This window comes from Notolabrus celidotus, chromosome 24 (genome assembly GCF_009762535.1).
Source record: "Notolabrus celidotus isolate fNotCel1 chromosome 24, fNotCel1.pri, whole genome shotgun sequence".
Lineage (NCBI taxonomy): Eukaryota > Metazoa > Chordata > Actinopteri > Labriformes > Labridae > Notolabrus > Notolabrus celidotus.
In genome coordinates, this window is record NC_048295.1 from 4,601,005 (window position 1) to 4,889,362 (window position 288,358).

General features: G+C 44.8%; 3 protein-coding genes and 1 long non-coding RNA gene across 14 annotated transcripts; 2 read left to right on the forward strand and 2 right to left on the reverse strand.

Moving 5' to 3' along the window:
• Window positions 1-26,381: 26,381 nt before the first annotated feature.
• LOC117808245 (partitioning defective 3 homolog B-like) lies at window positions 26,382-166,930 on the reverse strand. 11 transcript variants are annotated; one of them, XM_034677873.1, is made up of 27 exons: window positions 166,439-166,930; window positions 165,446-165,517; window positions 159,147-159,248; window positions 140,845-141,022; window positions 132,610-132,716; window positions 127,067-127,167; window positions 123,841-123,927; window positions 123,542-123,667; window positions 121,737-122,230; window positions 120,114-120,253; window positions 118,832-118,960; window positions 111,415-111,600; window positions 108,242-108,403; window positions 107,320-107,397; window positions 101,644-101,779; window positions 100,406-100,553; window positions 99,676-99,767; window positions 95,950-95,994; window positions 86,177-86,392; window positions 84,970-85,162; window positions 68,301-68,405; window positions 67,241-67,531; window positions 58,469-58,580; window positions 41,165-41,241; window positions 27,626-27,990; window positions 27,476-27,523; window positions 26,382-27,267 (listed from the first exon to the last, which is right to left on the reverse strand). In XM_034677873.1, exons 1-25 carry the CDS (start codon window positions 166,553-166,555, stop codon window positions 27,627-27,629), a joined length of 3,858 nt encoding a protein of 1,285 aa, XP_034533764.1. In that variant the 5' UTR covers window positions 166,556-166,930; the 3' UTR covers window positions 26,382-27,267; window positions 27,476-27,523; window position 27,626. The 11 variants fall into 11 exon arrangements, 10 of the variants coding, with proteins under 10 accessions (XP_034533764.1, XP_034533762.1, XP_034533760.1 ...); XM_034677871.1 differs by having other exon boundaries at window positions 26,382-27,270; XM_034677869.1 differs by having other exon boundaries at window positions 26,382-27,286.
• A 39,540-nt stretch (window positions 166,931-206,470) lies between these two features.
• LOC117808246 lies at window positions 206,471-207,305 on the reverse strand. Its single transcript, XR_004630193.1, has 4 exons — window positions 207,216-207,305; window positions 207,100-207,124; window positions 206,938-206,998; window positions 206,471-206,734 (listed from the first exon to the last, which is right to left on the reverse strand). It is a non-coding gene; the product is annotated as an uncharacterized LOC117808246 (long non-coding RNA).
• A 4,599-nt stretch (window positions 207,306-211,904) lies between these two features.
• Window positions 211,905-216,576, forward strand: LOC117808247 (zona pellucida sperm-binding protein 3-like). The gene is made up of 11 exons (XM_034677879.1): window positions 211,905-212,454; window positions 212,529-212,631; window positions 213,016-213,134; window positions 213,206-213,324; window positions 213,489-213,592; window positions 214,162-214,339; window positions 214,540-214,657; window positions 215,581-215,672; window positions 215,811-215,905; window positions 216,099-216,239; window positions 216,416-216,576. Exons 1-11 carry the CDS (start codon window positions 212,044-212,046, stop codon window positions 216,541-216,543), a joined length of 1,608 nt encoding a protein of 535 aa, XP_034533770.1. The 5' UTR covers window positions 211,905-212,043; the 3' UTR covers window positions 216,544-216,576.
• A 10,237-nt stretch (window positions 216,577-226,813) lies between these two features.
• LOC117808248 (fibroblast growth factor 14-like) lies at window positions 226,814-274,386 on the forward strand. Its single transcript, XM_034677880.1, has 6 exons — window positions 226,814-227,104; window positions 228,737-228,823; window positions 259,402-259,512; window positions 261,214-261,317; window positions 272,133-272,331; window positions 272,496-274,386. Exons 3-6 carry the CDS (start codon window positions 259,461-259,463, stop codon window positions 272,642-272,644), a joined length of 504 nt encoding a protein of 167 aa, XP_034533771.1. The 5' UTR covers window positions 226,814-227,104; window positions 228,737-228,823; window positions 259,402-259,460; the 3' UTR covers window positions 272,645-274,386.
• Window positions 274,387-288,358: the final 13,972 nt, after the last annotated feature.

Sequence of the window (288,358 nt, forward strand, 5' to 3'; positions counted from 1 at the left end):
AGAATCAGGTCTTTATCTTGTGAAGTCAGGAGCTTAAACATGATGTACGCATGCTGTAACTGTGACTGGAGACGTACTGTGAGGTTGCATCATGCACGGGGAGGTTTCATATGAAGACACAGATTCACACTGTGCAGACTCTGATACTTTAACACTAACATTTCAGGACATTACTCTCCCATGATCGCAGAAAGAAGCTGTTGCACGATATCTAATAATGCCAACTATGTGGGCTTTTTTTTGTTGGTTTCAAGGATCCAAATGTGTGCTCAGGTGCACGAGGATCTGATTGAGTTCATGGAGGGACACTGATAAGGCCGCAGAAACACTGACGGCATCAGTTCGTTCTTTACTTTGGCGCCGCGATGCACACGTTTGTTGAGAAACAGGTTAATGTGTCACGCTTTATCTTGGTAAAACAAACACGGAGCCGGTTTCCAGTTCGGGAAATGATATCAGTTACTTTCCCAGAATAATCTGAATTTGGTGAAGCACAACTTCCTGAGTGACCATAAAAGGACAACACAAATGTTGATAGAAAGACGAAGATACAAAGATGGAGGATGATTTCTGATACTGCAGCTCCTGAGTCACTCCACCAAAGACAGAGAGAAATACGGAGACAGATGGGTGGAGGAAGTTTGAGATGTAAGGAGCGGCAGGAGAGATTTGCCGTGCATCTGTTGCAGGAGAAAGAGGGATTGAGGAAGAGGAAGAGCACACAATAGAGGAATGGAGGAAGAGTGTCATTAACAGACGGAGGAGAGAGGAGAGAGGAGAGAGGAGACGGCACTCAGGAGGAGACGGCTGGCGATTGAAAGAAAGCGAGGATCTCAGAGAGAGGCGGCTCCTTTAATGTGCTTTAACCCTGGTGCATTCACATTACCATGCTAATCTTATCAATACTGTGTGTGTGTGTGTGTGTGTGTGTGTGTGTGTGTGTGTGTGTGTGTGTGTGTGTGTGTTTGCATGCATGTTAGAGGCAGCTAAGCACTCGGGCCCCATTAGCAAAACCTAATTGACTTACAGCCTTCTGACCACAAAGGTAACATCTGTGTCAGTCATGTAAGTGAACGCCCCGAGTCACCCCCAACACACACACACACACACACACACACACACACACACACTCACACACACACACACACACACACACACACACACACACACACACACACACACACACACACACACACACACACGTACACACACACACGTACACACACGCACTCAGCTTTAAATGACATTTGCTTCATTGTGCCACTGATCGACCTTGATATGCACCGGTGGATGCAATATGGAGCGGATCTTTGTCTCCTTGAGATGAGATGGAGTGAGATATAGGAGCAAAAGAGAGACATGCAGGAATCTGGAGAGTGGAATGAAAGACTGGTTAACAGCTAGAGAGCGTCACACACACACACACACACACACACACACACACACACACACACACACTCCTCTTCTGTTCTCCAGAGGAAGCTTAAGGGTCAGGATGATCCTGTTCCAGTGACAGGGAAACACTTGTAATGTACTCTATTTAACTTTAAACAGAGACATGAGACGAAGCCTTCTGCAGCTGACTTTTCCTTGAGTAGCATTGCAATATTTTGCACAATATTGCAAATCCGGATTAAGTTGATTCCTTTTCGTTCACTCACTCACTCGCCACCGTCCAGAGAGAGGCTGCAAAACCTGCAGAACCTGCAGAACCTGCAAAACCAGCAAAACCTGCAAAACCTGGAAGTTTCTAACAGCTTCCTCCAAATTCAGAGTGTTTGTGATATTTTCCAACACAAGAGAGTTTCTCCTGAAGACACAAACACACCACCAGGGTCACAATCTTTCTCCTGTGCAAACATCGATGCCTCATAAGCTGAGCAAACTCGACCAAGTGTTCCTTTAATTCCAGCACACAGAAGACGAGAGACTCGGAGCAGCTTGCAGACGGATTGACGTGAAGAGAGACGGGCACAGCAGTGGTGAGGGATTGACACACCGCCGGAGACTGAGACAGAAAGAAAAGGTCTACGGGTGAACAAGACAAGCTAGAGGATCCATCATTATTTAGCCATGGATATAGAATATCAAATGGAGGACAGGAGACGCCTCCGTATCAGGCTGCCATTATTGAAAATGACTAATATATTCTGAGCAGAGAGAGACGGAGGGAGAAAGAGAGATGGATGAGATATGGAATCGGATGGAGACTGACACTCAATCTTTCTGAATAGTAATCCAATAACGTCTCCTGAGTTTCCTTATGGCTAATCAATTGTGCCGCAGCGCAGAAACAAATCACCATATCGCCCGGTCAATAACCGTCAGTCACGGAAATACCTCTCCGCCACTGTCAGAGTTTATCAAGCTCCACTCTGCAGGAGAGAGAGGGAAAGAGAGAGAGATAGAGAGGGAGAGAGGGAGGGGGGAGTCAGGTGAGGCTGTGCTCTCCCTCCCTCAGGTGACCCCGCTGGGTGTCGATTAGAGAGCGGTTATCAAACACAACCTGACCCCAGGTGAAGTCCAGCTCGACCAAAGCAAATATGGATGATGATGTACGGCCAGCAGAGCAAACATGGGGAGCAACTTCACAAGGGGAGGGGGAGGAGGTCATCACACCTTCATCACACACACACACACACACACACACACACACACACACACACACACACACACACACACACACACACACACACACACACACACACATACACACACACACACACCCTGGTACGAGGAGACATCACGCCCATGCAAACACAGATCTCTAACAGACGTGAACGTGAATATTTGTGTTCAAGCAGCGTGTTCCCGAAGAATTGAACCAGGAAATGCTGCAGCAAGGAGTAATGCACGCTCAAACTGCAAGGCCAACTGTTGCAGCTGATTTGCACGAGCAGTGACACACACTGGAGTCACTTATGTGTCACCGTCTCGTCACTTTTGATGTCTGTGCAATAATGCAAAATACAAACACAGAAGAATCCCCTTTAGAAGCTTTAATGCTGCAGGCACATGTGCAATAACAGAGTCACTTTCAAACTCTGCCCTCATTTAAACTCACAGGAAACATTTCTTACCTTCATCACTGACTGGAAAACCCTCATGTGGCTCAAAGCAGCTCTAAATCTCAGACAAATCATCAAGCATGAGAGGCCACCTGGCTGCAAGAAACTGCTTAAACTACAGAGCTGTGGCGCTTCAGTTTTGCAGAATCACAGACAGGATCATGTGCAGTAACTCCCGTGTTGTTGTGGTTGTTGTGACTCAGTAATTAGCGTCTCAATTAATCACACCTGTGTCTGCAAACACGGTGACGTAAAGTCCAAACTATCACCAACATTCAGGCAGGACGTCTCCCCTCCTTCCATATAAGAACACCTGGAAGGTTTCATATCTTTAAATATGAACGTGAAATCGTTTCCTGTTGTGGTCTATATTTTTAATATTTTATTTCAGTTCTGAACTGCCAATAAAACACATGTTTACTGCTATATTTATTATTTCAATGATCTTAATTTATCCTTTCACATTTTCCTTTATCCTTTAACATTTTATGTTATTGTCCTTTATTGCTTTTATTTAATTATCTATTTTAATGTGTTCATTTACTTATGTCTTTTAAAAAAAAACTCTTCAACAATGATTTATTGGTCTACTGTCTCACCACTTTATTATCTTTAATTTGCGTTTATAATTTTGTTTTTGCAGTGTTAGAATTCCTACGCTCATCTCTGTCTGGTCGTCAAAATAAACCTCTAACAGACTCCCCTCTGTTATAGGTTTATTTTGTCTTCCAAATCCTGCCATATAATAAAAAGACTCTTCAGGATGACCTAAAGTGACAGATGCTAGAGGATATAATAAAACAAGCAAAGAAGCTCATGTCCTTATCATTTGGTGAATTAAAACAGCTGTTATCATGACCGACACTTGAACATGTCCGGGTTTCACCTTCCTCACCAAAAACCAAGTGTTTCAAACCTCAATACATACCTTCACACGGACTCTGTGCAGTACAACTTGTTGCACTGAATCCCATCTCTTAAAAACTGTCACTCACAGATTGGACAGATGAGTTTTCCAGCCTCACATGCTCTCTGCGGCTCCATGGTTTAGTTTTATATTAATTACAGTGAGGAGAAACTGTCAGGGGTTTACCACCGTGATGATGAATGAAACATGTGACTGCTGTCACTGCCAAAAACAGACTCCCCTCATGTTTGGCTCTGACCTAGATACGCTGAATTTCTGTTTTTCCTTCTTTAAATTTCCGTCTGTAGAATCAGACATTAACATAAAGCTCGACGCAGGAAGCACATGTTCCTTTTTCAGGGGGAGCGCTCATTATTTATAAGAGGTTTGGTCTTCTCTCTGCAAAGCGCAGTGACCTCAACATGAAATTAAATACATACTGAACATAATCATGAGTGCATGTTTTCCCCTTTTTGATAACTCCTGATTTCACTGCTTTCTTTGTATTCCTGATTTAATTGGCAAAGAGCTTTAAAGGAAATGTCTGACATGTATTTCTAAAGTAGCTCTTTTGTTAAAGCTTCACAAGTGAAGTCCTTGTGTAACCAGATTAGCAGAATCTTCGTCTTCCTTCACACTGCCTCCACAGCCTTTAATTATCACTGATAATTAAGAGAGCTCCACTTTCTAACTTGTCCTTCTTTGTTTAAACAATGTACAAATCCCATCAGAAAGAAGAGAATAATAGACGTTAATGTCTTTATTGTTTTGTGTATCAGCGCTATCTCTCTCTGCCGCCACACGATCATTATCTACAAGACGAGCATGCTGCTTTGAAGGATATTTATCATTCTTTATCCTTTAAATCGGTCGTGTTTCTGCAAAAACTGATCTTTCATTTGAAGACTTATTCAGTTGTTGTTTCCTCGTCTGACATTTGAACTCTGTCGTTTACTGGAAGCCATAAAACTGATGAGGAAACACAAAATAAGTGTGTCTTCAGAGACGGGCTTTTTCTGTTTCTTGCAAGTAAACATCACGCACTGAAAACTGCATCAAAAACTAAGAGGTGATTAAAGTCAGAAACTGTTGTGGCCGTCAGACTCATATAACGTCAGGTAGAGTGTTAGAGGAACTCTTAAGTCCTCTTTGGTTGGTGTTCTTAGGAGATGGTAAAAAATACAGTAAAAAAAGGTTTTAAAGTACCTTAAATCTCATGTATGATGCCTTTACACGACTAGATGCCAACAGTTAAATTAAAGTTAAGCTTGTCTGTAAAGGTTCTCAGTCCTCCAAAGCTTGATCTGTAAAGGTACCTGGACCTGGATGTTTCTGCTCTCCTCAAAAAGGCTTCTTCAGTTCTGAACAGACCGGGACACCACTAGAAAATACAAACCTGGGGATGTTGAAGGCTCGACTCCTAGCGTTGTCCCTTCCTCTCTGCTCCCTACATTTCCTGTCTCTCTTCAGCTCCAAAAATATAACTAATAAAAGAAAATATAAGCATGTAAGAGTCATCAGTATGCTTGTTTTTTGTCACATGGGGTCGTTGACTTAGTTACTGGGAGTTGTTCATGTCTTCGGTCATCTGTAGGTCTTTGAGATCTCTGGTGTGTGTGGTCTTTCTTATTATGTTAGAGAATTCAATACAGCACACTCACAGACGACCATAGACTTGATCGACGACTCCATGTGACAATAATGAGCATATTGACGACTCTTACAGGCTTATATTTTTCTCACTCTGTCCACTAGTCTGTTTAGAACTTAAGAAGCCTTTCTGAAGTGAGGTGACACAACCTCAAGACTTCTACCAAGTCCAGTTCATGGATCAAGCTTCGGATTTAAACAGAAATCTTCAAACAGGTTATGAAGTTTCGTAAAACACGAGTTGAAACTAGTGCGATGTGTTACTTTAACGTAAAGGCTGAAGAGTGAATCAAGTGGAAGTATATATAGGGGCCTAAAGGGGACCTCAACACATTACCCTGAGGGTGCAACTTAAACAGATTTCAATATGCATGGGCTGCTACAACGGCAATAAAATAACGGTAACCGATGGACCTGCCCCCAATTTCCCGATGCGTTTCCCGCCCTCCAGCAAACCTTAACTAATAGAAATGTCAGCTGAGATTTAATTTAAAGACTACATTTTAATAAACAGCTGCAATAAAGCCAGTCTTCTACGTTCGTCTCACGCCAGCAGACTTTAATGAACCTCAGGAACATAAAAACAAAGCTCCTGTGGTGCTAACTGACATAAAGGGACTCTGCCTCCAGGTCAAATATCCGGACAAATAATCATTTATTTGGTAATGAGTTATCAATTAATTAGAAAGCACAGAGTCTCCTGAGGCGGCTTCTCTGACAGGCAGACCTGATGTTTAAAGGACACACACGGAGAGAAAACGAGGCTGCAGGAGAGTGATGATATCAGAATGAGAAGTTTGATTTTCATTTAGTCAAGGTTGAATGCTTAATGTCGCTTTTCCACGGCTGGGTCAATAAAGGAGTACTTCAGCGTCTCTGTGGAACAAAAAGAGTTCATTGATGAGTTTTCTTTCAGTAGAAACCTGCAGAAAAGACTCTGTCCTTAAATAAAATGAGCTGTAATGAATCACTTTCTCTCTAAACTTTTGTGTTCTCGATAGTTAAACCTACTCAGAGCTTTAAATCCTCAGAGTGCGAGCTGATATGTGTCAGTTCGGAGACTCTGGAGATTCATTCTGGATCTGTTGGAAGCTCTGCTGCTGGTTTGGACGGGTTTCACTCGCTCCTCTGTGTGAATGTGTGTGTGTGTGTGGAGGCCATCTGTAAATGCGGTTTCATAGCTACAAGCCCGGTTGAGAGTCAGATGTGGTTCAGTAGCTGCTAACCCGGCGGCCATCTTTGAAGAGGTCACGAGAGAGGAGAAAGTTGTGCTGGATAATTATCTTCTTTACAGTCAGATTTAAAGATTCAATGTGAGGCTTTTATACTTTTATTCCCTGCAGTGTGTGTGTGTGTGTTTCTGTGTGTATGAGTGTGTGAGAGTGATAGTAGCGCATTATCTCCCCTTCCCTTTCTCTCTCTCCTTCCCTCCGCCTCTTCCCTCTGTTTCTTTTGAAGAGGAAACAACAACGGGACCATTAAGTGTCAGAGGAGGTCTTTGATGTGAGGGGACCCTAAATGGTTCTTTCAACAGCCAGTCAGAGGAAAGGGGGGGCGGCGGGGGAGATAAGGGACAAGAGAGGGGGTCAAGTATGCAGTCAACCAAACTTGCTCACTGCAGTAGACCTAACTCTTTGAGCTCTTCTATCATGCATCATAACACTTTAACGTTGCAGAAAAAAGGGTCGTGTGTTAGAAGCAGCAGGAGAGGATAAGAAGGGGAGGAAATGCTGCTCTAGTTGAGGCCTTCATCACACCACAGCTGCCTCTGTTCCTGCTCAGTTGTTTGCATTGTGATTTTTCGGATGCACTTATTCCTGACAATCACTTTGATTGATCCACAGTAAACACCAAACTCCATTCCATCCTTGTCCCCACATTAAGCATCATTTCCCCCGTGCGGATCCGTCTCCTGTCTTTTATCAAATCATGTCAAAATCGCCCCAAGTCCCTCGCCAACGAGACGAGCGCTCTCAATAAAATCAGAATAAACTGTCAATCATGCCGGCTGCATCGCCCATCAAGCACACGGTAGACAGCAGTGTGTGCCAAATACAGAGCACACACACACACACACACACAGATATTTACTATATCATGTTTGTGTTTGGAATACTTCATCTTTATGCATTTATCTCAATGCTGCAGGAGAGAAATGCCAGAAACCACACCCACTCTCCTGCTGCGTTCTCACCCTAAAAATTCAGCTGTTTGCGTTCACACATGCTGCCAATGTGGACAATTTCTGGAAGCTTCTGAGAGTTTAATGCATGTGTGAATCATCATCCAGAGAAATCTGCATCCCTCTCCTCCTGTGTGCTTCAGATGAACAATCCCCTGCAGGTGGGGAGCTTGGCGGGAAGGAGACCTCTTCAGCCAGCAAGCCAGGAGATATCTCAACTCCAACTGCTCCAGTCTGCGGCAAGGGGAAGCTTCAAACGGGGCTGCAACGCTAGTTTGAATCAACACGGCTCTGACTCTAACATGAGTCACTGTTATAACCCGAGGCTGTGTCCACACTTTGTTTTTTTAATGCATAACTTTAGCCGATGTTAACGCCACATGTCCAAACTCTGACCTCCTAAAATAAGACTCCTGGAGACGCTGCTGTTTTGATTCGTGTTTGGAAAAAGAAAAGGTTCCTGCAGGATCTGAGAGTTAGAAGGCGTTTTAACAATAGCTTGTAACAATAGTCTCCGCAATCATGAACTGAAGGGATCCCCGTACTCACAAAGCCAACCTGCAGCTCCTCTCAGGCAGCAGCAGCAGTCACGCTGACCCGGGTCTTTTCTGGAATAATGATGAATACATATTGTTTTGGAGTTATGGAGATGATTTGTATCTCTGGGTGTGAATGGGAAAGAGAAGAAAAACAAAGCTTGGTGATGAGAAATGAAGACAAGAAGAGCAAGAGAAGGAGAAGGGAAGAGAAACAAAAATCATAATGCAAGGAGGGCAGGAGGAAGGAGAGAGAATCTGTCATATCTCTGCTGTAATAGGGGAAAGGGAGCCTTTGCTGATTGGAGTTTCCATGGCAATGGTTGGCACCTAGTGTATCTGTGTCTCTGTGTGTAGCTGTGAATGATTATATTTGTGTGTGCAGGTTTCAGTGACTGTGAATGTGTTTCTCAGCATCTGGAAGTGTGTGTGTGTGTGGGAGGGGGATCTTGTTGGTGGATTATCAGTGTTGTTAAAGGCAAACCAGGAAGAGGACCAAAGACATGTAGACCTGCGCTGAGGCCCAGGAGAGAGGAGGAGACATGAAGATCTTTTACTCTCACTCACCGTCCTCAACTTTCACAGAACTGAAGACATGGAGATGATTGAATTTAAAATGGGACGGCAGAAAGAGGCAGGAAGGGACGCGAGCCAGGACGAAGGGGAAGGCTTGGATGTCCGTTTGTGTGAATAAATGTTTGTCCAAATCTTCAGACGGAGACCGCCAGCTCCTCCTGCCAAAGAGCTGAGACATACGCCAAGTTAGAGAGAACTTAAAAAGGAGGAGATGATGGAAAAACACACACAGACACACACAGACACACACAGACACACACAGACACACACAGGCACACTTGTACATGCTGTCCTTATTCTTGGTTTGAACTACAAATCTATGAATATAATATACACATAAAGAACGGAGTTCTGCTCACCCTATTGGGATTCTAACAGGCATCACCACCTCTTCACTGCACCTTATCACTTACAACTGCAGCCTCTGCTCCTGCCATGGATTGGTCAAACTATGTGGACTTAAAACCAGGCGATTGGCGTTTCTAGTCCGAGATGGATGGACCACAGACTTTTTATAAGAAGCAGCTTTAGCTTCTTAGTTTCAATGTGGAAGTGCTTTAAACCTTCATTCTTTCCAAAGGCCTCCAGGACTCTACACTGGTTACAAAAAGAGGTAGTTTGCATAGAAGTTAATGAGAGAAAAAACGACTTTCTTTATGAGTTTATGCTCTCAATCTCTTCCTTTAAGTCTTCTAAACTAAGAAGCAGGTGTAGAAATGTGTCTCCACCCCTCTTGCTGCAGAGCAACACAATGAAAGCTGACATGGCTGCAGAACAGAGGCACACACACCGATGGATGACGTCATCGTAACAAAGTCCAATTGTTTACAGTCTATGATTTAAACCCACTAAATGATGTGTTCGTTTTCATGACTAGGCCCAGCCAGGCGGACAGTTTTACATCAACCAAGTGTTAGAAGGATGGAAAAACCGACCTCCAGGGTACCTAAAAACAGACTTAACCACATGTTAGGTATAGCAGGATAACAGAGCAGACTCCAGGGATGCCTTGAAATAGACGCTAACCACACGCTGACGAGTGCATCTGTGTGAGACGCAGAGAGAAGACATGAGAAAGTGCTGATATGGGAGCACCTTGGATGAGAAATGTGTGATAACGCAGATTAACTTCTGGTTTAACTGCGTAGGTGAGGATACGTGAAGGTAAACAAGGAGAAGCTGGTCCAATAATCCTGTGTGTGCTGTCAGTGTTGTTTCCTGACAGCACACACACTCCTCACGTACAAGTAATGACTGCAGCCAGACTCATTATTCTCAATCCCAGATTCCAGGGCGGTGACCATGTAAAGGTCACGACAATTGCCTCTAATTGTTTATGGGGGTCAGACACCTGTTTGTCAAAGCTCTAAGCGAGCACCTCATGTGTCACGCTCATTATCAATAATGGTCACAGCGCCTTAGCATCAGAGGTCGATCCAGGCAAGTCAAACTTTCAATTTGGAGATAGTTTGGAGCCCGGCTGCTAAATCCCACACAGCAACAGAATGATGGGCGTGCAGAGCCTCTCAGAGACACGATGTCTTGAACTCTACATCTGCAGTGCTTTTAGAAAGATAAAGTCTTTATCGATTCATGGAGATGTTTCTGCTGTGCACCTCCCACAGATCAGCGTCCAGTCAAACAGCGTGGGCAGAACTGCTTCCTTCGATTTTCAATGGACAAACTTTTCGCCGGTTGTGGGTGGCACTTAGTTCTCTTTGTCTTTTTTAAGCGTTGGTGGGTATTGCTCACGCTTTTTTGTTCCAGTTCTTCATTAAATGGAAAATGCATCACTTGTTGTGTGCAGAAGAGCTTCCAAAGATAATAGAAACCAGTCAGACACTGGGTATTAAGATGGCTTTAGGCTAAGCTCCTAATCTGTGAAAGGTGCATTATGAACATTTATTTATAGGCAATGCAAAGCACATTTTCAAAATACACACATGCCCTTCAAAGTGGTATTATAGCAACAAAACATGGATTAAGAAACACGGCATCAAGCGAGGACGACAAAATGAAAACTATAAATACAGAGAAATCAAGTAAATATATCTTCTGGAAGTCTGTGCTGGCTCTCACTCGCCTGTTCTCCTTGTTTAGTTTGGACGACATGTCCTAGGAAAGTGAGAGGGCCAAAAGAATGATGGACTGTTCAGTTTTGTCTCTGAATTAATGAAAAGTTCAGAGATAAGTAGAAGTAAAAAACTCTCAACTTCAAATTGAAACCCAATCCAGTCACTTGGAAACAACATGAGAGATCTGAGGAAGATTTGAAGTCCAGTTTGGACATATATTAGCTTGAATCCATGATCCCTGATTTGATTTTGGGCTTTAAAAGACAGAATAAAGTTAAATCATCTTCTTTTGGACCAAGTAGTCATCCTATTATTTTTCTATTTGGTTACAAGATAAAAAACAAAACAATTTACTTATATATTTGATGAACCTTTGGAAAATTGGTGGCGCAGATTTGGGTGTTGTTTGCATAGAGACGTCTCAGAATGCATTAGATACTGTCAGTAGGGGCGTGTCCAGACCTTTTCAGACTGGGGTGGCCCTTTAGAAGTGACCTAATAGCATGTATCATGTCAGTCTTTATTATCTGATTTAAGAACTATCAATTAAGTATCATAAAGCTGTTAAAAAGACAGCAAAGGGCCTAGAACGATGTTTGTCCAAGCTCACACTTTAAGGGACTAACAAAGAGGTAGATTCAAGCTGTGATTTTAAGCATGTTTTGCATTTCTTGAAGTATTGTGTAGTATAAATGTCTCTAATGGACATGCATGAAACTGATTTAATCACAGATGCATCTTGGCGAGTGGTGCGTGTTGATGTAATGAGTAATCTGCTGGGCTTTACACTCCACTACCACTGAGACAAATCCCTCATGATGATAAACATAACCACAAACACTTTTGAGATATCCACAAAATAAAGAAGTAAATAACAACAAACTTGTTAATACAGCGGGCTGCCTTCAGTTTACATTCTGGATTTCTGCTGAGTAAATACAACAATCTGTCCGAGCCTGTTGTCACTTCACTTCCACTTCAAATCCTCCGCCGCTGTGGGAAAGTGCTCACGATCATAAATCATTCACTTGTTATTCTGCAACCCAGATACAGACGAGACAAACTCAGCCTCCTATCCCACATTATATCTGTCTCTTCTGCTCTCTGACGCCGTGATAGAAAATTCTGTCGCAAGTTTTCCAACTTTGTAAACGTCAATCTCTCCAAGGTTTGTGGAGAGACTTGATTGCTACAACGGGCTTTTCATGCCAGCTTCAGTGCCGTGATAATTAGGCCGAGTTTTTAGAGGCAGGCTAAAACTGGCATGCTGTTTGCAGCATTTGCATATGTGTGTGTTTGTGAGTGCATGTGATGGTGATAGCGAGGAGAGTAACCAGTGCACAATGGACAGGCGGCTGCTGTAAACGATAGCAAGGTCATGACTACTGCAGCCCGTCTGTGAGGAGTGTGTGTGTGATGGAGAGTTTGGGAAAGAGAGAAAGCACGAGTGTGTTGTGGTGTGTGAATACGTTTACACCCAGTTTAAAGGAGGCATTTCTAACATTACAAAAGGGCAAATCAAATGTAAATAAAGTGAAATAAAGTGTGTGAAACTTATCTTTCTCTGAATCAAGCAGTCTTTAGAAATGCTAGAAACACTCAATAAAGCTGTTTGTCACACCCTCTTCCTGGGCAAACACAGGATGTCAGGTTTAGATTTAAATTACCTTGACATGCTGCTTTGGCGTTAACTTGCTAACTGGCTTTAATTCTTCATTTAGTTTAATTTTGCAGTTAAAAACAGCCTCACAAGCATTGAAATACTAAGAAAGCAGTCAGTTTGGTGTGGTGCTGCACTAAAAAAAGCAAAGATCATCCAGCGTTTTATCTTGAACAGCCAAGTTGCATCAGCATGACACACTCCTGAGTCTATCATAACCCCACTTTCTCATAAAGCGGAATAGATTAGCTGCATAAACAGAAACCAGATTAGTCAGATTGTAAGAAAGAAAAGAAAAAGGCAGAGAGAACTGGATGAGGGAAGTGTTAACATGATTTCTGGAGGCTGTTCTGAGAATATCTGGGATCACAGTCAACACAGCTCATCTGTCATGTTACTTGCCCATCCATTTCAAGCGGTGACAAAAGGCTGGAGCGTCGTTATTGTTATTTCTCCCTTTGAGTCAAAAATCTTCCTTTTATTACAGATTTTCAAATGTGACTCTTGGAGATGTGCAAATGTGAGTTGGAGCTGTGTTTGGTGAGCGTGTGTGGTGTGAAAGAGAGGAAACAGAGGGATGTGTGAGCAAACGGAGGAACAGACTGTACCTGTGAGCTGATCGCTCTGACAGAGGGGGAAGTTGTTGTTCAGGTGTTTTTTCCTCGGTGATGTGGGCCCTCAAATCAGTCGTGTCCTGTGTGATCAAGAAGAAATGCAGACTTATATGAGGAAGAATCAGCCTGTTAACAGAGTCTGCTCAGAGTCAGAGGTAAAAACTGAGCTGCATTAGGACAGTCACAATCACATGCTACCTCCACTTCTGCTCCCTCTCTCTCTGAAGTTATTCTAAAGTTGTTTCTGTATAACTACGATCAGAGAAACATCGAACCCTGCTGCTCTGCCTGACAGCATGATCACACATCTTTGATTACTTTGTGCTGAAAGCCTCTCAGAAACACCTCACTGTGAGGCACAGACGGAGACGCTGCAGCCTGCTGCGAGTTGTATCACTCTGCAGGAGGTATTATACACAAATTACCGACTGCTACACTCAACACACGAGAGACACGATCACAGGAACGGGTGAGCAACGTGGACTTACATAAAGACACAAGTTTAAAGAAGGAAGACTGATTCTGCATGCTGATTCATTCTCAGCTGATTCACTCAGACAACATCATCAGGCAATATCTTCCTGAGGAGAGCAAACTCCAGAAAGACTCTGACTCTCTAATTCAGCACCACCTCATCTCTGTGAAGTAGATATATTAGATGTATTGTAGAAAATAACAATAATAATAATAACTTAATTTATATTGCACCTTTAAAAAATAAAATACAACGCAAAAGGTAAATAGATAAATAAGTAAATGAATAAAAATACGTATAATAATAAATAAATAAAAAAAGGCATTACAGTAGAACAATAAATAATTGTAAAAGAGGTTTTCAGCATAACATAAATTAATAAATAAATAAAGGTGTTGCAGTGGACCAATAAATTATTGTTAAAGAGGTTTTAAAAATAAATGAATAAATAAATATGTAAATAAATAAATACATGTTTAAAGGTGTTGCAGTAGACTAATACATTTTTTAAAGAGGTTTTTAAAATACATGAATATATAAAGTAGTAAATAAATAAATAAACAAGTAAATACATGAAAAAATAAATATGTTAATAAAATAAATGAATAAATAAAGGTGTTAAATTATACCAATAAATCATTCTTAAAGAGGTTATAAGAAAAAGCTAAAAGGATAAATTAAGAATGTTTAAATAATGAATGACAAAAATAAATAATGAAACTATAAATAGTCAAATGAATCAATTCTACTTAATTAGTTGAATAAATAAAGAATTAAATAAAAAGGCAAATCAGTAAAAGTCACTGACTCTGCCAGCCTTATCTCCTCAGGGAGGTCGATCCAAAGTCTTGGGGCTCTGACAGAGAAAGCTCGATCCTCTTTGGATGCCTGAAGGATCCAGAAATAATATCTTAAATCAGCAGATCGCCCAAACTACTATTGTGTCATGATGCTTAAAAACAGTGTCTATGCTCAATGGAACTAGTTGCATAAGAGTCACCGTCTCAGCTTCTTTACAGGGTCACATTCAAGCAAAACCTCTGCAGAGGAAACACACTCTCATTCCTGCTCAACTCTGCACCCATCACTCCTCCATCCCCCCCATGTACTCACTCGTCTGCTACATGATCTGCTGTTATTTTCCCTGACAAGTATTTTCTTCTGCACGCACTTCATGAATACCAAACAGCCCTGTTTAATTTTGTATCATTGTCTGTTTAATGATCTGACGTCTGAATTTAATGAACTCTGGAATATAAGTAACAAACAGCGAAGCAACGTCAGGAGCGAGAATCCGGCATGTAAACAGAGAGGCAGCATATTGAAAATGTCACATTAGCTATATTTATTAAAATCTCCCCGCCATGCCTCACTGTGCTCTAGATTTCCTTCTGGTGCGATAAGTTTTTTAATGAATTGGCCGGCATCCAGCAGCAGCAGAATATTACCCCAACAATAGCAGCCTCCACACGCAGCCACGTCTCTGATGCCGACTTCTCTGCTGATGTGGAGCGCTAAATACAGAGATGCCATTAGTGTAGATCCCTAGCTATTATCTTAGCAACGCCATCTTGACATAAACATTTTGGAGGCAATTAAAGATTTCTACATATGTGTTTGTGTGTGTGTGTGTGTGTGTGTGTGTGTGTGTGTTGTCAAAGAGCTGTCAAAGAGCAATTATGGTGACAATGTCCTCAATGTTCCGAACGGCTCATTTTCATATCAGAAGAGACCGTGATGCTTTCTCCATTTGATTAATGTGTTTTCAGAAGGACGTGCAAAAACCCTGTACACACACACACACACACACACACACACACACACACACACACACACACACACACACACACACACACACACACACACACACACACACACACACACACACAAGATGGATGCGAGGCAGTAAATGGCTCCTAATTGATGCTCTACAGCCTTTGTTTCATTATTTACAGGCTCGCCTCATTATTCCAACATTCCCGGCTCTAAGTACTCCACAGAGCTGCTTCCATGATACAAACAAATAAAATCAGGAGGCCAGAACAGCAAACGGCTCAGCTTCATCATCATGGAAAGACGTATGTGTGCGAGTGTGTTTGCGGTATCTGGGTTTATTTTTACGAGTGTGACAGTATGTGGGAGCACCCGGCTGCAGTGTTGGGGTTGACCGTAATTGGAAAAGTGTGTGAGTTTAAGCACGAGTATGTGTTTGAGTGACACTTTGGTGTTCATACCAAGATGACCTAAGCTGAAAATATTCTGTACGTGAGTAAACACATCCACAGAAGACTTCTGAGGGTGTAGATCTACATCCAAGGGCCCATCTAAAGTCTGATTGCATTGTAGGTTTGGATGCTACGTCCACTTCTTAAAGCCTATCGTCTTAATCTAGTCTAGGATCCAAATCAAATTGTTCAAAATTTCAGAAACCCTCCAGAGACTTTCCAAAAGTTTATAGGCCCCAAAAGCGTCAGCTCACGGCCCAGAAGAGAGGAAAATGAAAGTATATTGTCTTGACATTTCAACAGCATCAATATGTCTGTTCTCTAACCCATTACCTCTTTAATATAAAGGTGTTAATACGTCTCATAATGCTAATCACGACCTGCGAGCGCCTTTACTTTCCTGCCAGCAGTCATCCAATACGAGGAGGCGTCGATTTTTCCACATGATGTAAATGTCACTTTGGAAGGAAAAGCTATAAAAATACATTTCTGAAAGTGTGTGCGGCACTTTCACTTTAATCCTAGTCACGCCGGGTAGTGAGTGACATCATATTATTCTCATGTGTGTGTGTGTGTGTGTGTGTGTGTGTGTGAGACGTCAGTGTAGGCCTTAATTGAAGCGGGGTGCTGTGCCAGACGAGCCATTATGGGGCCGAATCTTGGTCTAATCCGCAGAGTTAGTTGCCTTAAATAGATAATGCTCCTGTACTGGGGTCCAGTCACGGGGGAAGGCTGAACATATGCTGCATTGGAGAGTGAGTGTGTGTGTGTGTGTGTGTGTGTGTGTGTGTGTGTAAACGTACAGGAGTAGACAGCTGAAACCGAGCCAAAGGCAGAGCGGCATGCCTGTAGCATGAGCAGCAAACTTTCCAGAGTAACTGAGACCCCCAGCTGGTCTCTGCAGAGCGCTGTAACGGTAACGCCGCTAACTTGGACTGACAATCTGAATCCAGGATGCAGGAAGAGGGCCTGAGGACGGGGGAAAATAGAGACAGCGATGGAGTGAGGGAGCGGGAGAGAGACAGATTGACAGAAAACAAGGCAGCAGACAGATGAAAACACAACAAATGTGAGAAATGCCAAGTGTGAAAAAATGCAGAGCAAAAGCATACCTGCCAGACGAAACAGAGCGCTGGAAAAACCCAGGCTGAGGCATTAGAGCAGCTTGTCAATCACGACCCCCTTGACACGCACGGAGCAGGTGAGCCGAGGTTTAACTGATACACACACCGACGAGTCAATTACAGGCCAGCGAGGCAGAATGTCACGGCCGCCCGGACACTAAACCGACGGCTTAACCTCCTCACACTGCATCAATATGCCTCAGTGGAGGGGAAGAAGGAGGAAGAGGAGGAGGAGGAGGAGGAAGGGGTGTGGATGCTCCTGCAGCACGTGCATGGGAATTCTAAACAAACACAAACAATAAAACACAAAATGATCAGCGCATAAATCCTAAATATCTCAATAAGGTCAATCAATAACTTTTCTTGAGACTGTGCAGAAGTTTCATCAAGCTCTTATCTTGAACACTTCTGTATTTAAGAGTCCTCCTCACAGAGGAATCTTCAGGAGCAGGGGATTTAAATTTCACCTGAGCTTCATTTTCACAGAGTTTGCCAACAAAGCTATCAGTTTAATGTAGGACTTTAATCACATACTTTACTGTTAAAGTTAATGTGGCTGCTACAAGATGCTGAGCGCTGGTGCCAAGAGGCAATTAAACACGTCCTCTAAAGAGTAACCCTGCTGTAGAAGCATACAGCAGGACATCATGGCATTAGCATGGACACACGAAGATGTACGGTGTGTTCAGGGAACTTTTAAGAACCGTATCACACTCAGTGTAGATGTATTTTCATCTTTGTCATGAATCCTTCTGTGTCATTGTTTCTGAAAAGGCCACGTCACCGTCACACACACGACATCGCGCTCAATGACTTTGACACCTAACCTAATCCGGGTCTTTAGAGTCGTCCAACATCAATGTTTGGTTTGGCGAGATCTCCTCTGACTCTGAAATATTCTGAAGCAGCAGCAGCAGTGAGAAAGAAAGGGAAGTGTGAGCGCAAGTATTATCAGAGTGAGGCTCAGCAGCTGCTCTAAAGTGTGTGTGTTTTAGTTTTCAGAGTTTTAGAAATGGTTAGTTCAGAGCCAAGTCTAAAACACCAAAATAAGATCCAAATAGTGGCAGCAGTGGAGAGGACACTCGAGTGCTGCGGGAGGTCAAATTACTGTTTTTGTCTTTGGAGAAAGCAACATAACTACTTCCTTTTTAAAAAATAAGGATATAACTCTGAAGGAAAAGGTCTGTCTCTCTCTGCAACACTTCCAAAACAAAGAACTTGTTGCTGTTGTTTTTTTATTTGGTGCATTTCAAGTTTCAGGTCCTGTCGTCTTTAAATGTTCTGTTTTTTTATATGAAATCCAACACCACATTTACCTCGTCATCATCGGCACAAGAAGAAGGACAGGCTCTCCACACCTCCTCCTCTGTCCACTCACTCATCTGTCAGTCGTGTTTACGTGACTCACACGTCTCCCGTCCCTGAAACAAACAGACAGTTAATGCAAACATATAGGCGCACTCTCACATAAGAAGACTCGGCACCTATAGGGCCGCAGCTAACTTTCTCTCTGCACTTAACAGGACGAAGAGGACACGACTTGTCCTCGCAGGCACCCAGAGGCCTGATGAGTCAGTGTGCCCGGGGGCTCTCGTGTGTGCAGACCTTCACCTCTGATACCATGGAGTCTGTTTGATGGCCCACACACACACACTGATGCCACAATGACAACTTTATTCAGCTTAATGCTGGAGAAAGTGCTCTGTTTGTGCGTGTGCTAGCTGGGAATTAAAGCGAGCACACAGGGAATCCCCGGCTCAGCCCCCGTCTCCCCCTTCCTCCTCCGTATCTCCCCCTTCCTCCCCCGTATCTCCCTCTTCCTCCCCCGTGTCTCTCCCTCTGAAGTGGGGTGGGCTGAGATAAGGCGTGTTATAAAAACACTCTCTCAGAGGGTGGTCAGAGCGAGCAGGTCACATAGCTCTGATGTTTACAGGGGAAATCCATGATGTGAGCCGGTCCAAGGAGACAGAACATGTGTGTGTGTGTGTGTGTGTGTATGTTTGTGTGGGTGTGTGTGTGGTTTATTTACTGGCTGCTTATCATCAGTGAAGGGAAAGACTGCACAGCACCCAAGGCCGTGGTACACTCTGAGAGCAAGGCCGTGCCAGGGAATGTGCATTTGAATAAGGGGAGAGGTCACTCAAGTACTCCCTGCACAGAGGTAACAGGAGCTCTGCCCCCTGTAGGTCTACACGGGAACTGGTGTTGGTGCAGCTTGTGCACCTTTGGACCAGCAGGTTAGCTTGTCTTTTGCATAACTTTGTGTCAACTCCAGACCAATAAAAACATGCATGTAGTCTCGCTCACCCACTGGTTTTTGAAGAGGCGTCATGAAACCAAACGATGGCGATGGTCGAAGTGCTGACTCCAACTCCACATCCACCTGTCAGTCAAATCAGCAGCGCCCCTGTAATGCAAAGGTGCAAATTAGTGCATTCATTTTGTCATCATGTGCCTTTTTGTCCCTTTCTGCACACTGTAGTTAAGCGTCTTTCTGCTTCCTGCAAGATGGTCGAGTCGATGGGTCAAAAGTAGCGTGCACTTTGTGTCAAACAGAATGAACACATCACTGAAGTACTTTGAGTTTGAGCTAAGCACACAGGTGCAGCTGTAAGTCTGACACACTTCAGGACTGAACTTAAATCAAGTGTTTCATTAACTCTTAAAGAGCTCTCTGTGGATTTAACACCAGAAGAATGAAACTGCTTCTCTTCTCATGTGTGGTTTCGTCCACAGAGGAGTGTTTCTCTCCACCTTTCTCCGGTGTGAGTGTATATATATATTTATGTGTGTCACTCTCATTTCCTCCCTATCACAGAGCTTATCTGTGGACTGCGAAGAATTGAGGGGAGAGGAGTGACAGAATGGAAAGAGGAGACGGAGGAGTGTGGCGGAGGGAGAGACAGAAAAGAGAGACGAAGGGATGGAAAAGTCAAGCTGCAGAGTGAAAAGGGCAGGCAGTTGGTTGGCTTCTGTTTGTGCGTGTGAAAAAGTGGAGTTACGGCACAAACAGAGGTTTAATGAAGGAGAAGAAAAGGACTCCAGAAGCTCCTTGTTGTTTTTTCTTCTTCGCACAAGAAGCTGTCGACAGACAAATAAACAAATAGGCACAAAGTCTTCCCTGAGATAAAAAGAGTGTGACATCAAAAAGGATGAAACTTTTAACTTCTCGCTCATTATTTCCCCCGGGCTGCAGCCGTGTTGTGAACAATCGCCTCAAGGAAATTAGCAAGCAAGAGGTGGAATCAAGGACGGAGGACCAACCTTGAACCTCTCATCACTTTTAAGACAGCCATTTTGAAGCCTTAAGTTCAGCATATGTGCCGCCGCCATGTTGGTTTTCTGGAGCCTGGAGGTGGAGCTTCAAAGAATCAAAGAATAAGAGCTGTTACGCCACTTTTAGCCTATATCAAAGTGCACTCTCACTCAGATTTTAACATGATACCTAATGAGGTTACACTCACATTTGGAGCCAGCTCCTAGTGGTTATTCAAGGCACTGCAGTTATTTTGACCCTCTGAGTTTCTTGGCGGCTGTTTGGATGAAATGCAAAAGAGAAACCGCACACACTTCATCGAGAGGCTGAAAGAAAAGAAGCTTGAGGAAGCAAGTTTGTCTTCACTGCACAGAGCTTCTCAATTAGCCACTAATTGCCTCGCCTTAACGAGCAGGACATTTCTTAGCACTAATGAAGCTGGTGGCAGGCGCACAGAAACAGAAAGTGTGTGTGTGTGTGTGTGTGTGTGTGTGTGTTTTGGAGCCACAGTGTGAGATGAGTGTGTGTGTTTTTGAAAGATAGAAAGCAGAGAGAGGGAGCGAAGATCTAATGGAGTCGGGTGCACACAGCTCATTTTCAGCGAGCTGTTTGGCATTCTCTGGAAGGAATGTGTGGATGGATTACGCTGCTGGCTGCGACACAGACTTTCCAATGAGGCTCCACTTTGTCTTCACCCTTATCTAATCCGAGCTGGAATGACCATCTCTGCAAAATGAAAATGAGGGCGGAAATCAAATGATCTGCCTGTTTGTTACAGCAGCATGGACGGACATGTGATCGAAAAATTAAGAATATCAGGATTAGAATCGCACATGGAGTCCAAACTTAAGTGTATTACTGTTTAATGCTTCCTGCACAAAGATGCATGCAAGTCTTTACAGTTTGCTGCAAAATCATACGACACATACGAAACAAACTGTCTCCATCAGGGACCATAAAAGGCCACTTATTGTTCAATGCAATTTATACTTGTTATGAACCAGGCTCCAGGAAGCTAGCAGGAACAACAGGTAGTCACAAAGATGCTATCATGTTGCATTATTGGATTATAATAAAGACAGAAAGTCGGGCTACTTCTGCTGCTGCTGCTGCTGCATAGACTTCTCTGTTAACTTTGAGTACTGAAGTGAACTAGTCCACCACAAACCCCACAAGAAAACATACACTGGTGCCTTTTTTTGGACGAAACTTCCAGTGAATCTTGTTCCTACTTATACCTTTGGAAAAGCAGTGCAGTGTCTCTCATACATCACACAGTTTGGATGCATAGATTGTATAAATAATAGAGCCTCAAGTGGATGCTTGATGAAATGCAGTTTATAACACTTCCACATGGGCTTCATATTTTGAGACCAAAAGTTGCTGCTTTTTTGGACGTCTTACCCGAGGTGCAGGGAGGTCTAGCTGCAGAACTTGTTGCTGCTGCTGTCTTCTCTTGGGGGTGACTGAAAGGTCAAAAGAAAGGACGTTGAATTATTCAAAGTCACACAACATGCAGTTTAGGATGAAGCAAAAGAGATTCAAAAAGAGATGGGAGATGGTTGCTAAACTTGTGCATGACATACAAAATGATTAGGTACAAAAGCTTTACACCATAGGGATGGAAAGGAAGCAGGTTTTGCAGGATTTCACACAACATGCATGACATAAGTTTCATCAGATATCACAGAAAGTGGAGTTCAGGATATAGATTGCAGTGATATTTGCTTATTTGATGGATTATGGTGTCTCATAGCTTTATATCTGAGTGGTGTTTGGGGAATCACCTGAGATACCCCTGGCTCACAGAGAAGACACTCCATCACACTCCGTTCCCGAGCTCGTACGGAAACTCTGCGGTCTCCAATTCCTCTCGGGCCGGGCAGTTCTCGATCTTGGCCAAGTGGCCGAGGCTAACAGGGACACACGACACATTACCCCATCCTTTCCCCTGCCGTTCACAGCAACCCAACACTCCTGACACAAGCTCACCCCCAGCAGCCCTCACTGCCAAGCAAAACACCTGGCATCTGCATGAGAAGGGTGCCAATTTCACAGGCAGTGCCAGGCGGTCAGCTGAGCCGCTGCCACACACATATGGGGGACATGTGAGCGAGGGCAAAGTGATACGGAGGTGCTATGTGTCTGTGAAGACAGCTTGAGTGTGTGCAGAGAGCAGCAGTCTGAACTCATGAAGAGGATGTGTTAAAGAAGACGAATTAAAGTTCTTCTTCTTCTGCAACATGATTATAAACATGAGAGCTCAGTCTGCAGACACACGACAGCTTCAGTATTCTGGAAACACTTAAAGCTTCATATGAACATGTGTACTCTGCATGCAGACGCTACATGCATGTAAAGTGTGCGACTCACATGAGTTTATATGCTTCCAGTGTCTCTGACATCGATGCATCCCCCTTGCATGCTTCCACTCCCTGGCTGAAGTTTTGTGTGTGTCAGAGGCCAGGGCTGGTGCTGAAAGCCTGATGGATGAGGTCCAGGGGTCACGGACTTCAGCTGTTGTTGGCCACATCACAACCCAGTGAACCACACTGTTAGCCTTGGGTTAGCACCAGAGTGCGTGGGGCTTTTTTGGGTGTTTTTCATCGTCGGAGGGAGAGCAGAGCCGAGAGGGTCGGAGGGGAAGTATAAAGGGAAGATTCTGGAGGGTTTGGATGCCAGAGGCAAGAAGGGGTCTGACCGGTCCAGCAGCCATTAGCCTCCTTAGAAGAGGAAGCAAATAAACACTAGATTCACCCCCCAGCCTTTGAGGAGAAACCTGCTGCTCTGTCCAGGTGACAGCCTGCAGGCATCTGGACTACAGACCGGTCACACTAATGCTGCATGCTCTGGTTTAAAGCAGGCTGACTGAATGTGCAAAAATTTCACATCAAGGGAAGAAGAAAGTTTGTGCAACTTCCAGAAATATCATGCAGGTGTCATCCTGGCTGCAGGCTCCTGAGAAAGCATGTGCACACACACTAAAATCAAAGAATGATGCAGAAGAAGCTGTGTTTATTTTATAACTTTAAAAAATAAACACAACTTTTGCATCTTCAAGCTTCATTCTTAAAGACTCCTAGCAGCTTGTTGCAAAGTGGATAATCAGATCTCAAGGTGCTCTGGACCCGCGCGTGAGTCTGACACCCCCCCCTAAACTCTCTGATGTGTGCAGACCTGAAAACAGGACAAATAGCCGTAGCTCTGCAGAGGGAGCAGAATCTAATTCTCCAAACAGAATCCGGCCCTGGATTCGATTTATATTTAATCAGGCTCTCTCTCTATATGAGGTTCCAGCAGCTCAGTGACCCCGCACCCAGAGAAAAAACTCCTGCTTTCCCCCCATAATGGGATATATGAACCTTTCATTGTTGCCACCGCGGTGTCATCAGCTCTGGGAGGGTTTCTTCTGTGCCAGGAGCGGCGGCCATGTTGCCATGGTGACAGTTGGTGTAAAAAAGATGGTGGTGTGTGTATGTGTGTGTGTGGGCAGAACTCAGAGGCGAGCCAACATTGCTTTTAGGGGTAAATACGGCCTGAGTGGAGAGAGCAGCAGCATCGACTCTGCAGAAGAAGAAGATTTAAGGAAATGTGGACGTCTTGAACGCCGAGCGAGAGCACGCCACACCATGTGAAATTATTTCCAGTATGAGTCCAACTGTGGAAATTCAATTTCACAGCTCGTGAGCAATATCAAACAAACAGGCAGGCTGAAGGCACACACTCCAGAGTGAGTGATACAGCAGACGTAAACTCAGACGTAGACGAGGTGGGTGAAGGGCAGGCTAACGGCGAACGCCAACCCATAACTCCAACCATCTCCATATTCAGGCCCTTTAAACTGCACATTAGCCACCGCTTACTCCCCGAGCCCTGGAGGGGGAAGAGGGGACGAGGGGGTGGTCCTGCTTTCTAATGAACTGCATAATTAAATGAAGGCCCCTGTTCAGCATCCACGTCCCCTCTGCTCTGGGACCGTGACGCTCTAAACGAGGGGCAGGATTGAAACGGATGGCGGCAGGTGAAGGACAGAAGGACGGCGGGGTAATGCGGTGGAATGTGCCTTTAATGAAGAGGATGAAAGAGGGGGGAAAGCGAGGTCACACTGCTGCATCTCTGCCTCCTGTTTTTGGGGCGAGGGCTGTGCAGGGGAGAGATAACAGCTCCAGCTCTCCACTCTGCCCTCCCCTGAGCTCCCGCTTTTGATTGACACATGCTAACAAGCCGAGGTGTTCGACGGGAGCGCCGGCAGAATAGGTAATGCTCAGAGAACATAACTGGGGAATTCTCCCACAACCCCGCAGGTTCACCAAGATCAACGGGGGAGCGGCGTGCAGAGGCTGAGTTCTCCTGCTTTCTGAGGAAGTGGAACAAAAATGGAGGCTTTATGAGATGTCAAATTAAATCACAGAGAGGAGAGAAGCGTCTGACGGGAGGGTCGTGAATAAAAAAAGAAGAGAAGGAATCAAAGAATGGAGAGAGGAGGAGGAGGTGTGGAGAACAGACAAAGAGCTTTTAAGAAAGGGTACAGCCTCACTCCAAGAAAAGGTCACACAGTGGGAGAGAAACTTACAGATATGAGGCATGAACCAGTCTCACACACACACACGCTGTCACTGATTACATAAAGTGCAGATGGAGGAGTAATTCCAGTCAGATGTAGATGCAGAGATCGCACAGCTTTTGTTTAATGGTCGTAATTAATTCTGGGATGTCGGGCTGCTTTGTTTATCGTCTCTGGCAGAGAAGTGACCACAAGCACTTGAAGGAGGCCGTTAACTGCACATTTCTTCGTCTTTAAGTACGGAGGACGGACCAACAGAGAAACCAGCTTGAGAGCTGCGAGTCGGTCTGACCTCAGAGGGTGGAGAGAAGCTGAAAGTTGACAGATACAAGTTGATGATTTTCAGATTTGACTTCTGTGTGGATTGGGCAGATAACATGGAAATAGTTATAGACAAAGCTTCATGATGCATCGTGCTAGAGCAATAGAGGTCTTGTGTATCTGATGCGGAGGGCTCTGACCTGCCGGATCAGATACACAGCCAGAACACAACGGACAGGATCCAGTGGAAGTTAACACGTTGACTAGAATAGAAACCTACCAGTGTTTGTGAGATCAAACACAGGGACAGCAGTCTGAGTCTCTGTTGTGGTCTCTCTGTGTAAAACCTGCAGAGAAGCTACAACATTATCTTGCATAAAGACTTCACGTCACATCTTAACGTTTCATTGTGTTCTTATTTAAAAATCTGATGTAAACCCGCCGGCTTTGCATGTTTGCATGTGTTTGATTATCTAAAGACAGTTTCCCCTCGTCTTTATTCATCACAGGATGGTCTGCAGACGCCCGCTCCGCTCTTTCCCTTTCTTGTTTGTGCAGCTTTTGTCTCGTCTGGTTCTATTCGTGCTGTTTTCATTCTATATGAAGAGGAATGTGTTATTATAAGAGTTTGTTTATTACAGTAAGTCGCTCAGATCTCTCGCTTTGACTCTGTGTGGAAGAGTTAATCTGTTGGTATTGGTTATAGAAGAAATAAGTGGAGTAATTGATTAAGTGTGCGTCTGTGCCGGCTGGTTTAAAGGTCCCAGCTCAGTGAGGAGACGGTCAGAGTGATGCAGAGGATCAGCAGAGGCCCGGTCCCTGCTGGCCTCGGCGCTAATTAAACACTAACTGATAGAAAAAAGCTTCCTCCACATTCTAATTATTCCCCATTTCAAGTCTAATTTCACCAATCAGTGCCATCTTTATTTCTGAGAGCAAATTGGGCAGTAATCATTTTCTAGTGGAGATTTCCCGGCCTTTAATTGTGGAAGATGATTTAGTCATTATCAGAATGCGGCGACTCTTATCAGTCATCTCACAGGGCAAATTTATCTGCAGATTGAGCTCCCAGAAATGAAGCAGAGTATTATAATGAATTTTTAAACTGATGACTCATGGTGTTGTTATAGTTTGACTGAATAGTTTAAATATGCAGAGTGTGGCTAATTCTTTAAATGAGACGGAATAAATCAGGGGCGGCACACAGAGACGGTTTCAAAAACGTTTAATGCAAAATATTTGTATAAAAGTCACGCTCCCGTCTGACAGCGTGTTGAATCAAACCTCCAGGTAATTAATTTCAGTGCAGTGATGTTTACTAATCATATGTTAAGGTTAAAATGGTTATGTGTGCTGTTTTATTGGTTGTGTTGCTTGTTTTTGGATCAAGATGTATACATTTCATTGGAGAGACAACAAAAACATCACTTATAGACTAATTATCTTTGCATTCATACCACAGGGTGTACGAAAAGATGGACCACCTAACAGCTCCTGGGAAGTGAAGCCAATATTTGGAGCTGCTGGCTGGCTGCAGAGTGGGTCATTAAGCTCCGCCTCCTACATGTTAAAAGATTGCAAACAAGACTTTAAATCAAGTTCATCCATCTTATTTTGGATAATGTTAGTTCTAACTTATTTTACCTTAAAAAGGAGGGCCAGTGAGATCATGATTGACAGCTCTGTTTACCAATGAGGCTCCTGCAGCGCTCTGTGCACCGGATTATCGGAGCATAAGTCTGGTGTTTGGTCAGGTTGTCCATTAGCTGATTGCTACTGCATTACGGGGACATTTTGGCTTCACTTTTCCACAACCTGAGGCTCTGACGCGTCGTCCATCTTTACACAGTTATTGATTTACACTTTTAACACATATACATAAATCCATCATCCGAATAATCAAAGGCAAAAATACAAAAAACAACAGAGAGCCTGCAGGATGTAGAGGAAGTCCAACCGACAAAAACATCAAGCACCAGAAGATACTTTGAAGGGTGTTACTTCCTCTTCCTGTTTGTGGACGCCGGCTGGTCAAGGTGATCCCTCTACACTTCCTCTAGTTTGATCAGCTTGTGCGCTGCCTTCCTGCCCTGCCTGCTGGAACAAAGTTGATCTATACAGGTTTAAATTAAGTTCATAGAGATATAGAATGATCGCCCTTTATTTAATATCATTTCTACAATATAAAATCCATTCAAAATAAGAGCCTGTTGTTATAAACATTGGAACACTAGCAAATATACACAGGCAGCTGTTTGTTTCTGTACACACAAGTCTCCAGACTTGTTAAATCTCCTCTTACCTCTGCAACGAGCCTCGTTCAGCCTCTCAGCGTGCGACTTATGACGTCCTGATCAGATAAATTAACACAAAGGCCGCCGGGTGACGGCTGAACGAACTCAAAATGCATGAATTTGGCTTATTTCTACTCTGTGTGTGACTGGCTGACTACCTCAAACAGCACCTATCATCGGGTTCTTCCGCCGAGGGTCAGGCTGTCGTTCGTCTGCATAGCCGAAGTCCGGGCTGTTCCCGCGGTTCCTGTCCGGGCTGATGTAGCGCCCCGGGCTGGGCTGCCGGTACCCGTCTGCTCCTCCTCGCCCTCCGACGGCCTCGTAGTACTGTCGCCCTCTGCGGCCGGCTGAGGGAGAAGGCGGGATGTCCTGCCTCACTGCGGCACGATACTGCTGCTGGCCCGGCAGTGGAGAGGAAGGGTTGTACCGAGCGTTGTTCGGGACCTGCTGGGGGACACGGCTGGAGACTTCCTGGTATAGAGGGGCCGGTCTGGAGTGTGTGGGGTAGTCATATGGATCCCTCCTGCAAGACAGAATAAGACAGTTACTGCACCTGAGAAGGTGAGTCAGCATTTCCAACATGGCTACCCTCGTATTTTGGCCTCAACGACTCTTCAGTTTTGGTGACATCACAGGGTCTACATCCATGTTTAAACGTACAAAAAGTCTCAGGACATGTTTGAGTACAGAATGTGTGTTCAAAGTAGAGGAAGAGACGGCTTTTCATACTGGTTTAAACTGGTTTAAAGTGCCAGAGAGACGCCCCCCCCCTCGCTGTAAGCCTCCTCCTGTTATTCAGTTTACGTGGCCTTGGCAGGATCGAGTGATGGGGGAGACGTGGATGGAGAGATGCCAAGAGATAACAGCAAATGCCTTGGTAAGCATATATGAGGGGTGAGTGTGTGTTTGGCTTGTGTGTGGTGGAATGTGTGTGTGTGTGTGTGTGTGTGTGTGTCTCAGGGGTCTGCAGTAACGAGGCAGCCAGCTGGAAGTCTCCGGTTCCCTCCCACTAGCTCCGGGTGATTAGGGGCTAAACCCCCGAGAAAGGCGACACGAGGGACTCGGGGGAGACGGGAGGAGAGAGAAAGTGAGAGAGTGGAAGATAAAGAGAGAGAGAGAGGACATAAAAGAGGGAGGGCTGCTCACCTTTCATAGACACATTCAAATGCTTTCCATCTTATGTGCTGTTTCCAGCGCTGAGTGACACACATGTCCAGAGAGTAAGCAAACCTCAGAGAAACATCTTCACTGGCTGAGCTGGAAGGGAAACTCGACTATTTTTAAAAGTGTTGATCTGCAGGAGCCCCGTCCATGTCTCACTGAGGACTTTAGGAGATACATTAAAGGGGGATTCTGCACCTTTTAAGAGCCTGGGTCCTTTTAAAGTGACTCACAGGAACAAGAGTTTGGGAAAATTGTTAAACTTGCAGAACACGGGAGTTTCTGGTCTACCTCCGACTCATTCAGTTCGTTTAAGCTCCTATCCTGGTGCACAGGTCTGGGTGTTTGTAACTTCACCTCACAGTCACTATTCTTTTTTTTTTAAGTTTTAAAAGGGATGTTTGGCTTTATTGAAAGGACAACTGAAGAGAGACAGGAAATGTGGGGAGTAGAGAGTAGGGGATGACATGCAGTTTTTGCATCCGCATGGCTGCAGGGGCGTCGTGACTTCACGTGAAGGACTGCACAGAGACAGGACTAGAAAGTCTGCTACAAATACATGTGCACATTTCAACAGTTTGATTTGATCTCCCTTCATGGTCCACCCGGTCTCTCCGGTCTCTCACCCTCCAGCAGCCTCTCTTGTGTACACATCAATAAAGAAATGCATCGTTTGCATAAATACAAACCTTACTGGGTAATTTAAGCGCATGTGAACACACAAGCTTTCGTCTAACCGTTCACATCATATTGCTTCAATCAGCGGCAGACAGCCGAGAACATTACGACATTTCCTCCCTTCAACAAAAGCTCTCAGTGAAGTTATTACACAGAAGCCCCGAGCTTAGACCAGCTCCTCGTACCCTGCAGACCAGCCCAGCACCTGTTGACTGGCAAATTAGAACGACTCACTCAACGCAGATTAGGTCGCTCACAGCTCCAGTGTGTGTGTGTATGCGTGTGTGTGTGTGAGAGAGAGCGGGCTTCCCTTGAGGATATTCTCGGACTGTGTCGAGGTGGATTTCTTTAAGTGTGTGTGTGTGTGTGTGTGTGTGCGTGTTATGACCACCCAAACAGAGCGGGCAGGACGGGATGCACAGGTGGTCTGAGGAATGAACAGCACCGCCTTGTCAGTCAGCAAAACACACACATACACACACACACACATTCACACACACATGAGGTTATAGATAAGGAAGAGAAGAGAAAAGGCAGCAAGATAGAAAGGATAAAAAGGAGAGGAATCTGAGAAGTGGAGAGATTGAATCAGAATTAAGACGTGCAGAGGAGGAGGGCAGATGTAGAGAGAAAGAAATTCCTCCATGTAAAGCTCAGCGAGGAGGAAAGGAGCCAGACTCGAAGGTCAACTTCCTCATTAATCCAGATTAAATGCTGAAGGCCACCAGGGGAGGCAGAGAGACGGAAAGAAAGAGGGATCAACTCACAGAGAGGAAGAAGAAGGGGAACACCTGGGTCCTAAACCGTCTCAGGGCCACCCAAGAACCTTTCTCCAGCGTCTCTCATCATCCTCCCCTGGCTGCCATCTTCAGTTTCCACATCTCTTCCCCTTGAATATTCATCTTCCTTCTCCAATCCGTCACCTCTGCGACCTCTCCTCTTCGTGCACTCGGTTATTTAAATGACTGTGTTACAGTTTCACCTCCTTTTCTTCATCTGCATGGCTAAATATAGCTGCTCCGAGGTAATGATAGGCGCAAAGTGGCAATAAATTAACACAACGAGAGAACCTGCAGCGTTTAAAGAAACCTGCACAGAGACCGAGGACGTATGCACGATGAGAAGTCAAATCTAGAACATAAAATATCTCAAACTGAGGCGTGCACGATGACTTTTCTGCAAACAGACCACATGCCATATCTTCATCTTCTTGCATCTCATCTTTATTTAACTGTGACTTTAAAAAGCATCACTGATATATAAGATTTAATGAAGCAAACAGATCGACGGTCAGCTCAGACGTTGTTTGAGAAACAGGTGTGACGCAGCCTTCACTCTACTCTCTTCGTCTGCTTCCTGGACGACTCAGTGATTAATGAAGAAGGATGAATTCCTGCGGTGTCGTGGAACATGGATCTGCATGACCTTTGACCCTTGCATGACATGCAAGGAAGCTGTGAGCAGGGTTGCTTTTGTCTGCTCATATGGGAGTGTTTATGCTTCCTCAGGGAGGCGAGAGACCGACAGTTTCAAGGAGAAGCAGGAGGAGCATGCATGCTCAGTTTCTTTGATGATTTGCTCGTTTTTCCTGCAGGTTTGATGTTAAATATCTGATATTAAAGCACAAAAATTAAGGAGACGCTGCAGCAATCACACAACAATAAGCATTTGTGTGTGTTCTGCCAAACAGCTGGGGGGATTAGGGGGTCCACGGGCCTCACTGACCCACACAGAGCTCCTCATCCTGGGTCACACAGCTGGCTTCAGACAGGGAGGGAAGTGTGTGCTCAGGCTGTGTGTGTGTGTTAACTCTGCCGTGTACTGAATCTGAAATCTCCCAAAGATTTGGATTTAATTTAGCAGATCCAAATAAAACATTCCCAGAGTGAGTGAGTGAGGAAGAGGAGGAGAGCACGGTGGTGTTTGTGTAATCCGAATGAGATCTCCTTCTCTTACATAACTCCATCAGAGTTTATTTGCTGAGGTCAGTATGAAAATGTGAAAGCAAGGAAGAGGAGGATAAACAAGAGGCCGAAGAGAGGGGGGAATAAAAATGTTTCAAAAACCTGCCACACACGGCCGCTGACTCCTGCCGTTAATGACAATTAAAAGGAGCCCCACCTGCAGCGCTAATCCAGCTTGAAAGGAACTTCTGACAACGCCACGCGTGCAGACGTTGGCGTGTTTTCATTCAGCTGTCAGGACAACACTACGCGCACTTTTGAAATGTCAAAATGAGAATAAAATAAATAAAAAAGATGCAAATGAGATGTTTTCCCTGAGCGATGCGGAAACAAATAAACAGTTTGAATTAACGTCAGAGAAGAAGAAGACCTTAAAGAGTGGATTAGTGCTCAGTGTGTCTCTCCTTCTTTACATCCTAAGTAGTTATGTTATCATATCTTTAATATATTATTAATAAAGCAATGATGTAGACACACACACACACACACACACACACACACACACACACACACACACACACACACACACACAGGAGAGACAGCGTGTACTCTTAAAGATTGTTTCTGGATAGTTTCGTCTTCATGCATCCTACAGACGTGACAGTAAAAAAGGAAAAGGTTGTATCTGTACTGACGTTATAAGAAAGATCACATTTACACCTTTATGAAACCTGTTGCTCCACTTTTGTCCACAGGGGGCGCCAAACTCAACACAGAATGAGAGTCTGTGTTGAGCTTGACGTTTAATGCAAGCAGGACAATAATCAGAAGTTAAAGTGAGGAGAGAATGAAGATAAAGAGAGGTAGAGAGAGGAGAGAGAGACTCAGTGGAGTGTGAGACAGACAGACGGACAGACAGACACACACTCGTCTCTCCCTCTGAGGTTTATATAGAGCAGCAGAGCAGGGTGTGATGTGAACCACAGGGACCGGGAGAGTGGAAAGCTGTAATGACACGCCGTGTAATACATCTGACTCACACTTCAGAACATCGGCAGCATGTAGCACACTCCCACCACCCTCTGAGTGTGTGTGTGTGTGTGCATGTGTGTGTGTGAGAGAGAGAGAGAGAGCAAATGACAGACTGAATATCACATCCATATTTAATTTTGTGAATGTGTGCAGGGAGAGTATATGATTACATACTCATCTGTGAAAGAGAAACGTATGCATGTGTGTGTATATATAAGTGTGTGTCCATCTGGGACAGAGAGTGTGTGTGTTGCCGTTTAGTTTCCCCGGTGTGACAGTGAAGAATGTGTGTGTGGTGGCAACGTGGGGAATGATGGGGGTTATTCTGCACCTGCCCCAAGGAAACGGAGGGAGGAAATTAGTAATCCCTCCCTCCCTCTGCAAACTCAGTTCCTTATTAGAACCCCCAACACACACACACACACACACACACACACACACACACACACACACACACACACACACACACACACACACACTGCATCCTGGTCCCCCAAATAACCCCAGACCTAAACAGCTGGAAAACAGCCATGTGTCTCTGTCAGACACACACACACAGACACACACACACACTCGTGACCAAACATGATTAAAGTAAAAACAGTATTCTGTGTTTTCTGTCACATCCATCTTATTCAGACTTTTCTTCCGTTTCTTCAAAATAAATGATAGTGCATTCTTTATTTTGCATAAATTTGCAGATATTATGTTTAAGATATGCAGCTACCAAGACTTTGGAGTCTTTGCATGATGCTATCTCGTCTCTCTTTGCAGGGGAGTAACGTCAAGTAAACGCAAACTTGCAGCTGTCTTAAAATGTTTGAAAAATGAGGAAAATCTCAGTGATAAGAAAAGGTCTGCCTCCGCAGTGTGTTGTCAGACACATCTGCATAAACTAGACCCGCTATGCTCTGATTGTGTCTGCATGACGGCAGCGTCGAAGGAGTAGTTTGAAGCAGTAAGTGCAAACAGTGGGTCCAAAAACAGCGGAATCCTCCTTTAAGATCAAGTTCTGAAAATCAAATCTTCATCTTCGAGCAGAAGATTCTTAAACGAGAGGGAAACAATCACTTGAAAGTGTTCTCCTGTGTATTCATCTGCTGTGCCGTTTGTGCAAATTAAAGGATGTGTTCCCTCGTCTGTTCGTATGCACACATAAATAATTACCGCCAATGCTCAGACACTTAACCGCACTCATTTCAATTACATCTGCACATTTAATGTATTAATGTTTGACTGCAGAAGTGAGGGAAACATACAGATGCATATGTAAGCACATCTGCCCGCGATGTGCTCACCTGTTAGCCGGCTGACGAGGAGCAGACCTGCGCTGCATGCAAAATAGATTAATTGCACTGCGAGAAACAGCTGCTGCACCTCGCCGCCAAACACTCCCACGCACGCACATTCATATGCATGTCTCTGCACACTGAGTGTTGTCGTATTTTGCAGAGTTAGAAAGCAGGAGCGGTGTGGCTGGAAATGTCTGTTACTGGTCTGTTATTGGGGTTTCTAAAATGACATGCAGGATACTTAACGAGTTGGTATATTAATCAGTGCATGATGCATTCTGCAGCTTCTCCCTGCACACACACACACATAGATATGTCACAGCACTAATGGCGCTGTGCTAGCTGAGTGCTGCAGACACAGAGCAGGCCCGCCTGGCTCCACAGCAGAGGAAACCATTAGCCGCGTTGGCCCCGGCCGCCGAGGCAGCGCTGCTAATCAAACCCGGCTATGACAACAGCGGCAGCGCTGGAAATTGGCTCTCACCTAGATGCACGCGCTTCATCTAAATGGGCCCCGTGTTTACACTCTCTGTTTCGATACGGAGAGCCGTGACAGGGAGTGTGTGCAGTGTCGGTGGCAGGTAGAAGTGGGTCTGAGTGCAGCGTGGGGGAGCTTGGAGAGAGAAAATGAGAAGGTGAGGAGAGATGGGACGCACAGACGGGATGTAAACGAAGCTCTCAGGAGCGTTTAAGCTCATTCATCAGGTGAGTGATGTCATTCCTCAGACGCCAAACTGTATTCAGAGATTTACACAACGCTAAAAAGCAGATCCAGAGCGGATTACAGCGGCGTTATAAATCACATCCCCCGGACCACCAGAAACCTCATGCAGGCATTACCGCGGAGGTCGAAGGTCGGATTTACCTCTTTGGACAGAACTCCATGAGGGAGAGCGATCATGTAATAGAGACGCGCCGAGGGAGAGAAAGTAAGTTACAGTTAATGATAGAAACAGATGCTACTTCTTAAAAGGCGCTCCACGACTCAGATTCTTCAAGTTCACGCTAAGTGCACTGCATGTTTGCAATAAACACACAGCGCACATTTCTCTCTGATGTCACACTCAGAAACACTTCAATCTGCTCTCTGGTTTGTTTTTATGAAAGAATCTGTAATCTCTAAGACTGGAACTCTATATATACAATTATCCTTTAAATTACAGGACTGAGCGTCCCACCCTGAGCGTGACGTCAAAGAAAAGGCCACCTGAGTCTTTGCTGCTCTGTTCTCTGCAAAGAAAAGAACATCTGAATTCAGGATGACTCCTGTGACTCCTCCACAGATCCGCCTGTCCATCTGTATTTGCGGACGGAGCGTCACGCAGACTTGTACATGACAGTCTTTGTGTGTCTCTGCGAGCTCACGGGGAGCGCAGAGGCCTCAAAGTGTATATCTTTTGTTTTATTTATAAAGCCACGATTTCATTTTCCCATATACAGACCGTAGAGACTGTGGGAAGACGAGATACAAGGAGACGTACGGGAGATATAAACAGAAGCGACGCAAGAATCCAGACAGAAGGATTGATGGAATCAGGGAAAAATGCAGAGAACAGAAGAGGAGAAGTTATTGTAAACAGGTAGAGCCACTGTTAGAGCTGCCTAAAGCCCTTTCATTTCCTCCCGCTGATTCCATTACATCTTCTTCTGTCTGAGCCAAACACCGTTAGCTGGACAAACACAGCTACCTCTGCACACCAGCGGGGCCTTTCTCTCATAAAAGGCCCGACAAATACGAGACGGGTGAGGACATCTTTTGGGAAATCAAAGAAAATAATACGCACATTGCTTCAGATGCTCTTGGGTGCGTATTTAGGAATAAAAAAAAGTGGGTCATGTCACCCTTTAAACCAATCACAGAGGGTCGGAGAGAGACATCAGCAGCTGTTCTTGGGTAAAACTATTAAAAAAAAAGAAGAAGCGTGAGCTCTCCAGGACCCGAGAAATTAAATGAGTTACGGAGACAATAACTCTAACTGAGTTTCAAAGTGAGTCATTCGACAGCTGGACTGCAGCATGTGGGGGAACTGTTGATCGCTTATGAAACTGTGAGAAGCTGGATTGAGTTTTAATAAAGACAAGGCGAGTGCAGAGAAAAATGATTTCTCAGCTGACCTTGAAAAACCTGTATGAAATCATGGAGAGCTCCGAACCGCAGGCCGTAACAATATTACTGAAACAATAACAGGCCTCTGCAATATAAAGAAGTGTCCGACCGTGCAAGGAAGGAGGGAAGCTTTTGGAGAGTCAGAAAGTTGAGTGTGAGCCTTCGATTTTATCACATCCTACCTCACTCTTCATTATTCTCTTATCGCTATTAACAGTGAAGCTGGGACTCCGCAGAAACAGATATACGTGTTCACTTTGCAGTCATATCTGGAGTGGACAAGTTGTAAATGCCCAAAAAGTTAATCCTCACTCCCAGAGTTATGGTCCCACGAAAGCCAACGAGCTTTGAGATCCTTGATTGGGATCCATCTGTTCAAAGAAGAACACATATCTGGAGGGGTGAATTTCGCACTCATTTTCGTTTCTTCTCAAGTTTCAAATGTTGAAAAAGTTCATCCTCACTCCCAGAGTTAACGAGTTCTGAGATATTTCACGCTCTAATCGCCAGTTTGCTTTCACTCAGAGACAGACTGCATCACATGTTCCGTCTTATTTTCATTGCTAGGTGTGTCCAGTCAGGCTTATTAGACTCAGCCGGAGGGGGGAAAAGTCCATGTGTTGAGACCTGGTGGAGAAACCCAAGTGGCTGCATGTGTGGGAACGGCGTGTAATTGTGTGCGCTTTTCAGGAAGGTCAGTTGAGAGTCCTTCAGGGACACTTTGCCACATACCAGAGGACACTCAACATGCTGAGGACAATCAAGATGTTGCCCCTGGATTTTTAAGAAGGTGTTGGAGAGTGCTTGGTGAGAGCATCCGGGATCCAGTCATTCCTCAAATAACAAATCTTAAAGGAATGACTGACTGCGAACACGCATTCAGAAAGATGTGCAGCTGAGGGCTTTAGGAGTCCAATGATTGAGACAACTGTGTGTGATCAAACTTGATGTTCAACCAGATGACAGAGTGACTCTTCAATCATTAGAGCTTCACCACTAGCATGTCTGGCTTCAAGAAAAAAACTGGTCCAAACTGGACCTGGAAACGGTCCAATCTAGTCTGAAATAGGCCCGAGGATCACTTAACCTGACTGGTTGAAAGCAGGCCCAAACAGAAAGGGGACAGCAGAATGATACGCTTTGATTTCACTCCATTTTTTGCTTCACACAAAATACAACAAACGCCACAGGACCAGAGGTGACTATGATCTGACCGGGTCCAGAACTTGGTTCCATGTTGGGTCTTGGTTACAGAGATGTAACTGGACCTTTACCCTGCACATGCCAAACTGTGTTCTTCACAGTGGGTCATCACCATTGTTGAAGCGTGACCACAGCCTCATAAAGCCAGTTTGGTGCCTGGTTTGAGCTCTCTGGCTCACTGGCCGTCGGCTGCACATTAATCAGCCAATTATCAGCTCTGGCCAGCAACGTTTCCGCGCCAACCCGGCCCCCTAATCCAATCACCTTGGGGGAGAGGGTCAGAGTGTGCTCTGATTGGATAACCTGGGGCTGGGTCGCCGCGCCCATGACCTGCTGCTTTGAATTGGTAATGACGTTAATGTTCTCCATATGGCCGTGTGTGTGCACGCATTTGTGTGTGTCCCCAAGCATAGAGCCTATCCGCAGGCTGAGCTGCACCCCATCGTTAATGGCCAGTGGAGAGGGAGGTTTGAGCCAAAGTAGCACTATCAACCTCCCTGGGGCAAAGCTCTCGATGCTGCCACTTTCAGCTCTCTTTCCAAATCCGCTTTCCCAGACTTCAGCGTCTCTTGTTGGCTGCCGTGCAGTAGCCCTCAGCAAAAAGTCCCAGACTGAGGTCCACTTCCTTTTCCATCAGCTCTGCTACTTTGGCAGGCAGTCCTTCAGGTCCAAAGTAAATCTTGATTTGAGAGGGGGAACAGCCAGACAGACCTGGGTTAAAAAAAAACATAATTCGGGCTGCAGGACTATGATGGGAAATGTTTCCAACACAATTAAGGAAGTAAGGAGGTAAGGGAAACTCTGACGAGTGGCTCCGCTATTTTCACTGTGAGAAAGCGGACGGCATACTGTATATAGTGAAGGGGGTTCTGGTCTCTTTAATCCTGGGCTCTACTTTTACATATTTTGTAAATGACTTAAAGGCACAAAGTTTTGAAGCAGCTCAAGCAGATTGCTGAAGACGGCAGGTGCAAAGGCTCAAAATATTCCCAAAAAAGAAGCCAGTTTTTGGCACTGACAAACCCAGATTGTTATTGGAAGTGTCTGAAAACATAACGGAAACATCCCTTCAGAGATAAGCCCTGAGAAGAAGACCAAGAGAGTCGCCAAAATAACACAACAATAAAAACAAACCATCCAACACTGACAACTTGCAAGTTCTGAAAGGTGAAATTACCGTTTTGGTACTTGGGGTCTGGTGGCTTTGTAGAAAGCATCACAGCATTGGCTGCAGGTTAATAAAAAGGGAGTCACCTTGACAAAAAGGATCTTTCCAACAACCGGATTAAAAACTAAGCCGGACAGATTCAAGACAGCAGAGTCCTCCCCGTCCCTCCTGTCACTCATAGGCTGAAATCTATTCAGCTTTCTTCCTTTTCAACTTCCAATTAATGGACTATGTACACAGGCTTCTATTTGAGGCCTGCCTTTATTTGTCAAAACATGCATTAACACCATGCTACTAAAAGAGACCCTGCCTTAAATTGAGAGAGGCTTCCATTTGAAGATGTACTGTATTATAATCTGGTCTGATTACACTCAAAGATTGCATTTCAGCCATTACAACCCACGTCCTGGCTGAAGCAAATCACAAGGGCAGTTCATTTTATGACATTTAAACCTCAAAATGTGCAGCCTAGGTTTAAAAATGCTGGATTACCCCCATTAGTGCTACAAAAAGTCCAAATTATGCAACAGTATGAGGGGAAAGAAGATGAAAGTCCTCCAGGATTTGTAAAAAACGGCAAATTTAAAAACCCTTCCTCGTCTGCCTTTATTAAGAGAGCGTGGATGTGCATGAGCATATTGACGGTGAAGACAAAAAGTAAAATATTCAAATGTCTGCCTGAAAGCCTCAATTCTGTCTCCATTTCATTGCCATCCCTCTGACTCTTACCTCTCCTCCACTCTCTCTCCATATGCTCCCATCTGTGAGGTGCTTTGCTGCATCTCCTGTTCTGTCCACGCATGCACACACACAATCACACACATGCACAATCACACACACGCTCACCTCCTTCACTCCCACCCCTCCAGCTGCAGCCCCAGCCGGCTCCACACAAAGGCAGGCCAAATGTATGCTAATGAGAGCCAGGCCAATGGTGGAGCCGCACTCATTTTGAGAGGAAATGGCTTTCAATAATGGCGGCCCCCGGGGGGATTTTGCACAAAGTTCAGCTCCACTTTGAAAAATGCATTCAATTCACCGCTGTGTCTGCTCTCTCTTTTCTCCTGTTTTTCCTGCGATGGAAAAAAAAAAACATTCCGGGAATATATTTGCGTCCTCTCCTCCTCCTCCTCCTCCTCCTCCTCCTTCTCCTCTGTATTTACGCTAGCAGGAGGGAGTTGGAGGAGCGTTGAGGACCGGGATGTTGTGATTTATCTTTGCAGGAACATCAGAGACAAGAACACAAAACATATGAGTTTGAATAGTGTTTAAACTTTATCTGGCTCTGCTGCTGAGGAAGTGTCCCCAGCAGCGTGTTCACTGTACCACATGCATTTCAAACACAAGATGTCCTTTGGGGTTGGACCTAAAAATACTTCAAAGAGGAGATAAACAACAGTTTCATAACAATGAGAATATTTCTGGAGGTGATGGAGATGTCTGAACCTGACTTCTCATCTTCACGTCTGATGGTTTAAACCACAGAGTGTGACGGCTGCAGCTTCTCTTACGCCATCACTACCTATGATCTTTATTTCAGCCTGAACCTGCTGCTGCTGCTGCTCTCAGAGAAGTCTATATTATATTTAAGGTCATACTTGTTTATCTATCATCAAGTGGAACAGGAAGCATCCTGGTGTTAAAAATACTGAATTTTAAAATGCTGGAGAACAGGAGAAATGCAGCTTGGTTGCTTCCTTTCTCACATTATTTGATGATTCTCTTTTCCAATCAATGAATGATAAAGAAGCAAAGTCCGAAGATTAAGCCCCGGAATTACTTGTCAATTAAACTACATTTTTGTGTTATTGTAGGACTGAAATGCCAGTCAAATGTGTCTTAGCTGTAGTGCAGCCTCCCTTTAATAACCATGGCTGTAGCTCTGGTTGACCCTCTACAACCCTGATCTAAAGGAGACACAAAGCTAGTTTAACAACCTCTGTGCTTGCACCTGAGCTCATCTGGGCACTTTTTGCGGACGAGTTTACTGAGTTTGCTTCCTTATACATCAGCCACAGAGCCATCTTTCTAACTGGGAAGACTTGACTAGTGATGCAACTTAAAAATAGACGTGAAGGTTTATTTTTTCCAGCATTATTTTAAACCTTGGATGAAGCCTAAACCAAACCATTATAGACCTATCATTTCTGTGCAAAATGCCTGAGAGGTTTTCATATTCTGGACTTGTTGCGCCTTTTTATGACAGATAATGTCTCCCTATATAAACAGCACTGACTCTCCTCTGCTCAGCTTTACCGTGCACAGTTTGGACTGAGCTGTCAAAGGTCCTCAAAGTCTCCCTCAGTCTGTTTGTCTCCATTTAGGTTCGTCTCCACAGTCACAGTCAGCTTAACTCTCCGTCCCTCTGCTGCTCCGTCATGTCCCTCCTCCTCTCCGCCCGTCTCCTCCCGCCTGAGCCCTCATGATGTGTGCGCTCCGTGGTGCCTGTCATATCAGACGGGGCAATAACCCGTGAAATGACTGTTCTCTTTTTCTCACTTTCCCCCCCTCTCTCTCTCCATCCCTGTCCTCTCTTTTCCCTCATTCTCCTCCACTCACTTTCCTCGCCACTCCACGCTCCACTTAGCTGTGGGGCCGCTTACATCGCAGGTAATAAAGTCAGGTAATATTCAGCTGTGATGTGTGTGTGAGTGTGTGTGTGTGTGTGTGGGTGTGAGTGTGTGTGCTGCAAGGAAGAGGAGAGGTGTTTGTGTACAAGGCTAAGTTGATGAGAGGACATTTTAATAGTTAATGGAAAGAGCGTGTGCAGTTCCATGAAACACACACTAGAGGTTATACATCCTTTGAAAAGCATCCTCTATGTGTGTGTGTGTGTGTGTGTGTGTGTGTGTGTGTGTGAGAAAGAGAGAAAGAGAGAGAGAGAGATCCTCCTGCCTGTGCCCTAATCTCCGGAGAGTTGAACGCTCCTATTCCTGGGATGAGTAGACACTCCCAAGACAAACACTCCAGATTTAATTATAAGCTCCAAAGAGGATTAGTCTGTGCTGTGTGTGTGTGTGTGTGTGTGTGTGTGTGTGTGTGTGTGTGTGTGAGAGAGAGTAAGGGGAGACACAAAGAGAGGGAGGGGCAAGAAGTTATCCCTTCATTTCCTGCACTGAGGGGAAAAAAGGACCCTAACAGACTGGTCTCACCTGGGCTGTGTGGGGTACTGACGGTCAACCTCTTCGTAGACTCTCGCAGGGCGGGATTCAGCTCCTCTGGGGGCCACCTGTGAGGGGACACATGACGAGACATTTAAATTTGGATTCATACAAGTACAAAGTCAAGATACTGTCATTTAAAGTCACACCCCCCTCACCAGAGGTCTTTCAGGAAGAGATTTAATGTGAATGAAAACACGTTAAATGAGCTTTGTGCAGATGTTAGGCCTGCTCAAGGAGCTAAGAGGCTGTGGCTGGAGCCCACACATGTCCTCAGGCTTTATTTTTAACCTCAGTCATATTTCACCCAGCTGGATATTTAACTGTGGATGTATATGAAGTATTTAAAGCTCTGATGTGTTCGAGTTCAGCCCTGTGGCTTCAGTGGAAACGACAAAACAACAGAGGAAGAAATAATGTGGTAACGTAAACACACGGGATTACATGTAAGCACTGTGCCCCTCCAAAGAACATGTGTGTGTATGTTTCATGCAAACACATCAGTCACATGAGGAAGAAATTACATTCAGAGCGAGCTGTTGTGAAGGGGGGTCTCCAAAGTCGGGTCTGCAAACACCAGGAAGTGATTGATGAAAGCCACATCCCCAAACAAGGGAATGAGTTTCAAAACAGTGTGTACACAAAAGTGTTATCAGGTAATTTTCCATCCAAACTGAAACACCCAAACAGCAGAACAAAAAGCACAATCCCTTCTTCTTCTTCTTCATTGTCTTTTTCGCTAGTAAACAGCTGTGGATTAAGGCGTCATGTGGGGAGGGAAGGGAGTTTACTCAGCTTGGTCTCAGCAGGATCAACTTCTGTTCGGTCACCTCCTGCTCTTTAGGATTACTTACAGATGGGTGACAAATTAGAGGAGAAACCTGAAGAAATAAGCAGAGGAACTTACACCTCGAGTGGTGTTTGCACTCTACACGGCCATTAAAACCTGCGCTCATTTATTTAACCATTTCAAAGACCTGTTAGTTTGTTGATGTGTCACTTTTTTGTTTTAAACAAAGGCTGTATAAAATATGGACGTAGACTCAGTGGCGTCATACATAGGTTATTGCATAGAAGCTTTGAAGCCTGCATTCTTGCACTCGCAGCAAAACCAACGCAGTCCAGTGTTTGCAGCCCTGAGTGTCCTAAGTGCGAAGATCTACCACTCTTTTTTTGCATCTGCTGAAGATAGTCCAGCTTTTGCACTCATAAAGGTGGCTTCTCCATCAAGGACGAATAAGAATCAAGAGGGGGCGGAGTTTAGATAGCAAATTTGTCCGATTTTAAGGTGCAGAATTGCGGCAAATTCCAGGATATGACTTCTTTCCATTGTTTGGTGTTTTCTCTTTAAGAGTACTGAAAACATTAAGCATATAGAATTATTTTAAACACACAAACACTCACTATTAATGAAAGCAGGAGTCCTGCAAGACAAGTTTGTAATCTAGCGCTTTGAATCAGAGGTTGTGGTTGCTATCAGTTGGTGTATTTCTCGTCTGCAGACCATCGTAGGGAGGCCGTCATTCTCATTTGGTGTGAAAAGTAGGGGAAAAGCAAATATGTAGAGGAACAGATGTGTTTCTTTAAGTGTAGTTGCATAAGAGAGAGAGTATGATCTCTGGTTACAACAATAAAAGTGGGTTTAAACAGGCCGTCCCTGCAGGCAGGCGAGGAGGGAGGCAGGGGGAGGCAGGGGGGGGAGAGAGAGCATACAGTTTCAATTATCTGTAATCTGGGTTCACATACAAACACAGGCTGTTTACTCAGTGGACATTTCAGCGGTCAAACACGCCGTTCACCCCTGCAGCTTTACATACACACACCAGTATGACGGTCAAACACACAGAGGCAGCCGTATGTACAATAACTGACATGCACGTGTGTACATAAGCCATCACGGGTTTGGCAGACGCAAACACGGATATCTAAAGAGGCAAACAGAGACACGTTTGATCCTGGCTATCAAAGACCAGCATACACAGAATTTAATATCACACACTCTATAAGAGGCTAAATGAGTCCGCGCAGGGAGCAGACCATTCTGCATATGAGCTCGACTCATCCTGCATGTCGATGGAGCCGCGGAACATTACCAGAGATCATTAGCATGTCTCTGTAATGTAGCGAGCTGTAATGTCTCTGAGTGGGAGCGCACATCAGACTCAAGGCTGGAGCTCCAAAGTGCGTGTGTGCATGTGTGTGTGTGTGTGTGTAGGGGTAATATTATGGCGCTCAAGGGAAGGCGTCTGTGTGTTGGTGCGCAGGTTTTAATATGATGTCGGGAAGTGAATGCTCCATCTTTGGATGTGTGTGTCATTATGCAAAGAGATGCATAATGTGAGGTAAAGGGGACATTAGTCTCAGCAAGACGCGGGGACTCAGGTGGAAGACCTTCAGCGGGTGTGTGTGTGATGCGTGTGTGTGTGTGTGTGTGTTGAACAAGGTGTAATACATCTTCTGAGCGTGACGTGGGGAGAGGGAGAGAGTGACGAGGAGGGGAGGAAATATGTGTTTAGATAGAACGAGGGGAATTCTTTGTCCAATGATTGTATTAACATAATAGCCTGAAGCCAGGGGTCTGCTTTATTAACTTACACACACACACACACTCACACATGCAAACACACACACACACATGCACACACACTCACAGGTTTATTATAAATGTCTGTTGTATGGATGTGTTTCAAGCAGAAGCCCATTTTCCCAAATTAGACATCGAGCTTCAGTGCCAGATGATGTGCCTTGTAATACTGTTGTGGCTTCCCACACACACACACACACACACACACACACACACACACACACACACACACTCTCTCACACACACACACACACTGGCGTAAACAAACACACAAAACAAGTCTCACTCTCACCATGGCAACTGGTGAAACAGGGAAATGAAATTCACCCGGGTTGGGAGCGAAGCGAGCAGTCAGACGTCTGAGGAGGAGGACGGTTTCAGAGCAGAGATCTCAAAGTGGCGGCGGGCGGGCGGTGATGACATCATTATTCCTACGCGAGTTCACGTCCTCTTCCTGAACCTGATGACATCACACACAGCGGCATGTGTGTGTGTGTGTGTGTGTGGACAGGTAATGTTTATGTGCTGTGCGTCGACGGTTATCAGAGGGAGAGTTAATGTCTTGAGCAGACGGGAGCTGACGGAGAGACACACACACACACACACACACACACACACACAGAGACACACACACACACACACACACCCACACAGAGACACACCCACACACACACACACACAGCAGGGAGTTTCCTTCTTCTCACGAGTGTCATGTGACTTTATTAAACTTGGAGTTCACTGCGGTTGAATCTGCCATTTCTCACTCCCCACCCTGAGAGAGAGGCCGTGGAGATTCTGGGTTCTGATGTGACGAGAGCTGGAGCAGGTTTGTGTTGATTCTGGCGCCCCCTGTGGTCAAAGCGGTACATCGTACCTCTGCTGAGCTTGCCTGATACATACAGTATGTAGGTTATGTTGTCTGATATAGGGACTCAATCTGCTTCCTCATTAACTTTAAACTAAAGATGCATGATGGACCTCATGTGCGTGGGCTGCTGCTTCTTTAAGCTAAAAATAAGAGAAACTTAACGTCAGAGTTTTGTTTCCTGAAGCCCAATAAATCAGCCTGAGACTATTTCATCATCAGTAAAAACTCCTCAGAGCATTTAAAGATAATATTGGACCATTTCTTTCAAACGCCACTTCTCCTAGGAACATTTTGACACTTAAATTGCACATTCAGTTTCACAAATCCAAATAAGAAATAACTTCTCCTGCAGGATCTGGCGACTCGTATTCTTTATTTCATTAGAGAACAGATACGTCTTCAGCAGTTGGTGCTTCAGACGTCTCTTTTCAACACATTTAAAGGATTCTGATGAATACTTTTTTTCGCTTTTTAACCTTTTAGAGGAGGAAATAAACCGTGATTTGCCTTTTCTTGTCATGAAAGTTGCACGTAGTGAGTCGTATTGGAGGAGTTTTAAAGAGTTCATGTTGCGTTTGGCCTCGTGCATTCATCAGTGATATCTAAAACTCACAATCAGCAGATGCTCGATTTGCTTTTAATATTTTCTAATCAGAGGAATCAGGCAAGCTTCAGCTCGGCCGCACACACACACACACACGCTCTCAAAGTGCATAATTGTGTCGAGTCATTGCAGGAGTTGCAATCCACCAGCTGACAAACGCTCTGACAGAATACTTGGCTCGTGTGTGTGACTGTGAATGAGCAGAAAGTCACTTCTCCATTTTTCCAAATTAGAGAGCCGAGCTTTGACAGTGCCAGATGATTCGTGCTGGAGCACACACACACACACATACACACACACACACGCTCACACAGCAATCATCTCTAGCAGCACAGCTGTCGCATTCATCAGAAAGTATTGCCGGAGCTCAGGAAATGGATTTCTTGGAGCCCTTTTGGCTTTGCTGTAAATTTGCGATGCTCATAAATACAATAAGCCTCAAATGAGAGTCCAAGTGCTTTGACACAACGCCTGAGCGCCGCTTTCATCCTGCGGCTGAGATGCACAGATCTGCTTCTTCCAAACCACTTCTCCTCCTTTCAGATGGCATAATTAGCCTCCTGTAATGCCATCTATCCCTCCTCCTATCCATCCATCCTGCTCTCCCTCCCTCCATCCATCTCAGAAGCTAATTAAGCATGTGTCTGCGCTCAGCACGGAGCCTCTGCCTGGCACCCCGAGACCACCTCCTGTTGGCAACGTCACCCCCACGCCCTGCATCCGACTGGCACCGTGACGTGGATCAGGTCCCGTATCCACACTCCCTCTCTTCCCCTCCCTCTCGATGAGGTGATGCTGACTCCAGCGTGGGAGATAAGAGGACCGAGCTGGCACAGGATGGAGAAGTGACAGAAGTTTTTCAAGATGTGAGCGCTTGGATGGAAAAACAAAGCTGAGGAGAAACTTTTGAGCCGCCGAGTCTGAACGCTGCTGCCTCCTGATGTTTGACAGTTTGAGGAAACCACACCCACACAAGAACATGTGGACTGTGGACACTGACTTACACACAAGACTGCATGTTTGCACGATGCAACATGCTGCTGGAACATCTCCAGGGGTTTGCTCAAACACACTCCTCCTTTCACCTTCTTCAGGTGTCTCTCTTTTATTTCCTCAAACAGATTTCTAAATATACACTGGTCTTGTGAAGTATGCCTTGCTGTTGTGGACACAAAATAATAACAACTAAATCTCAGGAAGGTCAGAGCTTCTTGTTCGCTCCGTCGTGAGGTGCAGCCTGTTGGCGATGAAGGTTACTGCTTTCCGAGGCTCTGTGTGTTTCATCTCAAACAGGAGGCTCACCGGCCCCCCAAGTGTACACTAAACACTCCCACACCTGGACCCCGCTCACGCTGAGCTCGTTAGCAGCAGATGGTACACACACACACACTGAGGGACCAAAGGTTACACACACTCAGACTGGAATGCAGTCCATTTTGGTAATGGGCCAATCTGCTGGTAATTGTGCTCATTGTTAGTGTTTGCTCGGGCCTCCACTCCTGACCTCAGGACGGCGTCTACATTTACATACAGTCGGGATCAGAACTCAGAGAGACGGTTTAGTGTTCCCGTGTGAGGATGTAACAGGTAGAGCTCGTTAGCGGCCTCTCCATTTAATGAGATTTTCACACTTTAACTGCAGAAAAACAACGTTTTGTTCATTTAAACTGAACCGTTAATGAACAACAACGTTTGGACTTGTTTTGTTTTGGACTTTCAACTGAATTCATTCATTTAATTAAGACATTCTGATGGATTTATTGCACCAGAGTGATTAAACGCACTCATATTAAGACTTATTATGAATGTGGTGAACATGCACTGAGTGAAAACTTAAAGCTACTAACTAGTAAGATTCAACGACACAATGACAGATCTTTAAAGATGATAATATTGCATGCTCAAGATAGTATTCTTTGTGCACAATATAAGTATCTTGTTCAGTACAAACTATGCCATTACTTTGAGTAAGTAGAAATATACAAGCTCTCTCATTCATAAAAGAATCACAGCAATCCTGTCAGAGGACAAGCCAATCATGATGGACAGAAGTTTACTGCCACATGGTTTTGTTCTAGTGATTCCAAACCAGGATATAGTGTGCCTTTTCTGCTTCTGTTTCTCTAACTGACTGATGACTGAGCTGTTTCAAAAGAAGACAAAGTTCAAGAAAGCTTATCAGGAATAAGACGCCGTTTACAAGACAAGACACAAGACATATGAACAAACAGAACGGAGGATAAGTTGTATTTTTTGACTATTTCCAAAACAAATGAGACAGAGATAAAGTTGATTTGAGGCGATCTGAACGAATGTTTACGTTTTTTATTGCTCTTACATAATTTGTGAAATTCCACGCTGACTACTTTATCTGTGCGGATACAATTTCCCAGTCTTTAAATTTCAAACTGTTGACATGAAGTCCAAACACTTTTAAAGTGTTTACAGTCAGCAGAGCACGAACACGTCCACAGGGATGTTTCACACCTGCTGAGAAGAACAGGAACGACACGCTCTAAGACAATAAGTTTGGACACAAAGAGGTCCACCAAACCAAGTATTAGGGAACCAGGAGGACGTGCACGTGGCTGTGTTTTGTGAAGCTGTAATCAACTTGCATCTTAAAGCTCTTCCATGTGTGTGTCTGTGTGTGTGTGTGTGTGGCCGTGGCCGTGGCAGTGGCCATGGGGTGTTGTTTATTTACTGAATCTGTGTCCATGTTCCTCTTCCCCCTCTGCAGGTTTGTTCGCCTCCCCGCCGCTCACTGAAATAACATCCAAATACCCCTGAGAGCGTGTGTGTGTACTTGTGTGTACTTGTGCCCCTAAAGCTTTGTCACAGGGTGTGTGTGTGTGTGTGAGTCAGTGAGAGCAGGTTTGTTATTCCTCTCCTACAGTCATGTAACGTGTGTGTTCGCTCGTGTGTTCGCTCGTGTGTTGTCACAGATTTGAGGATGTGGGGGTTGACGCCACCACCAGTGACGGAGGCTTTGAAGAGCGGATCCAGCTCCTCACGCTCGCTCAGACGTCGTGAGGGTGGCGTGACTGACCTTCAGATACTTTGATGCAACTCCAGATCCTCTGTGAAGAGGTTCTCTGGTCTTAAAAGGGGGCTGTTCACTGAGGTCTGAGTGAGGGAGGACGAGTCACGATGATGATGAAGTTTTGAAGATTTGAATGGAAATGGATCGACCTTCCAGCCTTTTCAGTCCGCAGTTCTCAGCTCACATGACAAATTAAATGCCTCTAGTATAAGGAAACTACAAAAAATGTACATTTTTAACTACATATTTAGTAACATATGATGACAAATATCAATATTGAACATTTTTCCCAACAGAGCTCTCCGTTAAAAGCTTTTTGTTTGTCTGATTAGAGAAAAACAACATCCGAGTCAGACGGGGAGCTACTTCAGTTTGTGTTCTCTTCTGCTGTACACTTCCTGCTCTACCCTGATCAGCATTGCGGTCCCGAGTCTGGCTTGAAAGCGACCCAAACTCCTCTAGTGAAGCGAGGCAGTAGCACCTCAAAAGAGAGACGCACACTACAAGCTGACCCCGCTGAACTCCCCCGTCTTAAATTCAAACACCAAGCGGTGACAAGCTTTGAAGTGGGAGCGAGCACAAGTGGGGAGGAGAATGGGAGATTTCTATCAAACCTGCAGACGGATCACACTCTGCAGTTTGCCTGTAGGCCAGAGACAAGCTGCGGGGATAAAGACACACACCAAATCAGTCCCTGTAGGCCTTCCTAGGCCCAGATGGGGAGGAGGGAGAGGAGGGTGGAAAAAACAAAAAGATCCACACCCGGTTGCTGCGCGGCATTGGAATGAAGAGACTTAAAACGAAAGAGACGAGTGTGTTGAGCCTCAGGGATGAGCCGAGAGACAAGGACAGAGAGGAGGAGTCCGTGGATGGAATCCCTCATCGTGACTTTGCAAAGAGAAAGGTGTGATACGTGAACGGGGGGGGGGGGGGGGGGGGGGGGGGGGGGGGGGGGGGAACTCTTGATAGCAGCGCGTGGAAACACGATGCATGACTGAGATGTTCGCTCTCGTCTCTGCGTCTCCCCGGAGTGCGAGCAAGAGTTCAGCCTGTGCAGGAGTCTGAGCCTGAGTGTGTGTTTAAGGCTGGGAGAGAGGAGTGTTGGCAGTGATCAAACACAGACATGAAAGAGGAGAGGATGTCAAACAAACCAGGTGGTCAGCAAGTATGATGGGATGCAGGAATCACGGCGGAGAATAAACCCTGCAGTCACTGTCATGGCTCTTCTGTCTCTGCAGTCTTTGGAGGTAGAAGCTGGCATCACATTTATCTTTGGAGTCTAAAGAACTACAGATGATGTATTGATCTGATATCAGCACTTTTTAAAATCGTCAGCCATCAGCAAGTAACCGATGCTAGAAGCTGATGTGTGTCTGTTGTGTTGCATCAATCAAAACGCCGGCGTGCTCGTGTTCCTGACTGCTGATTCTGAGAAGTAATTTTACACGATTTGAGAAGAGATGGGATCCTGTCTTCGCCTCCCTCCCCTCTCTCTGCCTGTCTCTTACTTTAAGTCTTGTCCCATTAAAGTTACTAACCATAGACCTTTCTGGAGTCCCTGAGCTCCCTTGTCTCGTAGGTTCCTCTGGATCTCTACCGTGGACGTGCCAGACTCCAGCGACTATCTGTCTTATCACTATCATCTCTCTCTCTCTTAACCTCCCTCTATCCCCCTCTCCAACAGATGTGTGTAACTTGCTAAATGCTGCAAAGTGCTCTGCTCATGGTGGATTAAGATGAGATCAGACTGAGTCCTGTCTGGAAGATGGGACTGGATCCTATCCTGTCTTGGTGTTGGGTCTTTGTTAATAATAGAACATAGAGGACAGTCAAGACTGGCTCTGTTTGGAAAGAGTGCAGGACGTTACAGAAATTGTGTATTGGGGGGGAAAATGGTGGAATATGGACAGAAGGAGGAGGAGATTATGATGGAGTGGTTTGAGAAGTTGCATGGATGTGAAAGTTAGCCATAAATTGGTTTCTCTTCAGTGGGAAAAAGCTGCTCCGAAATATCCAGCTTTATATATGTTTAAACAAGAACTCCTGTAAGACTTTCAGGCGATGCTTTTGTTATTTATAGAGCATGAAATGGGTGGCAACCCATGCAGAGAAGGTGTCACCTCATTCACTCCCAACCCTGGACCTAAAATAATCCTGCCACCCTAAAATAACAAACTACACAGCTTTAAAGTTGGACCGATCTTTGCACCTCGCTTTCATTCCATGACATCGTCTCCAGTCTTATTCCTGCTCTATCATTTTCCTCCTGTTCGGCGTGTTTTCCAGGAGCAGGTCACAGGAGCTTGTTCACAGTAATTCTAGGTTGTACCATTCAAACACTAACTTGCGGTGCTGCGTGTGTAATTACACGGGCCAGAATAGCACCGAGCCCGGACCCAGGGAGTCAGGACCGGCCTTTAATCAGGACAGATGCTGCTGGTGTGTGTGTGTGACTGAAAATGCAGTGTGTGTGTTTTATTTTTCATGCCGATCTTAGAGGGGGTCAGGAGGAAACACGGGTCTGTAGTTCTTCTAATTACGGCGCTTTCTCAGAAAGTTTTCAGAGTGTGCTGCCAGCTTGGATTTGACTGGAGCGTCGTAGAGAGAAATTAAATCTGAATGCAGCTCTGGTTGGGTTTACAGCCCTGTGACGGTGACCGAGTGTGTGTGGAGGGTGAGATTTTAGATGCTTGTGGCGTGGTACCTCTTAAAAGTTGGTTATATAACGTTTGGAGCGGTCTTTGTGTTTCTGTATATGTCCTGTTTGAGGAATTCATGTGTTTTTAATCTGAGGCCCTATTGTCACATACTTTTGGGGACTGAATGGAGTGCTTCAGCCGACAACAATGGATTTTTCGTAGCAAATAAGCAAAAATAAGTTGAAGAAACATGTTTTTTTTTTAACTGCTGAAAAGCTGACAACATTATTCAAAGCTTCCCTGCAGAGGAAGACAAGTTTTAAAGAGTAAGATCCATTTTTGGGAACCAGAAACAGTCATCCCTTTTCATTCCTGGATTCCATTTACAGAAGAAGTCATTCTACCTTGCAGAACAAAGACATTGCCTGTCCAACCGAACACAAAACACGCTCTTGGCTGCAGCATTAAACCACCAACTTCCATCTACTGCAAGCTAGAATGACAGTTTTTATGAATAGAGTCTGGTGTCTTTCAAGAAAACAATGCAATAGCTGTTTCACAGCACGACAAAAAGGTGCATGTCTGCAGAAGTACGGTCTGTAAGGATGCCAGAAAGATTTGATGTCAATCAGAGACGGATTAGAAGCACTTCAAGCTGATAAATCTGAATGCACCGAAAGTATTTCTTAAAATGTTACAACCTGTGTCTATAAATGACCCCGGTTAAAAGGTGGCGGAATTCCCCTTTAATCTAACTTCATATGGGGGAAAGGTGCTGGCTCTCTCTGTCCTCTCCATCAGTGCAGGTACAACCTTAAATGAGCACACTCTCTCTAACACACACACACACACACTCACTCACACACACAGGGCATATGCTAACCTGATTAACACCAACATTAGGCTAACATTAGCGAAGCCTCCTTCAGAGAAACACCCCCGGACCAGCTGCTCCCTCTCCCTCACTCTCTTCCATATGCACAAACGAGCATTTCCGCCTCCCACGCTCCTTTTTTTTTCTCCAAGTCATCTTCATCTGTGAGTCTGCATCATATCAGCTTATTGGAAAAGTTTATGATCACTCAACGAGTGAGAGTGGAGGGTAAGAAAGAAAGAAAGAAAGAAGGAAGGAAGGAAGACTCAGAGTTTTGCCAAATGAAAATGGCTCTAACTCTGATTTATACCTCAGATCTGAGCCAGGTGTGATGAGCCAACGGTGGGACGGTTACATCTACAGCTTCATCCCAAGAAAATATATAAATAAGGAAGAGATAAAGAACAGTGGAGCTGCCTCATAAAAGTCAGTGATACAACTTTAAGTAGAGTCCACCAGCTTTTTATTCGCGCAACCTCTACCCTTCTGTTCCCTGCGTTCTCATTCGCAGCGAAGCAGGCCATAAACGTTACACTTAGAACAACCCTGCTGAGGTCTCTGTTTAAAAGGTGCTAGATTTTTTTGCAGGGGTTAAATCTTGAGTGATTTTTCTGGACATAGGATGTCAGGAGGGGCTGCGAGCTGAGCTGAAACAGAGGAATTTGAGATCTGAAGGCTTCTCTACCTCTAACAAACCAACCTGTTGATCAAACCAGGTAAAAAAAAGCTGCAGAGCATGCAAAATCAGAGTCTGACCCTCTTTGGCAGGGATTTGGGCGCTGTGAGCTGAGCTGCTGCTACCTTGTCATTAAAAATCATGGCGGTACAACTAGAAAGATGACAAAGTAGTCCACTGGGGTGATGGTTTGACTTAGTGTTTAAGTCTCATGCAAAGAGGTATCATCCTCAAGTAGGCGGCCTGGGTTTGCAGCCTCTTTCCTTCCCGTCCTCTCAGAATAAAAATATAAAAGTGCAAAAACATAACTTTAAATAAAGATAGTAGTGCACTAAGAAAGTTCAGTGCCACCACCTGCAGCTGGTGCTACTCTAAAACTTTGCTCTTGCATTTTACGTCCGCAGAGAAAGGACTGGAATGTGGTGTTGAACTGGAGAGAAGAGCACAAATAGAGTGAGCCTCAGAGGAAACAGAGACACATTATCTTAGAGGCCAAACTCTGAGTGAAATGCAGCCGATAAAAGAAGCTTTTCTCCTGTTCTTGCACTGATTTCTACCAAAGTTGCATTTTATCATGCCTTCTCTGCACAGGAGCGATTGAAGCAAAGATTTAATATCCCACTCTGCGACGAGCTCCTGTTTTTCTACCACTGACCCCACCTGAACTGCTTTCCACCACCTCCTTTCCCTCCTTGTTTGTCCTCCTCCCCCGCTTCATTCCCTTGCTCGTTTATGTCAGCGCCTCCATGAGTCCGTCAGTTCCTCCGTCCCATCTGTCTCCTCCTTGTGCCAGCTTCTTCCCCTCTCAGATGTGCCATTTCTCATCCTTCCCTTCTTCCCCCTCAGGCTCCTCTTTAAGTCTTATTTGGTTTGACTCTGCTCTGTTGCTCCGTCATGTTTCCATCTCTTCTTCCACCCTTTCTTTACACACATATGTCTGACTGGCTGCCACTCCCCTTCCTTTTACTCCTCTCCTCTCTTACTCTCTCCCTCAGGTCTCCCTCTTGTCTTTATAAGCAGCTTTCTGCTGGGCTACACCATTTTTGTGGCAGCCTCCCTGCAGCAGGCGCACAGCATGCACGGGCTGCCAGCACATCCATTACACCTGTTCTCAGTGTGAGTGTGTGTGTTTGGTGAGTGAGCCTGAATTGTTCGCAGCAGAAGGTGTGCGGTAAGAGGAGGCACTTGTCAGGTGAAAGCAGCGATGGCCGGTCGCTGGGGCGCAGTGACTCACCAGTAAACAAAACTAAATGTCAATATGTTTCCTCACCGGGGCTGCAGACACGTTTTGAAGGATGTTACTGGGGCTGCAAAGAAAGGAGTGGATATGGAAGAGCAAAAATAATGCAGTTCCACAAGTGGCCAATGGGGGATAGCTCCTACAGCGAGTCAACCCCAATAGAGCCTTATGTAAAAACGCCCAACAGCAGAATTTAACATTTGCATCCCACAAATAAATACTTGCGGCTAACGTCTTACAGTCCATGCATCACAAACTTTCTGACTGCATCCTCTGACGGAGGTTTGGATCAGTGCTCAGATGAATATGTGTGCATTCATTAGGACTCTAGGAGCAAAACCCATCGGGGGCTTTCGCCTGTGGGCACACAAAGCGCCCTGCACAGATCACCACTGCCTGCCTGCGTGTGTGTTTGTGTGTGTGCGTCTGCGGGTGTGTGTAGGCCATCGATCACGGTGACAGGCCGGTGCGTGTTTACTTAATGATGTGGGGGTTTATTTATGAAGTGATGGCCGACGTGTGGGAGGGAAAAAAGTGAGAGAGTTGGGGGGAGAGATTGAGTCAGCCTGAGGATGTGACATTAAAATATCATCAAGGTGATGGATGTCCACACACACAACATTAGAGAGAAGTACAAAAAGCAGCTGCACAACGGATGACAAGTCGTATCTGGACTTGTTCTGTTTCTCTCTCTCTCTTTCTGTGTGTGTGTGTGTGTGTGTGTGTGTGTGTGTGTGTGTGTGTGTGTGTGTGTGTGTGTGTGTGTGTGTGTGTGTTTTATAATGACTGGAGTGTGTAGTAGTGTGTGTGGCTTCTTGTGACTTCTGTGTTCATTAAGGTGTCACATGTGCTGCCACTGTTGTTTACGACTCACAGGGTAATGAGTTGGAGATAAGATGCATGAGTTTGTGTGTGTGTGCGTGTGTATGTGTGTGTGTATGTGTGTGTGTGTGTGTGTGTGTGTGTGTGTGTGTGTGTGTGTGTGTGTCTTTGTTACACTTTTTTAACTCCTCTGGTTCACTGAGGCATCACTCATCTCGGCTGACCACATTCTGCTCGGTCAGCTTGGCTGCACATACAGTCCATTTACATTATAATAAAGATATCACACACACACACACTCACGCTCTCACACACACTACAATACACAACTACACAGTGTGTGTTTGATGTGAGGCTCTGCAGGTGTTGAGCTGTGTCAGAGAGGAGGTAAATGAGTCAGTCTGTGCAGATGTATCTGTTAGATGTCCGTTAATCACCACTAGGGGGCAAGTAGGCCAGGAGTGAGGGACAGGATGAATGCATGAATGTGTGAGAGGGACCATGTCTTCAACTGAACCTTTACAGATGATCGGTCAGCTCTCCTTTTTTATTCAAACCAACATTTTTTTATTATGATTCATGCTGATGGTGATTTTGCTAGATGTGCTGAACTTGTACAAAGACTACGGGACTGTTTCTGATCTCTTTGATGACCTTATAGTCCAGACTTAGCCTGAATCCTGTCCTGGTTCAGCTCTCAAATATTAAAAACTGAGTGGAGGTAAAACTAGAGGGTAATACATTTCACCTAAACTGGAGTTGAGGTTTGAAACCCATGTAGCTTCCTGTATTGATCATTTGAAATGTTGGTTACAGCTGCATAATAGGAAATGTGGGCTCCAGATGCCAAACAGTGATCATGTTAAGGAACATTACTAGATGTGCAGGTTAATACAGCATGCATAAATGGTTTAAAGGACGACTAAAAGGCTTTTATACATAATCTGATAAAACAGAAATAGGCAAATCTTTCAAACTGAATCAACAGCAGAAGAAGAGGATGTTATATTTCAGGTAAGAGTGCACTTTAAGAGCTTAAAGCAAGAAAAGAAAAGGACAAATCTGACTGTTTCATTTGTAAGAGTCCTCTAACTCTACCCTGCATTACTTACATTTCCCTTAAAGGTCTAACAAATAATTCAGCTTTGATACTCAGTAAATGAATTTAAATATTAAATCTAAAAGTCTCTCTACAACAACGTTCAAAGTTATCCGGACTCATCTACTGGAACAAAGAAAGTCTATAAAGAGAAACGCTCCGTGTAGCTCTGCAGCTTAATTGGCCATCAAGGCATTACAGAGAGCTTATCATTAGCATATAGAGAAAATAGACAGGGAGAGGAGGACAGTGTGATTGTCATAATTACATGTGTGACCTATCCACAGACAGGGAACACGGACGACGGGTCAAATTAGAGACATAGAGATGGACGGAGACATGGAGCAAGAGGAAGGAAATGAGGACGGGGACATGGAGACTGGATTTAGCAGCACACACACAGAAAGTCTACCTCCAGACAACCACTAAGAGAATAAACACAGACGCAAATAGATATCCTAACCAGTCTTTTATCCTGCTTTTGTTTATGTCAGCTCAGGTTAGTGTGTTAGTCTCACACACATCCACCTTTTCAAATCACATAAACCGCTCAGAGGGAGAAACGGCTCTCCTGGCCTTGTGTGGAGAGCTCGGAGATAGAAAAAAAAAAAGCCTTTTTAACCATTCACGGCTGCAGAGGTATAAAAGAGCAGCGCGGCGTGGTGATGGAGGCGGCTGCTAAAAGGCTGATCACCCAAGGACGAAGCAGACGAGTGAGTGAGCGCCACGCTCAAGTGGTGTGCATTTACGCTCCTCTCATACCACAGAGAGAGAGAGAGAGAGAGAGAGAGAGAGAGAGGAGAGAGAGAGAGAGAGAGAGAGAGAGAGAGAGAGAGGAGAGAGAGAGAGAGAGAGAGAGAGAGAGAGAGAGAGAGGAGGTAAGTGTTTGTGGAGTGATGTGCTGGTGAGGGAAAACATAGACACTTTTAACTCCACTTTGTCAGCACCTGAAGAGTAACAGCCATCAACGTAAACACTGAGGCACTCAATTACGTCTGAGTTTAGTCTCACAGAGATATTTCTATATAAACACTCAGGTTCTTCTGATTTATCATGAATACTTAGAACTTATTGTAAATATACATCAGCTTATAATGCACAGGGCCTTCTATGGTGGTTATGAATGTCACAACAATGACAACAATATACGATGAGGAACGCTTCAGGCATTCAGGTGTGCCAAAGCAGCAAAAGACTCACTGAGAGTTCCAGAAAGTTCAGTTTCTGGTGAGTCTCAGTTTCACTGTAAGTAGTAAGTTACACAGAGGCTTCACTCTGGCTTACTTCAGTAGCATGGACTAGAAAATGGATCAATTTCCTTCGGCAAACTGGCCCAAAGTTAGCTGATACAGACTTTGGTGATTCTCAGTTTCACTGTAAATAGAAAGTTACATAGAGGCTTCACTCTGGCTTCTTTAAAGAGGCATTGACAAGAGAAAGGATTTACTTGCAATTAACAAACAACAGACTTGCAGATTTAGATTTTGTGCATTTAAAATATGTTCCTTTGTTCAAAAGGGCTTTGAAGTAGCACATTTTTATCAGAAAGAAACAGCAGCCAGATGTAAAAAAGAATTAAATAAATCAGCTATCATGTTGTGCTTCAATACAACACTCATTATCATCTATGCTGCTTTTATTTTGAACCAATATTACTTCCTGGGAGTTTCACTGTTTCTATTCTCACTGTCTGCGTGATTGTGTGCAGGGTGTTTCATTATCAGGCTCCTCAGGGGAGGAACCCACCGCTGCGTTCTGAGGTGGACACCGCTGCCTTCTTTTGTGGGGTAAAATAAGACCCAGATAAGATGTGAAGCCTCACGCTTGCTGCGCTTTAATAACGTTAAAGTTCTGATACTGACTGAGTCGAACCCAGGCAGAAACACGCAGCAGCACAGGAGATGTGTAATGAGTGACGAAGCCCTTCAGGCTCTCAGAAAGCAGCCGTGGTGAGTGTCTGAGAGGGTCTAATGAAGACTGGTTGGCGGGGCTTCATTGCTCAATAAACAGAGACTACAATAAGCGAGGAAGCGAGCGCTGCAGGAGGCAGGTTGTGTCAGGTGATTGGGTATCAGCGATGCTGGCAGGAAATCCATCCCATATTTCCCAGATGCCTCTGCTCCTCTCTTTGCTCTGTTGTGTCATTTATTGAAAAATACATTTTAGGAAATGCCTCCACAAATCGCTGCAGCCAGAGTCAGTGAATGTGGATCAGATCAAAGTGTGATTTTCTGCATCCTTGGGCACGCTATTAAAGAAATCCTATTCTAAAATGCCTGATAAATGGCTATCGATTTCCATGGTGAGTATGCCGAGTTTGAGAGTGTACGCAGGCGAATGAAATGATTCCTCTGGCCTGATCAATACAGGACATTTAGCAGAGCAGTTTGGCTAGAAGAGGCAACAACAGTGAGAGATTTCAGGCCATTGTTGTTCTGTGGGAAAGAAAGAAGGGGGGACCTTGTAGAGGAGGACAACGACATGAAGAAAAATGGGAAGGCCAGGGGGTAAGAGCATAAGAAAGGGAGAAGGTTGTGGTATATAGAACTAAAGGGAAGGGTGGATGGAAATGTCAGCGGTCTAATAGATCTCTCCATAAACTAAATGAGGAGGAGAGCGGGCGCCGCCTCGGTGGCACAAGGCACCTTAAAATGTTAACAAGAGAGCTGGAAATAGCCTGAGAGGCACAGAGGAAAAACAAGCTGAGCTCACAGGAGCAGCGAGGTGTCCAGGAGACCAGGACACACATATTTCCTTCATTTTAAACTACATGCTCAAAGATGAGAAACAGAAGAGCTATGGTTTAAAACAAAATCCTGGTATGAAAATCACACATGCACACTCACCCGGTTTGGGTCGTAGTCCAGGACTCTGCGTCGGGCTGATTCTAGCTCATCGTAGCCTGGAGCAGCTCGGGCCTGCTGGTGCTCCCGACGCAACCCCTGGAGACGTGGATCACTGCAGAGAGACAGACAGAGAGGTCTATGTTACAACACAGAGCATGGGAGTTGCTGGTCTACCACTGCCTGGGTTATGTAGTTCAATGTAGTTATGTAGTTAGTGTTTTGTTGTTGTTCTGGATCTGGACTAATCTTAATCTCAATCGATCAAAAGCTAACCTCTTTTCCTCAACTCCACTCTGTCCCACCTGTAATGTTGTCAGATGATGTAAATAAACACCTTAGAGTGTTAAAGGCAAACGGGAGAAGTTCAATCAGGTGCATTTACAATAATGACTACATTGCAGACTCCAACATATGCTGAAGAAGGCCCAGCAGTGAAATCTAAATGTGCTTTTCTTTGTTCATTTGAAGACAAACAGACTTCCTTCAGTCAGGATGTAGAAAGTGAAGAAAAGCACGGTGGTATATGGTGCATCAACTTTTCTTCTTTGTTATATCCACTAGTTTATTTTCTCTCTCTTTGCAGACACAACCCCTGACAGCTCAGGAAGACTGACAGGCAGACAGATAATATCCACAAAGCACTGCCTCTGAGAAAACATCAGGGCCTTGACTGAACTTTCTACAGCTGACAGACAAAACTAAGGTGGACGGAGGGAACAAAAAACACAAACGTTTGATGGATGTGCCTTATACTTAAAAGTCACACAGGGCAATGCAGTGCTCTCCTCGATTAAACTCTGCAGACACATCGGCGAGGCAGAGCATAAATGATCCCGCTGACCCTGATGTGACGGTAAAAAATACAGAAAGTCAAATACAAAGAAGGTGAAAGAGATAAGAAACTCAGGACAGAATGGGGACAAAACTTAAAGAGAAACATCATCATGCTCACTGGACCTCTGTGTGCGATAAGCTGCACACACCTGAGAGTACAGAGCTGCATGCATACACGCACACACACAAAGAGAAACTGTGCGTCTGAGTGAGCATAATCCCTCAGGATGTGCAACCAAAGTATGACACAGTGCTGTCGTTTATCTTGTTTACTGGCTGCATTGGAAACGGGTATCTAATATTGACACTGATATCCTGTTATTTTCATCCCCAGGAGATACACACTGTACGAAAACATCCGAACACAGACAGAAGAATGTAACACAACAAGAAAAACTTGCCTCCCTTCCTCAACTCAAACCCTGAAAGGCCTTTGTCTGACACATAAACACCCACACAGGCTTCATCACCGCCGCATTGTGCCTCACATCCTAATGGTCTGACCTCCAGGCAGATATTGACCGAGTGGTGGGAGAGAGAGCGCGGCCGAGAGACAGAGAGCAGATAGAGAAGTTCATTAGTGAAGTACATAGCTTACATGTTTAAGTCTCTCCTGTGACCCTGCCTTTAATTAGAAAATCTGGCGGAGGCTCAGAGTGTGTGTTTGTGTGCGCAAAACAACCGAGGGAACATATAAATGTGCGAGTTAATTCCTGTAATTTGCTATACGGGACCGACTGTAACGCTGTGTTTGTGCACGTATATGTATACGCACCCTCATTTAATACAGCCGACCTTTTGTACAACTCAGCGGGGAGAGAGGGCTGACTCATAGAAACTTCTTCAGTGCTGTGCTGATCTGCAAAGTGCAAATATATTTGTTGGAAAACTCCAGGGTTGATAAATGGAGCGAAATAGAAATGTCAAAACTGCAGTTCAGTGTTTGTCCACTTGAGGCTGGCTCCAGAAGTGAGCCGGTCTTCATTAAGCACCATGTTAAAACAGCCTGATCATTTTGTGGTCAGACAAATGTGCAAATGTGGTCTATTTGATTGGCTAACAGGTGCTGTGGTCTGTAGAGCTATGATTACTTAGCATTCACCAACATGGTTACACCTGACTCAAACAAATACAAGGGTTACAGACATGATGTCAGGTTTTAAGGTATACAATATGACATGATACTCTTAAGTATCCCTTAGGTGAATTAGCAGTTCATCTGTTCCCCTTTACAAAGTAATCCTGGTTAGCACACAAGTTTACAGATCTTTTAAAAGTTCCGGTTGGTTTCCACACACCGCTAATCAATACTAATCTCTGCACTCTCACTTCCTCCCTCAGTGTCCTGCAGAGAGCCTTACTGTTAAGATATTCATGCTTAATCTCCTGTATTATTTATTTATTCACTTATCACCTATTACTCGTACTCACGCTGCTGCAAACCAGCCTCTCTCCACACGCAGACAGACCCTCAGAGAACGAATGCACAGAGCCAAGTTAAGCTTTTTTTCGCCCCTCTTCTACAGAAGCCATTAGCCAATCCCTCGGCCCGTAATTAGAGCTGCCATTTTGATTGAGCGTGCGTGTCGCTCTCCAAATGAAACAACACTGTAATTATCTCATTATGCCTCGGCCTCCATCACTGACAACGCCAAATATTATCATATTAATGGCTGAAGACTGAGGCTGATTCGGGATAAAACATTAGCGGGAGGAGGGGGAGTGTGGAGGGGAGGGAGGGGGGTGTTGAGGTTTGTGGAGTAGCACTTTGACAGGTTGACAATTCAGCAGGCTGCTTTCCAAACAGTGACAGAAGAGGGAGACATGAGTGTGTTGATGTGTTTACGCACACACATTTGCGTGTCTTCTCCTGTGTGTGTGTGTGTGTTCAGAGGGAGACAGGTAGGCTTCCCTGTTGTCATCAGCAGCTAATAACTGCTGCTGATTGCCTGTCTGCAGGCCTGAGGCCAGTTGCATAAACAAAACAGCGTTAAGCTTTTGTGATCTGTGATTTTTCCACAGAGGAGCGTGATACGAGACTGTCTGTGACACCGGGAAAGGGGGAGCAGCTGTATTAGAATTAGCTGTTGTGTCTAGAAATAAAATAAATAATCATGTCGGTGTTAAGAGCAGGAGTTTCTCAGCCGTATTCTGGGACGTGCTTTAGTTTAGGGGTGAGTTGTGAGCCTTGAACGAGACAAATCTGGGTGCTCATGTGTCTGGTTTACCTCCTGCTACTTCATCCTGCTACTATAGATGTGATGGTTGAGCTCGGCCAGTTTGCAGAGACTCATGAAACCCCCTCTGCTGGTAACTTGTCCTACATCTAGGTTTATTTATTGAATATTATACCTCTGTTTTCTTTGAATGCATGATTATGAACTAATGAGGCAGAAAACCTCACAGGACATGAAGAATGGGGGCTAATTCTCAATCCTGTCGTGTGCAGTCGGTGACAATGGCGGCTGCATTAGTGGTCATGACTTTTCATGAGGCTTTATCTGAATTTTAGTGCCATCTTTGAGGTAAGGCACTCTCAATTTATTTTTGAAAATCAGTTGCAAATGTGCACAGGACATAGCTCACTTTATAGATGATATTAAAGTATTAAAAGTGTTTTTTCTTGCACCAAATTTTGCAGCAGTGACTGTGCAAAAAAAGGAAGCAATGTAAAAAGAAATGCATATTTGGATCCAAGTTGGATGTGCATCTATCTACATCCATCTTCATATCTCTCTAAATGTGATGCAGCAAGGTCTTGTAAGTTCACAAGGGCATCAGCCTGAGTATATAACATGTAAATAGACTGCAGCCAATCAATAAATCAATAAAGTCTTCTTCTGCTATATTAACTGAACCACAGAAATTGACACCACTTAAGTCAAGACGTGTTTTTCCTTCAAGTATCATATTTCATCTATATTTCAGAGCGTCTGAATATGCCCGTTGATCTGAGAGCGCTCTGGGAGAAGAAAAAGCTGGAGGAGGATGGAGGCTGCAGGAAGAGAGGCAGAAGATGAGACACAGGAGCAGGAAATGAAAGATGCATCAGACGACAGAATGAGAGCAGAAACCAAACAGCGGCGCGCAGACGGCGCTGCAAACTTGGAAAAGAGTGAAAGAAAGAGCGAGGGAACTGGAGTGAGAACAAAACTGTCTGCTGTATGAAAGCGAGCGGGAGAGAGTGCGAGGACAGCATCTATCCCGTGGTGTTCACCAGTGTGGGGGCAGACTAATTAGGAAGTGTGCGCCGCCGCCGGCTAGTTTGGCGACTCCTTCTTGCTGCGGCCAGCTGATTTAAACACAACACACTGGGGGGAAACAGCTAAGGCAGGCACTTTCTTTCTCCGCCGCCTGCATGCTGGAGGTAAGCAGACATCAAAGCTCGTGGTCAGTCTTTGGTTTCCCGGAGTACTGGGATTACAGTCGTGCAGAAACCCAGTGGAGCTCCGGGCTGAAGACAAAGAGCCTTTCTACTGCTCCTCTGAAAACATAAAGAAAATACATTTTAAGACTGTTGTGACACAAACTACAGTTTCTGTAGACGAAGATAATCACAGAGATGTGATGCACTGAAGAGCAGGGATGACATATCTGCACCAGAAGAGGCCTGAACACTGCTCTCTGAGTATCTTAAAGGACATGTTCACACAACTAAGATTGGGACCTACAAAGGACAAGTCTGTGATCCTGATTGTGAATGGTGCAAAAACAAATGAGCGACAAAGGCACACAAAAAATCTAGTTGCATGCAGGTTGATAATCTAGCTTCCGTTCTGGTTCTCCGTCCAGTTTCTCAACTAAGAGGCCGAGCTAACTGGGACTAAAACTCTTAACTAACACGCCAAAACACTGAGAGACTGAACCTCATAAACCAGACTTCATCCCAGATCTGTTTTCTGTTTTTAGTCACAACCACAAAACTAAACTTGATCTATTCTCAGCCCGACTCTTGCTTCCAAAACTCTTTTAGTTCCACTAAAGAGAAACTGGAAGCTCCCTGAGAGCAGAAACTTTAATTGCTCACAAACAAGGAGCAGAAGAAGACACAAATGACTTAATGTGCAGTCTGCACTAATGACGTGTTGTTTTCCAGCTTTCTCTCTTTGAGCTCTTCCTCTGCCAGGTGCAGGAAAACAAGTCGAGGCATTTATGTTTAAGTAAACAACACAGAGAAAGAGTTTCTGCATCTGCCTTAATGTGGAGTTTCTCTGTGGAGGAGGAAAACGGTGCGTCAGTGTTGCTCCAAGATGGCGGAGGGAGAAGAAAAACCAACACTGCTCGAGACGTTGAAAGAGAAGCAGGGAAGCTACACCCGTAAGACCTTGTAGCGTTTTTCCTACGATGATCCGAGCCCGTCTGGAGGGATTCAGATTTGTCACAGTGTCAGGTAAACTTTAAAGGGGTGTGTTCTTTGTGCTGCAGCCCAACTCCCTCTCTTTACATCTCTCCGTCTCCTCTCTCTCTCTCTCCCTCCTCTTTCATCTCATCTCCTTGTTTCTTGCTCCAGCAACAAAGAGCGCCTTCTGGCTAATAAAATTTGACAAGCATAGCTAACCTTTTTTCTCCACAGGTCAGCCTCTAGCATCGCTCTAATCAAATGTGACGCCCATCACAGCACACACCTGCCATCGACGGCGTAATGAAAATGTCCAACGGTAAATTAGGGAGACAGAGCCGGGAGTCCGCCGGTGAGGGCCCTGACAGAAGACGAAGAGAGGGAGGGAGAGGCAGCATGTCTCTGTTAGCAGAAGTATGCAAACACACGCAGAAGTATTCACATTAACCTTCAAAAACAATCGGATAAAGCTTTATTAGCATTAAGGATTTCACAAGCACACACCTAATCCCGCGTGTGCAGCATAATGAGCTCATTCCTCTCTGTGCATCGTTATCACGGCGTAATGTAACAGATGAAAGAAACAGATATGTTGTTCCCTTTGAAACAATTTAAATTTGCATGCTCCAGCTCTGAGAGCGTGCTTCGGAGGAACTCTGGAATTTGCACTTCAACATATATTTATATATTTATACACACACACAGAATAAGTATGATTACACCTATGATTCCTGCACAGTGCGAGAAAAACCCACAGGACCACACACGGTTGTTGTTGTTGCTAGGCTACAGTGGCTTTCCTCACAGACATATTACATGTGGGTGGCAGTGTGTGTCTCTATTTTTGACCATGTGTGTGTACGTCTGTGTGAATGAAAGGCCCGGGCGTTCCAACCTCACTGCTGGCCGTGTGTGTTTTAACAGATGTACAGACTTTGTGAATGAGGAGGACGCAGGAGGTGAGGAGGAACAGACGGTTAAGATGATGTGATGGGTGTGATCGAGGAAGGGAACTATAGCTGCTTGGACTTACCTCAGAGTAAAACTAGCATTCTGTCAATCAAAGAAACATATTTATTAGAGTTATCCTTCCTTAGACTGTACTGCTATCAGTTAAATATTGTCTGTAGCACTCGAGTCCAAGACAAATTTCCCTACAGGGGTGGTTTCTTATAATTTAAGTTTCTAAGAGACAGAATGTGCAAACAGACCTCTCTCATCGCAGGAACACTACATTTCTCTTTATCTGTATCACATGCAGAGTCAAAGAAAGGCTCTTTATCTGACATGCTAATGCTCAGCACTATCTAATGTACATTATAAGCAGGCGAAGCGAGGGAGAATGGACAAGTGACACATTAAGAGTGTAAGAGAGACTGAAGGAGAGGGGGAGAGGAGAGAAAACAGGCTGGTAATGAAGTACCCACCACTAGTGGATGAGAGCTAAAGTGGTCTAACAGATCTGTCAGCCTGCTAGACTGTGGCTAATTATCCCTCCTCCTCCTTTGTCTGCATCTTCTCCTCTGTCACTTCTTTCCTCTCAAATTTACTCTGCCTATCTAACACCATTTCTCTCTTTCTCCCTCCATCTTGGCTTTCTACTTCCCTCTTTCTATACGCTTTCTCTTTTCCCTCCGTCCCTCCGTCTGTCACTGCTTTCCATTCCCATCTGTCTCCTTTTTTCCGTGTCCAACCCCTCCGTCTTTTTGTATTCGCTCCTTCCCCGGATGAGATTGGGCGTCTGGGGCTTAGTTTTTGATTTGCAAGTCAATAGTAATTTCTGTCAGGCAGTTTAGTTGAGGGAAGTTTTAATGTGGCCTGTATTATTTCATACAGGAAGTAATACATTTGCATAAGAATCCTCTCTAGATTCTCCCCCATTTTCTTTCTTGCATGCAAAACTGGCTTCAAATCAAACTCAGAGGTTCCAGAAACTTCTGTGTTTATAATTGATAAAATGGAGGAATGATAACACTGATAGGCAAGTCCTTATATTTCACTTAAAGCGCCATACTTAACCTGCAGAACACCTCTTCTGCACCTCGCTTTAAGTCTTTCCAGATCATGCAAAATGTGCAACACCACATCTAACAGGTTTAGCATCAATTCAAATACTAGCAGGGAGGCGTATGATTGGCCAAAATGTAATCTGCAGAAGGACAACAACCCCAAACATTCAACTAACGTCATTCAGAAGTGTCTTCAGCGTAGGGAAGAAGTCCTGGAAGAGATGGTAAGGCCCCCGCAGATTCCTGATCTCAATAAAATGGAGTCTGATGGGATTACGTGAAGAGGCAGAAGGATTTGAGGAAGCCTACATCCACAGAACAACTTACTAGATGAGTTACTTCAAAAACTGTGTACCGAGAAGAAGTGATGCTGTCCTGGACACTTCCATTTTTTTTAATCCTTACCTTCCTGAAGCTTTGTCTTCAAGACCTGCGCTGGTATTGAAGAAAGGTCTTGACAAAGCAGATCACTCTTCATTTGAACTCACTAGGTTAAGTCCAAAACCTTAACAGGGTCATGCAAACACTCAGCATCAAGGGTCGTTTGAATCCACTCTAGGTTAATGGTGCAGCAAGGCGATGATGTCATGCAAACCAAGAAGGTCCAACATGATGTTTGTGACCAGCCGCAGCAGTCTTCAGTCCTCTGTCCAACTGAGCATGTGCAGCAGCAGAGAAGAAGATTCAGAAAATGATTTAAAGTCTCATATAAAGCTTCTCTGCAGGTTGTGTCCTGAAATAACGCTCTCTCTTTATTCAGTCACACTTCCAGGTCTGGCCTCTTCAAAGTTCACTATGTATGCATTCATATATTATTCAGTCCCATTCATTCTGTGCCTCTATATGTATCAAAGCCTGGCTGGCTGTTATTGAATCCGGCTGAATGATATTATAATGCAGAGAGTGAGCAGACAAGGATGCAGCTGGTGGTCTGAGGAGGGATTCGAACTGTGATTCAAACTTTAAATAGAAGTGAGTGCCGAGCAGATGCGACCTTGTGCTCTCACCACAGCACCTAGACTCTGTATGTAGATTTTTTAGTGTGTTTTCTTCCACTAACTGTGAGTATGAGAATGAAAAACAAGGAGAGGATGTGCTCTTTATAAAAGTATAACCTGTCGCTGGGTCGGGCCTGAGAGTGAATTCTTAAATGGTTGGAAAAACACGTGAACGTTAATGTTCTCCATATTTTATCCTTGGAACTGAAACTGACCCCAAACACGCAGCTCCGGTGATGAATATCATTTAAAATGTTATTATGAAGCAGAAATAATTATCATGTTTTTAGAGACTTTAAAGATTTACAGAGGTCAAAGAGATTGCAAAAATAACAGATGACTTGCATAAATTATGCATGGCACTACTGCGTGGTGTGTGTGTGTGTGTGTGTGTGTTATGACAGTGTAAGCATGCATTCATGTTTTATGCATCCTCCAGCCTCACAGACCATGAATGTAGATATGTGCAAATACTCCTGACCTTGTGTGAGCACGACTACACACCCAGCTCTGCAGAAGTTACACACGTTTAAAAAAGATTTGTATTAGAGCCGCAGTGAGGTCAAATCAGCCCCTCCCTCCCCCGCCTCACCTGTCCCCCTGCGTTTGCAGCAGGTTCTGTTGAGCAGGCTGAGGTCTGGGCTTGTTGACCTTGGCGTAGAGCTGGTCCAGCTCCTCCGATGACGCCCGGAGCGGGTTAGAACCTCCTGTCAGCATCGCAGGAGAGGGTGTGCGACTGATAAACGACTGAGGTGATGGCGCCTGGCGGAAGTTGTTGATGCGGGCGTAGTTGGGGTCGCTCTCGTCGTCTTCGACATCGGGGAAGGAGTTGGGGTCGGGGTTGAGGTGGCCTGCGTGGATCTCGGCGTAACGTGGATCATAGCTGTAACACAGGAGAGGTGTTAGGAGTTAAAGTTGGAGTCTGTATCTTTAGTCTGCTGTGTGACAGACGGCTGTGCTGCACATTCACATGAGCACTTGTTTTGTTGGACCTGGTGGGCGCATGCTGCTGCATCAGAATGATTCACAACTTGTCAAACGGGTTGTCAATCACGGCGTTTTACTTCACTGACAAGTGCTCGGCATGATTGTGCTAAATCACTGGCTCTTTCAGGACTTCATTGTGTTGCAAATCTCTCTTGTTTTGATTTTTCTAAACCAGGGAAAAACAACACAAAAACTCTGGGCTGGGTCCATTCTGAAAACTCTGCTTTTAAAGAGAATAAAGACGACTCATTTCAGGCTAAGAGCGTCACTACTCCTGCTTTTTCAAAACCCTAAATCAGGATATCTGACTGTGCGGGATGCAGAAGACCTTATATGCTTGATTCCTGGGGCTGCCTTCACTCTCAGGAGTCAAATGCATGAGTTATTCCCATGTTTGTGTGTTGCAGGCCTTAGAAGGAGCACTGACTGCATTAAAAGATGGATGGTGCATCTCTACCTCCCCTCATTGAAGCCATAACACCCCTACAATAGGTGCCAACACATTGAGCTGTGCATTGGTACTCGTCTGGATAGATGTGCCAAACCCAGATTTTAGGCATGCATTAAGACCTATCCTGCAGCCGGGGAGCTCCAGATCTTTTAGTTTCACCTTTATGGGAAGCTAAGTTGTTCAAGTAGAGTGTGCTTGTTCACACTTTTCTCACCTGTTGCTCTCAGGGATCCTGTCCAGCTCCTCTTCACTCAGAGCCTCCAGTTTGTTCTTGGCAGCTTTGGCGTCTTTGCTCTTGTCGTCTTTCTTCTTTCCAAACCTGCAGAGCACAAACAGGGACACAGGTGCAATGTTAAAAGAGAGTAATTGAGAGAACTTTGGGTGCTTTTATTTTGGAGGAATGACTGTTTGCCTTGAGTGATCTTTGGGGGCTTTTATTGTGAAACACATGCATGCAACACAAACCTACTCCTGTGTTCATTAGTGGCTCTACCTGAGAAAGCCGACTGCTTAATGATAGATGTGGTCATAATGTCACAGCAGGCACAGTGTGTGTGTGTGTGTGTGTGTGTGTGTGTGTGTGTGTGTGTGTGTGTGTGTGTGGGTCGCCACAAAGCATATGGAGCATGAATATTTCAGCGTTTCCTCCGATAAAATCTCTGTTGCTCCTCAGTGTGTTGTGATTTCCTTCTTATGACCATCATCATCATCATCATCATCGTTCTCTCCTCACAGGGAAACACACTCGCCACCTCCGTGGAGTCATAATAAAGCTCTTCTTAAAAGCGAATTAACAAATCTTTACTCCTCTTAATATTTCATATTCCTCTATCTCTCCATGCCTACCTCCCTCCTCCGTCTCTCCCACTCCCCCTCTCCCTCTCTTCCCCTCCGAGCCCCCCGCGGAGCCAATCTAACGTCTGTGTTTATCTCATTAACAGCGCTGCACTTCTCATTACCGCTACAGGCTGATACGTGGCCTGAATGGTAACCCGCTGGCCTCGGCCGAGAGCGTCAGCAGCATCAGAGCCGCGGTGAGCCCTGGACAGGGTTGCCACATTGGCCTGGCACCGTCCTGCAAACCAATTAGTGTTGTTTTTTAGCTAATGTGCTCGCTACACTTACACCTGTGAGGGTTCACGCTGCCAGCAGCGAGGCAGACAGACACAATGCTTCTGATTTTCACTGCAAAGGAGGAGCAGAGAGGTGACGAATCCACTGTTGTACCTCACAGCATCTGCAGTTAACACTAACTTGTGTTTATATCTGCTACTGTTGGCCCCATTTAAACAATCTGTACACAAAATAATTACCTTAAAGCTCCGTCTGAATAATTATCCACCCACACAGTCACCTTTTACACCAGGATTAACGTCAACGATCAATGTTAACAGAAACCTCCAGCAGAACCAGACTCATGTTAGACACACATTTGCTGAGACCGTGTTGGAGAGAGGGATGGAGGGAGATGAAGAGAGAGAGAGATGATAGTGGTGAGACGGATAGTAGGAATTGTAGCAGCTGGAAGTCTATGGCAGATATCCAGAGGAACCTACGAGACAAGGGAGCTCAGGGACTCCAGAAAGGTCTATGGTTAGGAACTTTAATGGGACAGGGAGAGTTAAAGTAAGAGACAGGCAGAGAGAGGAGAGAGAGGGAAAGACAGGATCCCAGTGTGTCAATCTAAGCCTATAGCAGTCTAATGGAAGCTGGTGTATCATGACACTACCTGCTTTTACTCTCCATACTCACTGTTTTTCCTGCACACACCAAAGCCTGCTGATCAATACAACTCAGACCCCAGAGACCAGATCCTACCTCTTATTTTTATAGTGTGTTAGCAGAGATTACTGCCACAATTTTCAGATTGTGTTGCATCACACATGAGAAGAAATGTCACGCATGTTCTCCTCCGCCTAATCTCAAATATGCAAACACTGAGAGATAGGAGAATAACTGCACAGCAATCCATAAAGGATAGTAAGTGAGCCAGAGGGAGCAACATACCGACGCAAAGTCAGCTGGTATGATCCTGCTGCTCCCAAGACAGTCATCACAACCTGAGCATTAATGCAGATCTTCCTCTTTGAATGGAGGATTGTAAACACCTGAGTGGGCGGGAATGAGCTTCAACTCTGACATCATTGGGGTTATTTTTCCACCACATTTGACACCGCTCCTCTCCGCCACAGAGCCATTACCGTTAAACCCATCCTGACGTGTAAAATCGTCGGAAAGTGGCATCCAGTGCGGCTTCACCCTTGTTCTTAAAGCAATTTGAGGAAGTGGAAATCTGTCGTCTGCAACAACCGTGTTTCATCTTTATTTTCTCTGCGGGTAATGTCACTGCTACTAAACCCTTTCTGCTGTAATGTCTCTCCACCCTCACTTCCCAGGGATCACTTGCTACAGAAAGTGTGGGCGCTCGCTCTCTCGCTCGCTTGCTTGCTGCAGAATATTTTTCTGTCATGGAACTATTTTAATTTCCTAAGTACTCCCACATTAAGCCGGAGCCAAAAGCAGAATACAAATTACCTCGATATAGAATTCAAGAATATCAGCAGTGTTAATCTCAGTGTGCATTAATAGATGTATAATTATATCACACAGCAATATATGATTATCCAGAAATCCCAGGTTTATCTGGCTCAGCATGCCTGGCAGATTACCCGCACCTTCACACACACACACACACATTTCTACACACAGCTCCTCTTCATCAACATTCAGAGGGGGCAGAGGTCCACAGTAGGACCCATCATTATATCTGCATTAATTAGGAAAGCCTCTTCTTCTCTCTGCATTGTCGGAGGAGAAGAAAGGGGTGCGATGCAGGAAGGGGGGTGGGAATCCCAATTAGAGACGTGTACCTGCCATGAGGGAGGTGGTTATATCCCTCTCTGCCATTATCTGGTCCCTTTTTCATCGCAGAAACTCCTCAATCCTCAGCGCTGAGCCCACTGTTTGTTAACGATGCTTCCTTTTCTCTCTCCTGCCGTATTTTTTATTACTTTCCCCTCCCGTCTTTGTCTCGTTTATTAATTCCGTCGCTTCTTAGGACACTTTTTCGCCCTGTCACTCTTTCTGAAATATGACAGTTAATTTCCTGTTGAATGCCAGACTGCAGAGAAATAAATGGCACAAATATAGAGTATGGGCAGGCGCAGGTGAGCTAATGCAGGAACACACATGGAAAAACAGCTCCGTAATGTAGAAAGCAATAAAGTGCTCACAGGTAAGCAGCCGCGCACACACACTGACAGCAATATACATCAACGCAGGAAACACACACACAGCAGCTCTGTGGGGAACGGCAAACAGTCTCATGGAATAGGACATCTCATTAACTTAGCATTATCTCCCTACACAACCACTCCATCAAACTCTCATTAGGGGGGAGGTAGGAGGTTCGGGTGAGTCAGGCTGCTCTGGTGTCCCATTTAATACACTCCCCACTGTCACAGGAGCTACTGGGAACCATTATTAGTGTGTCGCTGTCATCATTAGCCCGCCGACTCCCGCCGCAGCCCCGGCGTCACCTCTGCAGGGACGGGACTCTGAGAGGAGACGACGGCGGGGTGTTCAGTTTGACGTGAACTCTGGGAAATAGAGTCCCTGTCAGAGCAATTGGGACTACAGAAAGTACACTAACATGGTAGCATTTTAAATTAAGGTGCACAGAAGGATATTAGCAACATATTGGTATTGGAGATACCTGGAGAGGCTGGAGTCAGAGCACCAAGACGTCTTCAGGAAAGAGACAGTCCTGAACCAGAGACGAGGTCACAAGAGTCTTATCTGGGCTACAAAAGAACTGGACTGATGCTCAGTGGTCTAAAGGTCTAAAGAGAGGCACAGAGTCTGAGCTGTTTGAAGTCCAGTGGGAAGTTTCTGCAGACTGTGATGGTTTGGGGTACAGAGATGCTGATTCCCTTTATCCAGCAGGATGTTGCAAAATTTCCAAGAACTGTTTTGCTCACCATAATGTTTCTGAGTTTGAGTGGCCAACCAACTCAACTGAACTAAATACAGACCACCTGAAGGCTGCTATCAAAGCAACCTGGGCTTCAAAAACACCTACAGGCTAATCGTCTCTATGCCACGTGCATTGATGCAGGGATTCATGGTCGATGGAGCCCCAATGCAAGTATTGGGTGTCTAAATGAACATACTTTTCAGAAGTTGGACATTTCTGTATTTTAAAGCCTTTTTTTAATGATCTTAGTGACTTTTCTAACAATCTGAGATGCTAGATTTCTTACTTTCATGATCTGAAAAACAAAATCATCCAAATTCAAACAAAAAAAGTTTGTAATATAACACTTGACAGCAATCGAAATCATGTGCAAATTGCCAAAAAAAACCAAATGTTTATTTTATCCACTTTTTGAAACTAATTTGTCCATTTCATGCTTTCACAGCCATGCTTTCTCCTTCTCCTCTTATCCTCTTGGGGAAAAAAACAGAAAAGCGTCAGCCATCACGGGCAATGACGACTGCACTTTACAAAATCAACATCCTGATTTGGACAAACGCAGTCAGCCAGTCGCTCCGGGAACTCTCTGCAGAGCGAGCAGCTGGTGAGGAATTGGACTGACTGTAATTACAACAGCTACTGTCACTCTCATTACTGTAGAGGGGGGGGGGGGGGGCAGCAACATGCATGCGCTCACTTAGCCGTGCTCTAATGAGGCCTCTATATGTAACATGAAGATGAGAGCGAGCCCGGGTGGTGATGTCACAGACCTGACCTGTGCAATTAGCCCTGCAGGAAGGAAGGCAGCGAGGACAGGAGCTCGCTTTACTCGACAAACTTAACTGTTTCATGAGACTTCAATTTTTAAAAATCTGCCAGGACAAACTAAACATGTCATCCCTCTGCAGACTGAGCAGCATCACAGCAGTCCGCCCTCCACAAATCATCCCTCTGCTTCCATCCTCAGCATTAAGAGAGCTTTGTTTTCTGCTACTGTGACAACATCTCCGACGGTGTGCAGTGTGAGCCGATCGCGGTTTTTAATAAGCTCTGCTATCTGCTGCAGCGGGGAGTCAGTGGGCGGTTGGTTATCGCCGAGCATAACGAGGGATGTGAGAATGCTGTCTGGCACTGCGGACGCAAAAGTTGTGTGGGTTTTAGTGGAAGGTGTGTTCCCAGGACGGGGGTTTAATTGACGTGTGTTCGTGTGAGCTCACTTGATGAAACCTGTGAACACCTTGCTGTATAGTGTTCGAGGTGATGCGTCCACACACAGAGACTCACACTGCAAAACACAAGGGGTTCTCACCTGGTTTACATCCTGTCTGCACTCACACAGGTGTAGAGAAGAAATATGGAAGAAAGTCAACTTAATGAGAGGAAATGATTATATATTATTTGTCTGTATGCAGCTTCAATTATCATTCTTGTCATTGTTACAATGAATTTCGCTCTCTTTCTCTATTTGCATTTCTTTCTGCCCTGTTTGTTCTCCTCAGTTTAAAGCACTTTGGATCAACCGTGTTGTAAAGTTTAAAGTTGATGTCGCACGATTGTGTTCCTCCTGCTTTTGCTCTCCATACAAACTACTTTTCCTGCTGATACCTGACCTACTCGGACTACAAATGCCTTCCTCTTTCTTTCAATTGCTTTTAGTTTTCCTCAGTGTAAAGCACTTTGGATCAACTGTGTTGCTTGTAAAGTGCTATATAAATAAAGTTGATTTGAGGGCTGAGATGTCAGTATGCTGGATTGCTTTCCTCCTGCTTTTGCTCTCCGTACAAACTGCTCTCCCTGGAGACACCCAGCCTGCTGATTCCTGATTGGTCAACACTAATCAGACTACAACAGTGCCTTCCTCTTCTGAAATCCTGACCCATTGCCTCAGGACTCCGTCTAACCTCTCAGGTTGTGGCTCAAACTGCTTTTCAGAGGGGACAGTCACCCTGACCACCACATCGCTACAAGTTCACTTTTGAGTCCAAGTAGACCTCTGCGCCATATTTGGATATACTCCTGAGATATGTTGATCCAAAAATAGGGACAAATTGAAAAACATATAGACCACCAAAGCCTCCATACAGCTGACAGAGGCCCTAAAGGCTTTGTCATCATAATAACTGCAACTTCAAGAGACATGAACACTTCTTACAACAGGTTTTAAATACTACAAAGTGCCCAGATATCGTATTTTCCAGGAGATTAATAAGTAAGTAAGACAGAGAGGTAAAGAGAACCTCACAAAAAGAATTAAATGATCAAGCTCCAAAAAGTAAGAGCGACTAAATAGTCTATCTGCCTTCAAGAATAAATGAGAGACACTAAGAATAAGAAGAAGTCGGAGAAGAAAGAGAGAAAAGAGGAGGGCTGGATTGGTGAGCCAAAGCTGCCGTGAAAAGTGTGGCTCGGCTGGGGAGGAATAAGGAGCTTAGGAATATATAGAAGCAATGCTGCTGCGTTGAGAGGCACAGGGAGAACAGTTAATCAGCCAAGCAGAAATGTTATCGCAGTAATTAGATTGCTCTGTATGTATTTGGAGAGGAGCGCGAATATCCCGGCGGAGTTTGGAGGGAGACGGAGTTTGGAGGGAGGGTGAGAAGAGGAGAAGACTAAGAGGGAGAGATTAACACTTTGGAGAGTCATGATGTAACACGGTGCCTCCTTCTCTGGTGCTGCTTCATGGTGAGACAAGTCGGAAAATATTCCAGGCTGGAAATAGACGGAATAACATCCACGGCAGAAAATAGACAACAAGCGCTCCTGATGTCGGTGCTGCTTCCTGCTTGAACCCGGGATCATGCTACAAGCCGACTCACACCCAACAACAAGGTCACTCCGGGCCACGGAAACCCCTCTTCTGACTGACAGCAGCGTCAGCCAATCCTGCAATGAAGCCCCACCTCTGTTCGATTATGAAACAGCCAGCAGGTCCCAAGCTTTCCCCCACTGGGCATAATTAAATCTATTTATCTGACTTCCTCTCCATATGCCCCCGCGCCGCACACACCGGGCCCGAATCAGCATCCATTAACGGCTGATATTAGGGCCCTGAAAAAAAGACGGAGAGAGAGCGTGAGAGATAAAAGTGCAGCAAAGGAAGATTTCACTGGGTGCTAATCATAGAAAAAAGGGCTTCACTTAGAGCGCATTAATAATGCAGGGAGAGAGGAGCGAGCTGAGGATTCATCTGTTGGTTCATATTTTGATATCTAATTCTTGAAGCTGTGTTAACTCGCTCCTACAGCAAAGGAGGAATGTGTACGAGGCAAGAAACGGCAGAGTGAAGATGTTCTGACTGACTTCACTTCTTACAGGTGAATCTTTCTTTCTTAAGTACTTAAATTCAACAAGGTAACTCTCATATATCCTATAACCATTGAATGTAAAGTGAAACGTCAAACGTAAGATTGAATCCAATTCAATACACTCAATTCTTGAAGGGGGGTTCTTTTGGTGGACGTTTTGGCGCTGTGGGCAGGTGCTTGTCAGCAGATGAAGCATGAAGTGCTCTAAAACCTCCTGGTACTTCAAACACCTCTGATTCTGTGCCTCTCTTTGGACTTTTGGGCCACTGAGCAACAGTCCAGTCCTTTATTAGCCCAGGTGAGACTCTTCTGACGTCGTCTCTGGTTCAGGAGTGTCTTGATATGAAGAATGTGAGAGTCTGATGACGTCTGTGTCATCCACTCCTCAGGGAGCTCTCCAAAAGGTCTTGACTTTTCTTGACAATCCTCTTAAGGTTGCTCATGCACCTTTTGCATTCGGGCAAAATAATGCTTTTCTTAACGGGGATGAAATTGTTTCTTGAGCGTTTGCCGACCAAAATAAAAGCAGACATTGACTCTTGCAGGAAAAGAGAGGCCACACCTCGTCCGAGAAAGAAATACAGTTTAAAGAGAGGATGGAAAACGTGTTAATTTGCCTTTTAAATGACTAAAATATAACACCAAGTGGAGGAGGGATGGAGGCAGACAGGCAGGTATGAATGCACAGCAGGTAGTCCTCGAGGGAACATGAAGCCCGGGAAGCTTTTCTTAATCAACGCCTGGCCGGTCCCTCGAGTATGCATGCTTCAGTCAGACAAAACAGGGAGTGATGGAGGGAAGAGGGGGACAGGAGAGGAGGGAGGGAGCCTTAGGAAAGGAAAGAAAAAGAGGAATGAGGAGACAAAATAAAGAAATGTGACATTAAAAGAGAGAAAGAGAGGAAATAAGGGAGGAAAACAGACAGTCGAGTGAAGTAAACGAAAGCAGAGAGGAGGGAGGGAGGGTGGGGACATTCTCTCTATCCAGGGGCCGCCTGGTGAAATATGGTCTCCCTTTTAATTGTTTGCGTTCTGATTTGTGGCATATTTTAGCGATCCTGCATAAAATCTGTCGCCCCCGGGCAATTTGTCTTGTCTTTTTTCTTCCCTTCCCACTTCTGTCAAGGAAGCCATTAATATTAAACGAGACCACTGGGCTGCCCGCCTTGTTCTCACACCGCCGCCACTGTGGGGACGTGGTTTGTGTGTTATCTGCGAGAAGAAGAGGAGCCCGGTTCTGTTTAAGATTGTCGCTGATATAAAACACAGAGAGAGAGAGAGAGAGAGAGAGAGAGAGAGAGAGAGAGAGAGAGAGAGAGAGAGAGAGAGAGAGAGAGAGAGAGAGAGAGAGAGAGAGAGACAGACAGAGAGAGAGAGAGAGAGAGAGAGAGAGAGAGAGAGAGAAAATCAGGGACAATGTGACACATTTCTGCAGTTCCTAGAAGATGTGAAAAGCTTGGAGTGTGTGAAAGATGCATAACATGACAGCTCCTGCAGGGCGAAGACAAAACATGTAGAGCTCCCCCTGCTGGCTGACTGCAGTAGTCTTGATAAGAATGTGTGTCCTTCCCTTTTATTCCTCAGTGACTACAACTGCATGAAGAATTAATGTGCATGCATGCATGCATTTATATTCCTGCTGGATAATTCAGCATCCTTCAAGATTAAAGGCTTCGAATGGGAGCGATTTGATTCTCTGAAGCTGCATGCTGTTGCTGCATTCGCTGCTGAAACTATCGGTGAACTTTCAGACGCTTTTTCAGAACTCTTAACATTTTCTGGAGCTGCAGGCCGAAGGGAAAGGCTAGGTCACTGCAGCAACAGATGAGAGCCATTGGCAGAGAGGGAAAGGTTAGACTCTTGGCTCCTCCGGCCCTCCACACATCCCCAGAGAAGAAACACTTAACCTTCTCCGTCTGGGAGGCAGGGGTCACGCTCTGTGTGTGTTTAAGTGGGAGATACGTGAGGGTGCACGAGGAGAGAGAGTGTGTGTGTGTGTGTGTGTGCGTGTTCCTGCATGTGTGTGTCATTAGCAGACCTTAAATGACAGAGGAAGTCCATCCATCACTGGTGGCATGAAGATGACTGGAGAGGACAGAACAGCGATTGGAGGTGTAATCACTTCCTGGCGCCCTGTGCTTTCTCTCTCTCTCTCTCTCTCTCTGTGTGTGTGTGTGTGTGTGTGTGTGTGTGTGTGTGTGTGTGTGTCTGAGTACGTAAGATCAAATGCTAATTGGTCGTGACTGTTTCCTGTGGCCACATGAATACCTTTAATTGGCCGCTGAGTGATGGACACTAGCTCCCTTAAATGTCGCCGCGCTGTCTTGTAGATACGAATGTGTCTGCACTTCAAACCGTCCGTCTCTCGGGGTCGACTCCAATGTCATAACTCGATGAGAGGTGATGGATCGTGAAGCTGATCACCGTCTGATCGGATAATTAGCCTTATGGGTAATAATATCTCTGTTTGGATGAGTCTCAGACGTCACCGGTTGATATTGAGATAAAGAGTTCCCTCTGACATTTATATAATGTGACAAAGAACTCTATGAAATAATTGCTGTAGATTACAGAGTGATTATCTTTATAAATATTGCTCCAGACATAATATGAGACGTGAATCATCCTTCAACACTGAAACATGATGAGCTCTAAGTCAGTCATTGTTTATGCAGTGTTGTTTTTATTTGATGAGACAGCTTAAGAGAGAAAGAGACGAGGAAAGAGAGAGGAGGGAATGCCATGCAACCCTTCAGGGCAGGGAATTGATCCTTTGACCAGAGCGATGAGGAGCCTCTGGACAGGGAGCGCTCCAGGTGGTCATTAATTTCATGAATTAATTCTACTCAATTCTTAATATTATTTTAATCTTTTTTAATCTTAATCATATTTAATTATTTGAATTTGTCAATTTCGTCTGTTAGCTTTGAAGAGAGAGATCAACATAAACCTCTTCGTTATGATGTAAGATGTTTGAATAGTAAACTTTGACTGCCACTGGAAGAAAGATGTACTTGTCTTCGTGTCCTGTGGTTATAACATTTTCTAAGTTTCATGTCTGGGGGCTGAATCAGCCTATTGGACACTTCATAGAGTTTTCTTATCTCTAAGTAATCAAGAGAAAATTCCCTTAAAGTGGAAATAAATGTTGTTTTATAATAGACTGTGAGGCTGACTAAGAAGGAGAGGTAATCATTTAAAAGTAAAGACCTTGTGTCTCTAAAACTTCCAGGGAAACGCTCGGAGGAGGAGGTAAACAAGTTATTTAGAGGCCTATGAATAAAGCAATTAATTCTCCGACTGCTCCACTGGAGCTTCTTCACGGTCAAACTGCAGAGGAGTGAGTCGGCATCCCACCCTCACCCCTCCTCTCCCCCACTCCTTCTCCTCCCCTCTCTCTGCTGAACACCACAGCTGTAAGAGAGAAGGAGAAGGTCTGGTTGAAGAAGAGGAAGGGAGGCAGGTGTAGCCGAGGCATGAGAGACGTGAAATATAAAAGGCTTTCGTGTGAGGAGGGAGAGGTTTCAAGGAGAAGGGATGAGCGATGTAGAGAGAGAGGGAGGGGCGGGAGGAGAGGCAGAGGCCTGTAGTGACTGCCCCTTTATCAGTTGATATATATGCATGAGGATTTCCTCATCATCTCCACTGTCAATTCCCCCATCCTTCTGATATTTGACTGACAGCTCACATCAACGCCAATAAACCCGCACATCATTTTCAGGAAAGCTGCCCATCGTGCCGGGCGGAGGGAGGGAGCGAAGGAGGGAGGGAGAAACCGAGGGAAAAAGTTAATTTGTTTTTCCCGGCGGCTGCTGACGGTGATAGCGCCTGTGTCTGTTTGCATCCAAGGCAAAGTTGTAAATTAGAATTGTGCCTCAATAGCAGCGTACAGGAGGCTGCCTCTATTGAGCCACAGCTCATTTTCAACAACTGGAGAAATACTCTGCAGCTTTTTTTATTTAGAGCGGCGGGAGGCTCGCAGGGAGCAAATTGTTCACAAATCTGAATTATGAGAAGAAGAAAGAAAAGCTGACATTTTAAGGCGACGTGTTCTCTGTGGAGGATGATTTACTGCTGGCTGTTTGCTGTATTTTAATGTTCCTGTGAATTTAGGGGGGGTCAGGGTGTGATGGGTTAAATGCTTTGAGCTGCAGAGAGAGTTCAGTTAATCAGAAGAAACACAAAGTAATCTGCAGACACTGATTCAGGCTTTGCATGAAATCAAAAATAGGCTATTTGACAAGTCTGTTTTTTAAATATTGTAGCTTTAACGACCTCACAGTGCTTCAGCTAGCTGCAGCAAATTAACTGTAACTCCTGCAGCGTAAATGCACGATATTAAAGGCACGACATGAACCCTCCGTCGCTTCAACCTTCGTCCAACAAATGCAAACAGATTCTTAATGCACGAGGCGATGGATGGCTTGAAACATTCAGGGAACATATATTTAAGGCAGCCCTGATTAGTAAGCTACAGCGGTGCTGCTCAAGTGCTGCAAAGAAAGTGATTTGTGGTTTTGCATAAATTATTAATGTAAAGATAAAGAGATGAATAGAGATGAAGTGAGGGAGAGCGGTAAAGCTTAACCACAGGAGATAGGTTTGTCCTGTGTGCAAAATGTATAGCCTTATGCATATTTCACTAAAGAGAATACCAACATTAATAAATGTTCTCCAGGAGCCTGCTCTCCATATCAGTGCAGCTAACAGCCCTTAAACGCCGGATGAGATGCCGGATCAAAGAAATCCACCTGCAGTGCATTAACCAGCGCCGGGATTAGGTAATGCACCTCCAATTTACCCCGTCACAGCTTAGAGTCACCGCTAAGACGCCCACACAAACATGTCAGAGGGATTTTGGTATGCCTGGCAACTCTTTTGACGAGAGGGACTGTTAGAAAAAGTCACATCCTTCCTTCTTTCCTTTCCTTAACTTCTGTGATTGTTTTACAGTCAGAGGAGGCTCATGTGAGGCGATTGAGTGGACGCAGGGAAAGGGAACGAGGAGGCAGATTGCACAACAACAGCAGTAATCCATCAGGATCCATCTTGCAGCGCGCCCCTTCACTCTGACAACAAGGCTTTGGTTCTGTGGTGCACAGCCCACCAGTGACTACCTTTCAACTCCGCACATCCTGCTGCTCGGCGATAGGATGAGAGCGGAACGGACAGCGCTAATTGGCTTGCTTCCCTGTCGGATTTCTGCAGCGCTGCAAACAGAGGAGCGAGGGGAGGGGATGTATCATGTTGTATGTGGATTTGTAAACAGCGGATCAAAAAACGCCCGCTTTCAAGTCCTTTAAATTGGTGTTGGTGTGCTGTCACAGCGGGGCGTGTGCTGATAGCGACGGCTCAACATTGATCCTCGCTGACTGACTGACAGACGGGATGTGTCAGCGCCCAGAAGGACTCGCGGGGCAGCCTGAGCAGTGACACACACTGATTTTGGAGCACACACTCCAGCAGACGGAGTCACATCGTCTGCAAAACAAACAACACACAGCCTCACCTTTCACGCCTCGCAGTGACACTAAGTTCATGACACAATCGCAGGAGGTTAGTCACATGTTGTATCCGTCAAACTCCTGAGTAAGTCACGATGGATCAAACCGCTGTGCTCCTAATCCACTCACAAAAACAACTCCAGCTTAAGCTGCAGAATGAAAGCAAAGATCAACTTCTCATGAGGGAGAAAGTTCAGGAAGAAAGTTTGTGGTTTGAGGAAAGGAGTTTGAACGAAGCAGGATAAAAAGGTGAAGCTAAAAACTGCAGTTCCCTGAGTGTCCACTTGAGGCTGTCTCCAAAAGCGAAGGATCCCTACAAGAGATGTAAAGAAATCATCTCTCTCTTCTTCAGATGAATAATATAGGTGGATTTATGAATTCAGAGAGTGTAACATAAACATCCTTGTTTCATAAAGACATCCCTGACCAGCTAACCCTCTTTGTTCTTTCCGGAAAGCAAACAGCAGTGAGCTCCGGTGTTAGTCTTTTCAGTGGCCTGTCAGCATCCCGGCCCCCGAGGCGACGTTCCAGGCGAAGACTTGACTGCTGTCTTCTGAATACAGACAAGACAAGCAGCCGACCTCTGAGGGAGAGGAAGGTCTGAAGGGCACCGCCATTTGTCTTGGCTTATTTAGCAATCAGGGAGACGAGATGGGGGAACGGGAGCTTGAGAGAGAGAGAGAGGAGAGAGGCTGCTGATGAAAAAGTGGAGGAGTCACATCTGAGGCCATCAGGAGCGAGTGCAGAGTGAGGACACAGAGACGGCAAACAAACTCTGCACTGACTCATGCGAACACAACATCCTAAATTAAAATATGGACGCAGCTTTGGAGAACTCACAGTAATGTATCTCTTAAATTTGCATAAGCTGCAGCACCTCCTCGGCTATAAAAGCCTGATATGATTGTTACATGAAACACTGTCATCACTCAAAGTGAGGCCGGACAGAACGGAGGAATTTATGTCACGCTAGAGGAAAACAATGTCCTGACATGCTCTAATTGATGGCTGCTGTGGTGCGTTCAATCACGCAACATCTGCATCTTCATCAGCTGATTGTTTGCCTCGTGTTTACGGCACTTTGAGGACCTTTTTTTAATCACGTTGAGCTCTACTGTTTAATGTTTTAATGCAAAATTCATGTCTGCTTCAATAAAGAACATGTAAATGATTCATTCTCTGGAACATTGCACGTCTCAGATCCATTCTCTCCTCCTCATCCACGCTTTCATAACCTCCAGACTGCGACTGCATCCTTTATGGCCTTCTCACTCGAGGGATCTTATCCTGTCTTGATGTTGGGTATCTGTTCATAATTTAACATAGAGTACGTTCTAGACCTGCGTTGTTTGTAAAAGCGTCTTGAGGGTAACGTTTGTTGTGATTTGGTGCTATACAAATAAAGATTGATTGATTGGTGATTCATGAAATCAGTAATTGGTCTTCTCTGAGGTTCAGTTCTTGTTTCTGTCAGTGGACTCTGGTGGCTTTAACAAGAGGGATAGTGAGGTTGTTTCTGCAGTTTAAAAAGCGCCTGATTACGCCAATTAAAGTAATTTGTCACAACAGCACCGTGATAGCAGCGAGGTTAAGCTCAATGAGGCTAAATAGTTTGTGTGTCAGGACCTTTGACCTGTTATAAACACCACTAATCCACACTGCATGATCCATCCTGATATCTGACATTTAATGAAGCACTGATCCTGCAGATGCATGGACGAGTGAGAGGAGAAGAACGGGACTGCTCTTCACATAAAGAGGATTTAGCCACAAACAAATGTTCCCACACCAAATATGTGATCAGCAGAGGTCACCTTATACCCAGCTGTTTGCAGCAATCTGCCGCCAAAAACAACATGTTGTCCAAACACTGGCGCAGCAGCTAAACCAAACATTTACGGCCGCTGAAAGGACAGGGCCGCCTTCCAACATTTGTTGAGCAAGCTGCCGCGGTGCACACTTTCTTTGCAGAGGTAAATCGAGGTCACATGTTTATAATTTGCCCTTTTCCTAATGCTGCCATTGGAGTAAAATAACATTTGAGGGCTGCAATTAGATTGAACAGCGCAATACTCCAGCTAATTAAGTCATATTTCACGTTCAATAATGATCAAGCCGGCCAGATAAAGGCCAGGGAGAGAGAGAGAGAGTGTGGAGCAACAATCTGGAGGCGCTTTACGAGGCTCGCTTCTATTGTTGAGTTAGAGGAGCACTCTGCGTCTGTGCGGGGATGAACAGAGGGCTGGTTTAAGTGTCTCTGAGTATTGTTGCCAATTCAAAAGGCTGGGTTTTCTTGTGATGATAACAGAAGAAGATGAGTGTCTGTGTGTGTTTGTGTATGTTTAATTTGACGCTTAGGTACGCCAGCGATTTTATTTGTGTCAAAAGCTGCAGAGAAGAAAGAGCAGGGATGTCTTTGTTTGTGGTGCACTTCATTCCTTCAGGTACAAAGAAGAGTTTGAAAGAGTAAATATCACCTGATGCTTTCTTTGAAACACATCTCACCCAGTGCCTCTTGTGAAACTAAGTCGAATGCACATGCTTGGTGCTGCAGAGCAACTCACTAGTGTGTATCAGCTATCATGTATTCAATCGGGTCAAAAATGGCCCCTTGTGCAGGACAGGACTTACATGCAAAACTTTGAGTCCCACTCTGCCGTCATCCTGCATTGCTTTTAAGAGTCTCATACTCAAACGAAGGACATCATCTTGCACAACTTTCATTCCTCCTTGCATAAGTTACCGTTCACTCAGGAGAGAGAGAGAGTCAAAACTCTCAGCTCTTAGTACAAACAGAGAGATTCTACTGTCTGCTTGCAGAGTACAGATGCAGAGACTTCCTTCCAAACACGTAAACACAATCTGTCACACAGCTAGCAGTGTCAGCTTTTACATATTCGCCTGATTTTGCAGCTGAAGCTCGGTTGGAGTAATAGATTGAGCTATTCAAAGTGCCAGAAAAAGAGAGATGAGTGGGTTTTTATCAGGATGTGATGCTCATGTGAAATGCTTAGATGTACCTACAACCTTTCTGACACTTGTGAGTGTGTCCCTGCGTGTGTGTCCTTCATCTCGCCCTTCTTTCTGCTCCCCTCCTCATCGTGCGAACATCTCTTCCATTACTGCCCTTGACACCGCGGCCGATTGGATTCTTATCTGCCATCTGTAGGCCGACGCTCGGCCCCGCGCTATCTCTCGCTACAGCCTAATTGAATCTCAAGTGTTGGGAGTGCGGTGATACACTGACCACACTGTGTCACTGCCAATAGATAAGGACTGCTGCTGGAGGATTGGAGCGCTACAATCACGATGGGGACACGTTGATAAAGAGGGTGACAAGCGCTTTGGGTTGGCACGGTGATAGGCGGGACTTTGCTTGGATTGAGAGATAATGGATACCCTCCATTACGGACAAGGTTGTGTTCGTGGCCAATGAGCCGATATCCCATAATCCTGCTCTGCTCAGTGGCTAATTAACTGAAACTTTAGCAGGGAAAGTAGGGCAGAGAGCTGCTGGTTTGTGACCCAAAGTGCACTTCCTCTAGAAAGTGAATCAAAATGAACATAAAAGTTGTGTTTCCACCAAAAGTACCAGGAACTTTATGTCCAGGGCGCTTCTTTTGTGTTGTGTTGGCTGAGTTTAATCTAAATGATTTTTTTCTTTAATTCCACCTTGTGTTTTCAAACCAGTGGAGCAGGAACCTTTTTCAGGAGTAAGATAAAGTCTGGGGAACTTTATTAAAACCATTGTTCCTGCAGTAAAAGCACTGAAAAGTCCCTGTTCCCTGTGCAGAGTTCCTGCAATGTAAAAGCAGCTAAAACCAGAAGTAATCACCGTTCTGTTGAAGACCTTGCTTCTTATTTAGAGTGGTGATGAACCACTCGCCTCATTAACCGGCTCTGTTCCAGCTCACATTTCTCTTGTTAAGCAGGTGACCTTTTCAATTTAAGGAATCAAGGCGGTGTTTGGAGCTCGCTGTGCTTAATTTATCATCAACTAAACAATCAGAAAGTGTCACCTTGATGCAGAAGTTTGAAGAGAAATACCCAAAATGTGTGCTTGACATTTAGGAGGTTTGAATATTAAAACATCTCCTACCTTAAGAGGTTGAATCCCTTCTTTTTGGTCTTCTTCTCCAGATCCTCCCCAGAGTTCTTCCCTTTAGGCTTCTTCACTTTCTTGTCTTTGGTTTTCTTCTTCTTCTTGTTTCCGTCGTCTACGTCCAGGCCTTGGCGGGAGGAGCTGCTGGCCGGCGTTTCCTGGCCGGAGCTCTGCTCTGACATGTCGTCGTCTGAGGAGGATATTAAATACATCACATTTATCCTTCATTGAGTATGCATGTATGTGTCACAGAGACATAAAGATTGTTGGGGTTGTCTTGTGCAGCCTCTTAATAGTACTACAGGCAAGTCTCCTCACATGGACGGGTCCTGCATGCAGCTATATCCACTTTCCATGCTATGTATACATCTGCATGCAAAAGACCCCCTAAGAGGTAGCCTACAAGTCACAGAGTGTTTTCGTTTTAAGGGTCTGAATACTAAAAGGTGCAAAAAGTTGTGTAATTGCTCCAGCAGAGCGCCTCACCAGGCCACTATGAAATTGGCTGCAGGGCTGAAACTTAATCCTCTGGGTCAAATGGACCAAATCAAAGTGAGTCCACTAAAAGTTCTTGTTTTTGTGGCAAACTTTTTATCGGAGTTTCTCGCTACAATTAAGGAAAGAAGCCCTGCAGACTAAAAATAGTTCAAAGGGTCTAAACTTACTCCAAAGTCTTGCAACACAAACATCTTCACCAATCCATGCAGGAGTGGATTGTGGTTAAACTGCCGTCTTTGTTTGAGGTCTATCTCTGCAGGGATCTTTTCAGTGACGCCTCACTTCTCTTCAAACCCTCAGAACAGTTCGAAAGATCCTCAGCTAACATCTTCATTTCAGCTAACATGCAGGATAATCCCCCCAGTAATCGCACACACAAGGTAGAGCATTAAAAAAAATGCTGCTGTAAGACATAAAGTTGCTCTTCCTAAATTTGCTGAGTGGATAAAATCATGTTGCATTTCATTAAGGTACTTAGGCTAAGCGCTGTCCCTTGGCAGGCCTCGGCTCCTTCTGAGTGCCAGTGTGCCATAAAGCCTAAGGGATGTGCATTGGCAGCGCAGTGTCTCATTTAAAAAGATACAAAGTCTAAGAGAGGAATCTTATATTAAGGCAGCTGTGACAGTCCTGCATTAAAGAGGAACATTCTTAAAGGAGATGGTTGGGTGTCTCTTTCTTTCTGGCAGATCTCACGGAGAAGTCTCACCGTCCTCAGAAGGTCCGTCGTAGGATTTGTCGATGGCGATGCGGAAGCTCTGGTTGCACCCGCGGCCTCGCACCATGTTGGGCCGCGGGCGGTGGAAAGGCACCCGGGCTTTGTTGTGGCTCTGCTCGGCTTCCGACACGGCCGTCTGGAGGCTCTCCAGGGAGCTGGACTTCATGAGGCCCAGGGTTGGACCTAGAGCTCCTCCAGCTGAAGGCTCTGAGGAATACAAAGGAAGAGGAGGTCTGTGAGTGATGAGGTGGAAGGATGGAGAGCAGAAGATGAGAGGGTGAAGGAGGAACAGGGGAGATGAAGAAGCGTGCATGACGGATGAGGAGGCAGATTTTTAATGTTAAAGAAACTCATCTTAAGCTTTTAGCAAAATGTACTCAGCTGCTTACAAAACACTTACGCCCTGCAGTAATATTCCTTTATTTATTGCTGTAGTCTGAATGCACCCTGAGATGTAACAGCAGTGATTACTCCAGGGGGGGGATGAGCTCCAGATATTTCAGATGAGATATGGGAGCAGCACTAAATGTATTCCTCAGTTTGTGCCAGACTTTGTCCCCAAAAAGGGAAGCTAAAACATTTGGAGCACCCCCTACTGACTGGTTGCAGAACAGGTCATAAAGCCTGCATCAAACATGGCTTCGATGAGGGGATGTGGATTTGCTTTTTGTTTCTCATTTCTCATCAGATCTGGTGAAATTTGACCATGATAAGTGCTGCTGTAACCACACTTCACCAATTCAGGGTGTTGTTTTCCCAGAAACAATGCAGCTTTGTTTCTAGATTCTCTAAGCTAAGCTGTTGGATGACTAACATATCCATGTATACACAAGGAAATCATAGTTTTCATGATGTGAGACTTTCAAAGAGGGATCCAACTATGAAGGAATCCTTCCTGTAATGTTGTCAGACAGTTTTAACAACAGCGTGAGACGCAGAAAGGCAAAAAACAACATTTTAAGTGGACAAACACTTGAAGATTATTTCCGGCACAGTCAGTTTTTGGCTGCTGGCTTAAAAAAAATCTCCAAAACTTGTTAAAACCAACAATTAAGATCCCAGAAATGTGTAAAGACATGGTTTAGGGTTTAAAATAACCAGCTCTCTTTGGAGAACAGTCATTGTGGAAGGTTTAATTATAGATGCAGGATGCTTAGTTAGCTGGTTTTAAACTGAGGATTACTTCCAAACATCCTACAGATATAAATCTATGACATAATAAAAAGAGAGAGAGAGAGGGGGAGAGAAAGGTGAAGAGCAGCATTATGAGAACTGACAGGCTCATGCATAAGCAAGACAGAGAGAGGAGGGGATAAATGAAGCGCCATCATACTGTACTCAGGTATGGCCTCCGAGTCGAGAGAGGAAGAAAGGGAAGACGGAGGAGGAGCAGGAAGGCGACGAAGGCCACCGCTGATTCAGCAAGGGGAAGGAGGGAAGGTTGGAGGAAAAGGAGAGCTGCAAGGAGGACAGGAAAAATGAGACAAAGGAGGAAAAGGAGGAAGATGCCCTGCACGCTGGGTGAGGAGCTGAAGGTCATGTGACAGAAAGAAACATCCTTGTTGTGTATGTCAATGAAAGTGAAGAGCACTCTTCAAAGGAGTTACAGACAGGTGGCAAGCTGCGTTTTCCCTCTCAACTCTCCTGTAGGGATGACTTTCTGCATCATGGCACCCTCTGCTTAAGACATTTTTTTTATTTTTGTCATTTCTGAGGCTTCAAAGCTCCAAAGTAGAGCGGGGGAGAAAAGTGGAAGTGAAACTGAAGCAAGGATAGAGTCTGAGGAGAGGGTGGGGGGGGACAGTAAGCGGAGCGTCGCTGCCTTTTAAGTCCTAAATTGACTTTCTGTGAGGAAGTGGGATTTATGGGGAATAAGGGGTTATAAATAGAGAGGGGGGAGCGCTCAGGAATAAAACGCTCAATTTGAGAGGCAGGATTTGTGTCACAAATGTAATTACGGCTGTCCGGCTCGCAGCCTGATAGAATTAAGCTCCTTGCCAGCACACTGCTGTACTAAACACAGAAGAAGAGTATGTGAGAGCAAAATGTGAGACTTCTTCCCCAGAAATAAGAAATTAAAGTCATGATACTGCCTGTGCATGATAGCAGTGTGTCCTTGACCGCCTTAGATGGAATAGCAGTGGAAATATGAGTTTGTGTGTGTGTGTGTGTGTGTGTGTGGGGTTGGGAGCACACTCATTCCATGCATGTCAGGCGTTTGAGGCTGGAGGTAAATGAATAATGAGGGTTTAATAGGATGGATGAGCGGAGGAGAGGTGGCTATCATCGCCAGCTCGATCCAATGGAGGGTGAAATCAGCGTTTATCACATATCGCTGCCCGCTGTGCCAGCAGATGCTCTCACGGATCCGTTCGCATCACGTCTGCCTGATTGCTGCTGATTCAAGCTGGTGCACAGATTTGACAAACAGCCCGACAGCCAAACAGGCCAGGACGGTGGCAAATGCCCTTCACAGCTGTAACAGTCTGTCATCCGAGATGAAAGCAATACTGTCACGTTTTCACAACCTGTTTCAGAGCTTTTTCATCTCTCTCTATTAGCGGCAGGCAGGGGTTCTTACAGCAGTCCAGGATTCAGAGGCGGCTCTTTCAACAAGTACAAAGTCAGAGAGAGAGAGTTCAAAGAAGGGGCGTGGCTAGATGGTTATGACTGGGGCGTCTCCACCCGTGCATATATCTTAGCAAAACAAATACCTTTTAACTTCTAACGCTACAGTCTCTTTCAGATGTTTTATTCCTGAGGATTTTCACTCTAACTTTCATTTCATCACTTGGAGAAGCGGGAGGTAGAGCGTACAGCCTAAACTTGCAGAGGTAAGTTCTAGTCCAACATCTCCCTACAGACTCAGGTCGCCTCACCTGGGGGAGGTAGAGGGTACAGTCTACCCTGTCAGGTGAGTCCTAGCCTTAACAGGACTTTTGCCCTGACTCTACCTTTCCTGGCTTCTTTCAAACGTCTCTACTCCTCTCTTTGTTCTCTCTCCTCTTCCCTCATGAGAACAGGGGAAGAAGGGGGAGGTAGAGTGTACAGTCTACTCTTGCTATGGTGAACCCTCAACCTAACTGTCCTTTTGCCTTGGCTTTGCACAGCGTGGATTGGTTCTGACACTCCAGTGCCTCCCTAAGTTGTCATGGGCCTAACTTAAAGAAACACAGGTACAAGTAGAAGCCTGTTTGATAAGCAAATAAGCACAGATACCTTGTGTTTATCTGAAATTAAACCCAGAACAGTGCTTGGATTTCACAACCATGCTAACATACCTGTACACATGCCAAACTCACACATACATCCTGGTGAGGTGCATGTTGTGACTTTATAGAGGGTGACTGCTGTGCTGAGTAGACAGCAGTGAAGTCTTCGCCTGGAACGTAGCCGTGGGCTGCTGCTGAGCTGACAGGCCCAGGAAGGACTAACACTGATCCATGAGGCTGCTTTGTAGCTTTAAAGTGACACCTTAAAAGAGGGTGTAATATACCTGCAACCTGTGACTGAGGGAACCTGATACAGCTGGCTCTCTGGTTTAATGTCATCGGGTTCAAACAGTATGAAGAATAATATTTCATATGGTTTGGAAGAGGTGTGAAAAAAGTCACCTGTGCTTCACCTAATCTCTATTTACATATTCCACGTGGAAATGGAGAAGCTGTACAGCAGGCGTGTGCTGGTTTCTGTTTAGCAGAGTAGTTCTGACCAATCAGGTGTCAACAGTCTGTGTGGAGAGCAAAAGCAGGAGGAACACAATCAATGCTATGTCACTTAAGACAATCCGCGTTTAGATTTCCTGACTTCCTGGAATGCATCATTTCTGATGGCTCCAGGTTTAAAACTTCTCTTGTGACTGGTCTCCTCTGAATAGATCTGTTGTCATCGACGTGTCTGAATGCGACGGTTAAATGTGTGTTTGGTGGTTTTGTTTTGTTTTTATTGATTGGCTGTAAAACTGAATTGCTCTCCTGGGATAAATCAAGTTGTCTGAATCTTGAATCTTGAATAAACTAGCAGAAAATCTCTCCTCTCTCTCGCTCAGCAAAGTCTCACATCCTCTGCAGAAAATCAACAAGTCAGAAAGAGGGGCATCGTCTTGTGTTTCATACCTTCCTCCTCAATGTTATTGTAATAGTTTAGTACAGTTGTCTGACACTCTTAGAGTTTTGACGTAATGGTTTTCAGAGGATCCTTGTGTTGCTCGTTTATGATCCACAGAAGGGGTTACATTTTTAAAAGTGTGTGTTTTCAGTCGCCTTAAACGTGTTTATGTTTAAATAAACAGTTTAGTTTTTAGTACCAGTCTTCCCTCAACTGTTGGAAGAACGACACCGCCATTATGGGGTAAAAACAAAAAAGGTAGTTTCATTGTAGCTCTAAAATCTCTCTGTGGTTTCCATCTTCTGAATAAAATGTGTCCGCACACATTCCTAATTATTCCATCCAGTGAACACAAGAATAAATGTCCAAATTACAGGCTTTACCAAACAATCCCACAACCCAGACTGACGCACACAAACACACACTGATGCAGCATCCATTAGCCCGGGTGGAAACACTATTTAACGTGATGTTTTCTTATTTTTGATTATATGTGACGCTGTTGTTCCAGTCAGAACACACACACACTCACACACACACAGTCTCACACAGATCCAAATATAATCCCACTGTGTCTCAGCAGGGTCTTAACACTCACCTATCAACTGGACCACAATGTGCTGCAGCTTTACAGCAGCCTGGCTGAAAGGTTGCCACAGTTACAAGAAAGTGCCCCCTCCATCAAAACCGCTGGGGGTGGAAAGAAGGTGTGTGTGTGAGAGAGAGAGAGAGAGAGAGAGAGAGGGGTGACGGCGAGTTGCCAAGGAGACACTTCAGTGAAAAAAGGGGGCTTGTTGCTCTCGGACATGGACATACACATGCACGAGAATCACTACAAAACTCACCCGTGTAATAACCGCACACACACTTTTCTATCTCGTATCCAATCTCAGCGCGGACCAATAAAAACCTGCAGCCATTTCTTCCACACCAGTAAAACCAGCCGACCTGCACCCTTTCCATAAAAAGCACAGTCAAACCACACACCTGTAAAAGGAAAGCCCGCTCCGAGCGTCGACCTCTTCTGCAAAGGTTACTGAATTTAATCCGGCTGAAACATTAAATATGCCGTTACGAGGGCTGAAACGGCTTCTCACTGTGTTTTAATAAAAGTCACCTAATTCAACAGAAGCCTTAAAATGTTAAATTACTAAAGACGTTAATAACCTCATCTCAATAAACGCTCATAAATGGGTTTAAGGTCCTGATATGACACAAAGAAGTGGACGGAGCACACAAAGGTCGCTCATGACATTAATGTTCATCACTCCACCTTTGATTGAATGTGCAGAATACAAGCCTTTAAATCTTTACTGAAGCAAACCTGACATGTGGTGCGCCTTGTAAGAAAAGCACGAGCAGCATGAGGTAGATATCTGGTATTAATCAAAATATTACCAATAACTTCCCCCCTGTTATTCCACAACACGCCACGATAGCTCCAAAGACTTCCACTACAGAGTCATGTCTGTTTTAATGCAGTGACTTCCACCAATGGATGAAGATGGATCTCTATGGCACTGTATAAATATGGTACATTAGGCCGTCTTGTTTCACAGATTTCTGAGTTAATTGTTGGTTTTGATCATTTAACAGGATTCTTAGACATGAAGACTCGTGTGAACTATCACCAGCCTCATCTTCAGATATCTCAGGACAGCAGAATGTCATTAAAGCTCTGTTTTCCAACCACACGACAAACCAGACTTCAAAAGGAATCACTTCAGACAACTGTATACCCACTGAAAGCAAATCCAATTCATGTTATGGGCAATCAAAACTCCACTCCAATTAAAGAGCTGTCCGATCATTAAGTGTCCCTCCATCACGGTTTGAATGCACTCAGCTCCATCAGAGGCAGAGGACGGGGCTGCACGGAGGCGCTGCTCTGCCAGTAATTGGGTTTGGCTGTTTAGATGTATGAGAGGACGGGGACATATGGGCCGTATGTATTTAGCCTCCAACTAGATGAATGGCTTTAATAACTGGAGGGGACTTAAAAGGCCATTTCATAATTACTGCTTACCTCTGCTGGATTATGGCGGCGCGGGAGGTTGGCAGGGTATGGATGAGGGCTGGAGCGAGCTGTGCTGAGTGGGACACGTGCCATTTGTAAACGCAGCGAGGATAGAAGTGCTTGTGCATCGGGGTAGAACAAACATACGCATACCTGCATAATGCCTCATTAAACACAGTCAACCATCCACCTCAGGATAACGCAGGAATCAGGGTGCACGACATATGTGGGTCTAAAGGATGGCCTGGCGTGATTTGGCTCAGAGACGTGTCAATGTGCACGCTGCGCCCTGACCAATCACGGCTAACCCTGAGATCTGACTACTCTGGCAACCTTTTGAGGGGCTTCTCTGTGCTTAGATTTGCTCTGCTCAAAATATTTACAGACGGTGAGTTATTTTGACTTCTTAGAGCGTCTTGTTCTTGCTATCCCTCCAATGTTCAACCTGGTCTTAAACTGGTGAATGTTAAGTGAGGATGAAATGAGCAGCTAGATGTCTCTAGTCCTGAACTTTCAGGATCATGCCTGATTGTCTTAATTTTTCCTTCACTGCCAACAGGAGAGGTTTCATTATCTCTTCATCAGCACAAACAGAACTGCTCCTCTAAAGAACCAACACTCAAGGAGGAGAGGAAAGGAGATTGAATAATCAATCGAGTCGAATCGACGTGGCGGCTTCCAACTTGAATCAACAGCAGCGAGCTGGATGCAAAGAACCAAAGACAGGAAGGGAGGGAGAAGAGGGAGAGAGAATGAGGCAGAGTTACGCAGCACCCAAACAAAGAGCGTGAAAACAAAGCAGAGGCTCTGGCGCTGGCAGGGAGCCGGCCGGGGTTTAAAGCTTATTGTGCAGAGGAGAAACAACGTCAGCTAATGGGTGCACGGCGTGATGCTGCAGGGTGAGGATGCTGAACATCCGGATGAGTTGACGCTTTTTCTAAACATGCATATGAAGAAGAAGAACTCATTGCTGCAGGACAAGGAGGCTGACATGTATGTGCATGACGCTGCAGAAGAAGTGTGTGTGTGTGTGTGTGTGTGTGTGTGTGTGTGTGTGTGTGCGTGCGTGCGTGCGTGCGTGCGTGCGTGCGTGCGTGCGTGCGTGCGTGCGTGCGTGCGTGCGTGTGTGTGTGTGTGTGCAGGATGAGCTCCCAGGTGAGCTGAACGAGAGGCCAGCCTCCTGCCAGAGGAAATGTTAGATTCTAAGGGAGAGAAATGGAGGGATGAATGAAGGGATATCTCTCCATTACTCTTCTGGCTGTCTGCGGGGTGCACACACACACACACACACACACACACACACACACACACACACACACACACACACACACACACACACACATACACACGCACACAAACACACGCACACACACACTTCCAGAATACAGAAAGGCACTGGGAGAAGCTGGGTCTGACTCGGGGAGAGGAAACTCCGAGACTTGGAACATGTTCACCATAATCACATAAAGCTGGAACAGATACAGCTGCAGAGGATGGAGAGACTGAGGAGAGAGAGAGAGAGAGAGAGAGATAGAGAGAGAGAGAGAGAGAGAGAGAGAGAGAGAGAGAGAGAATGAAAAGGATCAGCCTGTTGGGGGAAAGAGAATAAAAAGTGATCATAAAAAGAGAACTGGATGGACGGATGGAGAGAAGAGAAGAAAGAGGGATGAAGGTATGAGGATTGAGAGGATGCTAAAAATGGGGATGAGCCTGGCGACAAAGAGCGGGAGAATAATCAGGACGGGAACGATCGGGAAGAGTGGTAGCCAAGATGAAAGGGGGGGAAACTAAAAGCTCTATTGAAGATGGAGACTGCTAAGAGTGGAGAATCAAGAGAGAGGGAGAGTAAGTGACAGAGAGAGAGAGAGAGAGAGAGAGAGAGAGGAAGAAAGAGAAGCGGCTCTAGCCAGAGAGAAAAAGGGTTTTAGCCAGATTAAAGAAGCCAGGCAGGCCCTCTTAAGACCATCCGCCTAATGAAATATGTCAAAGCCCATAAAGAAACACTGAGGCCATTTAGGAGGGAGGAGTGTGTGTGTGTGAGTGTGTGTGTGTGTGTGTGTGTGTGTGTGCAGGAAGCTCTGCAAATACGCTGCGTCAGCAAAAATGAAAAACACGCAAAAGCCCTGTCAATACGCATTAGCCGAGACGTCAACGGAGGAGGAGGGGATGAAAAAAGAGGAACCGCAGAAGAAGACGGGGAGCGCGGCTGCCGGGGAGAAATGGATCGCTTTATTTATCGTGGGCTGTAAAGGGTTATAAGAGCTGATCAGAAATTCCAGGAATATCATAGCAGGAGGAGGAAGAGGAGGAGGAGGAGACACTTGTAGCAATGCTGAGTGTGGGGGATTTGAGGTCAGCAAACGGTGCTCAGGACATTTGTATTCCAGGAGCATCAGGCTTAGCTGGCTGCAGGTGGATTTAAGAGACCTGTGTGTGTGTGTGAGTGTGTGTGTGTGTGCAGAACTAAAACAAGGTCTGCCCTCCCACGCTACACCAAAAATGCTGCTCATGATTCTTTCCTCATTAGGAGTATTGGAGCTGTATCTAAGTGCTGTAGGTGTTGTAAATGAGATGTAATGTCTCTGCTGATGACTCCTGCAGCCCAACGAGCGCCGGTCAGCTGAGCGTGCACCCTCCCTGATTTGAATTCATGCTGCAGACGCTCCTAACAGCCTCACACAGACTCCCAGCCTCTGAAACAAAAGCTGGAGCAGTTCTGTCTGACTCAGAGAAAACTCACTATTACCCTGTGTGCTCTCTTTGTTCAGCACTAACTGGTTCTACATACAGCAGGCAGCTCTGAGAGTCTGAGGCTATGCACAAGCTCACAAACTGTAAAGGCAATGTCTTCTGACTTCATGTGTTGGAGGGGATAAAGAAGTTGAACCTGTCCAGATTACCATGCAAGATTTGTTAAAAGTCCTCTTCTGTCTGTATGTTTAGCCGTGTGCTTCTATCTCCTTTTCATTAGCATGATTGCATCCCGCTCAGAGGAGTTTGTGCAGTGATGATACTAGTTTAAGGTCGGCTATAAGAAGTTCCCCTGACACAGCCATTAGCTTTGTTAGAGAGAGTTGTGAGGGATAATTACAAGCTAACGGTTGTTCCTACATTTAGAAACATTAACAGCTTTAAAGAACAGAAGATTTACTGTAGTTTAAATCACACTGTGTAACCTCACTCACTGAAAGAGAATAGTCAAACTGACTTTTCTCCAATAAAAGCCGGCTGAGCTGCATGCAGAGAAATAACCTGGGCTGGAGTCATTGTAATGCAATGCGGCTGCTGTCAGCTGGGTGAGGATTGAGCACCGTGTGCCTGCTGACCTGGACGACTATAAAGCAGCCAGAGCTCAGACACTAAGTGCTTCACAACTCAACTTTGTCAGCCGGGGAGCACAGGGAGGGGAGGAGGAAGCGGAATAAAAAAATGTTTGAGAATAGATTAAAAGAAAAGAGAGAAGATGAGAGCGTGCACGGAGCAGGTTCATCTATCTCTGTGTGTGCTGAGTGACTTTCAGTGTTGCACTGAGGGAGACAAGTGAAGAGTGATGAGGCAGATTGGAGGGACGTCACGGGAGAAAAGAGAGGGCTCCTTTATGAAAGTGTGCATGTATTTGAAGATCACGTTGTGTACTCACCGTTCCTCGGCCCAGCCAGTGAGCCCATGTTGCTCTCATCAGCCACTGCAACACAAAAGAGGACAGGATGTTACCCTTCTTCAGTCTGAACATGATCTACATTTAAATCACCGTAGATTCACTTTTATTGTGCTTGTTGTTGTGAACATTACACGATAAACCACAGCAGACTTTGATGCAGGCAATGATGACTTGGCCTCGAGCAGTGACCACATTCAGACCTTTAAAAGGTCCTTATAATTCAATCAGTTTACAGAAAGCGCTGGCGGGCGTGCATGAGCGCTCCTGTGCCGTGTCCTTACAGGATGCACGCCACATGTTTTCCTTTCAGAGAGCAAAAGCAGGAGAGCAGTGAAGCATGTTTGGAATTTAGAGGAAGCACAGAGGAGAGGAAGTTTCAGGTACTGCAAGTTGCACAACGCCATCCGTGCTTGTTTGCCTCCAGGTAGTAGAACATTACAGCTTGTTGTGACTGTTGTGTCTAGACCAGAAGTTAAACACATTTGTTGATACGTTTTTTGCTGCCAAAATCGATGCACAGGAAATGTTTATTGCAAAGCTTTGAGGATAAAATCAGCGCAAACCAAACATTCCTCACCCTGAATGAAGGATGCAAAAGATGTGTTTTGAGTCGCCGGTAAAAAGCAGGATTTACAACCGAAGATGCAAGAATGGCGTTGGATGTGGACAAGCTGAATTAGATGTTACATGCATGCGCTTAAGTCCTCGAAACCTGACCAGTTTGTACTTCCTGGTCCTCAATCAGACATCAAAATGCTCCTGGATTTGTAACAACTGTAGATCATGTCTTTGCAGCTCAGGGCCGCTGACCAGCCAGCCGTATTTGACAAGCCGGGACATGCCACACATACTAAAATAAAAGCAGCTTTGTAAATGGTAATAAAGGTATCTTCTGGCTCTGGTACACGGTGTAAATGAGTCCCTGCTGGAGGATCAGACGGAGGAGGACGAGTGAGAGACAAAATGAGACGGACTGAGAGAGGAAATGAAAAAAGAAGCCGAAATACAAGAAACCCAAGATTGTGAAAGAACAGCAGATAGAGGTGAGACAATGAGAGAAATAATAAAAGGAGGGGGAAAAACAACACCCCACCCACCACCGCCAACACCACCACCGCCTAATCTAACTAAACAGGATTGCAGCAGACTCCACAGGCAGTGCACCATGGGATACAATAATGGGTTTTCATTACGCCGCCATTTCTCTTAAATAATCCTTTCATTTTTTATGAGGTCAATTTTCCCGGCGGACAGATGGGTGAGGGGGAGAGAAAATGAGAGGACGGAGGAATATTGAAGGAGAGAGGGAGCCAGGAGGGACGGATGCGGGGTGATAGGCTGTGACAGAGAAACAGAGGTTAGACAGAAAAACACAATCAGTGCGAGCAAACCTGGAATCAAGAGAGGCTGCTTCATAGAAACATCTGTAGCAGCCGCAACAGAGGAGCGGGGAGAACGTTCCTGTGCTCATGGGCCGGATCAAATAAAAATCCAATACTTTTTCAAAGTTTTAGGGGAAAGTTTTGAGGCGATATGACCCGGCTGGATGATAAAAAGCTTCCTTCTCAGAGGAGGAGAGATAAAAGTCGGATCGGCCAGCAGCCAAATTTCTCTCCGGGTGCCACAGAGGAGGGAAGATGTGGACGCTGTGTTTTGAGCTACAGTCAGGAAAACGTTGCATTGTTTTATCACGTAGCTGTATGAGGGCTTGACAATCGGATCATACACGTCATATCAAATCAGCAGAAATAGTTCAAGGTCTAAAAACTCAGAAACTCTGTCTGACTCCTGGTTAGTCCTGTTAGCTTGTCCGTATTATAAGCCAGTGATCTCACGTTGCCCATGATGAGAGAGGAGACACACGGCCTCAGTCTTCTTATACCAGGTCTCCTCCTCATAGCTCTATGCCTCCTCTTCCTCTATGTGTCCTAAATGTTCAGAGTTCTGAAGGAAGGAGGGTCTATTTTTTGTAGCTGCATGCATAAAGCCATCTTTAGATGTTTCAATCTTTAGCTGGTAGTTTGGTAATGGAGTGCAATATTTCAGAACCTGTCGCAGGGTTTGTTTCGGCTTCACTTTTGCACACTGGAAGGAGGTGGAGATGCATTACAATCCTCACATACTCTGTATTTCAGCTGCATGTGGCTCTGACACCCTCCACTCTTGAGCTTCAGCCTGGTCACTGCACATCAAAAGTAAATATGATCACTAAGTGTTGTACGCCGGCTTGAAGTCTCCTAAAAGGTCTGATGTTTTAATGCATCAAGGAATCAATCCATACGACCGTTTTCTGCTTTTTAGAGTAAACGCATCACTTTCCATTATTGCATTTTGAGTGGAAACCTCTCGCTGCAGAGATTTACTGTCAGACGCTGAAGAAGTCGTCTCTGAGTGTTTTCCTTTTCTGCCTTTTGTCAAAGTTCCCTTATTGTTGCAAAAGAATGCAAATGAGAGCACAAACTTTTCCTTTCTGCTGCTTTCAGGTACGAGTGGGAATTCTTTGCATCAAACCTTTTCCCACTTTGGTGAGAGTCAAGTGAAGCTGTAGTGTCAGTGGCTCTATTCATGTGAGCACAGGCAGCTGGTGTGTGTGTGTGTGTGTGTGTGAGAGAGAGAGGATTTCAGAGCCAGAGTGGGATCTTTGAGTCAACAGACTATTTGCCGAGGCGTTCAGGGTCAATAAAAGAAGCTCACCTCTTTCTGTCAAGTGGTGTTTAATAAAAGCTAACCTGCCTCGTGTTGATGCGGCTAAAGCTGGAGGAGGAGGCGAGGAGAGAGGAGCGTTTGGGTCTTTTAATACGAAACGTGTCGCCATGTTTACACAGCTCTGCTCGCTACCTTTTTCCAGCTTCACAGAGAGGAGGGATGAATGGAGGCAGAGAGATAACACGGGAAACAGGCTGAAATTGGCAACGACCAGAGATGGAGATAGAAGCCAGGGAGGGGAGGACAGATAACGCTTGGTGCTGGAGTGGCTCCTCAGTGGGAAACATGTGCAACGTGTGTGTGTGTGTGTGTGTGTGTCCACGTCTGCAGACCACCCTTGTCCATAATGAAAGCCAATCAGCTTGGGTGGTGGCGGCGTGTGCTGCAGGAAGAAAGCCAATCCTTTGAACCTAATGAACCACGATTGGAAATCAGAGAGAGGCGGAGAAGAAAGCGGGATGGATGGAGGAGAGCAGGAGTGATGGACTCAGAGAGGAGAAGAAGAAGTATCAGAAAGGGAAAAAATAAGAGATTGTAGAGGCAGACAGGAAAGGTCAGTTTGGGTTAATACGAGGAAATAAGCCCTTTCTTTCTCGGCTTTCACGCACACACACACAGCGAGCCACGAGATTGGAAACCACACGCCTTTAATTCACACACACATGGCGCAGACGGCGTGTTCATCCAGCCCTCTGGAAAGCCCCTGGGTTTATGAGTTCAGGAGGTCAAATCCCCTCAGGGCCGCGGATAATAGGCGAGGGCTACATATCACAACAAAGAGACGTCCTGATAAGAGGCATGTGATCACTGTGTGTGTGTGTGTGCGTGTGTGCGTGTGTGTGTGTAGTCTAGGTCCATGATTAGACTCGTATGTCGGCTGGTTTGTGAAGGCAGGGACAACAGTATGGTTTTTACGGTGTGTGTGTGACTGGAGGAAACAACAGCCTCTTTCTCTCTTGGAGTGTGTGAGTGTGTAAGTGTGTGTGTGCTCTGACTCACCCAGGTCCATGCTCTTGGACGCCCTGTTGCGAGGGTAGTTGTCCCTCTCGGCGTAGAAAGCTGTGTTGGCGTGCGGCTGCTTCTGGAAGTCGCTGCAGAAACAACAGAGAAGTTTACTTTGCATGAATCAATAAAAACGAGCGATCGATACTTCCTGCTGACCCGCCGCAGCCGGGAAAAACTTGTTGGTTACATCATGCAAACAAGTTAACTTGATTTAAAATTCACACAGACGACAGATCACTTCATTTCCTCCACTCCTGATGCAGAGAAACAAAAGCTGGTTGTGTCTCCGGTAAACGTACGATAAAGAGACTCAGACTGCGACCACGTGAGTGACTTTCCCTCCGTTCATGGAGGAGAAAAACTTTCATTAATGCATTTATTATTCCACAAATACCAACTTTCATTTTCTGCAACATCTGTTGTTGCAGTGTGGCTGCAGGCTGAACTGCAGGATGCAAACACACCATCACAACTCTTTATAAGTCTGGAAACTCCAACAGAATTTACTCCATAATGCTATCACTATAATTACTAATGCATAATGCAAATAGGCTCCAGCAATTAGAGCGTATAGTCTAAATAATGCATCCTAATATTTACTGTAATGGCTCTTCTTTATCTCATAACACAGCGGAGTGTCATTAGAATATAATAACTCCAGCCCTGTGTGTGCTTTAATAGAGTGCTGATGGTGTTGTGTGTTCTGTGTGTGTGTGTGGGGTACCTGTGTTGAGAAAGAGGTCTCGGGGAGTCTCTGTTCATTTTCTCCACAGTGTCAGGGGAGGGAGGCGGGGGGAAGCTCTGCTCCAGCTCGTCGTCCTCGTAGCCGTAGTGGCCGTAGCTGCCGTTGGTGGTCGCAGCAGGATACCCGGCTGAAGGAGGGGACACAACGGAGGCATTGACTTGGGAAACAAAGGAGGTGTTAACTTGTTTTTCTTCGTTTTAACACATTTAACACGACACATGCAGGAGTGGGCACAGGCCCTTAATCTCAAAAACCTCTCTCTAGTTGAATAAAATTGAATGTAGGTCTTAAAGCAATATCACAAAAGAGACCAGATCTCTTTTGTGATATTGTTCATTGTAAACATTTGTAGTCGTGAATCCAGCCGCAGTAAGAAGGATGTTTTAAATACAGAGATCTGAGGATCAATAATGTTAATAGAAAACAAAGCAAGGTCAAAGCAGACGAATAAACAACGCACGTTCAAACAAAACCCTCACAGAATCATCATTTCCATACAAAAGCCTCATTTTAACTTCCTCATAACTTCCTGCAACATTTCCATACAGTGTAAACCCCGAGAGCGTGCCGTTCCCCCGCCGTAAAGCCTTTGTGTTTAAATCCCAGCTCCCCCCATTTAAATGACTGAGACTGTCGCTGCCGCCTGATGGAGAGCTGACAGAGTCTCAGGAAGAAAGAGAAGCATCTCCAGCTCCCTGCATCCCAGCGGGTGAGGGAGGGAGGGGGAAGACGAGGGAGATAAAGAATGAATTTAAAGCAGTTTGTTCGTCTTTTTTTTTTCTTTCTTGAAGACGGCACGCCGCACAATACCCCCTATGCAAATCTGGCCCACTTAGAAGCTGTTTCATCAGCGTAATGATTCCAAGGTCAGATCTTTAGCACATGAAAAGCAGGCGCCGCGTTCGGAAAAACACAGCTAATGACTTCCCTTTTCTAACCGCTCTAAATATGCAGGGTGAGAGTTAGACGAGAGTTAAAGACAGAGATGGGAGAAAAGTGGCGCCCTGAAAACAATACAGCAATGTCAGGCGCGTCGGCTGAGTGTCATGCTGTGCACTCATGGTAAACACACATGTATGGACTCACACTCACACTCACACACTGCAGACAAACAAACAGATAACGCAAGCACACAAACACTCAGAGCCTTGTGTTGACGACCTGACAGTTCAAATGGACAAACACAGCAGAGAGTGATTCGTGGAGGGTTTGCTCACCACTTGCAGTGTCTCTGTACGCGTAGCTGTTGGTCGCCATCGGAGTGGGGCTCGGACCGTTCATGGTGCGCTCTGTGTTCGGGGGTCTGGAGGGTCCTGGGGGGCCCTGGTATGCAGCATTGTGGCCCCAAGGCTCCTGTGAAGAAGAGAGAAGAGAGGAAGGGTTATTTCCTGATTAGCATTTGTGTCTTTCTGGATGAACTCTTGTCTCTTTTCACAGATATACTCCCTGTAATTTGCACGATCATTCCAGGACTTTCAGGCCCCAATATTTGATCCTTCAGGACTTTGAAAGCTAGGTAGCATGTGCACAAAGATGTAAAAGAGTCTTTTGTACACGTCTGAACTCCAATCAGTATATGGATGTTTTCAGAAAGATCTCTACGCTCAGGTGAGGTTGCTTTTTTTTGCACTGTCATGGCTTTCAAATAATCTTGCAGATTTAGATTTAGAGATTAGTCTGCAGAGTGTAAAGCACAAAAAGCACATCTTTTCTCACAGAAGGTGAAATTGCAGTTTACTCCAAGATACATCCGCTCAACAAAAACAAGCTTTAACGTCAGTTTTGTCGCTGCAGTGTCACATTTGCGACCGATCAATTACGACTCTCCTCTGATGCTGATAGGAGAACAGAGCCGCGCAGATTTAGAACAACTCTCTGAGGATTTTGACTCGGCGAGGGCGACGAGCGAAATATCACAAAGAAGTTGATCATAATAGAGAGAGATATTTATCAGCGAGTCAGACAGGAAGGAGGAGGATGCTGTCACAGGAAGAAGGTGAAAAGGTCAGACACTAGTGATGTGTGGCAAAGCTTTGGAAATAGTGAAATATTGAGTCTTGAGTCTTCTTGCACATGACATCAAGAAGCAATCATGGCTGCAAGGCATGGAGGCATGCAATATGAGAGCACAAAGTTGCACTCATATATAATTAAAGTCTCTGTTAAAAGCTGCCTCAACCTAACTTTGGTCCTTTAGTGTGAGGTGTGCCTGTAATTTTGCAAAACTTGTATCATCAAATTAATTCACCCACACGCTGTAAAGAGTGTCTTTTTTGAATGGGTGTGTATGTGGTTTCTGGTGTTTCTGCACCCACCCTCAAGTGGACGCTTGAGGAACTGCAGTTTCAAACCGGGTGTTCTCCAGGTTTGAGAAAGAGAAAGAGAATTTGTGTCAAGAAATCTCCTGCAGACGTTATTTCTCCACATATGATTTAAGATAAGGAGATAAGTGATGACTCTGAACTCCTCCATACAGTCAGAAGATGTATACTCCTCCGATGCTGTGCAACATCAAACCCCAGCGTCTCTCTTCATGTGCACAATGAAAACACGGTAATTAAGATAATCCTGAAAGCACTGACAGGCATGTTATCGAACAGCCATCCAGCACTACAAAGGACCCCCGCCCTGCTGATGGAGATAGGGACTGGATGTGCTGCTGGAGGATGAAAGAAGCTGTTTCTGCGTGGTCAAAGAGACAGGAGCCACAGCTGTCACACAAACACACACACACACATGTACACACTTAAATAAAATAAGCCGGTGTACAATAATGAAAGGTGTTCCTGTCATATCAGAGCTTCGGGTGGGGGGTGCTCACGATGTCAGGGAGTCTCTGGGGTATCATTAGGACCTACCATACATGTTAATACGTCTCCACTCTGTAGCTGTCAATCACTTTGAGCTCGTATATGTGCAGCGTATGCATGCACACAAACTTCTGACAGCTCTTCTGATTTATGTGCAAGACATATAAATCACATCACATCCCTCCATTCATCCCTCCATCCCGCATCCTCCACAAACCAGCGACTCGCCTCGGGCTTTAGGAGCAGCCTGGCAGACAGGCAGTCAGATATCTTAATCCCACAACAATAAGTAAACAGGGAGGAGGGGGAGGAGGGAGAGGGGGGGCATCTATCCAGCCAGCCCCCAACCTACAGCCGCATACAATAGGCTGCTGAGAGGCTTAGTGTTGCCTCACCCTGCAGTGTCACCCAAACGCACCCACACATCCCAGAGCTCAGGAGGAAGCAGCAGGTTCTGATGTTTAGAGTTTGGTGTGCATCACTCTGCTTCAGCTTCACTGTGTGATGTTAATATCTGCTCTAATCTCTATGTATGTAGCACCTCGTCACAAAGTGTAGGTACTGGTCTGTCGTTCATTCATGCATTTAAAGCACCTTTGATTTAAAATGATCCAGCTCATTATCACGGCAATTCCGGTTTCTTTTCTTCATTCTGTTCTATATTTCCTGACTCTGAAACAGTCTTCTTGTCCGTCTCTTCAGCTGTGAACCTGCTCTGACTGAGGGACACCTCGAGACAGAGACAATAAGAGAGAGACAGGACTCTGAGGGTTAAGGAGGGTTCATCATTCGGCCCTGCGGCGTCAGCAGACGGCGGGAGGACGACTGTGTGGATATTAACTGAACTTTGAACCGGCTTTGATGCAATTTATCTGCAGGCGTTGATACCTAAAATACACTCACACACACACACACACACACACGGAGGGGGACAGATGAGATGTAAATACCACAACGCCCAGGTCAACGTCACTCGACTCTCAAACACATCCACACACATTTCATGACTTAGCATCTGCTTAGCGTCAGTCACGGTTCATCACGGTGCTGAAAAGACGGATTAAACTCAAAAAACAACTCTTTTTTTTAATGTCTGTCAGTCCTGATATCTTCATCACTCCATCCGTGCACGTGTTTGTTTAAAGTGTTTGTCGAACACGAGTCCTTGTGTGACTTTGTGATTGATTCTAATTTCGCTCACACCTTCACCACCTGGGATGAAACGGAGCTGCTGCTGCTGCTGCTGCTGCACAGAGAGGAAGTTTGGTGAATGTTAATGCGAGCTGATTTTTGTTCACATCAGAGCTGCAGAACAGGAAAGAGGAAGAGGTAAAAATAAGCAAAGGTTAACACACTCCATGCAGTTTGATTATTAATGCATTCATCTCGTCTGAGAGGGTTCACTGTTACATGCATGAGCACAGGTGATTTTAAACTAGGCGGTACTTTTACATCCTTTTTCTTAAGGGGACAAAAACCTCTACAGCTGCCTCAATCAGGGACTTTAGGTCAGGCAGAAACTTGAGGAACTCGACAGCAGGAACCAGGGTCTAATTTGGGGGGTTGGTCCTGGAAAACTGGCCTGATTTGGATTGTTTCTGCGGGACTGCAGGAAGTGTTGGGCCTCAGGTACCATTAAGCTCTTTGAAGAATACTAAAAGTTCCTGGTTCTTTTGGTTGTTCATTCTTTCTCTTTGGGGTTTTAAGTGATTGTAAGGACTCATCTACGATCCCGATGGAGTGAGTAACAGAGGATAAAGAAGAAGCAAGACACCCAAACATCAGTGAACAAGCGAGGAGAGGAAGGCAGGAAGAAGCAGCCGATGAAAACCCAACAGAGAGACAGAGACAGGCATGCAAGAGGATTCAGATCAGCTTTATTCAACAGAGGAGGAACAGTGCAGGTGAGACAGAGAAGCAAGTGTACAACACTTCAAACAGGTGAAATTAAAAAAGGGAAAGTTTTACAAAACTTTACAAGAATAAGCAAAACAGAAAAGAGCAAAAAAAAAAATTATAAAGCTTCACAGAGGAGAAATGAATCAAAGCTGCAGCTAATTAGAGAGTTTGAACAAATGTGACAGAAAGGAGGCAGTGAAGGATTTAGTGCAGCGCTGAGTTTACGGGTAATATTTTAAAAAGTTAATTTTGTGTGAGTTAGCGGCGTTGGCGGAAGGGAAAAGCTTTCAGCCAGATGAATACGCTCGCACAGCATCAATCAGGAGGAACTTACTGTATTTACACTTCAAGGGTTTGATGGAAAGGAGGAAAAAGAAACACTTTTACCAAACTGTTAAGGATACCAGCAAATTATAACTGCAGAAATAACCTTTTTACTCTTATTTTAAGTTGTGTTTGTATTTCTTAATCACCATTTTCTACATTTAAGATTAAATGTTTGTGTTTGAAGCACCTGCACAAAATAAATAAGGCTCTTATTTAGAAAAACTGGATGCAACCCAAGATTTAGTTGCAGAAATGAGCTTTTGGCACTCTTTCAAAGCAATATTTTACTTCATTATTTTGTTTTATACCCACATTATGATTAAAAAGTGTCTTTAAAATACATGCACAACAGAAATAAGGCTCTTACTTTGAAAAAAAGAAGATATATCTGCAGAAAATGCCCTTTTTTTGCACTTACTTTACTCCATTTTTCACTCAAATTTAGGTTAAATCCCAGTTTCTTTTAATTTCATAGCTACAAATGTATCCTTTAAAACACCTGCAAGGCATAAACAGTGCTCTGAGTTTGTTAAACTGCATGCAAACTAAATATTACTGCAGAAAAACAACTTTTGGCACTTGTTTAAACTGTGTTTTACCTGAGTTTGTTATTGCATCCTGGATATTTTGAATTGCATGATTGAAAAACTGTCACAAAATCACCTGCAAGAGTTATATAACTCTCTAAATGTGTTCAAATTAATCCAAACTTAGATATTAGTTGCAGAAATTCTATAGTTCTGCTGTACTTCTTTGTTCAATCCTATTTCTCTTCATTTCTGTGATTAAAACAGAGATATTTGAAGTACTTTAAGGAGCTAAACAAGGCTGAATTAATTTGTCAAAATATATGCAAACAAAAATATAGCATAATTTAACTCCTTTGCATTTATTTTAACTCACTCAGAGTCATGTTTTATCCCATTATTTCTAACTTTTGGAGTAAGATTTTGCGATTTAAAGTCCCTGCAAGAGCGAAACAATGCTCTGAATGTATGAAAAACCAAGATATGACTGCAGACGTTAACTCATGGCACTTATTTTTCATCTGTTTCTGACGTCAGTTTATCGTCTTATCTTACTTTCATTTAATATCTTATAAAATGCCCTGATTTGAGTCCCTGCAGGAGCAACAGAGTCGCTTCACAGCCACACACTTCATCAGAATCCACCTGAGAGCTGGATGTGATGCTGCCTGGTGAGCGCTCTGTTGTGTGTGTAGTTATGTGTGTGTGCGTCAACATATCTGTGTGTGTTTCTGTTAGGACTGGGCGACTGTACCCGGCTTTGTGAACGCGGGTCTCCGTACATCTGCCCCGCCATGGCACGGATGTTCTCTGTGTATGCGTTACTCCGACGCCTGTCATATGTGTATATGGCGTCCAGCGTGCGGCTGCGTGCGTGTCTGGACTTGCGGTTTTGAGTGTTATCGAGCATGGTGTGTCCGTGCACGTCTACATAAGTTTGGCAGTGTGTGTGTGCAGGCGTGTGTGTGTAGTCGTTCCTCCCTCTGTTTAAGTTCTCTGTGCGTCTGTCGAAGCTGCTCAGCGTGTGGCTGTGAGACACGAACCCAAACTCGTACCTGGACGCCGGCCTCTCCGTTTCTGTGCACGCCCCTTCATCATCACTGTACTCAGCATCCCTCTGCACAAACCCAAACCTGTACCCTCTCTCCCGCTCCCTCCCGTGTAACCCGTAGGTGTATCTGGTGTGCGTCTCCACCGGCCTCTGCGTGTATCTCTGCCTGTGGCTGTCAGGCAGCGGCTCGGACGCTCGCCTCCTCAGCATGGGGAGGAGGGAGGAGGAGCGGCGAGGGGGAGGCGGTTGCTGCTGAAAGGAGGTGTCACCCATCCGTACCTGATTGCTGGAGGATGTTTGGCTGTATGGTTGGAGTCCGTTTGTGGATGTGCTCGGTGCCGGGCTGGCACTTCCACTCTGAAGAAAGAATCAAACGTCAACTTTAGAGCATGTATGCTTTTAGACCTCGACCTAATCGCTCAGATATTTGGTGACAAAAGCAACAAAAGGTTCAAATTGCTTGATCCCTCATCAGGTAATCATGTATTTATGGATGTTGTAAGGTGATCTTGAGTGCAGATGATTTCATCTTGCAGCCTCGATGAAGTCACATGAAGTAAAATGAAATGTATGCACTTGAATTGATTGTAGGATTCATAAGATCATAGCATGTCTTTATACCACAGACACATGTAGGTCAGCTGCTGCAGCGTTTACAGCAGATAGTCTCAAATCAGATCTGTACAGGAAGTGATATGTTCTTTATTTTTCCATCATAATCTTTTAAAGTATCAGACGCTGCATGTCGCTCTATAATAAATAACTATTCCCTGAATGATTCATGAAATCTGCAAACAAACTCAGAGTGTCTAAAGATTTCATCAAGTTGACCCACATCAGGAAACATCTGTCGTTATTAATTCATTATTTAATCCATAGATTTACATGTTACTGCTAGACTCTGTTTTAATGTTTAATTCTGCTTCTGCTCACATTAACGCTACGTGCAATCTTAGTCTGTCGCTGAGAAACAAAGAGGAGTCGTGATCTCTGCCTTTAAAAGACTTTAAACGACACGACGAGCTCTGCCACGGCCTCAAACTGTCACTCACTTCTGCTAATGTTGTTTTCAGAGTCGCACTGCACTGAGGTTTAAATCCAGAACATAATGTGGAACATGTGAAACACTCATTCAGCCGAGCGGCTTTCCAGAGATCTTCAAAGCTGCATTAAAAGGTGATCAGAGTTAAACGACTCGTACCTGTCGGGGAGCTCGCAGCACCACGAGCTGGATGGTGCCTCGGCTGTTTCCCTCCGACGACATGGAGCGTCTCAGAGTCTCCATGGCGGCGTGGTTGGAGCGTCCGAGCAGGGACTCGCCGTTTACTGCGATGAGCTGATCGTTCACACTCAAGCGACCGTCCTGTTGAAAGAGAAGACGGTGAAAACTCAAAGATCATCTTACTGCAGTGTTTGATGATTAAAACAAAAAGTCTGTAACTACAGGAAGTATCAACAAGAAAGACATTTAATTTTAACTTTGTTCAAAGTGAGCCAGGCCAGGCCACGCCTCAACACAATGGAACAACTCGCATCAAAGCTTTTTGCAGTAAAGGAACCGTACAGAGTAAAGATTTTGCAAAAGCAATAGTATTTCTAGTCACCCACAAATCATAGAGCGGAATTGTTGCTGTCAAAACCTTCTGCAACACAACTATGAGAGAGGATTGAAGCTGCATGAGGAAAATAAAGGGAGAAGGAATAGTTTCTTTGCAATTCAAGTATATGTCTTCAATTACACTCTTCAGTAAATAACAGGCCTCAGAGGCCTTTTAAAGAACCTCTTTTCTCTCATGTCACTTCAGCTAAAGTCTAAAACTACTGAATAATATTTAAACCCGAGCTGAGGGAAAAAATGGAGTATGGAGCAAAAGTCTCTCACAAAATAAGACACAAGACTGGTCAGTAATAAAGCTGTGAGAGGAGAGAGATGAAGAGGAATGGGCGGAGGTGGGAATTGTGTGTATGTGAGAGAAAGCGAAGTAGAAAATGAAAGAAGGAGGACGGCAGGAAAATTGTAGAGTTAGCAATCTAGTGAGAGTGGGAGAGCCATGATAAATACACAGAGCAGCTAATGGAATAGCCTCCGTGGGCACTAAATCACTTCTAAGTGTTTTAAATAGCAGGCTCTCATAGAGAGGCAACAGTGAATATAGTGCCCTGGAGGGAGAGAGGGAGGGCGAACGGGTGAGTGAGCAAGAGAGCGAGAGAAAGAGAGGATCAAATGAGAAGAGCGGGAGAGGGCACATTTAAAAAAAGGGGGGGGTAATAGAGATGAAGACACTCGGCGACACGCTGAAGACTCTCTTTGTGTGCGTGTGGAGTCATGATCTGTCCATTATGGGCAGACCTGACCTTTGACCTCATCTCATTAACAAGGCACCAACCAGGCTGACCTCTCATGCAGACTGGGATGACAACACACACACACACACACACATGTAGGGCTCCACTCGACAGAGAACTTTTCCTTTGTTGAATTAGATTTGTCTTTTTCTTTTTAACTCTTCTCACATGAAACTGCAGAAAATGAATCTTAAGATCCTGTGAATGATGTGGAAGAATAAAAAAGAAGAGCATCTACAAAGAAGCTAGAGATAGCTCAGCACTAAGCCGCTTCTGACCCGTGCTGTGGTCACTGAATCAGGTCATGGACTCACTGACTTATAACCCAAGCTGCTCTGATCATCCTGATTCTGATCTGAGAAACTTGAAACTTGTCACTCATAACTGTGTTTGATTTGGATAGTTTAAAAATAAGGGAAGCTTTACATAAAATAAAGTAGCAGCTCAGCTTGCAGCCTCCCCTTTAGTTCTAAAAGTGATAAGAGCACCTTAAGGATCACTGTGACGGTTTTTAAGGAGACCCCGGTGAATAATCCGTCTCAGCCTGTCTACAAAAACCCAAAGAGAGCTGACAGACACAATGTGAGTCTCCTCTCCTGGTGATCTGTCCCGTTTAAGAGGGCAGCCTTCTTAAAATTCTAGGATGTCATCAAAAATTGATGCTTGTGCCATAAAAAGCGGATGTCTCTAAAATTCCCAGTTAATATCCTCACCCTCCATGTAAGCAGCACCATGCTACATGTAATTTTAATTTGATTTCTTCAGCGCTCTCTTTGATGCGATTGGAGGACAGGATCAGGAATAAAGTCAACAACCGTTTTTTCCTCCTATAATCGAGGCCGCGGGCCCTGACAGCAGCAAAAAAAAGTCTTTAATGGAATGAGGTTAGATCTCTCCATGACTCTTCCTCCTCTCCTCCCTTTTTGTGTGTCTGTGCGTCTGTGTGTGTCAGTCAGACTCAGGGGACGCCCGGCTTCCCTCCTCTGTACCAGCCCTGGCTCTGCAAAGTCTCATCAGGCCCCCTTAGCTGCTTTGCATTAGCATGCATTGAGATCCAGGAGGAGACAGTCAGACGCAGACAGACACCCTGATGTATTGTGTTCCTGCTGAGTGTCTCCACTTTTCAATTTTTCCCTTTCTCCTCTTATTCCGCCTCTTTCCATCTCTCTATTGTTCGATCCTAATCATTTCTTCCCTCAGATTCCTCCTCTCCCTCCCCTCAGTACTGCCTGTCTCTCTTCCCTCTTCCTCTTATGTGGTATCTTGTCCCAGAAACCTGTTTTGCAGCCAGCTGGAGATCTTACTGGGCTGTTCTGTCAGGGTGCTATCACATCAGCAGCTGTCTGAAAACTACTTCTGAAGGCTCTTCAGGGAGCCTCTTTCTGGCCACCCTGATCCAAACCAGCCATTTATCTATAACAGCACACTCGTGTCTGTGCGGCGTCCATATGCAGAGCAGATCTGGGTGCAGCACGGAGACGTGACATGTCAAAGGGGGTGAGGTATTGAGGCCAAGTGGAGGGACCTCCAAAGTGCTGAAATGGGATGTTTCTCCTTCCTGATGCACTCACAAGCTGAAGTGAGTGCTGAGTGATACAGATAAGACGCTGCAGTGCTGATGAGGCGAGGCCGTTTGAGGTCAGAGGTGAAGGGAAGGAGAGCAGGAAATGACATGGAGGTGCGAGAAATGCAGAGGAAGGAGATAAGAGGAGACAGGAGTGATGATTGTGCATAAAACAATAACTTTAAGAAACACTGATTTGATTTAGTGACAGGAACGTCACACATGAGGAGAGAGACGCAGTGTGGCTCTCAGAGTTTCTGTCATTTCTTCTGATGTATTTTTCAGGAGCTCAAACACTGAAAGGATTCTTTGAAAGTAAACGCCTAATGAGACATTTTATGACTACAAAGAAGTCTTTTAATTTAAATAAGAAATGAGATGCTCGCATTTCAGATTTAAAAGCAACAATGTGAAAGTACTTTTGTTTCCACAGCTCATGAAAATATAACCCAAGTGTTCTTTACCTTGTAAGCAGCTCCTCCGTGGATGATGGACTTGATGAAGATCCCCAAGTCCTCCCCGGTCTCTCTGGACTTGTTCCCCTTTAGGCTCACCCCGAGGCCGGCAGAACCGGATTCGTTCAGCGGGACCTCGTACATGAGCTGCTCCCTCCCGTCCTCGTACACCAGGCTGCCCGCCTCCTCGCCTTTCTGCAACACACAGAAGACGACAGCAGGGATTTATTTAAGCCCCGTTCGAGACTTTTACCCAAGTTTTCTTGAAGTGTTATGTAAAAAGCTGCAAAGCCTGTTCATACAAACACCTAATACCTACTTTACATAATAACTGCTGTGTATGATGGCTGACGATTGAGGAAGGAGCAGCGTATCTAATGCACTGACTGATAATGCTTGCTCCTGATTATACTCAACAGCACAGTAAAAAAAGGAAGGGATTAAAAAGTCAGATGGAAGACGGCTGCAGGGAGGGGAAAAGGAAAGTAAGAGAAAGAAGACGAGGAGGAGAGGAGCAGGTGTTGTGTACCAGAAAGAGAGATGAAGGTGTAGTGAGGGGAAGAAGAAAGTGACTGTAGAGAGGTTATTCCATTTGGAGATGAAAGGCGCAGACGGGGAGCAAGCTATTTCTAAAGGAAACATAATAACCTTTTCATACCTCTTCCTGCAGCACAGTGGGGGAGGAAGAGGGAGGAAGAGGGACGAGGGGGGAGAGGATGGAGGCGCAGAGGAGCATTTAAAAGTAATAACCCTTCCCTGAGGTATACCCGCTCCTCTCATTCACACTCCACCTCCTCCCTCTTTACATTTCATTGTAATCTCTCAATCTCACTGTACATCTCTCCGCTCTCTCCTCCTCCCCTGACTCCCCTTTTTTGTCGCTACCTTCCACAGGTCTCCATCTACATCTTTCACCCACCCACTGCTGTCTAATGTGGAGAAAATGACCATGGCGGCGGCGAAAATAAGATGGAGGAGGGAGACAAAAGGCGAGGAAAGGAGAAAGAGGGAAATGTCTGTCATTAGAGGGTGGCATAAATGGAGAGCAGGGAGGAAGAAATGCCAGGTTCAGTCACCCAGGGAGAAGAGGGGCCTCGGCTCTACCTCTCTCTCAAGCGTTCTTTCTCTTTGAGGAGGAGGGTTAAGAGCGTGTGAGTGTATGCACGGATTCACACACCTCTTATTTTCCTGCTCTTTTTACGTCTGAAGAAACAGGACGGAGAGACTCAAGGTTTCAGAAACACATCTCCATATTCTGTTTGTGTGGTGAGTCTCAGCTGCACTGTAAATCAAAGTTGCACAGAGGCTTCAGAACCCCAAAAGAAACACATTTTTATACAGCTTACTTAAATAATAAGAGTTTAGAGCTGCTGCAAACTATTCTATCAATAGTTTTAAAGTTTCTTGTTCGCTATCGGGAAGGCGGAAGTGCTTCTGGACGCCTATCTGTTGAGAAGCGCTCTGAAATTGAGGTTGTGGGCGCTCCAAGCTCAAAAAAACGCCTCAGTGGACACGGCCCCAAAAACAGGCTTTTGTATGCAGGGTTCCTTTTAAAAGCAGGTTCGGTTATGCCTGATTTTGCTCTCCTTTCTGACTGTTTTGACTGCACGCGGCACAGAACGCTGGAAGCACAATGATGTCTGATTCTTGGTACACAGAGATTCCACATTTTTATGCAGAATCTGTCAGATTGAAAAGACAGAAGTGAGTCACGATGCAAGAAAACAAAAGAGGATGGATCTGCAGCTACAGGATGTTTTGATGTATTCCACATTGAAGTTTATAATCGCAGCATGTAGGCTGAGGGGGAATATGTATATACCAGCTATACCAGTAGTCAGAGGTTTACAGATCTGTGTACCAATGCCAGGATTGCTGAGGCTTACATCAGGCACCTCTCCCGCCAATGAATCAAGAAATCCATGTTCACGTTTCCTCTCTCATCTCGGCACAGCGCTGAAGGATGTGGGAGTCAAAATGTCCTCCAGTATAATGTTGTGGGAGCTCACACTTTCAACTCCACTGTCCCCTCACATCCCGTCTTCCTCCATCGGCGCTGCTTGGTTGGAGGTGCTTAATTAAAACAACAGCCTGTTAAAGCCTGCAGGCCGGGAGGGGTGTGAGTCAGAGCTCCAGTGACGGAGATAAACCTGGAAGGTGTCTGCATCAGAGGCAAGACATTCAAAGGGAACTGATCCGACCCGCTGGATTTAGTCACTGCTTTCATTTTGCATTTAAAATAGCTGACGGCTGAGTGACTGTTAATTAGAGCACGGACGATATTAGATACAGGGTGACATCATTTCTCAGTATCTTAGAAAGCATGAACAAGTGACTCAAAGACCTACTTTCGAAGCTTTTGCGGCCATGTTTACAACACTAACGACTCATTTAAGACAAATAATCTTCACTGTCGGGCTGCACTATCAAGAGAGAGCTCAATTCAACTAGTAAAACCTGCAAAATGAACACGTTTGCGTCAAGAGTGTTTGTTTTAGCAAGAAAGTCATGCTTTCGCTAACCTGAGTCGACTCAACCCAATTTTCATAGTGCACAGTGATGCGTTCAAGTCTGCACAGGGGGAAAGAACGGCGCCATGCTCCTGATCAGACGTCAATGAATCATGAAAAATATACAGGAGCTGTTATTTTGAGGTTAAATGATAAGATTATGTTGTTTTAGGGTCAAAGTATTGATAAATAGACGTCTTGATGATCAGGGCGTACGCCTACCTCAGTCGGTCCCTTTTCTGCATGTCATGTCCCGGTTTCCTGCTCTATCCACTGTGGTATCCTCTCCAAATAAAGGCACAACAACGCCAGAAAATATAACAAATTTTTGCCCAACAACAAAGTTAGAAAACCTGGTTCAAAAAAATCTAAAAATGACATCCAGTGCTTATAAACTTTAAGGGTGTATCTACTGGATGAAATAAGTTTACAACAAACACACTAATTCAGAGTGTTTCGTGCATGATGCGTTTGAGCGCCCTAGTTTGCTTTTAAACTTGTGAGAAACTTTCTCTTTTAGTGGATGAATGTGAAAAAGTCTGCACGGAGAAGCTCGGACGTCCACGTGTCGTAAAAATGTGATTAAATAACTCAGCTTCATCCTCGTGCACGCCGATACATCTGTGATACATCTGTGATACAAGCTCCGCTCATAATCATCAGATTCTTGACATGATGAGAAGAAGATGACGCACACTTCTTCCCTCGAAAGTCATGCCATCCATTTCTATTTCAGTCGCACGCAGACTTTGAGTCAGGGCTTATTTTTATCAACAAGGAGTTTCAGAGCGCCGTAACTCAAAACCAGAGGAATTACAAAGACAATCCGCCACTTCCTGCTGGAGAGACACTCCAGACGACTCAGGTGGCAACCTGGGAGGTTTTAAATACCTCTGTGATCGAGCTGCAATAACACGGGAGGTGAAGGTGGCTTCATCAGGGTGAAATTGGAAAGTTATGAAACAGGGAAGTCTCACACACAGGAGCTGTTTATCTTCAGAGGTATTTACACAACACACTGGATCTCAGTGGTGGTCCAAACGCAGCACACACTCCAATATCCCCTCTAATGCCCTTACCTCCAGGGCGGATTGAGTCCCCAGGGTGTCTGAGACCCCGTGGCTCCACTCTGCGACCCCTCCTCCCTCCAGTGTTCCCCTCAGCGATGGCTCTTTAACAAGCTTTTAGACCAGGAGAGAGACCACCCTCTCTAACCCCCAAATGAGGAGACAAAAAGGAGCTTTTTTACCCGACCCCAGGCTGGGTGGCGAAGAGAAGGAGAGGGAGGAGGAGGGGTTGATACACAGTGATTACACAGAGCCTTTTGTCATTGAGGATTTCTAAATGGGGGGTTTCAAAGCGGTGGGATTAACGGTGAGAGCGACATTCAATTAAGATGAGATCTCTGCGTGCTCGGTGGCGACGACAGAGCTGCCAATTAATCGCCTTAATGTCTGCATCACCGGCGCTTTACACCTTTGGCGCACGAGGAAGAGAAAGGGAAGTTAAATGACTGATGGAGGGATAACTGCGGCGTGTTCGGGAGGAAGGAAAGAAGAGCACAGAGGAGAGAGCGAGGAGGCAGGCCTGCACGACGACCCTCTTTCCTGTGAGCCGGCCTGGGTTTGCTGACCACTGAGGGTCAACCATGTGCAGACTGACCCTCCATCCTGTCCTCCAACTCCACTCCACAAAGAATCCAAGGACGAGAGCGCTGAAGGTTTGAGAGACGAGGAAACGCTGACAGGAATGAATCAGTGATTAGAAGTTATCACTTTTTAATTACTCAGAGAGTCTGAGAGGACAGGAGACGGGCTGGAGAACCCTCCTTCTTTTGTGCCAGAATAATGAAGCTAATTTGTGAGCTTTATTGTTGCTCTTCTGACTGAATGAGACCGGTCTGCCTCACAGAGCTGCCTACAGAGAACCACACACTGCTCATGAAACAACAACACCTCTAGTTCCTCTAAAAGTCGACTTTACTCGAACAAGGGTGATAAAAATAGACGAATGATGGAGGAGGGAATAAAAATCTTGGGTTGAGGCGATCTCGTCTCTTTTGCAGAATCCAGACCATCTGCAGGGTCCTGTTTCGTTAGTTGACCTCTTCTTCAAGTATCATGTGCATTAAAAAGTCCACTTCTGCTCCGTGTGTGATCTGCAGATTTAAAATGAATCATCATGATGCAACTTGCGTTTTCTGTCTCCCTGAAGCCCTTGTGTCTCCAGTTTGCTCTGCAGCTCATCTGTCCCACAATGCATGCATGATCCAAAGCAACCAGGTGCAAAGTAGCCATAAACAGCTCTTAAATGAGCACTCCTAAAAGCAGCTTCAGTCCATTTTTAAATGTTGGTGTTAACATTTAAAGCTTGCAGACTACATCGCTGACTTCCTGACCCCCAACAAACCACCTTAGATCCTGTAACTAAGTTCTCCTTGGTCAAATCGTGAACCTAGAGGTGATCGAGCCTTCTCTGTGCTTGGTGCCACGTCACACACTGCCTTCCTCTGAGTGGTTGCAGGGCTGTCAAACCGCTTCTAGAGGCCCTTTTTGAGGCTAACTTTACTGTGCATTAGATTAAAAATAAAGGGTTGTTGCAGGAATTTCTTAGAGGGACAAGAATGCGATTAGCGGCACGATTGAGCCCAGACTTGTGTTTGAGTTTCACTAACAGTTCCCCTCCTCAGCTGCACAAGCCGACTTCCCAGGACTTATTTATTTGGGTGTCAGTTTCAGAATCAGTCAGTCGTTGAATTTAATTATTTTGGATACAAGGACGCACCCCTGTGAGTAATGATCTCTCCTTTTTTATCCCTGCACACTGCCTCGACTGATACCTTCCCCGGAGTCTTTGTCATGCCGCGCACACGCCTGTTTATGAACTCAAAAAAACACACTTATTGAGCAGCTTTAATCAGAGTCTGTTAATCCTTTGACTGTTTGTGAGGGTTAAAAAGTGAAACTTTTATTTCATGCTGGATTTAAGAGAGGCGGGAAGAGGTTTCATCACCCTACAAACTTTCACCTCCACGATGGAAATGCATCAAGACTGACGGCAGATATCAGAGCTGATGTTTCTTTATAACAAACATGCAGAGCTGAAGTTAAACCTTGATTTATGCTAAAAACTGTGATGCTGGATTAATTATCCGTGGCGGTGGCGAGGTTAGTCGAGGAAAACTCTGCATTGTTTTTCAGCCAATTAATCCGAGCAGCCTCTGCATGTAACACGGCGATAATGAATTGCTGATCTGCATCTGATGGTTATTTTGAACAAACACCACCATGCTGCTGTGGATACATGAAGGCACTTTTTACAGGATAACACAGCCCCCCTGAAATAAATATTCATGTGCGGCCCACGCAGACGAGCAGACAGACACCTACACACTAACAAAAAATTCAAGGAATGGCAGATGGCCACGTCGGCTTAATGCATCTCCATCATCATTACATCTTTTGTGCGACTTAATCGTAGCGAGCCGCTCCTTGCTAGTGCTGCACATAAATTTCCACAACAATTTGGTACTTGAGAGCAGCAGGGGAGAGAGCGGAGCAATTAAAAACAGGCGAGGGAGGAAGACGGAGAAAGTGGAGGGAGGAAATAAGTTTTTGTGTTTTCAGAAAAATCGTGAGGAAGGGTGGGGATGCACTTACTGTAGGTGTGCTTTTACCTGTGTGTGTGTGTGTGTGTGTGTGTGTGTGTGTGTGTGTGTGTGTGTGTGTGTGTGTGTGTGTGTGTGTGTGTGTGTGTGTGTGTCATGTCACCTCTCGATGATCTCTGCGTTACATTCTGTGTGTTTATGTAATCCATCGCTGCAGAAACTCAATGACGCAGACCCTCAAGAGCGCCTGTGTGGTGTCTGTCAATATATGAGGGTTTATATATGTGTGTGTGTGTGTGTGTGTGTGTGTGTGTGTGTGTGTGTGTGTGTGTGTGTGTGTGTGTGTGAGTGTAAGTGTGTGTGTGCTTAGGGGACATCAAACCGTCTTTGAGGTTTGAGGACTGTGCTGCAGATAAGGGGCCAGATCTCACGGGGGCACCGACAACTTCAACAGCGTCGACAGAGACAGGAGTGAAGGAAGGCTCTCTCTCTCTCACTCTCCCTCCTCCTCCCCTCTTCCTCACCCCTCCTCTCCCTCTTTAAGTCTCTAATGCACAAATACAAGCAAGTGTTAGATGAGAACTGTAGAGGCTCTTCAAAGTGCACTTGTTATGCCAAGACTGCTGGGCCATTAATGAGGGCAAACTATTTTCGGAAGCAGTAACTTGGCTGTTTAAAGATTGTGTGTGTGTGTGAGAGGGAGAGAGAAAGGGAGCAAGTTTTTATCAAGGACTAGGTGTTAAGGAGTTTGCGTGCATGAGTGTGTGTGTGCAGCCACTTGAGGTGTGAATATGCATCAGTCACTACAAAGGCCCAGCACGTCTTTTTCAGAGCGCTTTGAAGTAACGGAGAGGGAGTAATCAGAAGAAGCACAGAGGACGGAGGAGAGAGCGGGTGACTTTCACGGGCCACCTGGCTGCATATGTGTGTGTTTTCTGATTCTGCAGCCCCGACTTTGACCTGTGACCTCAAGAGCGGTTGCAGGTAAACGCTCACTTAACACCGGCGGTGTGTGGACACGCTCTGGACACGCTGGCACGCTTCCTGTGTGTGACTTCCTCGTGCATCGCTGTGTCAACAAACCAGAGCGAGGGCAGGAAGGGTCGGAGCGTGCTCTGCGTGTGTTTGTTCAGAGCGTCCGTGCGGGGTGTTTATACGCACAAGAGCATAAAACGAAAAAAGAGGTCTGAGAGGGAAATGTGACACAATGTGGAGGAAATGGTTGAAAGAGGGGAGGAGGACTGACACAGCAAAGAAGAAGAGAGAGAGAGAGAGAGAGAGAGGAGGAGTGTGCTGTGCTGTGTTTTACCAGCTCCCGAGGCAGGAAGATGTCCTCCTGCCGCGCCACCACCACAGACACGCTCTCTCCCTGTTTGGTGCTGCGCAGCATGGCCACCAGCTCCTCCTGGCTGCGGCCTGTCATGTCGACTCCATTCACCTACACACACAACAAAAGAAAACACACACACACACACACAGAAACACACACACACAGAGGGGAGTGGATTAAAGCAAGGTGTGATCCACTGACTGAGCTTCTCCAACACGTATCAGAGGACGACACTCCAGATGCTGTGACAGTTTGAAGGATTGATTCCCAGAAAATGTCAGAAGACTTTTTCAACCTTTTAAGATTTTAGAGATAAAGGTCACAACATTTAAAAGATGAGTCTTCATCAGAGTTTAATTCAAGAGGTGGAGATGTGGACGGAACTTCACGGCTCTGCTGAGTAATGAAACCCAATTTTAATACAATTTTAAAAAATAAATAAGACTTCTGAAATATTCTTGTGCAAGGATAAAATTCAGAGCAAGCTGGTTTAGATGGAGTCCATGCACACATATGCATGTAGGACACGCAGCATTAACCTGCGCTACAATCTGATTCAACTCTACCTCTTCGTGGACCGGTCGTGTTTACCTCAAACTTCTCTAAGCCATCGTAGCTTTAGACCGGCTTTATTTCAGCTGCCGGGTTGATCCTCTGTGACTGACGACGCCACATTAAGCTTATAACAGGGTGCGAGTCATTTGAGTTAATGACAGTCAACCTGTACGAGCGTAGAGTAGCAGGTTAGCGTCTTTGAAAACATGTCACAAGTGCCAGACTTTGACTGGCCGTGTGGTGAAGGTTTCATATCTATTTTCTTGCAACTTGGTGCAACTTGCAGGTTGAGTTTTCTGCAAGATTTCTGCATAACAGACGCAAGGGTGCAACTTTTAAGATGCTAAAATATGCTTTTGTCCTAACATCACAATAAGAGAAAGACTGAGGCGCTCCGACTCTGTCTCAGCTCAACGTGCAGGAGCAGGCAGGTGAAACTATTGGCTAACGTCTCCCAAACAAAACACCAAGTTTGGATGTTTGTCATTTCTTTGCATGGGACTTTTTACAGGAATCAGAATCCCAGAGACACACAAAGAGCTTGTTGAGACTCAGAGAAAGATGGTTTTAGCTGCAGCAGTCTTTTAGAGATGCATGTTGTGAACGCAGTTACTTATTCCAGCCACCAGGGGAGCCAGAGAGCTCAAGTTGCTTCAGCTGTTTTGACTAATATGCATGTTTTTTTGCTAATAGAGAGTAGTCTCACCTCCAGGATGCGGTCTCCAGGCAGCAGGCGTCCATCTTTGATTGCTGCACCACGCTGCAGGATGTTCTTCACCAGGATTGGCCCTGGGCCGTGGACGGACGAGTCCCGGGTCACCACAGTGAAGCCAAGACCCTCTGTGCCTGCAGGACAAACACATTTCAACACATTATTCCCCTCGTCTCAAAGTTTTCCCCTCTCCTGTCCTGCTGATCCTGGTCTCTGGTTTTAGCTTCTTCCACCACATTAACTTCTGTTTAAGTGCCTGTTTTCCTCTGGGGGGGTCTGCTGCCTGGCTCATCCTCTGAGCCGCTGGGAGAAGGCTTCTCTCCGAGCCGGATTAGACAGACTCTGCCTTTAATTTCACGTGTGAGCAGGCCGAACGGTGCCTGATGAAGGGAGGCAGAGGGAGAAGATGGAAGGAAGGTGGGGGGCGAATGGAGGGAGAGGAACCTGAGAGATATTATTCCCTTCTCTGGCTCCCCTCCCTCGGGACACAACGTGATTTCCACAAAGATTTTCCTTGTGGGTGTGAGCCTGGTTTTTATCTGTGTGTATACACTTACAAGTGTGTGTGTGTGTGTGTATGTATCTTGGGCCACACACACACACATGCATGAGCCATCAGCCCCACAGCCTCCACCCTCTCCCTTTTTCACGGCCTCACAAGCCCCAAGCCATGAGTGAAATGTGCCACGCTCTGTGTTCGGTGTGTGTGTGTGTGTGTTTGTGTGTCTGTGTGTGTGTGTGTGTGTGTGTGTGTGTGTGTGTGTGTGTGTGTGTGTGCAGGGAGAGCAAAGCCGGCGTGGCATACTAAAGGCGGTGAGCGATGCTATCTGGTCTCCGAGCTAAGCCTCTGCCTGCCCTACATTAGCGCACCTAAAACCTCAGCGCCTGTCAATCACGGAGAGAAAGAGCCTGTTGCCAAGGGAGAGGGTGTTAGAAACCCCATAATATCCCCCGCTCTGATCTTGCATAGAGTGAAAGGGATAGAGGCAGACAGGGGGAACAAAATCAAACAACAGAAAGATGGAGGGAGAAGGAGAAGAAGTGCTGGGAGAAGAAAGGCAGAGAGAAACGCTCTGAGCCCATTTTCATCCACGGGGCTCCTCCCTCTCTTTCTTTGGGCACCTGTAGCGAGTGTGTGTGGGCGTGTGTGTGCAGCCCCAATCACAGCAACCCCCCCTTTTCAACGCCCCGGAACAGCACAGGTAGCTGGAACAGACTATTCACAGTGCTGAGAAGCTGGAGCAGCATTATCGACACATCAGCAGCTCCGGCACGGATGTGTTTGAGAGGGATAAGAGATAAGGCGGGCGGGGAGCCGCGCTGATTCAGGCTGGGTTCAAACCTGAAATAAAAACAGCCAGATGGTGTGTGTGAGGTTATCCTGAAGGAAGGGAAATATCTGCACTGAGGGGACTTACTTTCAATATTGACTTGTGTTCTTTCAGGGGAGACGAGCTCTATAAGGAACTATTTCTTTATAACACCAGCAGAGAAATATATGTCTGAGCTTGCTTGTTATAAGAAGAGGGGAAGAAATAACTATAATAAGGAACAGTTAATCCGACAAATCCCAGAATGCAGCAGTAAAAGAAAGGCTCTCCAAGGCTGCATGTTTACCTTTCTTCAGGTCGATCTTGAGCCTCTTCCCTCCCTTCTTGTTGGTAAGGTTGGCCAGGCTGGGCGGGACAGGACTCTTACTGGTCAGCGGACTCTGGTTGCCTGGGTTTGGAGACGGGGAGAAACGTCCAGCCCCGGCTGGAGGTGTAGGAGAGACCCTCTCTAAGGGGCCGGGATGGATCACCACAGGCGGTGCAGCAGGTGGCTCAGGGGTCCTCCCTCGTGGTTCAGGCTGCCTCACTTCTAGTCTGGTGTTCGGCTTTGGTTCCTGTCTTGGTTCCTGTCTTGGTTCTAGTCTGGGTTCTTGTCTGGGCTCCTGTTGGGTGTCTGCTCGAGCTCGGACTAAGACCGGACTTTTTACTTTGGCGACGGGCTCCTTGCCGTCGAAGAGCTGACCGATCAGGCTCTTCTCGTAGCGAGGTTTGTTGGCCTCTGGCAGGACTTCGAGACGCACGGCAGGGGTGCCCATGGCCTGGCGGAAGACTTCCTGAGACCTGGAGAGAGAAAAGGAGAACAGAGACACGAGGAAGTTCAGATTGTGGCTTTTTAGAGAAGCTGGAACGTTCAAATAAAGATATATGGAAGAAAAACTTCCGGTTAAGGCTTGACTGGGAGACAGGGATTCAATTTAAACCAACAGAGTGGATGTATTTTGCACAAGAGATTTAAAAGCCCTGATGAGGCGTTCATTCTGTGGATGTTAGTTGCAGCTCAGCAGGCAGCCCCCTGCACGAGTTGATAGTGCACCAGTCCCTCTTAAAATGTGGTCTTGCATGTTTTTGGATGCAGCTTTTGAACCAGTAAAAAATGGAACCAAAAGAAATTGAAGTGATCATATTTTTACCACATTTCCAAGAGCACCACAAGACCGAACAGAGCCAGTTTTCCAGCCTGCAAGAAAGTATTTTAGAACGCTGGAGGAGAACATCTTGTGCATCTTGAACAGAGCTGTATTTCAATTTGGATGGAGCTCCTCCAGCTGGTTTGGGACACTGCGGCGCTTATCAGATGTGGGAGAGACCTTGCAGCAGGCCTCTATCGCAAGCTTTAATAGAGTACCATCCACACAACACAGACGACACAGTGGGATGCAGTTAAATGGACCCATTCAGCTTCGGCACGGAGCGGACGGACTGAGGGAATAGAGCGAGCGTGGGGACGAGGAGAAGAAAATTAGGAACACAGAGGGAAGAAAGAGGCGCTTTCACTCCTCTGAAGATGTGATGGTGAGATAGGGAAGGCAGACAATGAGGAGGATTTGTCTTGGGCTGATAAAGGAGACAAACGGAGCGGCAGGTGAGGTATCTTGTGGCAGGTAAAAGAGAGACACACACACACACACACACACAGAATTATGTTATTCCTCTGCCTTATTTTAGCGTCTAATTACATCCCCCGTGCATAAAACCAGACGTTTATTCCTAGCTTTGCATCGATTGGTTTAAGGTCAAGCTATAATCTGCGCCCGGCTTTGTTGGAGAGAGAAATCCAACTCTGCAATCATAAGTGGACTGCTTGTTTTTTTCAGTGGTTTCTTTCTTTTCTCGCTGCTGAAATCGTGGCGCTGATTGCATCCTGTCAAGCTCACGAACAAGAATCAATCAGTTTAATAGCTCTGAAGTGGAAGTGTGACTATTTAGAGCCCAGACTGTGGATACGAAGGAGAGGAAGTGGCCTCTTGGTTCATTCTCTGAGATGGCCAGGTGGGGGCGACTGCACCGGTTACGAAAACAAGTCTGACTCAAACGACGTCTTCTGACCTCCTATTTTGATCATATCTTGGAAGGTTTTGTATCCACACTCACTGTACAAAGGTCTTGTCCTGCAGTGGTGTGTCATTGATCTGAACGATGCACTCGTCCTCCTTAAAGAGCCCCTCCTTCTTGGCACGGCTGTTTTCCTCGATGCCTTTAATGTGGAGGCCCAGGGTCCTTGAAACACACACAGAGGAGAGTCAACATGAATTCAAGGAGGTAAACATACATTATTGCATGCCAATGCTTGGATTCAACACAGCCATCTGGTTCTCCTTATGGATGTAGTATTCATTATCAGAAGATGTGGTGGAAGTATGGTGTGTATTCGTGTGTGTGTGTGTGCTTACCGTCCACTCAGAGAGGAGCAGTAGGGGACGACGTGGATACCCAGAGGGCCCCAGTCACCTGGAAACTCCACGATCCTGGTCATGGTACTGTCAAAAGAGTAAAACATACACTTGAAGACATCTTTAAGGACAAAGAACACAAAGACGGACAGAGTAAATATCACAGAAGCGCTATAAAACAACTGCAGCAGGAGGATTTGTGTCTGAGGGAGGGAGGTGGTCTCTTTCAGTGTTTGAAAAGCAGATTGAGGATGCATCAGGTTGTAGATGCTTTAACGGATGATTTTCTGTAATGTGACCCAGACTAGGGGGGAGGTCAGGTTTACAAAAGCTTGGACCTTCAGTGCAAGGAAGTTGAAACTGATAACAGTCAATGATGCAATCTTCATGGAGGGGCACTCCTGTGATGCTTAGGTCCTCCCCTGTGATGTGGGAATGATGCTCTTGGATGGAGGATGCAGGTAAACACACATTTGAACATATATGTAAATAACAGGCAGATTAAAGCATGGATGAGGTGCAGCCCTCTCTGGTGGGCAGTGTCAGAGTAGTTTAGCTTAAGTGAATGTGGAGTAACTCGTAGATAAGCTTCCTACGCAGGAATACAGTGAAACACAACAACACACACTCCTCGTCCTCCTGTGTGTAAGCTCTTCAACATCTATTTGCATTTTCCTCCAGGCTGCACAGATAAACAAATTAGCTCACAGGTATTCTGGAGAAAGTGTGTGTCTGTGTGTGTGTGAGGAGGATACAGGTGGCGACTTCACTGTTTTTTTTATCTACCTGCTACTCAAACAGCCAATCTAGCCGGTGGACAAAAGACGAGAGCAGGAGATAAAAGAGAGAGACAGAGAGAGGAGGGCTGATCAAGATGAAACAGAATGAGGTTCTCTAATAATCTCTGCAGAGTCCTGAACTGTGGCTTTTAACGGGAGATAAACAACAACAATAGTGCTTTAAAAAAAAAAGGAGAGGAGGCTGCTTTTCATGCTGGGATATAGAGGAATACTGTACAAAGAGCCCGAAGGAGGACCCCAAAATCTTTTGCCGTATGTCTTTTTATGCAGACGATGTGCTGAGTATGTATGATACTATTCTGTCTTTGCCTGCAGCATTTTAGGCCTTGCATTGTTTGACGTGAAGCAACAGTTGTTTTGTTTGCAGGCGTCCTAAAACTCCAGAAAGACAGCATTCTGAACTCCCTGCTGACTTCTGGAGCCTCTACCTGAGACAGAACAACAGCCATCTTCCCATGAGCAGGTGTATTTAACGCTCATGTGTCGGTTTGTTGTTGCTGAGTAGAAATCCACTTCAGCCAAAGATGTGTCTTTAAAAGAATTCTCCTCATTCTTCCATTTTTCAGATCTCGTTTTAAACCTTCTTTGCAGAGCTCTCCACTCTTCTCTCCTTCAGCCTTTGAAGTTGCACGAAAGCAGGCGATGAAAAATGGTCCCAAAAGAGCGATCTCAGCTGGAGGCCGAGAAACATGCAGGTGTTGTTTTCTGCACGGTTCCTCTGAATTGCTTTTAATGCGGAAAGAAAGCAACTCCAACAACAAACGGTGGCAGGAGTTCAAGGTTTATGCTCTGCGATCAGGAGCCCAAGGACTGGCTGGGATCATTATAACACACTCCTCTGTCACTGTCACGCTGCTCTCGTTAACCTCCACCAGGGTCACACACACAGGGTACTGTACACACACACACACACCCACACCCACACACACACACAAACAATTTGCATTCTTATTGCTGCATCTACTGCATGCTCACAAACTCCATCAGTCACATTCCTCTAAATTGAATTCACAGATACACACATGCATCAAATTTACATCTATTAGGGGACACAGTAACATCTAAATTACACATGTGCACAGCTCACACACACACACACATACACACACTTACTGAGTTTATCTTTAGTGGTGTAAACAATCAGGATGCACACACAGGTTTAGAGCTAATACTGAACGGTGTTCTCAGACTCCATCCCATTTACATTCCAATAAAAACAAACGGCTGCACAAACAAGCTCATCAGAGGCAGCCGTAGCTTGTTAGCGCTGCACGCTTATATGCAGAATAGCTCCGCTCACCCGTTTTAGCGTCCTACTGACACAAACACAAACAAAGTCGTTCCCCTGGGGTCGAGAGAGAGAGAGGTAAGGGACGGAGGGATGCATGAAAAGAGCAGCGAGGAGCGAGGACAGATGGAGCTCCCACTCTTGGTCGACTTCCTGAACATCGACGGAGGCCGAGCGCCCGAACAAACTCACGGCCGAGAATGTGCCCTCGCTTTCGCTCACCGAGGCTTCTTCCACTGCCAACCATCTGTTACCATGGCAAAGGATCTGTGGGAACAGAGCCACTATTGTAGCACGGCGCCGCCGAGACACCACCGCGCTGTAAAAACGCTGAAAAATCACCATCTGTCACTCCGACAGAGTCTCTCCCAAAGCCCTGGGAGTTATTTTTAATAGGAATGATTTTCTGAACGGAGAATCACTCAGGTGAAGATTAAACCATCTTTTACTTCTGTCACAGGCCGAGTGAAGGCCAGGGATTGAGGGTTGGAGGTCTGGGCATAACCTACAATCGTATTCACCGTGATGTCCATAAGTTTGCTGCACGTAGGGATGCATCTCCCCCTTCTTGTTCTTATGTAAGATGCTTTGGTTCCTTTAGTCCATCCATTGCAAGTCAGTGAAACTCTCCATGCAGCTGGAAACTCTTCCTCTTCACCGCTTCCACATTATCTCGCTGACTTCTTCTTCTTCTCTTTTGCAGCTGTCGTCTTCTTCGCCCAGTTAAGTTCTGTTTACACTCCTGGTTCATGACGTCAGTGCCAACCCCAACATGAGGAGTCATGGAGCAAGTGAGGGGATGCAGGAGGGACGATGTATCAATGTTTTATCCAATGCTTACTCCACGCCATGAGTGTGATCTGCCAAACAATCTGGTCCTCTTGTTTTAAGCATGCAACTTCACGAAGATGAGTGTAAACGTTACTCCTTGTGTGGACTCACAGGTGCATCAGAGGTGGAAGAACTTACCCCCAAACCAAGATCATAACTCACCTCTGCACACTCGCGACTCTTTAATCCAGTCAGAGTGTCAAACAAAGACTGTTTGTCAGTGTTAATCCGATGCTCTATCACTGCACCGCTCTCAGCTGTTGTATGACACCCCCACACACACACACCTGCACACACACACTCTCACCTGTAGTTCACTTGGGTCATCTTGTGAGGGGGCAGAAAATGAGCAGGCAGCTCTTCTGTGCGAAGTCGCTCCAACGCTCCTTTCAAAACATGGTGGACTTCCTGGAGAGAGAAGAGACACAAACAAGACAAATTCAGTCACATGATGTCGCTGAAAGTAACAAGTATCAAAAACTAAACAAACTGAGGCGAGACGGCGAATCAGAGGAGGCCAGCAAAACAATCCAACGCCGCAATCAATCACCTTAACGGACAGCGACGAGAGAGAGCAACCGCCGGACGCTGCTGTCCCTCCTTCACTCTGTGTACATATCTATCCTTCAACCTCTCCCTCCCCCTCCCTCCATCCATCCCTGCCCCTCTCTATTTTTAAGTCGACAAAATCAACAATCCCCGAGGGGGAACAGATGAAAACGAAGAGGGAGAGAGAAATGGAGGAGAGCGTCAAAATGTTGCGAGACACTCAAACACACTCGAGGAGCGGGAGAGCCAAATTGCCCCAAATCGCTAACGACAAGAAGGGTGCAATTAGGTCCTTCTGCCTTGTCACTTTCATTGTGTCACCAGTACTAATGGATAAAAAGCTCCCGCCCACCAGCCCACTCCTTAGTAACCCCCCCAACTCCCTGATGGACCCTCTGTCACACACACACGGAGTAAATATACGCTTCATAACGCGCACACACCCGCGCTTAAAATCCCTGCAAATATTACCTACACACATCGAGGCTGCGGAGCAAAAACACAAGGAATAATGGTTATTTATGAACACACACACACACACACACATATGTATGCTGCCAGTACAAATAGTGACCCACTTATCTGGGCAGTGTGAGATTACCCCACAATAGAGCGTGTGTGTGTGTGTGTGTGTGTGTGTGTGCGGGGGCAGAAAAGAGAAGCTAGAGGCTCTATTGTTGCATCTTCCCACAACGCCATTAGCCAACACACACATCTCCTCCTCCAGTGTACACACACACGTCATCATCACATGGCTCGCAGGGGGAGCAGGTAAACACGCTCGGCACATCTGCACTTGTTGTACATCCAGTTTTACAGAAATCTACTGTGAAATACACACAACCACAGAAAAAAGCCCCCCCTCTCTGAGAGAAAAGCACACAAAGACACACAAACCTTTTTCTTTAATGCCTCAAAATTAAGGGATCACGTCATAATGCCCAGTGTGAATCTAATCCCTGATTGAGAACACTCCCCGTGCATCCAGACAGAAAAACAGCAGCTCTGTGCATCGGGCACCCTGCTGCTGCTCAGCCAATCAGCTCGCTCCGGCTCACTGCTCGTATCTCAGCACACAAAGAAGGAGCATTAGAGCCACAAGCATCCCTCCCACTCTCTGCCCTGTAGTCTAGAACGGAGTCATACAATGATCACATGGAGGAGGTGACATTGCAGAGATTGAATCAATACTTAGTTAACACAAGACAGTTATTTTTTCCAGATTTTAAATTAAGTTGTTGCCAATTTGGTCCTAAGATCTTGTCCAACAGCTTCATTTAAGTCAACATGTAACAGTTTAGATCTGGCACCTTCAGCTTTGCCAAAAAAATTGTGCTTTCCCTCTAAATGAGGTGGTTTGGGGCTTCTAATAAACAAGGTATTTGTGCTTTAAGATCACCATCCCATCACGCCCTAATTCCAATGTTTATGCTCTACTCATGAGTTACATAACCCACCACATGGCCCCTCGTGTCCTCTAACCTCCAAGCATGAATGTAGATGGCAACAGAAGGGCATATCTCTCAACCCATCTAGGCAGATATCTGTTGAACATGAAGCTGGTTATACTTGAGGTCTCTCTTTCTACTAAGTGCTTTTTTCATTGTGTGTTGGATGTGATAATGCAGACACTCAGCATTCTATTCTATTCTATTCCATTCTTTGGCTTTGATCAGTCAGAAGAATTCTATTCTACTCTATTCTGTTCCATTCTGTTCAATCATATTCTCCTTTCTGCAGATTGATTTGATGTGACGTGTGTGATCAGGTTGTTCCTGGTGTTGCTTTTGGGTGTTCAGAATGAATCTGTGATCAGTCGGAAGCATTCTGTTCTATTTTGTTCCATTCCTTTCTTTGGCTTTGATCGGTCTCAAGTATTCCATTCCATTCCATTCTGTTCCATTCCATGTTCTTTGGCTTTGATCAGGCTGAAGGTTCTATTCCCTTCTATTCAATTCCATTCCATTCCATTCTTAGGCTATGATCAGGTTGAAGTTTCTATTCCCTTCTATTCCATTCCGTTCCATTTTATTCCTTGGCTTTCATCATTGGAACATTCTATTTTTTCTTTTCCAGTTCTGTTGGTGAGAGACGATTCAAAAACAGACGCCGATCACAAGTCAGTGTCCATCAGTCAACATCCGATATTTGGGGTGAGTTTTTTAAAAGCATGCACGTATGGAAGGAGATTGGTTAAATCTTCACGTGTGGCTTTATTAAGAATGCTGTTATTAAATGAAATCTGTGTTGAGCCCTACGACTGCTCATCCCAACTCTTTTATTCCATCTGTGCAAACACATTGGACAACACTTCAACTTCTTGAACTCACACTTGGACTGACAATAACTCCTTTCAGCACTTCAGACTTCTTTTTACACTCCCACTTCAAATGACATGTTTAACACGTTTCTGAGCTTGTGTCTGAGTCTAACTCCTCCAATGTGTCCCTTCACCTAATTTTGCTCAACAACTTAACTCTGTATTCAGTTAGGAGTCAACTCGAGCACTGACTCCAAGATGAACACAGTTAAATAACTCTAACATGAACGCTGTGAGGGTTTCTCATGTGCAGTTTCTGAAGAAGCTGTATCTTGTTGTTATTTTGTTCAGAATAACGTTCTCTTCTCTGAGAGATGTGAAAGCGGCAGGCTTTGTGGTCCCTTGATAACCGCTCCAAATAATTTGTGAAACCTGTCTGGAAGCTCGTCTAAGCACAACTAACAGCTTGTCTGCTCTGTTATTGTTATACCGCACACCGCCATGCCTGTTTGTCTTTATGTGTGTGTGTGTGTTTTTGGTGCTGTTTGTTCACGGAGGTGTGTGTGAGTGACAGGGCTGGGCACACCTTTGAGAGATGAGGTGTGTGTGTGTGAGTGTGTCCATGTGAGTGTGTGTGGTTCTTGTCAGATGGATGAGTAATGAGGTGTGTGCTTCGGTTGTGTGTTTTCTCTGAAGCTGTAGTTGTCTGCTACGTGTCAGGTGGTTGAAAAATAGCGTGTTGTGTGTGTGTGGGAGTGTTCGTATGTTTGTACTCTCCAGGATCACAACGTGGGTGTGTTAGCCTGTGCTCCCTGACCCTCCTCATATCCATCACATCAGCTGACTGCTGTGGTCACATACTGTCTTCTGTTGGAGAACACAAACTTACACATGCTATGAGGGTCCAATCCTCGAGGGATGGACACAGAGATACACACAGCATCCAGGTGAAGGCATGAGAAATGAGCAGCAGGACGAGACAAAGAAAACTGCAGAATTCTGCAGCTTGTACAGTCGTGAGACAAAGACAAGTTTCTTAACTTAAACATAGACTGATTACATTTGATTTAGGATTCTGAATGAAGAATGGGTCCTTAGATAGCTTCTTTCTACAACCGTAACATGAGCCTCAATGACCGAGGTGAATTCTGTTTTTAGCGCAGTAAAACTATTCCTAGTTTCAGAGGCATTCATGTTTTCCAGCTGCAGCTGAAGCATTCTTCTTGAGCAATTTCCAAACCCCAAATGTTTTAGACCCCAAAACATGTTTAAAAAAAAAAGAATCAGGGCCAGGTTTAAATGGTCGGACTCCCCCTTTACAGTGTCAGCTTTTTACATCACGGCTGAGGGAACAGCAGACAGACTGTAACATATTAAAGTCTGACTTTCTGCTGTGTTAACATGTATTGCATCAGTGCACCTCGAGGTGTTGAAAATCAGCCAAAAACGTGGGAGGCAGAGCGAGGGAAGCAGGACAGACAGAGAGGATGGGGAAACATAAACGAGGAAGAGGAAGAGGGAGTTTGATGGAGAAGAATTAGCTGGTTACTGCTAATAAACGTCTGCTTTATTAGTGATGAACATGGCAGGAAGTCTGAATCAATGAGAAGCATGAGTGCGTGTTTAGCATCACTCAGCCTTTTGCCAGTTTCATTTGCTCCTCTTATAGAGAGAGGGAGACAAAGAGTGTGTGTGTGTGGGTGCGTGTGTGTGTGGACTTTACGTGAATCAAAGACAGAAAGACCTCAGCCTTCAACGTAACAGGCAGCAAAATCAATTAAAGGGGCAGGGCGCATATTTATCACAGAATCGGCCTTAATTACACTTTATCTAGCGCTCAATACCTCCTCCAAGACAAAGGGGGACAGAAGTGTGTGTGAGTGAGTGTGTGTGTTTGTAACTTGTATGCTAGTGGCTAGTGTGTAGAGATAAGGGGTTGCAGAGAAGTGGTACAGTGGATGAGTGAGGATGAAGTGATAGCGTATTGATCTATGGAAGTCCATCAGGCCCAAGACTCAGTATGTCCAAGAGCTGTGACGGACTTCTGGCCTTACAGAGAAAACACGTATATAACACAAACACACACACCCACACACACACACACACTATTACACTCTCCAAAATAATTTGGGGGTTACTCAAGATCAGACGCTGCTGATATTCAGCCTGATTTTAAGGAGAATAAAACCCCTGTTCCCCTCAGAATCCATTCTTCAAGCTGGTCGGGTATCCGTTAACGTGGATCAAGGGGTGGTGAGTTACGTCAGGTATGGGAGCTGTAATCCTTCAACAAAAGGTTCACATGCAAAGGAACTTCATAATTACTGAAACCTGATTCACGAGTTTGCATTTGCACACTGATACCATTTACATGCATATTAATACCCCATTACAAAGGCAGATTAAGAGCCATTATTAAGAGTGTGGAAATATTATGTTAATGTGCAAGTTAGTGAATGAAGCAGCTCATAAAGGGAAGTGCAACAACGAGAGGACTGAGGACTGGAGACTCGTTCTGCAGGAGGATGTTTAAAATCGTCCACATGAGCCGGTTCACTCGGGTTCCTCCGTGCTGTTTGAAGGTCATGAGGCCGAGCATTGTCATGATGTTTACTCACTGCTGTGGGTTCTGCTGAATCACTGCTGTGTGCACGGCCGGGGACAACAACAGGACTCCCCCTGCCTGTCTATAAACCTTGCACTGACATAACAGTGTGACCTAACACAGCCTGCACCCGGCACACACAGAAACTCACTCAGGGACAAGAAAAGGCTGCAGACAAAGCGTCCTCCTTAATGGCGGCATGTTTGAAAGAGAGGGAGAGCACTTGCACAGCCGATGTTTGTAAAGTACGGCCTCAGGCGGACGACAAGAGAGGAGGAATATTCACTTCTTCATCGTCCATGAGAACACAAGGATGAAGATGTAAATGGGAAATGTGTAGGTACCTTTTCTTTCCTCTCCACAGGAACAAAAAAACAAAGATATCAACGTTTTCTTTAAATAAGAAAGACAGGAATATGATGTCTATAGAGCTTACCGGTTCAGGAGACCCATTTCTGATGTCACCAATTGGGGGCGCGGCTTTAACCTTAAGGGGCGGGGCCAAGGCTGAGTCACTGCTGCTCCTCACCAGCAGAGGTGTGTCTGGATGGAGAAAGATGGAGAGTGTTTTTTATTTCTACATGCACACAAGGGAGCATCAGGTTGGCACTTACAGACGAAATAAAGTAACAAAAATTAAAGACATAGAGTTTGTGAGGCGATAAAAACAAAAAAATGAAACAAAACAAACAATTAAAACCTACTGAGAATAATTAAAGTTTGAATTTGGAGTGTATGAATGCAATAAAGTGGGCTGTAACAGGCTTTTTGGATGGCTGTGACATATTCAAACTGACATGCACATGCACAGTCAACACTGCTGCACCGGAACATTTTTATAGGACCAGCTTTTGCCTCCATTCCCCAAAACACACACACATTTCTAAAACCCTGAAAAGCCTGGAGAGAGAGTGAGAGAGAGAGAGAGGTAATGTGTGCCGGTCTGAATCTACAACAAAACAATTCAAAAGAATCTAATTTGGATCTTTGGGCTGCCGCGTTTTTCATATCCAGCCCAAAGGGAGCGGCCTGCTTCTTTATTTCTGCGGCTGTAAAACCAAAAGCAGGGTGTTTTCAAATGTAACCTGACAGAGGAGGAAATAAAGACAGGAGAGAGGAATAAGGCAGAGGGTGAGGTAAACAAACAGAGAGCCCAGAGAGATAGTGACAGGGAGACAAGAAAGGGAGGCAGAAACCTTGAAATCGGGGAGACACAGAGAAGAGGAAGGCAAACAAAACTCTCTTCTTTCCTGTAATCAATCTCTCTTTGGAGGGTCAGTGACAGGGTCCTGGTCCAACGTGGCCAGAATACAGAGAGCAGGGGAGGGGAGCACGTAGCGAGGAAAGAGCTGCCACAGGGGTCTCGGTGTGTGTTTAAGTGTGTGTGTGGATGGGATTGGAAACAGATGAAAAATGGCCTTTTCAAACTTTTTTCATCTTGAAAAGCAATAATGTTTAGGACATCTTTAAAACCTGGGCTTCATTTTTTTAAAATAATGTTGCATTTCAAACAGTTTCCATCCATATTAACAACCTGAAGCAATACTTATGTTGGATTTGAACCATTTTCATTATTTGAAATATGATGTAGATGACTGGATCCGCTCTGTTGCATTCTAGCTGCGTCTCTGATCCGGCAAGTCGGAGCTGAATTGGAGGAAAATACATTGCAATGCATTGATGGATCGATCCTTTACTCAGCCATAGTTATTAGACAGGTGGAGACAGTTTGTGCGCGTCATTGGCAGAAAGAAAAGCACACTAAGTCGTCTATGTTGGCGCATTTACCCAAAAAGATTTTGTTTTAGCCTCTGCTGCGATTGTGAAGCTTTTGAAACCTGTCTGTCAACCCCGTGTTGTACTGAAACACCAGGTTTAAAAATACCAGACTCACCTTTGAGACGACAGTAATGACTCGGGGAATTAAACAGCACTGAAAGCACCAAAGTTTCAAAACGTTGTTTCGTTTAATTAGGACGCCAGACTTCTTCTGGTTCTTCTAACTTTCAGTTTTTGATATTTGTCTTTACGGGGACAATCAACAGTACGTGAGGTCTTATCTAATTTTAAAAAAGCAGCACTCAAGTCAAAGTGTGAGACAGAAACTACAGCGTGTGACTCGCGGTAATGACATGTGCTTTGATTTAACATAGGAACATCTTCGGGGGAAAAAAAGGAAGCTTCTGAGCGCTGGCATCAAAAGGCGTCAGATGAAAACATCACACGGCACTCACAGGTATCAATGGCTTCATCTGATTATCTATTTATCTCATCTGCATCTAAAATAGGTCAAACACTGCATATGCTTCAGAGCATCTCTGTTAAGGTGTGTTCAGACTGAGGGGAGTCAAAAAGTCGAGGGTGCAAGCGGTCGGGTCAGAGATTATTTTAAAGTTAAGCACGAGAAACAAATTCATGCTCATGCCGAGGACAAAAGTGAGTTTATGCTCATCTGTGAGATCGAAACACACACTCCGCCCACACAGGGTCAGCGTGTGAGCCGCTCTGGAGCTCGCAGCTACAGTCGATAGAGATGGTTTGCATCCTGTCTGGGGCGAAAAATCATGAGATGCTGCAGGATTTTTACAAGAACAAGACAAGGCTTTGCTACAATCAGCCTGAGGACAGTTTGAAATCTGCAATGATAATTCAGCACGATGTTTAGTCAAGAAACTTAAACATCTGCAGGGTATAAATCAATGGAGCATACTTATAGGATGTGTTTTTTGTAAAACACGACTAAAACTTTTAGAAAATTGCTGCGAGACTGTTTCACCTTCGAATAATCTTTAAAATATCCAACACCTACTCTGGATTAGGCCACACGACCTTGCAGAACTTAGTCCTCGTGTTGTGGCATGCATCTTTGGACTGAAATGTCACCACGTGGGACAAGAGTCTGGAGCTGGAGGGGAACTAAACGCCAAGTTATTGGCCGATGCCTCCTCTAGCTTAGTTTGCAAGGTGCATTAAGATGTCAGTCCCGAGTCCAGGATTTTAAGGACTCATGACTTGACTTGGACCCAAGCTTTGACTGCAGTTGAACTCATAAGATGGAGAGGAGGACTCAGACTTCATATGGCCGGGATGCATGTGCGTTCACCTACAGCGTGTTCTCATGCAGGATGTGCAGGATGCAGAACGAGGCGCCACGGAGTCTGTGTTCTGATTGTAGAGATTCAGAGACAAACTCAGGCTTCAAGAGACGTTAGACCAAGATGCACTCACAGTAGTGGGTGAAAGTTACTTGGACTTGGTTGCAGGCCTTCAGCGATCCCAACGCTCCAGAAACCCAATCTGATCAAACTTAGAAATCAAAACATCTACTTCTTCTGACTTTAACACCTACACATGCAAATGTTTCAAAGTTTGCAGGTCCATGTACAGAAAGCAGTGTAACTCATAAATTGCTTTCCATTCTCACACATACAATATGTGGAGCGAATGCAGTTAGAAACACATGATGCACTTCTTGACCCTTGTTTTCTTATAAGCCAGGTCTGTGCAGGTATTACTAACGAAGTCCCAGCCACATGGGGGAATCTGACACGGTGATGAACTGCACAACATTAAATATAACTGCAAGGACAATAGCAGCATTAAGCAGCTGCACAAGCACAAGGCTACCTGGGCTGAAAAACACACCTGATCAGAGGCCTTCCAGCAGAGTTAGAGGATCGGTGATGAAGTGTGAGGACAACACATTTCCAGAATCCATCAGCTGAAGTTATGACGCCACACACACTTCACCTCTGTGTCAATGATGCCACTTTGTAAAGTGACCAAGGCCGCTCCACGGCCACAGTCAGACTCCATTACCCGGCGGTCAGCCCCATAAATCCTCCTCCATGTATCCATCCGGTCAAATCCGCCTCAATCAATCCTCCCACCGCTCCCAGCCCCGACGGCGCAGCCCGGCCGTGTGAAGGAACCTCAGGGTCACTAGCTTTGACCTTTGAACTAGGTTGACCTGTGAGGGGTCAAGAGGCGTCAGAGAGGGTCGGAGGTATTGATGAAATCGACAGTTTTGACTCTCTCAGGTCAGCCAATGTTTGGACGGTCATAAACAAGACTGTCTCAGAGCCATTACTAATCAAAGGTGACTGAGTGAGCGGACAAGGGCTTTAGCATGGATCAATATTTGTATAGAGGCATGCAGATAAAGAGGCAGTTCAGCTATTTTGCATAGTAATCCACAGAAGAGCTTCAAACTATATTTTGCAAAGATACAGTTGCTGTTTTTGCAGATGGAGTCCAGTAGCTTCGAGGAGAGCGATGTCAACAACTTCTTCTGGTTCTAAATTAGGGTCTGCTAACAGCCACAAAAAGGGATGGTGATCTTTTTGTTGTCTGAGAGCTTTTATATCTTGGTTCAGGACGAGAGAAGAACATCCTGCATCACCTCAGCAATCCGAGCCGTATTTTTATTCCCCTATTGTCTCTGATTTCTTAACGCCACCAAAAGGGCGGACAGAAAGGAGGAAGTACTTTAGGTTTAAGCCACAACCACAAGGTACCCTGCGACTTTAAATCGCCCTCGCCCACCACACTCATCCCGACAACCGCTTCAAGGCCGGAGAAACAAAAAGGCACCGCGCTGAAACACACCCAAGTTCTGTTCCTCCCTTATCTTTCCTCTGAGATTTGTGTAATTGGAGAGACCTGAAGAGGCTTTGTGGACTCTGCCAGCTCTGTGTTTATCTGCCTCAGACTCTCCATCTGTGGCTCTCTGTGTCTAACTAGGCTGCTTATGCAATTCAGGTTTATTTTAAGAAGTTGCTCTTGTTTGCAGCCGTGTACGCTGTAGTGTAAGTTCAGCGGCAGGGCAGGATCAAAACACGGATGCGTCATGTTGCTGTCTGACTGCATATGTATGTGTGTCAGGCTGCAGTGAGAGTGTTTGCTTTCAGTGTGTGTGTCTGTGTGTGTGTGTGTGTGTGTGTTCGTGTGTGTGTGTGTGTGTGTGTGTGTGTGTGTGGAGTGTACATATTTATCATGAGCAGTGACCGGGCGTCTGTTTGTGTTTATATTTCTGTGTTTTCCTGCCACAGGCCAGGGTGGTCTTGTTTCTCTCCAAATCGATAGCTCAGGCTGCTCATGGGATGATGCGATAAGGACTCTCTTCCTCGGAGTGTGTGTGGGTGCGTGTGCGTTATGTGTGTGTGTGTGTGTGTGTGTGCAGCAGCAGATCAATGCAGGTCTAATCATCCCACTGGGGCAGTGTGAAGTCCAATCACCCTGTTCAAACAAGCAGCCAAACCTGACACACAAACACTTTGACGCCTGACTGATTACTGAATCACTTCCTGTTCGTCCAGCAGCACTCACTGCGATTACACGCTCACCGTAACCAGATTATTGAGAATAACCAGGTTAAATTAAGAGATTAATCTGAGCATTTCATGTGGTTTTAAGTCAGATAATTCCTCCCTTAAAAAATAGGATTTTTCTAATGTTCTGAGGAGTAAATCTATGTCTGTACGGCCTTTAATTGTTGTTAATACGGCGTGATCTGAAGTTGCACGACACGTTCACAAAGTTTCAGTTGTGCTGCACTCAGACAAGTGTGTTTAAAATCTGTGTTTGTGCTTTGATGGCGTAGGAAAAGGGTTAATCCAGTTAGGAGGGTAAAATCATGAGCATGCGTGAATTTTAATCAGTTGAACATAAAGAGAATATTTATATTTGAACATATTTAAATCTGGTCTCGTCCGGCTGTCTCCCTCCCTTCGTCACACTCCCTTGAAATGATGTTATTACAATCAGCCTGATGTAACAGCTGATCTTGTTACACACACATACACACACACACACTCGCGTTGGTTAACTGTCTTCTTTTGTAGGATTCTGTGTGTGTGTGCATGTCCGACTGACAAAAGCGTCCTCTTTGCATCAGTCTGGCTCTATAAGAGGGGCGTCACAGGGTCACATCGTAACTGAGTTAGTCAGGGTTCAACAGGGCTGGGGTGCAGGATGTATGGGAGGAAGGGGGCAGGAGGAGGTCCCACTTGGGTAAAGACAAGGCGGGTGGGACAGGGGGGGGGTTGGAATTAGTGCGTTCACGCTTGGTTGGAAACAGGGCATGCTAACAGGCTACTGTGCTAATCTAGTTAGAGCTGGAAGCCATGTGGAGACGAGAGAGGGAGGTGGTTTCTGGAGGGGTCAGGGTTCTAGAGGGCCGGGTGGGGAGCTGGACGGCAGGTGGTTGAAGCTGAATAGTAGAGTAGCATAGGGCAGAGTGGGCAAAGGGCAGGTGTGTGTATGTGTGTGTGAAGAGGAGGGGTGTGCCAGCAGATGGAGGGAGGGGTTGAGTGACCAGCGGAGGAAAGAACGACATGCACAGATGAAAAGGAAGTTGTAGATTATTTACAGAAAGTATTTATAGCTGGAACACAAACAGAGCAAGTAGCTCCCAGGACGAAACTCCCCTCAGGCTCAGGGCTGACTCGTCTCGTGATGTTTCTCAAAACTCATTTGAGCATGGAGTTTTGTGTCCCGACTATTTAACCTCACTTTAACAGCTGATTTAAATAATAACCTTGAGAGCAGCATCCAGAAATGACACTAAAGGAGTAAGTACAGCATCGTATTTTGAAGAGTTGGACCACAGGCAGAGCTGATCTTCGAGGGTAAGGGAGTATGCACGGTTTTGTCTCACATTAAAAATCATCCTCATGCATGTGACCTTAATCAAGCCCCCGAACCCCTTAAGCCTTTCTCAGCAGGAGTGAAGCAGAAAAAGAGGATAAAACACCATTTTTCACTGCAACACTCTGTAAAACAGGACTGTTTTTAGGACAGGGGCTCATTTATTAAATCTATTCAGCAGTAATGGTATGACTCCACACTCCTAACACTGCCTCACATTCCACTTCTTTTTTTTCTGCTGTTGCATTCATGGATAAAAAAGGAAGATAAGAGCAACAGCTAGATACCGAGGGGAGCGGAGGAATCAGAGAGGAGCGAAAAATAGACTGGTGGAGAAAAAACTATAAGAGCACAGACAAAAGAGAGAGAGAGGGAGGAGGGCTCTTCAATCGCTTTTCCTGCTATCTCATCACGTTTTAAGGTTGATAATTATTTGAGCTATCCAAAACGATCAATTAATCCACCGAGAGACAAAAAGTGACGTAACTCTGGTGATGTTTTGAACCTGAACTAAATCGAGGAAGCTGTCATCTATAATGAGATCAAACTTCTCTCCGTTTTCACACGCACATCTGTCCTCCCTCTCTTTCTGAACCTGTCTCACCTGAGCCGTCTCCGTCTCCTACACGCTGTGTTAGACTACAGTATAAGTTTAATTTTCATATATGTGATGCAAAATGCTCAAGCAAAGGGACAGATTTAGCTTGAGTGTGAGCTAACGTGATGAAAAATGACGACACCGTGATTGAAGCGTCGGTATATCCATCACCCTAATGAAGCAGAGGGAAGCTTTCGTCAGTGTGCGAAGAACAAAGACATGACGAAGACAGAATGAGGAAGCAGCGCTACTCTTATTAATCTCATGTTCATCATGATGTTAAATCAAACTGCTTAATAGGCCTCCTCTTGGTAATGTGTGAAAGAGGGACGAGTCTCTAGTTGTCCCTGTGTTTCCTTCCTATCTTCAAAAGTTTGTGGGTCTAAATTTGGAGTTGGATTAAAAAGTTTTGGGACTGCAGTGAAGATTATTAGACAGGCTGTAGCTTCTGAAACATACTCTTTAAGGGCAGTTGCACAAGGGATTTTCCTGGGGTTGAATTGCCTGGGAGTGAGACATCTTGCATCCTTACTATCTTTGCGGAGAGTGACGCATATAGACTTTAACAAACAAGGACGTAGCCTCAGATGTGTCACCCGTTATTTTCTGAAGAAGAGCTGCAAGTTGAAGCTTTCAGTCAACCTTGCAATAGGCAAAGATAGTCTACTAGGGAAGGGCATTTAGAAGCCTTAATACTATTGGATGGTCACTAGAGTCTGGTCTTAAGTTGCAAGGATTACGTTGCATTCACTGTCACCCATCTGGAGCCGTTCACTTGAGCAAATAGACGACCGAATCTGTAAAAGTTGAGCCCCAGAACACACTCATACATTAGAAATCCTGCGTCCTGCTTGTGTGTCTCAGTCAGAGCGACGTGTGAAAATTATCATAAACTAAGTGAAGAACATCCAGAACGCTGCGTCAACACTGCATCTGTTTTCACACGCCATCACGTTACAGGCAACAATCTCTCTCTTTACACAGCCAGTTCAGCTTACAGCTGTTCCACCAATGCACTTTGTGATTTTTCTCACACACCTCCGCACGCACACACTTCCTGCTGTTGCACCACAAAGCATTTTCTCACATGCACCGAGATTGAGAAAGTGTTGATTGGGCGATGCTTTATGGTGTGTGAGATTTTTGCAGATACATGATTTAAAACCTCCATCTTTCTTATCAACAAGAGGAGCTATACTCAAGACTAGTTGTGTAAGCTGGTTTAAAAGGGATGGGATTTCATTGGATGAGGCTTTGGACTGCGTTTGGGAAGTGGATCTGAAACTTTCTTGATTTAGGAAGTGAAAACAACACACAAAAACTCACCTGTGTTCTTCTAACGTCCAACCGAGGGTGAATCTACACACTTGGATAAACCAAACGTTTTATATCAGTTGTAAAAAGTCTGCAGACGATGTGACGTACTTGCTTTGAGACTGGCCTCGTTGACTTCGATCTCCCCTCTGTCCGGCTCCAGGTACTCCAGGTGTGGATAGTAGGTGATGGGCTCGGGGCTGGCGGTGGCGCTGGAGAAGCCGTTGGACATGCTCTCTCTGGGACTGTCCATCCTGCTGCGCTGGACTTCATCGAACATCGCCACCAACTAGAAGAAGAGACACACAGGATGTTAAACTTCACACTCCAAACATGGCCATGAAGTCAAGCTCGGCCTACAGAACATCAGCTGCTCGATCAGCTGACGGGTCAATCCTCCTCCACCCCAGCTCCTCCTTTCTGCTCAGATGTATGTCAAGGAAAATTGTGCCTCATGTTCAGGTCAATACGGTAAATGATGTGCACCCGATCTGAAGCTTTTCTGAGGATTCATACGACAATCCAAACACGGTGATGTCTTAGAACAAGCAACCAGGTTAAATGGCGTCTCCACTGTGCCACCATCACAGAGAGGCTTTTATGTGATTTATCTTGCAGGCAGTGGGGGTTTAACCTGCTTCATTCTGCCAAGTGTGCACACGTGTGCGTAAGACATGAGCAAACAGAGCTGGATTCACACCTCATCTACTCTCAAACCTCTTACAGTGCAGAAAGAAAAAACAGCAGATGCCACAAAAATTCGCCTTTTGTAACCAAAAGTCTAAACCGAAGCTTCTGCAGACGAGGGTTCAGAGGAGTTAGAGGGCAAGGCGAGGTGTGCATGTATGAAATTAGGAGTCAAATGAGATCTGACAGGAGAATGAGAAGCTGTCAAACACAATGACACGGCTGCCACAATGAGACAGGGGCGACCAAATGAAGAGGGGATGGAGGGCAGAGGGACGACAAACAATCCTAATTGAGACAGGGACATGATGGCAGATAGAGCGAAGGGGAATGTGTGTGTGTTGGCGAAGACGTCGCAGCTACGTGGTTTGATAAATGGGCGCGTGGCGGCGTGACGCTCTCATTAGACGAAGGAAATGACCACTTAATGAAAAGCAATAACCGCAGTGGAACAAGGGATGGGAATAAAACAACAGACAAGTGGAGAACGTCAATTAACAACAAAAGGAGTGCGGAGTCTTTGAGTGTGTGTGTGTAAACAATAAGCAAAGAGGAGGCGGTGAGATATGTATCATCCATCACGCCGCAACGCCGCCTCTCACCTCAACCTCCCATGATTCAATATCCTCGTGACACCTGGATGGCGCCATGCAAAGACGTCTTGACTGTTTCTGTGCGAGCATTAGAGAGAGAGAGAGAAAGGAAAGATGAGGAATTGAGGGAGAGAAGAAGAAAAGAAATGACAGTACGCCAAGAAAACAATCAGATTGCGCCGCTTGATGGATGCTTCTCGAGCTCTTTCTCTCTTCTTTATCTGCCTTCCTCTTCCTCTCCTTATCTTCCTCCGACTTTCTTTCTCCAAACTCGCTGACAGCATCAATCAAAGCGGAAGTCTGGGAGCGTGGCGTGACGTGCGCGTGCGAAGGCACAGTCGTGAGCCGCCATCAAAAGCGATTTATTCGTTTTGAACAACAACAACTTCTTTAATGTGTTGGAGGGGGGTGGGTGATGATGATTTGCTTTTCTGCAGTTTATTTTTTTACGGCTGACACAGGCAGGGGAGTGATGCGGATGAAGGCCGCCCTGCTGCTTCCTCTCATCACTCAATCAAACACAAGTATCAACAGAATGAATCATGTGTCGCTTCATTTGGAGCACGCTGAAGGAAAGAGAGATGGCCCCTTTGAGTAAATGTATTTCATTCCTGATGTTTTGACTCCTTTAAATTGCATATTTTATAACTCATAACCTTTACATGAACTTTATCCGATAATGTGATGACTAATCAGAGGACCCTGAACTGTAATCCAGTCCAAAATCTCCCGACTAACAACAACAAAAAGAAAAGCCTACAGGTGGTAAAACAGAAGTGCAGAAATATTTAGGCTTCCTAATGCATCTTATTGCAACGTAACGTCTTATTGTGTTGTATCCTATCCTAACACATATTGTATTTTATCACATCTTATACTCTGAAATTGCGACACATCTTATCGTAAAGTAACATCTAATGTATCCTATCGTAGTGTATCATGTCACATCTTATGGTGAAGTTATTGAATGTAACTTAGCGCAATGCAATGTAGCATAACTTAACGTAATGCAATGCAACGTGGCAAAACGTAACAGAGCAATGTAAAGTAGCACAAGATAATGTAGCACAACGTAATGTAGGGCACATAGCAAGTAGCCAAAATTTCAAGTAATGTAACTTAAAGTAATGTAACTTAATGTAATGTAACTTAATGTAATGTAACTTAACGTAGCAGAACTTAAAGTAGCAGAACTTAAAGTAGCATATCATATTGTATTTCATCTAATGGCATCCTATCCTATCATAATGTACTGTATCTGTCTCGCATTGTATTGTATCATAATACAACTTATCATAACGTATCCTATCCTATTGGAACATATTATATCATGTTATGTCGCAACTTACTGTTTTGTATCGTATTGTATTGCAACATATCGTATGGTGTCATTAAGCATCTTATTGTATTGTATTCTGAGGCTTCCTATTCTTTCATTTTTTCATATTGTATCCTCTTCTAACTTATCATATCGTAATGTAACGTAAAGTATCTTATTGGATCGCATTGTATCATAACGCGCTGCATCTGATGGTATTTTAATTCTGGACCCTACATCCAATATAAAATGAGAATAATACCAGTTTCACAGAGAAACTATTACCACTTTGTTATTATTAAGAAATACAGATGAATTTTAAATTCCTACATTCATTTTCGGCTGTGGCCTTTAAGGGTTTCATTGAGTCCCTGTGAAAAAAAAGTTTCTCCAAACTCTTCCGATCTGCATATCTCTTTGGGTGATCATTAAAAAGAATTTGTATTTCTGTTTTGTTTTTCCGTAATTTAACTCAGCCTTTAATATTCTAACTTTTGTCCCCTGTTGAAACAGAATAATTTTGCTTAATGCAGGACCAGAAATGTTGCTTATTTACTTCTCATTACAGATAATATTCCCTCCATCAATCAGCCAATCTTCACAGAATGGATCCCAATCATTAAAGCTGCAAATACCATAAGGAGACTTGGGGAAAGCTTATCTTTTTTTAAAGCAAACAGAGGGTTTAAATTCAAACGCAGCTCCTCTGTGGTGTTATAGAGGACCCAGTAACCCCAGCACCTTGATGGTTCACAGTGTGTTTATTTAACACAAAGGTTTTTGTTTCCTCCCTGCTGACTGCGATTAGTATTCCAGGTAACAAATCGCCTTATTTTTCCTGCTGCGTCTGTGGGGGGATATTGATATGGACCTGGGGAGGCTGCATGTCAACTACTGTTGAATAATGTGACCCCTATGTCTCATTTCCATAACACACACACACACTCACAAACACACACTGATACCTGTGCCAAATACAAATGACTGAAGCCTTTTTATTGTCATGTTATGATCGTCGGTAAATCAGGACATGGCGCGGATATCCAACGTGACCAGACTGGCAGTGTGTGTCTGTGTGTGTGTGTTGCAGAGCTAAAGCGATAATCATGATATACATGAAAGGCGTATACAAAACCATGCGTGAAGCAGAGAGAGAGATAAACACTGTGTCTGTGAGGATTCCCATACACGCCGCCTCGGGCTCGGAGGTAGGAAATATTGCACTCTGTGCTGTGCAGCAAAATAAACACACTTATTTTTACAGAGAGGAGAAAATACAGCCACCCACACGTATCCTGTAAGACTATAACACATTAGTATTTTGCTTAATTTCGATTAACCAATGCTTATTATGAAGCCTTGTGATTCTGTTTTGGTTTAACCTACATTACATCAAATGGCTTTTCTCTCTGCCAGAGTACATTTAGACTTTGCTTACATTAAGTTAAAACACATTTCCTGTGATGCATGTCAACAAGCCCGAACAACTGAAAGAGACGTGTGCATGAAGATAGATTAAGAGAACAAAGAGGGGTAAGAGAGGAAGATAGAAGAAGCATGCTGCGTTATGTTCACAGTTATTAAAGCGAAGGTCAGTTTAATATCTGGAGGTCTTCCTCTTCAAGCATCAGCGCAAAAGGTGCAAAGAAAGTGTTGCAGTTAGCAGCGTGTCTCTGATTTTGCAGCCAGTTGCTCCTGCAGAATATTGTTTCGGCCGTTGCATGTCATGCCCTTACTTTCTTCTCTTCTCTTCAAGCTCAAAATGCAACTGATCAGAGGGTTACATGCCAATGCAAAGTCATGCAACACAACTAAGGGACCAATTCTACCAGATCGGTCTACAAATCGTCACAGCACCAGATCTGATTCTATTCTAGTCAATGTGTTAACTTCCACTGGATCCACTCCGTTAGCAGATCGGTGGAAGTCCCTCTAAAGTCATACTGTCACCAAAACTGCTTTTCAGGGCGCTACAGTGTTTCATGACTTCTCCATGATTACACTCCTGCAGCCATGCATGACTGACCTCTAAAACACTGCAGCTTTTGCAAGTGTCATCATATTAAAAGCATGTATGGTGGTGAAAACTCATGCACATCACTTTAAACGTACGGTGCAGGATTCTGACCCCTTCAGAGGCTGCTGTGCTGTAGTCAAACCTCACCTTTGACCCCCCCTCTCTCCACAAAGACAGCACTTCAATACTGCGATCAATAAACAAACACATTATTATTATGCCTGCGTTCAGACAGCAAGATGCAGAGTTTGCATGCATTCTGGTTTTTAATTTCACACAGCCAGGATATGAAATTATCCCAGCTGCTGTAAACAGTGCATTAGTTTACATGTTGCAGCCCCCAGATGGAACAGTTGAGTATTTTTAATAATTGATGCACTTGCGAGGAATTAATTAGCTTACTGCAGCACACACAATCATCGTATGTGAGCAATAAAGGACGAGCGAGCACTGTAAACATCATTGTTTGAACACAGAAACACAAACGGTTGAGACAGAGTGTGGACACACACACGTCTCGCTCAGAGAGGATGAACAGTGCCCCCTTGCTTGAGTCGAACGCAACTGCATGCTGGTGCTTCTGAAGCCTCCAGCCTTTACATAAGCATCCCCACGCACACACACACATACACAAACAAACATACACACTTCCCTATTTCATTCTCTGGTACTAATCAACCCATTTTTCTTCCCCTCTCTCATCGCTGTCTAGCACTGCTGCGTGTGTGTGTGTGTGTGTGTGTGTGTGTGTGTGTGTGTGTGTGTGTGTGTGTGTGTGTGTGTGTGTGTGTGTGTGTGTGTGTGTGTGTGTGGTACCAGTCTATTGAGATGCTCTGCTTGGTGCTGTTGTCATTTATCTTACGACTGCTTCCCTCTTCTGCGTTTTCTCCCTCTCACACTATTCTTCATTCTCTCTTTGAACGAGAGATGCATAATTCAGAAGCATCGCGGCGCGGCATCCTGACAGTGGTGTGGTGGTAACCCAATCATCTCACATACATACACACACGGAGGCAATCATATATACAGTACACACACACACACACACAGATTCTGACTCACATACTCCTCTTTTTTTGTTTGCAGAGACTATTTTGGACGGATGAGGTACCTTTTTTTTGACAGACTTCCCTGCCTCCTAATTCTATATATTGTATATTTTAACACTGCTTTATGGTACCCTCAAGCAAATATGTCAAGGTTTGTTTTTGTGTCTTTTTCAAGGTATCCCTTAATGTCTCTTTTCCTTGTTCTGACACCTGGTTTTGTTTGGGGGCCTTCAGCACCCATTCATAAGCCTAGTAAGGTCTGTTTTAAGGTACCCTTTAGCATCTATTTTTCCTCTCTAATGCTTAACACTCTTTAAATGGTCAGCATTGTTAGGTTCAGGCACAAAGCTACATGGTTACATGAACTCAGCACATCATACTGACAGTAAATAACTCAACTTTAGATTTTTGTTTCCATTAATGACCCCCAAATCGGACCCCAGAAGACTTTAAACCTCCCTCCACCTGTGTTCTCACACTGTAGGTGTAAGCAGGAGAGTCCCCTCCCCTTATACACTCCTCATGCTCTATAAATCAGTGCTTTCATGGATCTAATGTTTTACCTTCTCTGAATTTCAAGCGCCTGAGGTGGCTTGGAAAAGTGGAGTTTTCAGATTTCCTCCGTATGAATGAATTAGACGGCGCTCTACAAAGAGCAGACGTAATGTGCAGAGAATGGGTTTCTCCACGGCTGTGAAGCGTGATGAATATTGACAGTGCTCAGGTTTAAGGGGTTGAAATGTGTCGCCACAGCTGAGCGGGAATTTAGCTCCTGATACCCGTGACATCATCAATTTAAGACGTGGCTGAGGGGAGTTATTTGCTTTTATAATAGAGCTGCAGGTAATTCTAATTAGTGACACATTTCTGTAGCAAGAGCTGCTGGAAGGGAAGGATGATATATTTACTGCACACTACAGTATAATAAATGTGAAATCAACTCATCTCAGAGCAATTACTGTGAGCAACTCTTTAGAAGTGGACATTATTTGAGATTCTGCACTTTTACTTTAAAGGACATTGAGCTCAAAGACGAAGATCGCTAATGCCAGAGCAAGCTACAGATCTTGCAAAAGAGGGTGTTTTTACAGCGATACAGAATTTTATGTAACATCAGGTTTGCGGGTAAATACTGACAAAAATATAAATTTGAAGAGAAGACACTTTCTCTTTTAAAACCTGACAACATCAAGAGTTGAGAGAAGTGTAAAAATGAAGGTACAAACACGTACAATAAAGACGTATACCTCTGTTCTCTCTGTTTGAGGGATTTGAGGAATGCTGCGTCTTTAGAGTGATGTTTGCACCCAGAAAACCGCATGCAAACATCCCTCTAAAGATGTATTTACATGAACTCAAACCTATACTGTTAACTAATCCACGTTCAAGGGCACAGACTGTACTCTCAGCCAGTGCAAACACACATGTGCACACAGACGCTCGTGTTTCCAGGGCACCGCGGGGGGCCACGAGAGGAATGTTTGACCTGTGTTTTTAAAACAAGTAGAAAATTGGTTGTATTACCGGTGAGAGCAAGGCTAATCCCGCTTCGACTTCAGCCTGAATCTATACAACGCACTACCAGATGTGAGGGATTACCTCTCAGGAGCACACACACACCTGGCTGCGAGCCCACACACACACGCAAGTCAAATGAGGCAGAGAGTAAGATTAAAAAAGAAAACAAAGAGACACGCTGACTGCCACTCACGAACTGAAGCATATAAAACAAATGCATAATGTAGCTTGTGGAGGCTGCAGAGAGGGACTCTTTCAGAATAATGACTCATATTCAGAGACGTCACCGTGTGAACCTTTAAATGTCTCCTCTCCGTTTGAAGAGAAGCCAGCAGATCCAAACAGCAGCCGGAGCTTCATCATTGAACATAACGTGTCTTTGATGCTGCAGACAGACTGATCTAAACACTGACAAACCAAACAAAATACCGCCTGTTCTCAGTCATGCTTTAAGCATTTGCATTCATGCTAATTTAGAAAATGATGACCCAGATACGATGCGTTACTTCAACAGAAATACCACAGGAGAGAAGACTTTACTCTTTACGTAGGTGACATGACACCTGAAGCATTAACACAGCTAAACACGGGAGTCTGCAGGTGAACGATGTCAGACTGGTTTGTTGAGTGCATCTAAAGATAGCAGAGCTTGCACCACCTTGCAGGTTAACGTCCTCATATCTGTGCTGGTTCCTCTCTGCTCTGGTGGAGTGGTTATATGTCAGTTTAACAAGATACAGTATGCATACAACTTTATCTCCATTTATAGATCAACATACGGGCAAATCACGTGGGTGGTGCTGGCTCTGCTATCTATAGCTACACTCTGCAAACCAGTCTGACGACGCTTACCTGCAGACTCTGTGATGCTGAGGTCAATATATGTTTAAATAACTGGGAAATTAGTCAAATCAGGACATCCTGAGGAACAAGTTTTGACTGCTTAGTCGACTACATGTGCATGACATTATTTGAAACCAATATCGCTGCAGGGTGATCTATGTTTTGTTCACTTTTTGCATCATTGTGCAAATATTTTGATAAACTGCTGGTACTTTCAGGTGAATATAGGTATTAAAATGTGTAAAATTAAGCTTTTACTGTAAAAAAAGATTACACTACATTGTACATATCTTAAAATGCATGATCTGTTCAAGAGTTGGCACTTTCTACTTATCTTTACTTTTGTTTGTCTGATAAAAAACGTCAATTTGTAACATGAGTCTTCAAATTTAGCAAAAGGTGGGTGCATTTTTGCACATTTTGCAATTTCAGTTTGTTGTTATACCACACTGGAATGTCTCATTGTAAGAAGTTTCTTCCAGCTACTAATTTACTACTGCAAGTAAATGCCAACTGTGTGCAAAAATCATGCAGACCATTTTTTAAAGTGTGTGAATGTTCAACAGGTGATGAAGGAAAAGACGAATGCATGCAGAGAAAAATGTGAGATTCCCAGCTACACAAACAGATGACCACACGCAGACCGCCTCGCAAAGTTACAACACGGGCGCAGGTTTCCAGATCATTTACACTTCATTTTTCAGACTAACTCCAAACGAGGTACCAAGAAAAGGTTGACTTATCGTTCTTTCTTTCCCTCTCTCACTGCACGTCCACACACACTCACGTCTGTCCTGTTGGCTGCAGTGATTGAGCATGTGAGAGTGCACACACACTCACAGAGCGAGCCACCAGCTGAGGTACTGCAGTGCCGGCTCTGCACCATGACAAGTCACATTATTATTTATGCACACTCATAAAGGGAGAGGGTAAACTCTTCATAAATCACACATGCCCGAGAGGCCGAGGGGGAGGAGGACGGTGGGTGATGGGGGAGCTCCAGGCCTCATATTTCTCCGACCGGCTACACACAAATATCAAACCGGATCGTTCATCATTCCTGCAGAGCAAACACATCAGCGGCGGTTACACTGGTTTCACATCTGTGGACATGACACACAAACACGCACAGGAACGAGCTCCCTCTGCACACACAAACTCATAACCCTCTCTTCCTCATAAATGTGCATGAAAACACACACACACAAACACAGGAGGAAATCACACTCATGTTCCAGCTCTCTTCCCCAAAAGTCAAGAGCCGGAGACTAATAATCAGCTTTCTTTTCCCTGTGGCCGCCGCAAGGCCAGCTGCTCCCTCCAACCACCCGCCTCCTCCTCCACCTCCTCCTCCTTCCTTCCTCCCGGGATCTGACAGAGAAATAGAAGGAGTGATTAACTCAGAGCTGGGAGGCTGGCGCCCTCTCACCTGTGGCTCTCTCTCTCCTCCACAGGCTGCCTCCTCCTCCCTCCATCTGCCCTCCCTTGACATTTCAAACCATACGTCACCTTTTTCTTTCTGTCTGCCACCTTCCTTTTTTCTGCAGCTGGAGCTTTTTGGAGTGATATTAATGGTGGTGTAAAGGTATTATCTGTTCTTTTTATTATTACTATTCATAAAAATATTAATAATTCATTCGTTTCTCTCTGTGGCGGTGATCTAAATTCAGCAATTTCTGGGTCAAAGGGCTGCCATGACCCAAAAAATGTCTCCCAGATGCCGTTTTTCAGCTCGGGTTTCATCTCCAGGCGTAAACACACGGGTTCAGACCACAGCTGAGCATGCTGGTATATAAATGATCTTTACATTCCTGGCATTCAGTGTCTTGGTGTTGCCATGGAAAGCCAACTTCCCGCAAAGCCTGAAGGCGTTATGTGAGGGAGAAAAAGCTGCCTCACCTGCAAGGTTTTCTCACACCCATCAACATATGTGTTACTGCCAACCCAAGTTATTAGATAGTTATTGACTCGATATCTAAGACAGCAGGGGATCTGTGCTGCATTATATGTCTGCAAGACTCACAGGGACCAAACACCACCTGACAGCATCATCCATCTGTATATATAGAGGTGAAGTGTTAGCATGTACACGTTGTTGAGAGTACGATGGAACAACTCCAATATCTCTGCTCCTTAAATTGTGAGTTTCTGCAGAAGAGTCTGTGCTTTAAAGACTCAATCATGAGATTATGACCCCAGAAAACTAACAACAAATGTCTTTCCTTCCTCGGCTCAGTCCCAGCCCGATCCAGTAGAGGTGGGGTTCCAGGATCTATCGTTTTATCTCATGCAGGGTGACACAGTCACTATTTCAACTGGAACACCGGTCAATGAGAGTGTCTCTGTCTCAGAAGAGCAGTGAAGGTTTGTGTTTCATATGTTGACACAAAAGACACTTAAAGGCTGATTTTTGTCAGCACAGATAATCAAAAGCAGAATCGATAATGCCGTTGGTATCAATAAAAACGTATCAAATTTCCATCCCTAATAGTTGAAGCTCTGCATTTGAATTTGAGTTAAACTTGGAGTTAAATGGAACACAGGTTGGAATCTTTTCTGGAGACATAAACTTCAAGAATGCAGATCTGTTATTACATTCTTCAAATCATAAATCTCCTCCTATGGGTAAAGCCACACCTCCTCCTTTCCATACATCGCTCCTATATGAGGAGTAGGCTGGCTAATGAGTGGAGTGGCCTATTCAGACACATTACCGCTCGCAGTGCTCTATTCATTAGACCAATCAGTCCAGAGTCGAGAGCGAGAGGCCGCAAAAATGAATGATAACAATAATAGTGTGTGTGCTCGTGTGCAAAACAAAGGACACAGATGTGGTTTGAGCTGCACCAGAAATCATTAAATACTCCAACCTAAATGAGAGAGATTCAGTGCTACACACATTTATCCTGCAGACTCTGTGGAAGCACACACTGCTGCACACAAACACACACACAAACACACACACACACGTCCGGGAGTGTGACTTTCTGCTGATTTGAGTTATTAGCAGTTGGAGTGAGCTGAGGGAAAACAGTACGCTTTCACACACCACACACACACGTCTGGGGCAATGTCATGTAGGAAAACAGATGGTGTGAGGCTGCTAAGGTCAGAGAGTAGATTTGCTGTAAACAAGTTGATCTATAAGAGATCATTAGCTGGTGTGATTAGCTCCTCTGCAGGCTTCTGTGCCAAAATCACAGCTAACGGAGGGAGCTGGTACCGAGAACAGACACGGAGCAAAACAGGCTGCAGCGTAACAACGATGAGGACAGAGACTCTGGGTTTTTATCAAATGGAGGAAGCTGACAGGCTTTGTTTTATGCCAGAAGAACAGGCTGCATGGAGATAAAGTAAAGATGATGCTCTCTCAAAACTAACAACATGAATAAATGTCTCCTTCACCGAGAAAAATGGACGTCTTCTATCAGAAACATGGGGTGCATCCCTCAACTCCTGCCAGCAGATGGCGCTTATGTTGCACTTAAAATGCCGATCTTAGTTGGTAAGTGGAGTCCCTACTTAAAGCACCGAATCCACTTCAAGATCCTGCTCCTGCCCCCTCATACCTGAGCTCCCTTGTCTCGGTGGTTCCTCTAGATCATTGCAACAGATGGCCAGCTGCTACAATTCCTACCATCCGTCTCACCACTATCATCTGGTCACTCTCCATCCCGCCACCTCCTACATTGGACGCCAAACTCCTGACCCCCATCACCAAGACCAAGCACGGCACCTCTTGGGGGGATAGGGCCATTGCCATTGACACCCAAACTCTCTCTCCAAACATCTGCAACTCTGTGACTTCACACGTTTAAAAATCAATCAAAAACCTACCTCTATATTAAACATTTGTACGTTGCGTCTTTATATTCAAGACACCAGAACCTCCAAATGTTTGACATTCCTTTATAATATAGTTCAAAATAATCATCTGGCATTAAATCTGGTTGTTTTTAGCTTCTGTTGATGGATTCATTCATTGATCCTTGCAGCTCTGCCCTCGTTTTTCACTCTAATGACTCAGACACACGACCCATACCTGTCAACATAACTGCAAATATGTTTGTTGTTGGGTCCTATAGCTGCAGCTCGGGATTACACACATAATTTGAAACACAGACCATGACACAGCCAGCCTCCTCCACATCTTCATGCCTCATCCCCTCCTGTCACACTGATTACGAACACGTGTCATTAGAAAACGAGTCCACCGAGCGCCGTGCACCTCTGGCCCCGACACAGCCGCCCTCCTCCTGCCCGACCACAGCAGGCGCAGGCAGGTCGGGTTACAGCCTGACCGTCTCACTCCATTAGGAGCTAATGGGTGGTGTGATGGTGACACAGAGGGCAACATGGAGTCTGTGTAATTAACAGGGGGAGAGGCACCAGAGGACAAGATCTGAAGCCGTGATGACCGAGCGTAGCCGCCATAAGTCACACACGCAGACGCAGAGAAAACTGAGACGGGCCTTATCCTAACTGAAACCCAGCCTGGTGCTTCACTGAGCTGATAAATCACTTTGGAGAGGTGCCATTATTCAAAGTCAAAAGGTAGAGCAATGGATCATCTGAAGGAATTAAAATTCCAAAGTGCAACTTTATGAGAGAACTCAACACGCGTGCAGTTAAATGAAAAGCAGACAAGCACGGCAAGAACTCTCCTCCATCCTCAAGTTCTCTCATCATAATTACAATCAAACCGAGTTTCAGCGAATGTGTGTGTGAGTGTGTGTGTGCAGGGGGTATTGTTAATTGAATATAATCAGATGAAGAGCTGTCGTGGAGCTCAGACGAGGGGGGGTTGAATCAAGGTCGAGGCTGATGAGATCAAATCAGCTCAAGTGACCGAATCCCGCCGGGCGAAACATCCAGCCGCTTGAGTCTGATCTGATCTGATCTGCAGGCAGCCGACTGACACAGAGATAATCTCGCTTTATTCAATAAACTGTATGTTTACTGGAGATTTAAGTGTAAGAATCTATCACTGTCCACGCCTTGTGTTTATAATGCAGTCCCTTTAACTTCTGAGCAACTTCCTCGTCTTGCTTCCATTAATCTCTGCGGCAAATCGGAAGCTCATATGCACGACAAATACGACCTTCAACAAGTTCGAAATAAAGTCCAAAGTAGTCCGGCTCGTGAGACTACAATACACACAGTTTGTTGAATAAGAAAAAAGGAGGCAAAGTTTGTGGTGACTCAGCTTGCAGCCCCCAGAGTTCAGTTCAGAAGACAAGATATCTTTAGTTTGGAGAGAGAGACATCTAAAGAAATTTAGCTCCACTTAAAAATCTTGTTAATGATCAACACTGTGCTCTCCAGGTAAAAGAAGACACACTTTGCCTGGACAGTGAATATTCTAATCATCTGTTGCTGTTATATTTGCATTTTTATCACTTTTGTGCTCTTTCCCTCTCTCCTCCGTGCCTTACATAAAGCACTGTCTGTGAAATGTGCTAAAAATAAACCCCTGCCTCGCTTTGCCATGCCATTTTTCTAATCAGCGCACTTGAACCTCATGCTCCCGCTCATCACTGCCCATTCAGACAGCGCGCGGAGTTATGTGACTATTCAGATGCCAATCAAACACGGCTCGCGCTGCACTGAATGTCGGGAGTGGAGGTGAGGCAGCGCGATGTCACCGAGCATCAAAGGCTAATCAGGACGTCTCGCGCTTTCGCAATCATGTCCCATTCACTAAACTTTTTCTCCAGTGGGTTAGCACGTTTTAAGTAATGCCTTATTGTCACCTGTCTGAGGCGCCGACACCTGACATGGTACGAATTAAATCAGACATGATTCACACAAAGGCTTCTCCTGTAACAGGTGGGAATAAAACGCAAAGAGGTGATATTAAATTTGAAGAGCTTTGAGATCTGAACTTTATTTGGTCTGTTATGCAATCTGTTCCTCTGATTTTAATTGGTTTCAACCTACTGATATGTATTCATTATTTAACATAACATTTAGCAACACATTGCATCTGTATATCTTGTCAAAGTTCAGTCGCTACCTCAAAAGACTGCTGCTACTGGTGTCCTGAAGGGGATGGGAAAATTGTGGCAGGGATGACTGCAGCCTGGAGAGGATTGTCATGAAAGGTTGAGACCTTTGGAGAGCTTCACAAGAAGTGGACTGAGGCTGGTGTCAGAGCATCAAGAGCCACCACAGAAAGAAACTACACCTCTCATTCTTCATATCAACTTACCTGTAATCTGAAGCTTGTAACAAATCTTTGAGATATTTGTCAAGAGGATGATGGTTTGATTCAGATTCCCCTCCTACATATGAGTGATTCACTGAAAAGCAATGCATCCAACAGTTAAATGATCTCAGCACCTTTTCTGATTTATGTTGCACAGGAAGTAGAAACTATACAACTTCACTTCTGAGCTCTCTACTTGGTGGATGTTATAACTTTGTTAATTAATAAACACATAAGGAAGAGACACAGCCCTCTGATGCACATCTTTTCAATTTGCAAAGTGAAGTGTGCAAAAGTTCCCTTATGAGGTCGTTACTCAAAAAGGTGTCATTTCCTCTTTAAAGGATACGGAAGATGCTCGTGACCACAGACCTACTTTAAATGCCATCAACACATTTCCATGTGGCTGCTCCATATTTCTCGCACTGTGACATGCAAGCAGAGGAGAGATGGATGATGGGAGACGGCCTCGTAATCAAGCTCTGACATTTCAGAGGGAGATCAGCTGGGATCTGCAGCCGTACCATTTACATTCCGGCAAACCAGAGGCTGCACAGGAGGCTCGTGGACGCCTTGTAAGCGCGGTGATTAAAAAGAGCTAATTAAAGAGAGATGAAGGGAATCATTCCAGTTTTTTTTTTCTATTAAATTTCCCATGAAATTAGATTTCTCATTTGGTTGCATAGGATGGAAGGTTGAGCTTTTTATGTGTTTTTTCCCTTTCGACTACAAGGTCTGTGTGTGTGTGTGTGTGTGTGTCTCTGTGCACATGCAATGAGGAGTGACAGTCCACTTATGAGGAGACGTTATGCACCCTGAGTTTAATTCCCATTCTGGAGGAGACCTACGTGACAAGAGAGGACACTCACACGGATAGAACATTTAGATATCAGCTGCAATTTCAGTTTGAGAGCAAGACGATGAGAAGGCCTTTAAATAAAGCTTCTCTCTCCGTTTCCATCTTTGCATAATCTGCAAAAGTCGCCTGGAAACAGCGACAGTCATGTATGTTATATATACCTGAGGGCTCAGACATTCAAACCTGGTGTTCTGGAAAGCCTGCCTGACAGCTCCTGTGTCATATAGAGACATACGGGTCGCAGCTAATGCAGGACCTTAAAGCAGCGTGAATAGGAGAGAGTGACAGCTCTGGTGGAGGTAAAGGTGGCTGAGTGTGTCGAGTTAAAGCACGACATCTGTTATTAGCTGCTTTAGAAAAAGGGGGAGGAAACGGAGGAGTGAGGGTGAAAGCAACAGATGTGATACCTGACAAATCAAGATCTTGTAGCTCTGCAGAAATCTGTAGCATACTAAGAATATCCCTGTATTTCTCTCCCTAACATCCACATATAAGACCATAATGTGCTGCAGAAGGTATGCAGGGAAAAGCAGCTACAGTATAATTTTAACATCTTTAATTTTCACTCTTTCAATCAGGGATTTCTGCACCCACAGGTGTGAGACTTTCATGCAAACTACCCTCATGTGTCTGCTGTAATAAACCACCAAACATTTTTAAATTAACAAAACAAGTCATTTTCTATTTATAATTTTTTTGTATTTATCTATTATTTCTGTCTCTCTCTCTTTCAAACTATGGAATTTATTTTCTATTTTTTTCATATTTGTTCATGAAGTCTGCCTCTGACTGAGTCTAACAAAATAGTCCCCCCCAAAAAACCTGCTAAATCATAAATAACAGTCACATGCATGCAACAATGTGTGTGTCACTCCACAACATGCATGCATGTGGAAGTAAAGGCAGGTTAAGTGATGTCTTATCTGCAGCTGGTGAAGCTGAAACTTGCGGCCTCATATGAAGATCAGCTCATGGAGGAGTATCTGAAAGGCCAGCGACTCTAACCACCATGTGTGCGACTGTCATCTCCGAGTTGCGAGGCACTCACACACACACACACACACACACACACACACACACACACACACACACACACAAACACACACAGACAGAAAGTACAGCAGGAGTAAAAGGTCAAAAAGCTCCTGGAGAGTAATCGGCTGAACGCTGACCTGCAGGTTTCTCTTTATTCTCTGCTCCTTTGTGTCTGCGAGCGTCTGTTGTGTAAATGCAGTCACACCTTTAGCCCACACCCCGCGGCCTCCTCCACATTCATCAGATTGGTATTAATATTCATGAGGAGGGCTGGTGGCCGGCGTCTCGAGATGGGGGGCGCTAATGAACGGAGTGTGTATGCGTGTTGCACAGATGCAGGGGGCAGAGCTGTAATCAAATCACAGCCGCCCCCTCATCTCCGCCCTCATCAACCACCAGTGGCGCTCCTTCCGTGCAGGATATCGTAACATGCTACTCGACAAGCCTGGCACAGCAGAGAGCGTGTGCGTGTTGAATAATGGTCGTAGGCTGGCCCAGATAAAGAGGTCTGGACTCGCGGCTAGGCTAACCACTAGGCGTACAAATAGTCGACCATTATCTCTCATTAGCATCCACGGGTAACACAGGGCCCATGCTGTGCGGCGGCGGGCCTTCACAATGGGGCCACTCCAGTATGATTGATGGTGAAACAGCATCAGCCGTAATAACAGAACAAAAAGAAAGAAAAGCACTAAAGATAGAATCTGTCAGCTGCGGCGGGGAAATAAAAACGTAGACAAACAAAAGGAAGTCAGACTAATCAAGAACGCCAGGCACTGCTCGTTAATCTGCGTGTTGGAGGCCCGGAGATAAGTCGGATGAGTGGCACGTTTTGAGGATCACGTGCGCTCTTCCCTTTTTCCGTCTGCTATCTTTTCATCAGCGGCAAAAACTAAAGGATGAAATGAGGAGGGTGATGAAAGCGAGAGGAAGGGGCATTGGGAGAATCGGGTGAAAGCTGAAAGAGAGACACAAAAAAAGGTAAATAGGACGCTTCCTTTTGGCGTGCGCCGCAGGTTGGAGTGAAGCTCAGCAGAGTCCCCTAATCACCAAACAGAAGCTGAGAGAAAGCCGACGTCAGGGTGACTTGTTAGCGGAGGAATCTGATCAAACGGCGCGTTTGGATTTGATCTGTGACACTCAGGTGGGGAAAATGAGTCATTAAAATCTGCGACTCGCTCAATTGTGCACAAATAGGACGCAGATCTTGTGATTATAACTCCATCATCCCAGAAAATGAAGCTCTCTGCTGGAGTTTACACATCTATTATTTAGCAGCGTCCTCTTTTTTCCACAAAGAGGATTTTGCCAAACTTGCACTCTATTGTTCCCGGAGTTTAAAACAAGCATTGTTACAGCGCCGGGAAGAATCAGCTGATTATTCCTTTTTGGCTTTTCTCTGACTAAGTGTTGATAATTCAGCGTTCCACTGAGCTCGCAGCTTATGAATATGGATTTCAGGCGGTTTATTAGCACATCTTAAGAATGCATTATGGGGGAAATTAGCAAGAGGAATGAAATCTGCTCCGTGTGTAGAAATTGGGCCACCGCCTGCTCCAGACTGTGACGGTACATCACTTCTGTTTCGGAGAACTTCCCTCCCTGCACACGGCTGATTTGATTTCAATCTTAAAACTGTGTCCTTTCATGTTTGGGAGGAGAGAATGAACATGACAGCTAAATCACACAGCACACTCACCCTCTCTGTCTGAGGAGCAGGAGGGAGAATACATTCCTCAGCGAGCACATATGGAGCGAATGACGATGCAATTGGATCCAATCAGGGTTTATTTGGCGAGCGGAGGAAAACTCTTTTTGTCACATTTTGTTTGTTTAGACGTCGAACACCAAATGACAAGCTAACCAAAGCTTTACAAAGTCTCTCTTTATTAGACGTCCTGTCTCTCTGCCAAGCTGTAGGGGAAATAAATCCACAACCAGACTCTAAATGCTGCTAAAGATGGAGGATTAATCCACTCTGCTTTTACTTTACTACAGACCAGGTGAGAAGAAGTAAAGGAACAGAGTGAGATCTGGCTTTATTCACACTTCAGCAGCAATCTAGATTTTAAAAAAGGCCCGGACGACTGGGAAGTTACTTTTTAAAAGATCTAGGCATTCAGCTTTTAGTAAAAACCTTGTGAACAATGAACACTGATGTAATCAGCTGGTTTAAGTCTCTGGGCTGTGCAGATCATTTGGCAAAGTAAAGTTAGATTAACCGGTCATTTAAGGATGGATTTAGAGAGAGCACAGAGCTCACTGTGTGCATTGACTAGTACTCACCCTGTCTCTGTCCTCCACCAGATCACTCAGCATGTCGTCCATGTCTAGAATCCCTCCGTCCATGTACTCCAAGTGGTGGGTCTTCACTGCAGTCCCCCCATCCTGCAGAAAAGACACCAAAAATATTAATTGCAATGCAGGAGTTATTATATTAATTTAACAGACTGAGCAATGTGGAAATATACCAATATAAATTTGCAAAAAATCCCTAAAATTAATTGAAATTAATTTTATCAGATAAGCTAAATATAAATGTTTTCCTTGAGAAAAAGCAAGAGTTTGACACTGTTTATGTGGCTTATAAGACTGAAAATTGAAGATGTCATCAGGCCACAAGACAATTCAGGGACAAGAGAGGTTTATTATGTACACCTGTGATGATGGAGATTGATGTGTTAAGATCAGGCGTGCAGCAGGTTTCTCAGTCTGCAGATAAAGCAAGAACCATGACCTACATCCCCCTGCACATGCACGACACCAGGTTGACCTCGAGTACAGTTTGTACACAAGAATGTCAGAATGTGGCGGGAGAGTCGAGGAGAGGAACTCTTTCCAGTTCTGCTGGTCTGTGGGAAACAGCGGCGGCGGCTGCGGGCACATTCCTGACTGGTTTCAGTGTCGGAGCGAACACGCCCCTCAGGGCACCAAGAACTGAAAGTGGACTATTTACACAAGAACTGAGAACTGCATGAACAATGGCATCTTCCTCTTTTTGTGCTCCGGATTCTTCCTCCATGCAACAACGTTATCTGTAAGAGAAGTGCTGCTGTGAAGTTTAAAGATAAGGATGAGGATAAACTGAGAGTTAGAAATAAAGAACTGGAGAAATATTTGCTTCTTTTTCACCATGATTTCTATTAAAAGTAATTTAAAGACCAAAGAAAGACGTCTCCGACATGCCTTATCATTTCTAACAATGTGTGCAGCAGAAAAAGTCCCATTAGGAGCAGGACGACCCAATAAACAATATGTCAGAGGCTAGAAGAGGTCTCATGGTCGTGAATGGGCTTGCTCTTTCTCCGGTGTGAAAACAAAAAGGGCGTCCGCCTCAGCCGAGTCCATTCTCTCAGGACAGAATGCTCACTCTCAATCACAGGATGAAAGCCTGACAATTCAACCTCTCCTTCTTCAGAAGTTCCCATGATGACCAGAGAGGAGAGGAATCTGCAGAAGAGATTCAAAACATAGCGCTCGTTGCAGAATTGCAAATAGGCGTGCAATCCAACGCTGCAGAGGCCGATGAAAGACTTTAGAGCTGCCGGATTTTGTTGCATATCGATGAAGCGTAAATATCAGCATTTCCTGGAGAGTCTTTTTGTTTTGAAGTGATGCTTTGACACAAGAAGAAGTCTGAAGGTGTCTGTTTTGGGGGCAGGAAAATTAATTTGAATGACTCGTCAAATTGCTTTGTATCACGTTGTACCGCACGTACTGTCTGATCATTTCCCAGCATACACCTGGGGGGAAAGCACAAAAGAATGAAGGGCAGTGTGACAGCATCCCTCCTGGAGTCCTCTGTGTTTACAGGAGAGAGTGCTGCTTCTAGAAGACTTTATGATACAAGCAGTTCGATGTTACTGGATTGTTTTAAAGACTTTCTCTTTAATTATCTTTTAGTTTCTATTTTATTTCTAAAGCACTTTGTAACCCTGTCTTGAAAAGTTCTATATAAATAAAGATTATTATTATTATTATTCTAAATAATGTTTATGAACAAGGCGGCATGTGCAGGAGGGAGATGTTGAAACAAGCAGCTGGAGCCAAGACGTCCAGGCAAAGCATTTAGAGCGCCAGAAAAACCGGTCCAACCTGAGCTGCAGCCGGCATTCTTCTCACCAACACTGTTTACTCATCTGTGTGTGTGTGTGTGTGTGTGTGTGTGAGAGAGAGAGAGAGAGAGAGAGAGAGACGAGGGAAGGGCGCTAATTGGCTCTCTTTCGATTACATCACATCATAAGCACATTAAGACACACACACCTTTAGGAAATAAGGAGCATTAGTGCGATTTTTCCAGGGGAGAGGATTAATTCACATGCCTGGATTAGAGAAAAACAATGGCTAAGTGTTAATTAAGATCACCTCTGCAGGCCTCAGCACACCTGGCACACTTGAGCTTCAGTTTCCTCCGCCAAGACTCGGGGAAACACACTTTCTACTCGCCATTAAAAGGGATGAATGTATGATTCTACAGAGGGGGAATAATCTATAACACTCCTCTGAAGTCCCCTTGTTGTCAATCCCCGCTAATTCCCCTTTGAGTTCCCGGACTCCTCTGGTGAAATGAAGAAACAAAAGGAGTCAGGAGTCAGTCAGTCATGAGAGGAGAAGAATTACCGTGACAGTTAGAAGAGTAAATTCCCTGCAAATTACACCATTAAGTCCCGCACCGTTTATCTCTCCTTCCTCTCCCTCTCTGGTGAGCAAACATGACACCACTCCAGAATGGCGGAGCGATTAGTGAAGCTGAACTCGGCGCTGGTGGCGGTGGTGGAGGTGGTGGTGGTGATGGGGGTGCTATTTCACACTTTGATCCTCAGAAGAATGTGTAATTACACAGCTGAAGGAGGACGGCGTGGATTAAGCCGTGACGAAAAACAAAATGTCTTTAATGAACGTGTCGATGAGGCGCTGTCTTCATGTCAGGGGGGAGGAAGGCTGTGAAGGGCTTTTATTGTGAAGGGGGGGAGACGACTTGACCTCTGCAGACGCTGACATTCAACTGTGACGAGTCCTCAACCATATCTCCCTCTTCAGCTTTCACAAGGAGGACATTTTCAGGCAGTTATCACTCAAATGTGGTTGCAAAGATTTCAAATATGCAAAGCATGCAGGGATGGCAGACGGAGTGCAAAAACTTACACAACAAAGCTAAGGCGTGATACAACCAGAAAAAAGTGTAAGAACATGAGAAGTACTGAATCCAGAGTGTGATAAACCTTCACGTGCACAGGTGAAAACTGAAACTATCTGATGATAGATCACTTGCTTGTTCGCATCACTTCCTGTTTGAAATCTAAGTCCCGAATTTGATCTCTCTTTTCGTTAGTTGAAAGTTGAGGCTCTGTAAACGAAAACGATACAGAACCTTGTCTCCCTCTTACGTCACGATGTCTCCTTACGTTTCAGTCACATGCCGACAGGAATCCGCTGCAACCATGCCCTTCAGTGAAACAGTGAACACCCAGCATCAGTATGCTGCACTGTAGCTCCACTGGTTTCTGAACTGGGCAGGTATTTCCCCTCAGGGACTTAAAAGTGTAACATAGTACACAATTAGGTTACGCACAATTACAGATGTGTCATGAAGGGGAGAGTTTGAAAGTCTGAAACCTCTCAGAGAAGAAAGACGGCGTGTTTGAGACATGACATCAAACTTTAAAATGTCTTTTGCATAGCTGAGTTCTGACGCACTTACCAACCCACACTGGACGACTCCTCTCTCTCCCACACGCATCAGAAGAAGGAGGAGGAGGAGGGCAGAGAGCTCTCAGTGGTGTTAGTGCACTGTCAGGTGTCAGCAGAGAGTCGGTATGGGGGCTGTAATCTGAGCCGACGCACAGTGAGACGGAGAGTTGAGACAGCCACAGACAGATTCTCCTGAGAACGGAGAGCAGTCACAGGCTCCATGCTGGTCCCTCAGGCTAAAGTCCTGCACTAACACAGGGAGGGCAGTCAGCGGTTATTCTACCTGATCACAGGTGAGAAGAAGAGGGCTGGGATGAATGGATGATCAATTACAACGCAAGAAATCCAAAGAACGTCTCTTAAATGTGAGAATTAGTCATTAGTCATTACTCGGTTAAGGTCATCATCAATTATCCAACCTTTGACTTTTTACCGTTACGTAGACAAATGAGCAACATCAGACAAATGAGCAACATCAGAATGACGGCAACCAGCACGACGGCCAACTTATGTCTGCAAACTTGTTACAGCTACAGTCGAACTCACCGCAATGTCTGAAACTACAGCCGATCTTTCTAACAAGCCTGTTTTCGAATATTTGGCGTCAGTGTATCGATAAATAAATCCCAAAAACCAAGATGACTACACATTGCATTGGTTCAATGTGCAGAAACTCTGCAAGCTCAAGCGTTTCCCACCATGATGAGAGCACATGCACTCACTTCTATAAATCAGGCTTGAGTGTAATCAACAGTAATGTTCTGCACGCAGAGCGTCAGAGCAAACAGAGGCGTTGTTGATATTGTTTTCTCACCAGAGGAGACGGAAACAGCTGAACACATACAAAGTCACAGCTGAGATCACATTAAAATAAACTGCTAATTAAGAAAGTCTACATGCCATTACTGCAAAGCACAGTGCAGAAGCCTGCTCAGCACGGTTATAAAACAACACACACACCCTACGTGATTAAACCCAGGTTTTTGACACTGTCCTTGCTGTCAGCGGAGAGGAGAAATGTGCGGTTAATGTGGGCACTAAGTGGATTCTGCTGGCAGGAGCTGGTCAGATCCATTCAGCCCTCTGACAGATACAGAGCCGGACTGTCCTCATCAGGATCCGCCTTTATTACAAGGAGAGGCGAGAGAATGCTGAGTCAATGTCTGAGGAGGAACGGCGCCTAATTATCATGCGTTGTGAAAAGCAATCAGAGGCCGGGGTTTATTCTGATCACACAGCAGCGTTTAGCCAACTTCAGCTTGTGCACCGCAGCATGTCTCGATGAGGATCAACAGGGACCGCCGGGCGAAGGCTGTGGATGTCAGAGGGGCAGAGACGAGACAGCTCAGGGGAGCAAGATGAACTCCTCTGCATGTGTGTGTGTGTGTGTGTGTGTAGCCACCGAAATCAGCTCCACCACTGCTTCCGCCACGTGCCAGCCTCCTGCCACCTGGACGAGTAGCTCTGAGAGGGGGGACCAGCCAACCGATAAGACCCAGGCCTGTCACCAATCCTAATCCCCAATCACTCACAGGACAAAGCCTCCTGTCCACGCTGCACCTCCCCGACTGCGGCCACATTGAGGAGATCAAACAGTAAACTTCCACCTGCCCGCTGAGATACCGGCGCTTAAACAGGGAGCCATTGTAGAGGTAGACAAGCGCTGCTGCAGCTGGAACACACCGCAGCACACTATCACACTGGGACAGCACACACACACAAAGCTGCTGATTAATAAAAAGGTCACTTCGGCAGAATGATTTATGTTCAAGTGATTGCAACATCAGGGTGCAGAACACCGGGGTTTTTATATCTTTCTCTTTGTGGGAAATTCAAAACAAAGCAACAAAAGAGTCGCATGAAAACAACAAACTACAGCAGCGGTTCTCTACGCCTGTAAATAAAACAGCTCGCTTTAATTTGCTCATTGTGCACAAGGGGATATTTTCCTGATAGCGCATTGTTTGTTGATGTCTATGCTTCCTCTTCAATCGTCTACTTCTTCATTTCTCAGAGTTCATCTGGCCGCAGATAAGAGCGGGTATGAACATCGGATCAAATGCACCAAAGAAAAGTTTGATGCATATGACAGACACACACCCTTCTGCTCATTTTTCCTGCACGTATTTTGCAGCCAGTGGCACAAAGATTAAATAAAGTTAGAGATGGCGAAGGAGAGGCACAGTTTGTTTCGCGGCAAAAATCGATCAAATCACACGCAATTACAGGGAAGGAGAGAGAGATCCATGACTGTGCATGGTTTTTGCATACTAGTTAGTTAGATACATGTATGGATATGATTCTTAGACCTTAATCCTAACACAGTGGTACCCAAAGTGTGAGGGGGGAATTGCAAGATGTCTCCCAGAGAGGTTTGTGTATCTTAAGTAATCTAAAATTGCATATTTGACCCACTATTGTACAAATATTGACAGCAAAAGTAGTTGAAATTGAAATAAAACCTTGCAAATACAAATGTTTAGAAGGTTTTCTGGCTTTCTTTGATGCCAGATGATTCCTAAGTGAACAAAAGCATCAGTAACAGGAGGTTAATTCACAGCAGCACGGCAAACACAGTCATGTGCAATCAAGGAGGTTCATTTTCTGCAGACCAGCTAAAAGAAATATGAATATGAATCAACATTCAATTACTTCATGCGACAGTCTTTTGCACCTTTATTTTGGGGGTCACTGGCTTAAAAGTTTGGGAGCCCCTGCCCTAACCCTTACTGTCCTAGCTCCTAGAGATGCGGTCCTTAACCTGCAGCCTGCAGCTCTGCAGACTCATAATATTGGACACATTGAGCATTTTAAAGGCCTTCTTCTTTTAAATAACAACTATGACATTCAACTTAACAGTCCAAAGTTGTTATGTTACCTTTTCTGTCCCTCACCTTCAAACCTGTCCTCCAGAGCACTTCATCTCTTCCTGTCCTCAGCTCTTTTTCTCCCTCTCCTCCTACCTCCTACCAGCAAAAGGATGAACAGATGAAGCAAGAAATACTGAAAGTTTTCGAATAATGTGACATATCAAACAAGTCTGAACCTTAGCTAATGCTCTAAAATTCACTAAGTTAACATTTATGACAGATAAAATGTTGTACCTGTTCTGGAAAAACATGGTATTTACTCAGGAAAGTCAAAATAAAGTAAAACCAAAATTTAAAGGCACCAAAGCAGGTGTTTCTAATTTTCTTTTGTCATTATGTAACAGTAAAGGTTGATAAATCCCTTTCTATAAGGAGTTATGAGCCAAAAAAGCTTAACAAATTGAGAGAAAGCAACTGCAAGTGGAGTAATATTAATGTTTTATGATAATTAGCTTCACCTGCTAGCATTACAAAGCTAGCAATGGAAAAATAATAATAAAAAACACTCAATATTAGTAGAAATAACATTAATTATCAAGCCTTTTTGGTAAATACAACGTAAATAAGCCAGCATAACTAAGTATTATGCTAATTAGCTTCACCTGCTGGCTAAACTTTTACATGTAAAGCTAGCATTACAAAGCTAAATTAAAAATTAAATTAAATGAACAAACACTCTTTTTTTTTTACAGAAATAACACTTATTATTGAGCCTTGGTTGTACATACCACGTAAATAAGCCAATACAGCTCACTAAATACGTACTTTTGAATGTGAATACTATGACATATTGTTTTATTTAAGCTAACAGCTGAGCTGACAGCTGAGCTAACGCTACACGTCATACAACAAACCTGTCACGTGACCCGGACATCAGCCAGGTTGTGGACGCTGCTTCGTACAAAATGTGAAGATTAACTGAGTTAGAACACCTTTAAATGAACTTTAAGTGAACACAGTGTTAAAGTGAAGTCCCCTGAAGGTTAAGAAGTTTAAGTTTTCATTAAAGAGGGTTACCTTCTCCACGATCCTGCGGTATCTCCTTGTCGCCTGATCGATTAAATCCCGGACTGTCCATCCAGCTTTACAGGGAACCACCACGGCAGTATCCCCGAAAGTTACCGTCACTTTCATATTAACTGTAATCTACAATAGCTTCAGAGACAGTTCAGATATTAACTCAAGTGTACAGTGTTCCCCGACCCGGAGCTGCTCCCTTTGTGGCACCTGTGTGTCGAAACTGGAGCAACAGGTGTCTCAGGTCAGGATGAAATCACGGAGAACTCACTAGTCCGTCTTCACCGAGTCAGGCTGTGGGGTGAAAACTTCAGCAGACGACATATTCTCAGGTAACAAGGTGTTTAAAAGTGGAGGAAAAAGGTGACTACAGCTGCAGAGTGAGAGTTTCTGTCATGCTGAGCTGTGCGCTGATCCACCCAAACAAAACAAAGTGCTGCAGGAACCAGGAAGAAATCACAGCGACTCCTGTCCTCCAGGAAACCACTCACACTGCTGCACTCTAGTAATACTTTATGCAAAATAAATGCATTACAAATACCTTTAAATAATTAAATGATATAATAATTATGTTTTATAAAGATTCAGTACTGTTTCAGAGGTTTTATGTGTACCTATAATGTAATAAATAAAATAAAAGACCAAAGGATATCAAATTTGTCTGTAAATTAAACTTAATATACTTTGAATAAAATAGATTAAAATATATATATACTTTTTACTTTATTAAATAGTTTTCTCTATTTATCCTGTATTTTTTTTGTTCTACTCTTGCTATGTCTGTGTTGCAACAACTGAATTTCCCCTGGGATCAATAACTCTTATCTTATCTTAATAACACACCTTTTTCACATATTCTGTTGTGGCAATAAAGAACAGAAAATCAGTGCAACATATCGCCCCTTTTTTCCCCAGTTGCATCTGCATAATAACAATTTTATTCAGCTTTATTTGGCTTTATTATCACACTACAAATTGTGCAGATATGCATATCAAAACAAGGAATCCAGATGAGCTTTGGCAATATGACACAGATAATAATGGTATAAGGAAAGCCATGCAATAAGGAAATAAATCAAAGAGGGGTAAATATTAAAGTGTGAGACATACAGGTGCATATCTAAAAGGACCAGCCCAAAATCTTGCACTGTGATTGGTTGTTTTCTCTCAGAGGCGGGACATGTGTTTAAATCTTCATCCAGGCTGTGTAGCAACACGCTGCAAGTCACCTTCTTTGCATGTAGCTGCACACAGCATGTCTTCTTTTAGTATCTTATTTAGTAGATGTGTTGTCTGCAGGTTTATTTCAACTCACAGGTCCTTAGGAGTGTCTCATTTAAGTATATTTAATGGTAATATTTTAGGAATGCAACAGTTGTCGTCTCTTTCCTTGGGGGCATTTGGACCGTGTAAAATGTGTTGAAAAAGAGGTTCTGTGAGGTAAACTGTCTGAATGCATTTGCAGAGAAATATATTAGCCTGCGTTCCTCTATTCCCCCTGCACACATTCACACCACACACCTCTCCTCACACACATCGCACGTACTAATCACCTCCCTGTTATTGTCTGTCATTTTATGTCATTAGGTGTGTTGTGAAATTGCCTTTATGGATATTAATGGCCCCTGACACGCTCCTGCGCCTCATTCCTGCACATTGTTTGCCATTGCTCTCGGGAATTTCCTCCCCATCACATCAGAAAGCCGCCACGGCAGATGGATTCATAATTGGGACAAGCAATTATTTCCGCTTTCACTGTAATTCCCCCTAAAAATGTGCAAAACGGGATAATAAAGGGTATGACAGCCTCTTTGGCTCTTGTTTCATCTCACTCCCCTCATAAACAAGGTGAGTGAGGAGGTATACGAGGACAGGAACAAACAGGGGGATGAAGAGAGAGAAAGAAAGAGATGATCCCTAATTAGTAAATCCTACAGTGGCTGCATCCTCTGTCTATAATCCCCCAGCTCTGGTTTTTAAGAGGGAGCATCATTTCATACCTGGTTTAACACGCTGTTTGAGGATCCAGAGAGAGTCTACGTTCCCACAGTGTGATCATGGCAGCTGCTGACTCATCGGTTAGTACAACTTTGTTAGTAAAACACTTTAAGGGGGGCGGAGAGAGAGGGTTTTTGCCTTCTTTGGCACACCTTTCCGAAGATGCAGAATCTTTGGTGATGTTTTGGAGGATGCTTCGCCAACAAAACATTCATACGGCCGGCAAACAGGAAGTGCAAGGCAAATATACAAAGGATGAAACACTTTTTCAAAGTTGGAGACAAATTTACAAAATCAGAAACACATTTAAAGAGATGGAACATTTTTACCAGTCCTGGATGTCCCAGAGCACATATTTTGTATTTTTGTTGCTACATCAAGTTTTAATTAAAGTCAAAGTCTGTTAAACACACTCACACTCACACACCCAGTCCTCACATTACCTCATGTGTTTTTACTGCAGCTCTCTTGGGCTTTCCAACGGTACCACCCATGACTCTCTGCGACCTTCCCTAACCATAACCCATGACTCTCTACGACCTTCCCTAAGCCTAACCCTAAGCCTAAGCCTAACCCTAATTCAGATCAGTTTTTTACCTATAACTCCTCAACAGAAGGTCCTAGAGACTCCAAACCAAGATCCGTCCCACATAATATGCCCATGGGCTTTCCAACGGTACCATCCACGACTCTCTACGACCCACCGTTCAGGAGATACGGCAATTTTGAAAACAAAAACATGACGTATCTCCGGAACCGGAAGTCGCAAAGATTTGGGACCAGGTCTAACCCCAATTGTCAGCCATGGGCTTTCCAACGGTACCACCCACGACTCTCTACGACCTTCCCTAAGCCTAACCCTAACCCTAATCCTAGCCTTAATTCAGATCCGTTTTTTACCTATAACTCCTCAACAGAAGGTCCTAGAGACTCCAAACCAAGATCCGTCATCATAATATGGCCACGGGCTTTCCAACAGTACCACCCATGACTCTCTGCGACCTTCCCTAACCCTAACCCTAACCCTAACCCATGACTCTCTACGACCTTCCTTAAGCCTAACCCTAAGCCTAATTCAGATCATTTTTTTACCTATGACTCCTCAACAGAAGGTCCTAGAGACTCCAAACCAAGATTCTTCACACATAATATGGCCACGGCTTTCCAACGGTACCACCCATGACTCTCTGCGACCTTCCCTAACCATAACCCTAAGCCTAAGCCTAACCCTAATTCAGATCAGTTTTTTACCTATGACTCCTCAACAGAAGGTCCTAGAGACTCCAAACCAAGATTCTTCACACATAATATGGCCACGGCTTTCCAACGGTAACCCATGACTCTCTACGACCTTCCCTAAGCCTAACCCTAAGCCTAAGCCTAACCCTAATTCAGATCAGTTTTTTACCTATAACTCCTCAACAGAAGGTCCTAGAGACTCCAAACCAAGATCCGTCCCACATAATATGGCCATGGGCTTTCCAACGGTACCATCCACGACTCTCTACGACCCACCGTTCAGGAGATACGGCAATTTTGAAAACAAAAACATGACGTATCTCCGGAACCGGAAGTCGCAAAGATTTGGGACCAGGTCTAACCCCAATTGTCAGCCATGGGCTTTCCAACGGTACCACCCACGACTCTCTACGACCTTCCCTAAGCCTAACCCTAACCCTAATCCTAGCCTTAATTCAGATCCGTTTTTTACCTATAACTCCTCAACAGAAGGTCCTAGAGACTCCAAACCAAGATCCGTCATCATAATATGGCCAGGGGCTTTCCAACGGCACCACCCATGACTCTCTGTGACCTTCCCTAACCCTAACCCTAACCCTAACCCATGACTCTCTACGACCTTCCTTAAGCCTAACCCTAAGCCTAATTCAGATCAGTTTTTTACCTATGACTCCTCAACAGAAGGTCCTAGAGACTCCAAACCAAGATTCTTCACACATAATATGGCCACGGGCTTTCCAACGGTACGACCCATGACTCTCTGCGACCTTCCCTAACCCTAACCCATGACTCTCTACGACCTTCCCTAAGCCTAACCCTAAGCCTAAGCCTAACCCTAATTCAGATCAGTTTTTTACCTATGACTCCTCAACAGAAGGTCCTAGAGACTCCAAACCAAGATTCTTCACACATAATATGGCCACGGCTTTCCAACGGTACCACCCATGACTCTCTGCGACCTTCCCTAACCATAACCCATGACTCTCTACGACCTTCCCTAAGCCTAACCCTAAGCCTAAGCCTAACCCTAATTCAGATCAGTTTTTTACCTATAACTCCTCAACAGAAGGTCCTAGAGACTCCAAACCAAGATCCGTCCCACATAATATGGCCATGGGCTTTCCAACGGTACCATCCACGACTCTCTACGACCCACCGTTCAGGAGATACGGCAATTTTGAAAACAAAAACATGACGTATCTCCGGAACCGGAAGTCGCAAAGATTTGGGACCAGGTCTAACCCCAATTGTCAGCCATGGGCTTTCCAACGGTACCACCCACGACTCTCTACGACCTTCCCTAAGCCTAACCCTAACCCTAATCCTAGCCTTAATTCAGATCCGTTTTTTACCTATAACTCCTCAACAGAAGGTCCTAGAGACTCCAAACCAAGATCCGTCATCATAATATGGCCAGGGGCTTTCCAACGGTACCACCCATGACTCTCTGCGACCTTCCCTAACCCTAACCCTAACCCTAACCCATGACTCTCTACGACCTTCCTTAAGCCTAACCCTAAGCCTAATTCAGATCATTTTTTTACCTATGACTCCTCAACAGAAGGTCCTAGAGACTCCAAACCAAGATTCTTCTCACATAATATGGCCACGGGCTTTCCAACGGTACGACCCATGACTCTCTGCGACCTTCCCTAACCCTAACCCATGACTCTCTACGACCTTCCCTAAGCCTAACCCTAAGCCTAACCCTAAGCCTAATTCAGATCATTTTTTTACCTATGACTCCTCAACAGAAGGTCCTAGAGACTCCAAACCAAGATTCTTCACACATAATATGGCCACGGGCTTTCCAACGGTACGACCCATGACTCTCTGCGACCTTCCCTAACCCTAACCCATGACTCTCTACGACCTTCCCTAAGCCTAACCCTAAGCCTAACCCTAAGCCTAATTCAGATCAGTTTTTTACCTATGACTCCTCAACAGAAGGTCCTAGAGACTCCAAACCAAGATTCTTCACACATAATATGGCCACGGGCTTTCCAACGGTACCACCCATGACTCTCTGCGACCTTCCCTAACCATAACCCATGACTCTCTACGACCTTCCCTAAGCCTAACCCTAAGCCTAAGCCTAACCCTAATTCAGATCAGTTTTTTACCTATAACTCCTCAACAGAAGGTCCTAGAGACTCCAAACCAAGATCCGTCCCACATAATATGGCCATGGGCTTTCCAACGGTACCATCCACGACTCTCTACGACCCACCGTTCAGGAGATACGGCAATTTTGAAAACAAAAACATGACGTATCTCCGGAACCGGAAGTCGCAAAGATTTGGGACCAGGTCTAACCCCAATTGTCAGCCATGGGCTTTCCAACGGTACCACCCACGACTCTCTACGACCTTCCCTAAGCCTAACCCTAACCCTAATCCTAGCCTTAATTCAGATCCGTTTTTTACCTATAACTCCTCAACAGAAGGTCCTAGAGACTCCAAACCAAGATCCGTCATCATAATATGGCCAGGGGCTTTCCAACGGTACCACCCATGACTCTCTGCGACCTTCCCTAACCCTAACCCTAACCCTAACCCATGACTCTCTACGACCTTCCTTAAGCCTAACCCTAAGCCTAATTCAGATCATTTTTTTACCTATGACTCCTCAACAGAAGGTCCTAGAGACTCCAAACCAAGATTCTTCACACATAATATGGCCACGGGCTTTCCAACGGTACGACCCATGACTCTCTGCGACCTTCCCTAACCCTAACCCATGACTCTCTACGACCTTCCCTAAGCCTAACCCTAAGCCTAAGCCTAACCCTAATTCAGATCAGTTTTTTACCTATGACTCCTCAACAGAAGGTCCTAGAGACTCCAAACCAAGATTCTTCACACATAATATGGCCACGGCTTTCCAACGGTACCACCCATGACTCTCTGCGACCTTCCCTAACCCTAACCCATGACTCTCTACGACCTTCCCTAAGCCTAACCCTAAGCCTAAGCCTAACCCTAATTCAGATCAGTTTTTTACCTATGACTCCTCAACAGAAGGTCCTAGAGACTCCAAACCAAGATTCTTCACACATAATATGGCCACGGCTTTCCAACGGTACCACCCATGACTCTCTGCGACCTTCCCTAACCATAACCCATGACTCTCTACGACCTTCCCTAAGCCTAACCCTAAGCCTAAGCCTAACCCTAATTCAGATCAGTTTTTTACCTATAACTCCTCAACAGAAGGTCCTAGAGACTCCAAACCAAGATCCGTCCCACATAATATGGCCATGGGCTTTCCAACGGTACCATCCACGACTCTCTACGACCCACCGTTCAGGAGATACGGCAATTTTGAAAACAAAAACATGACGTATCTCCGGAACCGGAAGTCGCAAAGATTTGGGACCAGGTCTAACCCCAATTGTCAGCCATGGGCTTTCCAACGGTACCACCCACGACTCTCTACGACCTTCCCTAAGCCTAACCCTAACCCTAATCCTAGCCTTAATTCAGATCCGTTTTTTACCTATAACTCCTCAACAGAAGGTCCTAGAGACTCCAAACCAAGATCCGTCATCATAATATGGCCACGGGCTTTCCAACGGTACCACCCATGACTCTCTGCGACCTTCCCTAACCCTAACCCTAACCCTAACCCATGACTCTCTACGACCTTCCTTAAGCCTAACCCTAAGCCTAATTCAGATCAGTTTTTTACCTATGACTCCTCAACAGAAGGTCCTAGAGACTCCAAACCAAGATTCTTCACACATAATATGGCCACGGGCTTTCCAACGGTACGACCCATGACTCTCTGCGACCTTCCCTAACCCTAACCCATGACTCTCTACGACCTTCCCTAAGCCTAACCCTAAGCCTAAGCCTAACCCTAATTCAGATCAGTTTTTTACCTATGACTCCTCAACAGAAGGTCCTAGAGACTCCAAACCAAGATTCTTCACACATAATATGGCCACGGCTTTCCAACGGTACCACCCATGACTCTCTGCGACCTTCCCTAACCCTAACCCATGACTCTCTACGACCTTCCTTAAGCCTAACCCTAAGCCTAATTCAGATCATTTTTTTTACCTATGACTCCTCAACAGAAGGTCCTAGAGACTCCAAACCAAGATTCTTCACACATAATATGGCCACGGGCTTTCCAACAGTACCACCCATGACTCTCTGCGACCTTCCCTAACCCTAACCCATGACTCTCTACGACCTTCCCTAAGCCTAACCCTAAGCCTAAGCCTAACCCTAATTCAGATCAGTTTTTTACCTATGACTCCTCAACAGAAGGTCCTAGAGACTCCAAACCAAGATTCTTCACACATAATATGGCCACGGCTTTCCAACGGTAGCATCCACGACTCTCTATGACCCACCGTTCAGGAGATACGGCAATTTTGAAAACAAAAACATGACGTATCTCCGGAACCGGAAGTCGCAAAGATTTGGGACCAGGTCTAACCCCAATTGTCAGCCATGGGCTTTCCAACGGTACCACCCACTTACTCTCTACGACCTTCCCTAAGCCAAACCCTAAGCCTAAGCCTAACCCTAATTCAGATCAGTTTTTTACCTATGACTCCTCAACAGAAGGTCCTAGAGACTCCAAACCAAGATTCTTCACACATAATATGGCCACGGCTTTCCAACGGTACCACCAATGACTCTCTGCGACCTTCCCTAACCATAACCCATGACTCTCTACGACCTTCCCTAAGCCTAACCCTAAGCCTAAGCCTAACCCTAATTCAGATCAGTTTTTTACCTATAACTCCTCAACAGAAGGTCCTAGAGACTCCAAACCAAGATCCGTCCCACATAATATGGCCATGGGCTTTCCAACGGTACCATCCACGACTCTCTACGACCCACCGTTCAGGAGATACGGCAATTTTGAAAACAAAAACATGACGTATCTCCGGAACCGGAAGTCGCAAAGATTTGGGACCAGGTCTAACCCCAATTGTCAGCCATGGGCTTTCCAACGGTACCACCCACGACTCTCTACGACCTTCCCTAAGCCTAACCCTAACCCTAATCCTAGCCTTAATTCAGATCCGTTTTTTACCTATAACTCCTCAACAGAAGGTCCTAGAGACTCCAAACCAAGATCCGTCATCATAATATGGCCAGGGGCTTTCCAACGGTACCACCCATGACTCTCTGCTGACCTTCCCTAACCCTAACCCTAACCCTAACCCATGACTCTCTACGACCTTCCTTAAGCCTAACCCTAAGCCTAATTCAGATCATTTTTTTACCTATGACTCCTCAACAGAAGGTCCTAGAGACTCCAAACCAAGATTCTTCACACATAATATGGCCACGGGCTTTCCAACGGTACGACCCATGACTCTCTGCGACCTTCCCTAACCCTAACCCATGACTCTCTACGATCTTCCCTAAGCCTAAGCCTAAGCCTAATTCAGATCAGTTTTTTACCTATGACTCCTCAACAGAAGGTCCTAGAGACTCCAAACCAAGATTCTTCACACATAATATGGCCACGGGCTTTCCAACGGTACGACCCATGACTCTCTGCGACCTTCCCTAACCCTAACCCATGACTCTCTACGACCTTCCCTAAGCCTAACCCTAAGCCTAAGCCTAACCCTAATTCAGATCAGTTTTTTACCTATGACTCCTCAACAGAAGGTCCTAGAGACTCCAAACCAAGATTCTTCACACATAATATGGCCACGGCTTTCCAACGGTACCACCCATGACTCTCTGCGACCTTCCCTAACCATAACCCATGACTCTCTACGACCTTCCCTAAGCCTAACCCTAAGCCTAAGCCTAACCCTAATTCAGATCATTTTTTTACCTATAACTCCTCAACAGAAGGTCCTAGAGACTCCAAACCAAGATCCGTCCCACATAATATGGCCCATGGGCTTTCCAACGGTACCATCCACGACTCTCTATGACCCACCGTTCAGGAGATACGGCAATTTTGAAAACAAAAACATGACGTATCTCCGGAACCGGAAGTCGCAAAGATTTGGGACCAGGTCTAACCCCAATTGTCAGCCATGGGCTTTCCAACGGTACCACCCACGACTCTCTACGACCTTCCCTAAGCCTAACCCTAACCCTAATCCTAGCCTTAATTCAGATCCGTTTTTTACCTATAACTCCTCAACAGAAGGTCCTAGAGACTCCAAACCAAGATCCGTCATCATAATATGGCCAGGGGCTTTCCAACAGTACCACCCATGACTCTCTGCGACCTTCCCTAACCCTAACCCTAACCCTAACCCATGACTCTCTACGACCTTCCTTAAGCCTAACCCTAAGCCTAATTCAGATCATTTTTTTACCTATGACTCCTCAACAGAAGGTCCTAGAGACTCCAAACCAAGATTCTTCACACATAATATGGCCACGGGCTTTCCAACGGTACGACCCATGACTCTCTGCGACCTTCCCTAACCCTAACCCATGACTCTCTACGACCTTCCCTAAGCCTAACCCTAAGCCTAATTCAGATCATTTTTTTACCTATGACTCCTCAACAGAAGGTCCTAGAGACTCCAAACCAAGATTCTTCACACATAATATGGCCACGGGCTTTCCAACGGTACGACCCATGACTCTCTGCGACCTTCCCTAACCCTAACCCATGACTCTCTACGACCTTCCCTAAGCCTAACCCTAAGCCTAAGCCTAACCCTAATTCAGATCAGTTTTTTACCTATGACTCCTCAACAGAAGGTCCTAGAGACTCCAAACCAAGATTCTTCACACATAATATGGCCACGGCTTTCCAACGGTACCACCCATGACTCTCTGCGACCTTCCCTAACCCTAACCCATGACTCTCTACGACCTTCCCTAAGCCTAACCCTAAGCCTAACCCTAAGCCTAATTCAGATCATTTTTTTACCTATGACTCCTCAACAGAAGGTCCTAGAGACTCCAAACCAAGATTCTTCACACATAATATGGCCACGGGCTTTCCAACGGTACGACCCATGACTCTCTGCGACCTTCCCTAACCCTAACCCATGACTCTCTACGACCTTCCCTAAGCCTAACCCTAAGCCTAATTCAGATCATTTTTTTACCTATGACTCCTCAACAGAAGGTCCTAGAGACTCCAAACCAAGATTCTTCACACATAATATGGCCACGGGCTTTCCAACGGTACGACCCATGACTCTCTGCGACCTTCCCTAACCCTAACCCATGACTCTCTACGACCTTCCCTAAGCCTAACCCTAAGCCTAAGCCTAACCCTAATTCAGATCAGTTTTTTACCTATGACTCCTCAACAGAAGGTCCTAGAGACTCCAAACCAAGATTCTTCACACATAATATGGCCACGGCTTTCCAACGGTACCACCCATGACTCTCTGCGACCTTCCCTAACCCTAACCCATGACTCTCTACGACCTTCCCTAAGCCTAACCCTAAGCCTAAGCCTAACCCTAATTCAGATCAGTTTTTTACCTATGACTCCTCAACAGAAGGTCCTAGAGACTCCAAACCAAGATTCTTCACACATAATATGGCCACGGCTTTCCAACGGTACCACCCATGACTCTCTGCGACCTTCCCTAACCATAACCCATGACTCTCTACGACCTTCCCTAAGCCTAACCCTAAGCCTAAGCCTAACCCTAATTCAGATCAGTTTTTTACCTATAACTCCTCAACAGAAGGTCCTAGAGACTCCAAACCAAGATCCGTCCCACATAATATGGCCATGGGCTTTCCAACGGTACCATCCACGACTCTCTACGACCCACCGTTCAGGAGATACGGCAATTTTGAAAACAAAAACATGACGTATCTCCGGAACCGGAAGTCGCAAAGATTTGGGACCAGGTCTAACCCCAATTGTCAGCCATGGGCTTTCCAACGGTACCACCCACGACTCTCTACGACCTTCCCTAAGCCTAACCCTAACCCTAATCCTAGCCTTAATTCAGATCCGTTTTTTACCTATAACTCCTCAACAGAAGGTCCTAGAGACTCCAAACCAAGATCCGTCATCATAATATGGCCACGGGCTTTCCAACAGTACCACCCATGACTCTCTGCGACCTTCCCTAACCCTAACCCTAACCCTAACCCATGACTCTCTACGACCTTCCTTAAGCCTAACCCTAAGCCTAATTCAGATCAGTTTTTTACCTATGACTCCTCAACAGAAGGTCCTAGAGACTCCAAACCAAGATTCTTCACACATAATATGGCCACGGGCTTTCCAACAGTACGACCCATGACTCTCTGCGACCTTCCCTAACCCTAACCCATGACTCTCTACGACCTTCCCTAAGCCTAACCCTAAGCCTAAGCCTAACCCTAATTCAGATCAGTTTTTTACCTATGACTCCTCAACAGAAGGTCCTAGAGACTCCAAACCAAGATTCTTCACACATAATATGGCCACGGGCTTTCCAACGGTACGACCCATGACTCTCTGCGACCTTCCCTAACCCTAACCCATGACTCTCTACGACCTTCCCTAAGCCTAACCCTAAGCCTAAGCCTAACCCTAATTCAGATCAGTTTTTTACCTATGACTCCTCAACAGAAGGTCCTAGAGACTCCAAACCAAGATTCTTCACACATAATATGGCCACGGCTTTCCAACGGTAGCATCCACGACTCTCTATGACCCACCGTTCAGGAGATACGGCAATTTTGAAAACAAAAACATGACGTATCTCCGGAACCGGAAGTCGCAAAGATTTGGGACCAGGTCTAACCCCAATTGTCAGCCATGGGCTTTCCAACGGTACCACCCACGACTCTCTACGACCTTCCCTAAGCCAAACCCTAAGCCTAAGCCTAACCCTAATTCAGATCAGTTTTTTACCTATGACTCCTCAACAGAATGTCCTAGAGACTCCAAACCAAGATTCTTCACACATAATATGGCCACGGCTTTCCAACGGTACCACCAATGACTCTCTGCGACCTTCCCTAACCATAACCCATGACTCTCTACGACCTTCCCTAAGCCTAACCCTAAGCCTAAGCCTAACCCTAATTCAGATCAGTTTTTTACCTATAACTCCTCAACAGAAGGTCCTAGAGACTCCAAACCAAGATCCGTCCCACATAATATGGCCATGGGCTTTCCAACGGTACCATCCACGACTCTCTACGACCCACCGTTCAGGAGATACGGCAATTTTGAAAACAAAAACATGACGTATCTCCGGAACCGGAAGTCGCAAAGATTTGGGACCAGGTCTAACCCCAATTGTCAGCCATGGGCTTTCCAACGGTACCACCCACGACTCTCTACGACCTTCCCTAAGCCTAACCCTAACCCTAATCCTAGCCTTAATTCAGATCCGTTTTTTACCTATAACTCCTCAACAGAAGGTCCTAGAGACTCCAAACCAAGATCCGTCATCATAATATGGCCAGGGGCTTTCCAACGGTACCAACCATGACTCTCTGTGACCTTCCCTAACCCTAACCCTAACCCTAACCCATGACTCTCTACGACCTTCCTTAAGCCTAACCCTAAGCCTAATTCAGATCATTTTTTTACCTATGACTCCTCAACAGAAGGTCCTAGAGACTCCAAACCAAGATTCTTCACACATAATATGGCCACGGGCTTTCCAACGGTACGACCCATGACTCTCTGCGACCTTCCCTAACCCTAACCCATGACTCTCTACGACCTTCCCTAAGTCTAACCCTAAGCCTAACCCTAAGCCTAATTCAGATCATTTTTTTACCTATGACTCCTCAACAGAAGGTCCTAGAGACTCCAAACCAAGATTCTTCACACATAATATGGCCACGGGCTTTCCAACGGTACGACCCATGACTCTCTGCGACCTTCCCTAACCCTAACCCATGACTCTCTACGACCTTCCCTAAGCCTAACCCTAAGCCTAAGCCTAACCCTAATTCAGATCAGTTTTTTACCTATGACTCCTCAACAGAAGGTCCTAGAGACTCCAAACCAAGATTCTTCACACATAATATGGCCACGGCTTTCCAACGGTACCACCCATGACTCTCTGCGACCTTCCCTAACCATAACCCATGACTCTCTACGACCTTCCCTAAGCCTAACCCTAAGCCTAAGCCTAACCCTAATTCAGATCAGTTTTTTACCTATAACTCCTCAACAGAAGGTCCTAGAGACTCCAAACCAAGATCCGTCCCACATAATATGGCCATGGGCTTTCCAATGGTACCATCCACGACTCTCTACGACCCACCGTTCAGGATATACGGCAATTTTGAAAACAAAAACATGACGTATCTCCGGAACCTGAAGTCGCAAAGATTTGGGACCAGGTCTAACCCCAATTGTCAGCCATGGGCTTTCCAACGGTACCACCCACGACTCTCTACGACCTTCCCTAAGCCTAACCCTAACCCTAATCCTAGCCTTAATTCAGATCCGTTTTTTACCTATAACTCCTCAACAGAAGGTCCTAGAGACTCCAAACCAAGATCCGTCATCATAATATGGCCACGGGCTTTCCAACAGTACCACCCATGACTCTCTGCGACCTTCCCTAACCCTAACCCTAACCCTAACCCATGACTCTCTACGACCTTCCTTAAGCCTAACCCTAAGCCTAATTCAGATCAGTTTTTTACCTATGACTCCTCAACAGAAGGTCCTAGAGACTCCAAACCAAGATTCTTCACACATAATATGGCCACGGGCTTTCCAACAGTACGACCCATGACTCTCTGCGACCTTCCCTAACCCTAACCCATGACTCTCTACGACCTTCCCTAAGCCTAACCCTAAGCCTAAGCCTAACCCTAATTCAGATCAGTTTTTTACCTATGACTCCTCAACAGAAGGTCCTAGAGACTCCAAACCAAGATTCTTCACACATAATATGGCCACGGCTTTCCAACGGTACCACCCATGACTCTCTGCGACCTTCCCTAACCCTAACCCATGACTCTCTACGACCTTCCTTAAGCCTAACCCTAAGCCTAATTCAGATCATTTTTTTACCTATGACTTCTCAACAGAAGGTCCTAGAGACTCCAAACCAAGATTCTTCACACATAATATGGCCACGGGCTTTCCAACGGTACGACCCATGACTCTCTGCGACCTTCCCTAACCCTAACCCATGACTCTCTACGACCTTCCCTAAGCCTAACCCTAAGCCTAAGCCTAACCCTAATTCAGATCAGTTTTTTACCTATGACTCCTCAACAGAAGGTCCTAGAGACTCCAAACCAAGATTCTTCACACATAATATGGCCACGGCTTTCCAACGGTACCACCCATGACTCTCTGCGACCTTCCCTAACCATAACCCATGACTCTCTACGACCTTCCCTAAGCCTAACCCTAAGCCTAAGCCTAACCCTAATTCAGATCAGTTTTTTACCTATAACTCCTCAACAGAAGGTCCTAGAGACTCCAAACCAAGATCCGTCCCACATAATATGCCCATGGGCTTTCCAACGGTACCATCCACGACTCTCTATGACCCACCGTTCAGGAGATACGGCAATTTTGAAAACAAAAACATGACGTATCTCCGGAACCGGAAGTCGCAAAGATTTGGGACCAGGTCTAACCCCAATTGTCAGCCATGGGCTTTCCAACGGTACCACCCACGACTCTCTACGACCTTCCCTAAGCCTAACCCTAACCCTAATCCTAGCCTTAATTCAGATCCGTTTTTTACCTATAACTCCTCAACAGAAGGTCCTAGAGACTCCAAACCAAGATCCGTCATCATAATATGGCCAGGGGCTTTCCAACAGTACCACCCATGACTCTCTGCGACCTTCCCTAACCCTAACCCTAACCCTAACCCATGACTCTCTACGACCTTCCTTAAGCCTAACCCTAAGCCTAATTCAGATCAGTTTTTTACCTATGACTCCTCAACAGAAGGTCCTAGAGACTCCAAACCAAGATTCTTCACACATAATATGGCCACGGGCTTTCCAACGGTACGACCCATGACTCTCTGCGACCTTCCCTAACCCTAACCCATGACTCTCTACGACCTTCCCTAAGCCTAACCCTAAGCCTAAGCCTAACCCTAATTCAGATCAGTTTTTTACCTATGACTCCTCAACAGAAGGTCCTAGAGACTCCAAACCAAGATTCTTCACACATAATATGGCCACGGCTTTCCAACGGTACCACCCATGACTCTCTGCGACCTTCCCTAACCCTAACCCATGACTCTCTACGACCTTCCTTAAGCCTAACCCTAAGCCTAATTCAGATCATTTTTTTACCTATGACTCCTCAACAGAAGGTCCTAGAGACTCCAAACCAAGATTCTTCACACATAATATGGCCACGGGCTTTCCAACGGTACGACCCATGACTCTCTGCGACCTTCCCTAACCCTAACCCATGACTCTCTACGACCTTCCCTAAGCCTAACCCTAAGCCTAAGCCTAACCCTAATTCAGATCAGTTTTTTACCTATGACTCCTCAACAGAAGGTCCTAGAGACTCCAAACCAAGATTCTTCACACATAATATGGCCACGGCTTTCCAACGGTACCACCCATGACTCTCTGCGACCTTCCCTAACCATAACCCATGACTCTCTACGACCTTCCCTAAGCCTAACCCTAAGCCTAAGCCTAACCCTAATTCAGATCAGTGTTTTACCTATAACTCCTCAACAGAAGGTCCTAGAGACTCCAAACCAAGATCCGTCCCACATAATATGGCCATGGGCTTTCCAACGGTACCATCCACGACTCTCTACGACCCACCGTTCAGGAGATACGGCAATTTTGAAAACAAAAACATGACGTATCTCCGGAACCGGAAGTCGCAAAGATTTGGGACCAGGTCTAACCCCAATTGTCAGCCATGGGCTTTCCAACGGTACCACCCACGACTCTCTACTACCTTCCCTAAGCCTAACCCTAACCCTAATCCTAGCCTTAATTCAGATCCGTTTTTTACCTATAACTCCTCAACAGAAGGTCCTAGAGACTCCAAACCAAGATCCGTCATCATAATATGGCCAGGGGCTTTCCAACGGTACCACCCATGACTCTCTGCGACCTTCCCTAACCCTAACCCTAACCCTAACCCATGACTCTCTACGACCTTCCTTAAGCCTAACCCTAAGCCTAATTCAGATCATTTTTTTACCTATGACTCCTCAACAGAAGGTCCTAGAGACTCCAAACCAAGATTCTTCACACATAATATGGCCACGGGCTTTCCAACGGTACGACCCATGACTCTCTGCGACCTTCCCTAACCCTAACCCATGACTCTCTACGACCTTCCCTAAGCCTAACCCTAAGCCTAACCCTAAGCCTAATTCAGATCATTTTTTTACCTATGACTCCTCAACAGAAGGTCCTAGAGACTCCAAACCAAGATTCTTCACACATAATATGGCCACGGGCTTTCCAACGGTACGACCCATGACTCTCTGCGACCTTCCCTAACCCTAACCCATGACTCTCTACGACCTTCCCTAAGCCTAACCCTAAGCCTAACCCTAAGCCTAATTCAGATCAGTTTTTTACCTATGACTCCTCAACAGAAGGTCCTAGAGACTCCAAACCAAGATTCTTCACACATAATATGGCCACGGGCTTTCCAACGGTACGACCCATGACTCTCTGCGACCTTCCCTAACCATAACCCATGACTCTCTACGACCTTCCCTAAGCCTAACCCTAAGCCTAAGCCTAACCCTGATTCAGATCAGTTTTTTACCTATAACTCCTCAACAGAAGGTCCTAGAGACTCCAAACCAAGATCCGTCCCACATAATATGCCCATGGGCTTTCCAACGGTACCATCCACGACTCTCTACGACCCATCGTTCAGGAGATACGGCAATTTTGAAAACAAAAACATGACGTATCTCCGGAACCGGAAGTCGCAAAGATTTGGGACCAGGTCTAACCCCAATTGTCAGCCATGGGCTTTCCAACGGTACCACCCACGACTCTCTACGACCTTCCCTAAGCCTAACCCTAACCCTAATCCTAGCCTTAATTCAGATCCGTTTTTTACCTATAACTCCTCAACAGAAGGTCCTAGAGACTCCAAACCAAGATCCGTCATCATAATATGGCCAGGGGCTTTCCAACAGTACCACCCATGACTCTCTGCGACCTTCCCTAACCCTAACCCTAACCCTAACCCATGACTCTCTACGACCTTCCTTAAGCCTAACCCTAAGCCTAATTCAGATCAGTTTTTTACCTATGACTCCTCAACAGAAGGTCCTAGAGACTCCAAACCAAGATTCTTCACACATAATATGGCCACGGGCTTTCCAACGGTACGACCCATGACTCTCTGCGACCTTCCCTAACCCTAACCCATGACTCTCTACGACCTTCCCTAAGCCTAACCCTAAGCCTAAGCCTAACCCTAATTCAGATCAGTTTTTTACCTATGACTCCTCAACAGAAGGTCCTAGAGACTCCAAACCAAGATTCTTCACACATAATATGGCCACGGCTTTCCAACGGTACCACCCATGACTCTCTGCGACCTTCCCTAACCCTAACCCATGACTCTCTACGACCTTCCTTAAGCCTAACCCTAAGCCTAATTCAGATCATTTTTTTACCTATGACTCCTCAACAGAAGGTCCTAGAGACTCCAAACCAAGATTCTTCACACATAATATGGCCACGGGCTTTCCAACGGTACGACCCATGACTCTCTGCGACCTTCCCTAACCCTAACCCATGACTCTCTACGACCTTCCCTAAGCCTAACCCTAAGCCTAACCCTAAGCCTAATTCAGATCATTTTTTTACCTATGACTCCTCAACAGAAGGTCCTAGAGACTCCAAACCAAGATTCTTCACACATAATATGGCCACGGGCTTTCCAACGGTACGACCCATGACTCTCTGCGACCTTCCCTAACCCTAACCCATGACTCTCTACGACCTTCCCTAAGCCTAACCCTAAGCCTAACCCTAAGCCTAATTCAGATCAGTTTTTTACCTATGACTCCTCAACAGAAGGTCCTAGAGACTCCAAACCAAGATTCTTCACACATAATATGGCCACGGGCTTTCCAACGGTACGACCCATGACTCTCTGCGACCTTCCCTAACCATAACCCATGACTCTCTACGACCTTCCCTAAGCCTAACCCTAAGCCTAAGCCTAACCCTGATTCAGATCAGTTTTTTACCTATAACTCCTCAACAGAAGGTCCTAGAGACTCCAAACCAAGATCCGTCCCACATAATATGCCCATGGGCTTTCCAACGGTACCATCCACGACTCTCTACGACCCATCGTTCAGGAGATACGGCAATTTTGAAAACAAAAACATGACGTATCTCCGGAACCGGAAGTCGCAAAGATTTGGGACCAGGTCTAACCCCAATTGTCAGCCATGGGCTTTCCAACGGTACCACCCACGACTCTCTACGACCTTCCCTAAGCCTAACCCTAACCCTAATCCTAGCCTTAATTCAGATCCGTTTTTTACCTATAACTCCTCAACAGAAGGTCCTAGAGACTCCAAACCAAGATCCGTCATCATAATATGGCCAGGGGCTTTCCAACAGTACCACCCATGACTCTCTGCGACCTTCCCTAACCCTAACCCTAACCCTAACCCATGACTCTCTACGACCTTCCTTAAGCCTAACCCTAAGCCTAATTCAGATCATTTTTTTACCTATGACTCCTCAACAGAAGGTCCTAGAGACTCCAAACCAAGATTCTTCACACATAATATGGCCACGGGCTTTCCAACGGTACGACCCATGACTCTCTGCGACCTTCCCTAACCCTAACCCATGACTCTCTACGACCTTCCCTAAGCCTAACCCTAAGCCTAAGCCTAACCCTAATTCAGATCAGTTTTTTACCTATGACTCCTCAACAGAAGGTCCTAGAGACTCCAAACCAAGATTCTTCACACATAATATGGCCACGGCTTTCCAACGGTACCACCCATGACTCTCTGCGACCTTCCCTAACCCTAACCCATGACTCTCTACGACCTTCCTTAAGCCTAACCCTAAGCCTAATTCAGATCATTTTTTACCTATGACTCCTCAACAGAAGGTCCTAGAGACTCCAAACCAAGATTCTTCACACATAATATGGCCACGGGCTTTCCAACGGTACGACCCATGACTCTCTGCGACCTTCCCTAACCCTAACCCATGACTCTCTACGACCTTCCCTAAGCCTAACCCTAAGCCTAAGCCTAACCCTAATTCAGATCAGTTTTTTACCTATGACTCCTCAACAGAAGGTCCTAGAGACTCCAAACCAAGATTCTTCACACATAATATGGCCACGGCTTTCCAACGGTACCATCCACGACTCTCTACGACCCACCGTTCAGGAGATACGGCAATTTTGAAAACAAAAACATGACGTATCTCCGGAACCGGAAGTCGCAAAGATTTGGGACCAGGTCTAACCCCAATTGTCAGCCATGGGCTTTCCAACGGTACCACCCACGACTCTCTACGACCTTCCCTAAGCCTAACCCTAACCCTAATCCTAGCCTTAATTCAGATCCGTTTTTTACCTATAACTCCTCAACAGAAGGTCCTAGAGACTCCAAACCAAGATCCGTCATCATAATATGGCCAGGGGCTTTCCAACAGTACCACCCATGACTCTCTGCGACCTTCCCTAACCCTAACCCTAACCCTAACCCATGACTCTCTACGACCTTCCTTAAGCCTAACCCTAAGCCTAATTCAGATCATTTTTTTACCTATGACTCCTCAACAGAAGGTCCTAGAGACTCCAAACCAAGATTCTTCACACATAATATGGCCACGGGCTTTCCAACGGTACGACCCATGACTCTCTGCGACCTTCCCTAACCCTAACCCATGACTCTCTACGACCTTCCCTAAGCCTAACCCTAAGCCTAACCCTAAGCCTAATTCAGATCATTTTTTTTACCTATGACTCCTCAACAGAAGGTCCTAGAGACTCCAAACCAAGATTCTTCACACATAATATGGCCACGGGCTTTCCAACGGTACGACCCATGACTCTCTGCGACCTTCCCTAACCATAACCCATGACTCTCTACGACCTTCCCTAAGCCTAACCCTAAGCCTAAGCCTAACCCTAATTCAGATCAGTTTTTTACCTATAACTCCTCAACAGAAGGTCCTAGAGACTCCAAACCAAGATCCGTCCCACATAATATGCCATGGGCTTTCCAACGGTACCATCCACGACTCTCTACGACCCATCGTTCAGGAGATACGGCAATTTTGAAAACAAAAACATGACGTATCTCCGGAACCGGAAGTCGCAAAGATTTGGGACCAGGTCTAACCCCAATTGTCAGCCATGGGCTTTCCAACGGTACCACCCACGACTCTCTACGACCTTCCCTAAGCCTAACCCTAACCCTAATCCTAGCCTTAATTCAGATCCGTTTTTTACCTATAACTCCTCAACAGAAGGTCCTAGAGACTCCAAACCAACATCCGTCATCATAATATGGCCAGGGGCTTTCCAACGGTACCACCCATGACTCTCTGCAACCTTCCCTAACCCTAACCCTAACCCTAACCCATGACTCTCTACGACCTTCCTTAAGCCTAACCCTAAGCCTAATTCAGATCATTTTTTTACCTATGACTCCTCAACAGAAGGTCCTAGAGACTCCAAACCAAGGCGTCCCCGTCCTATCTGCACACTTCTCATTTCTCCACCAGCAAAACAATAGAGTGCATTCTGTTCTGCATGCATTCTGACGGAGGCCTCGACATGTCTCCACATTGTAACATGTGAAGCGGCCGCAGTGATAAGGATGTCAGAGTCAGAAATGTGGAGTGTTGTAACGACACAAACACACACACATGGTGAGAACATGATGTTATCTGCTGCTGCGCGGGGAAGAAAGGAGCTTCTGTCTGACCGGAGAGTGGACCCGTTTGACAGCAAAGCCTCGCTGCACAGTTTGCACAACATGTTGACTCTGTGATGTCATTTCCTGTTTTTAGATCAATGTGCTTTTGAACCTCACCTACACATCTGTGAGCAGTTCTGTTTTCACTGATCAGATCATTTTGCTCTGCTAGGACTCTGGTATTCCCCATGAAAATGGACAACATGATCGCTCCCCAAAAGTGAAGCTTTGGATCGAACCAGCTGTAAATACTCAAGATGTAAGCACCTGTTGCAGTGGATATTTTGGCTTCACTGTTGTACAAGAGAAGGAATGTCATCCAGCTTTATCTTCAGTCAGTTGTACCCCTACACATACTGTAAAACTTCCAATAAAACCCTATATCAATTTAAGGCAGGGTCTCTTTTGGTAGCAGGGTGTTGCTGCCCATTTTAACAAATAAAGGCCTGCCTCAAATAGAAGTCCATATACAAGGACTCAGGGACGCCAGAAAGGTCTATGGTTTGTACAAGGTGGCTGCTCCATGCCATCTTTTCTTGGCTAGGCCCCATGGATGCAAGCCCGGCCACCAGACACTTGCCACTGTGCATCCCCCTAGATCTTGTCCAGTGGTTTTCTTGATTTCCTGACTCTGAGCGAGGTAGCTCCACATCAAATACCCTTAATTGCTCTTGGCCTGACCCCTTTGCCTTAGGGGAATTTGCTTCCAGCTTCACAGGGTGCACAAACCCCTCCCCCTTGATACATGGTAATTTCCTAGGATGAGCTGGGAAGAGGGATGTTTGGCGCAATTTGCTTAGGCTGCAGATGATGTGATGAGCGGAAGCAAATAGATGGATCTAGTTTATAGATCAAAACAAATAAAAGACAAGTCTCCTCGTTTAAGTTTTAGAGACCCAATGAATCGTAGTAAATAAGTACTCCGCAGGATCACCCGCTTCTTGAAGAAACAGATCACCCGTGGTTCAAGAAGATGCAAAAGCAGGATGAGGATTTTTGTCTCTTCTTTGTTGTTGTTGTTGTTGTTGTTGTCTAGAATTGAAAAAGCTCAGGTTTACAGTCATCTCAGAGTTTAAGTGTCATTCCAGAGTACACATTGTCTGTTCCAGCGCTCTATCAAGTCTTTCTTTTCACTCTTTCCAATCTTATCCTCCTCTGGAAGTAAAGCGCACCAGCCAAAGTGTTGCTTGTCAATAAAAACCCAGTGATGGTTTTTGTTGTTTTGTGCGTCTCTCCGAGTGCAATTTACAGGGTTGGCTTGTCTGGGTCGATAGCTGCGTTGATTTGCTTTCAGTCTTCAAGCAGTGCCCCTTTTCTAAAGAGCAAAATTGACATGTTCTCAGCGGCAGTGCCACCACCCCTGTGTTTTAGCTCAGTGTGAGTCTGAGGCCGCTCAATAGCTGAGACTTGCTTCACTTCCTGCTGCGCTGCTTACAATTACAGGCCCCGAATCAGCACCAAGGATTACTCATAAAAACCTGCTCCCTCTCCTTGTGTGTGTGTGTGTGACGGTGTAAGCAAAGCAGGAGAGATACTGTTTGCAATCACAAAATGTGACTTTCCTTCATTTCAGACCTCAGGTATAATATTCATGCAGCAAATTGCATTTCTTTTGTGCACGGCTGCTGAAAAGCTCCAATCGAACAGCTCAAGGCGCTCGCCCGTGAATTACAAGTGTTCCCGAAGTTGCCCGAATTGTTGTTTGGAATAATCACAGTTATTCAAAGCAAAAACAGGTATCATCAGGCGCCATGATCCAGGGACACACACAGGTTGCAGCTTGGAGAATATCACAAGTCTAATACTCAGGAGGAGTGTTGTGAAGCAGTGCCGGCAGTCCACTTCCTGTTGGAATTTTTTTTTTTAACTTGAAGGAGAGGGTGAGGAAAAGTGGACAGAAATGTAAGACCAGGTAAGACTCTTTGATGTTCTTAAGTTCAATAAACCGGCTCAGATGTCTTAGTCCACGGCTGCATCTGAACTCCTCCATTTCCTCTCGGTGCTGTCCTGCCATTTTGCAATCTCCTGCAAAATAAAATACAAAATCCTTGCCAAGTGTTTTATGCATCGATTCTGCTGCAGTCGAATACAACTGCAAACTAGCTGCTGGTCCAAGTAACTTCAGCATCGTCTGACTTCTTTGGATGCATCCTTGACAGATGTCTTAAAGTTCGTGCGTGACTCCGTCCTCTCCACGATGGTTCTTTTACTTTTGGAACATGTTGCATCGCTCTTGCATGCATGCTGTCGAATGTTTGCAAGCTAAATTCATGAGCTCTTCTTTGTGCATCCTTGCAGGAACTGTTGCAAAAACAATAAAACATGCATGCAGTCTGAGCTTGAGTCACAATCTCTGAAAATCAGTGCTCGAGTTTGACAGATTGCAACTGCTTTACTCTGAATGCAGACAGATGTGCAGACTTCAGCAGAATCAACTCCATCCTCGTGGGATTTTTCCGGAGCCGTCTGGAAGTGATCTCTCTAACCTTCTTCATATTGGACAAGTGACCCAGGAAGCACTCGGCGCTCTGTGTTAACCCGGCTGAGGGCTCAGAGCTGGGTCAGCAGAGAGTTCAACCCTTCTGCTGTGCAACATGAAAACACAAAGTGCCACGGATTGTTGTGCGCTTATTTTTTACAGCGCTTCATCTTAATCCCAGAGGAATACACAGATGTGTCAAAGCAGGAGTTATATTTCCTCTTTTACGTCTTTTATACGACATGTTCTCTTTATTCAAATCATCATCTGGCATTTACATAACTTACATAACTTTCATCAAAAATAATAGCCGTGCAAAACTGCTGTGGAGGACTACAGGTTGCCGAATCTGACACAGAGCAGGCACATGACAGAGTGGAGCCAGGCCTGGAGTGAACAGGTCAGAGGTTTTCAGAGGACGATAAAGACAGCATGGATGAGGAGAGGAGGAGGAGAATCCTTGATTCAGTAATGGAAAAGGACTGGACACGGATCTGGTTGAAGTCTGATGTCAGTTTACAACCAACATCTGTTTTCTGACTTCTGTGCAGGTGACATCTTTGGAGTGAAACATCCTTTCTTTGATCAGCTGCTGTGCCAGATTCTGCATCCTGTTACACATGTGGATGAGTTTTCTGTTAATCATCTACTTTTGGACAAGCTCCGCTGGACAGAAACCAGTTGGAGTTATTATATCATCAGCAGCAGCAGCAGAGATCAGAGAGCAGGTTAGGAAGGAAGAAATCAGGCGATCACAGTCAGACACCGGATGTGAGTTTGTCGTCTGCATCGACGCGTCTGCACATATTTTCACACCCTCTCCAAGCAGAAACATATTTTCTCACTTTCCTCTCGAAGCAAGCCACAGAGGAGAAGTCGTTCCATCTTTGACTGTTGCACACGTCTAATTAGACTAATTAGATTTTTCTCAGCTGAAGCCTGAGTTTAACAAGACGCGACTCTCGCCCCTTGATCCCTGCGCCTCGATGGGTGAGAATGAGACTTTATATTCACCAGGCAGGTAGCACATCACACACTCCCTCATACACACACTCTTCCCCTAATGGATCAAATTAGCGCTCTGGCACATAAACCCTGTTTTTTTCTCACTTGTTCTCTCTTCTTCTCTCCGTCAGAGACAATCGCCAAGGTAATTAAAAACCTACATTGAGACAAAAGGTGCTTTAATTTAAGTTCATTACACCGTTAGAAATCCACAGCCTTGAAACCATGGAAACTGCCGCATAACCTCCGCCTAATCGCAGCGAGAGAGACTGCTAAACATTGATTTGAACAATTACGGGGGTATATTTGCAACAAAAGCAAACATGGCAGAGTTAGTGGCTGGAAAGGTGAAGAGGGGAGGGGGCAGAGTGAGGCTTAAGTGCTTACAGGAAAACAAACGAAGGGATGGACGGTGAAACGGCTCCAAGATGGCAGCATTTTTCTTCTTCTGCTGCTCATAAACATGCGGATGATGTCGGAGTTTAAATACATACCAAACTTCCTTTAACAGGCAGAAACCTCAAGCAGGACCAGATTCATGTTAGACACACATCTTGCAGCTTACTACTTTACTAATTGTTGTATCGGTGTAGGAATACTTCTGTACTGTTTAAAGATGCTTTAAATAACAATCTGGGCCTGTCAGTGGCATGAATAAGAGATACTATGCTCACCTGCAGTGCCACAAACGATTGTAGTTAAGAAGTTGAAGCCATGCTGCTGCAAGTTAACGCATCAACTAGACATTTAAAGTCATTTAAACACCAAATCCTGTAAAAATAGAGCTAAAAAGATAAATGCAGGAGTCCTCTTTTACTTCAGCTAAGCTCCCGCACAGCTCGTCCCTGCATGTGCATGTGAAGAAGGGAGAACTAATCACAATCCACGGACCAAACACTCTCAATTAAGTTATGCAAATGCACTAATTGCAAATGCGAAGCTGTCCTGCCTCATCACTTAACCCCTGTAACCTGTTTAAAGGTTTCCAAACCAGCTTATAGTTCGTCTGGCAGCACGGATCTGCAGGATTCAGAGGCAGATGAATGGAGAGGTGGGGTAGATGGGAGGAGAGAGGGAGGGGTGGAGTGTGTGGATGTATACGGAGAGGGGTAAAGAAGAAAAGAGAGATCAAAATTGCCCCCTCTGCCAATCAAAAAACCCAATTATCATCCTCAATCAGCGCTGGAGAGACACAAAGACGTCTCTCCTTCAATGGATCAGTGGTCTAGACCAGAACAATTACGGCATAATTAGTTCATCAGACACTCCCAGATTGATCCAACTTTGATTTGCATGCAGAAGTGGGTCAAAGAAAAGCCTAGATTTGAGCATCGGTGAGATGTTCCCATCAGGCTGTACATCGGGCAAGTTTTAAATACAGCAGCTTGATCGGAGACTCTGATGCTTAAAGTTTTCCTGCGTCACCATCTCGCTCTGCTTCCTGTCCTTTTGGATCCAGACAAACATCGCTGTCGTCTTCTGCAGTTCCTCAAATGTCCACTAGAGGCTGCGTCCGAAAACAACTGAAACGCCATGATGTCTCATATTAAAATGCCCGTTTCTTCAGCAGAAATAAACACGTTTACAGCCTGGTATGATGAAGAATTTTGCTCTTTAATGCAAATTTTTCTATCTGTATAAGTACTAGTGTATTTACATCCCTTCTTGCACATGCAAAACTAGCACTCCAGTGGCGCCCGGATTGTCACATTCTGCAGCTTCAGGCCACAGAGCGAGCTCCCGTATTTGAATTGGGAGTGAGGTTGTGAAAATTGGTTTAAGTGTTTCAGATTGAAGCGGTCGAAAAAAGCAAAAAATGACACAGCAGGGAAAAAATTGAGCCTCATCGCCCTTTATCCCCCATTACTGGAGCTTCTGCAGCACTTTTTAGGGAAGATGGAAAATCAAGGAGTGAAGAAATTACTTTAGTGTCTCTTCAGTGAACACAGAGCGGAGTGATGAAGCTCTTTTTAACCTAAACGGCCTTAATTTGAATCTTTCTCCATAAGTGAAGACTCGGGTGATGAGGCTGTCTCTGCAGAGCATGATTGCGAGACGGAGGGTGTTATTCACTTGACCGGCTCGGACTTGATTCCAAAGCGAGGGAGGCGCTCGGCGCGGTGAAAGGAGCCCCCCGATCGATGACAAGGCGGAGGTGGAAGGAGGAGAAAGTGGTCTGAACTTGTCACGGGGAAAAAGCTTCACGCTGCGTTTCTTTCAGGAACCCGGGCTCGATGGCTTTCAGAGAGGAAAAGGCGCCCTGCTTTCTGCGGACTGTGAATAGGCCGTGATTGCCCGTGATACAAAGGGACGGGGTTACAGGTAATGACTGTGTGCCTTTGACAGACACCACCCAGCAGCGGCTACATCGCTAGCTGTTTGATTTAGGAGAGCTGTTTCTATGGAGACTGCATAAGTTGATTGGCGCCCTGCTTTTTTGGGGTGAGGAGACATTTACATACAGCAAAGTGTTTTATTTTATACATCCTGCTTTGTGTTTCACGACTTGTTTTTCATCTGTTCTTATCCATGTCCTTACTTGGCCTCCAGGAATTATTTCCTGTTATGTCGTCATATTTTACTCCGTGTGTGGGAACTGTTTCCTGTTTTATTTTGTAGCCGTTGCTCCTAGTGTGTCTGGATTCGTTTTACCTCCTCCTCGGTGATTGAGTGCCCCATCTCACAATCAGGATGGACTGTACCCCATCTCTCCCCCAAATGAGATCAGAGAGAGACTCCAGCCCCTCCTCTGCAACCTTGAGTGGGATAGGCGGCGTAGGCAATGGATGGATTGCACTTTTTGAAACACCCATTATTGGTATTTACCATTTTTGCACCCTCAATCCTGCAGAGGAAGGGGACACAGATAACTTCTTTGTCGTGTCTTACCTTCAAATATATTCCACAAATATGAACTCCACATTGTTTGGATGCTTTGGTCTTTCCTGGACCTTAATGAAGTGCTGTGAGCCTCTTGACATCACCGTACTGTAGAGGAGAATAAGAAACACATGATTGTTTAAAGTTTGGCGGATATGTCCGGCCAGAAAACATCTTTTCTTTGAGCTTTAAAGATAAACCTTACTTCCAAGAGGTGGTTTGGTTTACATGCCGCCATTTCAAAGCGGGACATTAACGCTCCTGTTGCATCTCGTCTGCAGGGAGAATAAATTTGACCCTTGACCTTAGCTTAGCAAGTTTAGGAGAGGTAATGACACCTCCATGTTGGAATATAAGATTCAAATCCAGAGAAATCTTACAAGAGACGCTCACAAACCCGGGGAAAGTAGGGAGTGCATGTCTGCCTCTTCTTCAAAAAGTCAAGGCTACATGTGATCACGTGCTCACGGTTTCCTCTAATCCAAGGCCCGTGTATCCCCATTAATTTCACCAATTCACGTCTTCTTTCCCATCCCTCTAAATCCAAACCGCACTTTCCCAAGGAGTCGTATAAATATGGATTGGGAAAAAAGCAGCTGGAGCCTGGAAACAAACTCTCTGCTCCCTCCCTCTCTCGCTCAGCTCTCAGGTCGATCATGAGGTTAAGTCCCGGCTTACAACTGCTTCATCTAGACTACACCAAGGCTGAGGATGAAAGGAAGCGCTATTTCTGTCCAGCTCTCCTTTGTAATTAGGGAGAAATCCATACGGCGAAGTTTCTCAACCAAGTCTACAATTCTGCCGAACCATAATTCACTTAATTACCCGGAGACGCCTCTTTGATTCAGTCAATATCAAAAGGAGCTTTTCTGGAGGAGAGGTAGGGAATGATAGTAATTTTGAGGCTCCTGTTTCGCTACTGCAAGGAGCAATAAACTGATTATAGTTGAGAGGTTGTCAGATATGTCTGTGGAGCCTTTTTCACTCGGTGACAGGGTGATTTAAAAGTGAGGACTTAAGTGAAAGAACACTCTGAGTCCCACAAAAGCTTGTATTGATCCCATCTTTCTGCCTGCTTGATATCCGTCAGGCATTGTGTAGACTTAAGGCGACTGCAATTAGCTTTAAATTGATTCAGAAAGTAAATTGAAAACACAAATTCAGACCGGAGAGAGAGAGAGAGAGAGAGAGAGAGAGAGAGAGAGAGAGGTGATAAGACTTTACAAAAAATGAATCAAATTCCTGGAATCTAAAGCTGGGAATTGAAGTGAATTCAACCAGAGTGTGTGAATAATCGATGTCACACACTCTGGTATGTAGTGAGACTTTGGAAGTCGCCATGTTGGTATTTTGGGACCAGAAGTGACCATATTTGGATCGAGCAAGCCGCTGTTGAACAGCATGATGAAATACAGGGTTTATTTTAAGGTTAAAGTGCGTGTACAAAATGTCCAATTAGTGTCCACTAGCGGACACTCAAGGAACTGCACTTCTTTCCATTTCTCTTCTATTTACAGCCCTGGTTGCCACTTGATTCCACCCCCACAGTGCTTCATGCACACAAAAATACCTCCATCCATACATCCACCAGAGTCACATGAACCTTGAAGATGTGTCCGACCTCTCTACAGGATCCTTGCAGGGACAAAAAGCGGGGAGCCACTTACCTCCTGGAAACCCTGAAAGCATTTTCCCCTCTAACCACGGAGGGAAAACGCCAGGTCTTACTTGAAAGCCTCGCTCTGCAGGGCTGAGATTAGAGGACATTCTTCTCTGTGTAGAGAGCACGCCAGTGGTCACCGCAGCCCTGATGTAACACGCCGTCTCCGGCGTCTTTGAAGTGTCTGGATAAGCCGGCCTTGGACGGCAGCAAGTTCAAAAGGGTCCAGGGAGGGATTTCTGAGACAGAGGAAGGGATCCAGCTCGTCCTCAGATCATTTCCCGCCTCATTTCCCACCGTGTCAGCTGCCGAAGAGTCAGGGCGGAGGAAGCAGAGAAAATCCTGGAAGGTTTGAAGGCGACTGAGTGGCTGATACGTGGCAGGTGATTCATTCTGGGGAGGACGCAGAAAAAGGAAATCCCGAAGGAGCTTCTTTGCAGCGTCTGAGGATGCCTTTGCAAAAACATCTTCTTCCTTATCAAGTTGGTAGCTATACATGGACCTACAGTGACCTTGAGAGTATGAATATGGAACTAAAAAAGGCTGCAACCATATAAGCAGCTCTACGAGTCGGTATGTTTATCTCACTTCTAACTGGAAGACAAAACTTCATGTGCATGCAGAGTCCAAAGTGTAGGACTGACCCCACCACGGCTTAAAAAACAGATATTTTCCATTATGTTTTCCTTCTTTCCCCCCATCCCATCATGCACCTCTGCCTCCTGTAAGCCGATTCATGCTGCTGTCATCATTTAGCTCCCTCAATCATTGCAGAAAGTGCTGACAGTCAAAGAACAGCAGGACTGAGCTGACCGGGCCCACAGAGGAGGAATCTGAGTCTGACCTTGACGTCAGGCAGGCGAGCTGCATCCAGCGCCAAACTGTCCGGCCAGAGTCCAGACGGGCTCCACAGGCTTTTTGACTTCGACTGAAAATAGTCTGGAAGCTATAAAAACATACTCTGTGCATGCTTTAGATTACAGAAAAAGGTGAGTGAATTATAAAAACCCAGGAGACTGACGTGCATTTGGCTGCTAAAACGGAAAAACTCTACAAGTCTTGTGCATCACTGTGCGAACGTCTCACTATAATTCGGTTTGACATGTTTGATATCTTTGGAAACTTCAGGATGTTGACTGGAATTCGAAATGAAGTGCAGTGGGTTTGATCAAAGCCTGGCTGTGCACCAAGAGCTCAGTGTGTGTGGGATGGAGAGGTGAAACCTAAACCAAGCTGGCAAATCTTTTCAATTGGAAACAAAACTGTTCAATGATCATACGAGTGTTGTTGTTGTTGGACAGGTTCGGGTGCATGAGTAATGTGTAACCTCTGGCCAGAGCTCCGGTTCAGACAGGGCAGTGATTGTATCTGTGATGAAGAATGGCCTTATGCGGAACTGTTTCTGGATTATCAGCGCTAAAATACAGACTTTTATTTAAAAAAGGCACGAAAGATAAAAACCACAGCTGATATATAACGACAGTTTTTACCTCTAGTGATGTTGCAGCTCCAGAAGAATTTCTCTCTGACTGTGCAATCCAAATTTTCAAGCTGCAACCTCAAGTCTTTAAAGATGAAGCCTACAGAAAAACTGCAGTTCCTTAAGTGTCCACGAGGCTGTCTCAAAGTCAGCTGTCTCCCCATTAGGCCCCATTTTAAAAGGTATATTTTTAAAGCTAAATTAAACACGTTCACAGCCTGATAAAAAAGCGATATTGAGTCTGTAGCTCGCCTATGTTGTTGTGCACACTCTGCAGGCTGATTCTTTTTATAGAACACCCTTTAAGCATGTCTTTCCACAACCGCAAACCAATAAGCAAGGACAATTTTGTCATGAAAAGCCCAAAGTTTGTAGCATCTGGCACATTTTATTGCAGCTATTCTACTCCCCTCTTAGACAGGTAGCCTGGAGGTTATAGAGTTGGACTCTTGTGTCACAGTTTAGGGTTCATTCATACAAATCCCTCTCCAAGATGGCGGCCGTGGGGATGGAGGGACGTATCTCACAAGCCTGGAGGAGTCTTTAATGTGTATATGCATGATGTAGCACACATTTCAACATCCCCGATCTTTGATATTCATGTGCTCACTGCTGACATTGCTCCGTGCAGAAGTGGAGTGCTTACAACAGGAAGAATCTCTGCCTCGAGGGGAAGCAGAAGTGACTGACGTTAACTCCCGGGTGCTGCACTGCAGAGGCCGTCGAGTCGCCCTGAGCTTGCTGCCCTTAAGCAATAACTCTGCTCCAGGTGGGGTCTGATCCCTCAGCTGCACACAGTGACCGCCCGCACCACTGGAGCTTGTACTCTGCTTTTATGCATCTGCAGCATACATTTCCTCCTCTCCACTGGCCTGTCAAATTGCCTGCTGGAGGAAAAAAAATGGTGGAGCCTGATGTTTTTTTTTATAACGCACGGACAAAAAAGGACCCACAGGTTGTCTGTCCGTGTCTAACTGACAGGTGTCCAAGCCGGAGTGTGCGTGAGAGTGTGAGCGTGCATGTGTGTGTGGTCATACAGCAGATCCTGCTAATCCTGTCCGTCCCAGAGGACAGGCAGTGTGACTGGGTAATTGGCCACTGACTGAGCAAGACCACTCTGGAGGCACTGCTTATTGAACCACTGTCAGAGAGGGAGGAAGAGGAGAGGTGGTGGAGGTATAACGAGACTGGAGAGGGATGGAGGACGAGATGGAAAGAGGAAAAAGAGGACAAAATCAAGAGTGAAAGGAGCTGCAAATAAATAAAGAAAGAGCAAGAGGAGAGTGGAGGGGTGGAAATAAAAAGATAAAGAGAGCATGGTTGGGAGGAAGAGGTGGCAAGAGAAAGAAAAATAATAAAAAGTAAGAGCAGAGAATTTTCGAGCGACCCTGAAGGCACCATTCGCTCCTCTCTCAGCTGAAATGTGACACTTTCATGATTACACCGGACCCGTTTTTTTTTAGGGAGGGCGGATTAATCTTAAAAGGATGAGCGGGTGAGGGGAAAAGGGGGAGAGTGGGAGGAGGAGAGGGGGGGCATGGTAATGGAAGTCTAGGTTAATACTTCCCTCCGCCTCCTCCTCCGGCCGGGTGCCTAACAAATTGCCTTGTAAAAGCAGAAGCGATGGATAAATAAAGAAGGGAATAAAAAAAGTAGATCCCTCCAGCAAATTGGCTGTCATTGGATTATCCCCTATAAAGCGGGATTTGTGTGTATGTGTGTGTGTGTGTGTTTGTGTTTGTGACCACCTTCTTGCATCATATGGATGCTGGCTGAGTGTGTGTGTGAGTGTGTGTGTATCAGTGTGTGTGTTTGGGGATGGTTGGTGGTATCAGGCCTGGGCAGAAAGGGCAGAAGGCGAGGAGGGATTGGATGAGCGATCATTGCTTCATCGGCTCCATTAAACACACCAATGGACTGTAAATCAGGCTGTCACACACACACACACACACACACACACACACACACACACACACACACACACACACACACACACACATACACATACACATACACACAAAGTGACAGGTAATGTCATGATACAGGTGAGCTGACTGAGTTATATGAAGTTTAGCTACTTTTAGATGAATGCATCTCACAAACCGCCAGACAGCTGGAGTCATGTGACCAAGGTTTCTCCTCCTCCTCCTCTTCTCATCCATGTTGTCTTTCTGGTCCTCTGAAAACCTCTGACCTGTTGACCAGAGTGAGAGTTTGCCTTGTTTTATAAGTTCTGCTGTAAACCAGCTGCCCTCCAGGTGATCCTGAAGTGAAGACTGAATCAGCACATTCTTGTTATCTGATATCATCTACAACAAAGTGAGAGAGCAGTTCTCCAGAAATCAAAGGCTCGTCACAGATTTAAAAAAAAGGAAAAAGATGGAAGGGCACGGAGTGGTCAGAGGGAAAGATCGTCTGAGCAGAGGAATCAATAAACGCTTGAGAGTCAACAAATGTGGGTGGTCAGTGTCATGATTCGAGCTCATTAGCGCCGTCTTTGACTCGAGTGTTTGACCTTCTGTAGACGCCGTCCAGCTCTCAAGGTTTTTCGCCTGAACGCTGAAATCTTTGAGGGATAATGAGCTTTGCAGAAATTGTTCAAATTGTTAACGAAGACAACTCCGTCCACGGTGCATCAGATCAAACCCGACAGGAAAACAGGAAACACAAACACGACGCTCGATGCATCACAGAGGAAAAAACAACAGTGAAGTCTGCAGCCTGGCTTCAGGGAGGATTCTTTGTTTTCTGCTGTGTTTAATATCCTGCAGAAGAAAAGCAATATATACTGTGAGAGAAATAAAGAAAGTCCCCGTCAGATTTCCATCCTTCCTCACAGTCATTTTAAATGAAATTAAAATGACTGATGGCGCCCAATCAATGGCGGTAATTTCAGCAAATGATGCAGCGCTGTTTCAAACTGTAGTAAAAGTATTGATTCAGCTGCAGCCTGCAGTCAGACATTTATCTTCCATTAAAAACAATCTCTTGTAATTACCTTAAACCGCTTCTTAGTATCATGGAAGGAGGAATTAGCTGCAGAAATCACATGTCATTAAAGTAAAACATATTAATGTATGCGCTCATCTCCTGCTCCCGGAGGTTTCGAGGGAAATCTGGTAATGTATGCGCTCATTTTGAATTCCCCACGGTTCTTATAAACTACAGCGATCTTAAAGATGAGTTCTCACAGAGCGGCTGCAGAGTGTCTGTTTAAACGTGCATGAATCTGCAACACTGAAGTGCCCTTGAGCAAGACGGTTACACCTCTGCATGTTATTTACATTACTCAGATTGTGCTTTCACTTTTAGACCTGCAACATCTGAGGGGAAGGTTAAATATTCAGGTTTATGCAAGTGAGCGTTAAAGACGAGGACAAATGACTCCAATCTGGAGTTGTTTCTGCATGGATACCTTTAAATATGATTAAATCTGTATTGGATATACTATGGTTCTGATTAGGGTTAGGGTTAAGGTTATGATTAAGGTTACGATTAGGGTTGGGATTAGGTTTAAGGTTACGATTAGGGTTAGTGTTAAGATTAGGGTAAGGGTTAGGATTAGGGTTATGGGTTAGGGTTGGGATTAGGATTTCTGATTAGTCTTTGCTGAAGTTAGAGCGTGCTTTTAAAATGCAAACAGAGAAACATCACTTGTGTTTGGCAGTTATGAGTCCGTTGTTTGAAGTCTGACCTGAGCACCTGTGCAAGACGATTGAGCCGTCAGGGTTTCAGCATCGTTCCTCTCGCTCTGCAGCATCATCGCCGCTGCTGGTTTTCTTCACCCGAGTATCGATTCAACTGTCTGACATCTCCTGACTAACGTGAATCACGCTTTAGGCTGGATTTTTTCCCTTTGATAAGGAAATCACAGCCCTCTCTGATGACCGCCCAGGATGCCCCCGGCCAGTTTGAGGTAGCGGGCGAGATCTTTTGACAAGGTTAACAGACGATCAGTAAAGAGTGGCTCCCCGTGGCCCGCTGCTCCTTCCTTCCTTCCCCTTCAGTATCAATCAATACCTGTTAACAAAAGCTCTGTGGGGCTCCTCTCCACTCTCTGCGCTCTTATTCATATTTCAGGATGTTATTAGAGCGCACAGTGAAATGTCAAGATCTTTACAAGGTAAATACCTCGGCGAATGTCACAGGGAGAGTCAAGAGGGGGTGAAACTACTTTTCCTCCCTGCTCTGTTTTTCACTGTCAGAGCTGCGAGCCGCAGACATTAAGAGCCAGAGTGATTTCTCTGCCAGCGGCTATTTCACAGAGTCGTTTGTTTCTGCCGTGTTTTCAACGATCATATTGGCGTGGGTGTTTTTGCATTTTAATGGCTGGCTGCAGAGGAGGAGGAGGAGGAGGAGGAGGAGGAGGCGGCGGGGGACGCTGGGTTTTAATGCCAAAGGAACCTTTAGCGTGAATATGAGGAATATGAGCAGAGAGCTGGTCAGACTACAGGGGGGGAGAGGAGGGGAATGAAAATGAAGAGGTGGCAAACAGACTCAACTGGAGCTGGAGATATTGAATGCACAAATTTCATTGAAGTTCATTTAAAGACAAACATCTGGGAGAGTAATCATCGTATCAGAGTGGAAATCAGCACTCTGAAGGAAGTGTCCACTGGCTTATTCTCTGCAAAGATAACTTCCTGTCGTGTAGCTTTTTGGAGAAGATAGCAGGAAGTTTCCCCAGAGATGAAAGAGTTTTAGAGGCACACTGCCTGGAACAAGGTCTGAATAAAGTCCCATGAACTTCATTTTAGTCCCTAAAGGTCACCTGATGCATTTCTGAGTCCACGTTAGCTTGATTGCCACATTTAGACTGAGTTGGAAGGCAAAGCTTTTGATCTATTGGTAGGGACCATAAGAATGATACCCTGGACACAAGAAGGCTATATGGGTTCCTCCACGCCTTCCCTTGGAGGTGCTACATCCACCTGGGAGGAGGCCTTGAGGTAGACCAAGAGTTCACTGGAGGGATTATTTATCCCATCTTGCCTAGGAACGCCTCCCAATCCCCAAGGAGGAGCTGGAAAACGGTGCTGAGGAGAGGGATGTCTTGGTCCTGGACTTGCTAAGCTGCCAACGTGATACGATCCTGGATAAGTGTTTGAAGATGGATGGATGGATGGATGGATGGATGGATGGAAGCTTGATTGGGCTTGTTTTTATGCAAATTCTTAATTCATAAAGAAAAGTATGCACGGACAAACATGTATGTGTTCAGGTGTCGTTTTTCCCCTTGTCTCATATGAGACATATCGCCTCCAGAAATCTTCAGATGACCAATTTGGGTAGATGGTTTCAAGACATCCGGATAAAAGCTTCCTCTTGCATGTGCTAATCAGACTGGCAACTTTAAATGAGCGATTGTTATCTTCACCTTTCTGCTGATTGCATTTTGGCCAACATGGATCTCTTCTGTTGCTGTTTCTCGTGAAGTGTGTGCATTTATCCAAAAGACTGCAGCTGAAACAAAAAAAGGCAGGACCACTTGGACTACAAATGGAAACTAGAGTGCTTTGGACACCAAAAGTCTCCCCCCTTGCCTTCACATCCTGCTTTTCTTTTTGCAGATTTGTGTCCATAGAGATTCTAGAGGTATGTACAGTAGATTCAAATAAGCACTGAAACCCTGAGGCCGCATGCAGGGATGCAAAGGCCACACTTTGTCATCTCTGCTTTCAAAAACTGCTAAACAGATTCAGTTGTTATAACCTGGACGATGCTTTTTGCACACGTTCACATAAGTAGCCTGAGGACAAGTCCTCGCTTTGCACAGCCTGTGGCGAGCTCAGCTGCAAGAATCAGACGAGGCAATGAGGTCGCCTTCACTCCATCTACACTCTGCCTTTCTTTGTAAATCAAGTTGATGACAGTCGTGTCTGGAAATATATAAATCTGATCACAGCGCTGGCATGAAGACTCTTCCGTCCTGCAGGTAGAGAGCAGTCAGACTGGAGCTCATTTCCAGTCGTGTGAGGCGGTCTCAGCTGCACGAGGGGGCCTGTTGATCGGATCAGAATAAGACACTGACGAGCCCGACATGCCTCCATCTCTTCTTCTGCTCTGTTTTACACATCAGCAGTGACAACAACAACACCCAAAGACATGAAGTGTGTTTTCTCTACCAGGGGATCATGTCTATTTTTGAGCTGTTTGTGTTTCTGTTCCTCGCTGAACATCTGTGTGATCCTCCCGAGCGACAGCTTGATCAGCCGAGCAGAACCGCGAAGAGGAGGAGGAAGGAGAGGGAAAGGGAGGAAGTGTGGTGTTTTAGGTGATGACAACATTGCGAGTCAACCTCTGGGATTGTGGGTAATGAGGCTCTCACGGGGGAAGCTGGGCGCTTGTTGCCAGCTTGGTGATGTCACAAGATGAGCGAGCACAATCTGAGATTTGTCTGACAGAGTGTGGGGGTGTCGCTTTCTCACCAAATGTCTTCTTCTTCTTTGTTGGTGACAATTTGAGCGGTGAAAACCTCTCCTTACTGGCCTCGTTTGTTGCAAGATGTCTGTTTTGTGCTGTAGGGGACAAGGTGTGTGTCAGACACTCTCCTGTATCAATGAGCAACATACAGGTTGCCCAGTTCTGGCAATCATTGCTTATTGACGATGATATCAGCTTCTTGTAACGATGGTCAACGTCTCAGTAAGTCATGTTTCTCCGGCAATCAGAGATACATGACTTACTTCTCAGTGTGCTGCATGCTTTACAGTTCAGTCTGCAACTTTATAGTCATATCTTGGTTCAGTACATCCCCCATCTGTCTCTGGTCAGTCTCAGTTTCACTGTAAATAGTAAGTTACACAAAGGCTTCACTCTGGCTTGTGTCGAGAGGTATGAACCTGAGAAAGGCTTTCAAATTAGGGGTTTTAAGTTTGCTGAAATAACATCATAAAACAGAATTTTGAAGAGTCTCAGATTCATTGTAAATAAAATATACACTGACTACCTGAAACTTGTCTGAATGTAAAAGCAAAAGAATATAAAGACAGATAAAGAGTAGAGGACACAGCTGGTGTGTTCAACACATCAGCCATTTTGGTAATATGCGTTACTTTAATCTCGCTCAGCTTCAGCATGATCACTCTCCTTTGCTCTCCCAGAAGAGTACTTTCCATTCAGAATCACAGTTCTGTGTTGAGACAAAGGTTTGAATTGCGCACAATAATTGCAAAAACCTTTCAGGAGCAAAATCACCAAATTACTGTCTCCATTTAACGTCTTAACTCAGATCCAAAACCAGCCCTTCTGGCTTCCTGGAGGCCTTCATTTGCTGTGTTGTGGTTGGAATAAAACACGTCATGCTGTGTCTTCTTCTGGTTTTGCAGCCAAAAACCTCTGAGCATGGGGATAATAAGGGAAGAGGAAGAGCTGGACTCAAGAAACCAGAACTAGACACCTCATTTTACCTTCCAACCCTGCACTTATGAGGTTTACATGTGGTTTGTTCTTCTCTAAACTCCTGGAAGCATGTGCTGAGCTGGGAACTTCTTGTACCACAGTGTCACCTACTGACAACTTTGGGAAGTGAGGGTGTAACTCAGGAGTGTCTTTTTCATGATTTTGAAAGCCAAATAAGACTTGATAATGTTATATTTGGAGTAAAATAAAGTGTATTCCTTCATTGTTGACTCTTTAAAGGTGAGAAAGCTGATTAAAACATAAAATAAAGATTAAAAAATCTGATTTCCCTTAAAAATGCTGACTGAATCGCAGGAAAATGGCAGATTTATCAAGTTATTCTGCCCATTTTACCCAGAAAATAACCTGATTTGTCTGAAATAAATGCTCCAATGTTGCTGAGGTCACCAAAGAGGGACTTCTAGAGAGGAAAGCGGAACAAAACTATTAAATCTTCCATCATTTCCCCCTCTCCTGTAACCTTGTTGCACCGCTGGAGCTGAGGTCTAGACATTGTGCAGAAGCAATCGCCATCCATCATGTCCGATTATGCCGTTTAGATGTAATTGCAAACCCTTAAGGATTGCTCCTCCATCTTTATTCCTGAACACATAGACACACACATGCACATAGGACGAAAACACACACCTGCAAGAAGAAGGGAGGGGATGAGGCACAGAGAGAAAGAGGAGGAGGAGGAGGCAGCCATCTTTATACACATTTCACACACAATCAAATTAGAGCTGGCGTTCGATACATCACTGACAAATTGTTTATTAAACAAAAGGCTTGAATTGCAGCATAACTGAGAAGGATTTAAGCGGTTAGAGAGAGAGGGAGCGTGTGTCTCCATGAACACATTACACGCCCATATAAGGACGGCAGCTTCCAACACATTTAGACACAATTCATGTCGTGCAGATGTTTCAAAATGCACCGAGGATGTTAAGATTAGAATGAAATAAAGTCTGTTTGGTCTACATGTGACCACAGAACATTTATTTATACCTCTGTTTAATTCCTATTCCTGTTATTTGTGCTCAAACATGCACTTTGGTTGAAAGTGTCCTCGACTAAATACAGGTTTTATTTATTTAGTCCAGTCTCAGGACTTTCTTTGCCAATTCATCCATTTCTGGTGAGTCTCAGTTTCACTGTAAATACAGACTACAGGCTCTTTTTCCTGCAAAGTAAGCTCCAATAAAAAAAGGTAGATGTTAACTTAAATACACTTCATGCAAACATTTCATTGACTCCCCTCTGAGTGAGCTTAACAAAAGAAAGACTGTCACATGAGGAAATACTCTGATCTGAAAAGTAACAGCTTGTTCCATCATGAGGTAAAGTCGTCCTCACAGGAGCAGCAATCTGTCAGAACAACTTGAAACATCTATCCAAACTTCTAAAACTCCTCCTGTAACGTGAGAAAGTGCTATTTTTAACAGGTTTGAAGCTTAGAGGAGGCAGAGTTTCTGGACTGTGCAGGAAAATAATACTTTACTAATAACTGCACCCGAGGTAGTGTGTGATTTATGGCTCCCTCATCTTTGTGTGGGCAGCGGGGGGACTTTAAAGTAGATTATTTAAGAGGATGGGAGATGGCAAAAACAGGATTTAGGATTATTCGATCAGTTCAGACACATTAAATGATGCTGATTGATTAGTTAAGGTCACTTCTGCTTGTTCTTTTCCCTTGTATGTTAAGTTTTTTAGGCGAGAACAGCTTTCTTTTTGACGTTCTGTTATGAGTATGTTTAAAGACGTACAACTTTGTTCCTCTTTTGATAAATGATAAAAATGACAAATAAAAAGGTTCATACTTTGCTAAATTTCTTATACATTCCTCTTTATTTTTCAGGTCACAAGATGTCTCCAGCTTCACTGAAACTGTCCTCATCTCTGCACTGCTTTTTTGGCAGGGTGGAGGGGGGCTCAAATAAGGGTTTGACATTAAATAAACAAAAATGTAACTGATCCAACACCACCTGGGGAATTTCACCCCAGGAAATGAACACTTTAATGAATAAAAAGGCAACACAGGTTCAACAACTGAATTGAGACAGACATGGTTCAAAAGAAAATTTAATTACATTTATTGATAATTAAAAATGAGTGCATCTTTGAAGAGAAGGGGGATAGTTACTGCAGCGAGGTCAATTAGTCAGTTTAGGGAGATGTATTAAAGTTTTACAATATCATTTGTTTATTTTATCTTACAAAGACACTTCTAATCCAATGTGATTTACAATTAGCAAAATGGGAGGGGGAAGTGCAAACAGTGCAGGGAACCACCTAGAGTGCCTAGCCTCGACCAGCAGCTGGCAAACACCTCACTACAGGGGAAATAACAAAAGTATTAAAAGAGAATTAAACCAGTTGGTTCTATTAAGAGTACAACAAGGCAAAACAAGACAAAACAAGTCAATAAAAGGAAAAACAGCAGCTGATAAGGCCTGAAATACAGAAAAGCATTAAGTTTTAAAACTTCTTTATAACAATTCATAATATACATCAACCCTCATGTTGCTCAACTCACCAGGAACTTGCTTCACTGTAACGACAGGAACAGCTACCAAGGACCAACAGGACAACAGACACTAAATACAAGAGACAATAGATCCTTTACAATATTTCCACATCTCAGGAATTAACAATCTTTGATAGAAACAAACCTTAATCAGACTAGACACCAGCTCACCTGAGGCAGAGGGGCAGACAGGAGGCTATTCCAGGACAAAATTAAACTTTGTTAGCTTTAAGTAAATGTGAAATTACTTAACAAGCATGGAATAATCCTTTTGATTTCTAACCTACCTCAGTGCAAGGAGCATGTGGCAACCAGCAGGCAAACCAGACGAAAAGGCAGCCATGTTGCCACAGGTGCTTTATATATGGTTCACCTGATTAAGGGGCTGGACCAGAGGAGGAGTTGACCTACTTCCAAGAGGCTGCATTCAAAGCCAACAATGAAAAACCAACAGTAGGAGCACTGCTCCCACTACACTTTCAATTCTGAAGTTATATTTATTCACATATATATAGAAACATAACCCCAGAAAAGTCAATGCTGAAAGACTAACATAGATCTATATGCACTGCTCTGACACCCACGCTCATTCACAGCCCCTGGGGGGACAGGAAAACAAGTGACAAGTGAGAAAAGTTCATCTTTACTACAAGTCAGGGACACAAGCACTGACAGAGGGACTTATCACGCATGTAAAACGATATAAGTGAGGTAAAAATAGAGGTTCTGGGAGGCTGGATTAAATTACTGATTCAGGGAGTTTATGCACATGAACTTATAGCAAACCCTCGAAAAGTTTATCCTTCCAAAAGTAGCTAAAGTTGAAGTTTGAAATATAAATGCAACCCACACATTTAAGCTCTCTCATGGTTTTCAGAGTGCAAGAATTTCACAACGTTGGCATGCACTGCTAATGAACCAGGAGTGAGGAGTACTGGCAGAAACAGAAGGGACAAGAATTGATTAGGTGGGCAGGTTTCATCCAGGATTGTATGCATTAGTGTAGGTGGGAAAGCACCCCTACAAAGTTTTGCATGGAGTCCCTGCAAGAGGCGAATGCTGTATGGGGATCCTTGGCCCGGCAGAGTTTGGGAACCCCTGCATCTAGAGAGACAAGGAAGATTCCAAGCACCTCTAGTGGATGGATGAGGGATAGCAATGAAGAGAATAATAGGAGACAGACGTTAAAAGCTAAATATCATCTGATTCTTTCCTCCAGAGCGCCCGAATCAGATAGCAGGGAAAAGAAAAGTTTCCACCCTGAGAGAAACTTCAGCACTCATGATGCGGGGCGAACCTGGAGGTCAAAGGTCAGCTCATGATCCTCCACGGGGTGAGGACACCTGTCAATCAAACCCAGGCGCAGACCTTTATGTTGTGACAAAGGCTGGTTCCAGGGTGCTGAGAGAGACGAGGACCTGCTCATGAGAAATGCCACGGATGTTGAGATAAAAAACGAGGTCAGGAGCAGAAGAAAGAGCATTCCCAGCTCGTGTCAGAATTAGCTGCTGGCGCCGGAGTGTTTGTGTCACCGTGGCCTCGCCGTGTCACCGCGGCTCTCAGCTAAATGATACATCAGATGTTATTGCAGCGGCGGGAGATCATTATCCCCGCGGTGTGTGTGTGTATGTGTGGTAGCTAGGTGACGTGGCGTGATGCATGTTTTTAATAACAGTTCATTAGCTCCCTGCGTGTCCGTGTGTTTGTGCATGTTCCCGTGTGTGGAGGAGACGTGTTGGAAATGGCTGCTGCTGCTGCTGGCCCGTGTTATTTTATGTCGCTCCCACCGGGACCGGCAGAGCTCCAACCTCCCTCACCCCCAGCCTCACTCTTCTTCTCTCCCCCCTTTTGTTTGCACTCTCTTCTTTCTCTCCTTTCATGGTGTTACTTTTTTCCCTCTCTCTTCTCACTCTCACACTTGTTCTCAATTTCTGCTCGGTGACAGACAGCCCGTTATTTCTCCCAATGTGCAAAATATGGCACTTTGGACAGCAGCCATCGCTTCAGATATGACATTATAGGATGCACTCACACGTTATTTCTGGGTTTCTTCCTCCAGCATGTTGTTTTGATGAGCTGATGAAGTCAGGGGATGTGTTGCGAAGGACACCAGAGTCTCACAGGGGCGCCTAAGATGCATTCATGCATCTTTCAACTTGCATCTTTCCTTGCTTCTTCCACAAGAGCTGCATGAAGATATGCAAGTATGTTACAAGAGACATGAGACGTCCGTTGCATGCAGAATGCTACTGAAGAATGTTGGCGCACTGTTTTCGTTTCGTGCACGCATCTTTGTCCGTTGTTGTTATCAAAGGAGACGAGGAATCTCCTGCTTCTCATTTGCCGTGATGTGCAAAGCATGCTGGTCTTCTTGGGCATGCAGGAACTCTGATTTGATGCACAGTTCTGCATGCATTCTGATTAGCACGCCAAAGAATCCTGCACCGAAGCGGCATGCAAACGTATACTTATGCACCCCTCGTTTGCACACGTGTGGACTGTATCTGTTTTAATATGATGCATGTAGTAATGAAGATCAATATGCACCTCTGAAACACCCAACAATTCACAGACAACATGACTGAGGGGCCTGCTGCTGCACCTTTCAAGGGAATATGCACAAACTGGAAACCTGCAGGATTGGATGCTGCAGGGTCACCTGGATCATCATATTTTGAAGCCCTGGTCCCCCTCTTTCTACGCCCCTGCATCCCCACGTTCCCTCCGTTTAAAACAGACGATGTTCAGAGATAGTTTTCAGCAGAAACAACAGCTCCAATGCCAGCGACTGAAAACTGAGCCAGCGCACGTTGGAAGACAAAATATCCCTCAGAAATATCTCCCCGTCCCACGCAAACCTCTCCGCTGACAAAACACATAGAAATGCGCTGATCTCGAACGCTGCTCGCCCACCACAACAGCAGGCTATAACTAATCCATCTCCCACTACATGTTTTTAATGAGCCTCCATCACCGTTATCCGTATGGTGCAGAGCGGCGAGGGCCAAATCGAGCCGTTTGCATGACTTTGTGCTGTCAGCAAAACGAGACGAGGGACAGGGAGAGTGTGTGTACGAGTGTGTGTAACTGTCATTGAGCATCTGCGGCGTACTTTTCCATCTGGAGGATGTTTATACGCGAGTGTGTGTATGTGTGTGAGTGTGTGTGTTTATCGTCTCAACAGAGAAAATGCCTGTTTACCTGCATCATCCTGTCCTCGTCTACGAGTGCAGCAGGATTATTGGAAACAGAAGCTGATGGGAGTGGCAGCAGCAGCGTTAGTGTGTGAGTGTGTGTGTGTGTGTAGATTTAGAGGCTGCCAGGCCCCTTTCAGAAGCCCTCGAGGGGGCCACATTAGGACCCTCCAGGGGCCAAATTAGAGGCAGCTAACCAAGTTAGAGATCAGCAGCAGAGGGGGTCTGACTGGCAGGATGGACTGATTTCACTCCAGCCCCCCTGAACAGACACACGAACACACACACACACACACACACACACACACACACACACACACACACACACACACACACACACACACACACACACACACTCTTTGTTTTGCGGCTGATCAGCAGAAGATAAAAGCTGGTTCCTGACAATAGCAGCCTCTCTGTTGGGGTCTGCAGGGAGCTGCTGACAGAAAGAGGAGCTGTAATGTATTCCTGGAGGTCAGAGCAGATCACTGTGTCTGTATCAATGGAGGAAAATTCAACAAATGTAGTTTTTAGAACAAGAGTTCCTTCAAATTTTATCTTGGTGTGGGTTTGATCGGTGTGTTTTACTGCAAAAATGGAAAAAAAAAGACTGGAGATGATTAGAAATGCAGATTTTTGTGTCTTTTAAGAGTCGTTATGCTAAAATGTTAGATCAGAGGAGTATTTTATATTCAATCCAACAAAGCTGCAAAAAATTATTAGTTTGGTGAAAAACTGAAATAATAATTCAGTTTTCTCATCAGAGCCAGACCAAAGCCAGCTTCTTCTTCGTGTGATTGACATGCCTGCTAGCTGAAGCCCCGCCCCTTCCTCCTGTCACATGTCAACCACACGCTCAAACATTTGTTTTCAGGTGACGTTTGTCAAAGTCTGTCAGAGGGGGATCATAAATCTGAGCTTTATGACCGGAACTCTGCAGACCTCAACATTCAAGAGTGAGCTGCAAAAAAGAAAACCTCTGCAGGTTCCTACTCCCTGAGAGCGCTGAGTGATTCGTCTCAGGGGGGCCGTGAACGCCTCACACGGTTAGGGTCGGACGTGTTTCTGTTCATTAAGTCTTTGTTCATTAGCTGCAGGACGGGAGGGGGAACAAGACTGCAGATTTGACCTTTTAGTAATTAAAGAATGTAAAAAAAGATTTATTTTGAAGCGTTTTCTTCATATCAGAAACGTATCTTTATTTGTTTTATTTGACTTGTTTTTACGTTGCTTTACACATTTTCTTAATCCCAGAAAGTTGCTTTTTTCATTTTTTTATATCAACAAAGTTTTTAAATAAAGGGACAAAAATCATTTGAAAGCTAATAAAGAGAAAAAAATGTTTGCAATTTTATTTTTTGTGCAGCTGTGTGTGTCGGAGTGAGAGCTCTGTCGGAATATGGATCTTTTCTCTAACCTCACATATAGATGCTTTTAGGGTAGATCTTATTTATTTTTAATGCATGTTATTTTTGTTGAGTTGTGGGTTTTTGTTGAGTGTTGCACGTGTCTTATTCTGCGTGGTTATTTTGCAGGAGAAGAATTGCAGAAAGAAGAGTGTGCAAAGAGAGGAAGAGAGCTGAAAAGCATCAGGATAGGCCCAAAGAGGAGGAGAAAACACATGCATGACATTTATTTCAGAGAGTAAGTGAAGTCCTTTAAGTTCTCGACCTCTTCCTCAGTATTATCAGAGGGTGAGAAAGGTGTGAGTCAGTGTTGGTCCTCTAGCATGCAGAGCTGCAGCATAAAAACAACAGAAGAAGAAGTTTCAAAGCTCCTCTCCTGCAGGCTGGACTCCAATCAAGTCATTAGGAGTGGGCGGAGCCTAAAAGCAGCACCTTTACCTGAGATTCAGTCAAAGGACTAACAGCAGCAGCTCTCTGGAAACCTCCTAACTCCAGGGTTTAGTGTTAAAGCTGTGATGGGGTTCAGAGACAGGGTTGTGTTTGTGTTTGTCCTCCTCCTGTCAGGTGCTGCTGCACAAAACTCATTCAACTTCAGCTCGAATGAGACTCTGCTCCTAAAAGAGCAACACACAACAGCCTCACAGCCGCAGACGACAGGTCATCAGTCAAACTGGACCGAGCACAGCGGTCCGGTCCGCTCTCCTGTCAGCTACCGGCTCAAGGTCTACGAGATCTGGAACCCAGCTGTGAGGAAACACAAACCAGCCCGGGACTTTGTAGAGCAAAGTTTTCAGATCCCGCAGAGGTGGGAGGCCAGAGAGCTGACCCCGGAGCAGCTGGAGCAGTGGGAAAACATCCAAGTGAAGGAGACTCTGACGTTGATTCAAGGCCCTGACCTGAACCCGCCTGTCAGGCAGGAATCAAAGGTACTTAAAGACGCAGAGTTTCTCATCTTTCACTCTTTATATGTCCAGTATGATTAATAAATGTGATATTCTAGGTGCAGGTGAAGTTTGTGCAGCGGGTTCCTGTGCCGGCTGACAGTGTGGCGGTGAGATGTGGCGAAGGAAAGGTCACTGTGGAGGTCAAACAGAACTTCCTAGGTAATATCTGCCTGTTTGAATCCACTCAAGCACTCATGTGATGCCTCTTGTCCAATCAGATAACTCGGTCTGAGCTCCCTGTTGTGTACACTTTCTGCTCTGGTGTCTGAAAAAGTAAATCTGGGGTTAGAGGCCTGAATTGGCCGATCGAGCGGACGAGTGAGGATGAGACACTCGGAGCTGATTACAGTAAATGGCACAGCGATCAATATCATGTTCCCTTATTTCTTCACTCTGAAAAGGAGCTTTCTGCAGACCCATTTAAAGTTCAAATGCTGACTTTACAGTGGAAACTCGTCCTGTGCCTGAGTGTTATTGACCGGACCAGAAAAGAATGTCCTCTCGGTAATGCTCCTGATCCAAGCTGCTCCTCTTTATCCTCAGGTAACGGTCAGTTGATCCGTCCAGGTGATCTGACGTTAGGAGGCTGTGCTGCGGTGGACTCTGCTGACCACGTCCTGAAGTTTCAGTCAGAGTTACAAAGCTGCGGCAGCACCTTGAAGGTGTGTTTTCTACTTTCTTTAACATGCATCTCTCTCATGTGACTTAAAGTAACAGTGTGTGATTCCTGCAGATGACTGAAGAAGCCCTCGTGTACTCCTTCTCTCTGATCTACTCTCCAAGACCAATTGACCACACCTTCGTTTTAAAGACCAACCATGCACAGGTGGAGATTCAGTGTCACTATCTCAGGTAAGGCCGGAGCAAAAAATGCTGCTTCTTTAAACTGCATGTGTTGTATCATCCTCTCTGTTCTCCTGTCTTTCATTATGAGTGAAGAACACTCTCCTCTTCCTCCTGTACGAGCACACCTCCTGTGAAACCCCCCCTCCTCCTCTCTGTGATTGTTCTCCCAGGAGGCACTACGTGAGCAGCGACGCCCTGAGGCCTACCTGGACCACATTCGCCTCCAACACGTTGGCGGAGCAGCATCTGCAGTTCTCCCTGCGTCTCATGACAGGTGGGATAAGACTCATCAAAAAAAAACGACAAAACTTCATCTGATGTTGCAAAAAAAACCAAACAGACAAACTTTGATTTGCAGCAGACGGTTGTGGCTAATTTCCCCAGCGATGGCGGCTAATTGCAATCACACAGAGGCCTTGCAGACTTCTGCTGTGACTGTTTAAGATGCTAAACAGAAACTTTTTGATGCATGGTGATGAGCTGAAATTACAGACCTCACAGGCTGCATCCAGCCCAATAAACTGATCAATAAACAGTTGATTATGTTTGCTAATTAATCTGTGGCTACATGCTGCAGATAGCGGCTGCACGAAGTATCATTTTAGGATGGAGATTATGAAAGTTTTGAGCTACTTTCTGCAGGCATCTGTTCCCCATCCAGGTTAATGATGATGCTACATCTGTAATGCACATTGCTCCTCTTTTTGAAGCACTCTTCTTACTGTTCCACTACCTATTTCCTATTCGTCACCGCACTCTCCCCCCACAGGCATCATTTAAGCTTCATCTAATCAGATCGATGGCCCCAGCATTATTTTTTCCACTTCTTCTGTATTCGATTAGAGGACTGGCAGGCGCAGAAGGCTTCCAGTGTTTACTTCCTGAGTGACGTGATGCACATCGAGGCGGCGGTCCTGCAGGGCCACCACGTGCCGCTGAGGGTCTACGTGGACAGCTGCGTCGCCACCGTGTCGCCTGACCCTGATTCTGAGCCCAGATACCCCTTCATCAGCAACCATGGGTGAGAAAACGGCGAAGAGAAGCGACTAAAACCAGAATATAAACATCCAAAGAGGCAGTGTTTGTTTGAAGAGTCAGCTAGTCATAACTCTTAAGATTAAAGTTTGAAATGTGCAGTGCTGCACCTTTTTTAAGAGCATTTATTGTCCCGTGAAGAATGTTTATAAGTCTGATTCCTGCGCTTGCTTTTTACCTTTTAAGGTGTTTAAGTGATGCTAAGCTGACAGGAGCCAAGTCTTACTTCATGCAGCAGAGCCAGGAGGATAAACTTCACTTCCAGCTGAAAGCCTTCAGGTTCCAGCAAGATCACAGAAATTCAGTAAGTACAGAAAGTACAAGAGAGGTGTTTACACGCTTTGAAAATACACATCATGCATCACGGAGTCAGACATTCAGATTCCCAGGCTGCTTCTCTTCGCTTCTCGTCTCCTGTTTTCGGTTGGATCTGCAGGGAGGATGTGGTCACTCGGTTCACGCCCAGCCAAGGCGTCACCTTCACCTTTGTTCCGCGGCTCAGTTGGCACATAATGTATACTTTCAAACGTGTCAATTGACGTGTGTAATCCCCTCAGTTGCTCAGACACTTTCCATGTGAGGAAATGAACGTCCTCTCAGGTGACGTTACACTGAGTAACTTTAATATCCTGTGTTTGTGAAGTCAGGGCTGAGCTGTGCCATAAAATGAGCCAATGACATCTTAGAAATATCTTCTGCAACTGTAGATTTGGACGAATCTTAACGTGAGATTAGCTACGACGGTTCTGCCAAAGAGGAAAGCCAACTTCCAAACACAACAGGCTGTTTCAAAATACTTCACTGAGGTTTGGGCACAGAGATACGGAAGAGTGTCAAGGCCAGGGATGTGACAGAAAATTAAAGGAAGGAGATTTATCTTATTTTGCAAGAATAAAGATAACCGGATGAGAATAAGATGGAGCCAAGTGAGGAGATTAATCAGAGAGGGATCAAGTTTAGGACATTTCACTCAAAGATTCAACATTAAAGGCACAGTAAGGAGTTTTTATCTGGTGTTAAATAGTCTCACTCTTACTGATGCCTCATCGTGACCTACAGAGTAAAGTGAGCTCATCAGAGACAAGACTGGTTATCTCTTTATACTGAATTTTAATGCCTGTGTTCAGGTCGGTATTCATGACTCACCCTGTAATGTCTCTGTTTAATGTTTATGTCATATTTTATATACAGTATACTTGTCCTGAATATCCTTTAACTTCCTCATAGCTCTACATCACCTGTCGTCTGAAGGCGACGACCGTCTCCGCCCCCGTCAGCTCGCAGCACAAAGCGTGTTCATACCTGAACGAAGCTCAGAGGTCAGTTCATACAGAGAGAATAAGCAAACAAAGATGGCTTTCAGATACTGACCATATGTGGACATTTACCCAGTGCAACAGTTCTGCATGAGATAACAATGCGTCCAGTGTCTGATGTGTCTTTGTGGCTCCGGACAGGTGGGTGGCATCAGGAGGAGACAATAAGGTGTGTGACTGCTGTGAGAGCAGCTGCAGCTTGCAGAGACCGAGGAGAAGTCCTGCAGCAGATGTCGGTACAGTTCACAGAAGCAACACTACATTACACACCAGGATGCATCCTGATACAAACCAAGGGAGAACTTTTAGACCATCTCTAGTACATACATGATTTTTACATTTCTTTCTTTGCTTCCAGGTGCCTTATGCATCTTTGGAGGGTAGTGTCCCATATTAACAGTATCATGAAAGTTTGTGTTTTGCATGCAGGTGTTGTTCCAGCACCAGAGTGGGAGGGGACGGCTGCGGTGGGCCCCATCCTGCTGGAGGAGAACATCCTGCTGGTGGAGATGACGGAGATTCTTCCAGAGCCGGCTCCTCTGCTTCAAACGCACGAGGTGACTCTGGCAGGTATGAGACCACTTTTATTCCTCCCCTCTTCCTGCTTTTATTTTCAACTCGATAAAGCGGTACCAAAGCGGCATCAGTATGAATCTTAGTCTGTTTCCTAGCTATGTAAAAACTCCTCACAGGAGCTGTAAAAGCTTTGACTAATATCAGTAACATATTTCATCCTCTCTCCTCAGCCTCCTCTTCGTCTCTTGCGGTGCTGTGTGCAGTGGGTGCAGCGCTGGCCGCAGTGTTGCTGGTTTTCATGGGTTTTATCATCCGCAGCCGGTTGCGTAAACCCACAGGGCACGCTGTTTGTACCTGATATAAGACTATTAAACATTATTAACCTCTTAAACATGTCTGACAAGTTTTTTTGACAATGTCTTCATCTGTATGCAGATAAATTTTAGCTCCAACAGGCAGCAAAAGGTGGAGATGCTGACAGCAAAACAAGAGCAAACTGTGAGGGCATTTTATGTTTGAGTATCCTCAGGACAGCATGCTTTGAGATCTGGATCTTCAGCAGGAAGTGGTGTACAACTCTTCATGCCTTAGTGTTTTCACTGCAGCTGATTCCTCTTCTATTTTCAGCTGTGACTCCTCTGCTGTGTTTCAGGGTTACATGCAGGGTTAAAAGGGGTTAAGCTGTCGTGTCCAGCCTTGCAGAAAATGACCCGGCTGTAAACTGTATGCTGTGTTCCCAATGAGGAGCTGTATATTGCTCTATAAATCAGCATGCTTTAATACCAAGCAGCCAGAGTAAACCACAGTTTGTGAGGCATGATGCAAGAGAGAAATACCTCATCTTGTAATTTCTGGGGCCAAAGAGCAACTTCTGTTTCACAGTGAACTTAGGGATATTAGAAATGCAAGCGTACAATGATGAAATGAGGAAAAGATAATGTGTTTATAGTAAATTCATGCATAGATGATTTGTTTAGTTAATTTTTCTGCAGCATGCAGCTGGTCCAGACTTTCCTTTTAACTCAAGGAGATGATTTAATACACGCCATTACTCCAAAGCTGCGGTTTAATTCACTGAAGCTGCATGAGGTTTCTCCCTCTTTATACCTCTCCACATCTAAAACAAAGAAAACCCTGGCATGAAAAAGCAGCGTCATTGGCTCCTTGCTGCGAGCTAAAACATAAAATAGCTTCCCGGTAACAATGGTCATATTTTAGCTCCGGGCCGTGTTTGCCTTTTTCCTTTAATTCCCCCCCTCCAGCTTTCTGCCAGTGGCAGGAGTATTCGTGAAATGGGGCTCATCATGAACTGTTGCTCACAAGCCCAGGAAGACGAATAGACATAATTAAAAAGCCCATAAAGGCGAGAGCAGGGGCTTTTATTACAGTAATATGTGAAGGCCTCGGTTTAATGGGGTGTTTGTTCCTTTGTGCAGTGCTGACGGCTACGCTAGTTTACTGCCGGAGCGATGCTGACCCCCCTCCCATCTCCAACTCACCAGAGGCTAATAAAAAGCCACAGCTAACGATGCAATCGCAGGAAGTGTGACAGCGACACAAAATGCACAAACAGAGGCACAGTGACGGATACACACCCAGAAACCTCGCCCTGAAAATGAGCTGTGGAGAACCTTAGTGGGGTTTTGTGTCAGCAGAGCGGGGATGAAGTTTCCTACGACCAGTGAGCCAAGAGTGGTGCGATCTTTGTGCACACGGAACTGCTTCATACACTTATCGTACTCGTTCGCTCATTTTCCTCCAGTTCGTGTCGGGGTCTTGCTCACCCTTGCACCTGTTCACTATACATTAACCCGGACTTGCATGCACATGGGACTCATTATCACATATATAAATTGTGAATTTGGGTTTTCAAAGAAGGAAGTGGATCTGCTGCAGCTCTTCCGTCTGTTAAAAACACACAAATCCAGTCTCAGGTCAAACTAGCGGGTGTTTTCTTCTCTCCATGAAGAGCCCACATGTTTTGGTTTCTTGTCAGAATCATCAACCAATGATTCTGCTGTTAACGCCGACTTCTGTCATCACTGCCGGTGTGTGGTACGAGCGGACGCCTGCAGAATACCAATGATGTGGAACCATATTCCACAGCACGCTCCATCTACAGCAATAATATCGTTGTGTCTGCCAGACATGAGAAGACTCTCGCTGTCTGCCACTGGACACACACCATTACTTCTGATGGCCTGTGTGTGTGTGCGTGTGTGTGTGTGTGTGTATGAGTGTGTGTGTGCCCGTGCCCTGAGGTCACACATCCTGTTGAGGGGGAAATGGCTGATTCAGGACTCTGCCATTCCGCTTGTCAACTTGGGTCCATGCTGCCATAACCGTTAGACATCTGTGGGCGGGCAGGCAGGCGGGCGGCTATCACCAGTATGATGATGATGATGATGTTGATGATGATTCTCTGCGGCCATAGCTGCACATTAACACCTTTTACACTCTGCTGACTCCTCTTCAAGCTGCAGGCGGGTTTTGTACGTAAAAAAAAAAGTAGTCTGGGCGGCTGGCATGGAACAGTCTGGCTGTAATGGAGCGTCTTGCTTCTGCAAATAAAACACTGAAGATGTACCCAAAATGGAAATGATTTTAAGGAGGCGTGTAGCTAGCCTTTCTGCACCATCAAAATACAAACACACAAAAGTGCCTGTTTTATTTCTATCCACTTATCTTGCTTGATAAAACTCCCTCCCTTTGATATCCATTCAAACTACTCCAGCCAGATTGGCAGAGGCTCTGAATGAATCAAAGGCCGTTTGATTGTAGCTGCAAATACTCTCCTTGTTATTAAACGCCTCTGATACAGATTGCACCATTACATCCGGTCCGCTCTGGAGAATTCACATGCACACAAACACGCACACGACCTCTGTCCAAGCCCATAATTAACCCTCTTAATTAAGAGGGAAAAAAGTTGCTAACGAAGGAAATGGATTTAATTAGCCTGGTTTTAGCTCAGGCACATGTGCACGCAGTAAAACACACACACACATGCACACACAAAACAATTAAGCCTCTTTTATCCTGGCTAATGGCTTCAGTGACTCAGAGCCTTTCTCATTAAGACTATCAATAATATGCTGATTACATGCATCCACCGCTCTCCTTTATCAGGGCACAAAGGGACGAGCGTGTGTCTCCGAGGTTTCAGAGGTGGGGCGGAGCGTCTGCGCGACCTTATCTGCTAAAGTCGAATTGTTTGCCTGAAGAAGCTAAAGGAGGCCCGTCTTTATTTTCTGCACTTTATCTTATCGGAGAGGCCTCCTGTGTGTCTGACGGGGAGGAAACGCAGATGAACTTGTTCTGCTGAGGGCTTTATTGTGGCGGGACAATAGACAGAGGAGTGATGGGGAGGGTGCGGCTGTAGATCTGTCAGCTTGTTTAAGTGCGTGACACCAAACCCTGCTGGCTTTTGGTCAAATAAGTTCCTGGAAGATTGAAGTGACCGACATTTGATAATATTTAATCAACAAAACCACTCCTGCATTCTAATATACTTTACAACAACTTTTAAAGACATTTTTAGACAAAAGAAGGACTGCAGCAAAACAAGGATAAGGACAGAAGCCTGTGAGGAAGAAAAAATAGAGTTTGAGCAGCCCTGATTTAATCACAACCCCTGCAGCTCTCAATCCTCAACTTCAAAAGTTACTGAGTAGCTTGCAAGCTAGCTTCCGTGTCCTATCTCTGCAAAGCAAGGAATTAAGAGACATAGGGCCGAGGAAGCGAATTTTGCAACATGAGAAATATTCGGTTCCACAGCATGATTGGTTCACTGCAGGCGGAGGAATACGTGTGTGCTGTGTTGGAAAATAGTGCCTAAAAAATTGGCTTTCTGCACCCCAGATTGAAGTTTCTTAAATGAGCTTGGTAGAATTGACAACCTCACTTCAATAAAACCGAACTCCTCCTGGTCTGATGGGTTTTAGAAACAGAGCAGGTGTCTTCATCTCATTGTATCGATGGCTTTAAATACCTCCCTCCCCCTCTGTGGCACTCAGCTTGGAGCTAAATGTTGATGTTTAGGTAAAACTTTGCCTCTAATAGGAAAAGTGCATTTAGCAGGCACTACTTTAAACGGCGTATTAATGCACGTTTGATGCCCGTGAGTGTTCGGCTGCAGGAGAGTGCTTGGGATTGATTCTTTAGTGCCCATTTTGTGATGATGCAAAGTGAGGCCCATTGATGCTTTTTAGAAAGTTTCAAGAGCACTAATCTGTGGTGGATCTGAGGGATACTCTTCATAAGTTATTGGACTTTTTTACACCTTGAAATAGAGTGGGATGAAAGGATGAAGGGAATCGACCAGTTTGGAGGAGCCTCGTATGACCCCACTTCAAAAATGCAGACTATCCCTTTAAAGGGGAAAAAAGTCTTACATTTAAATCTTTTTATCTCCAAATCAGAATCTTTAGTTCCATCCGTCTTCAGCCAGTTGACGTATTTTCCTCTGTGCATTGCGATGTGTGTGTGTGTGTGTGTGTGTGTGTGTGTGTGTGTGTGTGTGTGTGTGTTGCAGACAGAGACAGTGGACTCAGATAGACAGGCGTCCGTCACACAGGCAGGAAGACAACAGGCCTGTGCTCTGACCTTCACTCCCTTCCTGTTGTAACAGACACGGGGGCCCCTCCCAGAGGAGAAGAGAGGAAAGCGTAGGTTTGACCTGCAGAGACACACCTTCATCCCCCACCTCCTCGCTCCATCCCTAAACATCCCCAATGGGGGCTGCACGCTGCCTCTGATCTCACTGTTTTCCACTTCATGCTATTGTGAGATTTGTTTTTCATTCAGAGTTCTGAGGGTCTCCAGTGACCACCTGAGGAGCTGACAGACGGAAACCTTTGTGTGGTTCTCAGAGTCCTCGACTTAGACTGTGACACAGAAGAGAGAGGAAGCACAATAAAAGCATGCTGGGAATCATCACAGAAAAAAACCCACACATGTAAGAGATGCTTGGAAATATGTGCATGCATTTACAGCATGTTTCTGCTCATGAACTGTTCCTAATTTATTCTAAATCCTGCACAAGATGCTGAAAAGTGTCTGTAATCTATAATTTCAAGTGATAAGAGATATAAATATGAAATTTAGAGCTGCAAAGTTAGATTTCTGGATGATCTTAGAGGATTAAGTTTGCAGAATAAGTAGACTTACTCTTTGAAACCTTTTCCTGAAGTTGCAGCTTTCGTTTACCGAGTGATCTTCTTCCAAACAGCATTCTTCTTCACCGTACGTAGCGGATCCACATGAGCCAAACGTAACAGCTCCCAGAGTGAAAATAAAGTCCTTCTTGGAGGCCTCGTGTTCCCATTGAGCCTCGTCAGCTGTGCCAACAGCTCCGTACGAAACCTCAGCACCGGCCCAAAAAACACCCACCACACCAGATAAATAAATCACCGCCATGCTGGGAAGCATCTGCACCAGGGAAGCTAACGCGGATGTGAATTAGCGCAGAACAGATGTCTTTTTCTGACTGAAATAACATCAGATCCATTGCAGGGTGAACCCAACACCTTCCTTTAAAGCACCAGGAGGATAACCACAACAAAAGGCTCTGCTTCCGTTTGATTCCCACTTCAGATGTGGGTCATTCAGACAATGGATGAAAATAATCTGGCCTTCGTGTTTGATGTGGACTTCTTCTGGTGATTTAATGGGAACGGTGTTTGGTCACAGCTCTCATGAAAACACGCTAAAGGACAAGAAAGAGATCCTAATATACAGAAATTCAACCTGAAAAGCTCAATCTTTAATCCTGATTGGCACGCTAAAAGTGGATGCACACACACGCCACACAAACACACACCTCTTTTATCATTCAAAGTGCGCCAGAGCTATCAACCTGAATAAATAAATCCCCCCTCTTATCTCACAACGCAAAACTGGATAAGCGCTCCCGCCGGGTCTGGATGGAGGAAGCTGTCAGCACCTCTATTTTGGTTTTCCTTTACCTCATTCGGAGACAGAATCCTGTTTTTCTCTCCTGGTTTTCAATCCCAGGAGAGTCATTTTTCCTGCAAGTGCGTGAGACGTAAATGTCTCTCCAGAGCATCCATATATGATCATGATCCCTCTCTTTTTCCTGCTTATCCCGGCACAGGGGTTATATCTGTCAGTGGTGGATGAATCTGCAACGCTGCAGAAATGTGCAGGTTAGGAGGGAAGACAACAGGATTTTCCACTCTAACCTGTTTATGATTGCATCACTGCCTTCCTATATCACACCCATGTGACCTTCTGCTCTGTTTGGACACCTGTAGCTGCACTAAAGACAGTTTTATCCAGATTAAAGTCCCTCCTTTCTTCTGATTACAGCCTCACTGATAGTGCTCTGTGTGTGTTTGATGCCACGTGCATGAATACAATCTATAATGTGCAGGTTTTTCCACTCATCAGAAGAACAAAAGGGACCAAAGCACTCAGAAAAAGGAGGCAGCAGAGTTGGTTTTCTCATAGAGCAGCAGTGCCACCTGCTGCTGATCGCAAGGAAGTGCACCAGGCTGATCAGGGATGTGGGGAAGAAGCTGCTCCTGAACCTGCTGGTTTTGGTCTGGAGGCCCCTGTAGCGCCTCCCAGAGGGCAGGAGGGTCAAATGAGAAAGCAAGCATAGCAATGGGACAAGGATGCATGTGCACAGGAGGTTAACTGTGCCCAAGAACCATGAAAAACTGTTCACAATATGTTCTCCCATCCTGCTGAAAAAGTGTAGTTATTGGGTAGTTGGAGTGGAGCGATGACCCCTGTGATGATAACCTCTGAGGCTCTCCACAGCTCCCTGGAACCATGGGTGCTTCTCAAAGCTCTAAACGTCCATCCTCGCGTCTCTTCCTCGCGTCTCTTCCTCGTCTCTTCCTCGCGTCTTAGTCCCGCCCACCAGAGATGCGAGGAAATGAAACCAGAGGAGAGAGGAGAGAGGAGATTTCTATTTAGAGAAATGAGACGTCCTCTCCTCCGGAGCGTCACGTGAAGCGACGTCGGTTTGTGATGACGGCTTTAACAGCTGTTTGTGTCTGCACACATGTCCACTGTAATAACTCTGATAAATATAAACAGTAACAGAGCTCTGTCTCTGTGTTTATCTGTTTAACACACACTTGCACATGAAGAGAATCAGCTCTCTGTTTATTCTGTCCTAAAGCATCACAGATCGATTCACCGGTAAAATGCCTCATTATTAAATGATTTATTACTTTAAGGGAAAATAGAAACCATGCAACTCTTTTCAAACCCTGTGCTCATTAATGATCAGCCTCGTATGAAACTTTATTAACCTGACTGGAAATATAAAAAGTGTTTTTACTAACAGACAAACTTTACTGTCAGACTTCTCTTCATGAAGAGAACGAGAACAAACGGGGAAACTAACAGGAGGAATAACTGATCATTGATATATATTCTATCAATGATGTTAGACTCTATTACTCTATTTCATTAGACAGTGAATCTGACAAAAACAATCAGATATAACATAATCCATCCTCTGTTATATTGAATTTATGATTTTGCGATCAGTATTTTGTTTTTAAAATTCACATCAAACACTTTTCAATCTCAGCTCATCACACACAGACTGTTCAGAAACCGACGGATGTTTATGATCTGTTTCAGGGCACCCTTAATGACTGTTTTAAGGTCCATCTTTTCTCTGTTATTAAACTCAGCTGATGTTAAGTTTCGGTGAAGTCCGAGCCGCTGCAGCGTCCAATCGGTGAGTGATATTCGATAAGGGGGCGTGTCTGTCAGAGAGAAGACTTCCGCAAAGTCTGCTCTCGTGTTTCCTCGATTATCCCTCCTCGGATCAGTCTCCTCGCGCCTCGCGCCTCGCTCCTCGCGCCTAGCGCCTCGCTCCTCGCGCCTAGCGCCTAGCGCCTCGCTCCTCGCTCCTCGCGCCTAGCGCCTCGCTCCTCGCGCCTCGCTCCTCGCGCCTAGCGCCTCGCTCCTCGCGCCTCGCCCCTCCAGCAGCGTTTAGAGCTTTGGGACGCAAGTTAAAATGGCGCGTCAGTAAGTACTTCCGGTTCGAGCGAGGAGCGAGGAGACTGCAGTTTCCCTCCCTTCATTCAAAAATGGTTTGGCCCATTTCCCCGCGTGTTTTCAAAATTACTCCTGCTAGCCCCGCCCCCTCGGGTCACTGTGGACTCACCGTGGCCTGCCTGTGGCCTGCCTGTGCCAGAAATTAGGAACACAAAAACAACGAGAGAAAAGAAGAAGAGTAATTAAAAAGATGGGTGTGAGGGAATGTGTGTGCACTTCTCTGAAAGATGTGAAGTGGGAAACGAAGTGAGCCTGGAAAATCCTCAACCAGGTGAGACAGTCAAAAACACAGAGCAGATTTAGCCTAGCTCAAATGTTTGTTAGCTCTTATAAAAGCAAACATCCTCTCACAGCTCAGTCGGATGGATGAAAGGAGAGTCTGAGCCGCACATCCCTGAGTCAGAGCAGCATTTCAAAACCATCATTATCCCGGACTCATTTGCTGCAGAGCTGCTGAGAGTGATTCTGGTGTTTGTCTGTAATTGGTCGTTTGTGCTGCAGGAGATTCATTCACTCAGACTGCTTTAGAAATATCTTACACTGAAATGAACACAGCTGTGTCTGTCTGCTCAGTGTCAGGTGAACGATGAGGAGTAGGCTACCATTAAGACTCTTTGCATGGTCACATATTTATCAGGTAGACTCTGATTGCTGCACGCCATCACCTGTGTACTCGCTCTTTGTGTTTTAGTTTGTTTCTCCACATGTGGCTGTAACTTCCTGAAGAAGGCTCTACTTAGAGAACATGCTGCTTTAGAAAGAACTTCAGTTTTTTCCTAATAACACACATTGGTTTCCTGTATAAATACAGTATACTGTAATGTTTTCATATTCTGTAGATTCACCTGAAGCAGACATCACGTACGACACACCCTGGAGTCAAACTTCTACATGAGTGCACAGTGTGAAATATTGAATTTATGATTTTGAGATCAGTATTTTGTTTTTAAAATTCACATTTAAGGTCCGTCTTTTCTCTGTTATTAAACTCAGCTGATGTTAAGTTTCGGTTAAGTCCGAGCCGCTGCAGCGTCCAATCGGTGAGTGATATTCGATAAGGGGGCGTGTCTGTCAGAGAAAAGACTTCCGCAAAGTCTGCTCTCGTGTTTCCTCGATTATCCCTCCTCGGATCAGTCTCCTCGCGCCTCGCGCCTCGCTCCTCGCGCCTAGCGCCTCGCTCCTCGCGCCTAGCGCCTCGCTCCTCGCTCCTCGCGCCTAGCGCCTCGCTCCTCGCGCCTTGCGCCTCGCTCCTCGCGCCTAGCGCCTCGCTCCTCGCGCCTCGCCCCTCCAGCAGCGTTTAGAGCTTTGGGACGCAAGTTAAAATGGCGCGTCAGTAAGTACTTCCGGTTCGAGCGAGGAGCGAGGAGACTGCAGTTTCCCTCCCTTCATTCAAAAATGGTTTGGCCCATTTCCCCGCGTGTTTTCAAAATTACTCCTGCTAGCCCCGCCCCCTCGGGTCACTGTGGACTCACCGTGGCCTGCCTGTGGCCTGCCTGTGCCAGAAATTAGGAACACAAAAACAACGAGAGAAAAGAAGAAGAGTAATTAAAAAGATGGGTGTGAGGGAATGTGTGTGCACTTCTCTGAAAGATGTGAAGTGGGAAACGAAGTGAGCCTGGAAAATCCTCAACCAGGTGAGACAGTCAAAAACACAGAGCAGATTTAGCCTAGCTCAAATGTTTGTTAGCTCTTATAAAAGCAAACATCCTCTCACAGCTCAGTCGGATGGATGAAAGGAGAGTCTGAGCCGCACATCCCTGAGTCAGAGCAGCATTTCAAAACCATCATTATCCCGGACTCATTTGCTGCAGAGCTGCTGAGAGTGATTCTGGTGTTTGTCTGTAATTGGTCGTTTGTGCTGCAGGAGATTCATTCACTCAGACTGCTTTAGAAATATCTTACACTGAAATGAACACAGCTGTGTCTGTCTGCTCAGTGTCAGGTGAACGATGAGGAGTAGGCTACCATTAAGACTCTTTGCATGGTCACATATTTATCAGGTAGACTCTGATTGCTGCACGCCATCACCTGTGTACTCGCTCTTTGTGTTTTAGTTTGTTTCTCCACATGTGGCTGTAACTTCCTGAAGAAGGCTCTACTTAGAGAACATGCTGCTTTAGAAAGAACTTCAGTTTTTTCCTAATAACACACATTGGTTTCCTGTATAAATACAGTATACTGTAATGTTTTCATATTCTGTAGATTCACCTGAAGCAGACATCACGTACGACACACCCTGGAGTCAAACTTCTACATGAGTGCACAGTGTGAAATATTGAATTTATGATTTTGAGATCAGTATTTTGTTTTTAAAATTCACATTTAAGGTCCGTCTTTTCTCTGTTATTAAACTCAGCTGATGTTAAGTTTCGGTTAAGTCCGAGCCGCTGCAGCGTCCAATCGGTGAGTGATATTCGATAAGGGGGCGTGTCTGTCAGAGAAAAGACTTCCGCAAAGTCTGCTCTCGTGTTTCCTCGATTATCCCTCCTCGGATCAGTCTCCTCGCGCCTCGCTCCTCCAGCAGCGTTTAGAGCTTTGGGACCATTGGGACGCAAGTTAAAATGGCGCGTCAGTAAGTACTTCCGGTTCGACCGAGGAGCGAGGAGACTGCAGTTTCCCTCCCTTCATTCAAAAATGGTTTGGCCCATTTCCCCGCGTGTTTTCAAAAGTACTCCTGCTAGCCCCGCCCCCTCGGGTCACTGTGGACTCACTGTGGACTCACTGTGGCCTGACTGTGCCAGAAATCAGGAACACAAAAACAACGAGAGAAAAGAAGAAGAGTAATTAAAAAGATGGGTGTAAGGGAATGTGTGTGCACTTCTCTGAAAGATGTGAAGTGGGAAACGAAGTGAGCAAGGAAAATTCTCAACCAGGTGAGACAGTCAAACACACAGAGCAGATTCAGCCTAGCTCAAATGTTTGTTAGCTCTTATAAAAGCAAACATCCTCTCACAGCTCAGTCGGATGGATGAAAGGAGAGTCTGAGCCGCACAACCCTGAGTCAGAGCAGCATTTGAAAACCATCAAAAGTGTTCATGTGGTGTACTTTGAATGCCAGCAGGTGGAGTCCTAACACAGAGCTACTGAGCCTGCATGATCCACAGCCTGAAAAAGAGGCTTTAGAGTTTAACACGGGGTTACTTCAGTTGTCACGGTTTAGCACAAGGATGTTTGCAAATATCTGGCTTTACTAAAAAGGATTAAGTTTTCAATATAAGTCTTTTTGTGACTGTTAATATCTGCTTTTCTAGTTCAGACGAGCTGATTTAAACAACTCCAGTGGAGGGATTTGGTCGACTCTTGAGGAAAGCGCTGCTGTCTGGCAGCTGAGAAACATGTCTTATACCACAGAGGATCAGATTAAGTGTAAAGCTCGTCTGATCAGGGTTATAATTTACAGTCTGGGTTCAGTGTATTGGGTTTGGAGGGCAGATAAGTGATACTCCCTGGATGCAGGCCGTGTTGAGCCTCTCTGAGCTGCAGACAACAGATCAATACATCAGCCGGCTCAGTGCTAACCCACTTTTCACTGTCCTGGTGTCCACTACATGCTGCAACAGGCGTTCATATCTGAGGATGTAATGATGCAGAAAGTAGGAGTAAAAATGTCTGCAAAAAAGCTTCTTAAAGCTCCTGTGATTCACTTTTTTGTTTGCCTTGACTTTGGCACCGCCTCTGGCTATCTCTTATATCTTTGATCTCATCCTGGACATGTGTAGGTAGCATATTCCTGCAAAACATCTGATTCTGCTTTCTTTTAAAAGTGGTTACCGTCATGAAAAACGTCAGGTCTTTCTACCTGTTGCATCCCCCTGCACTCCTCTTCCTCTCTGCATCATGTCCCTGCACTCTAACTTCTCTTATACCCCTCATTTCCTCCCCTGTTTGCCTCGTGTGACTGACACACACGCAGCTGCACGGTTGATATTTTCCCCCCTGTTGACAGCTTTCAATGCTGCAACCTTGAGCTCCTGGAACAATGCGAGTCGTGTGGAGAGCGTCAGTCATCCTGGAGTAATGACAGTGTGTGTGTTTGTTTGTGTGTGTCACAAATGTCACAATAAACACGAGGAGCAGGAGAAGTGGCTCATTATCCCGGACTCATTTGCTGCAGAGCTGCTGAGAGTGATTCTGGTGTTTGTCTGTAATTGGTCGTTTGTGCTGCAGGAGATTCATTCACTCAGACTGCTTTAGAAATATCTTACACTGAAATGAACACAGCTGTGTCTGTCTGCTCAGTGTCAGGTGAACGATGAGGAGTAGGCTACCTTTAAGACTCTTTGCATGGTCACATATTTATCAGGTAGACTCTGATTGCTGCACGCCATCACCTGGGTACTCGCTCTTTGTGTTTTAGTTTGTTTCTCCACATGTGGCTGTAACTTCCTGAAGAAGGCTCTACTTAGAGAACATGCTGCTTTAGAAAGTACTTCAGTTTTTTCCTAATAACACACATTGGTTTCCTGTATAAATACAGTATACTGTAATGTTTTCATATTCTGTAGATTCACCTGAAGCAGACATCACGTACGACACACCCTGGAGTCAAACTTCTACATGAGTGCACAGTGTGAAAAGATCAACAACTGATGGTGAGTAAAATAATTTCATTTCATTTCATTGGCCACCCCATGTGCCGAAAATCCTGAAATATGATTAGTTATTTGTGCTTTTGGAGTTTTGACACAGGCAGCTATCTTTTAAATATCGCATATTTTCTCTTTGTGGTACTTCTGTTCCCCTTAAATTTCTTTGACTTTGGAAAAACATCTTTGGGAGTCAGTGTGACACTTGAATGTTAGTAGTTAACATATGTATGATTGTTTGGGCCACTCCTGCATATGTTGGGCCACCCCATTCAGAAAAGTCTGCACACACCCCTGCTGTTGACAGGCTTTTTCCAGATAGATGACATTTGAATACACTTTAAGTTAAACTTGAAAGACACTGTGTACAACAGCTTTAATTTACAGTAGTTTCATGTGTTTTTGAACACTCTTCTGTTGGTAATTTCCACAATTCTTTAAGGATACAGATGATTTACAGGACACAGCAGCAGGGACATCATGGGGCATTGGTAAGACATGACATTTATTTGGTTACCAGGTCCAAACCTTTATTTTGATGTAAGCTTTGAAAAGAGATGTTATTAGGCTACATGAAAAACATCTGAGCCTCTTTATACATTAAAGTCTGTCCCTCTTCCCTCTGTGCGTAAAAACGCTGTCCGGGTTTATTAAGCGGTTACTTCACAGACAAACGAGCCATAAAGCTATCTCCAGAGAATGGATGGTGTTTTAAAAAGAAGGCTTTCAAGATGTAAAAACGCTCTGTGGGACTCGATGGTCAGTCTCTTTCAAATACTCACATTTGCAGTGAGCTAAAATGTAAACAAATGAAGAAGCTTTAAGGATTTCTACCCGCAGACTGAGTCAGTTTATCCTCTTCTCTCGTGATTGTGTGTATTCAATCGGTTTGAAATGTCTCTAACACAGTTCTTCCAGTCCAGAGACCTCTCGTGCGTGTCAGGAGAATAATTAGGTTGTGCGTTAATGAGGTTTTCCCCCGCGCGTCAGCTTGCAGCGCGCGTTAGAGCAGCGCATGTGGATTCAGCACCACGGACAGCTCCGGGAAACACTGCAGCATTCTCAGCGCTTTAATCTGCAGTGAAGGGAAACAGAAGAGTGAAAACAAGGCAGCCCTGCAACAGGTGTGCACATCCACCATCAGAAACACGCGCCGTGTAAATCACCACAGTCCTCCACGAGGTCTGGTGTGTCTGACACAGCAGCAGTAAAAGCCCACTCAAGGATGTTGTGGTGTTTCCACATCAGTGACGCCATCTCGCCCCCCCTTCACCAAATGTTGCCGGTTACGGTTTCAGTCAGTCCAGATATTGACGGAGTGGGAACCACGTGTCTACGTAACTGCAAGCAGCTCCCCTCAGTGAAGCTACGTCAAAGGGGAGCAGCGAACCGGAAGGAGAGGGCTCCATCAAAACAAAAGTGCAGGATAAATCAGAGTGCTCAGTTTTTAGAGACAGAAAAGCTTAAGTGGACAACAATGAGACCAGTTATGGTTATACAAAAAAGTTGAGAATGAGCTCAAATCTGGTCACACAACTTAAGGCTTCTTATAAAAAATACAAATGAATGACTTTTTGGTCTCACTGAAACTTGCTTTTTTATCTTTATGTTGAGCTAAAATACAGATTACAACCCATTTTGGTTCCCTAAAGATGAGCTGCACAGTTTATTTAGTTCATTTCAATTGAGTGAAACCCTGTTTCTTATAAAATGATTTGATTTAGACCGTGCACACTTGTTGTACTACACTCATAATAAATCCAAGTATGCTCAGGAAATGAAATGTTGAATAAAAACACTTCAGTCTACAGAAATATATAGAATAAGAAGTAGAAACGTGTCATTGTTAGATTACATGAAAGTGCGCTCATTATTTATTCCAGCCTGCTCTTATTTTGTAGAGTCAATCCGGATTACGCATTCTGCCTAATCTCTGAAACTCTGTTGCTGGTTGGGTATAGATAGTCAGTGCACCTCCTCGCGCCCCACCGGCCGTCGGTCGTCTCGAGCGCTGCTGAAGAAAACACTGAAGCACGAGAGGAGCGCGAGAGCAGCACGAGCCAGACCCGGTCTTCCTCTTCTCCTCCGTGCACTACAGAGACTCCCAGACAGCAGAGCCACAAAGTCCGGCATCCCCTCTTCATCAGCAAGGTGAGGAAGAGGAGGAGGAGGAGGATCAGAGAGGAAGAGGAGACAGACAGACAGCAGCAGTATCTTGGCGCATTGGAGCTTATGGATTATTGAGAAGTGGAGGCCGAGACGCGGATCAAAGATTCATCAGGACTTTTAAAACACTCAGAGTGGGAGAGACAGATTCACCTGTCCACGCGCCCCCACTGACCACAGACCACCACAGACCTGCTGGAGGATTCTGCACCCAGCCTGTGTGCAGTGTGTGTGTGAGAGTGTGAGTGTGTGTTTGGAGAGGAGCCCCCCTGCTGCAGTACTTGCCTGCTGTATGGAAACAGGGATGCCACCGACTTTCTGACGGACTCCCGGTACATCTGCACCCCCCCTCCCTCCTCCTCCTCCCCCCTCCCGGACTGACGGACGCACCGACCCCTGCCATCCCCACTAATATGCAATGGTTTTTTGTGCAGAAGCCGACAGCTGCCGCGTACCGCCGACTTCACGCTAGCGCCGCCGCATGCCTGTCCGCCGCTGCCGCTCCTCTCCCCGCGCCGCGCGGCAGACGACGCAGTTTGAAGAGGAGCGCTCGGGGGCTTTTCACGCCGCGGCGGCCGGGCGGCAGCAGCAGCAGCAGCAGCGAGCCTTCCTCCGCCGCTGAGGAGCACCGGCCGCTGGAGCAGCAGGAGGAGAAAAGCTCCGCAGCGGTTGCGCTCTTCCTGCCGCACGAGGACGACAGCGACGCGGAATACGTGCGGCTGCTGGTCTCTGGGCTCGTGAGGGAACCGGGCGAGAAACCGGGCGACGAGCCTGACTTCCTGCTCTTATTCTTGTCTATGGTGCAGATTGGGGGGTCGAAGCACCGCCGAACTGAGCCCAACAGCTGGCCGGCTCTGCTGGCATGCAAACAGGGGGGCGGATCAGCCCCCATGCGATGGGTGAATTTTAGGCTGCCGCATCCGGAGCGCCTCTCGTCCCCCACCTCCTCTTCCTCCTCCTCCTGTTCCTCCTCCTCCCCCGTCTCGGCCAAATCCATGCGGTTTATTTGGAACAACATTTTCAGCAAAGGATCGCATATGCTGCAGTGTCTTTGTGGCAGGAGCCTCAAGAAAAACAAGAACCCAACTGGTGAGTTTTTCTTTTGATGCTGGACTGTGTGGGTGTGATTCAAATACTTTATTCAGTGTGTGTGCGTGGAGTCCCTTCACAGACTGCACTGTTCGACTGCTTGCTGGTGTTTCTCTGCAATCGCAGTTGTGCAGCAAGTGAGTGCACTACAGGGAGGGGAGGGGGGTCTGATTGGGGGAGGAGGTGTGAGGGGAGGAGGAGGGGGGATGATAACTTATTAGCACAGAAACTGACTACAGAGGCAGTGCGTGCAAAACAGAGTGCGTGCGTCCTGTGCGTGGCAGAGATGCTGCAGAAATCAAGTCTAATGCAGCATGCAGACCCGTTCAGGCTCCAGTAACCTGCATGATTAAACAGCACATGGCCTTATTTAGACTTCCACTGTGGAGGTTTCACTGAGGACCAGGTCTCGCTGTGTTTTTCTTCTGGCTTTAGACATCTTACAAACACCTCAGGAGGTCTCACACTCAGAGATATGATGTAAACATGCCATGCAATGTTTGATGCAACTTTTCCTCTCTCACAAGCAACATGTCTGTCCTCTGGAGTTGGATTTCTGCACTCATCAGTCTGCATTGTTGTCTCCTCTTGTAGTTATTTGCACCTGCACAATTCAGGGTTCAGATTTTGGAGTGTTAATTACAACCACCCTGTGCCAGAACACAACCCCACTGAGGGTTACCTACAGTGTTTTCAAAAGCAGAACACAGAGGCTGACGACTCTCTTTCACAGATATCACAGGGTTCATTAAGACAGCTTCTTGAAGTCCGACCCGGCTCGATAGTTTGCATTACTTTCTCCTCCACTCCGAGTAAAAGGCAGGGCAGAGATTGATGTTTGCACTGCAACAGGAAATGCAAGTTGTTGACATTATTGGCGTATTGACACTGCATCAGCAGAGAGTTGGCCACAGTGTTTGGAGGGCAGCAGCAGCAGCAGACCAAAATATGGGAACTGTTTCAAAGTCATGTTTTTATGAGCGAATGAAGCCGGACTGCTGGGACTGTTAGGAAATATTTAGGGCCCAGGTGTTCCTCGAGAGAAAGAGAGAATGCAGTTTCTGTTGTTGGAAACTTTTGAAGATAATCAGAGAACTCTGAGAATGTTCACTTGTTGGGTTTCAAGTTCAGAAAGTAGACGTAAAATCACCTCTCTTTCTTGAGGGTCTAATGTCCTCCGTCTTGAGTCTTCTGGGTGGACTCTAATGGAGAGTCTTCAACTTTTGCAGCAAGCCTCTAGTGGACACTCGAGGAACTGCAGTTTTTTGGACTTCCTCATTGGAGTGATGTCTTAAAACTGGAAGTTGCTGCAGAGTAGACTCAGGATACTGGTCCAAAGATACCATCAGCAGCTGAGATCCTTTGTTTGGAGAAAGGTGTGTTGCTTTAGCTTTGGGTCGTCTCTGCTGAACTTCCTGCTTCTCTTAAACGCCTGTTGAATCAGCTGCAGCTCCTGCTGCTTTGTATTTCTGCAACACATCTACACTGCAATGACAACTTTTCAGGTGACTTAACGACTTGTTGTGTTAAAACTTGAGGACTTTCTTCCTCCTCTCTGAAATCTTGCAGCATGTTTTGCAAGCTGCAATCATGTTCTCCTTTGAAACAGTGAAAACATCCACACCAGTGACACCATCCTTACTCTCTTGTTAGCTCATTGCAGCTGCTTGTTGTTCTTCTCTCGATGTAACAACAGATTGCAAACCTACTTGTCAGAATCATTTTTATCAGAAAAAACACAAACTGTTGCACGACATCCTGCAGCAACTTTTATGAGAACGTGTTGCTTTGTGACATGACTAAGTCACTTTTTTTAGCAGTTGCAGGGCTAGTTTGAGGACTGCATTTACAGGCACGTCAGTGGTTGGTTTGCAACTGGAAGTTATTCTTCAAGGTCACTTTATCAGTAGAAGTTGATGATTTTGGAAGCAAGTTTTTACGTGTTACAGGAGAGTATTTCTCCAAATGAACAGCCTCAAAATGTAGAAAATGCAAGGATGAGAAAGTTGAGAAAGTTTCAGAGAGAGAGAGAGGCGCTCAAACAGCTTTCCCACCCTGCTGACGCTTCACTGTTTCCTGCATCCCCTCGTACATTAACATCCTAATCTGTGAAAAGTAAATGTTTGAGGGAGCACAAACATAAAACAGCCAGCAGAGAGTATGTGATGGTGTGACGAGGTCAAAGACTTAAATGCTGTGTCTTCTCTTTGTTGCTGAATGCTGAAGAGTCATTTTTTTAGTTGTTTGAGTGATTACAGAGCGCTGTCCTTTTGGGTCGGTGCTGATGTGGAGAAACATTTTATAACATCTGCACGTGCAGATTCTAAAAGCATATTCATAAGAGATAGAGCTTTTAATTCCTCGTCTTTCATGAGAAATATTCTTCCAATGAATGCACAAATGTTTAAAAACCTGCAGCTTGTCTCTGCCATCTTTGTTTGGAGAGTAATCTGTGAGAAAACACTGCAGCACGGAGGCTCCGGCTCCACAGATAAACCTCTAATCTGGCAGATTAAAGGTGAAAACAAAGAAAACACGATCAATATTGATGTGCTGGCACAGGTGAGAGGACTAATTTGCTTCACAGAGCTGAACAGTTGTACTCACTTCTGAATGTTCGGAGCTTCTTTTCAGCGCCTGCCAACACAAAAACACTGTTTGTGATTTTAATGTCCTATGAGCTCCTTTTATTGTGCTCTGCTCTGTTTGTTTGATGAACTGGCTTCAAGCTAGCAGGCTGGTTTATCAGAGAGAGTGTGAGCTCCTGTGATATACATGCAGCAATAAAACAACACTCCTTCCTTACAACATGTTCCTGAAATATGGGCACAGCATTCTGAGAGCGTAAACATTTAATCATCAGCGTAAAGGTTGATTTAAAAACATCTCACTGAGTCTGCAGCTTTCATCTTCTTGCTTCAACACTTTGGTGTTTCCAGAAGATGCTAAAGGTACCCTCAGAGGCTGCAGAGGACACAGCAGGCTTCCTCTGATTCACATGTAAACTCACTCCTGGCATCATGAGGGAGCAGTCTGTGGTGTGTTAGCTGTGGTTGGAGGATGAGTCACCGTGGTGTTTTCCTAAACTTTACCAAGAACTTTTGTTGGAAATCTGTTAAACAATGAGTTTGGTGCAGTGTGAACTCTAGATTAGAATGGGGCAAAAACAGTGCTCCCAGACTCTGATCCGGTCTCTCTGCTCTAGAGCTCAAACTGTGAATGGAGTTCAGGTGTTGTTAATGGGACTCAGCGTCAGTTTCATTCATTGTTAAAAGGAAGAAGGAACAACGTTACTCAGTGTCTTTTGTCCTGTGTGGCGTGACCCAGATAGAGACTTTCACCGTTTATAGCTCACAGACACACACACTCACACACACACACACACACACACACACACACATTCACACACTAACGCATGCACACACACCATGCTCACCTTCTCTGGAGGGCTGCCATTAAGGCGTCATTATATTTTATTCAAACACTGGAGTATAGAAATGGGGTTTGTGCCAACTCCTATCTGTCTCTGTTAGTGACACACACACACACACACACACACACACACACACACACACACACACACACACACACACACACACACACACACACAAACATGCATTTATTATTAAACTGATTATATTTAGATTTTATTTTAGTCTCCGACCCGCCAGGAATCTAATTAAGCAGAAATCTGCCTTCAAAATATATATCATATCATAAATCATATTTCCTCCAGCTTGCAAAAACTAACTCTGTGTGTGTGTGTGTGTGTGTGTGTGTGTGTGTGTGTGTGTGTGTGTGTTTGTGTTTGTGTCTGTGTCTGTTTCTGTGTGTGTGCTCTTACAGTGTGCGAAGGTGATGAGTTGACAAAAAAGTGACACACATCAACGTGATGTCTGTCCTCTAAGGTCACATGGAGGGTGCTGCTGCGGTTCTCTAATGTGCTGCCTTTACGTGTGCGTGTGTGTCTGTCTGTGTGTGTGTGTGTGTGTGTGTGTGTGTGTGTGTGTGTGTGTGTGTGTGTGTGTGTGTGTGTGTGTGTGAATTCATTAGCTCATGGCCTCATTGTCCAAACACTCTGACTCTGCAGAAAGACTTTATGACTTTGTCGGCTTTCACTGAACTCTCATGTACGTCACACACATATATAACACACTCGCGGGGCTGTCAGCTCGTCACACACTCTGCAGACACACACAGGTCGTTTATATAATCAGACAAACTCTGCAGATGAAGAAATGATCTCTTACGCAAGATTCATAACCCTTGATGTGTCAGAGTTCAGTTCGGATGATATGCAGATTTAAATCCAGACTCTACAGCACCCCTTAAAGAACTATTTGGAGGTATGGTTCTGTTCTGGGAGCTCCCGGCCCTTCCATGTGCATGCGTGGAATGCCAAAGCCTGAGGTGGGAGAGTAGCAGCAAAGACCCCAGGGTTCCGAACAGAGTCTCCCCAATTAACCAGTTTTTATGCAGCGAGTCGGAGAGGGAGAGAGTTGTTGTGGAGGGTTTCTCTGCCTCTTATCATTCAGTCTGTGAAAACACTTCTTCGCCGAGCCTTTGATGCCCTGCTGCTTTTTAAGTGCACTTGGAAAAATAACACTCAGCACTCACTCTCTCTTGACAGAAACCTGGAGCGAGAGCTGTCCAAACACACACACACAGAGACTAACTCAGGCACACACACACATCCCGGTCGTCACCTTTCGTCGGTTGCTCATTGCTTCATTTAGAAAATTGCAGTGTCTGAAAAGCTGAGAGTGACACTGTAATCAACGGCGATGGTTTCTAATCAGGTTTGACACGCTTCAGTCCACACTAATTTACCACAGCGCTGTTCCTTTAAAGCAGCATAACAAAAACACTACCAGTTTCATCCAAAGTGGTCACCAGAATCAGATGCTTTAATGGGGATTGACTCTCTTTTGAAGCCAGCCTCAAGTGGCCTGTTTAGGTACTGCAGCTTTTGACCCTTCTGCATTGACTTACGTTTTGAGCCCTGGAGATAAGCTTTCCAGGATGGTAACTTGCAGGGCGAGCTGGCTAGCATCATCCAAGATGTTGTACTTCTTAAAAAGTGTGCCAAGCCTTCCACTGTTAACTTCAGTCAGGATCACTCTCATCAAAATAATTAATTATCTGCATGTAATAAGTTTTATTTAGGGTTATGGCTTTGTTCTGAAGGCTCCCTGCCCTTCCATGAATATAGGTGGAATGCCAGGCCTGAGGCGGGGAGAGCACACCTTCCCTCTCTTTCATGGTGCATACATGAAAGGCCAAGGCAGGGAGAGCAGCCGCAAAGACCCCCTGTGTACTGAACAGAGCGAGCATCAGTAACAATACTTATGACCCTGGTCAAATCAGACGCAGCATGTATGCGTTGTCACTTTAAAAACTTGGCGTCTCATTTCCTGCTGTCGCCGTCTTCATAGTTTTATTCTCGATCTTTCGCCTGTTACGTAAAATCCAAACACAGAATCTTAAATCCGTTTACAGAAAGTATAAAAATAAACGCTGAAGTCAAAGTTGGGCGGCTTACATCACGGATGTTCTCACTCCGTCTTATCTCTGTATCCTCTCCATCACACACACTCCAGCTGACTTTCAGTCTTAGCTCATCTGAGCTAACCTTTAGCTTGATGACAGCCCCGCATGACATAATCGCCATATCTGTCCCACTCCTGATGAGTGTGTGTGTGTGTTGGTGTGTATTTCTCAGGTGCCTGGACAGTTTAAGAAGGGAGTTTTCATGAAGGAGTGTTTAGAGAAGAGTTAGTGATGGACTTTGAGTTTATTCTGAGAGTAGCAGAGAGGAGAATAAGAGCTGCTTTGGGTAGAGCTGAACCAGGTACGATACTTTTTATTCTTTAAATTTGGATCCGTCCTGAGGTGCAGCGTACATGCTTTGACTTTTTTATTCTAACAATTCAGATCCAGTTTTTACAGTTTGGTTTAAAAGGACTCGTGGTCAAACATGCCTCCACTGAAGTCTCAGTAACTTTGCTTTGTATCATGGCTCAGGTAATTCAGATGTTGGTTTCCGAGGAGCTTTCGAGACTGCTGCAGCGTCTCACGGGACGCTCACTCAGGAGTGTGAAGTATTTTCTTTCCATCTTTATAAGCGATGTTGGAGTAACACTTATTCTTTCACTGCTGCCGACTCATCTTTATATAATACCTGTGTTGTTGTTTTTTCATGCTAACACTCAAACCTGCAGAGATTTAATCTTGTAAGTTCAGGCATCTTATTTACGAACACGAATCTGAAACCAGAAGCTTCGAGGTGGACGTTTTGGCTTCAGCTTCAGATTAAAGCATCAAAATTTACACATATAGTATCGCAACTACAAAGAGCCTTCCTGCAGAAAACCCTGATGGCTAACGCAACGTGTAATCCATGCAACCCCCACGTTATGTAGCCTGATGTGAACCTCCTCAAAAATGTAACTACTCTTCAAAACAATGCCGCCTGCAAGCCCTCTGGAATTGCAGACATCTACTCTCTTTTCTTCTTTGCAATACTTCTAGTGTGATCAACGTCAACAGCTTGATTGATTGAACTCGGGTTAGCTGACTTCACATGAACCTGAACTAACAGTGCAACTATATCAGAACTACAGTGAACACATATCAGACCTAGCAACACTCAAACACACGACATAAACGGCCTCTTACAGGAGCTGATAAGCCAGGCGTCACTCTGTAGCCTCTGTCTGTACCATACAGCTGTCTGTGACATGTGTGTGTGTGTGGCAGATAAGGTCATGATGCTCTCTGCTAAAGCTCATCTGTTGTTCCCTTCGTTCTTTTCTTTCTTAATTGAGTCACATGATTGAAAGAAGGTGTAGAAGTATTTCCAAAATGAGCACAGGAGCACAAAAAGCTTCCTTTGTTGGGAAACGAGAGAGATATTTGACATGTTGTGCAGATTCTGCAGACAGAGTGATTACAGAGCATGAGGATAAAATCACTGATATGATTAATTAAAGGGCTGTTACGCTGAAAAAACACATCCGGTGATACGCAGGGGATGGGGAGTGAAACCGTTTAGTGCTCCTCTCTGACTGTGAGAGCTTCAGATCCATATCGCCGCACATAACAGAGACAGAGAGCGTGAATGAGTATTGACAGATGAATTAGGTTTCACTGATGACCGCGGCACAGTCACAGGGATCCCAAGGGAAGCCCACGAGCGTGAGCGTCAAAGGTTTAAAATGCAGACGTCACATTTTTCTGCAGATTCCAGTTGACCGGTAAATGTAAATAAAGTGCACAAAGTTCATCCAGCGCTCAGCATCTGCTCTTCCTCTGTCTGACCCATTTATCACGCCCCACACGTCATAATCACAGCGACCACGCCGGTTTGCAGCCCAATTATAAACGTAATTACTGCCAGGAGACGCAGTTTCTCCGCTGACCCGTGCAGAGCTATTTCTGTCCCACAAACACCCGCTTCCCTGAGAAGAGACCGATCCAGGTGGAGGAAAGTCAGGTATGCAGACGCAGCCGTGGAGTGTGGGTTAAGTAGAGAGGACATGTTTGGATTACAGAGAGGGGATGAAGTGGTTTTGTGACAGTCGAGATGACTGACTGCGCGACGTAATCCGTGTAAAAAGAGATTTAGAGAGGACGCTTAAGGAGAGATAATGTGATTTTAATACTCTGCTGGAAATGCTTTAACATTTAGTGTTCTTAGACTTCAATAAAGTTCAGGTTCGAGTTATTCTTTAACTGTTTCAGCTGCAGGTTTCTCTCCACTCCAGCATAAAGAACTAACATGTAACATGAAGTATGATCTCAACTTTTCAAAACACAAACACACATCTTGACGTTCTAGAAGGATTTATCTCCTCAGTGTCTGTCGCTTCCTCTCCCTCGTCCTTGCAGATCCTCCTCCATCTCCTTCCCCTCTTCCCCTGGACAAGGAAAGGAGATAAGGCAGGATATGTGCATAGAAGGGCAGGCAAGGAAAGGAGATAAGGCAGGATAGGAGCAGAGCAGAGCAGGGCAGACGAGGAAAGGAGATAAGACAGGGTAGGAGCAGAGAAGGGTAGATAAGGAAAGGAGATAAGGCAGGATAGGAGCAGAGCAGACAAGGAAAGGAGATGAAGGAGACTAGAGATTTATTGAGGATAGAAGATTAGAATTTTAAGGAAAGGTGACAACAGGAGATGAAGATAGAAGTAGATATTGGCATAATTAGTTAAGATGGAAGGAAACAAAATGAGACTAGGAAAGGAGATGACAGGAGACATGGAAAGGACTCGAAGGAGATTAAAAACAGGCAGAAAAGGAGATGATATTGGGTGACAAGGAAAGGAGATGGAAGCGGACAGATAAAAGGAATAGAAGGAGGGGGAATGAGACAAGGATAAAGAGAAGAAGTGAAAAGAGGGCAAAGACAGGAGATGAAATAAAAGGAGAGAGAACTAGGAAACAGGATTGAACAGAATAGGAGAGTAGGAAAGGAGAAGACAAAGGAGAGGATGAGAGGGAGGACAAGTTTTTGCATCACATAAACACATTTTCACCTGTTTTGACTCCTGGACTCGTTCTTGAAGGATTTGTCTCCTCCGTGTCTATCTCTACTTCTCCCTCGTTCCTGCAGTTCCTCCTCCGTCTCTCCCCTCTTCCTCTTCCTCTCAGCTCGTCTTCGTCTGTAGTTCAGACGTTTTCGGGGAAAAGATCTGGAGCGATTATGTAACCGGTCTGACGCAGAAGTCTCCCGTTTCCAAGTGTCATAATTTTTTTGCGTGGAGAATTGTTCCTGATGAGACGATGAGACTTGCGATCTGGCTGCTGCACGACCTTTGACCTCAGCGGGGATGAACCTCTAAGAATACTTTATATACTTAAAGCTTAGAAGAAAGAGGAGAGTATTTTTGTTTTGGAGGCACATCAGCGAGGGAGCAGGCACGACCTCGTTGTTAAAACTTCACACTTTAAAGCAGCAGCCGCAAATTTACCAGAACCAAACTTCCTGGGAATCTCCCTTCAGACGTCCCTGAAGGCTGAAAACAGGAAGAGTTTCTAAGAGAGATCGATGGAAACATGAGAGGTGTTTAAAACTGTGACTTCTGAAGCTCTGCATCTCTGCTGTGTGGAATCAGGGGACCCAAACACGATATAAAGAAGTAGACGAAAGATTGACTGATTTGGACCCAACTTGCCAGGCGTCTGTATTCATTTCAGTCTCTTTTATGACAGCTAAAAGTTTGGGATGAGCGAGGAGAAGGTAGAGAAAGAGAGAGATAGAGAAGGGAGGGGGATGAGAGAGGAGCAGACAGACATGGAGGAAAGAGAGGGATGTGAATGGGGGGGTGTGAATGAATAATTTAGTCCCTCCATTCCCTCTCTCCTCCTCCCTGCTGAGTTAGTGATGTTACAAAGTTAGATCAGGAGAGGAGACAAGAGGAAGGAGAGGACAGGAAAATAAGGGAAAAAAGGAGACGAGACAAGGAAAGGATACAAGAGAGGGAAGAGGAGACAGAGGAAATGAGAAGAGGGGAGAATGAGAAAACAAAATGAGATAAAGGAGACAAGGAAAGAAGATAAGTCAGGATGGGAGTAGAACAAGGGAGTAAAGGAATGGAGGTTAAAAGAGAGAAAGAGAGAGAGAGATAATTGAAAACAGCAGAGAAGGAGACGAGACAAGGAAAGGAGATAAAAGTGTAGACATTAAAAGGAGATTAGAAAGGGAGGGAGGAAAGATAATATTAGAGAGGAGGAGGTAGGAAAGGATGTAGGGATTAATGACAGCAAGGAGACAAGGAAAGGAGGCAAAACAATGGCATAGGAGACAAATAAGGAGATTAAGGGAGGTTTAGGGAAAGGGAAAAGAGATCAAACAAGTGGGCGAAGAGATGAAAAGAAGAGAAAAGACTAGATGAAAGGAGACAAGGAAACCTGGTTAGAGGAAAGGAGGTACAAAAAGAGTAGAGGAGACACAAAGTAGTTTGGGAAACAAGAGAAGGAGATGAAAGGAAAAGAACAAGGGTAGAGGAGGCAAGGGAACAAGGAAGGGAGTTGACAGGCAGCAACAGTGCATATTTGTGTGTGTGAGTGTGAGTGTGTATGTGTGTGTAAAACCCCGCTGATAGAGCGGGAAGATAAAAGTCATGGACGCAGAGCGATGAATGTAATCGATGCCAGGTGTGTGTGTGTGTGTGTGTTCCGTCCTCTCAGCATTCAGCAGGTGTGTTCTCCCCTCCGCTCGGAGATCCACCTGCGTCACTAATCACTCGTTACCTAGGTAACAGTGGACTTCCCCGTGTCTGTGCCTCTGTGTTAGTGTGTGTTTCAGTGTGTGTGTGTGTGTGGGCGGGTGTCTGAGTGTAAATTATGACTCATCCTGCCTCGGTTCAGAGTGGCTATCCTCACACTTCTGTCTGGGGAACACCCACCCACATCTGTTCCTCCCTTTCTGCCTCTCTTTCACCACCTATAGCTCCATTTTCTCCTCCGTCACCTCATTCTAAACTCCGTCTCTCTCCTCACACTCACCTATAATTCATCCCTCTTTTATAACACCTCAATGCAGGGAGTGAATCTTTACCTGTTGCTGTTTCTGTGTGTGCATATGAGGTTTGCATTAATAAGCATGAGCAACACCTACAGAGGAGTGAAGAATCCACTCTGAGAAACGCTTCAAGTCTGGCTTTCATTCATAAAACAGTCAATCTCTGATGTGATGAACATTTAAAGAGGAGTCTAAGTATTTTAAAACCCACAGCACTTTACCTTTTACCTATTTTCAGATGTCTGTAACATAATATTCACATAAAAAATCCCCTCCATCGAAGTACATGCACATTAAACTCTAAGGGCCTGTTTCCACTGACTGCATTTCTTTGCACCAGCAGCACCCAGGACCTTAATTCAGCAGGAGGTGGGTGCTATGTTAAAGAGAGTCATCAAGTGGCTCTTTAACTTCATTATTGACCTTTAAGTCTGTTATAAAATGCTCTGTATGCCTCATAATTTCTTCAATTTAAAGAAATATCACAAAGAAATATAAAACAACTGAAGGAAATCAGGTCACAGCATTAACGTCAGGCTTCACTTTGGAGTAGCTGTTGTGTTGTCCAGTATCAGAATAGAGTCGTTGAATTCCACAGCCTGCAGCCCAAAATCTGCCCTTTTTTCAAAGTCTGGACACCCTGCAGGCTAGACATTTCCTTCTACACAAAACAAGGTGACATGTTGTTTATAATCTGGTGTTCTGTATGCACGTAAAGTATTGAAGCACTGTAAGACCTCTTTGTATGCTATCGAAGAAGCCAAAAAGTGTTTAAAAGTCTGCCAACAGTGACTGAAACTGCATCTGGCCTCCCTCACAGTCCCTCTATTGTTGACGTCCGTCTCGGAGCCTCTTATGAATGCACAGAAAACAAACAGTACTCATCGTCCTCCCACTCCCGGCATGTTCTCTAAAGGTAGCCGAGCAGTTGCCACAATCACTCCTTTATTTTCTTGCTGTTGGCGTAGGCAGCGCTGCTTTCTTGGTGTTTGAGAACAAACACTTCAGAAATGTCACAGACAGTCGTGTTTTCAGCAACTCAGTGATGCTGGTAATAAGTTCACTGAGTTTATTTACATGTTTGGAGGTTTGAAGGGATGCTGTGGGTTGAAAAACACAACTTTAAACCTGAAGCTACACCTGGAGGGGTTTAACATGCATAAGGAAACATGATCAAGGGACATGTCTGTTTTTTCTTAAACTGTTCATTGTTTACGTCTTTATTTTTGAGCATATGCATGGAAAATAATCCTCATAAAGGCCTTCACATGATTCTTCTTTCTGCAGCTGTAGCTCTGCAAACTTTTGCAAAGTCTGACATCTGTGCTTTTCTTTCAAGCTGTAGTTTTTGAAACTTGTGCTGTTTTGTACTATTTGTTCTCAGTCTACAAACCCCAGTCTGTTCATTCAGACACATTTGCTGCTTGCACAGGTTCATGCAGGGTTTCCAGGCTGCTGTGGCTTCTTCAGATCTATGTGAGCATGCTTATTTCTTATCCCAAATCTGCATAAAAGCAAAAGAAGGAGGTGTAGATGTGTGAAAGAAAGAGTGCAGTGATGTTTTTGAGCCTGTAGAGGGAGCTGCTGCTTCTGCACAGAAATGCAGGAGCATTGTGTGTACAGAGACGTGGGAGGAGAGATTTGCAGTTAAAGCATTTCCTTTTTCCTGCAGAAGATTGCATTCTTGTGTTCCCTCGGTTTGGGTTTGTTCCTGTTTTTTACGCTCTCATGAAAATCATGAGGCAGAAAAAATTGGGGATGGTTTTTCTTTTTATCTTCTGCATGGATGAAAAGAGGAAGAAGGGAGGAAAGGAGCGCAAAGAATTTCCCTTTTGAAGTTTAAGAGCCGTGTGCTGCCTTCCTCCAGTGTTATAAAAAGCATCCGGAGATGAATTTTAATGTAAATGTAGCTTTGATTTATTCATAACTCCTTCACTTGGAGCTGACCTGGATAAAACAGCGAACACGGTCGCCTCCTCACACACTCATCTTTTTTTATTCTCTCCCTCTTTTGCAGTCTGAGGGAGAGAAACAAGTAAAAGGGTGAACTCTCTGTTTAGATAGTCGTGTGTCAGCAATATCGTGCACGAGGAATCAAAGCGTGGGATCCTGCAGTCAGAGGAGCAAGAAGACGAGGCTCCAGAAAGGCAGATGGCTGCTGCTGCTGTGTCTATATGTGTGCTTAAATCTGGGCCTCAAAGCAAAATATACAGAGATAGAAATGATGAAAACATGATGCTCTCACAAAGATCTAAAGCGACTAATTATGTGTAAACAAGACAGTGTTTTATCTCTCCCCTCTGCAGGGTTTCACACACTTACAGATCATTATGTGGCACACACAGAGACCTACCACTGTGTTATTGATGCTGCTCCACTATTAACACTGCTGTCTGCAAGGGAACTCCCAAAGCAGGGCTGAGAGACACACTCTGGTGCCACCTAGTGGACGTGACATGCAACATGTTTCTGTGATGTCTTAAAAAGAAGTGTTCCTCTCTCTCTCTTTCAGTGTGTGTGTTTGAGACAAGCTCACACACACACACACACGTCAGCAGAGAAAGACAGGCAGCCCAGAGAGAGCGCCTGTCCGCTGTCCGTGGTGCTGAAAAGCTGCAGTTCAGGGAGCTGACCCTCTGCTGCTGCTGTCGTGAACTCTTAAAGTGACATCTGATTATTTTTTCATTGCAGAGGAGTCACTGCTGCATGACCAGTGTCCTTTTTTTGCCCACGCACATTCTAAAAATATGAAATGAGTCAACTTTTGTTGAGTTAAAATTGTTTTATATGCAAGAACGTCTAAAAGAGGCCTTAAAATGACAGCATATGCACACTACAAATAATACAAAACGGTTTGAAATACAATTAACGCATTTTTCTGAAAATGAAAGCTGAATTTAACGAATTCATCAGATTTTTTAAAGCTAGTTTTGCTCTTTTCATTCCTTTTATTGCTCGGACGGTGGACAGCTGCAGGAATTATAGGGAGGAGAGAGAGGGAGGGTGACATGAAGCAAATGTAAAGTGTCAGATTCAAACCTGAGGACTGTCCCCTCTGTACATGGGGTGCCCAATTTAACAGCTGCATGATCCACTGCAAAGATCCCTCCCTGCAATCACAGATGTAGAGAGCCATGACCTGATATATTAGGATGTCCTAATTGTTAAAGCATGGTGATGATCTTTTTCTTGCATGCTCAGTGGAGTAGAAGTACGACTTTTGGACGCATTCAGTAACAAAACATGCAAACACGTCTCACTCCAGGTTGATCTTGAGAGGTCTAACACTGCAGTCAGAATATCTGCAGAAGAAGAGGAAGAGCGATGAATCGTGTCCCTGATACGACAGCCAAACTCTGCGGTCCATTATTCATGGTGAGGTCAGATAAATTGGAAAGGTTTTGGGGTTTTTCTTTGATATCAGTTTCCCCAGAAGAAATGGACATTTCATTTCGGTTTTCATTTCAGTGTTCTTTGTGTCCAGCTGGGTCCCTGCCCGGCTCTTTATTCTGGAGAGATGGCTGACCTACATGCCGCACTGGAAAGACAAATTCATGCTGGCTTAGGAAATTTTGGCAGAACTTAAATCAGTGCAGAACTTTTTAAAATAATGGTCTGACTTTGTGGGGCAGAGCTTTTAAAACACGCCATCCTACACCCGATACATACCGTTACATCATGGAGGAAATGTGAGCAGGATTCAATCCTACAGTATAACCTTACAGCTGAACACACATGAACACACAGGCTGAACATGTGAGGCAGCGTATCAGCCCGTCATCAAGCCCACCTCGTGCATTTTTAAACCACTCAGCCCATCAGTCAGACGGCCTTTCATGAGCTGGGTACAGACAGTACGACTGTGTGGGATGAGGTAACGAGTGGAGAGGCCTCATTGTCTCACCTGTCAGCCACTCAGAGACATAATTAGTCAAATTAAAGTTTTCAAAAGCAAAAGGAGAAGCAAGGTCGTGCAAATAAAAAAAAAAAACACCTCTATTGCATTTTTAATTTTTAAAATTCAGTGAGGTGGTTTTATATTTCTGATTCCTGAAATGGAGCGAGAAAAAAAGGAGCAAGGTTTAGTTTCAAGCTTTTGCTCACGTTGGACAAACACTTGCTTTTAATTGTTTTGCATGTCTAAAATTACCCAGACTTCCCTGTACTGCACCCTGTTTCTCCAGAAGCCGGGAAACAGGCTGTAATGGCTGCAACATAATCCACTAACAGTGCTTGTCTTTGCAACAAAAGGTCTCTCTCTGCAGGGATACTCTCTGTTATCCTACCAGAGTGTGATCCTTTATTTAAAACCAGAAACAGTCATGACATCCCTCCTTCCAAAGCCACCACACTCCAGAGACAAAAACAGTAATTATACCTTTGCAACATCACAGGAGCTGCTGGCCTCCTGCTGCATCCACTTCTTAGTTTTTCTGTGTTTTTGTTTGACAGTAGTGTTTTGAAAGGTTAGATAAATCACTGTTTTATCAATGGAGTCTGGTGGCTTTAAGGAAGGGGATGTAGCCGCTGTTTCTGGTTAAGAACATGAAATATCTGTTGCATTTTTGATGACAGAGACTGACTGTAAAGCTAATTTTTGATATCTTTAAGTCCTTTATGCACCAAAATATGCAAAGAAAACACACAAAAAACACCTTTTAGCCAAAAATCTGTCTGCAGAATGACACATATGCATTAAAACAAAAAAATGAACCCCACTTACACAAATAATGCATCTTTCAAGGAAGTAAGGCACATTCTGCATCCAATATTAGACAACAAACTAGTTGCATTTAATAGAAACTGGATATTTCCATGGAGTAGATTGAAAAAAACTGCATTTTTAAAGATTATAAAACAGGTAAAATAAGTTTTTCAGTTGAAAAGTCAAATATGTAAGATATTTTAACAACACAGAGGCCTAAAAATTAAAAACCTGATATGTTTGATGTAATATAAAGGGATTAAACACCAGAAAGAATACAAAAATGCAAAGAAAATGTGTAAAAATGTAGATTTACGCACAGCTCCGGAACATGCACCGTTGTTCCGTCGAGATTTGCTTACTTTGTCAATTTGCGCCACCAAATCACATTGTACTTGATCAATGTTTATTTTAACTCTCCACTTCTCACTCAATTTGCGTTGTAAGAACACGAGGGGCATATGTATGTACATTTTGAAACTCTAATACAATCCTTTATAAGATTTCATGAGAGCGTATCTCATTAACTGATACCCTCTCGATGGGTTGCACAATTCGACAGAACACCAGTTCCATCCGACCTCCAAACGGTGACGTCGTCCTCCACACCCTAAACACACACCTCTAAACACACACACCCCAAACACACACCACTAAACACACACCCCTAAACACACACCTCTTAACGCACACCCCTAAACACACACTTCTGGACACACACCTCTAAACACACACCTCTGGACACACACACCTCTAAACACACACTTCTGGACACACACCTCTAAACACACACCTCTAAACACACACCTCTGGACACACACACCTCTAAACACACACCTCTCCACTAACAGGTTGTTTTTGAGAGCGCGTGTGAGGCTGCTCGCTCGGCGCGTGGCTCAGCAGTGTGGTTTCCAAAGAGCGCTCTTGTGAAGCTACCTACAACGACAACAATGGGTACTTCCGGTCATTACTTTCAAACTAACAGACACATACAGCTGCTAATGTGAGATTTTAAAACCTTTTCTATGTGTTTCACAAACTTCATGTAGAGTTTTGGTGAAAATTAACATTTTTGAGGTGTTTTAAAGACAGATACAGACAATTCAAAGACTTTATTTTATAGTAAAACTAAGAGGCAGTGCGTAAGTGCTAAAAACTGCAGTTCATGGAGGATCCACTTGAGGCTGGCTCCAGAAGTACCGGAAACCACATACACACCAATTCAAAAAAGCCGATCTTTACAGCAGAAATAAACATGTTTACAGCCTGGTACAAAAGACGAGTGTAGTCTGGAAGATGAGAGGCACAGCTGACTTGATTGATAGGCTGGAACACTGTAGCTGTTGGCGAGGAGGCTCAAAGCCCGCCTCATTACATCACAATCGCTCGCTGCCACCACCGATTGGCCTCAAAACCGCGCTTCAGAAACATTTGGGTGACATCACGGATACTACCTCCATATTTTATACAGTCCATGAGTAAAACACATGTTTGAAGAGGAAAATGAGTCAAAATGTGCATTCAATTACTCAAATTAAAACAAGATGTATTAATACTTGATTTTTCAGTTGAATTTGATGATGTATCAAAGGGGAAACACAAAAAAGGTGCTTTTCTTATAATTGAAGATAGGTTGTGACCACTTGATGGCAGCAACAAGACACAAAGCTGACCAAACAATAAAAGAAGAGGCTGAGAAAGAGACTACATCATAAAATCACACCACAAGGTTCACATACCTGCTTTTAAAAGGAGAGTGATTCCTGTTAAAACAGAATTTGAGTATCACTAATCTCACTACACTTTGACTCTGAAAGGAACACCAGCCCAGTTTCCGGTGTTGCGCTGCATTTACGCAGCTGGAGCAGCTCGCGGCTGCACGCGCGCCCGGCGCTCCTCCTGCCAGCGGAAAACAAACGGTTCCAGAGGAGAGCGGAGACCGAGCGGCACGGAGCGGCTCTCTGAGGCTCCATCCTCCTCTCAGACGGCTCTCTGAGCGGACACGGAGCGGCTCTCGGTCTCTCCCGTTCACCATGGGGACACAAAGTGACAATCCGGGTCCGGTAGAACCGTTTGGAGGAGCCGTTCAGTGACAGCAGCTGTGACTGACAGACAGACCGGTGAGACGTGACGGACAGGTACCCCTTCATCAATCAATGGCCCGGGGACTGAGGTGTACCGTTAAGTGTTTATTTGGGACTTTACGTCGCTGAGGCGGAGGGATGGGGCGGGTATAGCCGGTCAAAGCGGGGACCGGAGAGCGTCTGGTTTTTGTGTGCGCTCCGTCCCCTCCGGTGGACACAAGACCGGAGACCCGGACGGAGACGGGGGGGTGGGTGGGCTGCTGGGTCCGTGTAGTGGACTAGTTCGGTGGAGACATGGCAGCAGCTATCGCGAGCGGGTTGATCCGGCAGAAGCGGCAGGCGAGGGAGCAACACGCCCACCGACCGACGACCCACCGGCGGCGGAAGAGCCCCGGCAAGAAGCAGGGGCTGTGCAAAGGGGACCTGGTCGACATCTTCTCCAAAGTCCGGATCTTTGGCCTGAAGAAGAGGAGGCTACGGAGGCAAGGTGTGCGGGGGAACGGGAGGGGGGCATACACGGGGACAGACGCACGCGCGTAAAATGTATTGAAATGCGTTTTTGGATCTGGCACCCCACTGCGACGCACGCGCATTGCTTAGACCTACACTTTTACATTCATACAAAACCATCACACATGCACGGCCTGGGTTCTGCGCGCTCACACACCCCAATCTTGCATAAACAGGTTGACAACCTCTCTATTTTACACTGTCTCCCTCTCCTTTGGGAAGCACACACACACACACACACACACACACACACACACACACACGCTGTCATGTCTTGTAGTGCCCTATGGTTCAGTAGTTTCCAGGTACATCCATTATTGAAGCCACAGATTAGTCTGTCTAGCCTCTCTCTCTCTCTGTCTGTCTCTCCATGCATCTCTGCCTTGCTTGCTCATGATTTAAAAAGCACCCTCACCACCAAGACCAAGAAGACAGGAACAAAAGTAACACCTCTCTTTTCTCTCTAAATTTCTCTCCCACCATCAGAATCTGAATGTCCCCCTTTTTTTAAAGCCGAGCTTGTGCGTGATTACGTTTGCAGTGAATGCAGATTAATGAGTGTTGTGATTGTGTGCCGCGGTAAGTAAGCGTTCAATAGCAGAGGCGATAAGTGCTGCTGTAATCAATTGATTGTGTGGGAAACCAGCAGGTGACGGCGTGTACCGAGGAAGGGAGGGATGGGTGAAGGGAGGAGGAGAGAAGGAGGCAGGAAATGAAAAGAAGGGAGGAGGGCGTGACGGAGGAGGACGTGAGGAGTCATGTTGATGGGGATTGGTTTTCACCAGTTTGGTCTGGCGGGTGCCGGGGGATGCAGTCCTCCATCACCTCCCCTTCCTCCTCTGTATCAGTTTGTCTTTCCCTTACGCCCTACACCCTTTCTATGTTGGCTCGGCTCTCTGCTTTCTCCTCTTTCCCTTTCTTTTAAACCTCTCCTCGCATTTCCCAGCCTAATCAGACTTCCCTCTTGTTCCCTTGTTCCTTAGTCCATCGACCTTATTGTGGTTTTCATTTGCTGTGGTGTGACGTGATTCATGCCTTAGACCATTATGGTCATGTTTTAGGCAGTCCTGTGTGGGAGCTGGGTTCCTCCTGCCTTTGCTCTCCATACAGACTGTAACAAAAACCAGAAAACTCCTCTCTAAAATCGGTCCAATTTTCCCTCTTCCCCTGCCTCCTTCTTTCCTCCTTCTCTTCTTGCTTCCGTCTAGAAATGCCTCATCTTGTATCCTCGTCTCCTCACCTCCTTCCCATTTTTCTTCCCCCTTACTTTCCGCCTTTTGCGTCTTTTCCCTTCCCTTAAAACCTCAATTTTCTTCCTCTCTTCTTGTGCTCCTTTTAACCTATTCTCCCCCTCCTCCTCCTCCTCTTCACCCTAATCTCCTCTCCCAATCTTCTCCTTGCCTCCTTTCATCTCCTCTCTTCGTTTCCTCCTCTCCTCTCTTGTCCTCATTAGTTTTGCTGCGTTTTCATCCTTTCCTTCTCTACTCATTTTTCTCTTCTTTTTGTCACCTTCCTTTCCTACATGCCTTCTACACCTCCCACCCTTGTCTTCCCTCCTCTGCTCTCTCCTCTTATCCTTTCTTCTCCCATCTTTCCGTTACTGTAACACCCTCCCTTATTTCCATCCCTACTTCAGATCTTTTCATCCCTTCGTACAGCATCCTTTTATTCCCTTCTCTCTTTTTGTCACCTTTCTCTGTTACCTAACCTGCCATCTCCTCCTCCTCCTCCTCCTCTTCATCTAATCATTCTATCACCCTTCCTCCTCTTCATCCTAATCCTCTATTTCAACCTGAGATCTTTTCATCCCTCCATCCCATTTTCTATATTTATTTTTAATATCAGACGACAACAGCCTCTCTTCTCCTTTCTCCTACCTTCTTTCGTCTCCTCTTCCTTCCTTGTTGAATTCACAAAAGCCTCCTTTCATCTCCTCTCATTGCTCCCTGTCCTGTGTCCTCCTTCTCCTAGCCCTTACATTAGGTAACATCTTCACCTCCTCCTCCTCATCACATCATTCCACCTTTCTTTGTCTCAATCATCGTCAAACCTCACATCTTTTCATCACCTCCTCTTCTCATATCTCGCCTTCCTCTGTTACCTCTCCTCTTGCTTCATTCTTCTTCTTCCCTCCCTCCCTCCTTCCTCGTGTTTCTCCTTCCCTTGCGTTCCCAGTGGTGAAAGCTTGGCAGTGTCCAGCTCTGTGTCTTCCAGAGGTTTTGTGAAGGAGAGACAGACGGCCCCGTCTCAGACTGATCTGAATTCTTCATTACTGGATCAAAGATGAGGTTCAGGCCTGCTTCAATTTGCATGCAGGAGTCGGACAGACGGAGGGAATATTGCTTCATATTAAAAATGTGATTTCAATCCCTCCTCGTCTGCAGCTGGTCCGAGTGTTGTTATTGTTGGTGATTAATCGTCTGAGAGGAGGATAGATGTTAACTCAGCAGCATTTAAAGCACCTGCACCTACATTTTTACATGTATTTTACTCTAAATGAACAAAAGGTAAAGGACTTGCTTCCATACAAGCTGCACAAGCCGGAGTCTTTCAAGGCAAGTTTGTCACAACGTCCACTTCTTTTGCAGAAAGAAACAGAAACAGCTATGAAGTCCGTTGACAAAAACTTAACTTAACTTGCGAACGAAACTACTATTTTCACGGCAACACAACCCTGGCACGAGCGTGGTCTAGGGCATCCAAGCGTTGGCTGCCCGTGCCATAACAAAGGAAGGAATCAGGTGGCTTACCTGCTTACAAGGCGGACCTTACCTGTAGCGTCTTCTTTCCAGGCCGCCATGCATGTGAAGGTCTAATCCAGCTACCTTCAAGACCCAAAACAGCCCACAGTTTGTTTTACACATCAGATAACATACACACCAACCTGATGGTTCCATCACAAGATAAGAGGCACTAAGTGACACCTCTCTGTGTTTGTGCGTCACATAAACAAGTGCAGGAAGATTCAAATGTGACTGATTTCAGAGTGGCAGCGCGTGTGTGTGTGCTGATTTCTGGTCTGTTCTGACGGAGGGATGCTGGGCAGGTGAGTGGAAAAAGCTGCAGAAATACCACAGCTGTCAGCCAGAATGATTTTTATTTAATGCGAGAAATACAGACTGTACTGTTCTGTGGTTGGAGGACGGAGGAGGCGAGAAGGGAAAGGAGAAATGTTCTTTAAGAAAGAGCTTAGACAGAAATATTTTCTTCATCGATAGATATGCAAATTTACTGAGTTGTTGTCTCAAAGCTTAATGCGATGAGTATCATTTAGGAAGTCAAACAATCTCTTCAAATTTTTTAAAGATCCTTCTATCAGGTCCCAGTACGCAGGGAGATAGTCATAACGAAGCAACAATATCGAGTAGTTTTGGCTTTATCCTGACCAAACATGACCTAGGTCGTGTCAGATTTTGCTTGAATGGATTAAAAATCTCTGCTCAACCTGATTGAAAATATAAGAAGCAATCTTTTGGTTGTGGATGTTGCAGGAAAACACATTAAAGCTCCTGGATTAGATTAAACTGATGCTGCGATACCTGAAACAACGACCTGTTGCAGCACAATGTGCAAAAATTTGTGCATAAGCTTTTGTAAGATGTTGTAAATCTGGATAAGTGATCTTGCGATTGTGTTTTTATGATTATTCCAGAAACATCTCCCCGAGCTTGTTGAGGCTTGTAACCCTTTAACCACAGTGACGTGTCAGAGGCTGCTGTGACGGCGGTGGCGGCGGGAGGCTTTTTAAGTACCTCTAAGTGGCGTTAACGAGGAGCAGGAGATTGACTTCTGGGAAAGGTGCTGTGGCTGAAGAGGCGAGCTGAACCAAGAAGCTTTCGACACAGCGGTTTGTTGATTTGTTGTGTCACACCCCTGCACAGATTATGGACGTGCTCCTTACCCTGATGGGGGACGGATTGCACCTTCTTGGAAGCTCTTGTGAGGATGAGCAGAAAAGCAGAGGCGATGTTTTTCACATTAAAGCCAGAGCTGCTGTTTATCGTTAATCAATGTGGGTCTCTCTCCTGCTCTGTTGCTCTGAATGTCACTCCTATGATGGACTGGCTATCCCTTGCTTTTTAATCAATGCATCATAATAAGCAGGCATTGAAAATCAATATTCACTGTCAATCTCTGCTTTAGAAATGTGTTGAAGTGAGGTGCAGGCTTGCAGAAGATCTGAATGCATCGTATAGTTGATAATAAATCAGACAAACTGCATCATGGTGAGCATTTTAGACGTTTTCAGTGCAGCTGAATGGAGCAGTGTTTGCATCCTACCTTCTGTAGCTCTGAGTGTTCCTCTAATCACTAATCACTGATGTTAATGAGGATGAAATGGTTGCATTCAGCAGCTGCTTTTTTACTCTCGTGCTGCCGTTTCCTGTGTGTGTGTGTGAGTAGAAGAAAAGAAAGAGCGACTCTACTTGTGTGAGACACCCATGTTGATATTTTATCCCGTGTTAAACGCCGTATTTAGACTCAGACGGAGGCGAATTAGCAGACAATACGACATGTCAAATCAGCTCGACGGCGTGACGGGCTGACTGATTGAATCAGATCACATTATGTTGGAAATACAGCTTAGTGTCTGAGCGTGTGTGTGTGTGTGTGTGTGTGTGTGTGTGTGTGTGTGTCTCCGTGTGGATGGGGGAATACCCTTTCACTGGAACAGTCTGGAATCAGGCTGTTGCTGTGGCAACGCGAGGATGGGAATTTCCCTAGTAACAAGGCGGGATGCTGGCGGTGCTGGGAAGAGTGGGAACGTGCATCACCTTGAGGGATGTGGGAATGTCACCGGGGTTGGACTGTGAACAGAGGGATGAGTGGATGTGAGGTGGATGAATAGGCACGTAAATAGATGAGTTATCATCTCCTCCTCCATCACAGCAGGGGTTTATGCAAACAACAATACCACTATTTGTGGAGCTGTGGATGACTATTATTCCTCCTATCTTTTAATCTGCAGATAATCTGCACTTTTGTTTAGTCAATTAAACGTCACAATCTCCCAGAGCTCAAAATGACGTCTTCAGTTTGCTCCTTTTGTCCAACCAGCCGACCAAAACCCCAAGAAGTTCTCTTTTACTGTCACAAAACAAAAAGAGGTCACATAAATACATGAGACCGAGGTCCTCCTCCTCTCCTCATCCATGTTGTCTTTCTGGTCCTCTGAAAACCTCTGACCTGTTGACTCCAGGCCTGGCTCGGCTCATCGTGATGGTTTGTTGTTGTAGTGAAGTGAAATACAATCTGGTAAACTGCCAAAATAGAAGTGTTGTGTATCTGATCCGGAGGACTCATTAGAGATGCAGCCAGACCGCAACAGAGTGGATCCAGTGGAAGTTAACACATTGACTAGAATAGAAACCTATCAGAATTCTTTTCCAGCACTTCATCCAGCTACATTTAAGAAACATAAAGTCTTATAACTTCATTTTGGACAGTATTTATGCATATAATTGAGCATAAAGAGGCGTACAGATTTTTTAAGCAGGCTCAGAAAATAATCTCAGTGGACATACAGTCTTATAGAGCGAGACTCAAACTACTGAATATGGATTTGCTACGACGTAAGAGCTGAACATAGAAATATTTCAGACTCAGATAATTGACTTTTCTAGCATCCTAATTATTCTTGTTGAGAAAAATAAGCGTGTTCGAGTTGTTGACTCTGTAGCATGTCTTCAATTTGTCCAACCAACTCTTAATCTGCTGAGTCACGCAACACCAGCCCGAAAAGGTTTGAAAGGACACAGCCACAGAAAAGCACCTGCAGTAATATGTCAGAGAGTTTCAAAGCAAACAGAAAGAGCATACTCTCCTCCACACACACAGCTCCTATCTGAACATGCATTCAAAGTCATGTTTGTGAAAGAAACACAAAGACGTGACACCTTTTTGGAAACCTTATGTGACAGGATATTGGCTTTTGGTGGCTTTGATGAGAAAATAAATCATCCGAATATTCCCGTCTGCTGAGTCACGACACCGGCTCAGAAAGGTGTTCAGATTTTACATGTCGGCACTGAAAAGCACCTGCTGTAATACATCAGACGGGGCTGAAAGGAGGAGGTTTAATCCAGCTACATTTAAGAAAGAAGTATTTAACAAACCTGGAAAAAAAAAGCATACAACCTGATGGTTCTATTAAAAGATTAGAGACACTAAGTGACATTTCCAGCACCTTTCTGTGTTTGTGCGTCACACAAACGAGAGCAGAGAGATTAAATGTGTCTGATTTCAGTGTGTCTGCAGCTGGCAGCGTGTGCGCTGATTCCTGTTCTGTTCTGACGGACTGATGCTGGGCAGGTGAACTGTTATTTTGAATCAAAGAGCAGCAGAAATATCACAGCTGTCAGTCCGAATGATTTTTACTCAGTGCAACAAAAGACAGACTGTACTGTTCTGAGTTTAGAGGGAATAAAGAGAATTTAAAATACTTATAAAAATCAGTCTATCGTACATTTTAAAGGTCCCATACGATTACTTATATTATTTTCCTCGCCTGTACATCCGTCATCCTCCCGTCTACCAACTCTGAGAATGTGGAGGCGACACAGCCTTTCATTCTTTCTGGAGCCCACCGACTAAGACAACATAACTTCTGCAAGGTGTTTTGAATCAGCTCCTGAGGTGACACAACAACTTGAGATTTGAATAGGCATGCATGCAAACCCACTCCCACTCCTGGAACAATTCAGCTTCCTCCTGCACTATTGTTTCGCCCTCTGTATTGTCAGAATGACAGTAGGTAGAAAAGACACTCAAACTTTAACGTACCACCGAGATATGCTGCTGTAAACACGGCTGCAAAAGTTGCCTCTGACTATTTGGGGTCAGGTCTTGGATTATATGTGTAGGATTCTGGCGCAAGTTCTCCTGGGGTGCTCGGCATCTTTGTTTTGGTGTTTTTCCGCCTCTGCATTCATCTGCATTCAATCCTCTCAGGCAACAGAGAGGCTGCCATTCCCCCACAGAGGCTGAATTTGCGATGTATTTGTCCTGCTAACGACACAAAACCCCCCAAAACATTAATTCACAATCATATTTTCAGAGAGATGTGTGATAGTATCACACTTTTTGTGCTGGGTTATCTTTTTTGGTGAGTAAAGATGTTGATTTTCCCCAAATTTCAAACATTTTTTAAACATAATTGCATGTAAAATCAGAGCAGATATGCAATGCCGGCGTCATGTTTTTAATCCTTGGGATAACAGATGCTTTAAATCTATTCAAAAGGTTTGATAAAATATTTTCAAATGGTTGAAGGTTAAAGAAAAAGAAGTAGGAAGATGTTTTGAATGATCAAATCTCCTTTTTTGGATTATTAATGAATCAATTCAAGCAACTTTTGAGATACCAGCGGCTAACTTGTTATTTTACCTAATTTCTTCACTCCCCTACAAAAGGAAACCAATTATTTATGGGTCCTTTTAGACTTTGTGAGACACTGATCAACATTTTATCAGATATGAGCGACCAAATAATTCATTGATTGAGTGAAAAAGGACCAAATTTGTATCTGCAGCCCTGGAGAAGATGTTGGAGTCTTACGAGCATCTTAAATTTTATATTCTGATTGGTAGTCGTATTTTCCAGTAGCCTTACACTTGCATGGGATTTGCCTGGTTGTAGAAGCCTCCAACAGATTGTAAAGTCTTTTAATCTGAAAGAGATTTATCACTGAGAGCACGACACGCCAGGCAGTGTGAGGGGAACTTCGTCAAATCAGGCGCTGGATGCAAAGCTTTACTGCTCCTCTTCGCTTCTTCTCCCCCTGCTGCACAAGATGGATCCTTCACAGCAATGGAAGCACCCCTCCTCTCTCTCTGTCTCTCTCTCTCTCTCTCTCTCTCTATCTCTACCTCTTTCTCACACACACACACTTAAAAAACTAGGCCAGTCTTTGCTTCTTTTCCGTCTCTGTGCATTAGGGTATACCTCCACACATGTTCAAAGGGGATTCCCACCCTGCTTTTGCAGAGTCCCTGATGTGATAGAGCGAGGATGGGTGTGGCTGCATGGAAATGTATGTGTGTGTGTGAGAGAGGAGCCACGTTAAATAATCAGTGTCACCAACCCGGCGCCTGTGTGTTTGTGTTTGTGGAAAAAGCGTGCAATCTGCAGCAGAAGGCGTGATGGAAGTGATGGGAAAATGCCTGTCTGTACCTGCCAGGGAACCGTGACTGTTATATCACCTCACGCTCACTCTCCATCTTTATCCAGTGACTCAGTCGGTCCCTCAGCTGCGTCTCTGCCACGTCTTGTCCTTACTCTCTCGGATTACGACTGTTTGTGGTAGCAAAAGAAATTAGATTTCAGGCTTTAGAGATGATAAATTCCTGATTTACTGCACAATAAAGACACTTTCCACATTCACCATCATGTAAGGGTATAAAAAAGGCTGCTTTCTTACAATAATATCTTCATGAAGAATATGTTATGCAACTCTGCAGCTCGAGTACTCGCTAAAACTAGGGAAAGAGAGCATATTCTCTACACTAGCTCCCCATAAAATCTAGACTAGAATCTAAAATCCCTCTCTTAATGGTCAGACACCTTTGTATCTTAAAGAGCCCACAGTTCCCTATTACCCAGCTGCACTCCCAGCATGCAGGCCTGCTTGTCGTACCTAAAGTCTCTAAAAGTAGTATGGGAGGTAGAACCTTCAATTATCAGACCCCTCTCCTTTGGAATCATCTACCAGTCAGGGTCCAGGAGGCAGACACCCTCTCTACTTTTAAGAGTGGGCTTCAAACTTTCCTTTTTGATAAAGCTTATAGTTAGAGCTGGATCAGGCTTGGACCAGCTCTTAGTTATGCTGCTATAGGCTTAGACTGACACACTGGGATCCTGTCTCTTACTTCAACTTTTCCTGTCCTATTAAAGTTACTAACCATAGACCTTTCTGGATTCCCTGAGCTCCCTTGTCCCGTATAGGTTCCTCTGGATCTCTGCTGCTGTGGACGTGCCAGACTCCAGCTGCTACAGCTACTACTATTCATCTCATCACTATCATCTCTCTCTCTTATCCTCCTCTGTCTATATGATTTATCCGTCTCCAGCCCTCCAATAAAGTCGTATCTTCCCTTTCAGTAATGCAATAAAACCTCCAGGCCAACGATAAAAAGTAAACAGGCTGTGGTAGAAACAAAAACCAGTACGAAGCAGCTCTGCACCATCAAAGTTTGAGAAATTATTTATCACTGTTATTCAAGTGGAACAATGACCACGAGGGAAGGATTAGCCCAACAATCCTGTAATGGATTGGACGTGCCTGACTAGTCTCTGCACAGGAAATCCCTCAGGATGCAGCAAGTGGTCGCATTGTTCTTCAACCACTAACTGCGTCCTAAATGTGCTTTCCAGAACTGATGCTTTCGGGGCATTTAAAGATAAGTCAGGTTTCTCCTGAAGCGGGGAAAGACTGCAGGATAATCTGCTTTTATTTGCCGATCGCTCATTTTTCTCTCCTCCTGTGTGTGTGTGTGTTTGTGTTTTGCAGAACCACAGCTGAAGGGCATAGTAACCAGGTTGTTCTGCAGACAGGGCTTCTATCTCCAGATGGGCCAGGATGGAAGTCTGGACGGGACCAAAGACGACAGCACCAACTCATGTAAGGACACACACATGATCTATAACAGTAGTGTAGATCATGTAGTGCCATTACTTTATCTCTTTTGTTTGTTAATGCTTGACAGTGATCCATGTGTGTTAAAGGTGCACTCTGTGATGTCAGAGATCACAGGTGAGCGTGCAGAGCCCTGCAGACATTCTATGATACAGTAACAATCATTACTACTCATCAAAAACTGTCAGCAAGGCCGGTCCGAGAATAACAAATCTGTCTGCTGCTTCAGCACCACGGACAGCGCCATGGATTTATCAATACACAGAGGAGGTGATAGATTTTGACCTGCACAGAGCTCAGTTACAAGAGCGATGGGTCAACAGCCATGCTAACGTATTGAACTAAAGCGTCCCTTCACTCTGCTCTGGCTTTGCTGGAAGGAAAGGAGAGCAGATTGGAGGAGAGCGCTGTTATTTTCACAGCTGAACTCTTGCTGCTTAAGTGTGTGAATGACTAATCCGTGCTAAAGTTTCTTCTCACAGCGAGTTGCAAGAGCTGCTGAGACCTTAAGTCACCTTTCTGATGAGGTGCGGTTCTTTAAAGAGGAATAAACAGCCTCAAAATCAGACACAGACTCTGGAGCTGCTTGATTTCCTCTAGCTCGTTTTAAAGCCGCTTGTGCATCTTTTAGCTTCAGTCTTCTTCAGCCAGTTCATCCTCCCCTCATTTGTGTATTTATTCTGTTAAAATCTGCATATGAAGCCTGTATCAATGTTTTCTCCCCTCCCTATCATGAGGCAGTCTGTTTTCACAGCAGCCCCATCTCCCACATTAGAACAGGCAGTGTGTTGGACTGAGAGCAACAAGTGGTTGTCGAGAGGATTTCATTTTGTGAGGAGCAGTTTATTGGACCTCTGCACCGGACTCTGCCCTCAGGGAGGAGCTGCAGATGGATGGCTTATTGATTAATGCAGCCTCTGCTGTATTCAGAGAGAAAATCAAATGCTAATCACTACAGCCGGCATCGCACTGGTTCAAAGTGTCCTCTCCACGTTGGCTGAGCCTTCCTCGTGTTGTAGCAATGTCCCTCTTGTTTACTATGAATCTCTCTTTCTCGTTTGGCCAGTGTCTTTAAATCAGTGTTTGGCAAACGTCGACACGTCCGTTTTTAGGATATCAGATTTAACTGCAGCTCAGGCTCGATGCTTGTCTGAGTGTTGGATTGAGCAGAGGGAAGACATTTCTGCAGCATTTAAACACAGGGTTGTTAATCAACTGGCTGCGTATCTGTATCTTAATGATGTGAAGAAAAAAAAAGAAACACAATGTGCATTGCAACAGTGGAGGAGGCTCCTAGAATGCTTGGTTCTGGAGTGCTTGGGAGAGAGACAGTGGCTGAAATAGTCAAATAATTGTTATTAGCAGTCCTAGCGTCTGTCCCTGGAGAATCCCAGCTTTTGTGATGTATTGATCGGCATGTCGGACGACACTTAGCCTGGGACAGATTATTGGCAGATTATCGGCAGTTATTGACGGGGGAAATAGCCAAATCAAAAGCTGTTAAGCTGCAAATGTTTCAGTTTAAATTAGCTGTAGCTCTAATTTGAGAACTCTTATTTGTAACATTTGGATCCAACCTCTCGAGGCCAGGATCCTCCTTTACCTCCCTTACCATTTCACTCTCACACGGTTGTGTTTCAGGAGAGGATACATGAAGGTGATTCTGTTTGTTTTTGTCCCCCTCAGCTCTGTTTAACTTAATTCCTGTGGGTCTGAGAGTCGTGGCCATCCAATCAGTCAAGACCGGCCTCTACATCGCCATGAATGGGGAGGGTCACCTCTACTCGTCGGTGAGCAGCACACACACACACAGCGCTGTAATCTGGTTGGGCATAAGTTTTATTGCTTTTAATCTGCAGGGGAAACAAAGGGAGGAAACTTGAGCTGCATGTTTGCATATTTTGTGTTGCAAATAACCAAGAGGGGAGAAAAGTTTGGATTGCTTCAGCCTGCATGCTGCAAAGTAATCCAAAGTACATGCACCAAAAATACTTAGCCACAGACTGGCTCAGGTTTAATTTAGGAGTTCAAAATCATTTAAAAAAAGATGCAGCAGTGTTAATGTTGGATCCTTTACCGGTGGTACTTTGCTCTCTTCATGGCTGCCAAACTCCCATGACCAAAGCAGCATGAGTGCACAACAACGTCGCCGCTCGTCTTCTTCTGCCTGGACTTGCTCGGGTTAAGTTTCCCCTTCAAGAGATTTTAATTTGTGCATGAAAAATGCAAAATAAAAGCATGAAAAGCTGAATTATAGAGACCTTTGTTGAGTCTGATTCATTAATAAGAGACATAGAGAACAAAAGGAAAGACAGGCGAAGGAGAGGCCGGTGAAGAGCAAGTGGAGTGGAAGTAAGGCAGAGGAGAAGCGGCTTGGTCTGCTCAAGAGGAATATGAATTATTTCAACGCTGACTCTTCAGAGAGAGTTCACACTCCTCCTCCGACGTCTCTTCTCCCTGACATCATCCCTCCTTCCTCCCCTTCGCTTCTGTCTTTTAGCAGCAGACAAAAAAGGAGGGGCAGAGGAGGTGAAGGGGAGGAGACGACGAGGCGATAGAGAGAGGGGACGAGGGAACGGTAATGGAGGGGAGGAGAGGAGATGAAAGGAAGGGAGAGGTGAGAAGGATAAAGGTGAAGCCGGGACAAATCGTGAAGAAAGTAAGAGAAGAAAAGATTGGGTGGGAGGAGAGGGGACGGAGGTGACGGAGAAATGGGACAAGGACAATGAGAGGGAAAGACTGGAGCGAGAGGAGGGAGGGAAAGGGCAGCAGACGAGTGGAAAGAAAGGGGATGATGATGTGGACAAAGGATGGTGTTGAGAAAAGGAGAGAGAGGAGTGAAAGGGGACGTGTGGGTGAGATAAATGATGGAGAAGAAGGACAGAGAGGAGAGGACAAGAGAGGAGGAGATGGTGGAGGAAGAAGGAGGAAAAGGGGTTGCAGATTAGAGGGAAGGACAAAAAATAAAAAGAAAGGAGGCCAAAGAGAGAGGGAGTAAGGTTGAGGACAGACGGAGGAAAAGACGGAGAGGAAGGAGGATGAATAGAGACAAAAGAAAGAAAGGATAACAGACATGAGAAGAATGATAGATGAGGAAAAGGTGGAGGTCAAGAGGAAACATGCTTGCGATGGATAAGAAGAGAGGGAAAAGATTTCAGATGATAAAGGTGGAGGTAAAAGACGACAACGTTTTTGATGTGAATAGAAAAAGATGGAGAGAATGGAGGAGGAGGGATTCTGCAGACAGAAGAGGAACGATGCCAAGAGAAATGAAAAAGAGGGAGACGAAGAAGAGAGAGAAGAAGCAGCTGTGAAGAAACGAGGAGGACGACGGATGTTAACCCTTAAAAATAGATGGAGGACAGGAGGAAGGAGTGAGAATGTTCCAGAAAGAGGAGAGGAAAGATGGAGTGGGAAAAAGAAGTCTAAACGTTGTGGACAAAAGGATGAGAGGGAGAGAGAGAGGAGTAATCTGGAGGAGACAGAAAGGAGATCTGTGCTGCTCTGCTGGGCTTTCTCAGCCTGTCTCTGAGAGGCACAGATGCATGAGGGCTTCCTGTAAATAATTGAAGAGGGGGAGTCCCCCCCTACACACACACACACACACACACACTCTGTAGAACAAGAAATCCCCTCTAAAGCTGCATTGAGGGAAAGTGAGGCTGTTTGATGGTGCTCCAGCTCAGTGGCTGAGTTTCAGGCTGCTATATGATAACAAATGTGTGAATTACATGCAGCAGGTTTGATCTATCACGGAGCTCGGTGTCTAATTGGCTGCCGGAGATCTCTCGACAGGTGTAGTGTGAAGCAACGGCGCCAGAAGGGATGCTCATTAAACATTACGGCGGCGCTATCACAGCTTTGTTTTAACCCGGGCTGAACCTGGGCAGTTACCGTACGCTCACGCCGGCTGAGCAGCTAATTTATCAGATGCAGTTTGGATTATATTTCATCCTGACAGGTTAGTTATTACGGAGGCGTCAGGGAGTCGATACAAAGCAGATTATGGTCCTCTAACTTACACTAAAAATGTCAGCCACACTCTGCAGAAAGTCCAGGCTGTGATTTAGTTATATGTTAACCACCAGACATCAACACGCCTCCTCCTGCTGCACATAAATATTGTGAGTGTTTCACGGCAGTGTGCGTGGATTCTCATCAATTTTAAAGTCAAATTCTGTCTTATTTTAAATTATTATGGACACAGATAATATTTATTCAGTTCATTTTTTGTTTTTACTGTGAATTATTTCCTTATGTATTTAGTTATAGATCGTATCTTATTCCAGTGATTTTTACAGATTACCTCTGAGCATTTTAATATTTTTTCTCCTTTACTTGGCAGTAGTAACTTTTAAGTGTAGCATATTTTAGTGTTTTATTATATAAATAATTCATTTTATTTGGTATAATAAAATGAGATAAAAAAATAAATTAATGTATCCAAATCATTTTGTAAATAATAATTAGAATTATAAAAAGATACAATAAACTTTAAATATGATGATTATGATAATAAATACATACAGAAGAATAAATCAATAAAAGAAGATTATAATAATGTATAACACAAATGATTCCACAAGAGAGTCAACTGAAGAGAAGTGATGCAACAGGTGACTCTCCTTATAGAGATCCTTTTTAATACCTTCTTTTTTTAATAATACTTTCACCAACCAGCTCATCAATAACTCCTTTCTGGATTAGAGTTCATCCTCTGAGTATTTTGGTCGGATGAAGCACATTAGTGTTAATATTTCTCTTCTTTTATCTACATTTCCGTCCCCTCTCTTGAGCTTTATCTTGTCCCTGAATTCACGCCGCTCTGAATCTTTATCCTCTTATTGCAAATTGTTAATGATATGCTGCGAACTTAGTTATACATGGAAGAACTCTCTTATTAATCCCAGATCTCGAGCATCTGGCAGTGTGTGGTTGTGCATGAACGTGTGGCGTGTGCGTGTGTGTGGGTTTTTGGGTGCGTGTGCGTGTGTATAGCTAACAGATGGCGCAGTGTGTGCAATGAGCTGCTACGTGATAATTATGGAGCATGCTGGGGGAAAGTGGGAAAAAGTGCTGATGAGTTTGGGAGCGTGTGTGTGAATGAGAGCGGAGTGATGAGTGTTGACATGTCGTGTGGGTGTGGGTGTGTATGTCGGGGTGTGTGGGTGTGAGGATGTCAGCTGGGAGGTGAGACGGGAAATTGACTTTTTTAGTCAAAACGTTGCAGCTTCCTGTGACAAACCACGAGCTCTGCTACTCCTCCTGTTATTATTAACTCCTGATGCTTCTGCATGAGTGGAGTGAGAAAGATGACGAACAATGCTCATGTTAGGAATTAAATCTTAAGAAATAACATTACGTAATCCTCCAAGATGATGATATAAAGGATAAAAGATCATGAGACGAATCTGGATCTTGTTTTCAGCCGCAGTGCTCCCCTAAAATCTGCTTGTTTTTGAGATCTGAATTCTGCTGACTGTCCAGCAGCCAAGATTAGAAATGGAAATGTATTCCTTCATGCCAGCTCCTGTGACTCAGACTGTTAGAGCCCCAGTCTGTCTGCTCAAGAGGACCTGGGAGTCTGAACAGCATCAACTCAATTCTATCAAACTGTCCAAGTTTTGATCCTTTGTATCTCTCCAATCAGTCGTCTCTTTACTCCCCTTTCTCGCACACCAAGACAGGATGAGATCTCATCTGAATCCACTATGAGCATTGCACCTTGCAGTATTTAGCAAGGACAAACTTCCTTTAACAGGCAGAAACCTCCAGCAGGACCAGACTCATGTTAGACACACATCTGCTGAGACCGTGTTGGAGAGAGGGATAGAGGGAGATGAAGAGAGAGAGAGATGATGGTGGTGAGACGGATAGTAGCAGCTGGAGTCTGGCCACAGCAGCAGGAACCTACGAGACAAGGGAGCTCAGGGAATCCAGAAAGGTCTATGGTTAGTAACTTTAATGGGACAGGAAAAGGAGAGGGCAGGACAGATAGGATCCCTATCTGTCTAAGCCTATAGCAGCATAACTGAGACCTGGTCCAATCCTGATCTAGCTCTAACTATAAGGTTTATCAAAAAGGAAAGTTTGAAGCCTACTCTTAAAAGTAGAGAGGGTGTCTGCCTCCTGGACCCTGACTGGTAGATGATTCCAAAGGAGAGGGGCCTGATAACTGAAGGTTCTACCTCCCATACTACTTTTAGAGACTTAAGGTACGATGTGGTTTTCTACAGCGTAAGAAATCTGTCAACCGACTCTACACCTTTTCATCTTTACCTCTCGGATTTCCTCCGTCTGCTTTCGCTTCATATTTTCCAACAACATGTTTTCGTGGAGCGTGGCGTTGTGTCTTATATGTTCAAGTGTGTGTGTGGCACTCGTCCGCATTCGTAGGCGTGTGCTTTCATTCACAGCGCCTTCGGATCGGCACTCAGACGGAGTGAGTCCTGTGATGTCTGCATCCACGGAGATGAGAAGGAAGAGGAGTGGCAGAGAGAATAAATGTTAGTCATATGAGACACACACACACACAGGTTTTTGTAGAGACCAGAGACTGGATTTGTTGCTGGTGAGTGGAGCCTCTTCAGACGTGTGTTTCTGTGGATAGCAGAAGTACATTTTGTGTCTTTCTAAAACAGAAGCATGTTTAAATCAAAACAGGAAACAAAGTGAGTGAAAGTCAGTAAATGTCAAAATAAAAGCCTCACAAATACGAGTTGGGCAAAGGAATCTCTGCTCCTGGATGTATCGTGAGTGGATTCAGAAAGTTTGGTGCCGTCCACACAGAAACACAATCTGCTTAGTCTCTTAAAGATTTTGGAGAAACCTGATTATTCTGCAGCCTTCGCCTCAGGTAATGTATGAACTAACATTAGTAATGCATTAAAAAGCACAGCCCTCTAATGAATCGCTCTGAAAGCACTGAGTTGGCGAAACAAAGGTTTAGTTCTTCACTGAAGTTCCTCTCGTTTTGTTCCCCCCCTGTCCTGAAGGAGCACCTGTGCTGCGAGCTGTTGCTCCTGCTCGAACACACCTGATCCAATTACGTCCCACACATTTTCATAACAGGGTAATTGGATCAGGTGTGCAGGTCTGCAGCGGTTGAGGATAACGGCGGTGTTCCTGACACCCCGAGAGCACAGCTGTGATTGGAGTCAGATTCCGTCTTTTATTCTTGGCTGGAGGACATCCTTTCAAGTCCGCTCTCAAAGCAGCCTCTTCACTTTTTGGGTTTGCGTGCACCCCACACTCCTCCTCTTCCTTCTTCTTCTTCTTCTTCTCTGTGGGCTCCGTTTCTTTAGAATGATTTGTTTACCCACAATTCCCCTGGGTAATTAGTGCTGTGATAATAACTGGTGTTGGAAACAAACACACCCACTCGCTGAGCTAGTGCACACAAACAGAAACACACACATGTATGCGTACACATAATGGGATGAAAAACAACTTTCTGGAGCTTAGACGCATTAAACATTGTTGCAAGTAAAAGAAGTGAACCCAACATTTCAATCGGAGGAACATTTGTGGACCAAGGAGCTGGAAACATCTCTGCAGAGTCATCATATTTTATATCTGACATGTTTTTATGTTAAAACAGACGTAAACTAGCTTGGATGAATATGATTATGATGCTTTTATGGGATAGAAGCAGTCTTTGTCGGACGCTCATGACTTGATGTACTCCGCTTGGTTTAGACGAAGGGTGGAGGTGTTGGAAGAGGAGGAAGAGGAGTTGTAGTGGTGACAGTTTCAGGGTTGATATCACTCTTTCACACATCGGCTTCCCTCAACTTATTGCCGACATTCTCAGGAAGTCTGTCTCCATTTGCGCCCCAACAATGACTGTCTCATGGCGTTTAAGGTCTCACTTCTTCATCTAAACATTGGACGGATGTTGTCTCAACTAACAACCCAACTGTGTGCAGAGGAACTCATGTTAAACCTTCTTCTCTAGCAGCGTTGGAAACTTGCAGAAAAGGACACAAACAGGAGTCTGAGGGCAGCTTTGGTGCAGCTCTGTGTGTGGGTTTTGGTGTTATGGCACAGCCCAGTGGGAATCTTTTGCTGCAGGCAGTCAATCAGTATGTCTCCAGCCCGTGAGGCAGATCTTGAAGCTTGAACTCGTGGCCCTGCAGTCATTCAGCAGCTGCCCCCGGTCTGTGACGCCCGAACTCTGTGACTTCCCTCAGAGTGAAGTGTGATGGGAATCATCCCGCTCGCTTCAGAACACGTGTTGTCTGTAAATTAGATGTATACTCCGGTTCTTTGTGGATGAATTAGCTTCATTGGCGAGCTCCCAGTGGGCAGCAGTCACGCTGGGGGATCACTGGGCAGCTCTGAGTTCAGATTGCTTTTCCCACTCTTCTTATTTTTAGCTCTGTAATGGAAAAGGGACAAAGTGCTGCCTGTATCAATTTGGTATGTTTTGGAACAACATGTTAATGGGCTCTGCTCCATCTGATGACAGCTGCCGGGGAAAAAAAAACAGCTGCTTTTCAGGCAGCCGAGGACACACAAGCGCTACGTGCATGTCATTGAAAAGATAACAATGTGCATGCATGTTTGCAGCCTGTTCACTTTCAGAGAATCTCTGACAGCGAGGAGAAAAAGGAGAGAAATACTCCGATACAAGAGGGGAGAGAGAGAGAATCCCCCGCTGTTTTTCCAATCAGGAGGCGTCGTTCCCCTCACTGGGTGATTTATTCTCCTTCTTCTCCTTCATGTCCCAATTTCAAAACACCCCACCCTCCGTTTCTTTCATTCATCCTTTCTCCCCGTCTCCTTTCTGTGGGCAGCTTGTGAAAGCAGCTATTTAGAAATGACGACAGAAACACATTCAGCCGGGCAGTGTTGTTAAAGTGACTCACCTGAAAGGGAGCTGAGGTTTTCATTTTTACAGTGCACCTTTTCTCCCCAAATTCAGTCCAGAATAAATCTTCAGGCCGCGCTCAGAGACGACATCAAACTTCTTTTATTTTAAAAGCAGCTTTAAATGATGTATGACCTCGCTGGCCAACATTAATAAGAGTCTGGCACCGCTCTGAGGATCATCCTCCCCAACAAATGAATAATGAAACAGAGGTGTAGGTCAAGACTTAATATATTATTAACTTAATTTAATCCTGCAGTGAAAAGTTTGAAGCTCTGTCGGGATCAAGCACTCAGTATCTTAAAACCTGGGCTCTATTTTTAGATTTCTAGGCTACCAAACATTTTCTATTTGTTCTTATCGATTGCTTCAGCCTGCAACCATGCATCAGGCTGTGATGGCTGCAATGCACAGCTTAGGGACAAATCCAATCAAAGAACGTCTGCAAAGTAAGCTTTTATTCTCTGATAGCAGGCTGACAACTTCAGGGAGGACAAATCCTGCAAAGACTGACTTCTCTGTTAAGACAAGGCTGTTAATTTTCACTTTAAATAGGAGTTGCATCACTCTCTTCAAAGCTAACAGACTTACCTCTCAGAGTGACGCAGTTTCGGGGCAAACATTGCTTAATCAGTGGCGCCAGTTTGACCTCGTGGTGAAGAAGTGTGCCCCATGTAAGGATCAAATCAAATCAATCCACGAAAAAGAGTTCAGGAACATGTGGCTTAGACACCATAGACCTTAAGGTGAGGTAAAACCGTTAGCTTCTGTTCGCATTAAAACAATGTAACTAAAACAACAAGACCCCAGATATCTCTTACATAATGACTGTTATTGTCAGTCGGGTCTGGTGGCCTCTAAATGAAAGATGTAACGTCTCTTTCTGTTTTTTAAAAAGCATCTAAAGCTCCAACAAAGAGGTCTGTATGTACACGGATCATGCCATCCATCTGTCAGACACTTCAAATAACAAACCGAGCCTGTGTGTGGCAGAATCAGAAACTTCAAGTGGACGTAAAGGAGGTATATCAAACCCTTAAATCTGTACGAGTAGAGCCCAGAACTCTGTCTTTACTACGAATCAAATCCATGCTCATCAAAGGAGAACATTTAATTTGTGTTGGTGTATTCGAGTCTCTGACAGCGCCATCAAATAGAGCATCCATTCATTAAAACCTGTCTTGTTCGTTTAGTCACATTTCATATCCCTGCACCTCCCTCCATTCATCCCCCAGAGCCACAAGTGTGTGTCTGCACATGTGCGTGTGTGTGTGTGTGTGATCCCCGTGCAGCTGGTGCCCTGCCTGCCTCTGAGAGGTGTCGTCCTATGTTAGCAGGACTGGATGTGGTTTAGCATGAAGTACGGCACATTATATGTAAAATTAGCATTCAAATGTTTGGGTGTGTGTGTTTCTCTGTGCTCCACACACACACACGCTCTCACAGCCCACCCACCGACTGACACCGACCCCTCCCTCTCGGCGCTGGTTGGTTGCCATCGCTACAGTGTCGCCTCTCTTCCTCATGTTGCTATGAGACTCGGACCGACAGACCTGAGCTGAATGATAATGTGTCTGAGGCCCACATCAGCCAATAAGAGGCCGTCTAGACAAACACTTCCCAATCTGGGATCTGGGGACCTCGGGGTGATTGTTTGGGTTGGCAGGAGCCTCCTCAGCCGTCCGAGGAGTGGTTTATTATTAACTCGACTTTTTAATTTCCTCAGCAATCACTGCAACGAGAAAACGTCTCCTTGGTTTGGAGCTGAATGATAATCAGAGTTCTTTAATGAAATCAGAGTTCGATAAGAGTGACAGGAAGATTCTTGTCCGACAAGAGGAGATAAGATTGATTTGAGGAGCAATTAAGACGGGCTAGTTAAAGCTGGAGTAGTTTGTTTTACATCAACTTTGGATTAATGATATCAAAGTAACACTGCTGGAAGCCCGGGAAAACCTCAGGAAAACCACCAGAAGATACGATAGTGGATCTGCATCACAAGACTTATCCACAAGGCCAAATTAGCCTCCATTAGTTCATCTTTCATGTGGACTTCCTTCTTTATGTGACAATTAGCAGCATGTACAGCAACTGAATATATTTGTCAGAGAAGATGAAACAATGCTCGTTCAAGGAAATTTGGCGTCAAGATGAAAAACACAAGGAATGCTAGTTTCTGAGGCGACTTGCAAGATGTTCAAACAAATATAATGCAGAAGCTGTGTTGTTGTGCAAAAATGTCTTGAATATGATTTTAAAAAGTGTGCAGGAATCCATCCGTCATCTGCTTTTGTTTACATCTGGGTAGTGGAGCATTTTTTCTGGTTCTCAGGGTTGTAATCATCACTTTTTTGGGGGTAAGGTGGCTGAAAATAATCTGTTTTTCTCAGAAGAGTTGTTAGATTAATTTAAATCCATCTTACTCTGAGAGAAGAGGAGGATAAGTTAACTTTTAGACACATAAAAATGGCCGAAGCGTGTTAACTTTTGAGCATGGTGCCTAAAGAAGACTTAAATAACATGATTAGTATGATAATAATTGATGTATCAGTGGAGCAGTTAAATAATCTGTATTTTAAGACATTGCATTTGGTTTGGGAGGCAATTTCAACTTTAAATCAGGAATAATTGAACCAAAGGCATCTTAAAATGTGTGGATTATCATCATTCTGGTAAAGAATACTTTCCACTACAGTGGTACATCCTTGATGTTTTGGATACTGCAGAGGTATCTTGTCTCTCTGATCAGGTAAAAGAATGTCTCTGTTTTGATTCTGACCTCTCTGATGAAAAATGTTTTGTGTCGAGCCACGTTTTTCCCCCTCGCTGTTACTCACCAGGGAGGACGATTTCTCACCCAGCGAGAATAACACCTTGACTCCGTGCTGAAATATGCTCCACTGGAGGCAAAAGCACAGAGAGAGTTTTAACACTGACGTCTGGGAGCGGCGAAGGTCTCTGGGCTTTGTGTCGCCAGAATCAGTCTGCTTTTGATCCGTTCGGTTTGTTGTTTTGAGCACACAAAGAAATGTCAGAGGAGGGAATGACATGAGTGAGAGTAATACGTGAGTCAGTGTGGTGTGCTGTGCTGTTCCTCCTCGGCTGTGTCTGGCTTTCAGTTTGGAGTTTGTAAAGCAGATGTCTGATCAGAGAGATCCGTCTCTCATCAACAGACTTTCATTCAAACCGGACCAAACATGGATTTCTGAGACAAAATTTCATTTTTAAGTCATAAAATCGTGCCTCAAAGTCCGAATTCAGTCATGGAAATGTATACCGTGTGACCACTGAAAGATTTTCTATAATTAACAGTACATTTAATGAGGGAAGACACCAAACAAAGGGCTTAATGTGATACACAAAGGGTGCAAATGAGCCTAAATAAAACCCTCATGATGCATGAGTTTATTAAACCTGATTGCAGAAAAATTAAATCCATGTTTGCATTTAATAAATCAGGTCAGTTAATAACATTTGCTGCAGTATAATGATCTGCAAACACACATTTCACCAGGATTTATCTCAATATAATGACCAGTAATTATTTTACAGCCTATTTACTTTTATTATTTATGACTTTATTAAACCAGGAAGCAAAGGCACAGCTAATGCACCTGCAACAACTTACTGTGTTCTTTTTCTCGAAGAGGGAACATCTCTCCTCCTCTTTCTTTGAGTATGAGTATTAATAAAGTAAAAGTAACACGTCTGATGTTTCTCTCTGTCTCTGCAGGAACTGTTTACAGCAGAGTGTAAGTTTAAGGAGTCGGTGTTCGAGAACTACTATGTGATCTACAGCTCGATGCTCTACAGACAGAAGGAGTCGGGCCGGGCCTGGTTTCTGGGCCTCAACAAGGAGGGACAGGCCATGAAGGGGAACAGGGTGAAAAAGACCAAACCAGCTGCACACTTTCTGCCTAAACCTATAGAAGGTAAGCAGAGTTTATTCAGTTTAAGGTTTATAAAGTGTTTGATGACACGATGGAGTAAAGACACAACCTTTCTTCTCTCCTTCATCCCACATTTCCTCCCTTTCTCACCCGTTTTGAATCATTTATGCTCCTCCCCCTCTCCGTTCTTCCCGCCACACCTCCAGTTGCGATGTACAGAGAGCCTTCGTTGCACGACGTCGGGGAGGCGGTGCCTAAAATCGCCGTGGGCCCGCCTTCCAAAAGCACAACCAGCGAACCGGTGGTCATGAACGGAGGGAAACCAGTCAGCAAACCTGACAAGGAGGAAACATAACCCCGCCCTTCTTTATACCCCCTTCCTCCCCCTGACCAATCAGAGGCCCGGAAAGGACAGAAACTCTCCCCACTGCTGCACAATCAAAAACTGCATCTAAAGGTAAACGAGCAAACACGTTCTGACTGGTCAGCAGTGGGGCCGCTGGTCCCGCGCCCACCTCGGATGGAGCGCCCGAGGGGGTCAGGAGGATGAAGACCGTGGACCGGGCCGGAGGCGGTCAGATGTTCTGACTCTGAGAGGCGAGACAAATGACTTCTTAAAAATATAGACCAAGTGGAAAATGTTGTCTTCAACGGTATTTTTCTGTGACAATCTGTAAGAATGAGGCCCCTCCTTTTTTCTTTCCTTCATGTTTTCTGTTGCCAGGTATGCTTGCTTGCTGGTAGCCACACACGCACACACCCACACACCCACACACACACACACACACACACACACACACACACACACACACACACACACACACACACACACACACACACACACACACACACACACACACACACACACACACACACACACACACACACGCACGCACGCACGCACACACACATCGACCACAAGGCTTCGATCTTTTGGTAAACACCGAACAGATTTAAAAAAATCAGAGGGTGCCTAGTCAGCAAACAATTAAGGAGTAATTGTTCCTCTAACGCTGGGCGCTCATTTACATATTGTTGGATCTGAATGATCCTGCAGATTGCTTCAGCTTGCAGCCGCAAACACGTCCATGTTCTTCATTTATACGTTTCTGGAGTCCAGTTTCAAGGATCGCATCTTAATGCATCCAAACAAAGTTCTATCTCTATTGTTTGCAGACACATGGAATAGCATTTGAGCCCGACTGTGGCAGTAACAAGCACTTTAAACGCTCCTGCTGAAGCAACCTGCAGGAGCATGAGCGATCCACACTCCTGCATGTGTGCAGGACAATCCAAATTACGGCGTGCCCCTGAACACCTCTGAGCTCAAAGCAAAGTGTTCCTTTACTTCCTGTTTGTTGAGCAGAAGTATAACCCTGCACACACGGAGCACTCGTGATTCAAGACACATCTGTACAGGCACGAACAGATATTACAGTTATTCCCCCTTCTTTGCAATGATTTCCACATCGTGTAGCTCTAAAGAAGACATCAGGCACGTCACGTCAGAAGTGAGTGTGTAGCAGAAGGAGTTCCCTGTTTGTAGCATCACAGATAGTGAGACAGATACAGGAGGCGTGCTGGTGTGTGAGCAGCGTGGTAGCAGTCAGTGTTTACATGGAGTAGCAGATATGGTAACAGAGGGAGGGTCAAACCTCCAGAGTAGTGAGAACAGCACTTCTTTTTTTCAGTTCGCTGCGCTTCGAATAACGGTGAGAATGAGGGTAACAGAGAACAGGGTAGACCACGTTAAAGCCACTACGTGTAAATCCAAATCTAAGAGTTCAGAAGTCTTAGGGAGAGAGGAGAGAGCCGAGGTAGTGGAAGAAACATGATCTCAGCGTCTTAAAGGACGAGGTGGAGCCTGTTTCAGTTTATGCATTTGCTGTCTGGACGTCACGTCTTCCACATCAAACTCGTGATGATGCAACAGGTTGAAGGAGAAGAGTGACACAGCTAGCATTTAGGGTATTATTAGCATAGAATGAATAACATGGAAAGATGGAGACTAAGATTGATGACACAGAAGATTTAGAATCACACATAGTGGCTTTAGATCTGCACAGTATCCTTTAAATAAAGTAAGCTAAGAAATTTCTCTTTATTGTGCAAGAAACTATCTAAACCATTGAACTCAAACAGCTCACATCGATTTCAGTGTCACATCAAGCCGTTATCAAATCAGACTGATTCATTTTTCCTTTCTTTTTCGAGACGTGGAGGACTACAAGGCGGAAAATCAAAATGTCTTGAGCTGAAATGAAACCAAATAGATTCCCGTGCTTTGCCCTCTCACTGTGACCGTCAACATGGCACCAACCTGTTCAACGTTCAGACTTCCTGTTCACCGCTTAGCTCTTTGAAAAGCTCCTCTGTCGTCCGTCGTTTCACTGAGGAGGTATGAAAACTGTGACCCCACACATGCACACACACATCAGTGATTATATTAACAGAAGCTGTGTGTCCCTTCTGCTCTCTCTTCATCCTGGGTTTGAGTCAAATAACCACTTTGTTCTCTGATTAGATTTAGGTAGCAAGAATGACCTCCAGTAAACACACATAAAAAAAAACAAGAAGACGAGACACAGCACCCCCCTCCACGCGTACAAAAACAAGGCTGCATGATTAATCCTCACAGTGGCTCTGACTTTAAACGAGCTGCATCTCGCCTCAGCAACAGGTGTGTGTCTGTGAAGCGCTGCTGCACACAGAGAAGACGTGTTTCTTGTCGCCCCGCTGTGTCGTACAAAAGATGCTCTCCACAACTGAAGAGACTGTGAGAGTACGAGACAGCTGACAGCGCTTCTAATTGGCATCGCTCACATGTTTGTCCCCTTCTCTGATCTCATTAGCTGTGTGCAAATATTCGTGACTGACCAGCTGGAACACGGTGATTTAAAGTGTCTGTCTTTTGCAAATAGGCTGAAAGAACCATGTCTTAAAGGAGCGATTACAAAGAAGCAGAAAAATGTCTGATTGAAGAGAGATCGGATCATTTTAGGTGTTTTTTTAAGGAGCTTTTAAACCTGGGCCTTTACTCCAGTAGATTTCTTCATCCAGCAGCTGCATATCAGGCTGTGATGGCTGCAATGTGATAATTCAGGGAGAGTGGACTCAATCGAAGGAAGCCAACAGACTCCATGAGTTAAATCTGTCTTTATTTATGGCAGAACACAATCAATCAATCAAGCTTTATTTATAAAGCACCTTTCATACAAGTTTTCATACAGAGATTGAAAAACAAGAAAGAAGCAGAAATAAAATAATGGCAAAATATTCCACTTATCCAAAATCTAAAATAGATTTTGAAGTTGAGACTAATGCACACCAAAAACAATGAAATATATGTAATAAAAAAAACATGTAAAGCACCAAAATAACAATAAGAATGTTAACTAATGTGTTAATTTAAAAAAAGGTAAGAATATTAATTGATAATGAATAAAGGCACTTTAAATATTAATAAAAGGAATAAATAAAAATAAGAGAAAATAAGTAGAATAATAAAAGAACAATAAAATATATGTTAAAGCATCAAAATAATAAGAATATAACAAGGGTCAGAATAAAAAAAAGCTAAATAAAGGTACTAAAAATATAAATTTAATTAAAAGAAATCCTTTACAAATCACAGAGTTGTTTGGTTCATATGGAATTAAAAAAGCAGAAGTCTTCCACTGTAATTGCAAATCCTCAGAGGTCTCCAGGTGATACTTAAACCTTTATCCTGCAGCTGTTTGCTCGTGTTGCAGCCGATGATGAATCTAAAACGAAGGTCCAGGTTTGAAAAAGCCCTTCTAAGTTGTGACGTCAGTCCTGAAAGTCTGTGCACGTTAACCGTCTTGCTGCTCCTCGTCAGAAAGCTGTGTTCGTTGCTGTGTGACTGCCTCTTGTTCATCCAGGGCGGCTGCAGGTTTGTGTTGAATCCCCAGCCGCCCTGAGCTCCAGCGGGGGATGCCCGACATTTCCAAACTCTTGCAAAGCGAGGAGGAAACGTCTTTTGTTGTGCTTGTTTGTGGATGTAACATTTATCGACTGTTGTGTCTCACTAGAGGGTTCTGAGGAAAAAAATAAACCCTGACAATCAGGCTGTAAACCTTTATCTGTTAGTTTAATGCATCCTGTGTTGTCTCAACTGCGTCAGACTCCACTTTAATTACAGTATAGAGGACAATGTTTGTGCTTGCCTGAGCAACCATTAGCAGATACAATCAGTTACAAGAGTCTGGGACAGCAACTGTTATTCACTGAATGATTATCAAGCTGCTAATTTGTCCGACAGTGCTGGCAGAGGGAAGAGACGCTCGGAGAGGCTCGGCTTGTTATGTTAGCGTCTCGTTAAAAAGCAGCGATTGAAGATCTGTGGCACATTCTCAAGATTTAATAACGTCCGAGGCCAGAGAAAAATGGCCTGGTTTCCTGGAGACTGACCAAGAACACTGCTACAATAGTGTTTCCAGGCTGGTAATCACAGTTCAAACAACGAAGGCGCAATTACTGTCAGCGTCTCCAGAGAGATTTCTCTCCACTGGTGGTTAGCCAGGTACCAAGGCTACAATTATGAGATATCTAACAGCGGGTTCTGCTCAGGGAGAGAGCGGCTGATTTAATTAGAAGTGAGCAATCAGAACAGCCGGGGTCACTTTTAATTTCCACACACAAGGACCACTCATGTTGTAATGACAGGTACACATGTAGCCATCTTACTCTGTCTCACACGGACTGTAGCTCTGAAATCAGACATCAGACGGCACAAAATGGACCCAGCACCACAGGACGAAGAGGCTGCTGTGACCTGCTGCACCTCAGAGACGCAGGGATGTGTTGTGGTTAGCACTGTACTCTCACTGTAGCTCGTCTCCCTCAGGTTTTCTTTGCAGCTTCTTTTTTCCATTCCTCTTTATTCTCCTCACAAAAGACTGCCTTATTACATCTGAATCAGCGAACGCACTCTCCTCCAAGCTGTTACTTTCTCCGAACACTCATCCCACACAGCAGCAGACACTCTTCATCCTATTTTACTTTCCAATTATCCTTAAATCTTCTGTTCACTGTAACTACGCTAGCTCTTTGCTTGTTTCGTAACCATGCAGAACTTTTATTCCCACCTCCTCTGTTCTCCTCCTCCTCCTCTTTCTCTCTGTTTGGACTGTTTCCCACTTGTTGCATGGTTTAAAAGAGGACAGATGACGGGCTAATGCATGTGGTAATGTAGGTAATGTGTTATCAAAACAAAACAATCATTTACAGAAAAGCACCGCTGAAATTTTGCATCTGGCTCGTTTCTGCCGCCGGTCGAGCATCATTTAGATTCAAGTCCTGGAAATCTGACAAAATCTGTCATGCAGGTCCTCAAACAAAGGAAGAAATAACCACAAAACTTAAACTAGTTCATCCAAGAGGCTGGAAGAAGAAAACAGTTTATAGAAACAAAGATAGAACAAGTTATTACATGATTGCTGCTGATTTTGACAACAGCTGGAGGCAGGTAATTATTTTAGATTCTGGAGGATGAGAATTATTCAAAAGTTGTAAAATAAGTCTGAAAAAATATTAACAAATCATGTTGAAAATAATCTCTGAAGTAGCTTTTAAGGAAGCCAAAAAAATGTCAATAGCTGTTTGAAGACAGTGTCCATGTTTGATTCATGAAAAATGCTAAATTAAATCCAGATCAGAATTAATTACAAGTCCTCCTGGTGTACACCTCCAAGCCAGAAGCAAAATGTCCCCGGTGCTAACCTTAAAGGAGATTACTCTGTCTGTCAGTCAATGTACAGTTACACTTTACATACATATTATGCAAACAGTTTGTCTGCACTGTACAGTTTGTGTCCGATCCATTGTATACACTCAGAAAACGATGATATTGAATAAAGGATTTATAGAAAGAAATGTGACTGGCCTGATTCACTGACTCGTATTCATCCCAATCAAACACCATCCTTGACTTTCCTCATCCTTTAACTCTTTAGTTGTGTGCGTATGCCTACCTGTCTCACACCTCATGCTTCCCTCAATACCTCTCTTTCATCCTTTGTGTGGCCTGAAGGGCAGCCGGTATTATCGGCCCGCAGGAAGGGGCAGGAAGTGACCGACTCTGCTCACAAGGACGGCAGACAATTCAACCGCTTGAACAGTGACTCACTCAGACTTTGACAGAATAAACGCCTGTGAAGAGCGCTCTATTTATAGACGGAGAGGAGCGCTGTGTTAATAGCCGCACAAATAAAAGGTTAATGGGCCGTGAGGACGCAAATCGACTAATAATTTGATGATCTCTGAAACATTTCTGTGACTTTTTCATGCAAGACTGTCAAACGTGTGTGGGTTTCATTGGTTTGAAATGTTAGAATTTGCTGAATTTCATTGTTTAAAGATCAAACTGTTAGAATTGAACAAATGCACATTTTGAAGACGCCACATGTGAATTTTAGATCTTAGGACAGGGTCTTATTGGCTTTTCATAGACTTTAAAATACATCAACTGATAAAGAGACATGATATTTGTTATTGCATGTCATATGAAAATGTCTATGTAGCCATGCACACAGGAATCTAGATCACACTCATAATAATGGATAAAGTATGGATAACTGGGAGTCCCATTTTTAATAGAAATACTAGTACATGTCATGTCCTCAACATAGACTCAAAGATTAAACAGGGGCTGGATTTTTCGACCTTGAACTGACGCTGAAATGTCTTTGGCTCGATTTAAAAGTTAATAAAAATAAATCGCCACTCTGTGAACTCCCTCGTGACCAAAAGTAAATTTCCTCTTTCTGCCCCGTTTTTAATCCAGCTTTGGAGAAACACAACATCGCTCCGTTTTCAGCTCCATCATCAGAAGAGAGAGAGAGAGAGAGAGGGGAGACAGCTTTGCCGACACATTCAGACAGGTTGACAGGCAGGATGAATCACACACACACCTCACATCTCCCGGCCTCCTGTAAGTGACAGATGAACCAGCAAATACTGTAATTAGGTGTGTGTAATTAAAATCTGCATATGTTAATGTAATGTAAATGAGGTGTACTTTGAAGGGCAACATGGTGTTTAATTAGCAGGAAGGACTGGAGCTTTAATTAGATCTGGAGAGCTGCATGCTTCACATCGTTCAACCTGAAGACCGACCTGATGCCGGCTTTGTTTTACAGGATGCAGGCCGGATCCTTCTCTGTCTTTTAAAGGTGATTTATTGCTCAGTTTATCCTCCAATCATGCCCGTTCTGACAGTTGGTTGGTGCTTCCATGTGTCCAGGATTCTTACTTTGTCATATTTATATATTTGTACAAATCACCCTGCAAATGAATCTGCTAGAATCATCCTGGAATATTTCTAACATGTTCTCTTCCTTTCAGGCAGTTTACTCTCCATTATTGACATGTAGGAGTTCAAATACAAGGTGGAGATCTGTGTCATCCTCCATGTTGTTTTAAAATATTATCAAACTTTCACAGCCACAAAAACACCAAAGCTAGCTCCCTGAAAAAGTCGTTTCCGTTGACTGTCTGACAACAAATTATAGACTGTTTTCGGCCTCACCTAAGGTCAGTTTGCTCCAAACGGGATGAAAATTGACAAAATAAAAAATCACCTTGCATTTGAGGAATCATAAAGTAAAACATTGAGACGATAAACTCCAGAAGAAAACATTTGCTGCCCTCCCCCTGCTGGCCATGAGTGGGAATGCACGCTCCTGTATTCGCTTCCCTTTTGAAAACAAGAGTCCTCTTCTTTCCTGCAGCCTGGAGCCTCGACTAAACCAATGAGATCACTTCTTCCTCTGGCTAAAACTAAAACTCTATTATGCACAAAGCAAAATGGCTGCTCGGTAATCTCTTATTAAAAAGCAGCCAATTATAGCCGCGAAACAAAATGACATTCTGTTATCAGAGAGCACAAAATGTTTCGATTTCCCCCTCTTTTTGATTAATTTCATTAAAACAGCGTCGAGTTGGGAGTTTTAGGTCCCTTATCTGCTACACACACACAAACACACACACACACACACACACACACATAGAGATAGTATGCCGAAGCTGGAGCAATGTGTTTGAGGTGGTGATGAGAGCTCACTTGAGAGCCTGTGTCTGTCTGCCTCATTATCATCAAACACAACAGGCGCTCCAGTACACGTGCACACACATACATGCACACACACACACACACACACACATAGGCATGCGTCGTCCATGGTTTTCATAGTAATCACGGCCACTTCAAGCATTCATGTCACTTGCAGCTGCTGCAGCATGAAAACCCTGCAGCTCCAAACTGAAACTTAAAACATCTTCACGCCTCCATTTTTTAGATTTATATTATTTTATCTTCAATAATTCGTCCCAGGAGCAAGAATGTGGTATTAATTCACTGATATATTAGAGGAGCACCTTGGATGTGTGCAATGCAGATGAAACATCCAGAACAATGTGGAGGATTTCACACAATAACAGCATTATATAAGGCCCTCTGCAGGTGTGTTATATCACCAGACTGCTGTCAGTCATCGTGGAACAATGATGTTAATGAATATTTACACTTTATGACATGAAAACATGAGACTACAAAAAATGCACAGCTACCAGGTGCTCCCTGTCAAGCGGATTGGAAAGCCACTCCCACCAATCACCTGGACCTGCAACACACAGAGGAGAAGGAACAACAAGCAGCCTTCTCAAGGTAACAGAGTAGAGTTTCTTGGGATATCTGGATCATTTTCTGGGAACTAAGAAACAAAACATGAAGGTGGTCCCTATGATAGGCTTGGACCATGACATGCCATGCTACCACTGGCCGAATGTGGGAGGTTAAACCTGCTGCCGTATTTGTTTTGAGCTTCAATCAATATCATAGACAAGTGTTCAAGAATTCCGAAATCAAAGACAGACCTTTCTAGGATTCCATCTATTATTCTTGAAATAAATTTATCATCCAATCAGAAAAAACAAATCCTCAGTTTCCTTCAGTCTTTATGTACTTTTCTTCTCTCTCCCTCCTCCAGTGGTTGATTATTCCATCTTTTTCTTCTTCTCCTTTATTTAGTACCTTCCCGTCATTCATCACTTCTCCTCTCTCTTCTCCGTTTTGTCCACATCAACAGGAAAAGGGAAGAAAAAGGTTGACGAAGAGCCGAGACACGTGGAGGCAGGAGCAGAGAGGGAAAGGAAATTTATCTCTCAGGTGATAAGTGACATTTGATGGACACACACACACACATGCACACGCACACGCACAGACAGGGTAGGGCAGAGCAGTATCCAGTCAGGCAAACACGCAGTCTGAATACTGATTAACCAATCAGAGCACATTTCTGCCTGGCACCAGAGACACTCGTTGGCTGCTATGGCAACCAAGAAAGCATCATCGGCGATAGGAGAGGGAGGAAGTGCCTGATGCTGGAGGGAAAAGAACAAATTGATCTCTTGCAGCATTTAGAGAGGGGAGCGTTAATCTTGTTACTCTTGTTGAAAAATGTGTTCGCCTTTTGGATTCTTTTGGTCGGGCTGTGATTCAAAAGTAAAGTGAGTGTTTGTGTTGAGTCTCAGCTTCATGGTAAACAGTGCGTTCAACAGAGGCTTCACTCTGGCTTCCTTCAGCAGTGTGAACCCCTCCATACAGATAGTTTTCCAAAGCCTTCCTCACACCTGATTAGTCAGTCTTGACGCTCCAAAACAATCTTCAAGGCTGCAAAAGTTTTGAGATTGGATTGAAATTAGATTGATACTTACTGACCTCATTCTCCTGATTCATCACGTACGCAACAAAACCATCGCTTGTATTTTACCAGGAAGAGTGTTAAAGTCAGTCATAGCGTCCGAGAATACTACCCACACACAACACGTAGACGGACGTGATGTAAGGCTCTGTCCGCAGGGGTTGCCCAAATCACTGCAATATGAAAGTTGCCCACAGTTTCTTGAAATGACAGCATTATAAAATCATGAGTTTCATGGTGGGTTTGTTATTTTCAGCAGTGTGCTCGAGCCTTTCTGCTCCCCTCTGGACAGAGCTGAAAGGACAGTGAATCTGACACACTTGTGAAACGTTTCATTATGTGAGAGTCCCTGAAAGAGAGAAAAGAGAACAAAATTAAAGACGAGGAGAGCCTTTGTCTCGCTGTTTTGGCAATATTGTCCTCGACTGTCATGCAAATGAGGAGCAGTGGACTGAGAAATACAGGGAGAGATAGTCAATGAAAATCCTGCCTTACTATTCCACGCCAAAAGCAAAGAGTGCACTTTAATTCGATCTAAATTAAATCTGAAATATCATGCATCCACACTTTGTACACCGTGAAACAATCATTTACTCCACACGACTGCAGGGAGTGTGATCGTGACTCTGTGCGTTGAGATGTTTCTTTAATATTTCACACATCCAGAGAGTTTCATCGCACACAGGTAGTTATTTTTAAAGATTAAATCCACTAGATTTAGGTCTCACAACACAGCAAAGCCACACTTTTACTCTCACACAACACTCACACGCCATGAGTCATGGAGCTTTTTTTTTCTCAGTAATCTCACCACTTACGTCACCTATCATCTCTGTGGATCTGTGTTTAGCTTGACCAGCAGCTCATTTCATCTGATCTTAAACAAGTGTTGAAAACGCATTTTTATTTTGTGCAAAAGTTTCAAATGGCATTGACAAATAATGTTGTTCTGCCAAAATATGAACCCACACAGGAGCCGAAAATCTTAACATGCATTATGGCAACTGATAGACGGTGACAGGCATTGTGTGGATAAATGAGGAAGTGCAAGTGTGATACATTTTCTAAATAATTCATCAAAACAAATAAGTGAACATATCATATTGTTAGTGTTAATAAAGTATTTTTTAAATGAGTTAATGAACTGAATTAGATCACATTAGATGATGCAGGTTTATCTTATTACTACCAAACTAAGTGTGTGTTTGACATCTGTGTGTCTTTATTAGAAACAGAGGAGAGCAGTGAGAGCATTATTACTTGAATCGAAGGGCTCCGCAGATAATTAAAGTTAGAAAGAAGCCTTTAATATCAAAATTCATAAATATTTAATTTCACATGAATATGAATTCTGTGGCTGGCTCTCGTCTCACAAACACACTGTTAGAATTTGGGACACTCTGGTGCTTTATTATGTGCTGCTTCATCAGATTCAACCAAAACAAAGCTCGCCCGTGGGCTGGATTTGGTCGAGTTTACAATGTGAGCTACATTTCTTTCTGGAGGATGTATAGATACACATTTAGAGAGTCCAAATAGAAGTGTGTTTTTGTATCTCTGGGATGAAAATCTTCTGTGTGTGAATGAAAGGAAGTAACACAGCAGCCTGAGCGTTTTTAGGAGCAACAGGTAACCCAGCGTGTCGGTTCATTCACAAAACAGACCCTCTCTTCTCGTGCAGAGGCCGCATCGAGTGTTTCTTATCCTGCCATTTTTAGAGAGTGGCTTTGAAGTCACTGCTCCTCAGTTTGACGGAGAGACAGAAAGAGAGAGAGAGGCACTTCTTTTGGAGATTTGAGAGAATAGAACGCTTTATTTTGCTGGGGGACAGAGGGGGAAATGGACTGGAGCAGAGAGAGAAGAGATGGGGCAGACGGAGAGATCAATGCTGCACAAAGAAAAAAAGAAAGTGTTTTCTTATGCTTTTAGGCGCGGAGGTGTGCAGGTTTGGTGACCTTGGCAACCGGCAGTGGAGCAGAACATTTGATTGGTGTGTGTGCGTGTGTGTGAGTGTGTGTCACATGCAGGGGGAGGTCAAGATGTTCACATAGAAAATCAATGCATTCTTTGCTTACAGATGCACATCTCGAACAGGCTGTTATCTAAGGAATAAAAGCTGTTTTGTCCTCTTTTGAGCGGCACAATTAAGATTTTTTTTCTCCTTTAGAAAAAGCTTTTTAGTCTGATGAGTCAGACGGCTCTGTCTGCTGATCATAGTGGGAGAGACGTCTGGCCTTCAAGCTATTTCACCCGCAGTTTCTCGGCTGTTTCAGCTCTCAGAGTTGGTAATTGTTCAGGTGTGTACCAGCAGTCGTTACGGGCAATTACTCCAGATTGTAGGGAAAGAAGAAAGCGTCCAAACTTTGTTAACCTGCTCCAGGTGACATTTTTAAAACCTCTCTGATAACGGTGTCAAGAGGAAGAGAGGAGTCAGTCAGTGAAACTAAGTTCATTCATCACATTTAAAAATGTGGAATTAATCACTGATTAATAACTTGATAAGTAAAGCTCCTGTGCGGCCTTCAAATTTCCCTTTTTGATGAAGCTTATAGTTAGAGCTGGATCAGGCTTGGACCAGCTCTTAGTTATGCTGCTATAGGCTTAGACTGACACACTGGGATCCTGTCTTTCCCTCCATCACTTCCTTTAACTCTCCCTGTCCCATTAAAGTCACTAACCATAGACCTTTCTGGAGTCCCTGAGCTCTCATGTGTCCTAGGTTCCTCTGGATCTCTGCCATAGACTTCCTGTTGATACAACTACTACTATCTGTCTCTCTCTTCATCTCCCTCTATCCCTCTCTCCAACTCAGTCTCAGCAGATGTGTGTCTAACATGAGTCTGGTCCTGCTGGAGGTTTCTGCCTGTTAAGGAAGTTTGTCCTTGCCACTGTAACTGCTAATGCTGCAAAGTGCTCTGCTCATGGTGGATTAAGGTGGGGTCAGACTGAGTCTTATCATGTATTGGTGTTGGTGTCTCTGTTCACAATTTGACATAGAGTGGTCTAGACCTGCTATGTTGTAAAAGCGTCTCGAGATAACGTTTGTTGTGATTGGGCGCTATACAAATAAAGATTGATGATGATTGATGATTGATGATGATGTCACAGTCTGATGTTTTAACCAGTGTTATAATAACACATGTCTAATAAACTGACCCACATTGTGGTACTATTTAAATAAATAATAGGAAAAGATAAATCAAAATTACATAAAGGTTATATAAAGGTGTCAGCTTTCGACCCAATTATAATGGAGTTTGTTCAGGAGTCTGAATCTGGGCTGTAAACAGATGAAACAGATATATGTATCAGTCTTATCACAGATATCAGTAGTATAAAGTACAGATCAGTCTGACCTGGACCAGCACTGGTGAGAATCCTCTCTGTGTGTATGTTTGGAGCTTTGAGACAACACTGAAATTCCATCTCTTGTTACAGGATAACCCATACTGTAGTTAACAAGAAGGTGAGTGTGTGTTCTCCGTGTGTCTGGGTGTCCTTGTGTGTGTATGTGTGTGTGTGTGTGTGTGTGTGTGTGTGTGTGTGTGTGGTGTGTGTGTGTGTGTGTGTGTGGCAGCAGGAGGCTGGGAGGAGGTTGTGGTGGCTGTGGTTAAGAGAGGGGAAGTATTTTGGGGATAAGTATTTTCTGCCAATAGACATCGATCCTCCATTAGTGCAGCCTCATCAATAAGTGATGGAGAGACACCGGGGGCAGACGGGGGGGCAGCAGAGATGTCTGGAGGCTCTCTCTCCCTCTCACATCAACACACACACACACACACACACACACACACACCACACACACACAACACACACACACACACACACAACACACCACACACACACACACACACACACACACACACGTGAATGCACTCTCTAATTCTGGAGGAGGGAGGTCACGAGTCCCTGATGAACACTTTCTTTAAAGTTTGATTTGAATCATACTCAGAGAATCAGAGATATGAAACAACGATCACATACAATAAGAGAGTATGAATTAATGCTTGCAGAGTCAGTGACTTTTATATTTCTTCTGTAAACTCACTTTAAAAGACTTTATGTGAATTCCCTTTTTAATTGCTTTAATTTAATTATTTTTATTTATTTATTTAATTGATTAATTTGAATGTATTTATTGACTATTTACTGTTTTATTATTTAATTTTTTATTATATTCCAATGTTCTTAATCTATCCCTTTTTTTTCTCTGATGTGTCTTCTTTTAAACCTTTTATTGTCATTGAATGTCTTTTATTTACTGATTTGATTTAAATGTAATTTATTATTCATTTAATCAATTTATTTTGATTTATTTATTATTCATTTATTTTACATTTTTACTTATTATTCGTGTATTTATTTTATTTTTATGTATTTGTGTATTTATTTTGTTTTCATTTGTATCATCTATTTATTTATTTTTATTTACTTATTCATTTATCATCTTTATTTTACTTATTTATTCATGTATTTTAGTTTATTTACTTTTCATTTATTATTTTTTTTTATTTTATTATTTATTCATGTATTTATTTTATTTGTATTTATTTATTCATGCATTTATTTGAAAAAAAAAGACCATATAAAATGTATTTTTGGTCTACTGTTTTATGACTTCATTCTGTTTAATTTATTCTTCATTATTTATTGTTATTATTATTTTGTATTATTTTTATTACTTATTACTATTATTATTATTATTATTATTATTATTATTATTATTATTATTTATATATTATTACTACTAATATATTATCATTATTATAGGAGAGTTCTTAAATGATTCCACAGACTTACTTTTAATGTTGGAGCACACCTACAGTAAGGTTGATCCTCATTAGGTTGTAGTTATTTCTTCCTTCAGGAGTTTCACCAGTTTAGAGTAATAATATAGGGAATCTAACTGTTATTGAGAGATTGTAAAGTTAGACTGTGGTTGTACGTACAGAATCCTGACAGGATGAGACCCTGGTGCAAACATCAGGATCAAACACAAGTGTATCTTAAAGAGTTTGAAAATGAGTTATCTTATGACCTAAGAGATCCGTTAATGATCTGATGATGATGTTTGATGACAAGGTTTATAGAGAGGAGTTTTATCAGAACAAGAGTGGATTCTTTCCTCCTGAAGAGATGATTGCACTGAGAAGTCAAAAACCTGATCCCTGATGAGATCTGTGGAGCAGGATCACGTAGAATCTGCTTTATTTGTTTTTGTATAAAAGTGAATTTCTCGTTCTATCCGTGAGTCACAACTTCCAGACAACCTGGACCTCCTGGATGACCCTGGAAGCCTTTTGAGGCCAGTAAGGTTGCCTGTATGAATATTGATGTCTAAAGAGGGACCCCCCTCTGCCACCTTTACCCCAACCCAACCCAATTCAGAATCCCCAGAGCGACCTGCCAATCAGATCTGATTTGTCTTACTTGATGATCTTCTGAAATACAGCCTGAAACCCTTTAATCCCAAAATAAAGGCTCGCTCTCAACACGTTAGAGACCCTGCAGGCTCTCACTGAGGAGAGGGGCTGCTGCATTTAAACACAGTCCTCTCAGTGGGCTGCAGGTTCACTCTGCTAACACAACTCTCTGCTCAGAGGGATTTTAACTTCATGTCATTTCAAAGCTTTCAATCCTGCACAGATAAAACAGGACAGAGGAGGAGGAGGAGTGTTTTCACTTTTAAGGTGTTTATTTTGAAGCAGTAACTGTGTGTGCAGGAAACACTGGAAAGGCTCACTCAAGACCTGCTGTCGGTCTGTGACAGACAAACCTTCATCAAAGAAATATTAATACATGTTAAATGCAATGAGAATTATCAATCAGGGAGGGATTACGTGATATCTGTCATGTTGCTTTGTTATGATCCATATTGTTCTTTGTTTGTAGTTTGTTTTCTCTATGTTTTCTGTCTTGTGTTCTTTATTCCCAGTGTGTGTTTTCTCTGGTGCTTCTTAGTTCAGTCTCAGTGTTTCCTGTTCATTTGGGATTATTTGTTCCTTCTGGTTTAGTTTTACTTCCTGCCCTCGTGTTTCCCTCCAGTTTGATTGCACCGTAATAAGTTCCAGAAACGGAGAAAATCACAACGACTGCAGATGTTTTCTTCTTTTGCTATTTAATCCAGTTAGCATTCTTCTTCTTCTGTTACTTAATGCGTTTAGCACACAGCTTTGAGACGCTCTATAGCCACCGTCTGGCAGGAATATAGTATTACAACCAGGCACCGGTAAAAATGATGAAAAATTGTACTTTTAAAATGAGAAAACATTCAAAGTAAATCTTCAATTTTACTAAGTGAACAAATTTTTGAATATTCGAAAATCATTGCCCCTCCCTAATAAGCA

Bases quoted from the DNA above. Each gene is read 5' to 3' on its own strand.
- LOC117808247 (XM_034677879.1), top strand. From the start codon at position 212,044: ATGGGGTTCAGAGACAGGGTTGTGTTTGTGTTTGTCCTCCTCCTGTCA. The intron at 213,135-213,205 runs GTGTGTTTTCTA...TGATTCCTGCAG, and splicing joins GCTGCGGCAGCACCTTGAAG to ATGACTGAAGAAGCCCTCGT. The intron at 213,593-214,161 runs GTGGGATAAGAC...GTATTCGATTAG, and splicing joins CTCCCTGCGTCTCATGACAG to AGGACTGGCAGGCGCAGAAG.
- LOC117808245 (XM_034677874.1), bottom strand. From the start codon at position 166,555: ATGAAAGTGACGGTAACTTTCGGGGATACTGCCGTGGTGGTTCCCTGT. The intron at 123,928-127,066 runs GTGAGAGTGTGT...CTCTTTTGACAG, and splicing joins ATGACCCAAGTGAACTACAG to TACCATGACCAGGATCGTGG. The intron at 108,404-111,414 runs GTAAAGAACACT...CTCTTTCAACAG, and splicing joins ACGGAGGAGCTGCTTACAAG to GACGGTCGCTTGAGTGTGAA.
- LOC117808248 (XM_034677880.1), top strand. From the start codon at position 259,461: ATGGGCCAGGATGGAAGTCTGGACGGGACCAAAGACGACAGCACCAAC. The intron at 261,318-272,132 runs GTGAGCAGCACA...CTGTCTCTGCAG, and splicing joins AGGGTCACCTCTACTCGTCG to GAACTGTTTACAGCAGAGTG. The intron at 272,332-272,495 runs GTAAGCAGAGTT...CCACACCTCCAG, and splicing joins TCTGCCTAAACCTATAGAAG to TTGCGATGTACAGAGAGCCT.